The sequence below is a fragment of the Polypterus senegalus genome, chromosome 18 (genome assembly GCF_016835505.1).
Source record: "Polypterus senegalus isolate Bchr_013 chromosome 18, ASM1683550v1, whole genome shotgun sequence".
In the NCBI taxonomy this organism is placed as follows: Eukaryota; Metazoa; Chordata; class Cladistia; order Polypteriformes; family Polypteridae; genus Polypterus; species Polypterus senegalus.
In genome coordinates, this window is record NC_053171.1 from 74,401,358 (window position 1) to 74,689,715 (window position 288,358).

General features: G+C 39.8%; 4 protein-coding genes across 13 annotated transcripts; 2 read left to right on the forward strand and 2 right to left on the reverse strand.

Moving 5' to 3' along the window:
* Window positions 1-6,684: 6,684 nt before the first annotated feature.
* rpl18 (ribosomal protein L18) lies at window positions 6,685-13,814 on the reverse strand. Its single transcript, XM_039741533.1, has 7 exons — window positions 13,734-13,814; window positions 12,611-12,697; window positions 11,505-11,612; window positions 11,165-11,263; window positions 9,142-9,265; window positions 7,283-7,352; window positions 6,685-6,832 (listed from the first exon to the last, which is right to left on the reverse strand). The coding sequence occupies exons 1-7, from the start codon at window positions 13,734-13,736 to the stop codon at window positions 6,757-6,759; spliced, it is 567 nt and encodes a 188-aa protein (XP_039597467.1). The 5' UTR covers window positions 13,737-13,814; the 3' UTR covers window positions 6,685-6,756.
* A 19,225-nt stretch (window positions 13,815-33,039) lies between these two features.
* si:ch211-120k19.1 (uncharacterized protein LOC563199 homolog) lies at window positions 33,040-60,616 on the reverse strand. Its single transcript, XM_039741904.1, has 5 exons — window positions 60,073-60,616; window positions 58,754-59,216; window positions 58,506-58,576; window positions 50,353-50,382; window positions 33,040-34,680 (listed from the first exon to the last, which is right to left on the reverse strand). The coding sequence occupies exons 2-5, from the start codon at window positions 59,145-59,147 to the stop codon at window positions 34,492-34,494; spliced, it is 684 nt and encodes a 227-aa protein (XP_039597838.1). The 5' UTR covers window positions 59,148-59,216; window positions 60,073-60,616; the 3' UTR covers window positions 33,040-34,491.
* A 390-nt stretch (window positions 60,617-61,006) lies between these two features.
* On the forward strand, window positions 61,007-221,559 carry myh14 (myosin, heavy chain 14, non-muscle). 10 transcript variants are annotated; one of them, XM_039741031.1, is made up of 46 exons: window positions 61,008-61,145; window positions 86,140-86,299; window positions 86,390-86,596; window positions 121,352-121,508; window positions 126,451-126,478; window positions 129,278-129,392; window positions 129,873-129,905; window positions 130,212-130,229; window positions 134,113-134,205; window positions 134,581-134,644; window positions 136,065-136,163; window positions 136,283-136,426; window positions 138,476-138,571; window positions 138,682-138,800; window positions 138,889-139,041; window positions 139,949-140,122; window positions 157,455-157,628; window positions 157,790-157,904; window positions 158,135-158,203; window positions 162,778-162,977; window positions 163,502-163,623; window positions 163,745-163,814; window positions 163,916-164,076; window positions 164,251-164,359; window positions 174,652-174,783; window positions 174,892-175,098; window positions 175,189-175,326; window positions 175,416-175,539; window positions 175,616-175,787; window positions 175,876-176,088; window positions 176,166-176,310; window positions 176,496-176,702; window positions 176,894-176,998; window positions 177,754-177,906; window positions 181,410-181,658; window positions 181,813-182,025; window positions 183,689-183,901; window positions 185,669-185,830; window positions 185,920-186,048; window positions 194,649-194,737; window positions 201,317-201,440; window positions 209,713-209,921; window positions 210,072-210,180; window positions 210,417-210,589; window positions 219,580-219,603; window positions 219,783-221,559. In XM_039741031.1, the coding sequence occupies exons 2-46, from the start codon at window positions 86,144-86,146 to the stop codon at window positions 219,988-219,990; spliced, it is 6,174 nt and encodes a 2,057-aa protein (XP_039596965.1). In that variant the 5' UTR covers window positions 61,008-61,145; window positions 86,140-86,143; the 3' UTR covers window positions 219,991-221,559. The 10 variants fall into 10 exon arrangements, with proteins under 10 accessions (XP_039596969.1, XP_039596965.1, XP_039596966.1 ...); XM_039741032.1 differs by having other exon boundaries at window positions 129,876-129,905; XM_039741035.1 differs by lacking the exon at window positions 219,580-219,603 and having other exon boundaries at window positions 61,007-61,145.
* Window positions 221,560-245,073: 23,514 nt separating this feature from the next.
* LOC120518664 lies at window positions 245,074-264,759 on the forward strand. The gene is made up of 4 exons (XM_039741571.1): window positions 245,074-245,598; window positions 245,989-246,248; window positions 248,364-248,479; window positions 262,598-264,759. Exons 2-4 carry the CDS (start codon window positions 246,028-246,030, stop codon window positions 264,265-264,267), a joined length of 2,007 nt encoding a protein of 668 aa, XP_039597505.1. The 5' UTR covers window positions 245,074-245,598; window positions 245,989-246,027; the 3' UTR covers window positions 264,268-264,759.
* The last annotated feature ends 23,599 nt before the right edge of the window (window positions 264,760-288,358 follow it).

The following is a 288,358-nucleotide window of genomic DNA, read 5'->3' on the forward strand; positions in this document are numbered from 1 at the left end:
TAAGGGAAACAGCAAAATAATCATGCATTATAATTTGGCCTAGGGAAGTTAAAGTGGTATTTTTTGCAAATACAGTGTCTTGTTTAACACATTAAAAAATATTGTCGCATCCGGGACCGGCAATGAGGCAAATGGTCAGGGTGGCATTTTCATGTATTTTTTTAACATTACAACCATCTAGACGAGAACAGGCCATCCACCCAATTCTCCCAAAATAACATCACGTTGAATTTTGAAGGTCCTTAAAGTCTTACTGTCTTCCACACTACTTGGTCACTTATTCTAAGTGTCTGTGGTTCACTTTGTAAAGAAAAACTTCCTAACGTTTGCATGAAATTTACCCTTAACAAGTGTCAAACTGTGTCCCCGTGTTCTTGATGAAGTCATTTTAAAATAACAGTCTCGATCCACTGGACTAATTCCCTTCATTATTTTAAACACTTCAATCAGGTCACCTCTTAATCTTCTTTTACTTAAACTGTAAAAGCTCAGCTCTTGTAATCTTTCTTCATGATTCATCCCCTGTAGCCCTGAATCAGCCTAGTCGCTCTTCTTTGGACCTTCTCCAGTGCTGCTGTGTCCTTTTTGTAGCCTGGAGACCAAAACTGCACACATGACTCAAGATGAGGCCTCACCAGTGTGTTATAAAGGTTGAGCAGAACCTCCTTGGACTTGTACTCCACACGTCAGGGCGCTATATAACCTGACATTCTGTTAGTCTTCTTAATGGCTTCATGAACACTGTCTGGAAGTCGATAGCTTAGAGTCCACTATGACTCCTAAATCCTTCTTATAAGGTGTACTCTCGAGTTTCTCAATATCCATAGCAGTCCAAAGTGAGGGCATGTAAAATAACCAAACTGAGAGCCCACCATGACAGCTCCACTAGAGTCCTATCACATTCATTTACAGCCCAGCTTCATGCATGAATGTTCAATCAAAGTAGCTGGGATTTCGGGGAAATAGATAAAAACATTTTCTGACGGGACTGTTATAAAGGGGTGTACTTTTTAGTTGTATTCAGATGGTTTTATTTTCTTTTACTTAACTAGGGGGCTTTGCCCTCTGCTCACTTCAATCGCCAACCCCCGTTTTTGTCTTTCCGGATACACACTTTTAAGATTTTTTTTTCTTTGAATTGTTGCTATTTCATTAGCTTCACTTTTATTTCAGAACTTCTGTAAAAACAATATTTAGAATCTTTCAAGTCCCAACGTGCTGAATCTTTTAAATGAGGTCCGTGAGACTTGTGTTTAATGACTTTGTACCATAATTCAGGATAGCTTTTCCATGTTTGGAATTTCAGCACAGACAAAATGATTTTCATCATCAGCAGTTAATCATTTTTTTTTTGCAAAGTAACCAATAAATGAATGTGAGATAAACTCCGTTTTTGAAATTCTCTGACTTAAACTTCAAAGCCTTACAATATTTACAAACTTATGACATTTCACCTGTGTCCATATATTCAATCTCTATTCGCTTTTTAGTTATTTCTCCAAAAAATAATTTCTCTTTCTTTGCGCTAATGCAATGTTTACTTTCTTTTTTTTATACTTTCTAACTTTCCTACTTTCATATTCTTTAACTTTCTCCACGTGTATTGCGACGTTTTTTTTTTTGAGCCTTTCGAATTCCACTGCTTTCATAATCTCTAACCTGCTCTGCATGTGTTTAGCGCCAATGTTTGTGAACGTCTTTATGAAGTTCTACTTTGTAATTTAATTCTGAGCCCGACTGGACGTGCTTTGTTTCAATTCCACTTGTTAAGGGCTGATAATTACTTTCCTTATTTTCTGAATTTTCACCTAGATTATTTTTTCTTTTTTGCTCTTTTGTCTCACTAATGCTTTTGAGTCTGTTTTTGCTGCGCTGCTTTCTTCTTTGTATTCGTATTGTCCTTATACGCTATATATGTGCTGAGAGCCCTGGATCTGTGTCTGCTCAAATCCTTCACACGACTGAATGTTTTGCTGCCTGTGGTCTTATTTGATATTGGTTGTAAGTAGGGCGTGTCTTGCAAGAATCTCATGTTCCTCGTCATCGCTAGACAGTCCTGGGTCGATCTCTTGGCACAAAGTCTCATGTTTAAGGTCCCCGAGAGACGCTCTGTGGCCAATCTCTCTAGTCTTGCGGGTCTTTTAAGTGTCTTCCGTGATCTTAACGTGAAGATCACGTCTCGACGCCTTAGTGTTTCTCTCCAGGATTGTTTTTTTATAATAGAGAGAAATGTGAATGTGATAGGCCTACTTTTATATTTTATTAAATATTAAATTTTAAATTTATTAAATAGGGTCTGCATGTTGAAAGTTGAAAAATTGAAAAGATTACTGAAATGCTGTGGTAATTATACCTTATTTTTTATAGACGTTCAATGACTACATACAGAGGGGAAAATAAGTATTGAAAGAGTCAACGTCTTTCTCAGTAAATATATTTCTAAGGGGCTATTGACATTAAATTTTTACCAGATGTCAGTAACAACCCAAGTTATCCACACATACAAAGAAATCAAAAGAAATAAGTCCATAAATTAAGTTATGTGTAACAAAGTGGAATGACACAGGGAATATAACTATTGAACACGCTTACTGAAATATTGTTGGTAATGACAACTTCAAGACGCCTCCTGTATGGAGAAACTAGTCACATGCATTGCTCAGGTGGGATTCTGGCCCATTCTTCCACACAAACGGTCTTCAAATCTTGAAGGTTCTGGTGGCCTCTTCTATGAACTCTGACCTTCAGTTTTTTCAAATTGAGAGTTTCCTTGGCCGTGTGTTTGGGATCCTTGTCTTGCTGAAATGGCAACCCTCGTTTCACGTTCAGCATCCTAGTAGACGGCAACAGATTCTTATCAAGAATGTCCTGGTACATCTCTCCATTTACCCTTCCTTCAATTATATGAAGTCTACAAGTATTTTGGGGTGATGTGCAGTACCATTTCTCCTGCAAACATGGTTTGTGCAATGACATCCAAAGGGTTCAATTTTGGTCACATCTCATCAGACTCTATTCTCCCAATATTTCATTGGCTTGTCGAATGTTGTGCAGGAAACTTTAAATGAGCTTCAACATGCTTTCTTCAGCAGTGGATTCTTGTGTGGTGAGCATGCATAGAGGCCATGGTGGTTGACTGCATTATTTGTTTTCTTTGAAGCAACTGTACCTGCTAATTCCAGGTGTTTCTGAAGCTCTCTGTGAGGGGTCCTTGGCTCTTGGACAAGTCTTCTGATTATTCTTTTGACTCCTCAGTCAGAAATCTTGTGAGGAGCACCTGATCATGGCCGGTTTAAGGTGAAATTATGTTCTTTCCACTTGCCTGGATTATGGCCCCAATGGTGCTCACTGGAACATTCAGAAGTTTAGAAATATATCTGTAACCAACATCATCAGTATGTTTTGCAGCAAAAGGTTGTGAAGGTCTTGAGAGAGCTCTTTGCTTTCATCCATCACGAGATGCTTCTTGTGTGACACATTGGTAATGAGAAACCTTTTTTTAGGCCATCAATTAGGACTAAACCAGCTGATATTAATTTACACTATCAGGATTGCTTTCTAAATACTGACAGATTACAGCTGGTTTCTAGGCTTTCCATGCCTTTTTGAACCTCCTTTTCTTCATACGTTTAATACTTTTTCCCTGTGCCATTCCACTTTGTTACACATAATTTACGGATTTGTTTTTATTTCTTTGTATGTGTGAATTACTTGGGTTGTTACTGACATCTGGCTAAAATTTCATGTCATAGTCCCATCTTTATATATACACTACCGTGGCTGTCCGTTTGTCTGTCCAGGATTTTAAATCACATGTAGCTCGCAAACCATTTGACCTGAAATTTGGTACACATACACTATATGACGTCTATCATCTGCTTTCGGGGTGATGATTGACCTCCAAGATTATTTCTCGTTTTATTTTTGTTTTACTGTAGAATTACCTCTCAGTAGCGGCCAGCAGGGCGGCCGTGTGGCTCATGCATACGGGCACCGTTCTCAACCCTTTGCCATCACTTCCCCTACCTTCATACCTTAAATCATTCTTGAGAAGACTGAAGTGCCAGGTTAAGTGAAAACTTAAAGAAAAACTAATTGCAACACAAACATTGACTTCTCAGTTGTAATGTGAAAAGATGCCGACGAAAGAAGAGAAGTGGGCCGCTATGGTGGAGAAAAGAAGAGCTGCTCAGGAAGCAGCAAGCACATCAACCTCTGAGCAAATGAATGCTAAACGTACAAAAAAAGAGGATGACAACTAGGAATGCTTAAGTCAAGTGGATTCACTGCACGTTATTGTGCAATGCACAGTTACTGGTTAGAAATATATTTACTGAGAAAAACGTTGATGCATTCAATACTTATTTTCCCCCACTGTATATAGGGATCTGAATCATAGGAGAAAATTTTGTTGGTTGGACCTCTTTAAATTTTAAATATCCTGCTGTTGTACCCCTCGTTACTTAACTCGCCGGCCTGCCAGGTAGCTTACAGTGATGACTGGTCTAAAATAATGATAAAATTCTATGAAATAGAAGTGTGACGATTATCCATACTCATTATTTCAAGTTAGCAGCATATTCTATAATTTATGCAAAGAATGCAATGTAACCATCCAAGTAATGCACTCTAATGTCTAAACTGTTCAAAGGGGCAGCAAAAAAAAAAAGGCATCTTGGAGATTGCCATTCGCAGACACTGCACATGCTGAACATTTTCCAGCTGCTAAATTTTTTTTAAATCAATTTCCAACCTTAATGTATAAACAATATACATTTTACATTTTCTTCTAGGATTTGGCAAAGGTGGTCAAGGACAGGCTGCAACAGTGTATTTTCATTTAAGAGTTTGACTGATTAAGTACATGGATCGATCAGATCAGCCGATAATAGGGCTCAATAACAATTAGCATTGGCAGAAGTGACGCTGATCATGTGCCAACATTTTGAGTGACTGAACTTGTCAAAAAAAAAATAAAATAAAAGGCAGGATTCAGGGTGCACATACAAACGGTGTTATCCCCAAAACTAATATCATGCAGAAGGTAAATTATTTGTTCTTAAGGAATAAATAGACTGTGTACATTTAGTGCATAATAACTGTATCAGAAGCTTTTTTTTTTTAACCTTGATTAGAATATGAGTTTTTAACTATAGCTAGCACTCAGTGCTGCTTAGTCTTTTTACACAACACTAATCCTACTCTTCCATTTCAAAACCATTACACTACACATAATGAACATAAATACTTCAAGTGTATGTGAATTTGACCTTTGCATTCTTCTAAATCAGGGGTCCTCAAATCACAGTCCTGGAGGGCTGCAGGTTTTTGTTCCAACCCAATTGCTTAATAAAAAGCACTTATTGCTCAAGTAACACTTCTGCTTCACTTTAGTTGTCTCGCTCGTTAAGATTTTGAACACTTATTGCTTATTTTAGTCTTAAAACAGCTGTATCTTTGGTTTTTAATTGTTCCTAATTAGCAATAACATGCAAATGACAAAAGTGACCAGCATTTCTCCAATTAACTTGCACTATTTGGTTTAATTTAAATACTTGGAAGGAAAGTGAAGAGAAAAAAGTGAAGGACTGAGAATTAGTCATCCATTTTAGCCTTCAAATCATTTGGATGATATCCGTAGAAAGGGGAAGAAAATCTAAGATATCAGAATTACCTGACATAGCAGAGATAAAGCACTAACAAGCCATGAAAGTAAATTGTTGGCAAGAATTGCTTTCTAATTAAGCAACCGGGTTAGAACAAAAACCTGCAACCACTGCGGCCCTCCAGGACTGTGATTGAGGACCCCTGTTCTAAATAAGAAAACGTTGCATAAAGAATGCAGTTCTGCAGTTTGCTGCAGTCTGTGTTGGCGTATCCCAAGCAGGTTTTGTAAATCAGGTGAATGGGCTACATATGCCTATGTATTTACCCTCATTTTTTGTTAAAAGTTCGAAACATTTTTACAAGTACAGCACCTTATATTTAACTGTTATGACGTTTGCATTCTACAACAAATGTTTTACCTTGAAAATACATATTTGTCTGTGTTTACAGAGGGCTGACAAAACTAAAATCTCGCATTATTTCTCAAAAGATGACGTCGGCACTATCAAGAGTGTCAGGAGAACGTGGGTTGGAGAGTTCAAGTTAATCAAAAAATAGGTAAATAAAACTGACAATGAAAAGAAAATGGTAGATAACCTAATTTCAAAAACATTTTATACACGGAAAAAAATAGATCTTCAGTTTTATTAAACTAATATTTTAAAATAAAGATAAAATGTAACCACATTGAATGTTTTATCTGTATATTTATCTTGAGTTCTTAACTTTAAACAGACAAAATGATTAGCAATTGGCATTTTATAGGCTGAATGGCTTTTCATCAAAAGATTTTAATTTTCAGGTGGCTTAAAGTAAACGACACTCCTGCCCGAGAACCTCACACCTTACCTGCACACTTGCACTATGAAAACAAGGATCTAATATAAACTAATTTTATGTCTGTGTTCATATTAAATTTGCATTGTTAGTATGACTAAGGACTGCCAACAATGCTAGATGCTTCTGAAATGCAAAGTTATTGATTTACTAGCATATATTACATGCATTGCATTTGTAAACACCACAATCCAAAATACAATTTTCCCTCTGAAATGTAGAAAGAACAGGTAGTCAATATAACATGCAAGACCAGCAGTCTTTATTTTCTGTACATAAACTTGACAAAAAGTAAGAACAGTCCAACAGAAATTAATTCTTGTAACCTCTGCTTGCTCTGCGGCCTCTAGCACGTTCAAACTTTCGTCCCTTTGAGCGAACATAAGGCCTGAAAAGGGGGGGAAAAATAGATCAGAATAGAAAAGCAAAACAAAGCCAATATACTGTAAATGAGAGCTAAGAAGAGTTATAAACAAGGGCCATATTTAGTTTAAATGATAGTATGATAGTTCCATTTGATGAAGCTTTTTAGCTGTAACTAATGAAGTGTACCATATAAAAACTGAACAGATTTTCTAATTGTTGCTAAAATATATAGTGTTCCTTGCTATTAATACACACAAATAACTACAACCTGTACCTGCTCATAGATATCTTTTTGAATCTACACAAAAAAAATCATCCCGTTTAAAATGCAAATTTACAAAATAAAAGTGCATAAACTAACTTTCTGGATTAAGAATAAAACACATGGAATATTTTTTCTTGTGGATATTTTCATGGTATCTCCAAGTCTGCTTTGCACAATTAACTTAATACATAACAAAAATATACTTACTTGGTGTGGCTGTGAGGAGTGCCAGGAGCTTTGCCAAAATGCCTGTACACTTCTCTGCCCTTTCTAGGACCTAAAAGAAAGAGTAGAATTAATCAGCAATTACTGAACCTGCTTAACTTAATTCAGAAATATAGGGGTCTATCCCAGCAGCAGTCCAGTTAAGGTCTCAGTTACAACAATTTTCAATAAAAAAAAATTTCACCCCACTGTAGGACTGAGCAATTAATTTAACGTTAATCTCAATTACGATTTTGGCTTGCAGCTATTATGAAAACAAAATCGAGATTTTGGTTCATAATTATGCTCTTGTTTGTGTTATAAATTCAGCTTACCCCTTTCCATCAGCATGCTTTTGCCCTTATCCTAAAAGTTCAAACTCCCTTCCTGTCAGGCTGTGGCATGTTTAGGTTTGAGCCAATATGATGGAAAGAGCCTTTGGTCACCAAATAAGGTAAAACCAATTCAGGTGTTTGGAAACACTTTTGATTCAAGGAGTCCGACAAGGAACAACAACACACACTGTGCAAGATTTGTTACATGGAGGTATCTGCATCACATGGCACTACAACAGATTTTTTTAATCATCTGAAATTCAATCAAAAGTAGTCTACAACCAAACAAAGGAGGAACCCAAAAAAAGTATTAAAGACACTTTTTATAATGCAACCACAGGTCCCAACCCAAACAGTTCTTTAAAACAAAGAAATAAATGCCATCATGTTCTTCTGCTGAAGACATGAACCTAATTAACACTGTTATCAATAGGGACTCAAGAAACTTTATATTAAAAAAAAAACATAAAATTGGACAAATATGATGCCATCATGACACCATTTCACCAGAGTTGCACTGCCTGCCCTATATAATAAATACCGTGAGGAAGTTGTAAATGAAGCTGAATAATTTGCCACTATAAGTCATACCACAAAGCCTTACATCAGTATTACAATTCATTACATTGACAACTGTTGAATTATATTTAGAGTTCAAGGAAATTCACTGTTAAAAACACAACTTTTTGAAAGTTCAATAAATGCATATTTCTAAAAACAATAATTATAAATTCACTGTATTACAATCGTACAAGAAAATAGGGACACTGATTAAATTCTTAATAAAACCAGCATCTACATAAAAACTCTGAACATTAAGCATAATTAAGATACAACTTCAATATACCAGAAACCTAGAATTCCCTGTAATACAGTTGTATGTGAAAATACGGACATTGCTTATCAGAATTAAATTTCCAACAAAACCACACCAGACATCTTTACTACATAAAAAATCTTGCTGAAAAACTATATGCACAATGAGGATATTTTTTTCAATATAACAAACACCTAAAATCCATCCTTCATAAACACAATCAAAATGACCTGTGAAAATGATCAGGCACATGATTGATAGTATTATACCCATAAATCCTGCAAAAGAAACATTCATAATGTGTAATGTAGCTAATCAGGACTTTTAGAAATGTATCTCCTCACTCTTCTCTTCAGAAGAAACCTAATTGCTAAACCATCATATCATCTTTCATTCACTGCATGACTGAGTTATCCTCATAGTTCTAATATGTGAACTGCGACACCATTCTAAAATAATTATTTCCCAGAAACTTTTCACTGTTAACTTATCAATTTCTCTCACCTCTTGTCTTAATAAATATTCAATAATAGTCAATCTGAATCACTTTAATTTGATATCAAGTTAATAATGCATCCCTTTTTCCACCCAAAGACTTATTTAAATTTACAATGCATATAATTCAGCAAGGAACATTAGCACTACACTTTGGGCCAACAGCATTTTAACCTCTAGATACAATGGCATAACACCAATATTTCAAGACTTACCTGACAGGAGGACAGTTCCTCGGCCCTTAGGAGATGCTAGAGCAAGCTGATCAAAGGTCATAACCTTACCACCAGCTTTCAAGATTCTGTTGCGTGCTCCACTTGTAAACCTCAGGGCGCACACCTATATGGAGAAAATAGTCACTGAAATCAATGATTCCAAAAAATGTGAAGTTATGTCTGATATGTCACTACAACACTCTTAAAAATGCTGCAAGTAGAAAAAATATGTAACTGTTTTGTAATGAAACAAAATAAATATTGTGTTGCAAATGCTCTGGGCCATTCAAACCCAAATTAGAGAATTCTTTCATTCATTGCTTATACCAATATAGAGTTATGGCATTTCCTCAATAGCAATCCCAAATTAGTATTGAGTTTAATTTCCCGCCTGTGTGGAGTTTTAACTATGTCTGCATGGTTTTTATCCAACATTTTATGACTAGACTGGCCTAGTGGGAATGAGTGGACCCTGTACTGAATTGAAGAGATTGACCTCCTGCACCCTTGTAATGGAATAAATAAGTATGAAAGTAAATGGGTAATTCAATCAGTTTGGGTACCATTTTGAGTATTGGCCTACATACTAATTTTAATGGTAGCAGAAACACTATACTTATGACACTATAGCTGCAATGCTGCCCTCTTCAGGTTATGTAATTCATTTACTGAAGCCCCATTTAAAGGTGTGAACCAAAAGCTGATGACAGAAAAACATGCTGACAATTTTTTAATGTCAAATTAAATATTTACTTTGCCCATAGATGGTGTCTTTAGTAAACTTGAATCCCAAAACGAAGTCATTTAGTACTTTCACTAAAATCATGCTAATCCAATGATGCAAAATGTTCTCACAATCACCAACAAACTACCTACTTAAACACAACACCCTCAACAAACTGTACAATGTACTACTTAACAACACCTATTGTCCATCATGTATTAGAGATGCAAAGAAGGAAACAGTGTAAAAACTGAAACTGCAATACATTTTAAAATTACCCTTTACAAGTAAAAACATTTTCATATGAAATTTTACATTGTCTCGCCAACCTCAGTGCCAGTAAAAAATCTTTACAGAAAAGGTGTCATTTTATATACTTCCAGATTTCATTAATGCTGATGTATGAAAGATCATCTGAAGAGTTTTCAAAATAGTGCAGTACAACCAGCCATTCAAATCTTATTATCACTACTCCTGCTTTAATCTGCACTGATGAACCAAGCAAATTAAGCTGCTTTCTCTCCAACAGCTAATTACTACCTCCTCGTCAACTACATGTAGCCTTATTTCAGAATGACAGCCCTCACACTGCTGCATATAAGAGTCAAATGCCAAACTCGCAAATACACTCCCTCTTCACTTCTTGTTGTTTTCATGATTCCCATTTTTAAAAACTACCATAGCCAAATAGGCATTAGCAACAAGTTTTACTTCAATTGTTATTCCTTTAAGCCTCAGAAATCCAATCTTCACCACAGTGAAGGTCTGACAGGGATAACGCTCATCATAGGCTTAGGATGAAATCAAACTAGAATATACAAATACAGCCTTGACAATATTAAACTAGATGCTTGGCCAGAACGAAATTAACTGAGGAAGTCAAAACAGTGCCATGGGACACTAGATAAAGGCTTAAGAGCAAAAGCTGTTCCTAACGTATTATAAATTACATATTTAAATTTATGCAATGAGACATTTCTCATATTAAAAGCATCATAGGAAACAAGCCTGAAGAGATTAACCCTGAATGTGCAAGATATCTGTCATTTTTAAAAGCTTGGAATTGGTATGGCAAGTCCAACATGAACAGAAGGGATGTCCAACAAGAAATGTCTAATCAACGCTATCAGAATATTGTTAAGAATAGGTTCTTACTTTAAAAAGTAAGTGAAAACAATAAATATAGAACTACACAATTTGTTGCTTTAACCTTTCTTTCACTGTCCACAGCTCCTAAATTATAACATACTATGGCCCATCATATAACCTTCAAATTGGTGGCTTGGATTCTGGACTTGCCTTGAGCTTTGGGACAGCCTGAAGGCGCACATCATCCGTGACAGTTCCAACAACAACAGCTATCTTGCCTTCACGTCCATCAAGCTTCATTTTAGAAATCTGGAGAAGTTACAGAATAAGATGAAGATAGATAGATTAAATGCAAATTTACAGAAAAGACCTATCAGAAGATAATTCAAGAATCAAATTTTCAAAATAAAACTACCAGAAATTAAAGAGCCTCAGATACCAAATTACTTCAACAATTACTCTGACAGGGATAACAGTCATCATTGACTCAAAATTGTACTGACAGAATGTTTCTGAAGAGTAGGAAGCAAAAGCACTTCCATTAACTTACCAAGCGGGACAAGGACAAAGGAGGTCTATTGCTGCGGCTCATAAACAGGCGCTTCAGGACAACCTTGTTGAAGTTGGAATTGGAGCGACGAGCCAAGAACCGATAGAGCTGCAAGAAGAAAATGTAGCGTTTGAACTTCAAAAATAAACTTACACAACACTGCGCAACACACTGCTACTGATAACAATGATGACCAAAGACTGGGCAAACGAAATATTACTTTTAACTGCTCTAAATCCCATGCCTCAGTAATCCATAGTCTTCACCATTTTCAAGGTCAGACAGGGATAACAATCATCATAGGCTTATAGAAGGAAGTCAAACTGCAGAATACATATTTCCATATTTATAAGCAAACAGAATGCCTGGCTGATAAATGCTGACAGAAAATTTAATAGAATGAGAAACTAGAAGACTCAACAGCCAAAAGCTTTGCTAAACCAACTGTTTCTTTTCCTATTCAGTTGCCCTTTACTGCTCAAAGCTACAAATACATCTATCACATTTTCTGAGTGTTCTGTAACATTGGCATACTGAATTAACAGTTTTGGATTACTGGAGAAAGTGGAAAAATGGCTTTGTTTCTGTATGCAAGTAAAATATGCTTGACACATTTTTTGGTCTTCCACAAAACCAATTAAAAAATACATTTTGTAAATAAAAAGACAACTTTAAATTACTATTTATTAATACTGTTACATTTAACTGCATTAACACACACTTCAAGCACCCATAAACATGTTAAGGTTAGAAAATTGCAAATAAATTTTCATAAGGAGCAGCAATGTTTCAATAAACTATAAAATTTTCTGTATCATCTCTTGCCAGGCAGTCAATCCACATAACATTTTAAACATTTATTAAGATGGCATGTAATGACAAACATGACGACAAACATGACAACTACTACTTAGCACAATGTTTGTGACACAACTCACATGCACCCAATCTGTCTTGTAATGATTATCACACCCTTTTACAGAAAAATTTAAAAATCCAAATACTAAGCTGAAAAGGAACAATAGAAAAAAATAGGATCCATTGACATTAAAAAGAAATCACAACAAATCAAAATAAGAATACTCTTTAGAATAAATGCAACATACCTTGACCAGGAGCCGGAGGTAGATATCCTGGCTCTTCGGCTCCTTCCTGTGGACCTTCCTGTCCTTGTTGTGTCTGATATCCACTCCCTATGTCAATCAGAAACAGAAATAAAGCAAACCACATATTAGCAATGCATAAAAAATACCGAGGGCACTCAACAAATGTCTTACTCAAGTAAATAACGGATACATACGGAAAGAACGATTACAAATTAAGAGCCGCGTTTATAAAAGCCACCGGCCTTCGCACAGCATTACTCAAGATTCGTATATAGCGCCTTTCTTGGCGTCATTTCGAAAGGGTCCACAATCAGACTTTAAAAGGTTTTAAACAATGCACGCGGAATAAGAAAGGGGTATCTATAGAGATAATAAGCCGTTATCAGATCAGTTAGGATATTAGAGTTACGTATTACTAGTACGAAACTTAACGCTGCACATTGAGCACACGCTCAGAACACACTGTCGTGTAAACATTTTTAAAGCACTCATACATTTTACAAAGAACGTTTAAATCTTTAGATTACACAAAAGAGTGTGTCAGTGATGGCATACATAACAATGTAAGCTAGACGGAGTTTTCTTTTTCTAAAAAGAGGACGAAGGCCCAAAATAACACAACGTGTATGTAATATATTGTTAAGCAGCTTCTCCAAATAAACGATGTTTCATTAATGAGTGTTCACAAACCATTTAAAACTTTAGATGTTAATATACAGAAAGGATGAATACAAACGGTTTGTTTTAATTGAATACGAAAACGTCACACACATTCCTAACACCCAATGTTCATATTTATACATGGGTTATCACGTTTATTTATACGTGCTAGCAGTATAACCTTCCTCAGAAATAGTAGCATTTTTTTTACTATAGCACATGGCTGATATGCCGTTAATATTAATCAAAATGACTACAGCCTCCATTAAACGGGCCACGTCCATTCAGTCACAAACACCATCTTAAATAATCACAAATAAACAATCTGTGGGGATAATTCCAAAACACAACGATTATCTGTGACACTAACGCTACCGCAGCAGAATTCTGGACAAGGGTATAGCAACATAAAACAGATGCAAACGGATTTTAAAAAGTAAGCACATCTTCATAGCCTACCCACCATCTTGGACTCCGGGCGAAAAGGGGAGCCGGAAGAACTCTTTCTCGCGATATTTCCTCGTAAAGGCGGAGCAAAAAATTTTACTACACGTGACACAATGGCAGAATTTTAATTGGTTGACAACATTAAGCCATCTTTTATAAGAATGTTAAGTCGTGTCATATTAGTTTGGTTAAGATGCCGCCTGGTGCTAGTGAGGTTATTCGTACGTCAACAACGTGTGTATAAATTGTATATTACATTTTTAAAATGGTTAGATCTATAATGATATTGTCATGTAGTATATATTCGTTGCAACGTGAGTATAAAAACGTATCAATCCTGTTTTTTAAAATGTACAGTATATCTTCATTGTATGGCACTTATTTATATCAGTAGCCCATATTATCCAAATGAAAATAAAATTGTAAAACATTGTGAAAAGTAATATTACAACTTATTTGGATTAACGGACATCACCTTACAATTGCATTTGTAAACTTGCTGGTCTATTCAAATAGATAGATACTTTATTAATCCCAAGGTGAAATTCACATAATCCAGCAGCAGTATACTGATACAAAGAAACAATATTAAATTAAATAGTAATAAAAATGAAAAAAAAAAAACTTACAGATTACATGAGATCAAACGTACAGTATTAGCTCCTATTTATGATCAGTTGTGGTGATTTTATATGTTCAAAATAGCAGTTACTGTTTCTGGTTGCAAATGCATTTCAAAACAAAAATCCAATATGGGTAAAAAGGGTATTTTAAAAAGAGATGCAATTGTGAAAAGGCAGAAGTCAGGTGAGAAATATAAAACATTTTAAAGACTTAAAGCATCCCTTAGAGCACAGTCAAGGAGGCCGTTGTTAAGAAGTGGAAGGTATATAACACCATCCAGAATGTTGCCCAGCAAGGAGGAGACGGATTAGACTGGCAACCAAAAGGAGCCTTTACAGTTAAGACTGGTCAGTGTGTACACAAGACAGCAATATTAGAAATGATCTACAAATGCAGCACATATAGGAGGGTAGCAAGGGAAAATGTTTTATCAGTCTCATTATGTTTGGCTGAAAAGCACCTTAAATATTCTGTTTTTGGCCGGAATATAAAAAAATGGGCAAAATCCCAATGCATTATGCTATTAAAAATATACTGTTACCACATTAATGCATGGTGTTACCACATTAATGCATGGTGTGGGCAATATCCTGTTGTGAGGATATTTTTCTTTGAATGGGACTGGGGCACTTGTCATGATAGAAGGGAAGATTGAAAATGGGAAGATAGTTCACACCTTCCAACATTACAGTAACAATGACTCATGGCATGATGTCAGGGTACAACACCAAAGCAACCATAAAGTGGCCGAGGAACAGGAAGGTGAATGTCCTTGAGTGGTCTAGGATAGGCCCCAGTCTAAATCTTATCAAAAATCTTTGGAGGCAATGGTCACCATGCACTTTGACTGAGCCTGAACAATTCTATAAAGAGGAATGTGCATATATCCCTCCTTTTAAGTGTACAGACTTGGTACAGATGTTTCCAAAATATTCTTATTTTTAAGAAATATGAGTATTTCCTCATTTCCCTATTCCTATTCCCCGATATATTCCATATTCTTTATTTTCTATTCCTTTTCCTATTATACCTGTTGCCAGTGTACATTATTTTTCCTTTTTCCCAAACATTTCTATTTAATTCCTAGTAAAATATTCCTTAGTTTTGATATACAGACTTGGCAAAGATGTTTCCAAACAGATTCAAGACTGTAAATCAAGCAAAAGGCGCTTCCACCAATTACTATTTTAAAGGGCAGTGTTCTCTTATCCATCCAAGTTATTCTGCTCATTTTATTTCTCCAGAAATGTCCCTTTCTTTTTTCAATTGGATAGTGCAAGATACTATTTTTAAATTAAAGTGGAAAAACTTATAAATACAAGGGGGAGTCAAGCTAAAGTTAAAAAATGGAATTTATTAGAAAATGGAATGAACCTTAACAAAACTGATAACGTCATTTTTCAATATAGTCTTGACCCTTCTCATTGCACTTGCGCCACCTGCCTGGTAGTGCTTGGATTCCAGCAGAATAAAAGGTTTTGTGTTGTCCTCGCAACCACTTGTGCACCTGAGGTATTGTGGAACACTACATGCCTAGGGGTACTACAGTCACTACTGTAAGTTACTGTGACTTGCTGGAGACCAAAGTGAGGCCTGCTATTTGATCCAAGCAGCGGGGACTGCTGTCTCAAAAGAGTCCTTTTGCTGAAAGACAATGAACACACTGCTAAGAACACCAAGGCTTGTCTGGAGAAACTGAACTTTGGCACCATGTGATTTCCACCTCGATTCAAGACAGATGACGATGTAGAAGCGGTGCATGAGTATTTGCGAGGACAGGACAAAACAAGTGCACTCAAGATAAAACGAAATGCAAAACATCAAAGGTCCATGGAGCAGGTACTGTATATACCAGTCATTTTTAGAAAAGCTTTATCAAATCTTTAATGATATTGGTCATTAAATTAGGTTTTAGCAACCTGATGTACAATGGAATCCAAGTACAAATAATGTAATATAACAGATTGTTCATGTTTTTAGCATTTTAGATGAGAGTATGAACTCAACAGGAACTAAAACATCAGTTACATATAAAAATTTATAATGTATTATTTCTTTTTGGTCTTACATCTTTTATTATTCAATTTATGCATATGTGACCAAATTCAGTACTCATTCAGAGATAATAAAGCTTACCTTTACCTTGAAATAAAAAGGCTACTGGAAGAGCAGGCTGGAGATCAGAGGTGTCAACAAATGACAGATCCACGGACAAACATCCATCAGGCTAGTACAGCTCACAACGAATAAAATATGCAGAGAGATGTGTCAGGTAACACTTTATCTAAAAACTGATAGACTGGAGTAAACTCTGGCTTGCAGTGACTCTGTACTGGATGAAAAGATACAGAAAATGGATGGTTTGATGTACTGTATGACAAAGAACTACATTTAAAAGAACTGCAGTAGGATGAAAAAGAGAAGGATAATAAAAGGTGGCCAAATTAATATGGAGAACTGAGATTTTTGATGGCAAATTACAACAGACATAGCCAGCAAGATGAATGACTGTATACTTTGAATCCATACTATGGAGTCTGCCACTCAGTTGATTAAAGTATAAAGTTCAATGGTTTTCTTTCCAAAAAGTCTAGACAGAGACAGCAATAAAGGCAATGGAAGAATAGAAGTATGGCAGAGCAATTACAGTGGAGGTTCTTGTACTTACTGTATATACACTGCCCCTAAAAATTGTACCTGCTAATAAGTAACTTTTAATTTAAAAATAAATTAGAACAATTATTATTCAATTAAGCGTAATTAACTATGCACAAAAACTCATGTTAATTCATTTTCAAGATAAGAATGGTATATGTAAGTAAAATAGTTAAAATAGAATAAAAATATGAAACATTAATCTTTCCTACACACCTTTTTCATTACTGGAATTATGAACCATTCTAAAAGTAGTTGGGTTCAAGATAGGAACCAACGCTGGGTGGGATATCACTGAGAAGGCAGGGATGTGGAAGAACATAGAAGAAATACCACAGGAAGAATGTACAACTCCACACAGATAGAGCCCGGACTGGAAATCAAAAACAGTAACATACAAAACATGAAAACTGTCAGTATGTTTGTCAAGTAGAGAAATCAAATTTCAGAAATCAGACTTTCACTATAAAATGAATACTCAGTTCAGTGTTAACGTTACTATTTATGACAATAATTGTACTTAAATGTTTCATTTACTGAAGAAAAAAACATCAATTTTACCGAAATAGACATTCAGTTATATACAGCAATATCATTTTTTTTATCCACATATCTTTTGAATAGATTACATCTTTGTGGCAGTACCTTTAAATAATCACAACCTTGAGTATGCAGGTCTTATCTAGACTGTTCAGTATTTTAAAACATTTTGTAAGGACATAAATTGCAGATGTTTTAATACTATTACTTAATCTTACTAAGTCAGTCAGTCAGTCATTGTCCAACCCGCTATATCCTAACACAGGGTCATGGGGGTCCACTGGAGCCAATCTCAGCCAGCACAAGGCAGGAACAAACTCCAGGCAGGGCACCAGCCCACCACAGATCTTACTAAGTGTCTTTAAAAATATATTCTTCGCCTGTTTGGGCTAATTAGTGGAACTGTACCTTTATATATATAAAATACATTGAGGTGAACTGAATCACAGGTGCCTCCTGGATTGAGCATCATTAGTCTGAATCCTGTTTGTTGTTTGTGTGGAGTGCGCTGTTTCTCCTTGTGTTTGTATGATTTTTTTATGTGCATACTACGGTTTTCATCCCAAACATGAACTGCGTGATCTGAGAACTCTAAATTGGCCTTGTTAATGCGTGTGTAAGAGTGGATCCTACGATGAACTTCATTCAGGTCTTGCTGTAGCATTGTGCCTAAAGTTGCCAGAATAGGCTCTACTAATCCAGAAACCGATTAAGTGGGCTTGAGAAAAATTTGGAACATTTAATTTAGTTGAATTGAGCTTACTTTTGTATAGCGCTCCCCACTAAGTTTGCCCAAAGAGCATTGTGACAGGTTCTCAGGTAAAATGCAAATATTGAGTTTACAAATTACTAAATACAGAAGTAGTACACATAAAGATACAGATTTATTAAAACACACAGAAAACAAACTAGAAACTGATTAATATATATGAAAGCCAACAATATCTGTCTATTAATTAAGAGAGGAAATTTAAAAACTCCAGTCTGCTGCATCCCAGGAGAAAATAAACCTCTGAGGGATAAACAGTCAACAGTAAGAGAGAATGTCAACTCAGACAGTAGTGGAGGAAGTTCTCAAACAATTTACTTAAGTAAAGTACAAATAAACTGGCAAAATGTACTCTAGTAGAAGTATAAAGTATTTATTACTTAAATAACATTAAGAAAGTACTTGCTTGAAAATATACTTCAAGTATTAAAGTAAAAGTACTTATCAAATGGATTCCCGATTCTACAGTATAATATGGCATTAGGTATGTCTACTGAATGTACAGTATATTAGGTTTTAATACAAAAAGAGTACAGGTTGTGCCATTTTACTTAAGAATGATGCAGATTACACTAATAAATGTATTGGTTTAATATTAGGGCGGCATGGTGGCGCAGTGGTAGCATTGCTGCCTCGCAGTTAGGAGACCCGGGTTCGCTTCCCGGGTCCTCCCTGCGTGGAGTTTGCATGTTCTCCCGTGTCTGCGTGGGTTTCCTCCGGGCGCTCCGGTTTCCTCCCACAGTCCAAAGACATGCAGGTTAGGTGGATTGGCGATTCTGAATTGGGCTTGGTGTGTGGGTGTGTTTGTGTGTGTCCTGTGGTGGGCTGGCACCCTGCCCAGGATTGGTTCCCGCCCTGTGCCCTGTGTTGGCACCAGCAGACCCCCGTGACCCTGTATTCGGATTCAGTGGGTTAGGAAATGGATGGTTTAATATTACTTTTATATATTCTGTTTAAAATGATTTCAATAATGAATTGTACAAAATAATACATTCTAATGTAAATGTGTTGTTACTGCATTGTACAGTATTGTGATGATTTAGTTCTAAATAGAACACATCATGAATCAGACAGGCGCTACTTTCACTTGTGCTTTAAACATCTAAAAAAAGAGAATGACACCTTCATGCATGCGCCTTAAACCTCTAAAGCAGGGTATTAAACTTTTTAATCTGAGGACCCAATACTATACTGGGACCCAAGGAGAAGATTATTATCATTGTGACAATGAATACATAAAGAGAGAAAAAACAAAAATGTAAATGTAAAAGTATATTGTCTTACTTGAATACTACTAAAACAGAAAAGTGGGGGACTAACATATTGTTAAAAATCAATATCCTGTTTATCAATATTCCAAACATGTTTATTCAGAGCAGGGTCAAGGAGCAGCTGGAGCCTATCACAACAACCATAGGGTACAAGGCAAGAAAGATCATTAGACAGGATGCCATCACATCACAGGGTGAGCACACCCTCCACACACACACACACACACACACACACACACACACACACGGACTAATTCAGCACTGTCATTCCACCTAACCCGCATGTCTTTGGACTCTGGCTGGAAACTGGAAGAAACTAGGAGGAAACCTATATTGACATGGGGAGAACATGCAGACAGAGAGCAATAGAACTCTTGTTTTAAGCTTTATTAAAGCTGAGAGAAAGATTTTTCTGGGGTGTGGCGCGAGGATATAATGATTTTTGAAGCATAGTATGAAAGGTCACTTAACTTTGTCATTTGACTCCTGGCACCAGTTAAGGAATGAAGTATTTAAAAAAAATCAGTTAATCAATGTGGCTTATTTATCTTGTTCTAAGCAACATAAAGAAAAAAAATATTTTTCAAATGAGGTCCACCATTAGAAATACCTTTTCTAAATGGATTTAAAAGCAGTTTAAAATACCCCAGTTTCCATTTGATAGTTCAATTAACTAAAAAAAAGCCAAATTATTCCATATATATATATATATATATATATATATATATACGGCCGGGGTCCATGCCCGGCTGGGGCGCCCCTTCAGTATATGTTCAGGGGGAGCAGCCATGGACTTTGCAATACCTCCCCCTGGACTGGACGCTAGATGGCAAACCCCTGGGTTGGAGCAGTGCCTTGGTTTTCCGCAGGGCTCCATGGGAATTGGAGTTGGGTGCAGCCCTGTTGGGTCCCGCAGGCGCTGCCAGGGGGTGCTGCAGGTGGGACTCCTGAACCCTTATGGGCAGTGTATTTGCCACACCTGGAAGTGCAGCCGGAACTTGGCAGTCAACTACCTGGAGCACTTCCGGGTGGACTATAAAAGGGGCCAGCAGCCACCACTCAAAGAGTCTGAGTTGGGAGGAGGAGGACTACACTTGCCAGGAGGAGTGGTGGTGCAAAGAAAGGAAGAGTGTTTGTGCTTGTGTGCTTTACTGGTGGGTTTTGGGACTGTGTTGTAGCTGTGGGTCACGGTGAAGACGTGCCCCACAGGTGAAGAAAATAAAAGTATATATATAGTATATATATATATATAGTAGGAGAAGCATGGGCATCCCGAACAGGCGACCAGGAAGGAGAATGTGGTATTACCCGGATGGGAAGCCAAAACAGAAGGAAAAGGAAATAACTTTATGCTCAGCCAGACTAATATGTTGGATGGACCAGCAGAAGCTGAGAGAGTTGGGAGTGGTTCAATCCCCCATATGTCAGGTGGCAGGGTCCTCATATGGGAACCCAGTTGGGACACCCTCAGAGGTGCTTGGTGGATGGAGTCCAGAAGAGCAGCCCTGTCAGAGTCCGTGGGGATCGAGACAGGGTGCTGTCGGGGGAAGACCTCACTACTTTCCTTATGGCCAAGAAGTACTTACAGGAAAATATAGCATGGCACTGGAAGCACTCCTGGGTCTTACATAAAAGAGAGCCTGCTACCACAATGGATGAGTCAGAGTCGGGAGGCAATGGGCAACACTCAGTGGAGAAAAGAGAAGGAAGAATTGATGATTTATTGTATTCATTTATTATATATTTGTGGCATATTACTGCAATGACATCTGTGAAGGTGCATTGAGGAATAAATATTCTTAATTTTATTCATTCAACGTCTGGTATGTTACTATATCTGTGGTTTTTATATATATATATATGTATATGTATGTATATATTGTATATACCATGTGTACTTTATACTGGTGATAGGATAAATCTTACTGAATAATGTGAACAGTCCGGTTTGAAAAAGTCTGCTGACTGACATCACTTTGAATGTCTTCTACTTGTCTCACTCTTTTTATTTTCTGCTGTTTTTGCAGTTCTCACTGGATAAAAAAAACATCTTTCACATAAACTACTTTAAAATAGTATAAGAAGGAATTCTTCCTCACCAAGGCATGTTAAATGAATGAAATTATCTAATCAACCAATCACATGGCAGTTGCTTCAATGCATTTAGGAGTGTGGGAAAAACATCCAGTATGCGGCAGTCCTGTGGGCGAAAATGCCTTGTTGATGCTAGAGGTCAGAGGAGAATGGGCCGACTGATTCAAGCTGATAGAAGTGCAACTTTGACTGAAATAACCACTCGTTACAACCGAGGTATGCAGCAAAGCATTTGTGAAGCCACAACACGCACAACCTTGAGGCGGATGGGCTACAACAGCAGAAGACCCCACCGGGTACCACTCATCTCCACTACAAATAGGAAAAAGAGGCTACAATTTGCACGAGCTCACCAAAATTGGACAGTTGAAGACTGGAAAAATGATGCCTGGTCTGATGAGTCTCGATTTCTGTTGAGACATTCAAATGGTAGAGTCAGAATTTGGCGTAAACAGAATGAGAACATGGATCCATCATGCCTTGTTACCACTGTGCAGGCTGGTGGTGGTGGTGTAATGGTGTGGGGATGTTTTCTTGGCACACTTTAGGCCCCTTAGTGCCAATTGGGCATCGTTTAAATGCCACGGGCTACCTGAGCATTGTTTCTGACCATGTCCATCCCTTCATGACTACCATGTACCCATCCTCTGATGGCTACTTCCAGCAGGGTAATGCACCATGTCACAAAGCTCGAATCATTTCAAATTGGTTTCTTGAACATGACAATGAGTTTACTGTACTAAAATGGCCCCCACAGTCACCAGATCTCAACCCAATAGAGCATCTTTGGGATGTGGTGGAACGGGAGCTTCGTGCCCTGGATGTGCATCCCACAAATCTCCATCAACTGCAAGATGCTATCCTATCAATATGGGCCAACATTTCTAAAGAATGCTTTCAGCACCTTGTTGAATCAATGCCACGTAGAATTAAGGCAGTTCTGAAGGCGAAAGGGGGTCATACACCGAATTAGTATGGTGTTTCTAATAATCCTTTAGGTGAGTGTATATACACGCATATATATATATATACATATCCACATATATATATATATACACATATACACACATACACATACATATATATATACACATACATACATACACACATATATATACTGTATATATACACACACAGACACATATATATACATATATATATACAGATTTACATATATATACATATCTACATATATACACACATATATATATATATATACATATCCACATATATATATATACTGCATATAGCAAAATCCTCATAAAGTCTTCAGGGCTGGAGTGGGTGGAAGGAGGACGAAGTACTGCTTTTAAATTTTTATTAAGAAGAAAAGAAAACCTTTTTAAACTGTGGAAAAATATACCAATAACTGTCTGTTAAGGATCTCTTAGTACACCACGTTGTCAGTTCAGCACTCCGGTTGTAATATGACAAAGCTGTGCACTGAGCTTACTTTTGAGAATGCAACATATAGTTTTGTCCAGGAGAAAAGCAATGTTGCCTCAAATCAATGGCAACCTTTCGTAGGGTCTGTCCCTGAGACTTATTAATTGTCATCGCGAAGCAGAGCCTTACTGGAAATTTGAGGCATTTGAATTGAAATGGGAGATCAGAGGGTATAAAGGGGACGCGAGGAATACATTGAGTGTGGAGAAACTCTAGAGACAGCATGTGTATTAACTTGTGGATTTTTCTGTGAGTATTTGGTGGCAGCGTGACGAAGTTGTTTCCGCAAGACCGCGTTAGCTGTGGAGCTCAGCTCGGAGCATATTCTTTTCCTACCTTGTCAATTGTGTAATGCGTTTTTTGAACAGGTTTGATGCATGGAAGTGATCACTGCATCACTGCGTTCAGTCAGTTCACGTGAGCTGCTCTCTTGTGTGATGTTGCAATGTCCACGGCTTTATTTAATGTTAGCTAAGACCCGGCACTTAATAGTTTCTCGCTACAGCAATTTTAACTCCGTTACAAAGTGATCCGAAGTCTCGTTTATACCTCGTGTCTTCTCATTAAACTTGTATCTCGCAAATAATTCGTCGAAGGCATGACAAGCGGCAGCAGGAGCGTGTCTATAAACTTAATATAAACTTACGGTTTACACCATGCTTTGTTTCCGCAGTAGCTGCACTTATGAATATGCTTATATGCGTTTTTTCTTCAGCGCTTTTTGGAGCTCTTCCTTGTTTTCTATGTACTGCGTTCACAGTCAGTTCACGTGATTACGTGGGAGGCGTGATGAAACTGAAACTTCATGTAGTACAAAACACTGCCATGTACCCCCTCACAAAACCCAGAAAATTGTCACATCTTTGTGCCACCACTAATAGTTTAATTTCGACATTTCATACTTGCACCATGGCCCCTTCGCTTTACAACCTAGCCTGCTTGTCATTTCCTCCTCTCTGTTACATTTATGTACATATGAGATATTTTCTCGAACATATGAGATACTTTTACGTATGTACGAGATGTTTTCACATAAGTATGGGATACTTTCATGTATGTACGAGATGTTTTCATGCATGCACAGGATATCTACAGAAACTCTGAACTGCACAGTGAAAAATAGATAGATAGATAGATAGATAGATAGATAGATAGATAGATAGATAGATAGATAGATAGATAGATAGATAGATACTGGCATAACCCTTATCTCAGATTTTTTCACATATGTATAAGATGTTTTCACATATGTACGGGATACTTTTATGTATGTACAAGATGTTTTCAAGCATGTACAAGATAATTGCTATACCATCATTTTTTTCATTGTGAAGTTCAGACCTTCCGTAGCTGTCTGTATTGCCAGTTTGATTGGTTCACTGGTTGAGAGATGAAAAGTGGAAATACTTATTATATTTGAGGGCTGCAAAAATGAAAGCTCCCCATGATGTGTCAAAGGCATTGTTTTACTGTACATACTGCACTGCCACTAACAGTACAATAACATCGGTGGTTTATCACTCGATACAGCATTTGCACTTGGACAAAGTTAATTTTACCACACAATTATGCAGCAACCAATCACATACATGTCTACGACCCATAGTTTAAGAAACACTGCCCTAAACGAAAGAGGGTGACGGCATTCTGCATGTGTTTTAGCACTCCTGTGGAGCTTTGCTGAATCAATTCTTTCATGTTTGCAAATCAATCCCCATGATTCACTGAACAGTTATTCAAAATGAAAAATGACTGTAAAATGTAGTAGAAATGTATTGGAGTAGTAGGTCAAGGTATTTGCTGTAAAATGCAGTCAAACATATCCACAGCTAAATCTACTTAAATAAAGTACAGATACGTGAAAATTGTACTTAAGTACAGTAACAAAGCAACTGTAGTTCATTCTTTTCCAGCCCTTTATTCAGAATCTTTGCTGCCCTGGACATTTTACCGATGAGTCTGTGCTGGGCTGTCTAATCTGAAGATAGAATCTTTCTATTCAATGATTCTAATGCTCACAGTAGCTAAAAAATACATAGCATATAGTATATAACAAATATATAGTATATAATGCAAACTGAATTAATTCTAATAGCACAAAAGAATATGATAATAAAGTAGGTCAGTCATTATCCAACCTACTATATCCTAACAGAGGGTCACAGGGGTCTGCTGGAGCCAATCCCAGCCAGCACAGGGCACAAGGCAGGAACAAATCCTTGGTCAGGGTGCCAGCCCACCGCAGGGCTCACACTTACACACACACACACCAAGCACATACTAGGGACAATTTAGGATCGCCAATGCACCTAACCTGCATGTCTTTGGACTGTGGGAGGAAACCGGAGCACCCGGAGATACGGTCTGATCAGCTGCTGTCTTTCTGCTATGTGTTCTGCTTGTTGCGCTGCACGTCGATCATTTAAAAGCCTGTACAGCAGCTGTCCTTTTCTCTCACTGACTTGTCTTGCGTGACATTAAAGTGTCTCTCATGGGATGTCAGATTGTCTTCTGAGAAGATCACGTATCGTCTCCTTCCAAGCCTTCCAAGATTTATTTTTACAATAGAGAGTTGTACCAAGCATTTATGTATGCTACATTGGGATAATTCAGTTTTTGTTTTACATTTTTTTAAGGTTTATTATCATGATTTTCATTCTACTTTTCCAAGTACTCAGATTATTTTATTTTACTAATGAGCACATTAGTGGGTCTGACACTGAAGTAGTTGAAGTCTTTCAACTTTCAGTGTTGTTTACCTGAGTGTCTGCACTGCTCATTTTTAATTGCCATTATTACGATACAATTAAGGGAGCAAAATACATAAAAAGTACAAATTAATAGGAAAACAACAAAAGAGTGTTAAATTGTTAATGCTATAGCAAAACTGCAAGTATTGTCTTATGTCTCATAAATGTAAAAATAACACCGTGGTACTTTTCTAAATGCAGAATAACACAAGAGAAAATGCTGTTACAGAGACACCGACACACAATGACATAAACTAAGCAGTGACTGAAAATGTTCCACTGTGTGACTTTGGAGCATAGACTCGTATTTGCTTCTCCCAATAGTAAGAAATGTGCAAGGCTCAAGCAGTTCAGGATATTATCAATAAATGTGCCTAATAAAGCAAATCAACTTAATCAAGAAGCAATTGAATTTCCTTTGCTAAAATCACATATAACCTGTAGCAAGAATATCTGGCAAATATTGTGAAACTAAAGAAAAAGAAAAAATGGCCCTTTCCACAGAGAGCCTAATGCATGCTGTGACCTGTAGGGGGCACTTTTGGGTCATCCAGAAACTCTTAAGGGGTCAAAGTAAACATAAAGTATTTATTGTACAATATGCAGTACAGTATAAAATATGAAACGGTGAGTTAAAATTAGAAGGGTGTAAAATAAATGAAAAAAGGGAAAACAAACAACCTACAGCATGTCCAGTGGGGCTTTCCAAACAGGCCATTTCCTCTGAAAAATCCTTGGGCTGCCTAACACACTTACCCACCATGTATCCAAGTGTAGGAAACTCCTTGCAACAGCTTCCAGCCTTCCTCGCCACCTGTGGCCTCTCTTCCTCATGCTAGTCTAGCTCTTGCCAACAGTTAATTGCTTAACTTGAGATTCAAATGCACAAAAACCAGAAATAAGCATTCTCTGGGGATCACATCCAGGTTGAGACTCTGGGCCATTTCCAGGGTCAGCATTAACTCCGGTAATTCCTGAAGCTGCCCTTCTAGCAGCTCTAGCTTTGCTTTTATTCCTGCATCCAAGTTCATCCTTGAAGAGCAGGCCAACTGTACAGATGACAATCTGAAGTAATAAGTATATTCTTCCTACCATATGGTGGGCTGGGGGATATCTTACTGTATTACAAACTGCCCCCCACTGTCATTCTATTATATTTATGCCCCCATAATATTTCAAGGTACATACCGTTAGATAATGGCATTGTTAGATTAACTCACTTTGAACACAAGGACACTAAAACAGGTTTTGTCTGTCAGCTACAATGCAAAAATACATTGATGAGCCCTTGATTAATAATCCTATTTATTTACATTATTGAAGTATTTGCTTATTTTTAATTCAGAAGTTTATGGGATATGCAGTTGTTATATATATATCAAATAGATGTGCAATCATACAACAACTACATATTTAGGACTATTAGTTAAGTGAAATAACGCTATGAAATATTGAAGGCTTATATTACTGAATACCACAAAACAGTCCAACTAGACAGGCAAGTCCTATGTTTCTAAAATTATAAATGAAAATGCAGGAAATCCAAGAGTTTTATTTTCTATTGTCGATCATCTTCTAAACCCAGCTCAATCACTGCCTCCTGAAAACCTCAAGCGAAACATGCAAAGCTTTAGCACCATTCTTTAATCACAAAATAAACGATATTAGATGTCATATAATGCATCCTTCAAAGGCCAATACTGTTGACCTCTGTCGAGCTCACTATAGTGAACTAAATTCCTTCACTAAAAGAGGTTTACCTGAACTTCAAGGAATAATTACTCAGTTAAAACCTTCCACTTGTATGTACCCATGACCCAGGGTCAGCACACTTTTTTAAAGAAGTTTCTGATGTGCTCATTGATAGTGTGCGGTACTTGATATACAGTACAGTAGTTAACTCCTCATTAGATACTGGGGTCTTCCCAGATTCTAAAGACAGCAGTAGTTAAATCTCTGCTTAAGAAAAATAATCTTGATGCATCTGTCTTTAACAACTTTAGACCCTTTTCTAACCTTCCGTTTTTAAGTAAAATTCTAGAAGAAGCAGCTTCTAAATCAGTTAAATAATTAACGGAATAAACATACCATTCTTGATAAGTTTCAGTCAGGTCTTAGACCAAATCACAGTACAGAAACTGTGCCAGTTAAAGTAGTAAATGACCCGCAGGTTAATGCCGACCCTGGCAATACATCTGTTCTCATTATTTTAGACATGAGTGTAGTATTCCACACCATTGACCACAGCATTGTTATTAATTGTCTTAGCCAATGGGTGGGTCTCTCTGGTAATGTCCTAAATTGTAATTTTTTTGTTAGTTTAGATGATTGTAGCTCAAGGACCCATGATATTTTATATGGGATGCCACAATGATCTATTCTGGACTCACTATTATTTGCTCCAGATAAGCCAGATTATCTGAAAACACAAGGTGAGCTACCACAGTAATGCAGACAACACACAGATTTACCGATTTATAGCACCTGAATACCCGGACTCTCTGTCCCGTCTAATCCAATGTCTGTCTTGTATTATTGAATGGATGAAAAGTAATTTTCTCAAGCTAAATAAGGAAAAAATTGAAAGTTTAGTTGTTGGAAAAAATGGAAATCATGAAGAATTTAGAAATAAACTTGACCATTTTAACTAAATGTCAAGTCAGAAGGTAAAAACTAATCTAAACTTTAAATCACACATTAACTGTATTGCCTGGACTGCATTTTTTCCTTAAGAAATAATTGCAAAAGTTAGACCTCTTATAACATTGCAAAATGCTGTAAAATTAATTTATGCTTCTGTTTTTGGACGAGTAGACTACTGTAATGCTCTCATAACAGGACTACCTAAGGAAGACATCAACCAGTTGCAATTAGTCCAAATATATTAAACAGTAAAAGAAAATCTGAACACTTCTCACCGGTTTTAGATTTGTTACATTTGTTACCTGTGTCCCTTAGAATAGATTTTAAAATACTGCTAATAGTAAATAAAACTCTGTGTAATCTTGCTCCTTCATTTATTTTGGAATGCCCGTCCTCTTACATTCCCAGCTGTAACCTCAGATCGTCTAACACTGGTTTGCTTATTATACTGAGAGCTAAGCGTAAAAGAAGTAGTGAGGCACCCCTTTGCTGTTATGCACCAAAAACTTGGAATACTTTACCGACGGAGATACACCAGGCTAATACCACTGATCATTTTAAAAAAACAAGGGGACCTCATCCCCTGTTCGCTTCGCTCACCAACCCCCATGGTCTGCGCTACGCGCCAGCCACTTCGCCTCTCTACTGCTCATGTATGTGGATTTCACTTTCACCAAACAACAAATCTTTTAATTCTTGCGGATACGCCTCTTCATTGGGAAGAAACACTACTTTTCCCTGATGGCAACACGAATTAGACGATCTACAAGTCTCCGACATAAAGTTGAAATCCGAAACAATATATTCAATCTCTTTTCGCTGTTCTGTTATTTCACCGAGTAATAATTTGTTTGTTTGTGTTAATGCGATCTTTAATATAATTTTTATGAGACTTTTGAATTTTAGTACTTTCATGATCTCAGATCTGCTCTGCATGTGCATCACGCCAACGTTTTTGAATTCTTTATGACGTTTTACTTTGTCATCTACTCTTTGTCTTCTATTTCCGGCTCTGAGCATGGTTAAATCTCTTGGCACAAAGTCTCGTCTCACGGGACATGAAAGTGTCTCTCTGAAAAAGTCTCGTCTTGTCCCAGGATTTTTTTTATTATAATAGAGAGGCTATTTAAAACCTACTTTTTCAATTTGTCCTTTTCTTAGTTCATTTCTGTTCTACTTCTATTCTAATAGATTATATATGCATTATTATACCATGTACTTTATGGATGTGCTGTCATTATTAATCTGCACTGTGGAGCCACTTGTGATGATGGAATGAAAGTAGATACTCTAACTGCCTACGAGACTCACTGCATCGAATTGTCTAAAATGAAGATTACAAAACAATAAGACTGACTTTGGCACATTTATGTTAGGTAGAATGCTCAGTGGGGGGTGGGTGGTCTTTGGCCTGCAGATTTTATAAAAACATTTTTCTCCAGTTTCTCACCCATAGAATTTTTTTTTCTGTCCTTCCTGGTCATCTGACCATAGGATCAGACTTATCTTAATGGACTTTAAAAAACTTATCTTCAAACTAGGATTCTACTACTTATGTATCGGTGTTATGTAAGAAAATATTGCTTCTTTGTGTTATTTTTATACAGTACTTTTTTAGTTATATACACTATACATAACTATATATTTCTAACTTGCTGTTTTGTTTTTATTTTGTAACTCTTCTTTTATATTGTGTAAAGCACTTTGAGCGACTTTCCTTGTATGTAACGTTGTTGTTTTCATTGCACCCTCTTGGCTATCTCTGCAACCATCTGAGCATGGTAAGTATGCTATATAAATGAAATGCATTATTATTTGTTATACACCTAATTCAACAGAATGAGCAGATTGTTTAAGTGTGATGCCTAACTATGCCTATTGTTTATACGTCCCTTTCACAAAGGGATCATTAAAGGTTTTTATTCAATCAAAAAGGTGTAAAAAACACATTATTAATGCAAAGGGAATACATAATAATATCACTATAATGTTAATGAAACCAATCATTACAAACTTATAGTTGTGCATACAATGAGAATTTTGTATATACACATATTTCAACCTTTCCTTTATTGTACAAATCTATATTTGATCATAAACTGAGCATTTCATATATGCATATGCTTACCCTTCCGTTATTATACAAATCTGTACTTTTGCATTAACTGAGAAATATTTTAACTATTGAATTATTGTATAAATCTTTATCTGAGCATAAGTTTTGCATTTTATTCATACATAAATGCACATTTATATTATATACATACATATTTTAACCCTTTAATTATTGTATATATTTATATTTGAGCACAAATTAAACTTTTATATATACACTGTGGCGGACAGCCGGGACGCCCCTTTGACACTGGATCCAGGGAACCAGCCATGGGATGCACACTACATCCCCTGGAACACTTGGTGGCAGCCCCCCTGGGTTGCATCGGGGCTACAATTGTGTTACACTGGAGCTCATCCCTATTGGGCTCCGTGGCCACTGCCAGGGGGAGCTGCACGGCTTCCTGAGCCCATGTGAGATGTAACGTAGAAGTGCAGTCTAATTAGACCAATTGCCACGTGGAGCACTTCTGGGTGGGCTATAAAAGGAGCCTGCAGCCTCTACTCAGCGTGCCAGAGTCGGGAGGATGAAGAAGAAGAAGAAGAAGAAGAAGCTGCTGCTGCTGTCTGGGAGGAGTGAAGAAAGAAGAGTGTGGATTTTGGGTGTTTTCTTTTGTGTGTGTTTTGGGGACTGTGGGACACGGGGAAGACGTGCCCCACGGCTGAAGAACACAAAGAATAAATATTTTTGTTTATTTTTACCTGTGCTTCCGTTATCGGGCTGTGTCAGGTCGATGCCTATATAGCGCCTTAGCCACAACACATATTTCAACCCTTCCATTATTGTACAAATCTATACTTTTGCATAAAATGAGAATATTATAAACATACTGTACATGTTTTGACCCTTCTATTAATGTAAAAATCTATGCTTTTGCACCAACACAGCATATCATATATACAGTACGTATTTCTGTAAATAGACTAGGGAGCAATGCAGGATTCAAAGCCGACTCCATTGCTGCACTCTGGGGTCAATCAATTTCTTTTCAAATGGCAGCGCCAGCATCCTTCAGTGACTGAGAAGTTGTTTGTCTTATTTTTACAACATTTTCTTCAAAGCAGCAGTCTGGTCTGAGTGGGATTTGAACTTGTGTTCCCAGTTTGTGGTAGATTGTCTTACCTTTATTTGCAGGCATATCTCGACTCATGCAGACAATCCTTTTACACTGGAACTGTCATAAGAGTTGCTGTTGCCAGTGAATTTCCAACCAGGGCGTATAATGGCCTGTTTCCTGTCCTGGATGATCTGTATCGGCCAGGCCTGACTTTACAATGCGGAGCGCAAAAGAGCCTTTATTGTTAACAATGAGCTGCATTTTTGTAAAGCACAGGCTTACCCCGCCTTGAAAACACCTACACTTCTGCAATGAGACAACTGGTTTGTTGGGGCATCACTGGCTTTCAATACTCTCTTTCTGAGTTCATTGTGCTGTCTCTATCACTCCTACCCCTGCTGTGTGTTACATACATTATCTGGTATGTGTGTGTGTGTTTTTCTAATCAATAGTTAGTACAGGATAAAGAAAAGTGTGTGTAAATAAGCCACTCAGAGACAGTAGCTAGTAGACACAGTAGGGGTGCCGTGTGTACGTGTCTGAATGAAAGCCGGGGAAGTGCAGGGCGAGGCTCAGTCTGTGTCTTCTAAGTGAGCATGCAACAAGCAGCAGCAACAAACAAAGCAGAATATGCCTCCTTCCTGTTCTCAAAAGTGGCCGCGGCCTCGCTCTTCTCACTGAAAACACATTTTATTACCCAATAAATATGCAAAAGTGTAGTAAACGCCCATTTTATATAAAGTTACCGAGAGCGCCCTAGTGTTTGAGTGAAGGTGGGGGGGTGGAGTGACCCACATGTGATTTGGAAGCATAGCAAACCAATATTCTCACTATATCATGGGCAAGTCTTTGTTATCAATCACAACTTTATTTTTTTCATTTAAAATGTAATTACTTTAAAAATGATAAAACAGTACACACACAGAACATTATCTACATTAATTGGACACATTAAAATACCCTTCCCCACTGCAGTCACTATTTTCAAAGAAAAAAATACACACATGTAAAGCAGAGATGACAACTTGATTAATTTTACAGTGGTGCTTAACAATATTTTACAAACATTACACCAGCAGCTGTTAAGACATCCATCTATCCATCCATCCATCCATTATCCAACCCACTACATCCTAACTACAGGGTCATGGGGGTCTGCTGGAGCCAATCCCAGCCAAGACAGGGCACAAGGCAGGAAACAAACCCCGGACAGGCCCACCGCAGAGGACACACACACCAGGGACATTTAGGATCGCCAATGCACCTAACCTGCATGTCTTTGGACCGTGGGAGGAAACCAGAGCACCCGGAGGAAACCCACGCAGACACAGGGAGAACCCAGGTCTCCTTACTGCGATGTAGCAGCGCTACCACTGCGCCACCATGCCACCCAGCTGTTAAGACTGCTGCAAATATTTTTTTTTTAATATTGATTCTTAAAAACCTGACTAATGATCCTATACAGCTGTTATCTAATGGACTTAGTATGAGGAAGTGTGCCCCAGATGGACTGGCTTTTTCAAAACTTGCACCCAATACCATGGATATAGGCTCTGGTTCACTGCAAGTCTGTAATGGAAAAATATAAAACAAAAGTGGACATAGGATGGATGACTACCTCAAATAAGTTTGTGTTATGTACTTCATAAGCATCTGTCATTCAAAGAACCAAATACATGAATACATATGGTTGTACAAAACAGGGGCATACAACTGGCTCATAACACCATGAAGGGCCTAGTAGGGTCTTTACTTAAAAAAACAAACTAGTGACTGGAGAGCACCTCTAACTATTGCTGTGAGTAAATAGTAGCTTCTGGTGGTGTGTACACCCTATTTACTCTAGAAGTAATAACTCTAGGGCACTAAGCTGAAAGAGAGATAATAGGGGACTAGCAGAAGGAAACAAATGACAGTACCCATTTGGTACAGGTAAGGTCCTACTGTCTATCTTAGAGGCAGGTGGCATGTTAGTCTTAGCAGATATCATGGGCTTAACCCCTTCTCTGATTATAGCATGAGTTGTACACGAAAATCAGATCGAAGCCTGCGTTTGGAAGACCACCATGAGGTTTGGCACATCAACTAATGCAATAACACTACGGAGGCTATACCCAGGATATCTGCTAAAACTAACTTGTCACACATGGATGTCAAATAGTGTAGGGGGCCTCTTGAAGATCAGGAGCTAAATGCCAGAGATCAGGAGCTTAAGCCCCTTAAGCCCCCTGTAGAGAGCTACAGTACGAAGGGTGCCTGGCTCTTTTGTTACATACAAGGGGCTTACTTTGGGCTACTAGAGGGAAACCTTAGAAGTAATTCCTGGGATTTCCTTGCATGGTAGTTCTAGGTGAAGCTTAACAACTGCTGTCTGTCAGTGGATCATGGAGTTCAGAGTTGGGAGGCACAACTGGCAGAGAGGTACTGTGACAAGAGAGTACACATTTTAATGAGAGAGAGACATTAGGATTCCAGCCTTAGAGTGCTTTAATGCTTGTTAAAGAAAGAAAGAAACCAGAGCCAAAAATTCTCATTATTTAATTATATTATAAAAAGGTGAAAACTCTTAAAATAAGGTAAGACTTGACATTCTCAATATTTGGAACCTGTTTTAATGCCTAAGATAAAAAATAGAAAAGAAGAACTGCAGGCTCAGTTGAGTACTAATGCTATTTTTGTTTAATGCACTAATATTTAAAGTAAACTTATACACATTAAACCATTAGACTATAAAACGTAAATAAAACAAATGAAAATTGTATTGGGTATGAATTTTGCTGGAATGATCTGGTTAGACCGTTTCCCCCTTTCACTTTTCTAGTTTGGCATTCTCTGGTCTGGAAGAGCCAAGGTAAATTGGAATAGACTCTTTGAAAGCTTGTAGGACTTGCTCGGTGTCATGGCATCTGAAATAGCACAGAAATGAGGTCCATATAAAAGCACATGCCCCAATAAATGCTGTCCTCATGAAAGGGGGGACAATGGAGAAATTCACCACCTGAGAGAAAGAAAAAGAAGAACAACTGAACTGGACAGACATGAACAAGTGTAACATTCCATCCCTATACATTTTCCTGTCCTAACGTAGGAGGAACACTTTGAACGATTGGTTTCTGTTGGACCTTCTTGAGGTTTTATCAAAATTGCTTTTGGCCTGTTAAAGAATATATTATTGTGTGGGTGGAATAAAATATGTTACCAGATTAATGGAAAAATGGTGCGGTGCCAAGCTGACAGCAATAATCTGCAATAAAGGCTTTATATTTTTATTGTTGCCACTTTCCACTTTATACGTAATAAATCATGCAATTTTGAAAGTATCATAAGGAAATGTTTTGAAAAGAAAATAGGCCAGGTTACCCAGTTTTTAACTCACGCTTCCATCAAGGGTCATGGAATGCTGGAACCAAATTTGGCAGCACTGGGAATAAGGTGGAACCGAAACTGGATGTTCAGGACAGACGTCCATACAAATGCTGACTCACTCATACTCAGCCAGTTTCGAGTTTCTAAATGACCTAATCTGACTGCCTTTAGAATGTGCAAGGAAAACTGGAGTAGCAAGGAAAATTCCACATCAGTAGTAACCAGGCTGGGATTCAGACCAGAGACCTTGCTGCCCACCGATTCAACTACTATTTTAAAAATAAATGAGAGTTCAGATTAGAAGGCATACAATGTTATACTTTCAGCCACATTCCAATGTACTGATTTGTAAGCATTTGTAGAAAAAATGTTTTCTCATATGTATGTGAAATTTATTGTAATGTTTCCATGTGTAATCTGCTTCCTTGTTCAAATGAGATATTAAATTTACTTATCCATCTTCATATACTTCGATTATGCCTCTTCTAAATTTTAATTTCCCTTTGAAGAAAAAGTAATCTACATCTAGTGTGCTTGCATAGGCTGGAACGTTTGGTAACAGCTCATACCATGAAGTACTCTAATACGTTTAGTCTCTCTTCTCTGTGGTTTGTCTTAACTCTGTTATCTATATATATAAAATTCTTTTCGTGTTTGAAACGGAAGTTACGTATGACCAGAGAACATATTATAATACAGGAACTAATCACTTCGTTTGTGGACGACATTTTTATATCGTTTTTACGAATTGTTATTATTTGTGTGAGAGTTATTTTACTGATAATGAAAAGAAGTAAACACAAACACGCCGATCTATCCCATAGAAGTGCGCCCCGTGTCGCCCTCTCTCAGCCCTCCTCTCTGGACTCCAGCACCTGAGCTCCAGCACTGCTGACAGAGAAGTTTTATTTATTCGTCCACGTGACTGTCGTGGAAACTGCCACATTATAACTTTTTTTTAATTGGCAGTACTTGATAGCAGAAGAGATGAGGAAAACAGCTTTGCGTCTTTCTACTTTTTAACTGCGCCAAGCTGTAAACAATGTGAAGACGATACTGCCTTCAGCAGCGAGGGGTCATGAGAACAAAGTGGACGCTCAGAGGTGCGGAATGTTGGGCTTTTCCGCCAGGTCGAGATCTTCGCAGTTTCGGGCAGCGTCCTCTCTTCTCGCACTGTTTGTGACACTTTGATTGCCCCGTCAGCTCCTGGGAGAGTGGAAATCTTTGTGAATGAGTGTAATTGGCACCATCGAAGCAAGGCTCTCTTTGTAAATTGTGCTGCACGACTACTTACTGCCCTTAAGGTGAGTTCAGGTCAGTAAAACCCTGCAACATTCAAGGTTGCTTTTGTGATTAATTCTTTTAAGAAGACGGAGGGTTTGCGGGTTTGTTCCATGCTCCCACCAGTCTTCATGGGAGCCTTTGAACCCTACACCGTCGGTAATGTTACCGATGAGCTTAGCAGTGAGGCACAGCAAAGCAAGGGGATGGTGAAAAAGTGTCAAGTGCTTTTATTTAAAAACAACAACAAAAACAAGGTGTTCAAAATAAGTGCAGTGCATTCAAAAGTCATTAAATAAAGAATTAATTAAAACGAGTGTTATTGTGGAGGTTAAAATTAAATAGAACAAATCTTCTAAAAACAACAAGGTCAAAATAATGCAGGAAGCAATCCTTTAAAACAACAAAGCCCGGTGTCTTCTTTCCTGCGGCAAGTCCCCTACTCCTCCCATCTGGGCTTCTCAACAGGGGAGTCGCCCTATCTGCTGCTTGCCCTCTGTCCACTCTCCTCCTGCTGGTCAGTCACCTTACCGATCCCTGGCTCCGGTAGGCTCTACGAACAGCGACTTGAGATTCCCCAACGACCAAGGCTCTCATGCTGGGGACACCACGTCCCAAGTCCCGACTCCCGCTGCCTTCCGCAGAGAGTCATCCGCCTTCCGGTCACTCCTGTCCTTCATAAAAACAAATTCTGCGGGAGCGACCACAACTACTACGCCCCGGGTGTTGGCCAAACACCCAGGCTGCCTGCACAGCTGCATGCGAGCCTTCGCTCACTCTCCCGCAGAGGCTTTCTCTCTCTCCCCACTGCTTTCTGCTTTTTCCTCCTGCAACCTCCCGTCCATCCGTCCATTCTTTCTTTCCTTTCTTTCTTTTCCTTCCCCTCTATCCGATGCACTTCTATTTATCAAGAGAGCATGGCAGCTGTGGCAAATCAGCAGCTCCAGGAACAATCACGGATGTGGACAGTTTCTCACCTGTGCACTTAGGTGAGAAACGCCCACACTGCGAATCGCCCTGAGAACCGCTTCAGCGACACTACCATGCCCCCTCGCTAAGCCACGAGCACAGTGATTATTTATTTAAAAAATGGACCTTTTGTCGTGCGCTGTGGACCTGCTACACCACAGGTTTACATCTAAGAAGATGTACCGACCTCTTCATGTTAAGTTTTGGACTTGGGAATTGTTTGGACCTTCTGCCCGTTAAGCACAGAAGGGCAGCGTCCACATTTCTCAGAATAATTTTTCTCTTAAATCACAGGCACGTAGTGCAAGGTTGTCAGGCAGAAATTTGCAGGATCACATAGAAAATGTAATTTCTATACCACAGCGGTTGTGTAGCACCTTTCACAAGGGATCTGCCACCGAGAGATGATCCAAATACATTTAAGATGCTGTTAGTGCTCCTTACCTGTTATGTTATAGCGCCTTTAAAATGTACTTTACCCGAAAGCACTCCAGTACTGTTCAATGTATCTTTACTTCTTACATGTTAATGTTTTACTATTTAATAATTTATATACTACATTTTATTTTTATCCCTTGCACTCGGTGAGCGAAGCCACTGGATAATCAGCTAGTCTATATATATATAAAAGTCAATGTGTGTATGTATGTTCCAGCATCACGTCCGAACGGCTGGAGCGATTTTCATGAAACTTGGTACACATGTTTCTCAATGGTCGACTACAAATACTGTAGGGTGAAATTAACCCTAACCCACCCCCTTCTGGGTAGGGTGGGGGGTGATCTTATGGCCTTGTATGCATGTTATCATCCAGATGACACTCAGAACAAACACCAGAGGGCGAACTGGAGGTGACTGACAGCATTCTTTATGTTTGAGCGCCACCGCGTCCCTGTTGCTTTTGAAATTAAATAGAGCTGTCAATGTCAATGTCAATGTATTTATATAGCACATTTAAAACAACATAGGAATGCTGTGGCCAAAGTGCTTTACAATAATAGAATCAAAGAAAAACATACAATTAACATGAATTACATAAATAGAAATAAAATAAATGAACATAATTAAAATAAATAATAAATAGAAGTAATGTTACATCATCACAATGAGGAAACCATCAGTATTACTGAAGGTCACAGAATGCAAGTGAATAGAAGTGAGTTTTAATCTCGTTTTGAACAGTTCAATTATAGACGACTCCTTTATGTAACGAGGTAAAGAGTTCCACAGGCAATGGGCAGCAGCTGCAAAAGCCCTTTCTACCTTAGTTTTACACTTAGTACGAGGGACAATAAGAGACAACTCACCAGAACATCTAAGCACTCTAGATGGCTGGTGTAAAACACACAATTCGGATAAATAGGCAGGAACAAGCCCATGTAAACATTTAAAAACTAGCAACAAGATTTTAAAATCAATTTGAAAACTGACAGGCAGCCAGTGTAAAGAAGCTAATATTGGAGAAACAGAGTCATACTTTCTTGCCCCAACCAGGAAGCGAGCAGCAGCATTCTGGACCAACTGTAACCTGTGTATCAGGGATTTGCTAATCCCAGAATACAGCGAGTTGCACTAATCAAGGCGAGAAAAGATAAAAGCATGAGTAGCTTTCTCAAGATCCCTAGATGATAAAAAGGCTTGATCTTACCTAATAGACAAAGCTGGAAAAAGCAACTCTTGACTACAGAATTAACTTGTTTCTCAAAAGAGAGGTTACTGTCAAAGATAACACCTAGATTGTGGACTTGACGTCTGCAAAAGACAGAGAAAGAGTCAAGAACTCCAAGACCAATTTGGGCTTTAGCTGATGGACCTACTATAAGCACCTCTGTTTTATTTTGATTCAGATCAATTATTAGCCATCCAAGATCTTAGTTCAGAAAGACAGTTGTGCAGTTGATTTATTGCAGAGTTGCAGACGGGAATATAAACCTGAGTATCATCAGCATAGCTGTGAAAAGAAATGTTAAATTTTCTAAAAATAGCTCCAATAGGGTGAAGGTATATAGAGAATAAAATAGGACCCAAAATGAATCCCTGAGGAACACCATATTTAAGAGGAGCAGTAGATGAAAAAGAGGAATTTAAAGTCACTGAAAAGTGTCTACCAGTTAGATACGACCTGAACCAGTTAAGAGCGGCCCCTTTAAGCCCAACAAGAGGTTCAAGCCGTGGAAGTGTGTGTGTCTGTTCTGCCCGGAAGTGAGATGTAGAGTTGGGGTGAGGGCTCCAGCTCCGAGGATACGCAGGCGAGGCCAGTACACTGGCAAAGGAAACCTCCTAAGAAAGACAGTCGCTTAGCTGCTAATGCACAAACGATGCAAGCACTTCGGCAACATGAATCCTGCTAGCAGAGAGATGCCCAGAGTAGTTCTGTCGATTTAAATACTTTCTAGGATCCTGTGCTGTGTTAATATACACCAGGCAACTGCCAGCATTCTTTATTCTTGAGCAGCACTGCACCCCTGTTGCTTTTCAAATTAAATAGAGTCGGCCGGTTCCGAGCGTTAATTAGATGATAATATACATACAAGACCGCAAGACAAGGACAATAGTGAGTCTTTCTTTCTTAACTTATTTTTATTTTTAACGTTGTATTTTTTTAACTATGTTTTTCTCAAACAATTAAAAAAAAAACATGAGGGTGAACTGGAGGTGATTGCCAGCATTCTTTATGTATGAGCACCACCGTGCCCCTGTTGCTTTTCAAATTAAATACAGTTGGACGGTTCCGAGTGTCAACTGGATGATAACGTACATACAACACTGCAAGACAAGCACATTAATGAGTCTTTATCCATCCATCCATCCATCCGTCATCCAACCCACTATATCCTAACTACAGGGTCACAGGGGTCTGCTGGAGCCAATCCCAGCCAATACAGGGCGTAAGGCAGGAAACAAACCCCGGGCAGGGCGCCAGCACAATGCAGAAAACCCATGCAGACAGAGGGAGAACATGCAAACTCCACGCAAGGAGGACCCGGGAAGCGAACCCAGGTTTACTATTTGTTAATTTATTTTTATTTTTAAAGTTGTTTTTTTTAAATTATGTTTTTCTCAAACAATTCAAAAAAAACTTTATTTTCCTCCCAGGACAATGCTGGGTATTTCACCTAGTAGAAAATAAACCCTGACAAAGTATTCTTGGCGCACCTCACAACTGCATGGTAAGCAATATATTAAGCAGGCATTACCTCCCTCTACAGAGTGAGATATACAGTCCTTAACTCACATGTCAGTTGCTGGCAGCCTTGGAAGCATCAGGTGGAATGTAAATTCCAACCCTAGGCCATAAAAAAGGTCCACTTATACACACCGTAAAACAAGTCCAATTAACCTAATTATACTGTATGCATGTCTTTAGAATAAGAAAGGAAACCCAGAGCAGACAGAGAAGGAGCTAAGCAGACACTGAGACAATATACAAAAATAACACAGACAGGGAAAGGGCATAAGGTCCAATGGACATACAGTAGGACAACAGGAAATTTAGCAATTCTTCTTTTTTCTCTCAACTTTTGATATTAGTATGTAAGAGAATATATTGATTCATTATACCCTCAGGTGAAGTGCTGTTCATTTATTCATTCTGTTTTCGGGGAGAAGCTCCCTTATCTAGTGCCCTTTAAACATATAATTTGAAATTATATGTAAACTGACCAATATTAAAGGCAATTTCATAGATAACTCATAGTTCTGTTTTTTAACCAATGAATTATTTGCAAGTAAACATAATTTGCTCAGAAATGGGTTTATTTACAAGTGTACAGTAATTGTTGATTTTAAAGAATGAGTAGAACCTTCAGAAATTGGAAACATGTCTCAAAAATCATTCAGGAGTAACAATTCTTTCCAGATTGTGCCCCCTTTCTACTTATGTTTTGAAAAATAAGGTTACTCGTTAATGGTACTTAATCATAATGTACAGCCATCTCAGACAGAAGTTTGCTAGGATCAACCAAGAAGTTCTTGAAAGCTTTAATATCATCTTGACTTTTAAGAGATACTTGAAGGTTATCACTAAAAAGTTACATCAGCTCAGTTTTCTTTGCCAAAATGTGTGATTTACAGTGAAAAACTGAGGTTACATTTCAACTAAAGGAATGGCCTGCGGTGGGCTGGCGCCCTGCCCGGGGTTTGTTTCCTGCCTTGCACCCTGTGTTGGCTGGGATTGGCTCCAGCAGACCCCCGTGACCCTGTGTTAGGATAAAGCGGGTTGGATAATGGATGGAAAGGCGTCTGCATTTACAATACAAGTTTCATTAAAACAGATATATCATTTTGTGCTTAATGTCATTAACTAGAAATTTACTACTTCTGGGTTTGGAAAATGGAAGTGTTATTGGATGTTTAATAGACAACATTTTAAAAATGGTTAATGTGAAAGAGTTACCTTTATGTCTGCGGCTTTAACATGAATTCATTTATTTAAAAAGGCATCACTAGCAGAGAATTTTACTTGAATATGATATTAAATTATGGCTTCAATATGAAGGGTACAATTCTTATTTGTAAATCATCTTGAAACATAATCAAAAACAAATTAAGGCCCGTTTAACAATGATTATAAATATAAGTAAAAACACACACATACAGGATAATATAAATAATAATTTAGCAATTCTAACTCAAATTTGAATAATGAGGCCAACACAATAAAAGTTCTGTTGGATGTTTGACTTTCTAGAAGACGGATTAGAGGAACCAGTCTTCTATGAGGGCTACATCTGCAGGAGATGCCAGCAGATACAGAACCTCAAACTCAGGGTCACTGAACTGGAGGAGGAATTGACTGGCCTGCGCTGTAGTAGAGGATTGGCAGACCTGGACCAGGTGTCCTTTAGAGAGATAGTTTGAAGCCGTAAGGTGGCGTGGGAGGGGATTGCAAGCCAAACAAGTAGAGATAGGTTGGTCACCGTCAAGGAAAAGAGTGCACACTGTTCGGGGGCATCAACCCCAGAACTGGAAGTGTTAAACTGTTTTCATGTCCTTGCATAATTGGATGGTTTCTCTGAAGATTCTGAGGTGGTAGGCAGGCATGAGAAGCAATGAGCCACCTGAAAACCAGTTCCCAGAAAGAGAGAGACAGTGATATTTGGGGATTCAATCATCAGTGGGATTGAAGCTCAACTTTGCTCTAGAGACAGAGTTTTGCATGGAGTTGCCTTCTGGATGCATGGGTGGGAGACCTCTGTGGTCCCCGGCTGGGGCTGGAGCCCGGCCGGGACGCCCAGGAGGACGAGAGGAGGGCTTGTGCCTCCTCCAGACCGCGAGGGGGCGTCCGTCCTGGTTCTGTTGGGGACCACGGGTGGAGGGCTTGGAAGCCCAGCCCTGTAGGGGCCCGTGGCCACCGCTAGGCGGCGCCCTGATGCCGGTTTATCCCGTGTGGTCCTTGGCCGGGGCTGGAGCCCGGCCGGGACACCTTGGAGGACCAGAGGAGGGCATGGGCCTCCTCCAGACCGAAAGGGGGCGTCCGTCCTAGTTATGCAGGAGGCCTCGGGTAGGGGGCTTTGAAGCCCAGCCCTGTAGGGACCCGTGGCCACCGCCAGGCGGCGCCCCAGTGCCTAATTGTCCTGGCCCAGCACTTCCGCCACACCAGGAAGTGCTGGGGGGAAGACTTTATGTGGCGCCCGGAGAGCTGCCAGGAGGACAGCCGACACTTCCGCCATGCTGGGGCGTGGCTAAGGAGGGGATACTGGGAACACCTGGGGCTCATCCGGGAGCATTACATAAGGGGCCGCCTCCCTCCAGTCAGGAGCGGAAGTCGGGTGGAAGAGGACGGAGCGAGAGGAAGGACTGGAGGCGGCCAGGAGAAAAGAGGCACAGGACTGTGTGGCCTGGACTTGGGGGAATCTGTGCTGAAGGCACTGGGGTTCGTGAGTGCACAGAACATTGTATATAGTGTAAATAAACGGTGTGATGGGTGAAAACATGTTGTCCGTCTGTCTGTGCCGGGGCCAGCGTTCACACCTCCGTGGAAGGGCTGATAGGCTCTTGACCAATGTATTGGGGAGGTGTATGAATTGGCTAGTCGATTATTGTTTAAACTGGGGGAGAGTGTTTAGGACAGGCAAGGTTTAGAACTGTACATGTAGGAACGAACAATAGTGTAAAAATAAAAAATGGATAGTAATGTAAATTCTAATCCAAAGTTTAAATACAAAAGTAAAATGAGTACCACATTAAAATAGCTTATAACAGATTAACAGAAACCTAGATAAATAACAAAGATGGGGATGAGTGTAACATAGAGGGATACACATTTTTAGGAAGAATAGACAGAAAAGAAAAGGAGGTGGGGTTGCTGTTTATCCATCCATCCATTATCCAACCCGCTATAACCTAACTACAGGGTCATGGGGGTCTGCTTAAGCCAATCCCAGCCAAGACATGTTTTTCTATTTGTTTATATTTGTTACTAATAATGCTCTGGCTCTGAACGTAGTCAATTACATGCAACTGATCCAGTAAGAAAGGTCAGTCAGTCAGTCATTTTCTAACCCGTTATATCCTAACACAAGGTCACGGGGGTCCGCTGGAGCCAATCCCAGCCAGCACAGGTCACAAGGCAGGAACAAACCCCAGGCAAGGTGCCAGCGCACACACACGAAGCACACACTAGGGACAATTTACTACCCCTCCCCCCATCATATCCGCAACCTTGTGCAATCGCTAAATTGGTGTCTTCAATTCCTATCCCCCACTGCACACTCCAGACCAGGGGTCGCCAAGTCCGGTCCTGGAGGACCACCATGGCTGCAGGTTTTCATTGTAACCCTTTTCTTAATTAGTGACCTATTTTTGCTGCTAATGAACTTCTTTTGAATTCATTTTAAATGACTTGCTCTTGAAGACTCAGACCCATTAATTATTTCTTTTTTCTTAATTAGCAGCCAAACAATAATGAGATATAAAATGAGCCAAAACAACTGGTGTCCATCATTCAATATCTGATAATAAAGAAAGATGGAGGTCTCAGGAATGTCAAACTTCTCAGGTCCCCAAAACATTTGGCCAGTGCTCTCAGAAAGAGAAAATCAACAATTTAGGAAATGTCTGCTAATGCACCACGAGAGCAGCAACAAACCATGAAATTAAAGAACGGGTTTAATTAACGACAAGACTCGGCACCTCATTAAGCACGTGGTTGGAGTTTGAGGCCCTGACTTAGTTGGCCTTCTGTTGGCTCACTCACTTCACATTTCATTTCTGTTTGGGTGCCATTTAGGGAAAGAAATGAAACAATAAAGAGGAACAATGAAGAAATTCAGGGGACCAAATCTTAAAGCAATTCAATTAAAATGAATTCACAAGAAGTTAATTAGCAGCATAAACAGGGCACTCATTTAAAAAGGGGTAGAATGAAAACCTGCAGCCACGGTGGTCCTCCAGGACCTGACTTGGTGACCCCTGCTCCAGACGATTTCATCAACGCTCAATAAGTTTAAATCAGAGTATTAATAAAAGCAGCGTGCCATCAAAGGTAGGAACTGCTGCGTTTTTTTTCCTTAAACCCCTTGGAATAACAATTTCATTGTCTTGCTGGATTACAGCCTTTATCTTAAAGCAGTGTTTCTCAACCTTTATGGCTATGGGGATCAAATTTTACCTTTTTAAGTTCCTTGACAACCCACAATACAGCATTTGAAGAGCAGGGAGGTTTTCCCCTTTTGTGAATCAACCACACTAAATATGGGGACGGGGGGACAAGCGCAGTTAGATATGGGTAGAAATATTGTGTTGTGTTGTTGATTGCTTCAGTGGGCTGGAGTTGTGTCACGTGGGACAATAAATCTGGGATAAACTGATTACACTACATTTTATATCGGTGCCTAGCCCATCCTTTTTGAAGAAGCCATCACTGTTGGTCACCTACATATTGTCATTAAGTTTACAATACCAATCAATAATAATCAGTGTTAAGTGCTTTTTGCAGTTAAAAAAACACAAATAAGAAATAATAAAAGAACAAAAACAAAATCACTTGTCATGCATGTGCATCAGAGAATCACCTTCCAAGTTCTTCACAGGTAGATGATACAACCCAAGGCTGAGAGGGGGCACTGCCTCCACTAATTATCATGTCTTTTCTTTATTCTGCAGCACAAAAAGATCTCCCAGTTAGGTCAACTAACTCTACCCCTTCCGGACCCTGGGCTATAAATTTGAAACTGCCCTGTGGAAAGATGTCACATTAGAACATTAGAACACTCTAGACGAGAACAGGCCATTCAGCCCAACAAAGCTTGCCAGTCCTGTCCACTTATTTCTTCCAAGAAAACATCAAGTCCAGTTTTGAAAGTCCCTAAGGTCTTACTGTCTACCACACTACTTGGTAGCTTATTCCAAGTGTTTATCGTTCTTTGTGTAAAGAAAAACTTCCTAATGTTTGTGCGAAATTTACCCTTAACAAGTTTCCAACTGTGTCCCCGTGTTCTTGATGAACTTATTTTAAAATACAAGTCTTGATCCACTGTACTAATTCCCTTCATAATTTTAAACACTTCAATCATGTCACCTCTTAATCTTCTTTTGCTTAAACTGTAAAGGCTCAGCTCTTTTAATCTTTCCTCATAATTCATCCCCTGTAGCCCTGGAATCAGCCTAGTCGCTCTTCTCTGGACCTTTTCTAGTGCTGCTATGTCCTTTTTGTAGCATGGAGACCAAAACTGCACACAGTACTCAAGATGAGGCCTCACCAGTACATTATAAAGGTTGATCATAACCTCCTTGGACTTGTACTTCACACATCGTGTTATATAACCTGACATTCTGTTAGCCTTTTTAATGGCTTCTGAACACTGTCGGGAAGTTGATAGCTTAGAGTCCACTATGACTCCTAAATCCTTCTCATAAGGTGTACTCTTGATTTTCCGACTGCCCATTGTGTATTCAAACCTAACATTTTTACTTCCTATGTGTAATACTTTACATTTACTGACATTAAATTTCATCTGCCACAAATCTGCCCAATTCTGTATGCTATCCAAGTCCTTCTGTAATGATATAACGGATTCCAAATTATCTGCTAATCCACCTATCTTGGTATCATCTGCAAACTTAACCAGCTTGTTACTTATATTCCTATCTAAATCATTTATGTATAATAAAAATAGCAGCGGCCCTAGCACTGACCCCTGCTGGTCACCACTCTTAACATCGGCCAGTTCTGATGAGGTTCCTTGCACCATCACCCTCTGCTTCCTGTGTCTGAGCCAATTCTGTACCCATCTAAAAACATCACCCTGAACTCCCACTTCTTTTAATTTGATGCCCAACCTCTCATGTGGCACCTTATCAAATGCTTTCTGAAAGTCCAGATAAATAATATCATAAGCTCCACTTTGATCGTATCCTTTTGTTGCCTCCTCATTGAATTCTAGCATGTTAGTAAACCACGACCTCCCTCTTCTGAACCCATGCTGACTGTTCAGAATAACTCCTGTCCTTACCATGTGTTGCTCAATCTTATCCTTAATAATTCCTTCCATTAAATTTCCTGTGATGCATGTTAAGCTTACTGGCCTATAGTTGCTTGGATCTGCCCTGTCACCCTTTTTATATAATTGGATGATATTTGCCATTTTCCAGTCCTTCGGAATCTCTCCTGTGTGCAGTGACTTCCTAAAAATATTTGTCAAGGATTTATATATGTACTCACTAGCCTCCTTAAGAACTCAAGGGTAAATATTATCTGGTGCTGATGATTAGTTTGAATTTAGCTTATTTAATCTGAGCAGCACTTCTCCCTTCACAATTTCCAAATCCTTCAGTACCTCCTTAGTAGTCGCGTTTACCTCTGGCAGGTTATCCACTTGCTCACTTGTAAACACCTCAGAAAAATGTAAGTTTAGGGCATCCGCTATTTCACTATCTGTATCTTTTAATTCCCATTTACTATTCCTGATACACTTGACCTCCTCCTTGACTGTTCTGACATTGCATTTCTGATACGTTTGAATAACCAGTGACACTGACTTAAGGCTTAAGCGGCCGAGAACAGGCATTCCACCCGCTGACCAAAAGAGCCATACACAATGAAGCTCTGAATACCCGATTGTTGTGGGACTATCTTACTTTGTTTATATTATTGTTAAACACCATCACAAGTTATTTTATGTGTACATTTTAACAAGTAAATGGGGACAGTCAGCTTGGCACCCCAAAGTGCTGCAGTTGTACCATCCTGTTATTCCTTGGACGACCACACACTGTAAATTAACTGTTGGAGCTACGGTAAGTCATGACTGAATAGAATGATGTGCCTTTTTTGAGATTTTTTTTTTGCTGTTTTTCAGACAGCGATGAGGAGAGAATAGGATGGATGTTTTGAATGAGTAAAACTAATTATTATCTTTAATTTTTTCTTGGTAGATATTTATTCAAAACCACTGAATACTGAGCTTTGATGGAGAGTCGAGCTTTTTAGCATAATTTAGCTTTAAATGAATCAACTTTACATTACCTTTGTAACACTACCAAAGAGTATTGTTGGTGATGTCCTTTAATAGAGAGTTCTGCTGCAATCTCTTTCACACGAACACCATCATGGACTATATGTAGCATGTTCAGCAGTAAGCAACTCAAGTGAACTGATAATATTAGCCCCGGTAAGAAAAAAAACAAAACAAAAATATACAAATATTTTATGCAGAAAGGTATTTAGTTATCTGTGGTGGGCTGGCGTCCTGCCCGGGGTTTGTTTCCTGCCTTGTGCCCTTTGTTGGCTGGGATTGGCTCCAGCAGATCCCTGTGACCCTGTAGTTAGGATAGAGCGGGTTGGATAATGGATGGATGAATGAATGGATGGTATTTAGTTACATTGCACTTCTGATACGTTTGAATAACCAGTGACACTATAACTGAGGCCCACTGACTTAGAAAAACTCCCCGGATGGAGCTGTGTAACAAAGCTAGTACTGAATAAAGCTACAATACTGTTTCTTCAAGTTCCATAATAAAGGTATGTTTGCCCAGTGCTCTCCTGGCTGACTTTTTGTGCAACTCAGAAACCCAAATGTGACAATATACATTTGTATCTGAAGACTTTATAGGGGAACCCCTCGTCATTTAAAAAGCCTCCAAACCGTTATTTTCTTCCACTTCAAACACTAAGGAAAACCACACCAAAAGATATTTTTTTTTATTTATTCCATAGGCAGCCTGTAAATGTCATTGCTGTTTGTAATAAGTTAAAGTAAAATGCAATTCAATATTAGTATTTTGTCTGCATTCAATAGCAAAGAAATATACAAGCTTGAACATACAGCTGAAGAACATGAAAAGTAATACTTGAGTGAACGATGTAAACAAATTATCATCGTAAACATCTAATTATGATAATACTATATACTCAGATTTCATATTATTCCTAAGAATTACCTGTATCAATACAAACGAATACACTTTCCTGTGAAATTGTGTTTGGCAGGGACCATCAACAAAAGCAAAGTCAACTATGAAAAGCAGGAATTGACCTAACGAAGGAATGTTTTACTCATAAGTGTAATTGAATAAAGCATACTCAAGAGTAAGAAACTTCAGTCACCTAATAATAAAATATTACTTGTTTGTCTGATTTACTTATCTAATGTGACTTACAACATTTGAGATACAACTGGTTACATTTGTTTTGTGTTTTCAGTTGGAGTGCAGGCATTTGACGTGATATGCTTCTGGTCACACAGTGTCAGTGGTGAGATTTAAACAAACAGCCTCAGGATTTGAAGTCCTAGGTTCAAAGCCTTAAACACCACGCCACATTCGCTGTCAATAATTTTAGCCTTTGGTTAAAAAAAACTACTAAAAAATATTTTATACATAAAACTGCTTAATATACTGTATAGTACTTCTGACACATTGGATGGCACTATAACTGAGGTACATTTCCAGGGCAAAGCCAGGTAGCACAGCTAGTTAACATATAACAATGAAACATTTTGAGACACCAGCGTTACTAGTTACTTATTTCTATTTAAATACTGCATATCCTTATTTCTGCTTGGGTCTGGTGCTGTCAGGTTGCTCAGCACATCATTAGAAATAAGCTTGTGATCATCTGCATTTGGAAGAAGTGGGCAAGGAGGACAAGCAAAAGAAGTCTGTTCTGTCACACTTGATGTGATTCACCCTGTAATCTGCTTATGACACTGGCAGCATTTCACCAATTCCCTCTTGCACTGATGCTTTAAACATAAATGTTATCTTTGGTAGTTTGGCAATTGCCTGTTGTGCCAATAGCATGATCTGAGCAGCGCTTAATTATTTTCTTTTCCCTATCATGATGGATCGCTGCACTGTCTACTAGCTAACTTATGCAGATTTTCTGGTGTTATCCTTTGTGTTCTCTAATCGTCACACAATGTAACACACCAGCTTTTCACTGTTTCATTTAAACTAAATGTGCAAAAAATATTTTGTTCTGTTTAGCAAAAAATTAAATATACTTTTTGTGGAGGTCTTGTGAGTCTCAAACCCCCCAACTGCATAGAGGTGGTATGGGTATATCTGCTATACCAATGATTTTATTGTATAAATTAAGGGATATATATATATATATATATATAGATATATATATATAGATATATGGATATATATATACAGTATATATATATTTAAATAGATAGATAGATATTTATTTATTGCAAACAAACCCACATTACGCACACACATATATATATGGCATGAAAAGGTTGTTAAAGCTCCTAATAGTAGTACTATAAATAAGTGCGGCAACATATTGTGTAAGCTATTCTGAAAACAACATTAATGTTCAAGTTTAAAAACATGAAGGTCACTTAGGATCATATATAAATGCAAAACAGGTAAAACTTCTGTAAAACCCACACAAGGAATATAGCATGCTCAAAGAGTTAAACTTCACTTTACTCAGAATATGAATTCTGAAACACTAACTTCCTCCAATAATGGTACACTAGTCTGCCTTAATTATTTAACAGCTACAATGTAAAGAATGTACTAATTTACAAAAGACAAAGCAAGCAGAAAAAGAACAAGACAATTTCCTGTTATGAGCACTTAGTTTTCTTACCTGCATCGATGACCAATAGACAATCCCTGTCTGAAGAAAGATGAAAAATAAATTCAGAAACAGTGCAATCACTTCATTTAGAAGACAACAGAACTTGTTTTTAAATTAGCTTACTTAATGTTATGCAAGTTGTCTTTCTAAGAGAACAGATGCTGTAGTACACCTCAGCAATTTTAAGAGTCAAGGTCATTGCAGAAAATTATTTTCACTGGCTGCTTTGCTACAATTACCTTATTAATAAGGCATGTTTCCTTTTTTTAACTGAACCTATTAGTCAAATTGATCGTTTACTTCTAATCTCAACATTTAGAGTGTGTGTTTAATAAAAGACGATGTACTGGTTAGTGTTATTTCCAGCCCAATAAAATGACCAGGGTTTCAAAGCCAACTTGATCTCTTCATTGGGGTTTTCTCTTGGCATTCTCGTCATCTCCTGCATCTCAAAGATGAGTATCTTAGGTTAACTGTGATCAGTCTGTGTGCATGTGTGCAAATGGCCAAGTGCTGGAATGGTGCCCCATCCATTTCAGTCTTCAGGTCAATCCTGCTCCCTCCCAAAATCCAAGTACTGGAACCAGCAGATTGAGAAAATGTATAGAAATGTATAGAACTTTTTCTGTTGATGAAGGTGTGGAGCTGGAACGTGTTGACAAATTCAGTGATCTGTGTGACATGGTGAGTTTAGCATGAGGAGCCAGTCTAGTAGTCACGACTAGTGTAAAGTGTGGGTGAAAGAAATTTAGGGACCTACTTACACTGTTTAGGCCAAAGGCAACATTGTTGAGAATGAGATGAAAGCTCTATTAAGCTTGCATCTGGACATGTATACTCTCTACCAATGAAATGTAGGTACTAAAGGCTGAGAATCGGAGGAAATTACATTGCAGAAAGGATGTAAATGAGGATGATTAGATGGATGTGTCATGTAATGTTAGCTGATAGGATTAGAAGCGAAAGCATAAGGAATAGGGTAGACATTAAATCTATCAGGACTTACATGATATGGGCATGTATACATGTAAAGACAAAGACAACTGGGCCAAAAAAATGTACGTTTATGGTCATAGATGGGAGGAGCACAAGAGTCGCAGGCCTCGAAAAAGGTGGACTGATAAAATGACCTCAGATACGTAAACTATGGGTTTGACATCAACAGACAGACAGGATCACAGAATTTGGAGACTCAGCATTTGAGGTAAATTGGCCAACCCAGGTTCTCCTGGAAAAAATGCCGTAAAACTGATAAGGATGATGGTAGGACTGATGTTTAACAAAAGAGTGGCCTAGGTCTCCTGAATTTAATAAAAAAGATTACAAGCTCTTATTCTTTCAAAAATGTTAAAAATAGCCATTTGATGATGAACACACAAGGAGATGCTGCTCTGTAGTATGAAGTGATATTTTGTTCTAGCCTCTACTTTTTGGTAATCGATTGCTTCAGAATTTAAATAAGGAGTAAATATTAAGCAAATACAAATTATAAGTTTGGAATTGTTCAAGTCAAAGTTATTTCTTAACAATCATAGTATACATTAGTTTGTCACATGAAATTGTGTTCCAAAGTGCAGTATATTTTATATATTTTAAAAAGAAATAGTCCCCTATTGCATTTTTTAATGGACTTATGGGTGCTGGAGTCCCATTGTAATGAAAAGCTTAAAACTAATCAAATATATACACTTCTTGATAACCTATAAAAGTTGTATCATTACAGTAGGACTTGGACAGCACACAGGCTTGGGCACATATGTGGCATAGGACGTAAGTAAATGTAAGGTATTACATGTAGGAAGTAAAATGTTAAGTTTGAACACACAATGGGAGGTCTGAAAATCAAAAGTACAAAAGGATTTAGGAGTCTTAATAGACTTGACAATATCAACTACCAGACAGTGTTCAGAAGCCATAAAAAGAAGGCTAACAGAATGTTCGGTTATATGGCATGATGTGTGGAGTACAAGTCCAAAGTGGTTGTGCTCAGTCTTTATAACGGAGTGGTGAGGCCTCATCTGGAGTACTGTGTGCTGTTTTGGTCTCCATGCTACAAAAAGGACACAGCAGCGCTAGAAAAGGTCCAGAGAAGAGCGACTAGGCTGATTGCAGGGCTACAGAGAAAAGAATTATGAAGGAAGATTAAAAGAGCTTAGAGTTTTCAGTTTAAGCAAAAGAAGATTAAGAGGAGACAGTGTTGAAAAATTATGAAGGAAATAAGTCCAGTTGATTGAGGCTTTTACTTTAAAATGAGTTGGAAACTTGTTAAGGGTAAATTTCGCACAAACATTAGGAAGTTTTTGTTTACACTGAGAACCATAGACACCTGGAATAAGTGACCAAGTAGTGTGGTAGACAGTAGGACTTTATGGACTTTCAAAACTCAACTTGATCTTATTTTGGAAGAATTAAGTGGATAGGACTGGTGAGCTTTGTTGGGCTGAATAGCCTGCTCTCGTCTAGATTGTTGTAATGTTCTAATGTTTACTAATGCTGCTATATTTCTAAAATTTTTATTGTGCCGCCACCTAATGCTTATGTTATAATAAATTATATAGGTTACGGCTTGTGCTTTTAGTTTATATTATCAAGGACATGCCTGTGCATACAGTTTATTACTCCTAAAGGGTTTTTTGCCAACACCTCTTAATACATTTTAGCATATTCTTTCACTTTCCTGCCCCATCTTAAAAGGTAAGTTTGACATTTTTCAAGTGGAGGGTATTTCTTCACAATCATACTATATACTATTTTGCCATGATCTCCTTGCAAAAAAAGCTTTAAAATTTACCAACTACGTCCACTTTAAAGTGGCAAAGGTTTCGATCTAAGAAAACATGCCTTCCGCGTTTCTGAGGCATGCTTATGATAACAGAAGTAAACTGATAATAATACATTTTATCACAGATTCTTGGTCCTATTTTCTCAGGGTAAGGATACTTTCTTGCAGCAGCTGTTGTTGGGAGAGTTATGACAACCCCCCCGCACCATGCAGGAAGATGCATGCCAAGTGGCAACTTAGGAAAAAGAGTTTCATTGTAGTTTGTAGTGAAAGAATATGCTAAAATGTATTAAGAGGTGTGGGCAAAAAACCCTTTAAGAGTAATAAACTGTATGCACAGGCATGTCCTTGATAATATACACTAAAAGCACAAGCCCTAAACTATTGTCGCAACCAGCTGGGACGCCTTGAAGGACTGGGAGGTGGCATGTACGTCTCCTGGGCCATGAGGGGCAACCGCCCTGGATCGGAGGAGGACCACGGGAAAAGAGCAAGGAGGCTCAAGCCCATTGGGGCCCGTGGCCACCGCCACGGGGTGCCCCGAGTTCAGATGGCTCAGGAATTATCTACTTCCGCCACACCCGGAAAGATGGAGGATAATCCCTCCAGGGACGCCCGGAGTGCTTCCGAGTGCTCTCCTGACTCTTCCGCCACACCAGGAAATGTCGTCAGAGGGAGCACCTGGAGCACATCCGGGTGAGAATAAAAGGGCCCGCCTTCCTACAGTCTGGGAGCTAGAGTCGGGAGTGGAAGCAGGACGAAGCTCCCGTGGAGAGAGGAAAGGTGGCCCACGGACATTCGGAGAGTGGCCCGGATTAAGGGTGATTAGTGCTGTGAGCACTGTGTGCTGTGCAGGACTGTGTTGTTTTGGTGAAAATAAATGAGTGCTTTTGATAAAGAAGTCAACACTATATAATTTATTATAACATAAGCATTAGGTGTTGGCACGATAAAAATATTATAAATATAGCAGCATCAGTAAACATTAGAACATTACAACAATCTGGACAAGAACAAGCTATTCAGCCCAACAAAGCTCGACAGTCCTATCCACTTAATTCTTTGAAAATAACATCAAGTCAAGTTCTGAATGTCCCTAAAGTTCTACCGTTTATCACATTACCTGATGTGGTATATGGCCGGCTTGTCATCCCGGCCAATACACCCAGGCCGACAGATGGAGCCCTCCCTGCAGTATGGAGGTGCCCCTAAGACCAGCAGGGAATCATGGACTATGTAGTTTTTATACATGACCCTGCTGGATACCACAGGGGCCGCAAAAGGGAGCTGCTGGGAGGACCGAAGAGTCATATATGCCCTATAACCCGGAAGCGTCATAGGAGGAGCGACGACAGAAGTGACGTACTTCCGGGGTGAAGAAAAGGACTTGTACCTGACCTGGAAGTGATAAAGAATCACATGGACTGGGGATTGGGAACACTTCCGGGTCAGGGTGTATAAAAGGACTGTGGGAGCTCCCAGACGGAGAGCTGAGCTGGGTGGAAGGGTGGCAATGCATCTGGGAGTGGAGGATTGTATTTGTGATTATTTATGAGTATAGTGGAGAGGAGGGTGCTTTGTGCACTGTGGCATATAAATAAAGTCAACCTTTGGACTTTTTCCTGGTGTCTGGGGTCGTGGACAGGGGTTCAAGGGAGCAATACTGCCCCATATCTGTCACACTGGCAACTTATTCCATGTGTCTATGGTTCTCTGTGTGAAGAAAAACTTCCTAATGTTTGTGCAAAATTTACCTTCAACATGTTTCCAATTGTGTCCCTGTGTTCTTGATGAATTCATTTTAAAGTAATAGTCTTGATCCACTGGACTTATTCCCTTCATAATTTTAAACACTTCATTCATGTCAACTCTTAATCTCCTTTTACGGAAAATGAAAAAGGGTTAGTTGACTTAAAATTTCCTCATAACTCATCCCCTGTAGCCCTGGACTCAGCCTAGCTGCTCTTCTCTTCTCTGGAGACCCAAACTGTACACAGTACACCAGATGAAGTCCAGAAAGTGTCTTATAAAGCTTCAGCATAACCTCCTTTGACTTATACTCCACACATTTTGCTATATAACCTAACATTCTGTTAGCCTTATTAGTGACTTCTGAACACTGTTTGAAAGTAGATAGTGACAAATCCAGTATGACTCCTAAATCCAATTTTCAGACCTCATATTGTGTATTTACTTCTTACATGTAGTACTTTACATTTACTGAAAATAAAATTTTATCTGCCATTCAGTATCGTGCCCAAGCCTGTATGCTCTCCAAGTCCCTCTGTAATTATTCAACAGATTCTATATTATCTGTCAATCCACCTAATTTAGTATCATCTGCAAGCTTAACCAACATCTTGCTTATATTCCTAGCCAAATCATTTATTCATATTAAAAATAACAGCGGCCCTAGCACAGACCTCAATGGACACAACTCTTAACATCACACATTTGAGATAAGATTCCTCTGTTTTAGCCAATTTAGCACCCATCTACCCACTACACCCTTGCCACTTCTTTGAGTCTGATATCGAGCATCTCATGTGGGACCTAATCAGAAGCTTTCTGAAAGTCAAGAAAAATAATATTGTATCTACCACTTTGATTGTATCCGTTTGTTGCTTCCTCATAGAATTTTAGCATGTTAGTAAAACATGACCTCCCTCTTCTGAACCCAAGCCGATTGTTCAGTAGAACTCCTGTTCTTACCATGTGTTGCTCAACCTTCTCTTTAATAATTTCTTCAATTAATCTACCTATGATATCTGTTAAGCTTACTGGCCTATAGTTGCTTAGATCTGCTCTGTCACTCTTTTTATATAATGGGATAACATTTGCCATGTTCCAGTCCTTTAGAAATTTCCGCAGTGGGCAGTGACTTCTGAAAAATATGCACCATAGGTTTATATATGTACTTGCTAGCCTCCTTGAGAACTTGAGGATGAATAATATCTGGTCCTGGTGATTTGTTTGATTTCAGCCTATTTAATCTAAGCAGTACTTTTCTCTCTTCAGTTTCCAAATCACTCAGTACCTCCTTAGTAGTCTCTTTTACTGCTGGGAGGTTATCTGCTTCTTCACATGTGAAAACCTCAGAAAAATGTGAGTTTAGAGCATGTGCTATTTCACTGTCTATATTTTTAATTCATCTTCGATATTCCTGATGCACTTCATCTCCTCCTTGTCTCTTCTTAAAGTATTAAAAATACTGAATTAATCTCTTTGGGTGATCTTTTGCTTTATCTGCTATATTCCTCTCTAACTGTCTTTTCACTTTCCTAATTAACCCACTGTGTTCTCTGTGTGTGTATGTGCATATGTGTGATATGCTCCTCTGCATTTTCATACTGGATGTAGAATGATAAACTCAGTCTATTTAATCTAAGCAGTACTTCTCCTTAAAAAATTTCCAAATCATTCAGTACCCCCTTAGTTGTTCCTATTACCGTACTACTGGAAGGTTATCAATTTCCTTACATACTTTCAATAAATGCGAGTTTAGAGCATCACCTCGCCTCCTCCTTGACTGTTCTTTTACTGCTAAAATACAGACAAAATCTCTCTGGATCGTCTTTTACCTTATCTGTTATATTCCTGTCTAAGTTCATTTTAATCTCCCTAATGTCCCTTGTAGTATAGGAAAGGTCCATAAACAGAATAGTGTGTAAAAGTAGAAACTCTTGCTACACTTTTTCTTTCTATATTTACTCATTACACAACCTGCCAAAATGACAAATCTCTATATATAATCTTCATTTGGATCTTGATCTTTGTTTGTCCACGAATTAATTAGAAGAAGCACTAGATGGCAGTAGAGAGACAGCTAAAACATAGGCATTGCATTAAGAATCTCCTCCAGGCTTTTACTACTGAAGACTGTAGTACGCCAGTCACACCTCAAAACACAGACATTCAAACTAAACAAATTGTTGTGCTTTAAATTAACTAAAGAGATCTTCATTTAGATCTTGATCTTTGTTTTTCCGCGAATTCCACACATGCGTAGACCACCTACCAGTTTAGTACGTTGTTGTTACTCACGGATGTCAACAATGTGCCGGAATGGCGAAAGGGGTGGTGGACAGTGTTACGCTGGTTAGCTCCCGAGGCCTGGTTAGACAATGAGATTGCCGAAGATAAAAGGTACATGCCTACATAACATATGAATGAAAGAAAGACAATGGGTAAAATGAATGACAACGTAACAGCACGCTCCGAAAATTATTATTGTTACGCTAGAAGCGGCGAGTGCGCGTCTCACAGTTGTACCGTGGCTTGCTCACATGTCAGTGAAGTGATCCTTATTTATGTTTTAAAGAGCCTGGATACCTTAGTGTCCCCCTTTTATAACCATTGCTCCGTGTATATTGCCTTACTCTTTGGATTGCAACAAAGCAACCTGCGAAATTGGAGAAAATGGTTGAGAAGACATCGTGAGAAGAAACGATAGCGTCTTGAAAATGAGACGGACTGTGAACGGACAGAAGCAGAAATGCTCCTACACCACCACATAATTACTATTCGGACAGTGATTCCGAGTAGGCCGTTCCTACCGAATCAATATCCAAGGGTTTTCTTTTGTAATTTTGTTTCCCTTATAAAAAATCATAATGCTGTGCGACGAAGGGCCCAGTTCACAACTGGCAGCCGCGTTTAAACAGGGAGCCCTTCACAGACAACTTTAACACGCGCAACGCAGTTGGGCGCACATGGCTAGTACAAAATAATTAATATGAATACAAAATAAATAAAATAATCACTAGTCCATTTTGTAAACCCCCAGTGTCATGGAGGACATGAAACTTACAAATCAGGAAGCAGCACTGGATGGAATGTCATAATGCAGAGCACACTCATGTACACATCCACACTCTCTCATTTCAGGACAATCTAGAGCTATCAGATAATCTAACATTCCATCACTGGCATTTGACAGAAAAGTAGTGTATTGTGGGAAAACTCATGCTGCAAACACACCAGCTGCAACATGGCTATGAATGAAATTCCAGTGTACCGAGCTATGAGGCAGAAATGCTTAACACAGAAATGCTTTTTTGCCATAAATAAAATATTGTAATAAAAATATATATTTCAGCTTTTTTAACTTCTTCAATTATACTATAATATCAAATATGTAAATACCAGGCTTGATTGAAACCTGCTTTTGCCATATGGTTTGCAAAGTTTTATAAAGCCATTACAAAGAGACTAAGCTTTTATAAACACTGCAAGTGATAAGGCACAGAAGCTAAAGTACACTCCAGGTACTGATTTTGTATTTAATTATAAGGATCAGACTGAGATGGCTTTTTCTTCCAAATATAAATACTAGTTCATTGTTAAAGCTAACAGCTGTCTTGTGCCTTAGTCTACTTACCTGGTATGAAGGCCAGAATTTGTCATGTAAATCTTGGAACACATCATCTTTCCTATCAAGAATGCTCAGCCCTGAAAGACACAGTACACAGCATTCTAAAAGTCAGTTTACTAAATGAAGTAATAATCCATCTAGCCATACACTTCCTAAATCTGTTTAAATGAGTTACCTAAAATTGCCTGTCATGTGATCTTAACCTATAAAGATAAATAAGATTTCCACATTTATAGAAAACCTACCCAACTTACCTGTATAAAAAGCTGCTATTGTTATTGGAGCAGCCACCAGCTGGTCACTGATCACTTTCTTTCCAATGCTTAATGGTCTTACTCCGGGGAAAACCCGTTCCAAGAAATTCAGCCAAAAGAAATTGAAGTTGGAGTGGAAGCACAATCCAATTAGACTGACTTTTGCTGTCTGGTAGAGATCTACTTTTTTCCTTCCATCCAACAGCTCAGATGCTGGTCTCATTCTTTCAGTCACGACACCTGGCTCTTCTATCACTCTTTCTGAATTTTGCATCTTTTGGTCTTCTCCCAGCATGCTTTGCTGGAGTAAATCAGCACCAGCAAACAGTGCTGTATAAGCAGCAACATTAGTCCCCCAGGGATAGGCCTGGAAGAGGGAGCGAACTTTGTGCATAATTGGTAATTTATGAATTTTTAACACACTGTATAGGCAGAATCCAAGGAGAGGTGATGGAAAACGTTTCTGTGAGCAGAGAAAAAGACAAAAGGTTGAACTCAACAGGGTATGTATGTATTTATACATATTAGAATGGGTTCTGTATAGATAACACTAAGGACCGATTCCCATGTCCATCTGAGAGGCACAACCTGACAGCTCTTTACTCGCCAACTCCAACTCTCACACCAAATCCAGAATCTGCTTTAAAAGCCTTTTGTCTCACTTGATGAAAGTTAAATTAAATGATGAGGATTGCCTCTTTGACTGTGAAGTGGCCATGCCATCTAAGTCTGACAATGTGGGAGTTGCAGGAACAGAGCATGAGAACAAATGTGCTCTTAGCTGAGCCACAGTTACAAAAAACAAATTACAGCAATGAATGAATGAACTGAACTATACCACTATGAATTAACTGTCGGCTTGAAAAACAGCATTGTAATATTGATTTCTGACTGATCCTGGCCAACTTATTACTGTACACAGTAGCCTAACTGGCCAGGAAACCCTCTTTAAAATCATAGGTTTGACACAATAAAACCTGCTAGTTCCAGTGTATCTGGGCCCAAGCTAAAACATTGTGAACTACAATCTAGGCCTATTGAGTGGCCACTTGCAGACTCTATCTGGTTAACAACACAGTGTCTACCTGACCAGGGACTTCTTTGGCTAGTAACACTAATACTTGGCCAGCATTAACTCCGGATTAAACTTTGGTCATACCACATAGAAAAGTTGTATTAGGCACTCATGTACAAATAGACAGCAAAGTAATCACTAGTGGCATTTAATTTGATTGGTCAAACTAAATGTACAATCCACATAAACATGCATTAGTTTGCAAAGAGAAAATAAATAATGAATACCATTAAACACTGCTTACCTCATGTGTGCTGCAACGCAACCTTCTTGTTCGGCACAAACAAGGAAAAGACTCAGGGACGTACGGAGTCTTACAAGACAGCTGAACCGTGCTAATTATATCTCGGATCACATTACGGGCCTAGTCCATTAATAGACGGCTGCTTTCACTTTGTTGGGATGCTGCACGGCAACGTCTTTTAATTACTTTGGAGAGACCTCTGATCGAACGGTGCTTGTGCAATTCTGTGCATGAGGTCATAGTTATCGATTGTTTAAGACTATCGATAAATGGATATAAGATAACAGAGTTAATAGGAAATGAGCTTCCCTGCTCTTGTCCCGTATTTTACTTTGGTCGCCAGTTTCTATTTCGCGTGTCAGGGATCTTTACTTCGTGTGACACTCGAAATTTTAGTTGTACTACTCGTGGCAGCCAGTCGATGGCAGTAGGAATTCACATTTGATAAAAGCTTATACGCATTCGTAAACCAGTCTGGATGAGTCATTCCAAATTTCCAAAGATAGTTTTGAAAATATAATTACGATAACGATACTGCCGAAATAAATACATTTAACAATGATCGAAGTTATTCTCTGTATGGCACACCTGTACTCGTACGCGCTTGGCTGCTCCCAATGTCATTCAACCACCTCTCTTTCCCAGCTTTGCGGCCTCCTTTTTTCTATAGGGTAATCTTTACGCCTATCAACTGTTTTGACTTTTTTATTTGTTAATATTCTTGTCAGTCTTCCTAGTTTGCCACACGTCGTAGTCGTTTCACACGGTGACTCCAGGGGTGGGCTCAAGCAAGCAGGTGGAATCCCTATTCTGAATGCACTGCTCCCGACAATAGGGCGTGTTTTGAGGGCAAATAGAACATTTTCATTGGTTAACAGACTCCTTTTAGGGCGTTGCTTTAGAGTCCTAGAAACCAAGGCATTTTTTGTGTGTCTGAAGAGCCGCAACAGGGATTCCTAGACTAGCCGGGGTCGTGGGGCAGTGAAACAACTGAAATTAACTGAAGGAAAAAAAAACCAAATACGTTCATTTTCGGATTAACGTTGCTGCTGAAGTGTACCTTCCCTACACAGGTAAGACGTGCCTTAGATAATTTCTCGATCATTCGTCAGTCTTCTTTAATTCTTGACCACTCCATCCCCCTATACTCGAATTCTTGTTTGGCACTGTAGCGTGGTTCAAATATTCTTGTCATTCGCCGTGGGAAACGCTTTCTAAAAGACGCGACTGTCCTTCCAGATGAAACTGAACTCCGCGTCAGTGTTTCTGCGGTAGGCTGCTCAGAGGATTTATGCAAATGAGTGCATTTATTGTGTGGAAGAGAAGAATGATTGTCAATCTTTGTTAGCTTTCACATATAAAAGGGATGTATGTGTTATTTGACCGACATACAAACAAACATGTAGCAGCTACGCTTGTTTATTTTTTCAGTCTTCACGTTATTGCAGTTTTTCTGATTAAAAAAAAAAAAATGTTTGCTGTACAATTTTTCCTGTTCTTATAAACGTAAAACACTGTGACATTCATTAAGGAGCACAAATGATTTCTCCCATATCCCGGTAAAGAAAATACGGTGTGCCATGCGGGCTGGCGCTGTTTATAATAAAAGCTATTAATGCGCTCTTTTGGTGGATTACAGGGGCTTTGTTGTAGCAAATACAGATTTTCATAGGAATACTGACAAAATGGCACCGCGCCCACCGCAACCAAAAAAAATTCACATATTTCCATATAAAAGCTGTAGACTTCTTTTAGGGGAAAAAAATTATATATAATCTAGCATGAGCCGCAGTGACCGCTTGCAAGTGACATTTTTAAGTCAGTGGGTGGGTATGGAATAATGGTGGAAATGTAGGTGTGACGGGTTTCCTTATTTACCAGACCGATAATAATGGATCTGGACACCCCCACACCTTCGTGTTTGGGCCCTGGTTTGCGGTTTTGTGAGATCTGTCAGTGCTATTGTGAGGTGGAGGATGCTATCTGCATTGCTGGCCTATTCCGCTCATAGCGACGAGGAGATGAGCATAGACGGAAGGCACATCGAAGCTAAGTTTAACAAGACCGCATTCGAGGCGATCTGCCCATTGTACCCCGATTTTATTTGAACGCACGAATAAACCTTGAACGTTGTTAGTTTGGTAATGCCGGGATACTTTCCTGCTTGTATGCACTTGTCAATTATGTGTCTTTAAGCCGCGCCGATCCTAGTTACCATGCCATGTAAACGCATAAGTAACTTGTATAACCCGGATCCATTCTAAATGAATTAAACTGAAGTGAACAAATATATGTTCTTCATAGAAAACCAATTTGACAAAAATAGTTTCGAATTCCGCAATATGTCAACAATCCCTGATCAGTAAATTAAAACCTCAATATGATCGCATTAGGTGGGTGCCAGTGCTTTAAGTCAAAACTCATGAAATACTAAGGAATGAATTTCGTGTTTCTCTGCTTGGAGTTTTAAATGTTTGCGGAAAGGGCTTTTTTGTTGTGGTGTATGTCTGTGTTTTCCTGGAGAGAGATCCCGCCTCAGAATAAGTGGGACAAATAATGTTTGCAATGCAGTTTAACGGCAAGTTGACGTGACTTGAATGAAAAAGATTTCTCTCTCCAACCCCCATGAATAAAATTTCGCACATTCGGCAGTATTCCGTGTTCTAGTCTTTTATTGTATTTAGTAGTGGATAAATTGAAAAGTCGCCATTTACTAAAATTAACTAAAATTGAATGAAACGACTCACAAAGTTCATCATGCTGGTGTTATTAATTCTGAGAAAAATAAAGGTAATTGCCCCCCAGGCAATTGGAGAGTACTTTAATATTTAAGTTTAGGGCTACATGCTGCACATTTAAAAGTGCTGTTTGCACCTTAGAATGAGAATAATCTTTTTTTTTTTTTTTTCTCAGATCAGCATTTTTTTATTTTTGTTTTGTCAGATGTTGTCGCTGACACATTCATAAAGTACACTGAGTGGGAGGGGAGCTCTGATATTGTTATATGGCAGGTGTGTCTCCGGAGCAGCATTGTGCTGCATTCTAGTGCTTTAAAAATTTGATCTGCTGCCAATGAAAAGGTTTCGAACTGTGTATGCAGCAGCTGTAGGCGGGTGGGAGACGGTTTTTTTTTTAGGTGATCCAGCAAGGTGGTAAGCTAACTATGGTGTGACAAATAGTAGGACGATTACAATGACATCTGGTAAATCCACTTTAAGGCTGGATAGCAAGTCTGACAAGCACACATTACTTTTTGTTAGTTTCTTCCTTTGCAGACATCCCTGCACAAGAATGCCACAAATTTGATTGCTATCATACCACACCCCACAATTTCAATGGCATGTCAAAATGCTTGTAATTTCTCTTTTGCCCACTTCATTATTACAGTATTGGCACGTTGTTATTAGAAGATACATTGGTATAGTTGTAGGCACTGCTGGTGGACCAGTCACTGTTTGTGAGGCATTTGTACCTCCTCCGCGTGGGTTTTCTGTGGCTACTCTGCCTTCTTTTTGTATTCAAAGACAATCATGTTAGGATAATTGGAGTCTCTTAATTTTTCCCCATAACAGGTGACTAGGTGGGTACAGTAGCGAGTGGTGTTGTGGGCAGGCTGTTTTTGCCTGATGCTTCTATAAAGTTTTGGCACTGAAATATATAATGGCTAATATTGGTTCTGAGAGAATTAAAACACACAGTTTAACATCTGTGGCAGAGCAACGGGCGCTGAGCAGGCTCCTGTCAATAATGGAGAATCCACTGCATCCACTGAGCAGGATCATCTCCAGGCAGAGGAGCAGCTTCAGCAACAGACTGCTGTCACCATCCTGCTCCACTGACAGACTGAGGAGACCCCACACTATGCGACTCTTCAGTTTCACCCGGGGGGGTAAACGTTAACATAATACAAAGTTATTGTCTGTTTTTACATGCATTTTTATTACTCTTTAATTTTAATATAGTTTAATTTTTTTGTATCCGTATACTGCTGCTGGATTATGTGAATTTCCCCTTGGGATTAATAAAGTATCCTGTCTGTCTGTCTGTCTATCTGTCTATCTGTCTCTATCTATCTATCTATCTATCTGTCTGTCACATTCTAAAAACTGCTTACCCTTCAGCCTGTATCTATCCTAAATTGAACTGTCTGTACGGCTTTTTAAAATTGCCCATTACTCTTGTACATTTTTTGAGAATGGAGTTTGCACTTTCACTTCATGAAGACAACTGGGTCCAGGATTTGAAGTCGGTGTACTGTATTTGTGAGGCATCTGGACTAACTATACTGCCCAAAGATACAACAGTCAGTCAAAATTATTGGACCTTGTACTGCATTCCACTTGAACGTCTTTTTAAACCCTAAATGAGAAATTTAATTTACTCGGGTGCATTACTGTCGAATAATAAAGTAATTTGATAAGGGTATACAGTTAAAACGTATAAATCTTGCTTGAATACACCTATGTTACAATTCTTCAGCAGTTAGATGGTTTAAAGACTGCTACAGGTGAGCTCTCGTATTATTTTTTTATTCTGCATTGCAGGATTCTATCACTTTCTAAACATATCGAATGTAATCTTTATCATACTGGAGGAAGGCAATTGGAGTGATTGAGCAGGCTTTTTTTAAGCCAGGCAGACTCCGCATTAAAGTGCGCCATAGTCTGTTTGCCTGCCGCTTATATCGTACATTGCATTTTAACTTTACTGTGAGGACATTTCCTTAAAACGCAGATCAAACCAAAGGTCAGATAGATACATGAAGGATATGCTGTTGAACAGCGACCTCATTCATAAGCAACAGCTTTCGTTTAAATTTCTTAACCATAGTTTGGTACAATCAGAAAGTCTCATTCGATCATCTGCCTGATTTGTAGAATATGACAAATTTGACCAATTCTCCAGGTTTTTTATTTATTAATTTAAAAAAAAATTGTGGTGCTGCTGTATTTTGTGCTCTAATCTCATTTCATTTTGTACCGTTTGCTTCATGTTTAAGGAACTATTTTATAAAATGTAGTGTCTTACTCTTAAAACCTTCCTAGCTTTAGGTGTCAGAATTCAAAAACCCCATCAGCATCACATTTAAAAACATTCTGAGTCAGAAATAAAGGTTGCTGCTCATTTGTGTGCGTGATGTGCTGTGCTTAATTGTGGGGTGCCTGTGTTAACACATACAGTACAGGATGATTAAAGGATAACTTCAGTATTTTTCTAGTTGAAGCAATTTCTTCACAAACATTGTGTATAGATACATTGCTATGCAAAATTGTGTTCTAAAGTTAAATACTTTCTATACATTAAAACAAAAAATGTCTTGCCTGTTCTTGTGCTTTACAATGGAGGGTATGGGATACAAAGGACAAGCATAAAAACTTGCCAGATACGTCCATTTTTCAAGCCAAGACAGCTGTTGAGTATTGATCTGTGCCTTCTGTGTTTCCAACACAAGTTTGTGACAACCAATGGGATCTGGAAATCAATTATCACATAAATATGGAAGTAAATTGGTTTGTCAGGAAGAAACCACACCCCCGGGAAGATTTAGTGCTGAGCTACAGTATGGTGTACAGCTGGTCTTTTTTTAAAATGGCTGAGCCCTTATTATATTTTTATTTTTTTTCCCCAAAAATTACATGTATAAACTATTTTACGATGTGGTAGTATAATATCGTACTATAATACGATAATATTATTAACACACACAGTCATATGAAAAAGTTTGGGAACCTCTCAGTGGTATGCCTTTCAATTCCTAGGAACATCGGAGTAGGAGTACTGGGGTGTTTTCCGAACAAAGATTTTTAGTGAAGCAGTATTTAGTTGTATGAAATTAAATCAAATGTGAAAAACTGGCTGTGCAAAAATTTGGGTACGCTTGTAATTTTGCTAATTTGAATGCATGTAACTGCTCAATACTGATTACTTACAACACCAAATTGGTTGGATTAGCTCGTTAATCCTTGAACTTCATAGACAGGTGTGTCCAATCATGAGTGGTAAAAGGTATTTAAGGTGGTCAATTGCAAGTTGTGCTTCGTTTTGACTCTCCTCTGAAGAGTGACAGACAGCATGGGATCCTCAAAGCAACTCTCAAAAGATCTGAAAACAGATTGTTCAGTATCATGATTTAGGGGAAGGCTACAAAAAGCCATCTCAGAGGTTTAAACTGTCAGTTTCAACTGTAAGGAATGGAATCAGGAAATGGAAGGCCACAGGCACAGTTGCTGCAGGTCTGGCAGGCCAAGAAAAATACAGGAGTGATGATGGTTACAGACAACCTACAGATCACCTCCAAAGACCTACAAGAACATCTTACTGCAGATGGTGTATCTGTACATCATTCTACAATTCAGCACAATTTGCACAAAGAACATCTGTATGGCCGGGTGATGAGAAAGAAGCCCTTTCAGCACTCACGCCACAAACTGAGTCGCTTGTTGTATGCGAATGCTCATTTAGACAAACCAGATTCATTTTGGAACAAAGTGCTTTGGACTGATGAGACAAAAATTGAGTCATTTGTTCATAACAAAAAGCACTTTGCATGGCGGAAGAAGAACACCGCATTCCAAGAAAAACACCTGCTACCTACTGTCAAATTTGGTAGAGGTTCCATCATGATGTGTGGCTAATTCAGGGACTGGGGACCTTGTTAAAGTCAAGAGTCAGAGGAATTCAACCGAATATCAACAAATTCCTCAGGATAATGTTCAAGCATCAGTCACAAAGTTGAAGTTACGTAGGGGTCGGATATTCCAACAAGACAATGACCCAAAACACAGTTCGAAATCTACAAAGGCATTCATGCAGAGGGAGAAGTACAATGTTCTGGAATGGCCGTCACAGTCCCCTGACTTGAATATCATTGAAAATCTATGGGATGATTTGAAGCAGGCTGTCCACGCTCAGCAGCCATCAAATTGAACTGAACTGGAGAGATTTTGTATGGAAGAATGGTCAAAAATACCTCCAACCAGAATCCAGACACTCCTCAAAGGCTATAGGAGGCGTCTAGAGACTGTTAGATTTGCAAAAGGAGGCTCAACTAAGTATTGATGTCATATCTCTGTTGGGGTATGCACCTGTCTAATTTTGTTATGATGCATATTTTCTGTTAATCCAAACAACTTTAATGTCACTGCTGAAATACTACTGTTCCATAAGGCATGTCATATATTAAAAGAAGTTGCTACTTTGAAAGCTCAGCCAATGATGAATAAAAATCTAAAGAATTTAGAGAGGTCCCCTAACTTTTCATGACTGTCTGTGTATATATACACTCACCTAAAGGATTATTAGGAACACCTGTTCAATTTCTCATTAATGCGATTATCTAATCAACCAATCGCATGGCAGTTGCTTCAATGCATTTAGGGGTGTGGTCCTGGTCAAGACAATCTCCTGAACTCCAAACTGAATGTCAGAATGGGAAAGAAAGGTGATTTAAGCAATTTTCAGCATGGCATGGTTGTTGGTGCCAGACGGGCCGGTCTGAGTATTTCACAATCTGCTCAGTTACTGGGATTTTCACGCACAACCATTTCTAGGGTTTACAAAGAATGGTGTGAAAAGGGAAAAACATCCAGTATGCGGCAGTCCTGTGGGCGAAAATGCCTTGTTGATGCTAGAGGTCAGAGGAGAATGGGCCGACTGATTCAAGCTGATAGAAGAGCAACTTTGACTGAAATAACCACTCGTTACAACTGAGGTATGCAGCAAAGCATTTGTGAAGCCACAACACGCACAAGCTTGAGGCGGATGAGCTACAACAGCAGAAGACCCCACCGGGTACCACTCATCTCCACTACAAATAGGAAAAAGAGGCTACAATTTGCACGAGCTCACCAAAATTGGACAGTTGAAGACTGGAAAAATGTTGCCTGGTCTGATGAGTCTCGATTTCTGTTGAGACATTCAAACGGTAGAGTCAGAATTTGGCGTAAACAGAATGAGAACAGAACATGGATCCATCATGCCTTGTTACCACTGTGCAGGCTGGTGGTGGTGGTGTAATGGTGTGGGGGATGTTTTCTTGGCACACTTTAGGCCCCTTAGTGCCAATTGGGCATCGTTTGAATGCCACGGGCTACCTGAGCATTGTTTCTGACCATGTCCATCCCTTCATGACCACCATGTACCCATCCTCTGATGGCTACTTCCAGCAGGATAATGCACCATGTCACAAAGCTCGAGTCATTTCAAATTGGTTTCTTGAACATGACAATGAGTTCACTGTACTAAAATGGCCCCCACAGTCACCAGATCTCAACCCAATAGAGCATCTTTGGGATGTGGTGGAACAGGAGCTTCATGCCCTGGATGTGCATCCTACATATCTCCATCAACTGCAAGATGCTATCCTATCAATACAATATGGGCCAACATTTCTAAAGAATGCTTTCAGCACCTTGTTGAATCAATGCCACGTAGAATTAAGGCAGTTCTGAAGGCGAAAGGGGGTCAAACACTGTATAAGTATGGTGTTCCTAATAATCCTTTAGGTGAGTGTGTGTGTCTGTCTGTCTGTCTCTCTCTCATGTCTGTCCGTTTTTCACAGAGAACTGCTAAACGGATTTAGATCAGGTTTTTTTCTATAATTTGCTTGATCATTCTAGTTAATTTTGCGACCTCTCACATCATACCAAATATAGGTCATTTATGGTACCAATTTATTTGCGCAAATCCGAGAGAGACGGGGCAGGGCCCTCCTCACTTGCATGTCAGCCTTGAGGCGTATCATACATCTGCTTACCTAGCGAATGAGAGAACAACTTAACGGATTGAAATCGGGATTTTTCTAGAATTCGCTTGGATGTTCCTGTTGATTTTGCAACTTCTCTCATCGCTCTAAGAATCCTAGTTTGCTTGCAGAAATGATATATTCGTGCTAATCTGAGACGGAGCCTGTGGGCTGAGGGTAGGGGGAAGCGTGACGTCAGGAGTGGGAAGTTGGTCTAATTCTGTGTTTTGGATTGCATATTGATTTTGAGTTTCACTACTACGCAGGGGGAGCCATGGGGAACAGCTAGTCTTGTATATAAAGTTTACGTGTGGAAGTGTGTGTGGCTGTCTGTCCGGCTCAGAAGTGCAAGGTAGCCCGGAAGTACAAGGTTACAGCGTGAAGCTCAAAGAAAGCATCTCTGTTACCAAAGTGAAACCACCTCTGCTAATACACAAGCGAGGTGAGCACGTCGGCAAAACTAAATCTCGGAGAAAAGAGAAACTCGTTTAGCCATTGATAGACAATGGAGGCAAGCACGTCGGCAGAGTGAAACCGACGAGGAGCTGCTAATACACAACCGATGCAATTGACTGATTGAAGTGCCAGAGTCCATGGTTTCTAGGAGCCCGGGATTTTTACAGCACGTGCTTATACAGCTACACAGATTATGATGTAAAGTGCTAGTGCAGGCAAAGGTATTTATTTATTTTTTTTATGCTTACAGAAAGCATTTAACTTTAGAACACAATTTCACGCGGCAAAAGCGTATATAGTGTGTTTGAAGTAAGAACTTTGAAAATGCTGAACTGAAAGGGACATTTTAGGGTGCTGATTTTGTACGTGACCAAAGACTGTCTGTCTGTTGTGGAGTAGTATTTCGGAATTCCAAGTTTCAGAATTTGTGACCCCTGCTAGGATTGTGACTTTGTTGTGGAAGGGGTACATGTAAGCTATGCTGTCTGGAAACCTGTGTTCCTGCCACAGTTGGTGGAGGATGTTGGGAGCATATGTTGATGGGTTACTCACAGCAGAGTGATCCTGGGAGACGAAAGACAAACAGCAGTCCAAAGTTTGACTGGTGTAAATATTCTAATTCAGCTTAAGCGAATCTCACCTGGAACGTGGATGTTGGGACTGAGTCCTGGAACTAGTCCTAATAATGCTGTTTGTGCATTTTAGCAAGCCAGTCCACAAGGAGCCTCCATTTACGCTCATGGCCTGTAAAGACAAAAGGTGAAGGTCCAGTGCAGTACTAGACAAGTGATATGCAGCAGTGAACAGAGCCAGGCATACTAGACTTTCGAATTATAAAGTGGCTCGTGGGATGTGCAACTTTACTTTTCTGGTGGGGAAGGAGGTACAAACTTGTTTGGAAGGTTGAAGAATCCTGGCTGGGTAAGTCAGACCTGCATCTGTGTACAGAAATGGGTCTGGATCCAACGTTCTCAATCTCCTACTCTAGTGATCCCTTAGCGGAGAGGCCCCTGAAAGCTCACAAGCTCCCAAATGAATGAGATGCTTCCCATGCATCTCAGAAGTGGTCGGGTACATAGAATTTGAATGAAACCTATTGAAGGCCTCACTAGTGGAGTGGAGTTGTTGGTGTCTAATGGTAGCAACCCTAGGATAAATTTTTTGGACACAAGTGCTAGGGGAAACTGTCAAGTTGAGGAAATAGGCCTTTGTGCAGAGTTAGCAGGCACGTCTCCAAATCTAAGAAGTATGGGCATGCTAGAAAGGAGGCATCTGTGGTAATGGCTGAAGTGAACGTCTGTGTGTGGGGGAAGATTGATGAGGCCATTAAGAATACGTTGGAGAGTAAAAATGGGTGTGCCAAACTATGTGATGGCCTAAGAAGGGTAGGTGGGTTGTAATCCAGGCTGTTCTCATCAAAAGTATAGATACATTGACCTCGACTGGGAATATCATGTATAGGTGTAAGCAGCGGTTTGTGAAGCTTGTATTTCCGCTCACCCGGGAGAAGGCACTGGCAGAAGCATTGGTTGTATTTCTGTACACTTGTGTGGCTGATATTCACCTCGTCGATATGATGGTGATTTATTTATTTTTTAGGTGAGGATTCCAGGAATGTACCCAGCCTTGGCCCGATTCGCACACACTCCCTGACAGAGACAAAAAACAACTAGTAATAAAACAGAAATGAAAGAGTGTATTAAACAATAATACATGAAATATATGAAACTACATCGACCCCACCTCAGTACCCCTTACGGTGATATACAACAAACATGAACTCGACAATAACAAACCACTAACAAAAACTACACACTATGAAGTCCATGAAAATGACAAGTGATGAAATGAAATGATGGAGGTAGATAGTAAAGAGATCAGGATGCTGTATGTGAATGTAAAGATCAGTCCTACCGGTATTTCCTGATGAGATGATGACGACGTGTGAATGGGATTAGGAGCGCTCCTTTCTTCAGAGGACGACAGCAAATCCTCAGACAGTCCTTGTGTAGCAGGAAGACACCAGACGGTCCATACACCCAAAATAGGAGATGATCCAGGACAAAACAAGAATGCACAGGTAGCAAAACGGAAAGGCAAACAGACGGGCAACTTCAGACACGAAATACAAAAGACTTTTTTTTTTTTCTTTACAGCACTGGCTCTCTTTTAAATGTTGCGCCGGCCTCCTTGTTTCCAGCAGCTCCTGAACCCTCAGCATATGACCAATCAGAGCTACCGCAGGGACTGCTGGGAGTTGAGGTTTCATTCCCCAGTAGCACCGCTACAAGGTTGCTATGGTCATTAAAAAGTTCTACAAGTGCCAAAGACACAGGAGTAGATGGGATTGACCATAAATGCTGAAAGCACTGGGTATTTTGGGGATTATTTTGGCAAAAATGCATCTTCACTGTAGTTTGGGAGGCAGTGACAGAGGTGTGTGTGTGTTTTTAAAGAAAAAAAAAAGGTACAAGAATGGTGCTTCCATTTACCAAGGGGTCATACTCCCTGACCCCACTGAGAAAGCCTATGCTGGGGTACTGCAGACAAAAGCTCTGCCTAGTAGTTTCATAGATTCTGGAGAAGCAATGTTAATTAAGACCTGGATATGAAACAGTAGATCAATTCTTTATCCATTCACAAGAACTTAAGAAGTTCTGGGAATCTGCCAGTTTAATCACCATGTGCTTTGTAAATAAAGCTTATGACCATGTACCCTATGGTATCTTGGGAGTTAGTGCTTCAGAAGTGTTTTAGGACCACTGTTCTTTGCCATTTGGACACTGTATTTATGGAGTGTAGAAGGATTTGACAAACACCGGAGCCGCCTGTATACTTGAAACAGGCTGCCAACAATGAAAGTCTGGTTCAAATGAAACAGGTCTCAACAGACTTAAGTCCAACAATAGAACAAACGGACAGGCAAACATGGCGGTTTTAAAGTTGGCCAGGGGAAGTGACCTCATCAGGCCCAGAACCGGAAGTAACATCAAGTCCAGGTGAAATTTCCTGTGGTTGGTCTGCTGATGTAAAAAGAGGAAGGATCAGTGCACTCTGCCACCCCCTAGTCTGGCCTGGAATTGTCCCTTTTTGAGCCCTTCGGTTGCCTCCCATACTCACGTGTGTGATACGAACAAAATGTTGAGTTTGGCATTAAGTTAAGAGTGTTCAATACAGATGTTGGACTCTGGGAAGGATGCATTTACCCTCCTCTGATTTTCTTGGACCGAATGTCATGGTGCAACTGTGGTTTGTAGGGTATGCAGTTCAGGAAATGAAGGGCTGCACCTCTTTCCTTTATCAAGGTTTTCCACAATGTTAATTCCTGAAATAATATATCACAACTTGCAGTATTCCAAGGAGAATTGCAAACAAATGAATTTGTATTGAGAGTAACTTAAGGGGGGTGGATACAACTTGAGTACATCACTGTAACTCAGAATGTGAACCACAATTGAAAGTTCGAAACCTGTAGATTCCTGAACACCAAAGACTTTTATCTGTTAAAGACAGTACTGGCAAGATCACATGCCTGTTATTATTTTTTGTTTTTTAATAGTGTTTCAGGGGTCGGCCATACTATTGATGTCCTATATAGCCGGTCAATGTTACGTTATTAGCAGTTGCCAAGAAGGGAAAAGTATTGATCTTTTGGCTGTCATTATTTTCTTCACAACAGTTTCCCTCTTCTTACACTTCTTGCGTTACAAAGGCTGTTTGGTGAAACTGTGAATTTGAAAAGATACCACACCAAACTTGTTTTCCAGGTTTGAACCCATGTAACTGTCTGGTATTCTCCAATCTGAAGGACTACCTCTGAGGGACCTGCTGTGCCAATGATGAAAATGTCATGTTAGCGATAGAGTTATTTCACAAACAAGATCAAATGTTCTACCTCAGTAACATAGTAGATTTTTGTGAATGTTATGACAATTGTATTAGTGTTCATGGGGATTATGTTGAAAAATAAACCTTGTTTGATTTTATTGCTGTTTTCTCTTTCAGTGTCAAACTGAACTTTTTGATCATGCGCTAAGCAGCCACTTTATTAGATATACCTACCTATTGCTGGGTAAGACCACTTTTGTCTGTCCTTAGGGATTCTGGTCCTTGCTGAGTGCAAGGCTTCTTGCAGTTCTTTTGGATTTTTTTTGTCTACATAGTCATGCTGTAGACATCCTTTCCCATCTCTGTCCAAGGGCACTCAATTCAACTAACATCTGGAGATTGTTTAGGCCATTGGAGTAAATGGAGATTACTGTTATGGTCTTGGTACTAGCTGGGGCAATGTGTGCTTTGTGACATGGCACCTCATCCTTTCTCAAATGGAATAGACCGTGGCCCTTAAAAGATAAGATGGTGAACAACAATGCTGTATTATTCAGATGATGCTGAAGTGGCATTAAAAGTCTTCATGTGTACCAAGAACATATTTCCCACACTGTCACACTATTAGCAAACAGCCTACACCCATAGAAAAAATCGGGAGTGGTCTCCCCTAGACTTTTGCATATACTCAGATATGGGGATGGATATTTAAGGAGTAAACCACAAGACAATGAGTATATTTTTATATAATATGTACATTAAAAAACTATCAACAATGAACCAAATTAATAATATATTGAACAATTATTATAAAAGTAAAGTTGAATAAATTGGACTCTGCAGCTGCATGAATAGAAGGCAAAGTACCACTTCGGTTAACAGAAATAGCTGAAATGTTGATAGAAACGTACGTTTTGTATACTAATATTTGGTTGACCTAAGTGAAAGTGTACTGAAGAGATATATAATATAATATAATATATAATATAATATAATATATATATACAATACACACACACACACCGTCAAGATTCATTAAAATCTCGACATTGAATCTTTGGACGATTACCATACACTTCGTATACAAGAAAGTAAAAATTGGATCCACGGATCTGTACTGTTCACGCAACATTCTGACCATCACTATGCAGCAACAAAAAACAAGATTCATTAGACCAAACAATATTTTTCCAATTTTAAGTCTGTTTTATTGATCACATTCCTAATGTAGACACATCTTCTTGTTCTTTGTTGACTGAAGTTGGACCTGGTGTGGCCTTCTGATGCTGTAAGCTGTCTGCTTCAAGGTCTGACGTGTGTGTTCATAAATGCACTTCTTGAAAAGAGTTGCAGAGTATTTTCCGCCACTTCTTTTAGCTTGAATGAATCTGACCATGCACCCACAAAACCTCCGCTCACCTAGTTATTTATTTTAATTTTTAATTATATCATCCTCAAGACTGTAGAGCATGAAAGTCTAAGGGCGGCAACTACAACCTCCACAGTCAAAGTAGCTATGATAAGTTCATAGGGTCATTATTGTCATGAGTACAGTGAAATTCTTACTGGTGCATTCTAATATTTGGTCACCTAACAAACCTGTGGACTTTGTGTGCTTGACATAAACGGTGTATTCTGACTTGCAGCCACCTGATTTGCTGTCTCTAGGAGCAGGCTGTTTGTGTTACTGAGCAGGTGGACCTAATACATTGGTTACTGAGTGTGCATACACTGTGTGCACAATTATTAGGCAAGTTGTATTTTTGAGGATTAATTTTAATATGGAACAAACACAGTGCTATCAGTCAATCCAAAATGTTAATAAACCTGAAACCTGAATGTTTCACAACGGAAATGTGAGTGTGAACATCATCAAGGGAATACATATGTGCGCACAATTATTAGGCAACTATTAGTGTGCAGATTTATTATGCAACTAAAGGAAAAATGAAAATTTTCCCATCTCACTTGTTTGTTTTCATCTGTTATAGTGAGAATAATAAACAAACACCTCAAAATTTACAAATAAACATCTCTGACATTTCAAAAAAAATCAATCAATCAATCAATGACCAATATAGCCACCCTTCTTTCCAATAACAGTCATAAGCCTTTCCATTCATGGAGTCTGTCAGTTTCTTGATCTGTTGACGATCAGCTTTTTGTGGAGCAGTGACTACAGCCTCCCAGACACTCTTCAGAGAGGTGTATTGTTTTTCTCCCCCGTAAATCTAGCGTTTAAGAAGTGCCCACAAGTTCTCGATAGGGTTTAGGTCAGATGAGGAAGGGGGGGCCATGTCATTATTCGTTCATCTTTAAGGCCTTTACTGGCTGGCCACGCAGTGGAGAACTTCGATGCAAGTGATGGAGCATTGACCTGCATAAAAATCATGGTCTTTTTCCTGTATCACTGTTTGAAGAAAGTGTCTTCGAAAAACTGGCAGTAGGTTTGGGAGTTGATTTTGAGTTCATCTTCAATGCAAAAGGTCCAACTAGCTCATCTTTAAAAATACCAGCTCATACCAGTACCCCACCTCCACGTTGGAGTGGAGCTCTGTGCCATTACTGATCCACAGGTCCATCCATCTGGTCCATCAAGAGTCACTCTCATCTCATCGGTCCATAAAACCTTTGAAAAAAATCTGTCTTCAGATATTTCTTGGCCCAGTTTTGACGTTTCAACTTATGTTTCTTGTTCAGTGGTGGTTGGGTTTCAGCCCTCCTTACCTTGGCCATGTCTTTGAGCACTGAACACCTTGTACTTCTGGGCACTCCAGGTAGGTTGCAGCTCTGGAATATGAAAGTACTGGAGGATAATGGGTTCCTGGTAGCTTCACGTTTGATTCTTCTCAAATCTTTGGCAGCTAATTTGCATCTTTTGTTCTCAACACGTTTCTTGCGACCCTGTTGACTATTTGCAACAAAATGTTTGATGGTTCTGTGATCACACACCAATATCTTAGCAATTCCAAAAGTGCTGCATCCCTCTGAAAGACTTTTTACAATTTTTGACTTTTCAGAGACAGTTAAATCTCTTTTTTTGCCCATTTTGCCTGAGGAAAACTAGCTGCCTAATAATTCTGCACACCTTGATATAGGGTGTTGATCTCCTTAGGCCACACCCTCCCTCATTACACAAATACACATCACCTGACGTGCTTAAATCCAATAAGCATTCAAGTTAATACAGCTTGGAGTTGGAATATACGCATTAAAAATGATGATATGGTCAAAATACTCACTTGCCTAATAATTGTGCACACAGTGTATTTGCAGTGTGTGTATGTTTTATTATAAAGGAAGGTAACCCTTTATTGATGTCCTGACCAGGATGAGTGGTGGTTCTGTTCCTGCATGGGTCTATAAAATGCATGACTGAGAGGGGCAGGCTTCCAAAACTGTGTGCATAGTATATACTATGTTATTGACTGGCACCATGTCCAGAACTGGTTTCCTCCCTTGCTTCCAGTTTTGTGGGATTGGTGGTGGCTCCCTTTTACTCTGAGCTTGATAAACAAAAGTAAAAAAAAAAAAAATGGATGCATGGACTAGGGATGTGCAAGGGTAGTTGAATAAATGGTTAACTGTTGTCTGTGCTATTATTTGAGTGCCAAAATTACCATCTAGGTATTCTCTTAATGTGATGTGGTAGGATGTGTGACATTTCTAGTGTCTATAGAAAAGAAAAGTCCGGTTTGGCAGTATTGTGAAACAGAAAACAGCATTATTATGTGCAAGATCTATAATGCTATACTTTTACTTTGCTTCCGCAATTCAACCAGTTCAATTCTCAATCACATAAGACTAAAACTTCCTGCAATAATGCTTAAATCAACAGACGAGTGCAAGCAATTGTATATAACTACATTTAGTAGCGCACCTCGAAAATATGATTCAGTCCGAGCGGGGAAAAATATCAAAACTAATTGCAAACATGACACCAAATGACATGCTGTCCATCAGCTTTGTTGAAGGGAAGAGCTTTAGAGATCTACTAAATTGTGTTGAGCCGGAGTATTACGTACCATCCTGAAAAGATATAAATAAGACTGTAGAATGGCAGTTTAAAGATCTAGCAACAGCTCCAAACCACAACGTATGTTACAATTACAACAGACCTTTGGACTGCACTAACAACTGAGTCCTTCATGACAGTCACCTTTCATTACATAGATGACTGGGAATTGAAATATGTCATCTTGCAAATGCATGAACTAGAAGAATGTCACACTGGGCAAAACCTAGCTGATCATCTTGCAACAGCAATTTTATGCCTGTGACTTGAGAAACAAAGTCATTGCTTGTGTACTTGATAATAATGCCAGTACGTAGTTTGATTTTTAGTAAATATGTTGTTGGAGTAGGAGGCTGTGCCTTTTTGCTCATAGTTTATCCAGCAGCCATACCACATTCACTTTAGAATTAGTCATCTACCTGAAACTAAGCATGTTTGGACCCGGCCAGTACTTGGGTGGGAGACCATCTAGGAAAAACTTGAGTTGCTGCTGGAAGAGGTGTTGGTGAGGCCAGCAAGGGGCACTTGCCCTGTGCTCTGAATGTGGATCCCAATGTCCCAATGCAGTGATGGGGACACTGTAATGTAAAAATGGTGCAGTCCTTCGGATGAAACATAAAACCGAGGTCCTGACCCTCTGTGATCGTATAAGATCACTGAACATCTTTCATAAAGAGCAGGGTGTATCCCAATGTCCAGGCTAAATTGCCCTTCATGACCTAGTTATTCTTCTCTCCACAATCATCCCCTGTATTTAATTGGATAACTATCTCTCACCCACCTTACGGCTAAATGTGTTGTGAGCGTACTTGTGCAAAATGGCTGCTGTCATATCGTCCACGTGGTTGCTACACATTAGTGGTGGTTGAAGTGGCTCCCCTCTTACTATGTAAAGCGATTTGAGTAGTTAGAAAAGCACTATATAAATGTAAAGAATAATTATCACACTTCAACTGGCTATTAACGATGGATACAAGGATGCTAATGAATCATCTGATGGGAGCCTGCAGCAGGTTAGCAAGCCACATTTCAATCACAGCAATGTTGCTACAATGACAGCAGAGCCTGGCTGAGCACAAATGTCTACAATGTCTTCAGACCAACTGGAACTCTGTGTATGACATTTTTGAGAGTCTACTTTAGCTGCCATTGGGGATATGTGTTACGCTGCATAACCGAAATGTGACCAAATTAACAGAAGCCAGAACACTGGAGCTAAGTGATGATGACTGGCACGCTCTTGAAGATGTGCTACCCACTTCTTGCGGAGAGAGTCCAGTGTCTGCATGTCCATATTCTGTCCTGTGACCAGCACTCTCCTAAATTGGCTTCCCACACCACACGTAAGGATGTGGAGGATCTGCCAAGATGTGAGAGTTTAAAAAACAGAGTGAGAGAATCGCTTTGCAGGTGGATGACACCTGATTCTGAGAGAGCAGTAGGGGTTGTGTAGCTCGCCAGTGCTGTTGATCCCAGGCAAACATCTGAGCTTCCTTAATTCAGTGGCACAACAACAAATAAAGCAAAAAGCTTAAAGAAAAATTCTACATACTTTCAGGACACACAGAAGACACAGCTGAACGTGAGACATTCGGTTGTACTCTGGAACTAGAAAGAAAAAAAAAACTTGACTGAAGATGTAGTCGCTGCTCTGTTCAGCATGGTGCTGAAGGTGAAACGGCATGGGGTGAGCTGGAACTTTTCTTATCGGAGCCCTGCATTCCACCAAATAAAGACTCTCTCTTTTGTGGTGGAGGAACAGTGCAGCTAGTGCTGGGTAAAGCAACTAAGTTTCAGAAATCTCTCTCTGTGTCCCCACAACGTCATTGCACACTGAAAAGGTATTTTCCACCACTGACATAATTTTGAAAACGCTCAAAAGTTGACTTCCCCTGAACTAGTGGACGGTGCTAACCATGCAACCAGGTAGGCTACTAAATGTGGTGTTCCCACATGTGGGGTGTGGTCTATGGCCGACTTGTCATCATGGCCAATGCCCCCAGGCCGCCAGATGGAGCTCTCCCTGCAGCATGGAGGTGCTCCAGATGCCAGCTGGGAATCGTGGACTATGGAGTTTTCCCTAACATACCTGCTGGATACCCCAGGGGCCAACAGAGGACGCTGCATGGAGGCTTAGAGAATCATTTGTGCCCTATAACCCAGAAGTGCGTCATAGGCAGAGCGACAGCAGAAGTGACGTACTTCCGGGGTGAAGAAAAGGACTTGTACCTGACCCGGAAGTAATAAAGAATCAGGTGGACTGGGGATTGGGAACACTTCAGGGTCAGGGAATATAGAAGGACTGTGGCAGCTCCCAGACGGCGAGCTGAGCTGGGTGGAAGGGTGGCAACGCGTCTGGGAGTGGAGGATTGTTTATTGTATTTGTGATTAATTTGTATATAAGTATAGAGGAGGAGAGGGTGCTTTGTGCACTGTGGCATATAAATTATTGGACTTTTATCTGGTGTCTGGAGTCTTGGACAGGGGTTCAAGGGAGCGATAGCGCCCCCTATCTGTCACAGGAGACATTTTGTCTTTTGTGTAACTGAATATTTATTGTTCAGATGGTGGTTTTATTTGTACTAACGTAGTAAATAGAACTTACACATTTTATCCATCTGTTATACTTGTCTATTTCGTCTAAATGTTGCTTTAGCTCATACTGGCATTAAGTACATTTTTTTATGTACTTTAGTAAAGTACTGTACATGTTTTAGTTCTAATGTATATTTTTTTAAAATTCTCAAACACCTTTCGTTAACTTCATGTTAAGTATACCTTTGTATATCTTAAAGAACATGTGTTCTGACTAGTGGTGAAAAATTTTGTGTTTTTTTTGCGATTAACCAAATATCTGCATGTTCACTTTTATGAATATTCCAATATCAAAATTTGTGACATTGCACATCCCTAGTATGGACTATACCATAGTTTCTTAAACTATTTTGTGGGATGCCATCTTTTGGGTCACGCTGAGTCAGGACTCACTGTTGAATTAAATAGGAGAAGATCGCGTACGGTTTACAAAGCGTCTCTCAATGGGTTGTCACTGGTTGTTAAAGTATTCAACATTGCTGTGCTGTGATTGTTTGTAGTGGATCCAGATCTGGCAGTCACAAGAAAAGGTATGAGACCCTGGACTAAACATATATGCATATTTGAGGGAAGCGACAAAGTTGTGTACTGGTGATGAAAGTAGAAATGCAAACTCTACACAGGTGATAATATCCAAGTTGGTATTTGATTTCAGCTTTGAGGTGGTAACATTAGTTGGTGTACCACCATGGCATTCATGGAGAAATATAATTACAAGTATCTAATATAATAAAACCCAATCCTGTTAATCACGTTAATCACCTAACATGACACATTCTTCCTGCTAATCAATGAAAAATGTAGCTTGAGCATCTTGTTTTAAAGTCATAAATAAATTCTAAACTTCTAAACAAGTGGTGTGTTTGGTATGTGAAATGAATCATCAACTGGTGGGACAAGACCAGGGTGGGGTGCCTGTTGCTTTAGGTAATGGGTCCTTTGGCTTAAAGGAGCAGACGTTATGTCTTCTCCTCAAAAACATGAGAAGTTTTCAAAGATGTAATTAGTAGACTCTCTGCTTTTTTTTTTTTCTTTGTAAATGTTTGGGCTTGTACAGGATGTGATATGCTGAAGAATTTCTTGCTGTTTTCTGACATCTGATCTAATCCCGTGCCCAATAATTAACCAATCATAATAAACATTAGAACTTCTGAGTGAAAATGTGAGGTGCTCAAAATCTATTTCATCAAACCTATTTTTGTAGTCCATGCACGTTACGGTTGGTAGGTAGAATGGTGTAGTGACTATTAATAAAAGAGATGAACAGGGAAAAAGATTTGGATAGCTACTTGAAAATTTGGAAAAAAGAAAAAGCACAAATTATCAGTATGTCTTTACAGACTTGAGTCCAAAACAGAACTGATTCTTTGTTAACAAGATGGAGTTTTTATAGTCGGTGGGAGGAAGTGATGTCATTGGGCCCGGAACCAGAAGTGACATCAATGGGCCTGTAAACTGAGGTGATGTTGACAAGTCTAGGTGGGATTTCCCATGAGTGGTCTGCAGGAGAAAAAGAGAGAGGGTTAATGCACACTGCCACCCCTTGGTCCGGAATGGGATTACCGTCTTTCAAGCCCTTTAGCTGTTTCCCATGTGCACATGTGTGACATGACTTGGTTACTGGGATTTAGGCGACAAAGATACTGGTTCAGTTCCAACCTCTGCCTCACTTTGTATCCCTGAGCAAGTCGCATATTCTGCCCTTGCTCCACCTATAAAAACTTGTAAGGTATCCTGATCTTGGATTACAGCATCGGCCAAATCCTTTATATATAATTTGATACTATCCGTATGTATGGTGTTCGCGTCAATACCTCGACTCAATACAAATTAGAACCATGCAATGGGACTCTGCCTCTGTAGTTAGAACATAACATGGCAAACGCGGACGCAGTATTGCATGATTGGCTAAGAATGTTTGAATGCTTCAGTTACGCCGCTGGACGGTCGTTTATAGTAAGTCGGTGTTGGTTCGAGCAGATAACAGTAAGTTCGGTTGGTTTTTGGAACGTTGGTTTGGCGGGGTGTACTTTCCAGGACTAACATCATCGACTGACTTAAACCCTTCGACAGCTCCGGAACCGTAAGTAATTTAGAACGTATCGCCATTTGCTTGGTACGTCAAAATCTATCTTTAGGCAGTTTGGTTTTGGCATCCATCCTTCTGACATCTATTGGCAAACTGAGTAATGATGGCTGGGTTTTAACAACGGTCATTGTTTAAATTTTAGCCGATCTCAGATCTAAAATGACCACAGCAAACATAATTATTACTCCGACTCTGATTAGAGTCATAAAATATGGTTTGTTTTGAAAATTTGTTTGCCGGAAAAAATCAAATGAGGTGCGCCGAAGAGCGGAGTTCACGTCTCGCAGCCCCGTTTAAACAGGAAGCTCTTCCTTACATCGGCCGAAAAGGTCTATTTTAAGCACAAATCAGTGCCATGATAACAATCATTTCAAGGACTATTAAAATTATTTACAGAGGAAGTATGGATTTCACAAACATAGAATTTGTAGCCCGATTCGATCGGGCTCCCAGTTGCTAGTATGCTATAAAGATTGCATGGGATTTGTTCAGTATACAGTATTTATCTTTAATGTAACAACAGAATGTTGTGGTAATTGAAAGTAATTACATTGGTCAATAGCAATTCTGTCCCAAGGATTCTGATAGGGTGTTTATAAGCATTTGTTGTAATGGTTAATAATTTTTTTTTTTAAATTGGGCTTTGTTTTCTTGTGGCACCACCGTCATATTTTCAGGATAAAATGTAAATACATGTTGTTAAAATATTAATCCATATTAAAAAAAAAAAAAAAGTTATGGAGCCTCTTGGCCATGTACACAATGTGGATGAGTGGTGCTTGTTCATTGACTCCTCAAAGGTCAGCTTGAAACCTGCCATTCTCCATAATGGAAGTAAATTCCCATCTGTACCTATAGCACATGCTATTAACATAGAGTCATACGAGAACATGCAGCTGTCTACAAAACTTTCAGTTTCAGAAATTTAAGTGGATTATCCAGGGAGATCTAATTCTGTCTGCATTTTTGCTTAGTTTATAGCTTGTTTACGCTAAATGTTTTTGTGTGAGTGGGACAGTAAGGACAAGAACCACCACTATATTCAGAAAGACTGGTCAAAAGGAGCCTCACGTGATCCAGGATTGAAACATGTGGAAAAATAGTCCACTTGTTGACCCCTGCGAATGTTTACCTTCTTTCTCCTGTATATGAGACTTGGACTTATGAAAAACTTTGTTAAAATAATGGGAAAAACACACATGGGATTCATGTATTTGAGAAATAAATTACCCCAAATCGATGATGCCAAGACTAAGGGAGGCATTTTTGTAGGTCCTCGGCTCAGAAAAAGAGTTGATAGATGAGAGAGCAAAAAGAGTTTAATGAAGGAGAAAATGGTGCCTGCTGGAGATTCAACATTATCTGAACATTTTGGCGCAAGATTGAAAACTATCCTAAGATGGTTAGTGACATCCTCAAGTTGTATCAAAATACTAGGATGCAATGTGTCATTGAAGATTAATTTCTTGGACTCTTTCCCTGAAGACCTTGGTGTGGTCAGTAGTGAACAATGTGAGTGCTTTCACCAGAACATTTGCAACAAAAGCATTACCAAAGCAAATGGAGTTCCAGTATGCTGGCTGACTAGTGCTGGATTCATAAGAGAGATGTTCCTGAGTCAAAGTGAATGAAAAATGGTCCAGTTTTAGAATGTTTTTCATTTTAATAAGCATTTAAATATATAATATGTAAGATTCTGGTATTTTCACCTTGGAACTAAATTTCTATTTTGCTGACCTGGATAGACATGCAAATAACTTGTCAGAGCAGAACGCATTACAAAATGTCCATAGAGAAAAAAGGTGTAAATGCAACAGTAACTGATTGAAATGTATTCCGTTTCATAATCTTGGTGTTGCCAGTGTTCCCAGAAGGAGATTCACGTTGCAGTGCACTCTAGAAATAGAGGTATCACAGCACCCGGCTTGATGGCAGCTCTGTTCTGTACTGGGAACTGAGAATAATGGCTGCAAGGGCTCTGAAGGCAGATAAAGAGGCGTTTGTTAGAGGAATCTGTAAGCAAGTGGCACACCATTTATGGTCTAGTGATCCATGTCTTGCTTACAGAGGAATTGAAGCATTTTGCATATCTGAATCAGTTCCTTTTAGAGTCACAGTCAAGGAAGGTGATGGAATGGTCTTTACGGATGATGCTGCAATTGTGACCTGCTGGGCTGGCTACACAAAGCAACTGTTTAAAGCTGATCCTCCGGCTAGGACATTGGATATCTTTGGGTCCACAGTTCTTGAGGCTGATCCTCCAATTAGCTGTGAACCACCCAATCTCACTGAGATTACTCCGGTGGTGAACCAGCTAAGGATAGGGAACGCTGCAGGGATCTATGGTATCTGGGGTGAACTTCTCCAGGCTGGTGGTAAGGCTGTCCTTCTGGCATTGCAAGCAATCTTTACTTCCATTTTAGAGATGAGAATCATCCCAACGGTCTGGAAAGCAGGGCTTGTTGTCCCTATGTGGAAAGGGAAGGGTGATTGCCTGGACTGCGGCAACTACGGGGGGGATAACATTGCTCTCAGTGCCGGGTAAGGTCCTTGCTAGGGTCATCCTCAGTAAGATCCATGAATACTTGCCTACCTATCAGTGACTGGAGCAGTCTGGTTTTCCACCTAAGAAGTCTTCCATCGACCGCATCCTGGCACTGAGGGTTCTCACCGAGTGCCAACATGAATATTGACAGAGTTTCTTTGCAGCGTTTGTCAATTTTTGTAAAGCATTCGACTCGGTTGATTGAGCTGCCCTGTGGAACATCCTCCAAAGTTGCTGGATATCTTGGATAGCCTATACATTGGTAATGTGAGTGCTGTATAGAGTGGAGGCAGAACCTCTGTGTTTTTCCCCAGTTGATTCTGGGGTTCATTGAAGTGTGTTCTTGCTCCTGCCTTGTTCAGTGCTTGCATGAAATGGGTGTTGCGCAGGGTTGTGGGGTCCAGCAGCTGTGGGGCATCTATTGGTGAAAAAAGACCTTGACTTTGCCAATGCTGTGATCTTTGTGGAGTCCAAGGAGGCTCTGATCAGAGCTCTTGAGAGACTAAGTGAGTAGTCTGAGTGTCTGGGCTTCTGAGTATCATGGATAAAAACTAAGATCCAGCCCTTTAATGACCTCTCGGGCACAGCAATCACCAGTGTGTCTGTCTCTGGAGAGAGTGTTGACCTTGTTGAGAGGTTTTCTTACCTTGGCAGCGACATTCATGTCCCTGGTAACTCTTTTTGTGAAATCAGTAGACGACTTCGGAGAGCATTGGGGGTCATGAGGTTGCTGGAAATGGGTGTGTGGCACTTCCAATATCTCTACCAAAGGACGAAGGACCAAGTCCTTAGAGTCCTGGTGCTTTCTGTTTTGCCATATGGTTTCGAGACATGGAAGCTATCCAGGGACCTGAGGTGAAGACTAGACTCCTTCAGTACTTTGTTTCTTCAGAGAATCCTTGGGTATCACTGGTTCAACTTTGTGTCGAATGACTGGTTGCTTACGGAGTCCCAGATGAGGCATTTTGCGTACATTATGAAGGAGTGTCTGTTATGACACTATGGCCATGTGGCTTGGTTCCCTGTGAGTGATCTGGCTCCAGTGGCTGGCCAAGGTTAAGGTGACACCACGTAACAGCTGACTGTGGCAGATGGATTCCAGAGGATGGGACTGGGGGATTGCCAGCTGTGTTCCTGAGCCGTTTTCGTCGTGTGGTGGGTGCGGCAACATACTGTACCAATGAATGCTCCCCAACTTGACCTTACCTGACCATTTCTGTCTGAAGAAAGTGAAAATGCAACATATGCTTGTTATGGTACATCAATGCAAAACATTTAAAAGGGTCTGAGATTTGTTTTTTAATGTTCACATTTACATACCACATTTTACAGTCTGTTCTTGTGGTTTATTCTTTGTGTTTTTATTTTATTTATTTAATATGTCACATTATACTAATTTTGAGTTCCAGTGCTTTTGAAATAAATATCACAGAGAACCAAACTTCAGTGTAGTATATTTTTTTTATTCAGTAAAGTTTTTTAGAAGATACTGATTACTTCTGTAAATTTCTTTCATACAGTTAAGGCATGGGGGTCACACAAGACATTTGTACCCCTTGAGCAATATTCTAAAATTGTGTTATTGGATGGCTTTTGACATTTAACATCCCCTTAATACCATGGGTAAAACACATTAGGCTTGATAGTGATGCTGAAAAAATGGATAATTTTGGATGTTCTACAATAACACATTGTTCCTAATATTGCCAGAAGTACTGGTTACATACATATTTTATTATTTCAAAAATACTCTTGGTAGTTACTAAAACTTTTTTTTTTTTTTTCCTTTTACATAGTACCATGTCTCGGCCTGGTGGAGGTGGTGTGGGTGATGCTGAACGCTACCTCTATACCAATTCTGGCTTGGCATCAAATTCAAGCTCTTCCGCTTCCAGCCAGGCAGACTGGGCAGCACGAAGATTGGTCTGGGTGCCCTCGGAAAAGCATGGCTTTGAGGTGAGTGCAGAGAAGCCTGTGTCCTTTTTTTCATTTTTTTTAGTAACTTATTAAATCTGTAGATTGTGTGTGTTTTTTGGATCTATCCAGGCAGCCAGCATAAGAGCAGAGCGTGGAGATGAGGTCGAGGTGGAGCTGTCTGATAATGGGCGTAAAGTTGTCCTTTCACGAGAGGAGGTTCAGCGTATGAACCCTCCACGATTCAGCAAAGTGGAAGATATGGCTGAATTAACTTGCCTAAATGAAGCTTCTGTGTTGCATAATCTGAAGGAGAGATACTACTCTGGGCTGATCTATGTAAGTATCGACTACTGCTTATAAATGAATTTACTGGAGTCCTACTGATGCGCATGTCCTTAGATGAGCTATTTTAATATCGTGCAAAGAGAACCACCCTGAGATGTTTGTTTGGAAGACCGAGGCATGCTTGCGTTATTCTTGTAAACAAAAGAGAAGTGGCTGAGAGTTATGTTCTCTGGTGTGAGAGTTAAATACATTTTGCTCCTAAAAACATTGTGTTTTGCTTGCAGCTAAGGAGCTGTGTGTGTGAATCTTTTTTTCACTTTAGTAGGGTTTTTTGCTTTTTTTTTTTTTTTTCCCCACCCACACAAGGGCAAAAACAGCTGAGTGTTTTATACTTGCAGAACCAAACAGGCCCTAGGCTAGGGTTACTTGATTATGTTTACCTCTGTGGATAAAAGCATCTGCCAAGCAAATAACTGTAAATGTTTTGGGAAGCGTTTGGAAACGTTACTTCTACTTGTACTTATTCTTGTTATTTTATTCGGACTAGTGTCGGTGAGGCAGTGTAGTAAGCAGCAGTAGCTGAGACCGGCATCTCTATGATTACATAACCGGCATTGTAGCGGCGAATAGTTAAATAAAAACAGCAGTTCCTTAGTGGGGGAAAAAAGACAGTAGCTGACTTCAAAATGGTAAAGAGAAAGTCTCTGCAATACACAGGTGAACGATTGGCATTAAGGCGCCAATTAGGCACAAGTAGCTGTAGGAGCAGACATGACAGTAAGAAATGAACTACTAGCAGATACTCAGCAAGTGTGTTTTTTCTAGATTGAAGAGTTCTTAACGGTCAGGAAAGTAGAGCAGTTAAGAGGGCAACAGCATAAGGGTTCATTCATCTGAAGAAATACAAATGGTGCAAGTGGAGAGTTTTTAAGTAAGGAATAAGAGAGGTGCAAAGTTAGAACAGACAAAAGTAATGATAAACAGGCAGTTGAGGAGGAGAATATTACAGAACCTTAAGAGGTCAGAAGGAATAAAATAACTGTAGCAGATCTTGATTCAATTTTTGGCTTATTTCTTTTTACTTTTACCATTTAAGTTAAATCATTTAATTTTAATAATAAAAAAAAAGGTGAGCAATTTTAATAATCCAAAGTCAAATTTCAATAAGGCTAGTGCAATGCAAATCCTGTTGGATACTGGACTTTTTAGAGGATGGCTTGGAGGAACCAATCTTCTATAAGGGCTACATTGGCAGGAGATGCCAGCTGATCCAGCACCTTGATCTCGGGATCATTGAACTGGAGGAGGTGTTGGCTGGCCGGCGTTTTCGTAGAGAATTGCCAGGTGTCCTTTAGAGAATTTGTTCAAATACTTTTGAGCCCATGAAAACAGGGGGACCATGTATAAAAATGGCTGTCATTCATTAATGGCTCATATGATATTTTTGGTAAATCCTTTAAATTAAAGATGAAAATCTACACTTCAGTTACATAATGACTGCTTTATTTCAAACCCATTGTGGTTAAAATTATGGAAATTGTGTCACTGTTCAAATACTTATGGGTCTGACTGTATTGACAAGCTGGGGACACAATCAAGAGGACTGAAGCTCAGGTTTGCTCCAAAGACAGAATCTCACAAGGTTTGTTGCCTTGTGGGTGCTCAGGTGGGGCACCTCACTGAAAGGGTTGATAGGCTCTTGACCAAACTGGAGGTGGACCCTGCTGTTGTTGTTGTCAATGTTGGCACAACTGGCATACTTAAGGGTAGTCTGTCAATCCTGCAATTTAAATTTGAAGAGTTAGATGCCAGGCTGAGGAGCAGAACTCTGAAATTCTGCCTGTTTCACGTATCAGTCCAGGTACATGGAGGAGATTAGAAGGCTTAATGTGTGGCTCAAATCTTGATGTAGTGTAGAAGGGTATAGGTTTATTTGGCATTGGGATGCTTTTTGGAACAAATGGGCCCTGTTCCACCCTGATGGGTTACATCTGAACTGGAGGGGCACTAATGTGTTTGGGAGGCATATGAATAGGGAATGAGGGAGAGGGCAGGAAGTTTTGGACAGGCCAGGTTTAGAACTGTACATGAAGGAACAAGCAATAGTGTAAAAATAAAATTGGATAATAATGTAAATTGTAATCCAAAGTTTAAATGCAAAAGTACAATGAGTAACACATTAAAAACCGGTTGCTTTAATGCTAGAAGTATCAAAACTAAAGCTAGTGGCCTTATTTTAGGATTTTGTTATAAACTACTCAATACAAATGATAATTTCAATGCACATCTTTTTTAGTAATATTAAAAAGGCAAGTTTACAGGAAAATATTTTAGTCATGGGGGACTTTAATTATCCGAATATTAACTGGGATAACCTTACAAAAAGAGGAACACAAGCAGAAGTTTTCAGAAGTAATCAGTGACTGTTTTTTAGCACACTAGACTGGAAATGGCTAATATTATCCCGTTGTATAAAATGGTACCCAGGCAGATCCAAGCAACTTTAGGCCATTAAACTTAACGTGGATCACAGGTAAGTTAATGGAAGGAATTATTAAGGGAAGGATTGAGCAACACATGGTAAGAACAGGGGTTGTACTGAACAGTCAGCATGGGCTCAGAAGGGGGAGGTCATGTTTTACCAACATGCTGGAATTCTATGAGGAAGAAACAAAAGGGTGTTATCAAAGTGGAGCTTATGATATTATTTATCTTGACTTTTAGAAAGCATTTGATAAGGTGCCACGTGATAGGTTGTATATCAAACTAATAGAAGTGGGAGCTCAGGGTGTTGTGTGTAAATGGGTGCAACATTGGCTCAGTCACAGGAAGCAGAAGGTAATGGTATGAGGAACCTTATCAGAATTGGCTGATGTTAAGAGTGGTGTACCACAGGGGTCAGTGCTAGGGCTGCTACTATTTTTAATAAATATAAATGAGTTGGATAGGAATATAAGTAACAAGCTAGTTAAGTTTGCAGATGATACCAAGGTACGTGAATTGGCAGATAATCTAGAATCCATTCAACCATTACAGAGGGACTTGGACAGCATACAGGCTTCGAGAGATTTGTAGCAGATGAAATTTTACGTCAGTAAATGTAAAGTATTACATGTAGGAAGTGAAAATGTTAGAGTTGAATATACAGTGGGAGGTCTGAAAATTAATTGAAAGTATACCTTACGAGAAAGATTTACGAGTCGTAGTGGACTCTACGCTAATTATGAAGGCTAACAATGTCAGGTTATATAGCGCCCTGATGTGTGGAGTACAAGTCCAAGGACGTTGTGCTGAAGCTTTATAACGCACTGTTGAGGCTTTATCTGAAGTGCTGTGTACAGTTTTGGTCTCCAGGCTACAAAAATGACATCACAGTACTGGAAAAAGCCCAGAGAAGAGCGACTAGGCTGAGTCCAGGGCTACAGGGGATGAATTATGAGGAAAGATTAAAACAACTGAGCCTTTTCAGTTTAAGCAAAAGAAGATTAAGAGGAGATGTGACTGAAGTGCTTAAAATTATGAAAGGAATTAGTCCACTGGATTGAGACTATTTTTTTTAATGAGCTCATCAAGAACATGGTGACACAGTTGGAAACTTGTTAAGGGTAAAATTCACATAAGCATTAGAAAGTTTTTCTTTCCACAGAGAACCAGACACCTGGAATAAACTACCAAGTAGTGTGGTAGACAGTAGGACTTTCAATAGTAGACTTGGTGTTTTTTAGATGGATTGGACTGGCAAGCTTTGTTGACAGACAGACGTTGGATTTTATATACAGTATAAAGAGATTAGTAAGCTATCTGATAACCAGACCAGGCTATTTGGGATCTGATTCCTCTTCTGTGTATGAGGGTGATCTGCCCACCTACACCCAGTGTGTATAAAGCACCAAACTCAAAATCCACGATTGCATCCTACCATTTAATTGTTGCTCTGGCTCTTCGCCTGACTTGTAAAGCTTATTTGGCCACTGACAGCAGGTTTCAAGCCTTATCCGTATGTTACAACTTTGACAGTGCTCTCTATACCTTTTGGGATCAGGGAATGCTTGGGTCATCCAAGTGAGAACTCCTAGGTTATCCTGCACTTTTGATCTTCTACTGATGAAGTGTCAGATGCTTTTGGATGCTCCTAGATTGACTCTTTTTTTTTAAAAGAGAGAGAGAGCAGGGCTTCTCCTTTTCCTTTAGGAACCATTTTCTACCACCTGTCAGTTAATAATCCTCTGGTGCCCACTGAGTAAATTCTTAAAAAAAACAGTTCCACAGAGTGGCCTGTTCTTTACCCAAACTCTATACTTTAGTTGCCAATGAAAGTAAAGACGATGGGCACTATTGGCCTGTTCTGTACCACTTGAGCCTTTAGAAAATCCTTACAAGCTTTGTGACTTCTCACACAATATGCCTTAAAGTAATGTCTGCTTTCTTGAAATATCATGGGAGGGGTAACAGTAAAAATAAAGTGTAGTCCAGCATCTTAAAGACCTGGCTGGCCACAATGGCTCAAGTGACTCCACATTTTACAGCCCTCTCTGGTGTTGGTGTAGCTACATATTTTTCTATCACTCCCAAAACAATTAAAATGTGAAGAGGAACCAGACTTTTCACCCCATCTGAAGGGTATGACGTCTGGGAGAAAAATAAAGTACAGTAGATGAATAATTTAGCTTAAAGAACGTGACAGTAGGAGTTGACATAAAATATCCATCCATTCCTTCCCGGCAGCACTGTGTGTAAGTCAAAAACACAAGTCTGGACACCAGTGTCATTTCCTTGTGGAGCACGTTCACGCCCACACCAGTGCTTACTCACATGGGGGCAATTTTTAGAGTATGATTAACCTTGCCCATGTTTTTGGGAAGTGGATGGGGAAAAACGAGAATGGAAAATTCCCATTATGCTGATTGTCATGTGTTACTTTGAAACTGGTTATCTAAAAACAGTGAAGTACAGATCTTGAAAGCATTTCTTCACATGTTCCCTGTATTTATAATTCCACAGTCTGGCTAGAAAAGTGTGGCATTGTGGCCTTTCTTGAAACTTGACTTCACATTATTTTGGGAATTGATAAGCTGTTTTCTGCTCACATATCCTGTTTGGTCAAGTATTGGTTATGTTCTGGCAGGCAGATAATCGTTCTTTACTCTGCAGTAAATGTCTCTATTAAGAGATCCACCCATTTCTTTTCTAAGTCTGTGGAGTGTCGTTCAAGTCAAAATGTGTTGTATAATAGGCTGTGCATTTTACCACAGTCACCTTCTGCCTACTAACATTGAAGAGGGTAGCCAATAATGCAATTCAGTGGAGATGTAAGGAAGGTATGGTTGAACCCATGTATCTGTTTTTGATGCACAAATACTTAAAGTCTGAAATTTTTAGTAGGATGATTTAACTGTTTATATAAATATATCAGACATTGCCTTGGAAAGGAGTAGACAATCAGCAATTCTACACAAGTAGGTAGCTTTTCTACCAGTGCTGTTTGCGGCCATTAGTACTCTCACCACAATATTCATGAGATACTGTGGGATAGATGCATTTAAGAATTTCCTAGAACTGTAAACACATGTCAGTAAATCTGAAGTACTAATGCTCATAATCTTTAACAATAGATGAATATTTGGAGGAGAAGAGCGCAAAAGGTTAGAAAATCTTGTATTGACATATTTTGGGTGTTAAATGAAGTCCGTGGGAGGGGAAAAAAAAAAGATGACAGAGGAGATGATCAGAACAATATCTCTCTGCAGAGACACTCCTTGCGAGCCCTTGAGGACTGGGCTGGTTCAAAATAGCTTAGAGACAAAATCAAAAATCTGTGGTTCTGCCCAGCAGGCCCCTGTGGCATCCTTTCCTGTTGCTGTTGCACTAAAGATAAAGGTACTAGGATGGGCTTCATCTTTAGTCTTGAATACACGGCCCTGTGATTCTAACCCAGGCTGCCATCAGCACACACTGGAAATCCTACCAGTAACATTATGTGGGCTACATGATGGATATATATTGTTTCAGTATGCATCCATCCATTATCCAACCCACTATATCCCAACCACAGGGTCACAGGGGTCTGCTGGAGCCAATCCCAGCCAACACAGGGCGCGAGGCAGGAAACAAACCCCGGGCAGGGTGCCAGCCCACCGCAGGCACACGCACACCCACACACAAGGGACAATTTAGAACCACCAGTGCACCTAACCAGGATGTCTTTGGACTGTGGGAGTAAACCGGAATACCCGGAGGAAACCCACACAGACACGGGGAGAACATGCAAACCCCAGGGTTTCCTTACTGCGAGGCAGCAGCGCTACCCACTGCGCCACCGTACCGCCTTGTTTCAGTATGCCACGTATAATTTATTTTATGTTGCCATGTGTTAACTTTACAATTTTGAGAACCTGGAACACTGAAAACATACAGATATGTGTGCACATACATTTTTAGCATGTCTATAAGTCGTCATTTTAGCTTTATTAAATGTGTATAATGCCTTTGACTATGGAGTTTGACTAATGATTTCTACCTCATTTTTGTCTTTGTTTTAATAAGTCTCATGACATTTATTGTTTTTATTATTATTTTTAGTAAATATTATATTCATATTCATATTGCTTACCATTATAGAACTTGCATTTCTTTTTTTTTAGCCCAGAATTGTGGCACTGTCTCCATGAACTGAGGTCTGAACGCTAGTTCCTAGATGGGTCCTCTCTATGTGCAGTTAGCGTGTTCTCACCCACATTGAAAGGTCCCTTAATTGCTGTTAATTAAGATCACAACTCAAAGATGTGATTTTTCACAAAGCTGTTGACTACTAGGATTCTGGTCCTGGAGCTCCTAATGGGGTAAGGACAAAGTGATGATTTATCAAGCTCAAGGCCCTGCACTTTTAACAGCTGTGATGCATCATCTTACTACTGAGAGGTCATTTAAATGCTTTGTGCAATAAAAGATTCTCAGTCCAGCTGTGACTGTTTATGGTGGTTCAATGAATAATGAAGAAGAGTCCATGGCTGTCAAATTGAACGGTGTAGAAGTTGTTTAAGTGAGCTCTTTGACCTAGACCCAGTGTTTATTTTTCTGCAGACCACTAAAGACCATTCGTTTCTGAACTCCGGTACTTGTGTAGAGTGATGATCGTGTCAATGAAAACTTTAGCATATTTTTGCAAAGCTGCATTAATTATATAAAATATTCTAAACTAAACTTACTCTAATTCAGGATTGTGAGAGCCCATATCCTGCCCTGGCAGTTCACAGCATCAGACAAGGAACGCCATGGAAAAGAACCAGCTCATACCTGCTCATACTGGGCCAATTTATAGTTGTGAGCCTAATTTATGGTTGAGAATTTTAAAAAAGTCCAGAATACTCAAACCAAAAAGCAACAACAACAAAAAGACATGCAGGTATAGGGAGAACGTGCAAATCCAACAGGACAGCTGCCCCTATTTAAAATAATTAATAAAAATATATAATAGATTATTTAAGAGACTTACTTTTATAATTCGCCAAGAAGGTTGTTTTTAGTATTATAAATGTTTGGTGTAAAATTCCCCAGGAACACATTTTTGGTGAGAAGGAGGAGAATCTGGCTAAGATAATAAGATTTCCACAGTAGTTAAGCTCCGCTAACTGGCATTAGAGTGTTGCCAGGGAAGTCCGTTCGGTATGATCTTTCTAACACCACTAAAAGGTGTTCTCTCAGCAAATAGTCTGAACTTTGTGCTAGCAGGGGTGGTGATGGTGGTATATAGTTAGGTAGTGTAGTTAGTAGTTAGTAATGGAAACCATGGTGCAGAATACAATTAGTGCTGCTAGGGACTCTGGTATGTGTACAATGAAGGGTGAATGGTCTGTGACTAGTCCCTGTACCCTCACAACACTGTGAGGGGGTCACAAAAGAGAAAAGTATTGTATTTTACACGTGCAAACCAAAAATTCAGGAGCAGATTATGAGGCTGGAGGTTATCATGTCCAGAGCTTCCAGAAGGCTGTATCTGATTAGTGTAGTGATTTGTAGCTCTTTGTACACAGGATCTTTTTAAGGCGTCCTGAATAGTTTAGTAAATCTGTATATTGGTTGTAAATATTTTTATTTCTGTTTCAGTCTCAGTCTTTATAATTTTAGTGGTTACAGTTAATGACAATACTGTATTTTGTTTTAAATTTCATTTTTACATTAAATATAAAATTCAGATGCCATTTTGAATAATCAGACAGCGTTTTTGCAAATGCTGGCTTGAATAAAAACTGTCACAGACAAAAGGCCGCGTCTGTGATAATTGCATATTTATTTAATTTGTGCTGACTTTACAAGACACTGACAGGCAGGCATTCACAAAGGTAATGCAAATTGATTTCAAGTTCCTCCCAGATTCCTGAGTGTACAGCAAAAACCTGTCTTACATGGCTGAGTGAAACTACTGACGTGACTCTTAAGTAGTAAGACTCCTTCAGTCTCCTCCTTGCATTACTGTACTCTCATTCCTCATTTAGCTCTTGATTTGTGAATTACTGGGCTTTGAGGTTCTGATGAATAGTGGCCATTCCATAGCATCTGCACATTTTTCTCGATAATACAACAACAATCTTGTACATTTTCAGGGCTCATTTTGCTGTACTGACTATCAAAGAGAAAAATGACAGGGAGTAAAATTTGAAACACAAACGCCAAGAAACCTCTGCAGACACATAAACCAGAATCAACATATCTGTACCAGTGTAGGAATTTGTGAAAGTCACAAGTCACACCTCATCTGCCATGATTATTGCTCACAGCTAGGAGGGGCTGCTTAAGTGGTGTCAGAAGCAGGTGACTTTAGGTTGAGTCCGAGTGAATAGACAGCACATCTACCGCTAGTAATTTACACAAAAAGGCATCACATTGCTAGCTAGCATCTCTAGCACAAGTTGGATTCTTTTTAAAGATTGAGATCCCTGACAGTTTTACTAGCAGGTTATATTCTATATAAACTCTGCCAAAAATTGCAGTAATGCTTAATATTGGAGACTGATAAGACATTTTTCTTTTTGTACTAAAACTATGGAAAGGCTGTTGGTCCAGGTGACATACCTATGGAAGCATGGAGGTGTTTAGAAGAGATGGCAGTGAAGTTTTTAACCAGATTGTTTAATTTAATCTTGGAAAGTGAAAGGATGCCTGAGGAGTGGAGAAGAAGTGTACTGATGTCGATATTTAAGAATAAGAGGGATGTGCAGGACTGAAGTAACTACACGGGGATAAAATTGATGAGCCACAGCATGACGTTATGGGAAAGAGTAGTGGGAGCTAGGTTAAGAAGTGAGGTGATGATTAGTGAGCAGCAGTATGGTTTCATGCCAAGAAAGAGCACCACAGATGCAATGTTTGCTCTGAGGGTGTTGATGGAGAAGTTTAGAGAAGGCCAGAAGGATTAGGTTAGTTGCATTGCGTCTTTGTGGACCTGGAGAAAGCATATGACAGGGTGCCTTGAGGGGAGCTGTGGTATTGTATGAGGAAGTCGGGAGTGGCAGAGAAGTATGTAAGAGTTTTACAGGATATGTACGAGGGAAGTGTGACAGTGGTGAGGTCTGTGGTAGGAGTGGCGGATGCATTCAAGTTGGAGGTGGGATTACATCAGGGATCAGCTCTGAGCCCTTTCTTATTTGCAATGGTGATGGACATGTTGACAGACAACTGTGATGTTTGTTGATGACATTGATCTGTAGAGATAGTGAGGTAGCAGGTTGAGGAGACCCTGGAGAGGTGGAGATATGCTCTAGAGAGGAGAGGAATGAAGGTCAGTAGGAACAAAACAGAATACATGTGTGTAAATGAGAGGAAGGTCAGTGGAATGGTGAGGATGCAGGGAGTAGAGTTGGCGAAGGTGGATGAGTTTAAATACTTGGGATCAACAGTACAGAGTAATGGGGATTGTGGAAGAGAGGTGAAAAAGAGAGTGCAGGCAGGGTGGAATGGGTGGAGAAGAGTGTCAGGAGTGATTTGTGACAGACGGGTATCAGCAAGAGTGAAAGGGAAGGTCTACAGGATGGTAGTGAGACCAGCTATGTTATATGGACTGGAGACGGTGGCACTGACCAGAAAGCAGGAGACAGAGCTGGAGGTGGCAGAGTTAAAGATGCTAAGATTTGCACTGGGTGTGATGAGGATGGACAGGATTAGAAATGAGTACATTAGAGGGTCAGCTCAGGTTGGATGGTTGAGAGGCGAGATTGCGTTGGTTTGGACATGAGCAGAGGAGAGATGCTGGATATACTGGGAGAAGAATGCTAAGGATAGAGCTACCAGGGAAGAGGAAAAGAGGAAGGACTAAGTGAAGGTTTATGGATGTGGTGAGAGAGGACATGCAGGTGATGGGTGTGACAGAACAAGATGCAGAGGACAAGATGATCTGCTGTGGCAACCCCTAACGGGAGCAGCCGAAAGAAGAAGAAGATTAATAAAACTATGCTAACCAAACTAAAAACAGGACACCACTTATAATTTAGCATATATGTTAGAGCATTGGCCTGAAATTGAAATCAGCTTTAATCTCTCATTTTTATTTACAGAAATCCATCTTACTATTATGAGCTCTAGTTGTTTGGGTGTTTTAAGTTTTTGGATTTTTTTTAACATAATGGTGGTGTGTTGAGCATCATATTCTTTAAGGTATGCAGCTGCGTTTTCTTCTCATCTGAACTGCATTTTGTGAAGTAATTGAGTTTTGTTTAAGAATTGTATGTTTATGATCCCGTATTTTATTTTTATACTCAATTTGTAGATTTTTCCCAATGATTAAAAATCAGTTTGTCTTAGGCTAATGTTGTTGTGTTTTTTTTTTTTGGTTTGAGCCCCTTCCACTACCACCTATATACCCACTTAGAGGAAAGGCAGTCTTGTTGGTCACAACCTCAATGATATATGGGAAACCGTCTCTCCCTCTAGTTCCCAGTAATGTGCCAGTCACTTTTATAACCATTGTTCACTCCAGGAACAGGTCCATGGTACTGTAGCACTATCGGATGAAGAGCTGGGATCATAGCGGGAATCTGACAGTCTAGTCTGAGCATTTATTTTTATGTGCGTTGGATTCTAAGAACCAGAATCTGATTGAAATCCCTTTGTGCAGAGGAAAGAAATTTCATTGTGTGACATATCCAGGGGGAATAAACCCCATTTTTACAATATTAAATGTACACTTTAATTTTAATAAATATGGCCTACTTTTATTTTCATTGCAACAGGGTAGCCTTCAGTTTAATGCAAAGTGACCTGGGCTGTCTGTGTCCTTATTATCAGGAGTCACCATCTCATTCATGTAGGTTTTTTCTGACTTTTCTCGTCTACTCATTAGATTTTTAAAAATGTAGAGAGGCATGGCACACTTTAGTTTGTTTTGAAACCACTACAAGTGCAGTCTAAAAGGAATAAGAAAAATCAACAAGAGACTGCTGTCTGTTATCCTAATCACTTCGGGGGGAAAAACAGGTGCACTGAAATAATGAGGAAAAATTGAAGAATTGACCAGGAGATGAATATCAACATTTGAATAATGAACTTAAGTCCCTTGCATTAATAAAGGGTTATGAAACAGTACATATGAAATGTTAAAAACAAGTAGTTGTGTAAACTTGCATCTATAGCAAAGACCTTGTTGCCACTGTTGCTAACTTGATGGACTAGTCCGGACCAGCAAAGTTGTGCCTTTTGCTTTAAGAGGTTTCCGAGGCTACATCTCAGCAAGTAATGATTCAACAGTTATAATCCATCCATCCATCCATCCATTATCCAACCCGCTATGTTCTAACTACAGGGTCATTGGGGGAGCTGCTGGAGCCAATCCCAGCCAACACAGGGTGCAAGGCAGGAAACAAACCCCGGGCAGGGCGCCAGTCCACCGCAGAACAGTTATAATGCTTGGGGGAAATTGTGACACTGCCCAGTTAGAGATCTTAGTTAAAAATAAAAAAAGAAGTCGCATTGGAGGTGGATATTACTTTGGACGAAACAAAAATGATGAAGGTGCACCAGCCACATGTGCTTTTGACAATTCATTCTCTTCCCCAAAAGGGGCCTCTTGGTGTGATTGTTAAAAGAAGGAAAACGGCCAACTTTGATTGCACTGCTGTTAAGAGTTTGCATAAGTAACAAACCAGAGAAATATTTACTGGAGGAGAGAACTACAACAGAGGACCACTCTTTTGGTAAAAGGAAAACAACAATAGACTATCTGAGCTGTCGAAAATAAGTGTGTATGTGCCACCAGCACTGACTCAGAACGCTAGTTTAGTAGAGTTGTGAACATTGCATACCAGAGAGGTTTTCATTAAAACCTGGCCAAGTAAAGGTGCAGTTTTTCCTGGCATGCAACCCCATTCCTCTTTTTGTAATTAATACATTTTTAAAAAAATTGGTTGTAGTTATGACTCATGTTTATGTGCAAATCTATCTATCTATCTATCTATCTATCTATCTATCTATCTATCTATCTATCTATCTATCTATCTATCTATCTATCTATCTATCTATCTATCTATCTATCTATCTATCTATCTGCTACCATTAGTACTTTATAAATAAAAGAAATGTTAATGTTAAAAGACAAAGGTTGAGTGTGTTAATTGGTGGATTTTATTTTAATGCATCCCGCTAGCTTTTGCTGGTGTGCTGACTTAATAAAAATGACTGCTGCATGGTGTGTTACGCAGCAGGCACTAGCTGCAGTTCGTTTTATAGAAAAGCGAGGAGGTTACCATAGGGAATGAAAACTCTCTGTTGAGAGAGAGTGTTTAGAAGTAGGAAAAGTGATCGCTGGCTATGGAAAGGCAATGGAGGAGGATGAGCTGGGCAGCATTTGTCAGGCTGACTAGCTTGCAGAGAGCAGGACTGAGGGCTTGGTGAGGTCTGCTAGGTGGATGTGCTCTCTCGTCAGCTGAATAGCTGAAAAGTGGGGTGGGAGAGAGGAAGAGAGGACATAGGAGGTGGTTGAAGATGGAAGGTTCCAGCACAGTGGCATCCAGGAAAGGGTATGGGACCCTGGCAACTGCAGGTACCAACGGAAGTCCATCCATCCATCCATCCATCCTCTTCCGCTTATCCGAGGTCAGGTCGCGGGGGCAGCAGCTTAAGCAGAGAGGCCCAGACTTCCCTCTCCCCGGCCACTTCTTCCAGCTCTTCCGGGAGAATCCCAAAGCGTTCCCAGGCCAGCCGGGAGACATAGTCCCTCCAGCATGTCCTGGGTCTTCCCCGGGGCCTCCTCCCGGTTGGACATGCCCGGAACACCTCACCAGGGAGGCGTCCAGGAGGCATCCTGATCAGATGCCCGAGCCACCTCATCTGACTCCTCTCGATGCGGAGGAGCAGCAGCTCTACTCTGAGCCCCTCCCGGATGACTGAACTTCTCAGCCTATCTTTAAGGGAAAGCCCAGACACCCTGCGGAGGAAACTCATTTCAGCCGCTTGTATTCGCGATCTCGTTCTTTCGGTCACTACCCATAGCTCATGACCATAGGTGAGGGTAGGAGCGTAGATCGACTGGTAAATTGAGAGCTTTGCCTTACGGCTCAGCTCCTTTTTCATCACGACAGACCGATGCAGAGCCCGCATCACTGCGGATGCCGCAACGATCCGCCTGTCGATCTCACGCTCCATTCTTCACTCACTCGTGAACAAGACCCCGAGATACTTGAACTCCTCCACTTGGGGCAGGATCTCTCCCCCAACCCTGAGAGGGCACCAACGGAAGTGACAGTTTTAATTTACGGTCACCGGTTGAGGTGGCATATTGTGTGGATGCAGAAGGCTGTGCCAGGACAAACTGCCAAGGTCCAGCCAAGGATGGTGAAAGAACAAGGAGTAACGTCATGTATATTTACCTCTCCTCCCTTTTGAGTTTTTAACTTGTTTATGCAGAATATTTATTTATTGATCACCCCAAAGATGCTTTAATGGTTTTAGAGGCATGATTTTATGGATTTATTTCATGAACAGTTTTATTTTTTTTTTTATTTGAAACACACTGTTCTTGCACTTGTTTGGGAACATTGTTTTCACTGTTTTAAAATAAACTGTCAAATCTTCTGATTGTAAAGTCTTGCCTGTCTGCCTGACTCACTGTCAGCCTGCTTATAACTATGGATGTCCTGGGTTCAAGGAGATGGCAGCTGCAGCCACTTGGGCATAACATTGGTATAAACATACATCTACTGTCACTGCGTTAAGTTTTTAGGTATTGAAATACTCGGCCTACTGGCACAGCCCTAGCCAGCACTAATAATTGTCATTTGTTCTTTTATCTTTGACTCAATACTCGGAATAAGAAAAGCTGTGTGATGCCTTCTTTAATCTAATGTGACATAACTGGTAATGGACATCACAACTACAAAGAACATGGCTGCAACATTAAAAAAAATGCCTGAAATGATATTGACAGTGGAGGAAAAGTGTCCAGAATTCTGCTGTGATGGTGTCACTGTCGTAGCAATAAGATAAATAATACAAAATACACAGGCAAAAAAGAAGCCATCTGAATCTAAGGATGCATTACATATCTGCCTTTGAGGAGTGTAGTTCTTAGCTGTACCATACAGAGTATGAATGCCATGCCATTTATCCATGTGGAGTTTGTACATTTTCATTTAAATACTCCGATTTTCCTTCTATTTCCCCCCCAAAGACTGCAGATTAGGTTAACTGGGGTCTATAAATGTGCACTTTTTTGTGGGCTTGTGCATAAGTGAGCCCAGCAATGGATTGGCATAGGGCATCCAGGAATGGGCTTCAGCCCTCTGTGACCTTGACTTGGAGTAGGCAGATTATGTGGGTTTGGCTGTGTATGTTACTTTGTATATAGTGGTGTGCACAGTTGTGCTGAAAAGTGATAAAACATTGGTGTGTTTTATACAGTCTTTTGATGCACATTTAGAGACGGTTGAGAAGTTAACATAGCTAAGGACAGCAAGAGGCCAATTCTTCCCTTCCCTTACACTCTCAAAGCAGTAGTGCAGAACAAAAACATTTTCATCTCACACACAGTAACTCTCAAGTCTTTTATGTCAATGGTTTAAGCCAAAGACATTAATGCTTTGGCAAGAAAAGCGTTTACACGCATTCTCTCCAAACAGACTGCTGTGTCATCTGCTTTAATTTGTCCAGCAAGATTGAACTGTTCACCTGCAGCACTGGTTAGTAGAGTTCACTTTTAGCTGTTTATGTCCCAGGTCTCCACAGCTTTAAACTCTGCAGCTGTCCTTTGCTAGTTGGTAAGATATGTTTTTGTGTGCATGTGGGTTTTTACTTTTTATTTCTATAAATACATATAAATTTGAAAATGTACATGACAGACAGGAGGCCACATTTTGCTATTGGAGCACAAGAGCAATAATGCCCACTTGATTATTAAGTATTTTCATTTTCATATGAAGCAGACAGAGTAGAATCTGGGTATTATATTAACAAATTTGGTGTTTATTTCCTAATTCTAAATCACGTTATGTGTGTGCGCGCTTCAGTGCATTCATGGTTTGCACAAGTGTTTCTCTTCAGTGCCAAAATTCATCTCCCACAGCTAAATCAAATTGAACTGCCGTACCCCTTACTAATGAATCTGCACGTCCACCCACATTTTAGCATGTCGTAACTACCAAAACGTGTATGCTTTTCTCCTCTGTCTAAACCTCTCCACAGCCAAGTTTATACTTATTGAATCAGCATTTGACATTGTGTCACACGCATTGAACAAATGTCTCGTCTGCTACTTATAGAGCATTTATGAAGCTGCTCTCTAGACCAGGGGAGGGCAAAGTCAGTCCTGGAGGGCCGCAGTGGTTGCAGGTTTTTGTTCCAGCCCAGTTGCTTAATTATTAATTTACTTAAACCCAATAATGCATGATAAATACACACCAGTGTACCGCTTGTTTCTTTTGTCATTTGAATCTTATTGCTAATAAGGAGCAATTAAAAATCGAGAATACAGCTGTTTAAGCCTAAAATTAAACAATAAAGGTTCAAAATCCTAATGTGTGACACAATAAAAATTAAGCAGAAGTGTCACTTGAGCAGTATTATGAAGCAATTAATTTGGAACAAAAACCTGCAGTCACTGCGGCCCTCCAGGAATGACTTTGCCCACCGCTGCTCTAGACAGTAGTTTTACCACACACACTTCCACATACCATGTATGCAGCTTTCCAAAACAACATTTACAGTATTTCTATTGCATGTTTACATGCAAAACATGGAGCTCAAAAAATTGTATGTAAAAAGAAGAAAATTAAAAATAAGTACTGTATATGAAACAATAAATACCAAAAGTCATAAATAAAAATAAATCAGTTTGCAATAGTATAATACAGATAGGTATATAACCAATAATGTAGGGTCCTTGATTATGGATTTGCTTGCTAAATTTATTTTTTTAAGTCTCTAATGATTATAACAATAAGACTGATGGCCAGGGAGGATAGAAAAATAAAAACTTCAGCTGGTATGTTGCTGGAGAAAACAAATATTCACAGGTTCCAAGGTCAGATGACTGTCCAGCTCCCACCAGGCAGTCGTAAATGTGCTGAAGTAGTTTATTATTGTTTTTAAACTTCGTCCTAGAAGAGTCAGTGTGGTTGGTCTATCACTTCATGTCACTTTATATCTGACCAACACTTTCTGCTTTCATATTCAGGTCTTATGCTTACATTTCTGCTTTCTGTTTTGGAGTGTATGTATATAAAGAATAAATACAGACATGTACAGTATATGTGTGTGTTTAGATATAATATGTACTACCTATCTACTGTATATGTGTTTATGCAATATTTTTTTATATTTCTTAAACTCACTGGTATAACTTCCTGGTTTCCAATTCCAATTCCATCACTTTCATGAACAACAACAGAGTTAATGTTCATTGTTCCATCTGCAGTCGTTCTTGCATTTTCTTCTTACGTCCTCATTGTTGCAGACTTTTAATCACTTGCCTAATGTTTTCTTTCACTGCCGTTATTTCAGGAAGCCAGTCTGATTTTAAATACCTCTTATCTTGCATTTGTGATCACTTTTGTTGCTTGTTCATTTGATATTGTACAATCCAGTGGCACACCCTTTCTCTATCATGATCTACCCACACTTACGTGCCAGTCCGCAGAACGCTATATTTTCCTTTAAATTTTAGAGACTCTCAGGTACCTCCAGCCAGTCACTTTAGACTTGTTGGTTTACTTCTCTTCAGCTTCACAGTCTTCTCATCCTTTTGTTTTAAAAGCTTATAGCTGCAGTGGGTCCTTTTTATTTCTAAATTTTATGATCAATATAGCCATTGCACCAACTGTTCTTTTCATTTTGCAGCATTTCTGTGGACTTTGCCCAACTGCTGGTGACAGTCTCCTCAATCAGAATGTATACATGCTTAGAAAATCAATCAATTCATCTTGTTTGTCTCTTTCACCCATCTCATGCTTTTTGTGACTTTATTTTGCTTTTGTTATGGATTTTCTGGCTTTTTCCCCCCAACAGTGATGTTTGTCTCATTGCCTTCCACTTTTTTTAGAAGCACCTTTACTCCTCCACTTCCTTATCTGTTTCCTCGTCTCCATTGCTTTTTTTTTCCAACCTTGTAGCTGTGTCTTTTAACCAGGTATGCTTACTTTTCCACTTACCTTTCAAAACAAACTCTCCCGCTTTTGCCACTGATGTCTCCTCCATTGCTCTTCTGGTCCATGTCTTCATTGACTTTTCAGACCTTCAGCCTTTGGATATTATTATTCTTACTTTTCTCTATCCGTCCCACCAAAGCATGATGCCCTTCTCAAGGGAGTAGCAGCACATTTTTCACTTTAATTGTGTCTCCATGCTATAATAAATAACACCACCAAATTCATTTTTGTCTTTCTTTCTTTCTTTCTTTCTTTCGAAATTACCTATGAACGTTTTATTACCTTCTCGAAGCCTTAAACTTTTTAGTCCAAACCCTGAAGCTCCCGTGAACATACTAATTCAATGGCCTTCCTCTAGAGACACCATATGTCATGAACAACAACCTGTTACAAAAGTAATGTTTCTTTGTTGCTACTTCTTGCCTGTAGGGCATATACTGTGCCTATAATAATAAGCAAAGAAAGAAAACAAATGTATTATATGTATGATCCTGTTTATTGGCAACATCTAATGGGAGAAGAAAATCGGTTTCATGGCCTGCTATACTGTGTGTGTGTGTGTGTGTGTATACAGTATATATATATATATATATATATATATATATATATATATATATATATATATATATATATATATATATATACACACTTTCATTATTATGTAGGGCTACTCACACTGCGCCTCATCCATTTGTATTTGTTTCACAGTTAAAGCAAGAGGAAGTCAATTATTTAATCTCTCCCTCTCTCATTTTTGACTATGAGTTAATTATCTTAAAACCGTCATTTCTCTTAGGCTGAATGCTGTAAACTCTGCCCTGGAGTGCCATTCTGTCTATTGTGTCACCATTTTTGTATTAATCAAAAGCCAACTCCTGCCTGTAATTGAGCTCCTGCTTTAATTAAAAAAAAATGCTGTAGTTGCTTGATTTAATATACCAGTCCAGACGTTACTCTTCAGACCTTCAAGTGTAAGTAGTTGTTTAAAGGCTTTGTTTTATTTATACAACTGGCTGTCTTTTTTATGTCAATTGTTAAGATGTTTTATATCCTTCACCCTGTGTTATAAGTGGCATGTTTATTGCTGCTGGTTCAAATTCTGGCCTTCCCTACTACTGACTGTATTGAGTTTGCAAACAACACCACCATCTTACATGGGTTTTACTCCCCATCTCCAAGGGCTATACATGTTGTTGTTTGGTGACTCTGAAGTGGCTCTTTGTGAGTGAGTGTGGCATCTGTGTGAGAATCTAAGCCCTATGACTGCCACCTGGCACACAGCTGTTCCTGACTTACTATGATGCTGCTGGGATAGATTGGGGTACACTGAAGCCCTAAATTGGACAGTGTGTCATTTGATCCCCCTTAATGGTGACCAATTGTTGTGCATGGGAGCTTGCATGTTATCTCTTTGTTTGTGTGGTTTTCCCATAGCTACTCCAGTTGTCTCTCGAAGCCCTAATGATGTACTGGTTTAGAGTTGCCAATTAAGTTAACAAGCCCAGTGTGGTCTAGTGCCCCAACTGGGCTCTACAATGGACTGAGGGCCTTTACAGGGCTCTTTCTTACCTTATATCCAGGTGTTGCTGAGATAGGCTCCAGTCATCATGGCCCCAAGTATTACATTAAGTGTGAGAATTATATGGTATTCTAAATCATTTATGGGAGGAGATTGTTAACAAGAAACCAAGAAATTAAAATGGAAAAGGCACAAAGAACATAAGCGAAGTCTCAAAGCCTTGTAAGCATTAAGGCGAATCAATGACTTCAACCCACGAGCTCATTACTGAGAACAGTTAGTTTTCGTAGAAATTATAAATGCAAATAAAAAATTTTCACATTTTTCTCTCTCTCTATTGACCTTGTCCTATACAACCATTTTCTTCATTTTTACCTTTTGCATGTCAACTATTCACACTTTCATCAAAAGTCTGTCATTGTTCATATCTACAAAAAGTATATTCAATAATGAGGGAAAATGTCATTAACATCCCAGCACATTATCGTGATTTATTTATTTATTTGTTGTTTTTTTTTGTTACATGTTCTTATTTGTGTAAAATCTGTGATAGCTCTTAGTCATATTCTTCAGCCCCCAAAGTGAACGTTTTTCCTTTATCACTCCAAGCAGGGTCAGCCCAATGGTACACATCAGTTATTCAGTTCAGGTAGCGGCACTTTGACAGGAGCACAAGGATGATCTGCCAACTCATGGGCATTAGTGCCCTATCAAATTGATATGGTTTTGACAATTAGCAGTTTAACAGGAGAGCGCTAGAGCTTTCAACCTTTAAGTCATAAGGTAACCTGGCCTTGGCACCATGACAGAAGGGCTACTCCTACATACATTTGATGAGGACATGTGAGCGCTTAGGTGTCCATAGATATATATATGTGAGTGTTGCAAATGTGAATATACTGTATATTTTAACGCAATGTATCAGGAAGACAGGAGTTTCAAAAAAAAAAGGAATTTTACCCATTACTTATAGACCATCTGAATGTGGTAGAGCTATTTATTTTGACCTCGCCAAAAAAAAAGATCTATTCTCTCGAGTCCAGTCAGCTTTTTTGTGTGACGTTTGAGAGCTTAACTGAACATCAAGTTGATTATGGCAACAAGATGCATGTTGGTTGAACGTGCAAGAAGAGATTTCACTGTACCCTGCAGAGAACACAACTAGGTAGATAGATACTTTATTAATCCCAAGGGGAATTTCACATAATCCAGCAGCAGTATACTGATACAAAAAACAATATTAAATTAAAGAGTAATAAAAATTCATGTAAAAGCAGACACTTTGAATAATGTTAGTGTTTACTTCCCTGGGTGGAACTGAAGAGTTGCATAGTGTGGGGGAAGATCTCCTCAGTCTGTCAGTGCAGCAGGACGGTGACAGCAGTCTGTCACTGAAGCTACTCCTCTGCCTGGAGATGACACTGTTCAGTGGATGCAGTGAATTCTTCATGATTGACAGGAGTTTGCTTAGCACCCGTCACTCTGCCACAGATGTTAAACTGTCCAGCTTTATTCCTACAATAGAGCCTGCCTTCCTAACAAGTCTGTCCAGGCGTGAGACGTCCTTCTTTATGCTGCCTCCCCAGCACACCACTGCGTAGAAGAGGGCACTCGCCACAACCATCTGGTAGAACATCTGCAGCATCTTATTGCAGATGTTGAAGGATGCCAACCTTCTAAGGAAGCATAGTCGGCTCTGACCTTTCTTACACAGAGCATCAGTATTGGCAGTCCTGTCCAGTTTATCATCCAGCTGCACTCCCAGGTACTTATAGGTCTGCACCCTCTGCACACAGTCACCTCTGATGATCACGGGGTCCATGAGGGGCCTGGGCCTCCTAAAATCCACCACCAGTTCCTTGGTCTTGCTGGTGTTCAGGTGTAAGTGGTTTGAGTCGCACCATTTAACAAAGTCTTTGATTAGCTTCCAGTACTCCTCCTCCTGCCATCTCCTGATGCAGCACACAATAGCAATGTCGTCAGCGAACTTTTGCACGTGGCAAGACTCCGAATCGTATTGGAAGTCTGATGCATATAGACTGAACAGGACGGGAGAAAGTACAGTCCCCTGTGGCGCTCCTGTGTTGCCGACCACAATGTCAGACCTGCAGTTCCTGAGACGCACATACTGAGGTCTGTCTGTAAGATAGTCGACGATCCATGCCACCAGGTGTGAACTACTACTATTACTGCAAAAACGACATAGCGACACTAGAAGAGGTCCAGAGAAGACAGACTAGGCTGATTCAGGGCTGCAGGGGATGAATTATGAGGAAAGATTAAAAGAGCTGAGTCTTTACAGTTTAAGCAAAAGAAAAAGAGGTGACATGATTGAAGTGTTTAAAATGATGAAGTGAATTAGTACAGTGGATTGAGACTGTTATTTTAAAATGAGTTCATCAAGAACACAAGGACACAGGTGGAAACTTGTTAAGGGTAAGTTTCACACAAACATTAGGAGGTTTTTCTTTACACAAAGAAGGATAGACACTTGGAATGAGTGACCAAGTAGAGTGGTAGACAGTAGAACTTTCAAAACTTGACCTGATGTTTTTTTGGAAGAAATTAGTTGATCGGACTGGTGAGCTTTGTTGGGCCGAATGCCCTGTTCTTGTCTACATTGTTCTAATGTTCTACTACCATTTTTTTGCTTGAATATCTCCAGTCAATGCCCCCTATATCTCCCTTATATTTGAGTGTCTATAATGTTTTATAACTGGAATACTGAAATTGAGCATACAGTTGACCATAAACTCCCATAGTTCACTGGGCTCATCTTGCAACAAACATAGGAACACCAGTCTGACAAATTGGTAACTTCACTGTAATGACAAAGTTTAGCCGATCAGCTGTGACTCCCATTGTGTGTGAAAAAAGGGCAGAAAACTGGAAAATCATTTGGAACGGTGGCAGTAAATGTGTTCGCTTTTCACTTAGCCAATTTAATCGCACAATTAAAATGTTGGCAGCTGCAGGCTGGTTTCATGCTGCTTTTGACTCTGGGTTCCCTGATTTCATTTGCCTCATGAGGTGTGACGAGAACTTGGCAGTTGAATGACAGGCTAAATGTGAGAGGACACTGGAGCTGTGACTTGTGCTGCTGTATCATCTAATTAATCTCAGATAATATGCTGTAAATGGGTGATGCCTGTCCAGAAAAAATATTTTCTAAGAGCCAATGAAGTGATGTAGATGTGGAAGTGAACCTTACAGGGCTTGCCAAATGTTTGAATGTAATTTGGATACATGGCTACATGAAAGCCGGACCCATCAATGCATGTGAAGTGAGAAGCACTGCAGCTCATCATCCATTCATTCCTCGCTGTAAGTGATAATAAAAGCTAGTGATCTGAAAGTACTTGGCTGCTCACTGATGACAAATTTGGTTTTGTCCATAATTATACTTCTTATTTAAAGAAAGGAATTTTGTGCCACACCTTAGGTTTCTGTCCGTGCATAGCAGTTAACCCTGCTCTACATTCATTGTTAGATTTGTCATGAAGATAGATAATGACAAAACTTCAGGTTCAGGGTGTTATCGGTTAACCTAATCATGAAAATATGCAGTCTGTGTCAACTGCTGCTGAATTCCAAGTGGGCAAAGTTCATGTTAATTACTATGGCAATCATTACAACAAATAAATTCTGAATCTTTTGCAAGTAACACCTTGGACCCACCCAAACTGATAGAGTCTATAGATAATTTTGTTCACATCAAGTACTTGTGCACACTGCTGGTAATGTCTATTTATTACATACCCATTGTATTCCTTGGAAGTGTAATAATGTCTGCTAGGTGTGACCTGTTGAAAAAAAGCTGTCACACCTATCTAGATGTCACCTCAGTCTATGTAGTAAAAATCTCGTGTTCAATGTGAGGTTACAATAGGTAACTCAGATAAATCTATTAGTTTTTCCCTAGAAGGAAGCTGCGTTTTTGGGCTCAAGGTCCTGGACTGGATGCCAATCTACACTAGTAGAATTTCATTTTGGTATAGGAATTGGAATATGTTGGAAGGGCATCTAAATAACAAATGAATACTTTATTTTTTACTGATTTTCATCTTAGTGAGAAAGTGATCCTTTTGGATTGGCACTGCCAAAACTATCCCCATAACTATGCACCTAATTCACACTGATGCACATACCCAAACGTGTTCACATTTGGCCAATAAGCAACTCAACATTTAACCTAACATTGAAGCTTTTGAAATGCGAGAGGGAGCTGGGGTACCAGGACAAAACCCATAATGACATGGGGGAACATATATACTTGATAAATATATACAGTATTTGAGTTGTAAAATTACAGTAAATGATTAGAAAAAAATACACAACACAATCTGCTTGATACTATACTATTGGTCCCAAGGGCCAGAGCCTATTGAATTTGATTTGATACATGTCAATTTATTTTTGTATAATGTTCTTCACCGAGTGCAGGCACAGAATGCCATGACAAGCTCTCAGGTAAAAATGCAAGTACAGATTTTACAAATTAGTAAATACAGATTTATACACATAAAGACATAGATTTCTTAAAACATGCAGAAAACAAAATAGAAATTATGTCATTTTCTAACCCACTCAGTCCAGAACAGGGTTGCTGGGAGTACTGGAGCCTATTCCCAGCTAACATAGGCTGCAATACTGGAATGTAGTAAATTGAATTGACTGGACATAACTTAGAAATGCACACACCTCTGTATACAAGATCTGACAATTTACATTGCATGTCAGGACAAAAACACTCTTTATTAGACCTCCATGATCAAATTGTGGGGAGGCATACATGAGGGTGAAGCTTTGAATGTTCATAGGAGCACAGTGGCATCAATTATAGCGAAATGGAAGAGGTTTGGAACCAACAGGACTCTTCCTAGAGTTGACCGTCTGGCCAAACTGAGTGTCTGGGAAAGAAGGGCCTTTGTCAGGGAGGTGACCAAGAATGCAACTGTCACTCTAACAGAGTTTCAGAAATCCTCTACTGAGATGGAAGAACCTGTCGGAAGCATGGCTGGCTCAGTAGTACTCAATCAATCATTTATGGTACATAGAGTGGCAAGCCTGCTTAATTTCTACCAAATGTCATTTAAGGGCCTCTAAAAGCATGAGGATAAAGATTCTCTGGACTGATGAGACGAAAAATTAACTCTCTGGGTAAAACTCCAAGACTAGGCACTGCTCATCACCTGCCTAATACCATCCCTGTGCTGAAGCGTGGTGATAGCTGCCTTATGCTATGGGGTATTACTGAGTGGCTGGGACAGGAAGACTGATCAGAACTGACTGAAGGATGAATGCAGCCAAATAGAAAAAGAGCCTTGGGGACAAAAAATCTCCTCCAGAATGCATGTGTCCTAAGATGTGGGCAAAGATTCACCTTTCGCCACAACAATGACCCAGAGCATACAGCCAAGACAAGACCCTGGCTGTGCTTGAGTGGCCTATGTAAGCCCTGATTGGATAGATCTGAAGATGGCAGTTTATAGAGCTTGAGAGTATCTGCTAGGAAGAATGGGATCGGCTGCCTTAATCCAGGTTTGTAAAGCTTGTAGAGACTTGTGCAAGAAGTCTCAAAGCTGTAACTGAGGCCAAATGAGCTTCTACAAAGGCCTAAGGTTTAAAAGCTTGGTGATCTTCAGTTAAATAGCTCATTGTCAAAATAAGGGCAATTTAATAGGGCAACATATTATCAGTTTGGCCTGTTGAGTGTTGTAAAGTGTATCCTGAGATTGTTCAGATAAGGCCAACTGAAGTGTCGATGTAAGGTAGCTATACTCCCCAGGCATGGTGCTGGACAGTGGCGACATGTAAACATATTGATTTGCAAGTATGAATTTCACTCTACTCTGAACCTGTGGCAAAAAGGACCATATAAATCTCTCTATTAGATAAAAAAAATCCTGTGACGAGACAAGACTTTTTGTAAGATTTTTACAAGTCCCGCGAGATGAGACTTTGGCCATGAGAGTTTTTCCAAGTCCCGCCCTCCTCCCCACCATATTCAGCCACGCACATGGTAATCTCACGTCTCATTCGTGTGAATGTTTTTGACAGACACAGTTTCTGCTCTCTCAACTCTTATAAATGTTAACGTTTTCCTCACTTTCATTTCTCAATTAAAGAAGAAGTATTATGTCCAAATCTTTTTGAAGAATTTCATCACAAAGGGTTATCAACAGTAAAAACGAGTACACGGGCAATTCTAGCACAGAGAAGTCAAAAGAATTAACGCCACAAATGTCGATCAGTTACACTGCAGATTGGTTAAATGTGTATCAGTAGATTATGCTGAAACAGTTGGTGACGAACATGTAGAAGATGAAAACATCAACTTAAAATATTCCGAAGAATATCTACAACCGTTAACACCGTCCGGTCTTCCTCCACATGAATTACTGTAGAAAGAAGTACATCTTCAGGGGATAACATTAGGCAACAAAGGAGATCTTGATATGCCATTTGTATTAAAACATTAATAGTTTCCCGTTAGAATAGCTTTTGCAAAGAAAATTTACAAATTTCAGAGCCAAACATTTGAAAAAGTCGATTTATTTAATAGAAAGAAACGAAATTCAATCATAGGCAGTTATACGTTGCATTGCCACAATGAAAGTCAACAACAACAACATTTATTTATATAGCACATTTTCATACAAACAGTAGCTCAAAGTGCTTTACATAATAAAGAATAGAAAAATGAAAGACACAATAAAAACAAAATAAATCAACATTAATTAACATCGAATAAGAGTAAGGTTCAATGGCCAGGGGACAGAAAAACAAAAAACTCCAGACGGCTGGAGAAAAAATAAAATCTGTAGGGATTCCAGACCATGAGACCGCCCAGTCCTCTCTGGGCATTCTACCTAACATAAATGAAACAGTCCTCTTTGGATTTAGGGTTCTCACGGAAGGACTTGATGATGATGGTCACGTAGACTTGCCTTTAATCCGTCCATCATTGTTGGAGCATCATGAAGCTTTGAGTAGGTGGAGGTGGCGCGGCCACCACCACAAAGAAACCGGAAAAAGAAACAGAAAAGAGAGTAGGGGTCAGTACGATTTTAGAGCCACCATGAATAGTTATTATGATGAATTGAACATACAGAGTATCAGGATTAAGTTAAAATGAAGTTATAAAAAGGCCATGTTAAAGTAAAGTGTTTTCAGCAGTGTTTTAAAGTGCTCCACTGTATTAGCCTGGCGAATTCCTATTGGCAGGCTATTCCAGATTTTAGGTGCATAACAGCAGAAGGCCGCCTCACCACTTCTTTTAAGTTTTGTTCTTGGAATTCTAAGGAGACACTCATTTGAGGATCTGAGGTTACGATTTGGAATATAAGGTGTCAGACATTCCGATATATAAGATGGGCGAGATTATTTAAGGCTTTATAAACCATAAGCAGAATTTTAAAGTCAATCCTGAATGACACAGGTAACCAGTGTAGTGACATCAAAACTGGAGAAATGTGTTCGATTTTCTTTTCCTAGTTAGGATTCTAGCAGCTGCATTCTGCACTAGTTGCAAACGATTTATATCTTTTTGGGTAGTCCTGAGAGGAGTGCGTTACAGTAATCTAGTCGACTGAAAACAAACGTGAACTAATTTCTCAGCATCTTTCAGTGATATAAGAGGTCTAACTTTACTTATGTTTCTTAAGTGAAAAATGCTGTCCTAATGATCTGATTAATATGTGATTTAAAATTCAGATTACAGTCAACAATCACCCCTAAGCTTTTTACCTCCGTCTTGACTTTTAATCCTAATGTATCCAGTTTATTTCTAATAGCCTCATTGTATCCATTATTGCTGATCACTAAAATTTCAGTTTTCTCTTTATTTAACTTGAGAAAATTACTATTCATCCATTCTGAGATACAAGTCAGACATTGTGTTAGTGAATCAATAGAATCGGGTCATCAGGTGCTATTGATAAGTACAGCTGTGTGTCATCAGCATAGCTGTGGTAGCTCACGTTGTGCCCTGAGATAATCTGACCTAACGGAAGCATGTAGATTGAGAATAACAGCGGACCCAGGATAGAGCCTTGTGGAACACCATATTGGATATCATGTGTCTTGAGTTGTAATTCCCACAACTAACAAAATATTTTCTCCCTGTCAGGTAGGATTCAAACCAATTTAAGACACTGCCAGAGAGGCCCACCCATTGACTAAGGCGATTTCTAAGAATGTTGTGATCAATGGTGTCAAATGCAGCACTCAGATCTAAGAGGATGAGAACAGATAAATGGCCTCTGTCTGCATTTACCCGCAAGTCATTTACTACTTTAACGAGTGCAGTTTCTGTGCTGTGATTTGTTCTAAAACCTGACTGAAATTTATCAAGAATAGCATGTTTATTTAGGTGGTCATTTAACTGCATAATGACTGCCTTCTCAGAACTTTACTTAAGAAGGCAGGTTAGAGATGGGTCTAAAATTTTCAAGAGCTGAGGGGTCAAGATTATGTTTCTTAAGAAGGGGTTTAACTACAGCAGTCTTAAGACAGTCTGGGAAGACCCCAGTATCTAGTGACGAATTTACTATGTCAGAACATTATCAATTAGCACGCCTGATACTTCTTTGAAAAACCTTGTTGGTATCGGGTCAAGGGCAGGTGGAGGGTTTTAATTGAGATATTATTTTTGTAAATCAGGTAAATCTATCCTAGTGAAAGAGTTTAATTTGTTTATAACAGGATGCTGGGGTTTAGGAGGATCCTTAGTGTTGGGGAGATATACTATGTTATTTCTAATATCATTAATTTTTGATTGAAAATACAGCGACAGCCTCACAGGTTTCACTGGAAGCACTTAGGAGGCATTCCTTTGAGCTACCTGGGTTTAGTAGGCGATCAATTGTAGAAAATAAGACTCTGGGATTACTAGCATTGTTATTTATAATCTTAGAGAAATAGCAGCGCCTCTCAAGACGGACAGTGTTATTGTATTCTGTTATTTTGACTTTTAATATTTCATGGTGGATAGTAAGTTTAGTCTTCCTCCATTGACGCTCAGCTCTACGGCATGTTCTCTTTAAATCAGACACTCTTTGGGTCTTCCATGGTATAACAATGCTAGAAGATTTTTTCACTGTCTTTTCAGGTGCAACTATGTCAACAGCAGCTCTCACTTTAGAATTAAATCTTTCCACCTTACTATTTACATCATCCTCGCTATTATAGCTGGCACTATAAACGGACTGATTGCTTAAAATGTTTGTAAGTTTTAAAGCTGCTGCGAGTCAAAGAAGCGTTTTTAACAATATGCTTCTCATGAGTGTTTTTATCATTATTTCTATATTAAAAGTAGAAGAAAATGGTCTGATAGACCAATATCAATGATCTGTTTTATATCAACTTTCAGTCCTTTAGTAATCACTAAGTCTAATGTATGACCTGCTTTATGTGTAGGCTGATTTATGAGTTGTCTCAAATCAAAAGAATCCAGGAGGTTCATAAATTCTTTTACTTTTAGATCACACTGATTATCTATATGAAAATTAAAGTCGCCAACTATTAGGAGTGTGTCATAGTTAGTAATTAAAATTGACATTAAGTCAGAGAATTCCTCAAAAAAAGACGCGTTATATTTAGGAGGTCTATACACGGATAGTACTAGAACTTGAGAATCTCCATGAATAACAACGGCGAGATACTCAAAGGACTTGAACTTACCAAAACTGACATCTTTACATTTTAATCGCTCGAGTAAATGTTAGCCAATCCGCCCCTTTTCCCTGGCGGTCTGCACGAGTAAAACTGTAATCCGGAGGCAGATTCGATTAAAACAGCGCGCATCTGAATTAAGCCATGTTTCATTTAGTGCAATAAGATCTATTTTTATCACTAATAAGATCGTTGATAAAAACGTTTTGTTAGTTAAAGCTCTAACATTTAATAGTGCCATATTTAATGTTTGGAGGTGCAGAGATGAGTACTATGTGCGTTATTGATATTTGGAATAGGAACTAAATTATTATTATTAGCGCTCTGTGTGTATTTTTGTTTAATCTGTGATCTGTTTTATAGTTTTAATACATTGTTCCTCTAAAATAGTGATTTTAATTAGATTATTGGAGTTTATGCCGTATTTCCTAGGTTTTCTACGTGCATTGAGATTGCTTATTACAGTATTAATGTGTGCACTTTAACGGAAGACTCTATTAAACATTCATCATGTCCTAGCACAACAGTATTATTTCGGAAGGGGTTAAGAGCAGAGATAGATAGTCAAGAAAAACAAATTACCTTCGATATGTTTTCGGAGAGGACCCGGGCGCCGAAACTGTTCGGATGCAGGCCATCACGCTTGAAGAGACGCGCCTTTCCAAAAGAGATTCCAATTGTTGATGAAACCGACATCCTTCTTCTTGCAGAAACCCTATAGCCAGTTGTTCAACCCTAGCAGACGACTGTAGTACTCGTTGGATCGCCTGACGAGAGGTAGTGGACCCGAAACGAAGATCTTTGCCGATTGGGTCCTCTCCTTCGTGTCTTTAATCAAAGCTGCGAAGTCAGCCTTCAGGATTTCTGATTGTCGGTGCCTTATATCGTTTACGCCGGCATGCAAACGATTGCTCCAACTGCCCTCTCCTTGTGTTTCTCGTAGACTGCTGGGCACGCTCATTACATCTCGGACACGAGCACCGGAAAACAAGAAACAAACGATTTTGCATTAGGGCATGCGACATTAAGGTTTCTAACGGTAGAATCACCTACCACTATTACATCACCAGGGGCTGAAGGCGAAATGGGGACGCGGAGAGGGTCAAACCGGCTCTGAGATAGGATGCTCGCCTGTGCCGATGGAGGTGCTCTGGCCTTGAACCCCCGCCTGCATAGCTGAAATCCACCGAGGTCATCAGCGCGTCGCTCCTACGAGACGCGGGGTGAGGTCGGCACAACGCGGGGTTGATGTTTCGCCGGTTCCAGATGGCAAGGACGGTTTATCCAACAGCCGGGCCTTCAGATCTCTAAGGTATCTCCTGGGACAGGAGTTTCTGAATCTGTTCATCAAGTGCCTGGAGTTCTTCAACTACGATTTCAACGCGAGTTACCCCACCGTCGGCCATTTTCTGCTTCTGCTTCGTGCCCTAGGAGGAACGAGAGAGAGAGAGAGAGAGAGGTTAGCGTCAAGATAGATTCACAGTGTCCAAACACAGAATCACAATTCAATGCAATATTGACGAAAATATATTTCAAAAAATAGTTTTTACTGAAGTTGTACAGTAAAAGTGTAAGATAAAAAAAGTTTTTGTGTGTTAATTTCAAAGCCAAACAGAACAAAATCATATTACGCAACGAATATCACTAACGCAGCATAAAACAATTTATTTTCAAATTATTGCGTTTTACTATTTTTAATATGGTTAATTACTCGCTGTAATGTAAGTTAGTAAATTGTACATCTGCATCCCAATACGCAAGCAGGAGAACCGCAAAGAGGCTAGTGCTCAGTGCAAGCATAGGGGTTGGTGAGCGAAGCCAGCAGGGGGCAAAGCCCCCTAGTATATAATATATTTAACATCCAGTGTAGCATATAGCACAGAGAAAAATAAAACCTTTGAGTAGAATGTTTTATAACTGATTTGATAATTGTAGTCCAGGCCGTTGGAGATGTAGGAGTATTAGAATCAAAAACAACCAACTTTGTCCACCGATGACTGAGATGCACTTGCTAGGAATCCAAAGTTGTCAGATGAATGAAACACAACTCCCAGTGATCTACATAAGTTTACTTTTTTTTTCTTTTTGATAATTTTTTTTATTTAATTTTAAAAGTAAAAACTCATTTTTATATATAAATTTGAAGCCCCACCCTACCCTACCCTAGAGCTATAGAAAAGAGAACAGAGTAAAATAGAAAATTAATAAAACACGCAGGTCACTGAAACCCAGAGACCCACATGTTCAGCTGAGCAAGAGAAAATTAAAATTTATAAATCAAGTTAAATCATGGGCTTGCTGTCATCCCTGACTTAATCATGGAAATAATTACTTTCCATTTACTGATAGTCTGATCCGGTACACCACTGATCCATGCAGCCGGCCATTCAAAGAGAACAAGGTTATAAGACAAGGACCTCTAGACAGAGAAAATAACAAGGCCAGGGTTCTTCCATTGAGAAGCTATAAAAACCAGGGCTGCTGTTGTAGCTATTGAAATAATGTGCTGGTGATGAACAGAATGACCAGAGAAATCTAAAAGGAATAGAATAATAGGAGAGAAAGGAATAGTTGCAGATAAAATGGAGGAAAGCTTGAAAGCAACTGAGCTCCAAAGAACAGCAACAGTGGGACATTCTGAGAATGTATGGGGGGAAAAAGTGCCCGATAAATTAAGAGAGCGCTGGTGACAGAGTAAATCAGGAGCTAAACCCATCAGGAAGCACTTTCTAGGGTAATGATAAACTCTTTGGATACCTTTTTATATTTGGATATGTCTTTGATTAGAATTTCTAAAAGACTTTGTTTTTATGTTTTTAAAAATTATTTTCCAACACAGTGGAGTTGAGAGGGATAGATCAGTGATACATTTCTGACAGACTGGGACAGGTATAATTATGGAATCGTGAAGGTAGGCATACAAAGAGGAGGTGGAAAATAAACACTACAACAAAATAGTCCAATAATGGATTGGTGGAAACGGGGCAGACTGTCTACTGTTTCTTATTGGTAGTGATCAGGGATCTCCTCTCTTTAAGGTCCTTTCTTTGATAATGCAGTATAGGATGAAGCAGGACCTGGGAGGTTAATCAAATCATAAAAAATTCTTAGAATTAACTGGACACTTGGCAGCAGTGGCCAACAGCACCCAATGCCCACAGACAGACCTCTTTTTTTGGGGACTTGCAGTCTTGGAACAACATCGTCTTGGTGTGTCTATTTTACCTACAAGCAAATGCAAAGCTAGCTAAGTGCAGTTTATCTAAGGCTGGCAGAACTTCATTATTTACTGTTGTCATTCAGTGGTGAGGGGCAAGGAGCAACATGTTGCCCTTTAGTCTGACACTGCTTTTTATTTGGCTTTTAAGAAAATGTCCATATCTCTTTAAAGGTAATATGCAAATAAAAAATATTGTAACGGTTATTGTTGCAGTGCTGGTCCTGCTGCCTTACTGCTTCAGAGACCCGAGTTCAAATCCCGGCCTGCTTGCTCTGCCCCGTGTCCTCCCTGCGTTTGTACCTACACAGGTTTTTCTCTAGCAATTCTGAGCTCCTAGAATTTGTGACAGATATGCCAGTTGAGCTGAATGGAAGCTGTGAACTTAACCATGGTGTATGTGAGTGGTTCATATGATGGATTGGTTATCCCACGTTGGTGCACCTGGTTTATAGTTCTTAAAACTTCTACAACCAAGCAGGTTTGAAAAATGAATGTCAACTTCTAATGGTGTTTTTTCTAAAGGCTTTTGTTTAGTCCCTCTTTCATGAGACTGTGCTGACTCTTCATTGCCTTCATGACCGCTGATCACCTTTTGGTATTGCTCTGTTTTCCGCATTTGTTTATCATGGTACTTGCTTTGCTTTGGGATTTTTGTTTTAATTGTCTATGAGCTTTCACGCTGTTCTTATTCCCAACTGCAAATTTTCAATTACTTGACCTCAGGTTTTCCTTTCTTAATGGGGTAGTTTTAGGGCACTTCTCAGGGACAAGCGTTTTGAACACGAGGAGCACACAGACTTGTAACTGGTGATGACAGCTAGTTCTGTATGATTACACTCGGGTGTACTTTCAACCAAATCTCTGTTCAAGATCAGAATTTGTACTGGAAAGAATTAAATAATGTGGGAACCAACCTGAAATGGAGTACCACTCAATGACTGGGCACACTCTTGTACTCATTCGCATTGGGCTATTATCAAACAGTCTCTGTGGACTCTGGTAGAATGTACAAGCTAAACATGGGAACACGGTTTTAGCAAACAGCATGCTTACTTACAGAATTGGTTATTTTTGTTTTTCTTTTTTAAACATTTGAAGTTTTTTTGGAGGGGTAGTGTAACGATAAAGAGGTAGAATTTGTAAAGGGTTTGCGACTCTTGGGGTATCCTATTTGATGTAAAGAATAGTTGGGTAATGAAAAGAGTTCAAACAAAAAGTCATGGACGTCTCGCGTCCTCTGCTGCCTATGTGTCCCATTTCCTAGAAGAAGTTTCTCTCTGAGTCGGGCTAATCTTTGTCCATGGAGCTCCATGCTCTCCAGATGCAGGTTCCCTATTGAATGCCGACCTCTTGTGCCATTATTCTTTGAGTAGCACCCAGAGTGAAACATATGGTACCTTTGGGTGAGACCGTAATTGATTTCAGGTTCATCTTGGACACTTGCCCACTGGTCTGTGGGTGAAAGAGAAGCAGACATTAGCGACTGTGGTCTCTCAAACACTTAGTGCTGAAGACTTAACTTGTCTGAGCCTTGTAGATGTTCCCCATACATGTCCAAAAATAGCTATCCTAATAATAATCGACAGTGAACATGTCTTTAATATTTATCAGTCCATCCATTTTCAGACTGCTCAATTCATTTCATTGCTATCGAGGTTGGAACCCACTCTAGCAGCACTGGGCAAAGTTCAGAAGCCAACCTTGGATAGGACGCCAGTCCATTTCAGGTCACACATACTGACAGCCACCATGAAGAGATGGGAAGAACTTCAAAACTCTGCCCAGACAGTTTCTGGGTCAGGAATTGCACCTAGTCTCCTGCCGCTGCCCACTGCACCACTATACTAGTCATGTGCTATACTTCACTGGCTTTCCCTTAAATTGTATATACTGTAGATTATATAGAAGAATCTGTTCAATTTTATGTTCACATAGACATGATACACTTTTCTTTGTGTTGATCACGCTTAGTGTCCTTATTGTAATGTAATAAAATGGCAGGAATAAAATAAAAGTCCAAGGGTGTGAATACATTTTCAGAAATGCTCTTTTAACTGTGCTTGCTTTTACTTGAGAGTATGATTATCAATGGTTGTGTTGCCAGTAAATGAAAAGCACAGCTGAGAAGCAGTTAGTTAGTTACATACAAACAGGGGCATAGGAAACTTTTTGTCAAAAAGCTGTTTTAGCCAGATCATGCTATTCATGGTATTGTGACAAGGGACAATTGCCTTGCCTGTGTCAATTGACATTTACATATTTTAGCAGAGAAAGAACACCCAGTATTGTTGAACTTCACAGTTTCCTTCGGTTTTCTTAACAGTTTGATCTCCTTGTCCATTGCCAGGGGTCTAAATGACTTAGGCAGCCATATACTGTACATAAAATCAGATAGTCCATCTCTAACTTTACATTCCCAAAGCCAAAAGACATTTCTTCATATCTTCTACTGTACAGAACAGCACTTAGACCATACCAGAGGACCAATGAAGGAGCTCTTTTTAACACCTACTATGTGCCTTTGATGTACAGTAGCACTCTTTACTGGAGCAGACATGTATATTGATTAAGGGTCCTGTGTCTCACAGCTTTGCTTACAGACACAAACATCATGTTATCTGGCATGTACATTTCAAATCCTGTACATTGTTGCCTTTCCACACCTGCGGTATATTAGACTTGGTACATTAAACCTCACTGACTTTGAACTGTGCACTGTGTATTGTTGTATTCCTCATCACAAGACATTTGCCTATCTTGTTTTTCAGACATACAGTGGACTCTTTTGTGTGGTTATTAATCCTTATAAAAACTTGCCTATCTACACTGAGTCGATTGTGGAGATGTACCGGGGGAAAAAACGGCATGAGCTGCCACCACACATCTATGCCATCTCTGAGGCGGCATACCGAAGCATGTTGCAAGGTGAGTTGCTTATCTACTGCTAGTCGGGGACTTTATGCCTGTTGCCCTGTCATAATATCACACTGTCATATGCATTCTTTCTGAATCTCTAACTCTGTATACAGCACGTGAATATCTCTTTACCTGTTTAGACTTTGTTCTAGCATGCACCCTTGAATTTTATCATCCATGCTGGTATAGCAGGCTAAATCTGTAACTCTACCTACTTGTCACCAAATGAGCTCCTATCTCTGCCTGCTAGTCTGTCACCCAGTCTATCACATTCTCTGCCTGCTTGTCACTCACTGTTCTGACATCTCTGCTTGCCCTCTTGTCACCCTGTATGTTGCCGTCTCTGCCTGCCTGCTTTTCACCCAGTTTTTAACCTTTTGGGCCTTCCTGTTACACAGTATGCTGCCATCTCTGCCTACCTTGCTGTCACTTAGTATGAAGGCTGCAACTATTATATATACTCATGTGTAAGTTCTCCCGTGGATAAGTCGGGGCTTGATTTTACCGTATAATTTCTGGTATTGGTCCAAAAGATTATGATCTGCTAACGCCCACCTGAGAGAGTAACCACGGAGCACACTGCTTTTTTTCTGTGTATTGTGCCTACGTAACCACATGGTAATACCTGAGCTATTCCAAAGCGATGTTTGCACTGTTTTGTGTTTTTTTTTTTTTTTTGTATCTCACACACTCCTACACCTTCATCGTAAGAGCATCCCTTATCTACAATGGAGTGTTTGATCAGAAGAAAATATGAAGCTGGTTTTAAATTAAAAGTCATTGACGTGGCGAAAGAAATTGGTAACTGCACTACTGCAACGAAATTCGATGCATCTGAGAAACTGATGCGAGATTGGAGGAGGCAAGATGTAAAAAAAAATGTTGGGGTCTGATTTTATGATCGATTTTTCAGGTTTCAAGACCCAACTTATACACGAGTATATACGGTAACAATTATTTTGATCTAGTGATTATTTTGTCGATTACTCAATTCGGTGGATTGTAAAAAAAAAAAATGAATTTGAAATTAAACACAAAGTGCATGGAAAGGAACTTTTCAACAAATAAACATTTTTGTATAAAACTTTCAGAAATGTGTTTTTTTTTAATGAAATACTTGTAGATATTTTAAACAAAATCTATTTTTTTTTTATAGATAGATACTTTATTAATCCCAAGAGGGAAATTCACATAATCCAGCAGCAGTATACTGATAACAAAAAAAAACAATATTATATTAAATAGTAATAAAAATGAAAAACGAAAAAAAAAATAAATAAAAAAGCAGACAATAACTTTAAATAATGTTAGCATTTACTCCCCCGGGTGGAATTGAAGAGTCGCATAGTGTGGGGGAGGAACGATCTCCTCAGTCTGTCAGTGGAGCAGGACGGTGACAAAAGTCTGTCACTGAAGCTGCTCCTCTGTCTGGAAATGACACTGTTCAGTGGATGCAGTGGATTCTTCATGATTGACAGGAGTTTGCTTAGTGCCCGTCGCTCTGCCACAGATGTTAAACTGTCCAACTTTACTCCTACAATAGAGCCTGCCTTCTTAACAAGTTTGTCCAGGCGTGAGGCGTCTTTTATCTTTATGCTGCCTCCCCAGCACACCACCGCGTAGAAGAGGGCACTCGCCACAACCATCTGGTAGAACATCTGCAGCATCTTATTGCAGATGTTGAAGGACACCAACCTTCTCAGAAAGTATAGTTGGCTCTGACCTTTCTTACATAGAGCATCAGTATTGGCAGTCCAGTCCAATTTATCATCCAGCTGCACTCCCAGATATTTATAGGTCTGCACCCTCTGCACACAGTCACCTCTGATGATCACAGGGTCCATGAGGGGCCTGGGCCTCCTAAAACCCACCACCAGTTCCTTGGTCTTGCTGGTGTTCAGGTGTAAGTGGTTTGAGTCGCACCATTTAACAAAGTCTTTGATTAGCTTCCTGTACTCCTCCTCCTGCCTACTGCTGATGCAGCCCACAATAGCAGTGTCATCAGCGAACTTTTGCACATGACAGAATTCCGAGTCATATTGGAAGTCCAATATAAAAATAAAATTATAAATTATAAAACCTTTATGTAATAATAAATTTAAAATAGTAATTAATAGAAATAAAACAGTTACTTCTGTTTCTGGCTCTGGTTGTGCAATGAACATACACACAAAATTTCCTTAAAAACACAACAGGTTTCAATAATTTAACTAAACTTGCAATTTCTGCATGTACCCAGAATCAGACTACACCAACACTTCAAAAATGAAACATGTAATTTAAGTTCTAAGATTTTTTTTTTTCATTTTCTGTGAAAGAGATTGTTTAATGGCAAAGCATCATGTAAATATCTGACCACAGAAGAATCTGCTGCACCATCATGCCGTTATTCGTTTCCTTTTTTTCGTAAGTCTGCCGTAATGTTTGAAATTAGTTCAGCACAACGAACATTGTTGTCAGATGCTGGAGGAAATGTCCAGACTATTTTCCTTTTGTAGCAAAACAAGTGGTTTCATTTATATGAAATTCAGTTCTTCCTTTGCTTTATGATTTTTTTTTTTTTTAACTGAAAGTTCATATCTTTTTGGCTGATTATTCGTCTTTTTTGCGTCTGGAAAACTTTTGTCACCGCAGACCCTATGCCATATTTGCTTGCAGCCAACACTCTGTCTCATACTGCTGCCAGTCATTTGCTGTTGGGAGTATGCGGTTAGATTTTCACATTTGAAACTGCGTGATCCTGTCACAAAATCTGTTTTTTCTGGCTAAACCAGGCTTGCTGCAGCAGTACAAAAGTCTGGAACTTTTTGTTTTTCCACCTTGCTCCTTGCCATTTAATTTGGAATGAGTGATACCTTTCAGTTGCAGTTAATGGGCTGCAGGATTCACAGCTACATTCTCTTTGAGTTTTTGATTTGATTTGCACACAAGACTGAAATAAGGTTTCTGCAATGATAGGGACTTTTTCCCAAGCATTTTTTTTTAAATTCACGCCATCATTAATTGTGTTTGCAAGTGTGTAATGTAGCCCCATAATGTAGATGGTGACCGTGTCAAAAAACACCAAAATATTGCAAATGAAAATCTGAATGTTCACTAGCTAGTGGCTAATGTCATATAATTGATGACATATAAATGACACATAATGATCTATATAATTTTTTTAGTCACCTGTCATGAAATTCTGATACATATGTTAGTATTTTATTTGCATTGTAGAGGGGTGGACTGTGATTTATTCCTTTGTTCAAACCAATAGTCATGTCTTTATGCCTAGCAAACACTCTGTTCATATACCTGTATCACATAATGCAGAAGTGACATTCAACTTACTCGGAAGGTGGCGGGTCTTCCTCCTCCAGAGCCTGTAATAGTATGTTTCCTATTAAAATGTTTGAGCATATTTTGTAGCTCACAACTCTTTGGAAGTCTTAGTTCACACTGTTTTTTCTGGCACTTCTTCCTTTTTTTCAAATGCATGACGCAATCACGTGACACAACGTACTCAGCCTAATGACGTAATCAACTAATCGCTGAAAGTGATCATTGCTAATGTTTTTAGTAATTGGTTATTATCGATTTTGGTGATTAGTTGTTGCAACCCTACTTAGTCTACTGCCATGGCTGTCTGCCTCCCTGTCACCCTACATCCTGTTATCTCTTTCAGTCACGAGGCCTATTGCCACATCTTCCTATCTGTCATACTGCCTCACTGTCCCCCAGTATACTGTCACCTCTGCATGCCTACATGGAGGTATGATGACAGGTTAAATTAATATTTATCCTGAGCTAGATATCAAGAAACCAGGAACATATACCTCCCTAAGGTTAACAAAATGTTTCTGAGAATTTCCCACTATGAATAATACTCATAAGAAGAAGAAATATTAACCGGAAAGCTGCTAGTGACTTTCAATAGGGGCCATCTAAACAAATTATAGTAATACTAAATAAATGCTAGTGGTGAAAAAAATTAATGTGAAAACAAATAATTTTTAAAAATCAATGGCCTTCCTTAAGGAGCTTAAGGAGTGGAGACATGTATCCTGTAATATATTGCACCCCTTGAATTAAAATGATTCCAGATAAATGCAGCAGTGTACAGTATATCCGATAAATAACATTGGTGACAATGCTATACGCTGCTAACTTGACCTAATGCTACCCTTATATTGATACTGTAATTCCAAAAAAAGCATAATTGGACATTTTAGCTCCAAAGACAATCCTGTTGGAGATTCATAATCTGTAAAATGCAATGACACCTGTAATTTTTTATACATTTTAAACCACTTTTGGGGTACACGGAACCAGAGCTAGTAAAAAAATAACCCTTAGTGGGTTACTTGTGGGACACACTACCTCCCTTTCATACTGGGCCAAATTAGTATTACCAGTCAGTCTAAAACTCACATCTCTGGGATGTTGTAAAAAGTCTTGAGAATCCAAAGGAAATACCCCACGCAGACTGGAAGAGCATTGACTCATCACTGCTGGTGACTGGAACAGGGTTCAAACCCAGTCTGCTTGGGCTGCTGCAAGAATTGGCAATTTCAAAGACTGTGCTGCTGAGAAACCAAAAGAAGTGTAAGTATCCACAACCCAAAGCTCGAGAAGTCTCCATACACTCTTGCCCCAGTTTCAAACGACAGTGCATGGTTGAAAGTGCCAGGCATCTCAAAGTGAAAAACGTGGCTAAGGTCTGGTAGGACAGCATGTTGGGAGTATGAGAGGGAGAGATAAGAGCCTGTCTTGGTGAAGGCAACCATGTTTCACTATTTCAGAATATTTCTCCAACTACATAAGTTATTGTTTGTACCTTGTGTTTTTACTTCCCCTACATATAGTATTGTTTTGAACAAATATATGTTTTATGTGTTTTTCTCGGTCATACAGTTTGGCCATTTTTAGAGTGATGTACTTATTTTTTTCTTTCCCCATTATGTTTCAGATCGAGAAGATCAAGCTATTCTTTGCACGTATGTACACTGCTGAAATTGTTAAATTACTCATTATATATTAGATTAGCTTTTACTAAGTGATTGTATCTTTTTTTGTATATTTATCTGGCTGTAACATTAAAATGTATGAAATTTGGACTCCACTTGCGCTAATGTTTGCAAAGTGCTATTTTGCTAGAACGTTTCTTATGCTGTACTGTACTAGTAAAATGTGCTAATAAAATTTTATGTTGCTTTCCCAAACGTTAGCACTCATGAAGAGATTCCTATTGATAAATAATAGTTACTAAGCAGTGGGTAGCACTACTTTATGGGTCTGAAAATTTACAGTGGATCTTCATATCTTTATTCAGAGGTTGAAAAGTTTTATTTTCATCCCTCTAGTTCTTTTACAGAAAGTCTGCTGTTTAGTAATAAATATTAAATTTTATTTAAATTTAATTTACAGTTTTACTTTCTCGTATACATAGTACATTGTAATAATACATCGTATACATAGTATAGAGAAAGTATGGGAATGAAGAAAAAATTCGACCTCGAGATTTTAATGAATCTTGACGTTTTAGACCTTCCTGAATCAGAAAATGCCATTTTTGAAATTGTCTTCCTATGTATGTGTCTGTGTGTAAACACGATAACTCGAAAACGCTTTGACCTCAGTCACTGAGATTTTGTACACCTGCTTTATATCAAAAACTAGCAAAATACCCGTGCTTTGCAGCGGAGAAGTAGTGTGTTAAAGAAGTTATGAAAAAGAAAAGGAAACATTTTAAAAATAACGTAACATGATTGTCAATGTAATTGTTTAGTCACTGATATGAGTGTAGTTGTCATCAAGGATTTGATTATCATTATTTCTTTCAATCAGGTTCGTATTTGTAGGATGTGTTGTGTTCAAGTTACATTCCGTGTTTGTCAACCGTTGTAAAGATAACCGGTTTCATTCATCGAAGTGTTCACTACCCAAATCGGTACTCATGGATCTAAGATGTTTAACAGGCATTCCCAGTATTAAGTTGTGGATTTGCCTGCGAATATTTAGCGGCAGCGTGTCTATGAACTTAATTTAAACTTGAGCTTTACACCTTGCTTTCCTATTAATATGTCTACAAAGGCTTGTTCAGATTCAGAGGGTCAATAAACAGCTCATCTTCCTCTTTATCTGAGACATCACACACTGCATGCACGGGTTTACCTTTCCCAGTCCTGCAAAGTCAGTTTACGTGAGCTGCTCGGAGTACATGCATCGAAGGTTCTCAGCTGTGCCATCGGCTTTATTTAATGCTAGCTCAGACCCGGCACTTAAAAGTTTCTCTTGCACTTTTGCTGAGTTTGTGCCAAACACTAGTCTATCCCTGACCATCTCATCTTCGTTTGCATAAACACAGTCCTTCACCTGTGAATATTTAGTGGCAGCGTGTCTATTGGATTGCTGCTGACGGACGGCCTTATATGGGCAGGCACTCAATTACGTGGGAGGTGTGACGGTGAGGGAAGCAACTCCGCCTCACACGGCGACCGAGCTGCAGGCTATGGCCGTATATATGTATGTAAGTAGGTTCCAGTTATGACCGTTACACGTAGAATTTCGAAATGAAACCTGCCTAACTTTTGTAAGTAAGCTGTAAAAATGAGCCTGCCAAATTTCAGCCTTCTGCCTACACGGGAAGTTGGAGAATTAGTGATGAGTAAGTCAGTAAGTGAGGGCTTTGCCTTTTATTAGTATAGATATGATAGATACTTTATTAATCCCAAGGGGAAATTCACAATTAAGGAATCCTATCAACTTTTGGGCCACTTCTGGCAACCGGAAGTGCTACTTTAACTGAATACTTTCCCAAATTTTCAAGTAAATGATATGGTTATAATTACAGAGAGATGATTCCAATTTTGTGTAGATATTTATAATGATAAAAAGCAAGCAGATATGAAATTTGAGAAAAATGACTCAACCAGAAGTAGTATTTTATATAAAAAACAGATTTATTTTGTATCATGGAAATATAAATGTGTACACAATTTTAAAAACTGTATTCAATATAATGCATATTCTTTCAATAACTATTATTAATTTTATTTTAATTTATACATCATCAGTTTAATAATAACGTGTAAACATTGAACATGCCATGTAAATATAAAGATGTAATGGGAACAATAAGCTGCTACGTCCCTGTCGAGTTCCTGGTAATACATTTAATTTTATGATTTTTTTTTTATTTCTTCCATCATTATCATAATTAAATGTAACTAAACACAGTTTTACTTATAGCAATTTATTGCAACAAATATTATATAATACTAACCCTTTTTCTAACTCTTTTTACTTTGCACGTCATCTAGGTAATGCATGTGTAATCAAGAAAAAATTCCACCACCGTTTTCAACCTCCCTAAGTGCGAAAATATCATTTTAATATAAAGTTTGATTATAAATAGAGATAAATGATTGTGTATTGATATTATCAGTTAATTATGATGAGAAACAAAGAGATGTGACATTTGAGAAATATTGTGCAACTGGAAGTGGTTCTGATGACCTCTCCCTTTATCTCATTATATGAGAAAGTCGAGGGGTGCACACTCCTGATTTTTTTAAATGTAAGCCAAAATGTAATTTAATTGTTACTATGAACCTAATTCTCACCTGACCATTTTTTAAATGTAATCCAAAATGTAATTTAATTGTTACTATGAACCTAATTCTTACCTTCAACAGAAGCAATTGGTGGTGCTGGTATGTTTTTTCTCAAATATAGTGTACTTTTGTGTTTTACTTGTACTGCTGCTTACCCATTGTGTTTTTTTTCCCGTGCAGTGGTGAGTCTGGTGCTGGTAAAACTGAGAACACAAAGAAGGTGATCCAGTACTTGGCTCACGTGGCCTCTTCTCACAAGGTTGCTAACACGGGAGGGTCTCGGAAAGAGTTACAGGTACTACTTTCACATTTGCGTTCTTATGCATACTTGGCTAAGCATATCAAGAATGAGGACAATGTTGGAAACTGTTAGCCTCATTAATATCAATAAGTTTCATATGTAAGGTGCTGAAATATTATTTTAAAGTACTCGTGTAATGGGAATCCATTCTTTTATTTGTATTCTGCTGTTAATTATGTGTCTATAGCAGTTTAGAGAATTAGGAATAGAGAGTATAAATATACAGGTAGAATAGAGAACTGACATATTTTTTAAATGTAATTTTCAGGTGTTTCAAGTTCCTTACCTTTTTAAAATCCAGCATTATGCAGTTCCACTTCTGGACAGTTAGAAAACACTTGGCCACTTTGGTTAATCTCTGCCACCCTTGCTGCTGCTACTGCTGCTTTTCCTCTACTGCCTTGACTTATCTCTCACTCTGTATGTCTTTCTAACTTTCTCATCTTCTTTCTTTTTCTGTTTATCTGCTTTAAGCAGCTGGAATTACCAAGGCTGACCAGCACCCAGGCAAGTGTGTTGTAATTGATGTAGTCACAGGGGTTGTAGTACTTTTGCAATGAGATATAGTAGCTACCTTGGCATAGAATCAATGCAAATGTCTGATCCCTTAATCCTGAGAAATACTACAAGTAATTTGTGTTTTGTCTGTGTGAGGAAAATGTCTGCTTTTGTCAGTGTTCGGCAGGACATTTTGTGCTTCTCATTGTGTTTGTTGTGTTGTTGTTTTATCCCCACATGTCTAATCTCGTGCTTCTTCGGCACTGATGATGTCATCACATACCTGTTTGTTACATTCATCATTTCATAAAATAGAACGTCTCAACTTCCTATGTAAGTATCTTTATAGCTAATGCCATTGCTTTTACTGTCCTTACTGATGTCTCCATTGCTGTTGTAATTTAAATAAATCAAAATAATTACAAGTTACATTTCAGTAATTCAGAGCTCATTGCATCCATCTCTGTAATTGGAATGTTCATCTGTAGGATTACGTTGTGTTAAGCATGAAATTGACCTTCTGCAGCTAATTAAACACCATTCACTGTGTAATCAGCAAAAACTCTATATCCATCCATCAGTTTTTGTAACCCTTCTTAATCCAAGCAGAATTACTCACAGGGCAGAAATGGGGCACCAGGTCTTTATGGGCAACATTAGACTCTCCGACATTTATAATACAGCAATATGTAAGTCTCTAGTCAACCTGACCTACTTGTGGTGAAAAAGCCATACAGTCATTGTGAGAAGCTATAATCTGTAAATCAGTTCTAAACCCACCTATGTTCGAACCCACTTATACAGTTTAGGGTTAGAAGCCAATTGTCCATTGTAGTATACTCTCATGCACACTCACATACTGACGCATTTAAGATTAACCATTAAACCTGGAGCATCTGGTGAAAAAAACTCCTGCAGATATGGGAAAACATGGAAATTCCACACTTGTGGGGGTTGATTTGGATTTGGGTCTCTAGAGCTTTATGGAGGCTGCACTGACAAATGCTTCACTCCCCAAGCCTTCTTGTTTTACTTAGTGAAGAGTGCTGGCGTATTTTTTCAGATTTTTTAGTTCTACTGTGAAGTTGTAATGTGCACTACAGGAAAACTCTGGTGTCCCTTCGTAGTTCATTTAACGAGTTTCAAGCAGCTTCTGTCTAATGTAATGGTGAGAACTCTAAACCTGAGTTAATTGGAGATGCCTTGGTGTTACTGCTGGGGCCAGCAGAGGAATGAGGAATTGTTGCTGTTTTAGCCACTCAAGATGAATCCGACAAGTTGATCTTCACACTTTACAGCATTCTAATAAAGAAGTCAACGTATGTTTTAAGCATTAGACAAAACCAAATCCTCTAGATTCCAGTGTTAAGCGATCCTGGGCCCAGTCTGTTGTGGTCAACATTTAGTGTTAACTGCTGTTTCACGATGAAGATCACGTAGGTGTACTACAAAGATTATGGCAGCTAATGAACTGACTAGAACATGATGACTGCATAACACTGGGGAAAGGAGGGCAATTGACATTTCTTTTGTGTTAGTCAGTTGAAATCATAAGCCGAGCCCTATGAAGTAGAAAGTAATTCTATAAATGTAAATATAGTCAACCAACTGAAAAGTAACCAAGTGACTGTTACTGTAACTCTCCGTTACCTAGCAATGCCTGCAAAGCCAAGCTGTGAAAACAGCAATGGGAAAGTGATGTAGGATATGTTAGTTTAATTTCAACCATACATCACTGGTCCTGTATTCAGGACACTCCTGTGTTTAATACCATAATATTACTTCATTTGCCTTACTGCATGAAAAGTGGATCTGATTTTGTTTTAACCACTTTTGTCGACAAGTTCTGTACCTATTCAGTCATTTCATAAGCTGTTTTTGTCGCATTGACTTTTCTTTATAGTTTCTTTCAGTGGTTATGTACCAGCAGGTCAGAACTAAGCGGGATAATCTGGAGTGGGTAAGGGCTAAGGCAGGGGTCTCCAACTCTAGTCCTGGAAAGCTACTATGGCTGCAAGTTTTCATTCTAACTCTTTTTTTTCTTAATTAGTGACCAGTTTTTGCTGCTAATTAACTATTTACATTTATTTTCATTGACTTTTCTTAAGACTCTGACTGCTAAATTGATTCTTTTTTGCCTTAAACGGCACCTAAACATAACCTTAGATTCGCGGACGACATCGATCTCTTCGCTGAGACAGATGAACAGTTGCAGTTGCTCACTGACAAAATTGACACCACTAGTAGGAGATGTGGACTACTCATCCACAAGTCAAAAACAAAAATAATGACAATAAACACGTCAAATGCACAACAACTGAAAATACAGCTTGGAGGAGAAGATCTAGAACAGATGAAAGAATGTGTCTACCTGGGAGGCCTGATATCCCAAGTTGTACGTTGGGTATCAAGACAAGAATCAGACTGGCTTCTGCAGTATTTGGAAAACTAAACAAATTGTGGAAATCCAAGAATATAGCAACCAGTACAGAAGCAACAATGTATGAAACGATGCTTAATCCAGTTTTGTTGTACAGATCAGAATGCTGGTACCTAAGAAATGAAGCTGAAAGAAGAATAGAAAGTGCAGAAATGAGCTGGCTACGGAGGCTTCTTAAAGTAACTAGAAAGCACCGAATAAGAAACAAAGACATAAGAAACAGACTGCAGCAGGAACAAATGCTAAGTGAACGAATTCGCAAGCGACGACTCCTGTGGTTTAGACATATCAGCAGAATGGACGGAAGACGACTGCCACATAACAGGAAGAAGATCTAGAGGACGACAACGAAAATGCTGGATTGATAACATCATTGAAGACCTTGAATCACGGCACATTAGTCTACGGCAAGCAGTTGATTTAACAGCAGACAGGACTAGATGGCAACATTTGGTGACTTCAGCAACAAGCTGATGGAAGGGGAAAAAAAGCAAAACATAAATTTGATATGAAGTGAGCCAACAGATGATTTTGGGGCATCAAACTCCAACTTTCATTCAGTTTCTTAACTTGAAGCCAGTTCTCGTTGCTAATTAAACCCGTTATTTAATTCCATGGCGCTAATTCATCCATGGCAGACATTTCCAAAACTGTTGATTTTCTTTTTTAAGAACGCTGTCAAAATGTTCTGTGGTCCTGAGCAGATCAACATTACTGAGGCCTTCACCTTTCTTTATTTTCAGTTATTGTGTGATGGATGCAGGTTGTTGTTTATGTGTTGGTTCATTTTGTGTCTTAATATTGTTTGGTTGCTAATTAAGGAAAAAAGAAATAATTAAGGGGCCTGAGTCTTGTGCATCAATTAAAATTAAGGCAAAGAGTTAATTAGCAGCAAAATCTGGTCACTAATTAAGAAAAGGGTCAGAATGAAAACCTGCAGCCACAGTATCTCTCTAGGACTACAGTTGGAGACCCCTGGGCTAGGGGTTACGGGCTGGTCATACTTCCCAGAAAGTCATTTTAAAAAATGCTCCAGATCACAATGTGAAAAATGGCCCTAACATATTTTTAAAAAATCCTTTTTGCAAAGGGTTTTTTTTTTCTTTTCATGGAACTACTAATTAGTTAGATTGAGTGTCACTGGAGCTGAATAAGACCACACTAATTTAAAACTGGCCAAGGGACAATGTCCACTCCACCACTACTCTGACTCGCAAGCTGTCCCTCTCTTGACCCATACAGGTATGTCCAAAGGAGATCACAATGGGGAAAAAAGTTTTGAGAACTGTTCATTTATGAACAGATCTGTAGCATTCGTGGCATTGCATTTATCATGAATAATATGAAGCCTTTTTATCAGACTGTCTTTTGTAATGGTGGCTGGGTAATAAGAGTAATTTGACCCAACAGTTCTGCCAAGATGCAGACTAACACTCTTTAATTCCTTAGCTGTTTTTCCCCCTTTTTGGAGGACAGCTGTACAGATAAATCTAACAGAAAAAATTCCAAATCCATCAAGAAGTCTGACATAATAAATATATCGTAATGTGACATTCTTCAGCCATTCTAGGGACTGCAGCGCAAATCACCAGCATTGGGCACCCATTGATCTCTGGGCACCTCTAACCACTGTAACTCTGGTGATTGGGTTATTTTAAAGGCAGTTGCTCAGCTATACCCACATATAATTGAATGGATATTCCTCAGTGTTTTACTGTACACAGAAGTGACTGAAGGGCCATGCCATTTTGAAATTTCTTTTTTTTTCCATTCTAGGGAGAACTAGAGAGGCAACTCTTACAAGCCAATCCTATTCTAGAAGCCTTTGGAAATGCAAAAACTGTGAAGAATGACAACTCCTCTCGCTTTGTAAGAGATGAAGTCCTTTACATCCTTCTGCTACTAATTAGTAACTTGAAGCTATACATGCATTTAATTTTTGTTATTAATTTTATCTCCTGGGTACTGTGTTAATTAGCAATAATTTTTTTGTGTGTTATTTTTGAGTATTGCCAGAATTATCTCTTTAATATATATTAAATTGGCCATAACTGAAAAGTATTATTAATGAACAGACATTGTTAGAATCTATTTTTATTAATTAGTCTAGAACTTTGTTTGTTTTACTGTATCTGATGTGTACACATTATGTAATTAAGACATTCACTATTTGTAAAGTTTTGTTAATTGTGTTTATTTATATATATTTCATATGAGCCTTTTTGTCTCTTTGCCTTTCATTAGGGGAAGTTTATTCGGATTAACTTTGATGTGACGGGCTATATTGTTGGAGCAAACATTGAGACCTGTATCCTTACTAATCAGTAGACAAGAATGATAGTTTTACACAACTACACAAAGGTGACAAAGAGCAAGGCATAAAAAGATAGTGTTAGAGTATCAAAATACAGGTAAAATTCCGTTACAACGAACTGCCAGGGACCTAAAAATATTTTGTTGTAATGAAATTCTGTATTTGTCACTATACGAGGTGTGGCAGAAAAGTAATGAGACTGATTTTTTATTTACCAAAGTTTTTATTTTTTTCAAACATCAATGTTATCCCCTTCAAAGTAGTTCCCTTGGGCAGCTACACAACGATGGAGACGTTGTTCCCACTGTTGGTAGCAGCTGGAAGTCTTCAACCGTATGGTCTTCAGCATGTCCGCTACACTCTTTTGGATGTTTTCTAAAGTCCGAAATGACGTCCTTTGAGGACATTTTTCAGTTTAGGAAAAGGGAAAAAGTCTCATGGACTGAGGTCAGGTGAATAAGGGGGCTGGGGAACCACAGGAATGCCTTTTGAGGTCAAAAATTCTGTTATGGAGAGGGCAGTTTTTCGGCACCATTTTGGCACAGACTTTTCGCATGTGTAAATGTTCAGTCAAAATTTGATGAATGGTAAATCTGTTCAAATTTAATTGTTCACTCAACATTCTTAATGTTAAACGACGGTCTGATCTCACAAGAGTGTTCACACGCTCGATGTTTTCATTGGTTTTCGTTGAAGTCCTCCCTGAATGGTGTTCATCTTCAACGTGTTTTCTGCCTTCCAAAAATGATTTTTGCCAGCTGAAAAACTTGAGCTCGGGATAAAGAATGTTCCCCATAGGCCTGTTTTAACTTTTCAAACGTCACACTTGCCGTCTAATGGCACAACGTTGCTCCAAATTCCGCTGTTCCATTTTGCGTGACGCACAACCAAAAACACAACTTCGCTAATAGCAGTCACAGAAATCACGTAGTTAACGGAAGGAGTTGAAACTCGCACTGAGCTATGGGAGGGTACTGATACACGTGCTCTATCAAGGACAACAGCGCAGCGTTTCCAGATCGCTTGCAGTGTTGCCAGTCTCATTACTTTTCTGCCACACCTCATAGTGCTTTCTTTAACTTGCGTCCAGGTGTTTGCAGTCATTTCAATAGCTTCTTTCATGTTAATTTTAATCTTCTCCTGTCTACAAGTTATGCTGATGAGAATTTTTCTCGGCATTTCCTTGCGATAATACACATTCAGGGTGCGAATGATGCCGAAACCCAATGGCTGAAGCACGGCTGTGCAATTGGGTGAGAGGAATTCAGCGCGAACATTATCTAAATGCGGAAGCATGTTTTGTGCGGCACAGTTATCAACCAGAAGCCGAATCATCCTTTTCTTCTTCTTCATATTGTGAAGTTTCTAAACTCGGTTGTTCTGTGTCATACCCTTAATATTTTTCACAATTCAGATTTGCTTGAAAAGTCAAGAGCAATCAGACAAGCCAAAGACGAACGGACTTTCCACATGTTCTATCAGCTCTTGTCCGGAGCAGGAGAGGCCATGAAGGGTGAGTCTTGAGGTCTGAATTATTATCTCACCTGTGCCTGGGCTTGAGATAAATATTCTAATTTGAAGATTTTAAGGGTCCCACTAATTTGTTGTAAACTTTGTGTTTCTTCTAATTAGGTGATCTGCTGCTTGAGGGGTTTGACCAGTACCGTTTTTTATCAAATGGGTTCGTTCCAGTTCCAGGACAAACAGACAAGGAGAATTTCCAGGAGACACTGGAGTCAATGCGGATCATGGGATTTCATCAGGATGAGATTGTGTGTGAGTGGCTTATTAGCTCTTGCCTTTATTTATGATATACATCTGCATACACTGCCTCTCATATGCCATGGCCATTTTGTATTCTTACATGAGCTCCTGCACTAGTGTATGTATTAAAGAGCATTAGTAAATGTATTTAAAAAAGCAGAACTGTTAATAAGAAAGCGTCCTTTGTAAAGAAAAATTGAGTGAATGCAGCTGAAAGAAGGGAATGCTTGGTTTTAATTTGAAGATTAATGCTAAAGACTCTTCACAGACACTTATTAGGAAAAAGATGTAAATGCAAGGTTCAGTGGATTATTGGGATTAAATTAAGGCTGAAAAATATATCCACCTTCATAAAAGGACAAGTGTCTGTATGTTTGTCTGGTTGCTATGTCTCTGGCGTTCCAACTATGGGGTATCACATGCATTTTTTTAGTAATAAATTGCATTGCATTGGTTATTCCAACAGATGGCACATCGCAAGCATTAACACTGCTTTTTCGAATCCCATGCCATGTGGCACAGAACAGAGACATATGCATTGCATGGTACACTGCAAATGTTAATGTTGAGGTCTAAGTTAAATTTCAACATGTCTTACAACTGTAGCAAAGCTAATATATATGTGTATGTGTGCGTGTGTGTGTGTGTGTGTGTGTATGTATATGTGTGTACAAGTGCATCCGGAAAGTATTCACAACGCATCACTTTTTCCACATTTTGTTATGTTACAGCCTTATTCCAAAATGGATTCAATTCATTTTGTTCCTCAGAATTCTACACACAACATCCCATAATGACAACGTGAAAAAAGTTTACTTGAGATTTTTGCAAATTTATTAAAAATAAAAACTGAGAAATCCCATGTACATAAGTATTCACAGCCTTTGCCATGAAGCTCAAAATTGAGCTCAGGTGCATCCTGTTTCCCCTGATCATCCTTGAGATGTTTCTGCAGCTTAATTGGAGTCCACCTGTGGTAAATTCAGTTGATTGGACATTATTTGGAAAGGCACACACCTGTCTATATAAGGTCCCACAGTTGACAGTTCATGTCAGAGCACAAACCAAGTATGAAGTCAAAGGAATTGTCTGTAGACCTCCGAGGCAGGATTGTCTCAAGGCACAAATCTGGGGAAAGTTACAGAAAAATTTCTGCTGCTTTGAAGGTCCCAATGAGCACAGTGGCCTCCATCATCCGTAAGTGAAAGAACTTTGAAACCACCAGGACTCTTCCTAGAGCTGGCTGGTCATCTAAACTGAGCGATCGGGGGAGAAGGGCCTAGTCAGGGAGGTGACTAAGAACCCGATGGTCACTATGTCAGAGCTCCAGAGGTCCTCTGTGGAGAGAGGAGAACCTTCCAGAAGCACAACCATCTGCAGCAATCCACCAATCATGCCTGTATGGTAGAGTGGCCAGATGGAAGCCACTCCTTAGTAAAAGGCACATGGCAGCCCACCTGGAGTTTGCCAAAAGGCACCTGAAGGACTCTCAGACCATGAGAAAAAAAATTCTCTAGTCTGATGATACAAAGATTGAACTCTTTGTTGTAAATGCCAGGCGTCATGTCTTTTTTCATGTTGTCATTATGGGGTGTTGTGTGTAGAATTCTGAGGAAAAAAATGAATTGAATCCATTTTGGGAAAAGGCTGTAACATAACAACATGTGGAAAAAGTGATGCGCTGTGAATACTTTCCGGATGCACTATATATATATATATATATGTGTGTGTGTGTGTGTGTGTGTGTGTATATATATATATATATATATATATGTATATATATGTGTGTGTGTGTGTATATGTGTGTGTATATATATATATATATATATATATGTATGTGTGTGTGTGTGTGTGTGTGTGTGTGTGTGTATATATATATATATATATATATATATATATATGTGTGTGTGTGTGTGTGTGTGTGTGTGTATATATATATATATATATATATATATATATATATATATGTATATATAATGTGTATGTATGTATGTATGTATAATGTGTGTGTGTGTGTATATATATATAATGTATATAACATTTTACTTTTTAAATCTACAGCCATGTTAAGACTCATCTCAGCCGTTTTACAGTTTGGAAATATAAGTTTCCGAAAGGAGAGGAATACAGATCAAGCATCTATGCCTGATAATACAGGTAGTATGTCGAGATGAACTGTTTTTCATTGTTGTTTGGACAATTTACAACTAGAACATTGTGTTTTTTTTCTGAAAATTCTGATTCAAACTTTGCTTAATCTCTGACAGCTGCTCAAAAGTTGTGCCACTTAATGGGTATAAATGTTACTGAGTTCTGCCGTGCCATTCTTACCCCTCGCATCAAGGTTGGTCGAGACTATGTACAGAAGGCTCAGACCAAGGAGCAGGTTAGTTGTATGTGTTTTTTTTTTTTCCTGTCATTTTTCTTTCTGTGCCATATTCTTTTTGATATTCTGCTTTATTTTTATCTGACAGGCTGATTTTGCTATTGAAGCTTTGGCAAAGGCCACATACGAACGCCTGTTTCGGTGGCTTGTTCACCGTATTAATCGTGCACTTGACCGCACTAAGAGACAAGGAGCTTCCTTTATTGGGATCCTAGATATTGCTGGATTTGAAATCTTCCAGGTAAGAAATATATTGTCCCCTGAATGTTCTTCTTAAACATTATCAAGCTACATTTTTTAAGGGTCTTAAACACACCGAAAACAATGTGCCTTTGAATTTTGCTTTGTCTTCTTTTTGCCTGGAGAGACCCTTGTACCCAATTAAAATATATAATCCCAGATATGAAATCATGGAGTGCAAACAGATTCTGGGCTTGGCCAGATTTAATGCTTCCGTTTTATACAGCAGGCCTTACTACCTGAAATTAAACCTGCTAAGTTAAAGAGCAGTGCCATTGTTTCAAAGGTCAAGGTCTTTCCTGGTAAAGTCAAAGCTTAATGTGATTACAGTACAGTAAAATATGGATTTCCTAAGTGTGCATGGCGTTCTCTTCCACATAAACTGACACTTCTGTGTTTCCTTGCTCCCACACCTTTACCGGAGGTTGAGCGCTCTACTATTACACTATTACAGTCTCGGCAAATGGCAGAAACGTGTTTTTGTGCTGTTTGGCTAACCTGTAGTAGAAGAGTTTGCAGCTTTTATTATAGAAGATAACATTATTGTTTTTGTAAATCACGATAGGCTTCTTTTAAAGAAGGTGGTCAGTGTGTCTTTTCCATGGATAGGAAAAGCTTTCTTTTGTTTCAATCACATTCTCCGTATCACCTAAATGTCTGAAAACAGTGTAGATGTTATAAAAGATGTGTTAAAAGTCTAAACTTGTAGATGGTTCTCTCTAGAAAGTAAAAGCTCTGATGATGTGCTGGATGAAGGAAATGTCATTCTGACCTACCAGCCAATTTTACCACTTTGTTGCCTGTGTCATAATTTAAAACTCTTCTCTCCTTCCACTTTCTTGCTTTCTTGGTAATTTGCAAAAAAAAGAATAATAATAATAACTTTTTTTTCTCTTTTCTGTCTGAAGTTGAATTCATTTGAACAATTATGTATCAACTACACTAATGAGAAGCTGCAGCAGTTGTTCAATCACACCATGTTCATCTTGGAGCAGGAGGAGTATCAGCGTGAGGGTATTGAGTGGAACTTCATTGACTTTGGCTTGGACCTGCAGCCATGCATTGACCTCATTGAAAGGCCGGTCAGTCCATTTTTTTTGTACTTGTCCACATGTCTGGACCTTTTGATTCTAGAGCCTAATTATGAGTCTTGTTAGTAAATAAACAATTGGATATTCACAATCTACTTTGACTTATATCAGCCTGGCTGCATAAATGTTCATTTGTGTGTCTTTTAAAACTGATAAGAAGGAGCTTAATTTGTAGGCAAGTTGATATTGTAATTATGGGGACAAAAGAGCAGTTGTGTTTGGTGGACCTGTACTTAATAGTGTCTTTCACTTAGAGGTAGGGATTCTGCGCTGATAACACATTGCTGCACCCACCAACCATCGAACCACCTGGACTGGGACCTGAGTGCAGCAGGTGACACCTGCTTAGCACCACACAGGAACAGTGTGAGGTTTTTTTATGGTGGCTGGAGTGCCAATTCTGACACAAACCACCAAGTTTTCCCTATAACTTAGAGGACCTGCTTGCACTTAGATTATTTATAAATTTAGACTTGTCAGTAGGTGCAATAAGTATGACTGGAAAATTGGCTTCTCACTTACTCTTAAACAAAGATGATGTAAAGGGCAAACGATAGTTCGTCAAACTTATAGACTCTCCAGATCGTCTATTTCTTATATGCAGTATGTCCACTGGGTTTAAAATATTCTCACAATTTCACACGTTTTCTAGTTGAGGTCAGCATTTCTTCACTGCCAACTGAGAACAGACTGAATGACATCCTGAGAAACCTTTTGAGTCACTAGACGGTTAGCTAGAGCATTTTTGAGGCTGCCTGCTAGAAAATCCTCCATGCTCTTGCCAAACTCCTACTAAATGTGGGCTGTCATTTTGCCCACTGCTGTTTAATGCCCCCTTCTTCTGTTGGAACCTCTTAGTCGAATCCAGAGGGCTTCCTGCTAACACTGCACAGAAGGCCTTCTTTCTTAACTTGACAGCTTTCCTCATAAGTGGCGTTCATAAAGCAACATATGGCTTCGGCTGCTGCAGCTGCTTCCACTGCTAAGGTCTGGATCATGGTCTATTCAGACTCCATGTGTCTAATCTGTCCTGATAAATAGGAGCAGCTCTCTTGATAAAGATACTTGAAATGATCCCAAATGGAGATTTGCTATCTATTTTCAGTATACTGTTGCTACTCATTTGGGTTTCTTTGGGTCTGTCCTCATGAGCCAACTCCCCACTAAGTGGTGATGAACTCCCAGCTCTCCTGCTTTCTTTGTCAGTGTGTCCAGAACATAAGGCCGGAGTTATACTTCACGCGACGCATGCTGCACAGGACGCTCCTGCTACACAAGCGTTGTAGTGTTTATACTTGCGCGTGTAATTTACGTAAATTTGAAGGAATCCACCAGGTGGCAGTGCGAGATATTATCACGGTGAGAACATGTTCGGCTTCTCTGTGTTGTGAATTGCCTAAAACACCTATTAAATCCCGATATCACCTTACCACAATATCTCTGAAAAGGATGTTTATTGATTAAATCCATCAATCCAGGGATGTGTCCATTCCAGCAAGCATTGGGCACAACTGAGAAACAATCCCAGGACGAGGTCTCAGCTCATCGCAAGGTGAATACAAGCACACACATACACTAGCGTCATTTTAGCGGCACCAAATCCCCAAATCTGCATATCTTTGGAAGGAAACAGAGCACAGTGTGGAATCCAAGCAGGAAATACCAGCAACATAACTCCCTGCGAGACATCAGTGCTATCGCTCCGCCACCATGTCACCCCCATGTGTGTAATTATTAACAGTATTCATTATTTAAACTAAATTATATGTAAAATGTAACATAAACACTTTAACGCATTTCATCATGAAAGTGATATCAAGTATAAATTTAAAGATTCTAAATGTTCAGAGAGTTGGAATATCATACATTTAATTTGTTCTGTGTGGTGATCTATTGCTGCTTGCCGCAGCTGTCAGGTCCAAGAAGCTCGTAGCGATTAAAAACTGGGATGACGTTTACGACCGTCTGCTTTAATGATAAAGTAAACTGTGAGGTTAAAGTGGACAATTCGAGATTAAAGCCGAAATTTCCACTTTAATCACAAAATACATGTTTTCACTGTGTCCTTTATTTTTTTCTCAGTGGCTCAAATACAGCGCTATACATTATGTTGCTGTTGTGAAATTGCAAAAAAAAAAAAAAAAAGACGGCACAAAGATGCTATGTGAGACTTTTAAAATGTATCGTGTCATTACGATCGGGAATATGCGACGCTTGAATATAAAAGCACCACGAATGCATCTGCATGTCGGCATTTTGCTTCACCACATCGAACCATTCAACAGCGAAGCACACACATCGATCCCCGAAGGATCTCCATAGAGGCCTGCTGTCACATGTAGATAGTAGTGCAGAATGCAGCTGCTAGAATCCTAACTAGGAAAAGAAAATCCGAACACATTTCTCCAGTTTTAATGTCACTACACTGGTTACCTGTGTCATTCAGGATTGACTTTAAAATTCTGCTTATGGTTTATAAGGCCTTAAATAATCTCGCTCCATCTTATATATCGAAATGTCTGACACCTTATATTCCAAATCGTAACCTCAGATCCTCAAATGAATGTCTCCTTAGAATTCCAAGAACAAAACTTAAAAGAAGTGGTGAGGCGGCCTTCTGCTGCTATGCACCTAAAATCTGGAATAGCCTGCCAATAGGAATTCGCCAGGCTGATACAGTAGAGCACTTTAAAACACTGCTGAAAACACATTACTTTAACATGGCCTTTTTATAACTTCATTTTAATCTTAATTTAACTTAATCCTGATACTCTATATGTTCAATCTCCTCAAAATAACTATTCATGGTGGCTCTAAAATCGTACTGACCCCCTCTCTTTTCTGTTTCTTTTTCGGTTTCTTTGTGGTGGTGGCCTGCCACCTACCTACTCAAAGCTTCATGATGCTCCAACAATGATGGATGGATTAAAGGCAGAAGTCTACATGACCATCATCATCAAGCCCTTCCGTGAGAACCCTAAATCCAAAGAGGACTGTTTCATTTATGTTAGGTAGATTGCCCAGATGGGACTGGGCGGTCTCATGGTCTGGAATCCCTGCAGATTTTATTTTTTCTCCAGCCGTCTGGAGTTTTTTTGTTTTTTCTGTCCCCCCTGGCCATTGAACCTTACTCTTATTCAATGTTAATGTTGATTTATTTTGTTTTATAATTGTGTCTTTCATTTTTCTATTCTTTAATATGTAAAGCATTTTGAGCTACTGTTTGTATGAAAATGTGCTATATAAATAAATGTTGTTGTTGTTGTTGTAGTAAACAGAGACTCTGACGTCACATTCCGACTTTTAGCACACTGTGCCCCCCGACTTTTTGCTGGTACTGCAACTCGCGCACGCGTCATGTTAATTTCTGAGGACCTGCTCAGAGGACGCGTGAAATGAACGCTGGGAATGCGTGGCAGCCATGATGCGGGCGCGTACGCGTTCTGAGCGTGAAGTATAAATGAGCCCTAACAACAACATTTATTTATATAGCACATTTTCATACAAAAAAAGTAGCTCAAAGTGCTTTACAAAATGAAGAATAGAAAAATAAAAGACACAGTAAGAAAATAAAATAAGTCAACATTAATTAACATAGAATAAGAGTAAGTTCCGATGGCCAGGTGGACAGAAAAACAAAAAAAAAAACTCCAGATGGCTGGAGAAAAAAAAATAAAATCTGCAGGGATTCCAGACCATGAGACCACCCAGACCCCTCTGGGCAATCTACCTAATATAAATGAAACAGTCCTCTTTGTATTTAGGGTTCTCACGGAAGGACTTGATGAAGCACTTTTGATGATGATGGTGGTCAATGAAACCGAAAAGACTTCATAGGCTCAATAACAGATCCATCAATGTTGGAGCATCATGAAAGCTTGTAATGAGCAAATCATGAGTATTTAAGCAGGCCACCATCCACAATGAAACTGCTGGAGCCAAAGCCAAACAGGGCAAGAGGCAGGATCCTGGGCAGGGTCAGAACATAGAACACTCAATAACAGATGACACAACTACAACCCTGACCATTGACCTTTGGTACAATCAGGGTGTTTGAACATTGTGCTTGTAATGAGCAAATCATGAGTAGTTAAGAATTTTAATTTAAAAAATTAATATTTTATAACATATAATTTACTGCATGAATTAAGGCTGTTACTGTAGTGTGAGCAGAATTTGACACAGACTGAAATTTCTCATTAAGTCCGAGTTTTTAAAATAGTGCTGGTGTTAAAAGGTTACACCAAAACATTATATAAAGACGTGTTAATGCTAAAGTCATTCTGTGGTTTTTAAAAATGTTAATGTCTAAGTCTAATTTTGTTAATAAAAGTGTGGTGGTGGCAATTCAGTAAGAATGGATAAATCAATATCCAACATTTCCTGCGCAACTTTTCCAGGGAATTCTTCAACAAGCTTCCTGAAGGTGTGGGGGACAGTGGGTGGATTCTTGTTCTTTTATTTACTTAAATTTACTTCTGTTATTATAAATAAGCGGAGTGGTATGTTTCTCTACTACCCTGAGCAAAGCCCTTAGCCTGCAATTGCTCCATCCTGGGTATGACGCTAATCTGCATCCAGCCCTGCAAGCAGGTCCTCTAACTTGTAGGTAGGACTGGGAGTTAGTGGCAGGATTGGCACTCCAGCCACTTTAAAAAAAATCTCACACTGTTCCAGTGTGGTGCTGAGGTGTCACCCGTTGCATGGCTACAGTCAGATCTCAGTCTTCGTCGTTCACTGTGTGGTGGGTGTGGCAATGCGCTCTAATCAGCGCATGCTCCCAACCTATTATATAGTTTGAATTCTATACCTTTAGATAGAAATCAAGCAAAATGACACCTTTTATTGGCTAACTAAAAAGATTACAATATGCCAGCTTTCGAGGCAACTCGGTCCCCTTCTTCAGGCAAGATGTAATCTTGAGATATAATCATCTTGCCTGAAGAAGGGGCCTGAGTTGACCCGAAAGCTGGAATATTGTAATTTTTTTTAATTAGCCAAGAAAAGGTGTCATTTTGCTACATTCATAATGGCTAACATGGTACAACACCCTACTACTACATACCTCTAGGTAAATACAGATGGGAGCGTTGACAGAAAGCATTGCCAGTACAGTTATGCTGTAAATGTACTGCAGTAGAGACCTTGTATATACAGCGCCAGATGTGATTATGATATGAAACCATAGGATTCAGTGACAAGTGGTGGATTAGCCTGACCTGATTTCTGTCACAGTACATTAGCAATACAAAGCTACAGTATGTGAGAGAAATGAAACTGTGAAAGTACATGTACTCTGTAATTAATTTCTCAATACACGTACTACATGGCAAAAGACATAAGAGAGGTTCTGTGTTAGTTTGGCGCTGTATCTCCACCTCAGTCCCAGGGTATTGCTAAGGCTACTGGCTTTTATTCTAGTCAGTTTTACAAATCAGCGAGTCAGGTTTACTTCTAATTGATCTAACATTTAACTTGCTGAACTTTTTTCTTCTATTATTTTGCTTCTTGAAATGCGTTTGAGTATGAGATTTATATTTATAAACAATCCCAAAGTTTGCATATTTCGCCGTTCACTTTTACCATTTTCTTTTTCTGTGGAGTTTGCTTCCTTAATTGTATCCCAATGCTAACAATTAAAAACTAGCAAAACAATCATGAGTGACACTCAGTGCTGCTGTGAAGCAGAGTTGCTGCTTAAATAAAAAAGTCAAGCTAATTAAACACTCGCATCAATTAGATGTAAGATTGACTTACTGATTTGAGAAACTGGTTTGTATGAGAACCTGTAGCCATAGAGACACACCAGGACTGAACCTAAAAACACAATACACAAGGGTCAGTTTATATTGTGGCTTCTGAGGGTGTTTGTGAATCATCTCCAATAAATTCTGCTTATGGTTTATAAAGCCTTAAATAATCTCGCCCCATCTTATATATCGGAATGTCTGACACCTTAAATTCCAAATCGTAACCTCAGATCCTCAAATGAGTGTCTCCTTAGAATTCCAAGAACAAAACTTAAAAGAAGTGGTGAGGCGGCCTTCTGCTGCTATGCACCTAAATCTGGAATAGCCTGCCAATAGGAATTCGCCAGGCTGATACAGTAGAGCACTTTAAAACACTGCTGAAAACACATTACTTTAACATGGCCTTTTTATAACTTCATTTTAATCTTAATTTAACTTAATCCTGATACTCTATATGTTCAGTTTCAAAATAACTATTCATGGTGGCTCTAAAATCGCTATTGACCCTCTTTCTCTTTTCTTTTTCCGTTTCTTTGTGGTGGTGGCGAGGCCTACCTACTCAAAGCTTCATGATGCTCCAACAATGATGGATGGATTAAAGGCAGAAGTCATGACCATCATCATCAAGCCTTCCGCGAGAATCTAAATCCAAAGAGGACTGTTTCATTTATATTAGGTGGAATGCCCAGGGACTGGCGGTCTCATGGTCTGGAATTCCTACAGATTTTATTTTTCTCCAGCCGTCTGAGTTTTTGTTTTTCTGTCCCCCCTGGCCATTGAACCTTACTCTTATTCGATGTTAATGTTGATTTATTTTGTTTTATAATTGTGTCTTTCATTTTTCTATTCTTAATATGTAGCATTTTGAGTTATTTGTATGAAAATGTGCTATATAAATAAATGTTGTTGTTGTTGTTGTAGTAAACAGAGACTCTGACGTCACATTCCGACTTTTAGCACACTGTGCCCCCCGACTTTTTGCTGGTACTGCAACTCGCGCACGCCATGTTAATTTCTGAGGACCTGCTCAGAGGACGGTGAAATGAACGCTGGGAATGCGTGGCAGCCATGATGCGGCGCAGACGCGTTCTGAGCGTGAAGTGTAAATGAGCCCTAAATAACAACAACAACATTTATTTATATAGCACATTTTCATACAAAAAAAGTAGCTCAAAGTGCTTTACAAAATGAAGAATAGAAAAATAAAAGACACAGTAAGAAAATAAAATAAGTCAACATTAATTAACATAGAATAAGAGTAAGTTCCGATGGCCAGGGTGGACAGAAAAAACAAAACAAAAAACTCCAGATGGCTGGAGAAAAAAAAATAAAATCTGCAGGGATTCCAGACCATGAGACCACCCAGACCCCTCTGGGCAATCTACCTAACATAAATGAAACAGTCCTCTTTGTATTTAGGGTTCTCACGGAAGGACTTGATGATGATGGTCACGTAGACTTCTGGCTTTTGTCCATCAATGTTGGAGCATCATGATGCTTTGAGTAGTTAATGGTTCGCAGGGCCACCACAATGAAACCGGAAAAAGAAACAGAAGAGAGAGTAGAGGTCAGAACATAGAAGCTCAATAACAGATGACACAACTACAACCCTGACCATTGACCTTTGGTACAATCAGGGTGTTTGAACATTGTGCTTGTAATGAGCAAATCATGAGTAGTTAAGAATTCATCCATCCATCCATTTTCTAACCCGCTGAATCCAATACAGGGTCACGGGGTCTGCTGGAGCCAATCCCAACCAACACAGGGCAAAAGGCAGGAACCAATCCTGGGCAGGGTGCCAACAGACAGCAGGACACACACAAACACACCCACACACCAAGCACACACTAGGGCCAATACAGAATCGCCAATCCACCTAACCTGCATGTCTTTGGATCGTGGGAGGAAACCGAGCGCCGGAGGAAACCCACGCAGACACGGGAGAACATGCAACTCCATGCAGGGAGGACCCGGAAGCTTAACCCGGTCTCCTAACTCGTAGGCAGCAGCGCTACCACTGCGCCACCGTGCCGCCTATTTAAGAATTTTAATTTAAAAATTAATATTTTATAACATATAATTTACTGCATGAATTAAGGCTGTTACTGTAGTGTGAGTAGAATTTGACACAGACTGAAATTTCTCATTAAGTCCGAAGTTTTTAAAATAGTGTTGGTGTTAAAAGGTTACACCAAAACATTATAAAGACGTGTTAATGCTAAAGTCATTCTGTGGTTTTAAAAATGTTAATGTCTAAGTCTAATTTTGTTAATAAAAGTGTGGTGGTGGCAATTCAGTAAGAATGGATAAATCAATATCCAACATTTCCTGTGCAAATTTTCCAGGGAATTCTTCACCAAGCTTCCTGAAGGTGTGGGGACAGTGGGTGGATTCTTGTTCTTTTATTTACTTAAATTTACTTCTGTTATTATAAATAAGCTGAGTGGTATGTTTCTCTACTACCCTGAGCAAAGCCCTTAGCCTGCAATTGCTCCATCCTGGGTATCACGCTAATCTGCCTCCAGCCCTGCAAGCAGGTCCTCTAACTTGTAGGTAGGACTGGGAGTTGGTGGCAGGATTGGCACTCCAGCCACTTTAAAAATCTCACACTGTTCCAGTGTGGTGCTGAGGTGTCACCCGCTGCATGGCTACAGTCAGATCTCAGTCTTCGCCGCTCACTGTGTGGTGAGTGTGGCAATGCACTCTAATCAGCATGCTCCCAACCTATTATATAGTTTGAATTCTATACCTTTAGATAAAGTCAAGCAAATGACTTTTATTGGCTAACTAAAAGATTACATATGCCAGCTTTGAGGCACTGGTCCCTCTTCAGGCTAGATGTAATCTTGAGATATAATCATCTTGCCTGAAGAAGGGCCTGAGTTGACCCGAAAGCTGGAATATTGTAATTTTTTTTAATTAGCCAAGAAAAGGTGTCATTTTGCTACATTCATAATGGCTAACATGGTACAACACCCTACTACTACATACCTCTAGGTAAATACAGATGGGAGCGTTGACAGAAAGCATTGCCAGTACAGTTATGCTGTAAATGTACTGCAGTAGAGACCTTGTATATACAGCGCCAGATGTGATTATGATATGAAACCATAGGATTCAGTGACAAGTGGTGGATTAGCCTGACCTGATTTCTGTCACAGTACATTAGCAATACAAAGCTACAGTATGTGAGAGAAATGAAACTGTGAAAGTACATGTACTCTGTAATTAATTTCTCAATACACGTACTACATGGCAAAAGACATAAGAGAGGTTCTGTGTTAGTTTGGCGCTGTATCTCCACCTCAGTCCCAGGGTATTGCTAAGGCTACTGGCTTTTATTCTAGTCAGTTTTACAAATCAGCGAGTCAGGTTTACTTCTAATTGATCTAACATTTAACTTGCTGAACTTTTTTCTTCTATTATTTTGCTTCTTGAAATGCGTTTGAGTATGAGATTTATATTTATAAACAATCCCAAAGTTTGCATATTTCGCCGTTCACTTTTACCATTTTCTTTTTCTGTGGAGTTTGCTTCCTTAATTGTATCCCAATGCTAACAATTAAAAACTAGCAAAACAATCATGAGTGACACTCAGTGCTGCTGTGAAGCAGAGTTGCTGCTTAAATAAAAAAGTCAAGCTAATTAAACACTCGCATCAATTAGATGTAAGATTGACTTACTGATTTGAGAAACTGGTTTGTATGAGAACCTGTAGCCATAGAGACACACCAGGACTGAACCTAAAAACACAATACACAAGGGTCAGTTTATATTGTGGCTTCTGAGGGTGTTTGTGAATCATCTCCAATCCCACAGAAGGACCAAAGAAACCTAGAAGGCACATAAAGATGTGGTCTTATCATCTACAAGTCATCAACAAAAACACTATTGTTAGTTAAACTGAAATATGGCAGGATTGTATATCTTGGGCCGTATGTATCTACTAGGAAACGACATTCCGACCCCTCCACAATCATTTAAGTTGCCTCCAAAACCTAGCACTGGCAGTTAATTTCTTCCACTTCTGCCCACTGAAGGCCAGGTCTCTTCAGTGCAGTTTACCTCTTGCACTACAGTGGTAGAACAGCTTCCCCATCTCGACAGGGAACACCTTTTCAGACTTTTTGTAGCTCCTAACACCTTTTTTATGTACCTTAACATGCTATACTATGTATAACTGTAATTTTTGAACGAGTCAAATTTTGTAAAAATCATTCTATTAGGTGCCTTGTTGTTTTATTATATATAACTATAACTATATGTGAATTTCCCCTTGGGATTAATAAACTATCTATCTATCTATATCATATATCTATATATATATATAATTCACTAAGGGCACACAAGACAGTATATATAATTCACTAAGGGCACACAAGACAGAGCCCCGCCCGCCAACTCTAACCCTCCTACTGTGTCATGGGATACGCACGACAGAGCCACGCGCGCCAACTGTAACTGTCCTCCCGAGTCCAACGTCGCTCTCGAGGCACACAACAACTCGCCAAACACAGCCTCAATCACTTGCATCTGTGCAAGAGTCCACATGCACCTCTGAGCCACATTGACTTTACACCGCAAGACAGAGAGCCACGCCCGCCAACTCACAGAGCCCCGCCCCCCAACTATAAGACCATGGGATACGCCCGCATTTAGCGTATAAATGGATATAAATAATTGCATGTAAACGATTTGCCAAAATCTGTTGTATGTAAACGATACTGTTTAAAACATTATTGTTTTTTCATCAGAAAACCCGGTTTCCACGTCTACCAGTATTAGTTTAAATGGCACTTTTACCACTCGGCAATAGTGTGGACGCGCTGAGTTATCGTGTCGACTGGGCAACACAGTGAATGCAGCGTCTATCTATATATGTCTGTTTTCTGTAGCCAGCCAGGAAGGTACTCTCTCGACCATTGGCATTGGTTTCGCTCCTTGCTATTTTCGTTATACTGCGACGGTGGTTTCCTAAGCCTTTGTTATACTGAATTCCTTTCTCACCATTTTCCGTTCCTATTCTTACACCACCTTATGCTACGGCAGGCTTCGGCTAGTTCTATATATTTTATTATACTGTGATAAGCTTGATTAACTTGCATTTTGATACAGTTACTAAAATGGATTAGAACTTGCATGTTAGTTGCCTTCATGTACCTTTTATTTGTTAAGTTTTTAGGTATTAAAAAGTCTGCAAAATGAATAATTCTAAATTTAATATGTGTCTATATATTTGTGAGTTTTATATTCCAAGAAAGTCGCTGATTTTTTATTTTAAACATGTGAAGTGCTGTTATTTTGAGTGTTGTTCAGTCTTTAATGAAGCGTTGGCAATGTCCAAATTTTTTCAAAATACGTTTTTCAAGGTGTTGGATTGATACTGAAATTTTGAATTTGCTACTGATGCCAGCTTCTGCACCTAGGTAGCGATACCCAAACCATACCTAGGCAAATTATAGTCAACTCCACATTACCCACATATTAAGGCAGTAAAGAACATTGTTTTGTTTTTAGTTGCTTCACGACTTGTCTGACAGGTTGTATACAGTCTCTCTCCCGCTTCGATGTGACACGGCCCTGAAGCATAACTGTCTCTCTTCTGTTGCACACACATGCTGCCCCAACACACTGTGCTGTTCCCCTCCTGCTGTGCCTGAATTGCTGCCCAGCAAATTCTTGTTTTCTCTGTCAATAGAATTCTGACAAACCATTGACAGGTTCTCGCCCTTTCTACCAATGGACCATGGACTCTCAAGTAAAATAATAATAATAATAATATCAGTAGGCATGTTTTCGACTAGGACGTAGCTAGTAGGAAGCCTAATATATGATCGGGGAGCTGGCATGTGCAACTTAAAGTTCATGTTCACTCTGAAAAGCACAAAACTGGTTTCACAAAGAGAGCTCATCAGCAGAAGTGACAGAGTACTTGGTAAGACTATCCATATATTATCTAACCCACTATATCCAAACTACAGGGTCACGGGGGTCTGCTGGAGCCAATCCCAGCCAACACAGGGCGCAAGGCAGGAAACAAACCCCGGGCAGGGCGCCAGCCCACAGCAGGGCACGCACACACACACCCACACACCAAGCATACTCTAGGGACAATTTAGAATCGCCAGTGCACCTAACCTTCATGTCTTTGGACTGTGGGAGGAAACCGGAGCACCCGGAGGAAACCCATGCAGACATGGGGAGAACATGCAAACTCCATGCAGGGAAGACCCGGGAAGCGTACCCAGGTCTCCTTACTGTGAGGCAGCAGCGCTACCACTGCACCACCGTGCCGCCCTATCAAAAATGTTCCAAACAAAAAAAAAGAACATTTTTAAAACCAATCAAGAGGTCTCCTAGGTTATAATGCATGTAGCGATCTTCATTTCTTCTTCCTATGTTGTCAGTACACAACAAAAAGTTAATTTTAAAGTAGGATTCATTTTCCTGTGTTGTTTTTTTATTATCAAAGATAAAAAGCAACCCTGCAAGTCTTTAAAAGCCGTACTAGGTAGCTGCATATCAACTAAGATGTTTAAAATGATCAGATTGTTTGATTAGAAACATTTAATTAAGATTCATTGTAAAAGAAGCAGTGTGTTAAATTTCAATTATATCCTAACCCCTGGTCCCCTTATTTTTTTAAAACAATAAAATCCGGTGACCCTAATAGACAGATAGATATGCCTGCTTTGTTCTGTGTGCCGCAAGACAAGCATTTTAAAGATGTGCTGTTCACTCAAGCACCAGGCAAGATGTGATTCGATTTCAGTGCAGACGACACTGACCCTGAACATGTGAAGGTAAGTCAATGCAGTTATGAAGAAAAGAGGAAATAAAACAATATTTCAACTAGTAATCACATCATGCACAGGGCTTTCACGTGGCTATGCATATGCAGTACAATGCCTGGAGTAATTTCAGTTTAAAAAAAAAACAAATGTGACGTAACCACATCACAGACACACATACACACTTATCTTTTTTCTGACTATATGCTCTTTCTTTATAACTTCAATGATAATTTATAATAGTACGATAACATAATTTTAGGAATGTTCAGACATTCATCAGCACTCTTACTGCCTACTCAATGCAGCAGGAATAAAGTCTACTCACCTCCATCCACTTATTACAAATACATTTTGGTCCTCTGCCATTAAAAAGGCACGCCTAGTCACATTTTCATGTTGTAAGCTTACCAAATTTTGCATAATGTTTGTAAAGTACCATTTTAAAAATTGGTGAGTTTAGTACTTTTTTAATACTGTGTGACAGGCGCCTGGCATCCATGCCCAGCCGGGACACCCCTGCACGCTGCATTCAGGGGAAGCAGCCCTGGACAGTGCAATACCTCCCCCTGGATGCTAGATGGCCGCCCCCTCCCCAGGCTGGTGTAGTGCCTCGGTTTCCCACAGGGCTCCCTGGGAATTGGAGTTGGGAGCAGCCCTGTTGAGTCCTGCAGGTACCACCAGGGGGTGCTGTGTTTGGGACTCCTGAGCCCATGTGGGCAACAGCTTCATCACACCTGGAAGTGCCGCCAGATCTTGGTGATCAAACACCTGGAGCACTTCCAGGTGACCTATAAAAGGGAGGCAGCAACCACCACTCATCGGCCAGAGTCGGGTTGAGGAGGACAAGGTTGCGAGGGAGGAGTGGTGGTACCAGAGAAGAGTGTTTGTGCTGTACTGTACTGGTGTTTGGGACTGTGTTGTGGCTGGAGGGAGTACGGGGAAGACGTGCTCTCCAGCTGAAGAGGAATAAAAAAATCCTTTTATTTTACACGTGCCTCCCGTGTCCAATCTGTGTCGGGTCAGATGCTATATAGTGCCTTTCACAACTGGTATAACACACAGCACTGGTGTGGCATCTAATTATTTTTTTTTTCTTTCATACACTTTGAACAATAGTTCAATTTGCAAAGATTGGTGTTGTTACCTTTCACATATGTTGATTTTTAATTTTTTTTATTTTAATTGGTTCATATCTGAAGACTTTTGAGGATTGTAATATTACAACTAAGGGGATAATTTGAGTGACTAAAATCAGAAATGGCTTTTCTTTAAAGAAAAGTTAAATCAGTAAATTTGAGTTAACTTATGCCAGGGAAGAGGGAAAGAGGAAGGCCTAAGAGAAGGTTTATGGATGTGGTGAGAGAGGACATGCAGGTGATGGGTGTGACAGAACAAGATGACGAGGACAGGAAGATGTGGAAGAAGATGATCCGCTGTGGCGACCCCTAATGGGAGCAGACGAAAGAAGAAGATTTTCAGATGCTGTCTTTGACTATGACTTGAAAACGGGCTAACATTCACATTTGAATAGTTGTACATTACACCCCTTCATTATGGGATATCAGAGAGCCAATACTACCATCCCCTACATCAGTGGCTCTCAGGTTCATCCCTGGTGGCCCTGTGTGGCTGCAGGTTTTCATTCCAAACAGTTCCTTCTTCAAATCGGACTCTCACCTTAGCTTAAGCAAGCTGTTAGTTCCCAGTTTATGCTTTGTTTTGTTTCAGTCCAAGTTACAAACTACATATGCAAAATATTTAAAAAATGAAGCAATGCTTTGTGTGTTAGAAAAGAAAGAATTCATTCATTTTGGGTTTTAATAGTTTGTTCTTTTGCAGTGTTCTGGTTATTTGAGCTAATATTTATTAATAAGCACTTCAATGGGAGACAATGAAATAGTTGCCCTTTAGCACTCCAGGTTGTTTGCATGGGTTTCTACTATCTTTATCATTATTTCTTATTAGTTTAATATAATTAGGAGAGCAAACTCCACAGGAAAAGGGGATTTAAAAGGAAATGACAAAGCAGATCTAAGCATTGGAAGATATAGCAATAAATATAAATAACGGCAGCTAATTAAACATTGGGAGCAATTAAAGGTAAAATGTTTTAATGTTTGAAAAATGAATGGGATTAAATAATATAGAGATGTGTATATAAATAATTTCTTTGCATCCTATGAACGATTACACTCCAAATTTTGCTTCCCATCAGCACAATTTCTCCACTCTCTCCAAATCAGAAACTTTGCTAAATGAAATCTGTCCAGTTTTCCTCACCTCCCACCTATTTCTATTCCAGACGAAATACTGCTTCGTCTTGAAGACTCAGACAGAATTTCTATAAAATATAAAACCATTTTAAAATCCATTCCTTTCAAAGATCCCAGAGTACAGTAGGGAAAGGATCTCTTATTCAACATTTCATAAACAGAGTGGAAGGCAGCCATGCACAGAATTCACTCGATCTCCATATGTGCAAAGCATGCAGTTATTCAACTTAAAATCTTTTATTGATCTCATCTCTCTTGTTTAAAATTGTCCAAAATGTTTCCAGGGCAAGATCCAACCTGCGAAAATTGCAATCACATCTTTTGGGCCTGCACCAAATTAACATAATCCATCCATCCATTATCCAACCTGCTATATCCTAACTACAGGGTCACGGGGGATCTGCTGGAACCAATCCCAGCCAACACAGGGCGCAAGGCAGGAAATAAACCCCGGGCAGGGCACGCACACACACACACACACACCCACACACCAAGCACACCCTAGGGACAATTTAGAATCACCAATGCACCTAACCTGCATGTCTTTGGACTGTGGGAGGAAACTCACGAAGACACAGGGAGAACATGCAAACTCGGAAGCGAACCAGGGTCACCTAACTGCGAGGCAGCAGCGCTACCCACTGCGCCACTGTGCCGCCCAAATTAGCATAATTCTGGACCAAAATCTTTAAATGCCTTTCTGACAGCCTGGGTGTCACAATCCCTCCTACTCCACTAACAGTTGTGTTTGGTGGGCTCACAGATGGGCTTAAAGTGGAGAAGAACAAACAAACTGTGATTGTCTTCACTACACTATTGGCACGTAGACTTACCTTGCTCAACTGGAAGAATCCTAACTCTCCTATTCTAAGTCAGTGGGCGACTGATATTATATACTATTTGAAACTGGAAAAAATCTAATTCTTTTCTAGTGGGTCGGTTTTTAAAACCTGGCAGAATCTAATCAATAATATTTTAGAATAACCATTTATATTGGGGGGGGAAAAGACTCCTTTCTCTCTTTACTACTTTCGGTTGTTTTACTCTGGCTGTTGGCCTTCCTCTCTTTCTCTTAGGTGGGGGTTGATTTGAATTTTGTTTTTTTTGGTTTTTTTTTTTGCCTTGATTGTATGGAATGTTATATGTTTTTAATAACTTCAATCAATGATCAAAAAAAAAGGTAAAATGACACATTGATTGTGAAACTGGTTGGGACATAAACCTGCAGCCACAGGAGACCCTCCAGGACTGAACTTGAGAGCCATTGCTGTTTTAGTATTTGTCACAAGACAGCAGCCAGCCATAGAGGAGTATGCATATGCATAACTGAGGACACACCCCCTGACGCTTGAACCGACTTAACTGACAATTAAACTGGCATTTGTATCACTGAGATGTGGGAGGAGACCCTGGAGTACCTAAGAAAAGCCATACTCATAACCTGGGTTTGTTAAGGGAGCAACGTGAAGTTGGACTTATTTAATACACCAAAGGAAAATTTTGTCCTGTATGGTGAATTTTACTGAAGATAATGTAATTGTTTATAATCAATTGAACATGAACTTGTGTCCTGTGATGAACTGGCATCCCACGTAGGGCTGGCTCCAGGACAGCCTCTCGTTGTCTGTGGTTCCGGTAACAGACCACACGTTCAGTAAATGCATGAATGAATGAATGTGTGGCTCAGGTTCAACTATTTAGCCACATGAGCACTAGTTAGAGCTGGACATGTTTACACTAGTGCATTGGGTAATTTTACAACTTTAGTTCAGAATTCAGCACTCTAAAGTATTGTTTTTGGCTTTTTTTGTCATTCCTTAAAGGTGCACTTTCAAAGAGCCAGAAATAATTCATTTTAACCACTTATGTTGAATTATATGAACAGTAAATTAATAATTAGTTTTACAACTTAAATATGAAAAAACTGACTGCAGTGCAATGGCATCTTGTGCAGCTAGTGATCAAGTTTACCTTGTGTCTGTGGATACCTAGGTAGGCTCCAGGGTTATAAAATATGTGGCTTTATATTAATTAAATATTATAGCATGATATATTATTGTGCAGTGACAGAAGAGTGAGCGCCTATGGCAAAGCTTTTATGAAAGCCTGTGGATTTTTTCCTTTTACGCCTACACATTTAATTAGGCCTAGTTCATTAAAAATAGCTCAGTCATCTCTGTTTATAAGATAAAGCTCATTTAGTGAATCATCAAAACTGATGGATAGGTGGACATTTTTATTATCAATTAGTCTTTCCTTCAAGGATTTGAGTGATGTCAGATTATTAAACTGCTGCCATCCTTGTGCTTCCTAATAAGCCTAATCTAAAGTTTTGAGATGATGTTTTGAATTTTTAGTTATCTCATTGACAATCTGCTGTCAACATTTACGGTTCTGTCTGTACCGTATGTCTGTTTTCTAACAATAATCCAATCTTTTTTGCATTTGTCAGTGTACCTCAGGTATGAATTGTTGAACATTGCGTGTTGATTGATTATTTTAGGCAAATCCTCCTGGTGTTCTGGCTCTGTTGGATGAAGAGTGCTGGTTCCCTAAGGCTACAGACAAGACATTTGTAGAGAAGCTAACTGTTGAGCAAGGTTCCCACCCAAAATTCCAGAAACCACGGCAGCTGAAAGACCAAGCTGACTTCTGCATCATCCACTATGCAGGCAAGGTTAGTAAACTTGCGCAACATGAGGGAAAACAAGGGCTACATTAAGAAGCGCTTTCGCTTGCAAAGTCTGCCAGTTCTTTCAGCAGACACCCCTTTTTTAAATTTTTTGATTATTATATGCTTTAGTTTGAGTGTTTGCTTCTATCTCCCCTTATTCTCAGGTGGATTACAAATCTGATGAGTGGTTAATGAAGAACATGGATCCTTTAAATGACAATGTAGCATCACTTTTACATCAATCAACTGATCGGTTTGTTGCAGAACTTTGGAAGGATGGTGAGCTTACGGCATGATCCTCATACAGCTCTGGATATGATTTCACATTATTGGCTTTGCTTACTTTCTCGTTTTTTTTTTTTCTTCAAAGGATGCGTTTGTTTTCATGTTGTTGTGTTTTAAATGTTCTGTAGTCTTATTCCTATTTTTCCATCTTGTCTTTGGCCGCTTCCCTTAACCCCGGTTCTTCTACCCAATTATTCTCCCTTTTTCTCTCCCTTTTCTCTCAGATATTCAGAACCTTCCTCGGGCCTATTTCTTTGACTCCTACACTGTTCTACAACAGAATGGTTCTGACAGTAGGTTTCTGACTAAATCTTCTCTCAATGTCTGTGTTATTTGTGCAGCTAATCAAATTCATGCCTCTCTATTTTTAAGCACTTTTTCTGCTTTGACTCTGCCCAATAGATATCAAAGACAACTGAAAAGTTTCATTCTGTTAGTAAGAATTACTTTCACATTGTACATTTCTATCAGTTGTAACCACACCATTAGATGCAGATCTAGTGTCACTTTGGCTGGTTTTTCCACCTGACGTCTGCCTATTGTTTTGCATGTAGTAAGCCCACATGATTACCTGTAAGCTGCAATCATTTCTGATTGTTACTGTATACAGGTGCATCTCAATAAATTAGAATATCATCGAAAAGTTAACTTATTTCAGCAATTCAATTCAAAAAGTGAAACTCATCTTATATATAAATGTCTACGTGTGGAAGTGTGTGTGTCTGTCTGGCCCGGAAGTGAAAGGTGGAGTCGGAGTAAGCACCGAGAATACACAAGCGAGGTTAGCATGTCTGCAAAGCGAAACCTCCAAAGAGTCACTCGCTTAGCAGCTAATACACAAGCAAAGCGAGCACATCAGTAAAATGAAACCTCCAAGGAGAGAGATACCCAAAGCAGTTCCTTCCAATTACGTGACATCTCTACATTTTAGTTTTTTTCTGACTATTTTAATATTTTCTAGCACCCCGGGCTTTTTACAACACGGGCTTACAGAGCTAATATATTATATAGATTCATTACACACAGAGTGAGTGGTGTATGGCTGGCCGTTTATCCCGGCCAATACCCCCAAGCCGCCAGGTGGAGTCCTCCCTGCAGTATGGAGGTCCCCCGAAGACCAGCAGGGCATCATGGACATTGTAGTTTTTATACGCAACCCTGCTGGATGCCATGGGGACCTATAGGGAATGCTGCAGGGGGAAACAACGGTTATTTACCCTACGCCCCGGAAGTACGTCCAAGTCACATGGACAAGGGGAATGACGTGCTTCCGGGGTGAAGAAAAGGACTTTTTACCTGACCCGGAAGTGATACAAGATCACATGGACTGGGGATTGGGAACACTTCCGGGTCAGGGAATATAAAAGGACTATGGGAACTCCAAGACGGCGAGCTGAGCTGGGTGGTAGGAGGGCAACATGTCTGGGAGTGTGGAGGATAGTATATGTAATTGTCATTGTGATTTTATATGAGTATAATGGAAGAGAGGGTGCTTTGTGCACTGTGGCAATTTAATAGTCAACTATTGGACTGTTACCTGGTGTCTGGAGTCGTGGACAAGGGTTCAAGGGTGCGACAGCGCCCCTATATGTGATTATGGCTGAAAACCTCAGCAGTGCCACAGGCTGATCGACTCCATGCCATGCTGCATGGATTCAGTAATTCATGCAAAAGGAGCCTCAACCAAGTATTGAGTGTGTACATGGACATACTTTTCAGTAGGCCAACATTTCTGTATTAAAATCAATTTTTTTATTGGTCTTATGTAATATTCAAATTTTCTGAGATACTAAATTTTGAGTTTTCATTACCTGTGGGCCATAATCTGCAAAATGAAAAGAAGTAAACACTTGAAATATATCACTGTGTAGTGAATCTAATATAACATATGAGTTTCACTTTTTGAATTAAATTACTGAAATAAATTAACTTTTTGAAGATATTCTAATTTATTGAGATGCACCTGTATTTCTACATTTAGAGTGATTTCTGTGGTTAGTGGTTATAGGTTTCCATTACTTTTGCCACATTTTCCATATTTACATAGTTACCTATTAATTTACCATGGTTGTACAATACAAGTGTATGCTTATTATTTCTTGGTTCTCAATAAATTCATTTCAGTTTTGGGGTTATAACACTATCCTAAGCAACAGTCCAACTTTTTGTCTTTGATTGTACAAATTCATATTCCCTTTGCTGCTATGCCAAATGAAAAATGTTCTTCTCAAGTACCTTCAGTTTCTGAAATTCAGTACGGTTAAAAAAAAAAAAAAATTTAAAACAAATCACTAGACATATCTGGTCAGTTCCGCCATTTGGTAAAGTAATATGGAAGAGTGTGCTGCTGCAGTCACTCCGTCGTCTACAGGTGTGAGTGAGAGTTTCAATCATATAAGACACGCGTTCCAATATGCCAGAATTAGTTGATTAATTCTGCATGTGCATTTATTGGCACTGCAAAGGTGCATTTCAATGCAGTATATTTTGGAAAAAGCATCCTCAGAAAATTGAGGACAATGTATTATTGATGTACAGTGTAGCATTACAGCTACTAGTAATACCAATCAGCTACCATGAATGTTAGGGAAACAGAGCACTCTGTATTCACTTGAGAAAATATTTTGCTTAATGGTAAGATATCTCTAGAACAGTTTCCTCTTAACAGCTCTTGCAATGTAGTTGCAAAAAAAAAAAAGAATGCAAATACTTAGAAAGGACAAATATGTTAATTTTCTTGGATTCTTACAGTGACAGGACAACATAACAAAGAGAAAAAACTGTTGTATAGATTTATATGGTTATATATTCAGAGTACTGAGAAATTGAGCACTGACAAGAGAACCCATGGATTTGGATGATGGAGCGAGGTGGTATACAGAGAGAATTCAGTCTGAGAACCTGCCTAACGCTAATTAGCTCATAAGCAGCAAACGAGACAATAGAGGAAGCACAAGCTGAACCCAGGCTTAGCTTTTACAGAGAGAGAGAGAGAGAGATGGAGAAAGACAGAGCAGGGGACAATTGCAGACACAGGATTATGAAAGAAGTAGACATTTTGCTATTGGTTTTCTTGCTGTACATAAGTCCAGCCTTTTGGTTGATAACTGTTGTATATTCTTTTTTTTTGTCCAGGTTGGTAATGATGGATTATGGTTACACTCCTTGCTAAACAGTCAATGAAATAGTCCAAGATTAGGCATCTGAAGGTCTGAGATGTGCTTGCAAGAGTTGTTGGATTGTGACTGATACATGTGGTAGACCCACATGCAACATACTTAAAGACCCGCTCTATCTGTTACATAGTCATGCTTCAATATGCTAAGGAATTTCACTCTGGTTGTGGCAGGCGTTTGATGTATAGAGTCAGGGACTGCAACTCGGGTCTAAATCTGCAAGGAAGGTCTAATTTGCCATGCAGATCAAGAAGGGTCAACACTGGTCTGTGTTACACGTTATAAAATATATACTCACTCTTCTAGGAATCCTTCATTGGCTTTTTTCACATAGACTAAAACTCAAATTAATTCATTTCCTTTCCTTCATCTATGTAGAAGCTGCTGTACTCATTTGCCATAGATGACAAATCTTACTCTTCCTTTTGGTCATTCATAGAGACTACAGATAGACTTCTGAACATTTTGACATTTATGGAGAAAAGTTTGTGAGCCCATTAAAATTATCAGTATTTCTTCTTTAATTTTAAGTAAAATGTGATCATTATCAAAGTCCAAAAGATTGTACTTTTTTGTCTTCATTAAACAGCCTATCTTATTGAAAAGTATGTGTCACTTTTAAATTGGGCCTCCACACTGTGTGGGAATTTTAAGTCCTGGGAAAAGTGTCTACACAGAGTAGAAGATCAATCTGAACTGAGCTCAGTTGATGGGGACCACAAGACTGCAAAGCTGTAACATTTAATGTGGTCTTTTGTATTCTGAAGTAATTTTACATCTATTTATGGAATTAATTACTGCTGGCAAATGAAGCAGTGACAAGAATCAGCATTTTAAACTCTAATTTTTGTTTGTTTTTGAAGTGCCCCATCCTTCAGTGTTTTCTTATTAATCAACAACAATTTCAAATATCCATCATAAATTCTGAGTAAAATAAAAACAGGATAATGCCTTGGCTTAAAAATAGATTATTGCCTACTAGAATTAATCTAATGTAAAATTGCTTTAGGAAATTAGTGAGCTCTGTTGAGGTATGGCTTGAAGTGGATGTACAGCAGATACTCTGATTATTCAGATGGCTTATCAGGTGACAAGTGATTTCCAATAACACCATGAATGAATTAATCAGTTTTCATGAAGGTAATATTAAAAGACTGTGGTTCCAGGAATTCACAATTAGGGATTCATGGCATGCAGATGCATAACATTGAACACTGTCGCTGGAGTTTCCAGAAGTGGTCATCCATTCAAACTATACAACATATTATACGTTAGATCTGCTTTGAAGAGAACCGGCCATTCAGCTCCACAAAGCTCGCCTCTACTACTCACCTGATTTATCCAAAAAATATGATGTTGAATTTTGAAAGTCCTGCTCTCTACCACACTACTTGAGAGTTTGTTCAATTTGACTACGCTCTTGTTTTAGTATGTCCTTATATAATGTCAAGGGTTCACATACCCTTCCTGGGAGAAACAGTGAATTTTTCATGAAGGAATGCAAATATATAGTTGTTTGAGTGTAATCTGGTTAACAAGATTCTCTCTTAGTAGTTAGGACTTGGATGAAGATCACATCACTTTTTGTTCAGATTAAAGTAGTAATCTAAGTTATTGCAAAGTAATCAGAAACTTTTCTTCTGCAAACTTCAGACTGGAGTTTTTCTGACACTATGGTCTTTGGTTGGCAGTGGACAGAATTGTAGGACTGGAACAGGTGCAAGTGGGAGGTGTGAGTGATGTCAGCTTTGGCTCCGGCTACAAGACCAAGAAGGGCATGTTCCGAACTGTGGGCCAACTGTACAAGGAGTCATTGTCTAAGCTAATGGCGACGCTGCGCAACACCAACCCCAACTTTGTGAGGTGCATCATTCCAAATCATGAAAAAAGGGTATGTGACAATAAAGAAAAATAAAACAGAAATGTCGCACAGGGGTTGGTCAGAAAGAAGAGTAAAGAGGGAGCAGTGTGTCTGTCTGCAAATGTAGTTAGTAAATATGAGTATGAGTTGAAGTTAAAATAAAGAGAAGATGATGACTACTGGGATTAAAGTTTCCTCAGATTATAAAAAACACAAAGAACTGAGAACAGAAAGAACATACTCAGAGAAGAAAGAGAGAAAGAAAATAGAGAATTAGTTTAACCCTCACTATGAGTTACAGAGAAATTGTTGAGTAAAATGAAAAGAAAAGCCATGTGATCCTTAGATATCAAAGCAATTTGTTAACTCCACCAAAAAGGCTTCACTCAGGGCGACATACACAGCAGAAGAACATGAGCTCATTTGTTAATCAGATCTTTTGTATGTAATAAGGCTTAGATTTTCCATTTTTTGTAAGCTTTCCTTAGTGGATTATAAATGATTCTTAACTGTTACTAAAAATGGTTATGTTACTTTTTTCCTAATCTTTGCAGGCGGGCAAGTTGGAGCCCCATCTTGTTCTTGACCAGCTTCGTTGCAATGGAGTTTTAGAAGGAATTCGCATCTGCCGCCAGGGCTTTCCAAACCGGATTGTTTTCCAAGAATTCAGACAGAGGTGTGTCCTGCTGTGCCTTTTGCTTTTTCCGGCTTCCTGTGCCTTTATGTCTGGAGATAATTTAATTGGTGGAGACTGGCTTATTAGTGTATTTTCTTATCTTTTTCTCGGTTGTAAACAGGTATGAGATCTTGACTCCCAATGCTATTCCAAAAGGTTTTATGGATGGTAAACAGGCATGTGAGAGGATGGTGAGTCAATGGAATTTACTTGATGCCTGCCTACTTAATAAAAATATATGTATTGTGCATTTCATCTGATCTGTCCACTTCTTGAATCTCTCGCCCTAAAGATTAATGCTCTTGAACTTGACAAGAATCTCTACCGAGTTGGCCAGAGTAAGATTTTCTTCCGAGCTGGTGTGCTGGCCCATTTAGAAGAAGAACGTGACCTGAAAATCACAGATATCATTGTTTTGTTCCAGAGTGCAGCAAGGGGTTTTCTAGCTCGCAGGTAGGTACCCTAGTTTTTTTCCACAACCTGGTGATGCCTTAAACCAACAAGTGCTTGCTGTCCCACTTTTAAGGTTTTAAAGTGATGATTGCACGTATCCATCAAGAGTAAGATTGCACTCTGTAAACATGTTTTTTTACGCTTGTGATCTGTTAATTTGCTGTCTTTTTTCAGAGCATTTTCCAAAAAACAGCAGCAGCTCAGTGCTCTTAAAGTCGTGCAGAGGAATTGTGCTGCGTATCTCAAGTTGAGGCACTGGCAGTGGTGGAGACTGTTTACCAAGGCAAGTGCTCCTCATTTAGTTATCAATATGTACAGTTATTGAAATAGATGATTTGAAATAAAACCCTTTCTTCTCCAGCAGGACACTATTGAAGGCTTATTGTCAGTGATAATTGACCATTCTTTTATCAACATATTTATACTTTACACAATAATAAGTAAAAAAGTCCCTCTCTTGTAGACACTCATTTTCATCACTTGGAAATCCAAACACTAATCTGTGGTGGTGCCCTTGCTGACTACCTGTCTTGGTTTAGAAGAACCATAATTCAACTATTGCTTCTAATGCTAAGCCTCATATAGCCACTTCTCTGTTAAGCCTCTTCCATATGGCAGTTGTGGTCATCATTAATACAAATCTGGGGATTGTCTAAAGACTTGAATCCAGGTATTATTATCCTATTGTGTATCCCATTGCACAGCCCTTCATAATCCCACTATACATGTTGCTTTTGGCAACAGTGATGATGTACTATGGGAATGTGAAGTTCACTTTAAGGTTTGTTCCCATTCCATGCATGTATGCAGTGCTAAGTGGTATCATGTGGACAGTGGGCCCTGTTTGAGGAAGAAGCATTGTCACCAGAAGCATACAGACAGAAGTCAGTTAAATTTAAAATATTTGTACATTCCATACACTGTTCACATTTATGCACAAATATTACACATTAAATTGATTGATTTTTCTGATTGCTAGATAGATACTGTACTTTACTGATCATTGGAGAAACTGCATTCAGACAAAGGCCTACAGTTATTAACTGCAGTCAGAGATACTGTACATAAAAACTATACAGAATTTAATTCAACCCAAAAGAAATAAGAAAAAAAAACATAGAAAATATATCCAAAATCTGTTTAAAATGAAAATGTTTAAATAACAGAAAAACACAGTCTAGCCAGAGGATATGTTGTACTCTATAATAGCAGTAGACCTATTGGACCGTCCTGGAGTATCTTTCTGGGATCAGCCTTGTGCTGAAAGGCCTACTCAGGTTCATCAGGGTGTCCCGCAGTGGGTGTTGGACACATTACTTGTAACAGCCAGCAGCTTAGCTGACGTCTTTGTGTTTCCTTCAGCAAGGCCAAACTAGTCCCCACAACAGGACTGGCCTTTCTGATTAACTTGTTAAGTCTGCTGACATTTCTTCTTTTCCTGTTCTCATTCTACCACCCCAAAATATCACTGCGTAGAAGATCACACTTACAATTACAGGCTGATATAACAGATGCAGAAATGTTCCACCCACGCCACAGGACCCAAGCCTCCACAGGAAATAAAGTTGATGCTAACCTTTCTTGAAAACAGTGTCAGCATTTGGAGCTCAAACTCTAAAGTGGCCGGTTATGAACAGGCATGGGTGGGTACCTGCAATAAACCTGACTCAACCCAGGCTGTTCATACCTTTCATGTAAAGAGTCTGGTATAGGCTCAAGCTCATTATCACTGTAATGGATTATGAAAGTATCTAAAATAGTTGGATCGGTGGTTTATATTTTGCTTGACTATGTAAAACTATCACAGCAAATGTTTATAGGTATGGTTAATTTTTTCAGAGTATACATTAAGCCTTTAAAAATAAATGTATAGGCTGAAAAGTTTGTATGTATAATGCATAAACTGTATAAATCTCCAAATCCTTTAACTGGATAAAGCATGTTAGGAAATTGATGTATAGGGATTTTTTGAATTCTAAATTTATCCATAAATATATGAATTTGATCAAATGATGCCACATGAGCCTCATATGCTTAAAGGATAAACAAAAATAATTACAACACCTTGGTGCAGACTTGTCATAAACATTGATGGGACAAAAAAGTAGAGGTTATAACATGAATAATAGTGCCAGAATAATAAGAACAACAATAATCCATTCATCTGTTTTCCTAACCCACTCATTCAGGGCAGGAATAATCATCATCATCATCATCATCATCATCATCATCATCATCATTAAGCCAGTGTAGCATAGGAGACAAAAATAAAATTAAAAGATCAACACAGAAACAGGATTACAACTCTAGGCCTTGAACGCGTTGCTGGTGGCTGATTTAGTACAAGTACAAATATAAGCATCTCTCAGATAGACTTACATTAAGACAACTTGCATTAAAACTCTCATAATATCATCCTTCGCTGTTCACCACCACCTGTGACTTGAGTAATTAGTAGTTCCTCACTGGAAAAAAAACTGACATCCTGAAATTACTGGATGGTGGCATTGCAGTTTTTGTATACATAGATTAGGATATAGTAAACTGTAATAATGGATAAATGTTTAAGTATAAACATTATACTTCAATTTCATTGAATTTTGTTATTTATATTAGGCTTCTCATTTTATTTCAGGGACCTAAGTTTAATATATACAGTATGCTTGGTAAGACAAAATGTCAATCTTTTTAGAGAAATGTGAAACACAAAATGAAAGAAAGCCTACCAGTACTGTCCAAATGCTGTGTTTTCTGAGATGTGCATATATTTACAATAACATTTTAATGAGTGGCTTCTCTCCCAGGTGTACAGGTTTCTATAGTCCGAAACAGCAGTGATGATTCCATTCAAAAAGTGTTAATATTGCTGATAAAAACTATGACGAAAAATACTCATCAATGACATTTTTTCTGAAATGAAAACGGAACAAAAACTAAATAAAAATGTGCTTTTAAAATCATTGTTTTTTACTTTGAAAAATAAAAAACAAATTTATTCATTAGAATAACAAGCAATATTCATTAGAATTAGAATATTCAAAGTCCCAAAGGTAAGTTAGGTATCTACAGGGAAAATCAAACTTTAAAGTTTTATTATAAAACACAGAATAAATAATGAAAGCTTCTTATCCTACTAGATTGTCATTATGAGAGACTAATTGCTGAAATATATCTAAAATGCATTACACTGATGGTCCAAAGTTTAGCAAAGGAGGGTCTTTGCCGGACAGTACTTTGTGATTGTAAATTAAATTAATCCTCAAGTAGCAAATACTACATACTGCTCAATCATATGCCTAGAGAATCTATACAAATAGTCTCCTGCTTTTCTTTACTGCTCAACATTTACCAAAAATACTGGGACAACAGTTCTGTTATACATAGCAATACTTTCCTAGAACCATTAATACTTAAGTAACTTTATAAATATGCATTTAATTTCATACTGGACTATTAAACTCTGTATCGTTATTAGTGTTACAACCAAAATTAAGTTACATGGTTATAATGTGTAATGTAGAATTACGCTTCCCTACAGAATACTGCTATTGCTGCTGGTGCCTAAATAACAAAGTAAACCAGAATTCATGTCAAAAACTTTAGGTAACATTAAAAAGGCTGCACTTGAATTAACTGAATTTAATTTATGCAGTGTCTTTTGTTCTAGTTCTTAAATTTAAACAGTATTTCCATTAGGGTTAGGGTTATCTGTACATTACAGATGGATTTGCATTGGGCTATAGATTTTTTTTCTCTGTCATCTTTTATATAGTCTTCAAACTGCCTTAATTTGAAACTTTGCACAATTAGTACATTGTTCTACGTATGATAACAAAATCATTGTTGAAAAAAAGTAAAGAAAAGAAAATTTTACAAACAGGCAACTGACTGTGAACATTAAGCAAATAATGAGCATGAGTGCAGCAGTTCAAGTTTAAAAACTTGCATGCACATTTGTAATTGGATAGCACTAGTTTGAGTGCCATCAGAAAATCATTACGTCAGCCAGAATCCTGCTCCACTTCGTTCCACTATGACTGCCAACATGATTCTTGGGCAAAAAAAGCGTTCAGACATCTGGACCAACTTTAATTACAATGCTGATGATTTTGTTATTGTCAGTTGTGTCCCTTTACGAATTACTTAATAAACAAATTTGTGCAGCTTTGAGAGTGCAATCAGATGCGCTCAGCCTCTGATGCGAGTTGTAACTGTTTATCTTGTAGTCTCACCCATTTGTTACAGCAGATGAAATGACAGGGCGATTAATCGCTTTGAATACAGTGTCCTATACAGTCCCGATAAAGGAACGGAAGCTTTGCATTCATTCTTTGTTTGCAATGAGCACATCTACACATATTTGTCCTTTTTGTAACAGGTGGATACAGTTCAGGGTTGCAGATGAAACCACCTCACTCTCATTCACTTACACATGAGGGCACAGTTGCAGTGATGACCACAGACATAGCAATTAAAAATTGAGGCAAGTTTCAAACGAAGTGGCTATTTGGCTTGTCCACATCGTTGATGAAATGAGCTACCCCATTTGTTAATCTACTCTAATATATATATATATATATATATATATATATATATATATATATAAATCCTAAGCCTAAAAGTGCAATGATTTTATGCCACATTTTTTGACACGCTTTAAAATGGGCTTATTTTAAAACCTACATATATATGTTTGGGATCATTCTTTTCAGAATCTATCAAACTTTAAAGTGATGTTGTTAGATTTTCAGATTCATATTCCGTTTTTAAATTATAAACTAAGAAATAGCAAGAACTCTCATCCTGCGAGATGAGACTTTGTGCCAAAAAATGTAACCACACCCAGGGCCAGAAATAAAAGACAAAGAGTAGGACAGCAGCTGTACAGGCTTTTAAATGTTTGAAGAGCCTCACGAGATGTAGATCACGCGGCATGGTGGTGGTGGCAAGCCAGCAGCTGATAAAGCAAAGAGGAGGTAAAAAAACACACTGTATTTGTTTCCTATTGTATCACCTTTTAAGAGGGGATTTCGGAGGAGCAACAGCGTCTCCTTGGGGTGCATTCAAGAGTTCTGATATACTGGATTAATTTAAAAAAAATTGACTCATCCTTTAAATGTTACTCTTTAGTGATTTTTTTTTTTTTTTTAAGCTAATGATGTAAAATATAAATCTTACAATAGCAAATGTTGCAAACCTAACAGAGTGATTCTCTGACAAACCAGATTTTAAAGTATGTTGTTATAAAAACATCTTTTAAGGGCTAATTTAAATGTTAAGTATCCTAAATTATTTTGGAATTCTCTTATTCAGCACTACAAATATAATAATGTTTGAATTTTTGTTTTAAGTATTAAGTGGTGTTTTTCATTTACTGGACAAAAATGTCAGAGAATAAACTTAAAATGTCTACAAGGTCAGATAAATCGCATGGTTCATGATGGTCTCATTCTTTTTAAACCGTATGCTGAAAAGAAATGTGCGTTACTTGGTCCGGCCTTTATTGATAAAATCTTATAGCAGCATAACTAAGGCATTTTGAAGGCTAGAAAACTGTGATGACAGACCAGTGCTGTCATTATCTGACCAAGAGCTTTTGGAGTAAATCCCTCCTATACCTACTCTTCATTTTATGTTCGATAATTACTACATGCGGTTTGGCTCCTTAGTGTACATGTTTGTATAATTGTTTAGAGGTACAGTATATTCTGTGCATATTCATATGTTAAACAGGATACCCATCTGATTGACTTTTTGACTAATTTACTTTTACATTTGATCAACTAAATTATTTTTTATCAACTAAAACTAACAATAATTAAATTACTAAAATGTGACTAAAGTTAAAATGCAATTTAGTTAGAAGACTAAGACTAAATCTAAATCAAAATGTTTTGTCAAAATTAACACTGCACTCAAGGCATCTTTGAACACTTGCCATTGTGAGCTGACAAATTCGCCGACTTCCTGCACTGTAAATAATTTGCAGTCTCTGTGCATCAATATTCATGATTGTTTTTGTGATGAATTTGTTGCCAATTTTTCAGATTTAGGATCGATATTGGTGCACAAAGCTTGCAAAGTTAATTTGAACAGTCAAAAAAAGGGTTTGAGCCAAAACTGCAATTGAGTTACTTTTACCTGCCATCTGAATTTAGCTTTTGTAGCCTGTAGCAACATATGGGCTTAAATGGAACTGGAATGGACTTTTCAAATAATGTTGACCATTGCAACTTTCTCTAGCATTGCTCCAAGATGCCCCTATGTCTTCCCCAAGTTGGTATCTGAAGAGAACTCAAATGAAGGAACCACTACTATTTAAAAATGAGCTACAATAATGCATATAAGCATCCTTCACCTAGTTGCTCCTTGATTAATTTTAACTTTTTTGCCAACAATGTGAATTAAAGATGGCAAATTACTCAGAAGCTGTCAGAACTAGATATCTGTCCCTACCACAGTAGTAGCTTCTTTAAATTTGGTGATGCATTAATGTCTGTAAGTGGGGAAAAAAAGTTAAAATGCAAAGCAAACATTTGAGGTGGATATCAAAGTTTTGAGCCTGGCTTATTAACAGAAACACCAGTAAAAGCAATGTTTTTCACATATCTCTTGCAAACAGTAGTCACTTGTTTATCAATATACCCCTTCATCATCATAAGATGACTAATTTATTGGACTGTGAATTTCTTTTGTGTTTAGGTGAACTGCTATGCATCCACCCTTTTAATTGTTTCTTGAATCCTGGGTCATATTGAATATATGATATATTGAAGTTTCATCCCTGGTTATAAAGCACTTCTTCAATTTCTCCCAGTTCAAATTCATTAGCTTCAGATGCTACATGAACTACTGGATAAGGTGATCCTTCATTTCAGAAGTGAACATTCTGTGTATTTATCAAGCACAGACCTTGGTCATGTTTAATTGTTCAGGAAGAATTTAACTAATTCTTACAATGACTGACTTCTTACACACACTCTTTAGTTCACCATTGCAATTTCCACTGTGGTAGCAACATTTTCGTCCTTTGTCAATGTTGAAGGCCATCTTCATGAGGTATGTGACCATGACAAAATTCATACCATCTCTTGAATGCGACATATGGAAGAGACTGGTTAGATGAGAATGAATCTCTGAAGTTGTGTTGTTGTGTAGCAATACAAATTATGTGATAGCACAATACTTGATTTTTTTTGTTTTCTCAAGTACCTACGAGAGGATGGCCCTGGACACATCAACACATGCTCCCCAGTGGGCCAGCAAGTCTAACCCAATTATGCATTTGTCTTTAATGTCCATGAGCCAGAATTCGTGGCTGGTCTGGCTCGTCCCTACTACTACAGTCAATAGTTTCTTTCCGGCATTTTTGTCCGCTCACCCGAACCGCGCAGTTCGATGTTAGAAGGAGTCCAGTCTTTTGGAAGAGGACCAGCTGTTTCGGGCAACACTCCTCTCTGTAATAGACAAATAGTGGACCCCGTGTCCACTAAGGCACTGCATGGCCGTCCGTCTATAATGCAGTCTAGGTATAGTCCACCTGAAAACCCACAGCGCCCCACTTTAGGGCAGTCATTGGAGGGATGCTGAAAATTGGAGCGAGGGTCCCTCACGGCCTCACTCAAGTCGCTTCCCAAGGTGATGTCCATGTTCTGACATATTAAGTTTGCCAGTGAACATCTGGGCCTGTATATGTGCCTTCTTGAGCAGGGGAACCTTGCAGGTGCTGCAAGATTTCAAATCCATTATTGCGTAGTGTGTTACAAATGGTGTTCTTGGCGACTAGGGCCCCAAGACTATGGTCCCAACTACCTTCAGATCATTAACAAACTCCTCCCGTGTAGTTTTGGGCTGATCCTTCACATTTCTCATGATCATCCTTACCCCATGAAGCAAGATCTTGCATGGAGCTCCAGACCAAGGGCGACTGATGGTCATTTTATATTACTTCCATTTCCGAATAATTGCACCAATAGTTGTTACCTTTTCACCAAGCTTCTTGCTGATCGTTTTGTAGCCCATTCCAGCCTTGTGCAGGTCTACAGTCTTGACCAGGGCGTCCTTTGACAGCTCTTTGTTCTTGCCCATAGTGGTGGAGAGGCTGGAATGGAAGAAATTGATTCTGTGGACAGGTGTGCTTTATACACATAACAAGCTGAGGTCAGGAGTATCTGCAGTTGATTGGTTGATTAATTGTAATCTGTGTGATACATGGGCACACAGCCAATAAGCGGGAGCCATAATTCTGGCTGGGTTGTAGGGAATCAAATACTTATTTCTCTCAATGACATGCAAATCAATTTATTTAATGTGTGTTTTTTTCTGGATTTTTGGTTGATATTCTGTCTCTTTCCATTAAAATTAAACTACCAAAAAAAATTACATACTGTTCATTAATGAAACTACCAAAAAAATTACAGACTGATCATTTCTTTGTAAGTGAGCAAACTTACAAATTCAGCAGGGTGGTCAAATACTTATATCCCCCCCTGTAGACAGAATTGTACAACCACCCAGAGGGCAAATTTAGTGTTTCCACTCAACCTAGCCTACATGTATTTGGTGTGTAGGAGGACACTATGGTACCAAGACATCATAAGAAAGTAAAAAATGCATAGAGACAGCACAATTTAGAAAGACTAGAGCACTCAGAGTAAAGCACCACACAAATACAAGAATTTACAGAACCGAGACAGTTCAGAGAACTCTTTTAAAGCTGAATAAATCCCCTATATTAATTAATTGGTTCATAGGCACTTCATTTGTTCTTGACGAAACTGCAGTTATGGAGAGCCTACACATGCTAATAGCAGTCTGATATACTAAACATACTTAGTAGTGTAAGAACCACAAAATACAAAGGAAAGGTTTGGGGGATCCACCTCCTATACTGTGAGACAATAATGGGAAAAAAGAGTAGTCACACAGGACTGAGTCCACACACTTAAACATGCCATGAATTGGGGAGAAATGGCAGGTAGGTCAATTTTATAGTAGGAAGGCAGGAAGGGCGTATTTTAGGGCAGGAAGTTGAAGTGAGGTCATCATCAGAGACTGGAAGTGACGTTTTCATGTGGGTTTTCTTTCTGGATATCTGTAGAGAGAGAAGAACAGGCATTAGTGCTGATTGCCAACCCTAAGTCTGGCATGTCATAACCCTGAGTTAAGCCCTTTGACTGCCTCCCAAGCACAAGTGTGTGACAACTGATACTTCTGCCACTACAAAATATCCTTAAACCCTAAACATCCCCGAAATGGGGATGTTTTAAATGAGACTGAGTTTATAGGGCTCTCTGTACAGTATATCTTTGCTAGGTTTTACTTTACATTTCACCAGATTTCTTGTTTTTCTTTTGGGTTTTATAACATGCCTGTTTTTTAAGTCTCCTATGCATATTGAGAAACTGCTTTAGACGCTGCAATAATTTTGTATTTTCTAGGTATTCTGTTATAGAAAAATAAAAAACACAAATCTTTCTTTCCTTAGTCTTAAGGAATTTTCTGCGGTATTATCACAGACAGGTGAATTATGGTGTGGTGTTTGGAGAAGTTCATCTCATCAGTGTTAACAATTCATAAAACTCAGACATCTGTCTGAAATATAATATTGTCTGTTTTTCTGAATATTCTTGTAAGATTTATTTTCAAGGAACATGGGCATATATGTTGAGATAATATTAATATTATTAAATACCAGTAAAGGCGCACTGCACGATAATGTGCAGTGAATACACTTGACTTGAGCATTCATAATTTTCATCCTCTTTCTTTCTCTGTATGTTTAGCATTCATTTACTTAGAGGTTGCTGCACTTGCTGCTTCCTGAGCAGCTCTTCTTTTCTCCACCCTAGCAGTCTGCTTCTTCTTTTCTTTCATGGGCAACTTTTCTCGTTAAAACTGATTGTCAGTGTTTGTGTTGCAATTACTTAGTACGTTTTTTTTTTTTTTTTTCACTTAAGCTGGCACTTAAGTCTTCAATCTCCCTCAAGAATGATTTAAGTAATGAAGAGGTAGGGGAAGTGACAGTGAAGGTGGTAGGGATGAGAACTGTGCTTGTACACATGCGCCACATGGCTGCCCTGCTGGCCGCTGCTGAGAGTTGATTCTACAATAAAATAAAAATAAAAAGAGGAATAACCTTGGAGGTCAATCATCACTCTGAAAGCGGATAGTAGACGTCACATAGTATATGTTAACCAAATCTCAGGTCAAACGGTTTGCAAGGTACAGGTGATTTAAAATCCTGGACAGATAAACGAACAGCCTCCGTAGCGTATTATATATAAAGAATACGATACTGAAATATTTATATATTTTTTTTAAGTGCATGCCTTTTTAGGGTCTCTCCATTTTATTGATGAGTTCTCCTCCACAGGCACTGTGTATCACATCACAAGGATAGCGGATTTAAACTTTGAACTTCTCCTATGAATTTCACAAGTGATTCTTTCAGAGAAGTTCATACTTCATGTGCAGTTGTTACATTCCTGGCTCCCCAAATTCAGTATCAAGGTCACAGTACTGTATAAAAATAATAATGTCTTACGTTTTGTGTTTTTTTTTTCTCTTCTAAAGGTTAAACCCCTACTCCAGGTTACACGCCAAGATGAGGAGATTCATGCCAAAGAACTTGAGCTTCAGAAGGTCAGAGATAGACAGGTGAAAGTGGAATTGGATTTCAAAGATCTAGAGAGAAAACATCAGCAGGTAAAGTTCATTTTGTGACAAGAAGTGGATACGTACATTCAATTGTAAATTGTGGTTTGTGTTTCTTCATAAATAAAGGCCACTCTTTTATTATTTGGCTATTTTCAGCTAATTGAAGAAAAGTCTATCCTGGCTGAGCAGTTGCAAGCAGAAACTGAACTTTTTGCGGAGGCCGAGGAAATGAGAGCAAGGCTGTCTGCACGCAAGCTAGAGTTGGAGGAGATCTTGACTGATCTTGAGTCTCGTCTTGAAGAAGAAGAGGAGCGTAATAACCAGCTTACAAATGAAAAGAAGAAGATGCAGCAACACCTGCAGGTTTTTTCCGACTCTTTGCATCACTGGTTTGCCTACTTTACATCGAAACTTTAAATGTTTTTTTTATTAAGTGTATTCTTTACCCGGTAGGATTTGGAGGAGCAACTGGAGGAAGAAGAAGGTGCACGCCAGAAACTTCAACTAGAAAGAGTCACAGTTGAGGCTAAAATGAAGAAGATGGAGGAGGACATTCTTTTACTTGAAGACCACAATTCTAAGCTTAGTAAGGTAGGCGGTGGTATAATATGACAGCATGGCACACTGGGGTACTGATTGGGGTAACTGAAAATACTGCACTTTATTCTGTTGTCAATCAGGAAAAAAAACTACTAGAGGACCGCATCAATGAGATGACATCTCAGCTTGCGGAGAATGAAGAAAGAGTTAAAAATCTGAGCAAAGTGAAGAACAAACATGAGGCTGTTATTGCTGACATGGAAGGTGGGCTTTCACCCACAATTTATTCAGGCTCTGATTTACGCTCACTGTTTTTGATACTCATTCATTGTTTCATCAGAGCGCTTGAAGAAGGAAGAGCAGATTCGCCAAGAAATGGAGAAGTCTCGGCGCAGGTTAGATGGAGAAACTAATGAGCTACAGGACCAGCTGGCAGAGTTAATGGCCGTTGTAGAGGAACACCGGGCTCAGTTGTCACGCAAGGAGGAGGAAATGAGTGGAGTCTTAGCTAGGTGATTTGACTCTCTTTGAATTTGTAAAGATTGTTATGAAAGAGGTCATCCTTATTCTGATTGACCCTTTATTGTCCTCTGTATGCAGAGTGGAGGAGGAAAGTTCTCGACGTGCGGAGGCTCTGCGTACCTTGAGAGAAGCACAGTCCCATAATGCTGAATTGCAGGAGGACTTAGAAACTGAGCGGGCAGCACGTGCAAAAGCAGAAAAACAAAAACGTGACCTGGGAGAGGAACTGGAAGCTTTGAGGACAGAGTTAGAAGATACACTGGACACCACAGCTGCACAGCAGGAGCTCAGGTATGTACATCTGTCTGTCCTCCAGATTGTTGTTTATTTGATGGCAGTGGCTTTCAACTCCTTTTTTCTGTCGCTAGATCAAAAAGGGAACAAGAGCTGGGTGAGCTGAAGCGTTCCTTAGAGGATGAATCTCGCTCACATGAGTCTCAAATCACAGATCTGAGGCAACGACATGCAGTGGCTATGGAAGGGGTGCTTGAGCAACTGGAGCAAGCCAGGAGAGTGAGTGAGATGCTCGGATATTTTACTGGGCCAAAAAATAATTACCTTTGGTTGTACATTATTTAATATGAGGATGGTATAATCAGTCTTGAGTAGTTATATTAGATCTGTCCATCCTAAATTAGGCCAAAAATTACTTTTTCTGATATTATCCTTTAAAACTGCTTGGGTTGCCCTTCTCTCAGATGAAGGCATCACTGGAGAAGACTAAGCAAATAATGGAAGGCGAAAGAGCTGAGCTCGCAGCTGAAGTGCAGGCATTACAGAGTGGCCGAGCAGAGAGCGAACACAAACGGAAAAAACTGGAGACTCAGTTACAGGAGGCACAGACTCGGCTTCTGGAGAGTGAGAGACTGAAGGCCGAGTTCGCAGAGAAGAATCAGAAAATACAGGTACAAAACAACCACATTTTGCAATTTCTGGCCTTATTTTATTCCTCCTAAAAGTGATGTCTTTTTCAGTGTATACAGTTTTAATGGTTAATTCTCAAATTTGTTTGAGAAATTGGGAGACTAGACACACATGTTCAGCGAATTACAGTTCCAGATCTACCGTGTTCTTTCATTTTCTGTTTCTTTTATAGACAGAACTGGATTCACTTTCTGCATCGCTTGGCTTCACAGAGTCCAAGTCAATCAAGTTAGCCAAGGATGTGAGCAGTTTGGAAACGCAGCTCCATGACTCTCAGGTGAGTCTTTTATAATTGATGTCAGTTTTCTTGCTGGGATCCATAACCCAACTCGGCAGTGCAAGTGTGGTGGGCTTCCTTGAATCATTCCGTCTATTTCAAGCCATGTGATACACTACTTTATGTAAAATGCACCCTCTTACCCAACTAAATTAAGACAGAACCCTTTATGAATATTGTTTAATTGGCTGAAAACCTTTTAATCGAGGCGATCAGCAAGGTTAGGGGATGTTGCAACAGTGTACAGATATGTTTTACATGTGGATCAACAGCAGGTAGTGACTCAGTGTCACAGTGAGGGACAGGAAGAAACAAAACCAACAAGTCTTAGGTTTAAAGTCATGTGCCTTAGCCACTACACCATGTTGCCTGCGACTTGAGGTCTTTGAAGTCGCAGTCAATTCATAACAAATTTACTGTAAGCCTTACTTCAGGAGTCCGCTGTTGATTTGATTCTAATCCTGTACAAGTGCCACCACATCCACACTCATACTAAGTGAGAGGGAACCAGAGTCTCAAGACAGACTACAGGGATAATATTTGACATTTGTCACAGGACACACCGTTCAGTCAACAAGTGAACCTGGGCTTTGTCTTGAAGTCTCCATGGCATACTTTTACTGATTAAATAAATAAAAGGTGCATAAGAAAAGTAGTGAAAATCAGTCTAGGAGTTGAACTCACAATTTAGATAAAGCTACATTTTGAGGTTTTTCTAGTAATATTATTTTTTGTATCCTTTCCCTACATATTAGGAATTACTTCAAGAAGAGACCCGCTTGAAACTGTCTCTCGGTGCCCGGGTTCGAGCCCTGGAAGAGGAGAGAGCTAGTCTTATTGAACGAGTAGAAGAGGAGGAGGAAGGAAAGAGGAACCTCAATCGGCAGATCCTCTCTTTACAGCAGCAGGTGAGTGCTTAACCTGATTGGCATCCTAATGCTTTCGGCCCTTGAACTTTCTGAATAGTAATTTAGACTTAGAAGAAGCTGTGCTTTTATTTCACAGTTAATTTTTGCCCATTTATTCATCCATGTTCTGAACCTGAAATCTCCAGTACTGGGTCACAGGAAACTAAAGGCTTCATCTGTTAAATTAAAGTGGAAGGCTGGACAGGATAGAACGCCATTCCATAATATGGCACACTTGCCACACACATCTGGGTCAGTTTAGTTTCCAAATTTATCACATACATCTTTGAAGTGTTGGGCACAGGTTTTTCTGGAGTGAACACTGAGGAAGTGTGCTAATTCCACACCAGTGGCATCCCAGGTGGGTACTGAACTCGTGTCAGGGCCTGTTGAGTGACTGTGTTTCCTCAGGATTAGAGAGTAAGTCTTAACTGCAAGATAACAAGCTCATCACTTGCTTCTTTCATCATTTTACACATGTAAATATGAAGCAGATATGGTCTATGCCAGAGGTGTTAAACTCAGTCCAGGTTGGACTTGGTGACATGAAACAGATGTTGAATCTTATAAATAGAATAAGCATAAAAATAAATAAAGGAGCAGCTTCTTCATTATCACCTTTCTGAACCTGCTTACTGCAAATTGTTTGTTGTTTTAAAAGCTGTTTAAAATTCACAGTATATTGTTTATTGTGAGAATGAATGTGCTATTGTGAAACAGAAATCTTGACATTGCAGTAAAAGTTTGTAAGTGTAACACTCAAGGTTATTTTAGACTTTGCAAAAGATTGGGAAAAACAGGGTGAAAAATCAAGCAAATAGTAGGTAATAGGTTCTTTATCTTATAAAAATTCAAAAGTACGCACAGAATTTTGTTTAAGCGTGTTCTATACTATTTCTGTGAACATTTTGTTATTTATACACAATTGTACTGTGTGGTTAAGTTCTACATCAGGCTCAGGTTGCTGACAAGCGACAGACAGTCCTTTCAGATTTCCTCATTGTCTAGTAGCTTGGGCTTGTTAAAAGTCAAATGATATATTAAAATAATTACGTTAATTCTAATTATCCTATAAAATTTATATTGGCGTATGAACTATACTCACTTTACAGAGGTGCTAAAACAAATAATTAAAAACACTGACAGTTATCTTCTATCTGAAAACAGATTTAGTTTTCACATTATCTTTATGAAAGAAATCAGCTGTAATTCTTTCCAGTGCTTTCAAAGTTCTATTAAAATTATCAATTTATAACTCCTAAAAAAGCACCAAGAGACTGGCAGTATTCTATTAGTAAGAGAAATCTTACATGCGATAAAAAGGCAAAACCAGTGGCCACTTCAGCCAAGAATAAGATGGCAGATTGTCCACAAATTAAAATATATTGCTTTATTTAAAAACAAAACACAAGACAGAGTGACAAAGGAAAATAAACCCTAAGGTACTCAAATGGGCCTGGCGATTACAGGCTTTTGTGTGGTCTGGCTGGTGAGGTGGGTTTACTGCTTCTTCATACCCCAAAACAACAAACTCCTTCTTCTCTCTACATTTCACACTGTGTCTCAGATCTCTTGTACCTTTGGCATCTTTTCCTCCCTGCTAGTGACTCTGAGCCTGAACTTCCTTTCCTGACTGTAGATTAATATTGACCCTGGCAAGGAACACTATTTAACTCCGTGGAATTATTTTCAGTGTTCACCGTTAGTTCTGTAGAAACAAGTGTTCTGTGGTAGCTGCTATTGTCCATGTACTTGTGAGCTCTGAAGTCTTAGGCTTGCAGTGTATCTTTGAGTAAGTCTGTGTGTACAGTAGTCTGTCTGTGGCAGAAATGCATTTGCGGCTGTCTGCTGAGCATTCACAGTTTTATGATTAAGAGCTCTTTAGCATGTCCAGTCCTCTCTTAGTAAATCTCCAAGAAAACAACAACACCATTTATTTCTGTAGCATGTTTTCATACAAATGATGCAGCTCAAAGTGCTTTATAAGATGAAGAAAGAAAAAAGAAAAGTATAAAAATAAGTTTAGGCAACACAAAAAATAAAATAAGGTCCAATGGCTAGAAGGACAGAAAAAACAAAAATAAAAAAAAGCTCCAGAGGGATGGAGAAAAAAAAACGAAATCTGCAGGGGTTCTGAGGCCAGGAGACCACCCAGCCCCTACTGGGCATTCTGCCTAACATCAATGACCTCATTCAGTCCTCATGGTTTACAGACTTCACGTAGAAGAATTTAATGATGATGGTCATGTGGACCTCTGGCCTTCAATCCAACAATGTAGGGGGCATTACGGTGGAGAAAACCGGAAAATGAACAGAAGAGAAAGTAGGGGTTAGTGCAGATTTTGGAGGCAAGAAATAAAAAAGATAATTAAATGCATATACAAAATATCAGGATTACACTAAAATGAAGCTATGAGAATGCCATGTTAAAATAATGAGATTTTAGCAGTTTTTTTTAAAGTGCTCCACCGTATTACCCTAGTGAATTTCTATTGGTATGCTATTCCAGATTTTAGGTGCATAATGGCACCACTTCTTTTATGTTTAGCTCTTAGAATTATAAGCAGACACTCATTTGAATATCTAAGGTTATTTAGAGTGATTTGGAGTGTAAGGTGAGAGGCATTCTAAAATATAAGATGGAGCGAGATTATTTAAGGCTTTGTAAAGCATAAGCAGGATTTTAAAGTCAATTCTAAATGGCACAGGTAACCAGTGTAGTGACATCAGGGCTGGTGTAATGTGCTCGGATTTTCTTTTCCTAGTTAAGATACTAGCAGCTGCATTCTTGCACTCGTTGCAATCGATTGATGTCTTTTTTGGGTGGTCCTGAGAGAAGCGTGTTAAAGTAATCTAGTCTACTGAAAGCAACAGCGTGAACTAATTTTTCAGCATCTTGCAAAGTCATAAGGGATCTAACTTTTGCTATATTTCTTAAGTGAAATAAATGCTGTCCTAGTAATCTGATTAATATGTGATTTAAAATTTAGGTCAGAGTCAATAATCACTACTAAATTCTTTACCTCTGTCTTGACTTTTCAGCCTAATGGATCAAGTTTATTTCTAATACCCTCATTATATCATTTTTGCTAATCACTAAGATTTCTGATTTCTCCTTATTTAGTTTTTCTGATGATAATGGTGGGATTTACTTAAGTATTGCTATTTACAATGACAGGGCACACCATTCCACGGCAGCCCATATTTTGCCATTATGACTCATAGTTTGACTATTCATCCACCAGTATGGATTTCAGGTCTCTGATAGGCCTTACACTTGTCCTGTACCACTCAGGTGCCATCTCAGCCATAGGCATTTCTCATACAGCCCGCTTGTGCATTTGTCTTTGATTAGAGCGCTACTTGCATTTTAACTGTCAATCATTCAACTATAATAATTTATTTTCCAGTAGGCAGAAAATGTCCTCACAGTGCTTAGAGTCATTTGTCTTTTGAAGTGAGCTCTTCTGGAGATATTTACTTTCTACTTCATTCTATGTCAGATATCTGAAATTCGTAAGAAGATGGAGGAGGATTCTGCTGCTTTTGAAGGTGGAGAGGAGTCCCGTCGGAAACTGGCCCGGGACCTAGAATCTGTGTCACAGCGCTTCAATGAGAAATGCCAGGCTCTAGACAAGCTTGAGCGTTCCCGAGCACGGTTCCTGCAGGAGATTGAAGATCTGAACCTGGCACTGGACCAGCAAAGGCAGAATACAGCCGCACTTGAGAAGAAGCAAAAGAAATTTGACCAGGTGAGGAAGTTAAATGCTTTGATCACTGGAATGGTGCTGTATAAATAAAATATATTATTACTGAAGTGACATGGAAAGAAAACCATGTTATGAAAAGATATCTAGCTACAGATTTAGGCTTTAATTCCTAGTTTTTTGCATTTCTGTTGTTCAGCTTCTTGCTGAAGAGAAAACTGTGTCAGCACGTTATGCCGAAGAGCGGGACCGGGCTGAGGCCGAGTGTCGGGAAAAAGAGACACGGGCACTGTCTCTAGCCCGCGCTCTAGAGGAGGTGCAGGAAAGTCGGGATGAGATGGAGAGAATGAACAAGCAGCTACGCTCTGAGATGGATCAGCTTGTGAGCTCCAAGGATGACGTTGGCAAAAATGTGAGTTTCTGTCCTTTGTTCATCTGTGTACCTCGCAGGCAAATAACACAACTATTATGTATAACAGTTATAAGATTGATTACCCTTACTACTGGAGCAGCCACTAAGGAGTCTTGATTAGCCAAGTAGCACAAACATTCATTTTATTTGTGTTATTTTTATTAATATATCAAGAGGTACTTCATTTTTTGTGATGTTGATTAAATGCAGGGTTTGCAGTAAAGGGAGCACTGGCCACTGCAGGCATTTTACTTTTTCCTACATTAATCCATGAATTGATTTCAATTTGTGTAACTGATGTATGCCACAATCAAGAACAGTTTTTCTTTTCTCTTCATTGAAGAGAACTGAAGTAGAAGTGCACTTTCTAAATGAATGACTAATGCCCCCTTTAACTGTGGCCATCTGTTTAGTATCCAGCAGCTCGGTGCAGACAGAACAGAACAGGTTGCCTTTACACTTGTAAATGTGCTAATGGCTGCTTAGGCATAATATATGTTGGTAATGCTAACAGAGACAATTTGCCTCTCGTAAAAGTCAAAAATCTGTAGTTTCTTTATGTATGTGAAGATGTTGTAAAGTGATAAAAAAAGTGAATCACTTAGAAGTTCTGAAACAGCTCTAATCTGGAAGATAAGTGCATGAAATATCAGATGCCAAATAATTATTGTGTTTAAAAAACTGAATGACATCAGGCCTCATGCCCTGCAAGATAACAGGCAGTACATATGCGTATTGTGGTGCTCATCTGTACTTAAGCCTTATTTTCTGACAAATCTGGTTGAAGAGGATCAAAATTATATAAGCAAGCTATAAAGAGAAGTAAGCCACTTTACTTATAGTGTTGCCAAGTTAAAAAATGTATTTTTTATTTTGCAATTATCAATTTGTTTTCAAGTAGCTTTCAAATAAAACTGAGTGCAGACGTACTCAATTAATGTAGCTTATATACTGCGCTTGGTGAGCCTCTACAGTAGACAAGTCCACTTCCGACATCTGATAATGTTTCTGTTGCACAGCTGATGCTTCTTAGAATATTTTCATCTGATCATGCACAGTATTTTGATGTCTGGTATTTTTGCACAGTGTGCAGAGACAGACTTCCTGTTTTAGGCACATTCGTATCATGTCTTTCACCTTCTTTGTAGCATGGTGGGCACTAGTCTGCCTTAACTACACGCTTGTAACATCAGAGGTGACAATAGCAGTGCTGCCTGTTGGCCAGGTCTAAGGTGTTGTCCTCACTGGGTTAATAGCTGGTATGACACTGTTTTTTTTCACCAGTCTAAATTCTTTGAAGTCCCATGAACAGAAAGGAACTGGTTACCAGAGCATAAGTGGCTCATTTTGTAATTAAACCTGGGGTTTTTTATTTGTATGTAGACATTGAAGCATTTTGATGCTTAGTAGGTAAGTCTTTAAATCGATGTCCAAAACCTGTTTGTGTTTTTGCACATTAGAGAAAGCAGAATGCAGAAATAAAAAAATAAAAAAAAGCTGCAGTAATTTTTAGGCTCTGTGTGATTTTCTGCCTCCATAAGTTTTTAGCACATGTATGTCACCTTGAAAATATGTCCATCTATCCATTTTATGAAAGCAGAATGTCATGAAAGAAAAGAACCTTGTCCTTTGAACTTCTTATGCTGATTGGTTTCACATTCAGGTTCACGAGCTTGAAAAGGCACGACGCGCATTAGAGCAACAGGTGTCAGAAATGAAAACCCAGCTGGAGGAGCTTGAGGATGAGCTGCAGGCAGCCGAAGATGGAAAATTACGCCTTGAGGTCAATATGCAGGCCCTGCGGGCACAATGTGAGCGAGAGCTGGCTGGCAAGGAGGAGAGTGGAGAAGAAAAGCGCCGAGCACTCATGAAGCAGGTGAATGGTGGGCCCAGATAAAAGGGCCAGTAAGACAAATGCTTGTTGAGCTTAGGAATCTTTCTGTGCCCAGTTTGCAATTTACATTCTATTTGTAAAGTGAAATGCTTCTATGTCTTACAGGCAATTTCTGATGAATAATTAACACAAGTTTACACCTTTGTTGGGGTGTTAGATGGGGCCTTAGGGCAGAGGACATGAAAAAGATAAATTTTATTTTACTGTGGGGTGACTGATAAATAATGTTAGTACCTCAAATTTAGAAAGCTTAGGTGTTTCAACTCTTTAACGATGCATTTTGTATCATAAAATTTGAATACAGGAGGCACGGTGGTGCAGTGGTAGCACTGCTGCCTCACAGTTAGGAGACCTGGGTTCACTCCCCGGGTTCTTCCCGGCATGGAGTTTGCATGTTCTCCCCATGTCTGTGTAGGTTTCCACCAGGTGTTCTGGTTTCCTTCCACCGTCCAAAGACATGTGGGTTAAGTGCATTGGTGATCCTAAATTGTCCCTAGTGTGTGGGTGTGTGTTCCCTGCGGTGGGCTGACACCCTGCCCAGGGATTTGCTCCTGCCTTGCGCCCTGTGTTGGCTGGGATTGGCTTCAGCAGACCCCCGTGACCCTGTGTTAGGATATAGCGGGTTGGACGGATGGATGGAAAATTTGAATACATCTCTTCATTTTCTGAACTAATTTTATTTAGTTTTTGGCCAGTGAAGTGGTAAAAAAAATGTAAAGATAAAATTTCTAATTTTAATTTTCTAAAGACTCATTTTTTCAGTTTCGATTCAATTTTTTAATGCTCTCGAAAAACAACAACAATTGTACTTTTATAGCACACTTTCATACAGAGAATGTAGCTCAAAGTGCTTTACAAGATGTCAAAGAAAGTTACAAGAATAGTAAAAACAAATAATATTAGGTGGGAATCTTAATACATAAGAAGGAAAAGTAAATAAATAGATTCATACGATTTTATAAAACATAGATATGTAATTAGTAGAAGACTTGCATGCTTATATACAACGTAATAATGTAAGTCTCTAAAGATGAGTCCAGTTATAAGGCCAGATGGCTGGGAGGACAAATAAAAGAAAAAAGCTCCAGTTAAGCTGGAGAAAAAAGCAAAATCTGCAGGGGATCCAGCGCCAAACGACTGCACAGACCCCACTGGGCATTCTACCTATCATGCATGTTCTTAAATCATTCCTCATTGTTTCTAAGCTTTGTGCTGTCGGTCTCAAGGACAGCTGAGGCACCTGCCTTCATTCCAGCATCACAGGTGGTTGCATAGTGCCACTCTCAGGTGGTGGTGGGGTAAAGCGCCAGCACAGAAGACCAAGTAAAGAAAGAAGTGAAAAGTACAGATTAGTAAAGACTGCAAATCCCAGAACAGTATGATAATTCTGTACCTATACAGTCTATTGAGAGTGCAACTAAAATGTCGCTTCTCGAAAGCCAAATTAAAAAAAATGCTTTTATGGCATTTTTTTTTTTTCAATGTTCCATATTATGGCCTGGCATATCTCTATTGATGAAGTATTCCAGATTTTTGGTGCATAACAGCAAAATGCCACTTTACCCCTTCTTTTAATCTTGGCTCTTGAAATTATAAACTGACCACCATTAGAACTGTTTTGCTTGTTTTCATATGAACTTGGTAAATCTTCAAACTTTATTTACTTGATGCTGCCACTTGTGAAGTGTTTCATTAATCCTTATCCCTTCATGGCCTTCTGCACTTGTCATCCTTTCTGTTCATTGTCAGGTTCGAGAGATGGAACTGGAATTAGAAGAGGAAAGAAAACAGCGTGCACAAGCTGTGTCTGGGAAAAAGAAGCTAGAAACTGACTTGCAGGAAATTGAGGCTCAAATAGAGGCTGCCAACCGTGGCAGAGATGAGGCAATAAAACAGCTAAAGAAACTCCAGGTAGGTCCAGGTTTTGTAAGGTCAGCTTTGTGTCTGTTTGAGGGTCCTTAAGCAACAGACTTAACACAGCGTTGTTGATGTGTTTACAGGCCCAGATGAAAGATGTGCTACGAGAACTGGATGAGGCAAAGCTATCACGTGATGAGATTGCTGCCCAGTCAAAGGAAAGTGAAAAGAGGCTTAAAAGCCTGGAAGCAGAGGTGCTGCAGCTCACTGAGGTGAAGTCTAAAGCTCAATAGCTATAAAAACAAATGTCAAAGTTAGAAAAACTATACTGTATTTTTGTTTTTTATATTGTATTTTACTTTACTGTGTTTGTGTATCATGAATGCAGTTCTCTTAAGTGACTAATTTTAAAGGAAGTTTGTGAAAGACAGCATATTATTGCTAAAAAGGAATACCGTAGATCCCGGAATATAAGCCGACTCGGTATATTAGCCGACCCCCTTCTCTACCTACTAAATTACATGTATTTGCCGATGACCGGTATTTAAGCTGACCCCCTTCTCCAAGCAAAATTTTCTAAATTTCCTTAAAAGTGTCCCTTCAGGTATATTTATCATGTTTATCGGCGAGAATTTGAGACTGCCAGCATTTTTGATGGAAACCAGGAAGTGATTGCGGAGAAGTTTGGTAAAATGAAACCTTTGTGTTAAAACTATATACGCAAATACGGTACATCGGCGGGTGGATTTCCAGAGACTCGTTATAAATTTGATTAACTTAAATACGCAATACAGTGGACCCTTGATTTACGAACTTAATTAGTTCGCGAAGGCTAACCCATAATGCGTTCCGAACCTCCCACTGCATCACTTACTTAACCTTTTCATAATAAAAAAAGGTTGAATAATGTGCATAATTTACCAAAACACCAATAATTTTTCTAATGTGTTAACCAAAAAGTTATAAAAAGTGCCTAGCCTACCAGAAGTATGCTAGATTAAGATAGGAGCATGGCAGCGCGCTTGGTCGCAGCGGCTCAGGGCTCTCCTTTTCAGTGCACTTTTTTGTTGTTTTTGTGCTTTTTTTTTTTTTCCTTGTTTGTGCACGATCGGTTCGGCGAATATCCGCTACACCCGTCAGAACCTTATAGACATCGGTGTCCAGAGCCAGACATCTGTTTCGAGTGTTTTTCATCACACACACAACATCCCAGACAACATAGCAAGACCAGCGGGCTCTCCATGGATTGTTGTCGGATCTAGGAGACGACACAGACGGAGGAGGGAAAGAAAGCAGAAGCGGGGCCGCAGATCTGGCGTTATGCTAAGGCTAAAAAAACAACCATACAAGCCCTATACAGAACTTTTTTTCTGCACTGAAGGAGCTGCTTTTAATCTCATTGTAGATGTGTATAGTGACAATAAAAGGCATTCTATTCTAGAAACAACAATTTCATACTGTACTCACCATTTAATTTGACATCTTTGGGCTGCAGGAAGGGAGGAGGAGGAGAATGAAACGGAAGGTGGTTATTGTTTAGAAGGAGCCTCCTTATGCAAATTTTTTCTTTGTAAAATTGTCAAGATGGTGGATTTTGACATGCTGTACATATTAGCGAGATCGGTCACATGAACAGCACTCTCATATTTCCACACAATTTCCATCTTCGTTTCAATTGTAATCGCTTTCTTTACCTTCTCTTCCTTCCTTAGAAATTATGTGTCTTGCTTGCATGGTCTTAATGAATTATATATATAGGTAAATCACTGCAATGACCAAAATTACATCCACAAACACATGTATCTGGGCACCGTCTGATGCTACTAACGCTCTCGGTTGTTTGTTTACAATCGCGCAAGCGGATACACGTGACCGCATCCGGTAAAAGCAAGATGTTGGTCATAAATCAAAACAAAATTTTTATTTGAAACTTCCCGATAATTTATTATAAATTTTATTAATAAAATCAACAACTAAAACACTTTTTTGAATAAATTCTTCATTTAATTTAAAGTACCGGCATGCAAAGTTACTTCTTCATCTGAAAGATGGCTCTCTGGTTTCGTCATTATTTACTTCCGTATTCATCGGCAAAACCGGCATTGCGCTGGAATTCTTGAATCTGAAACAATACTCGTTGTATAAACCGACCCCCAAACTCCAAGCCAAAAATTTAGGATGAAATTCTTGGCTTATATAACGGGATCTACGGTAATAGCTTTCACAAATATGTCATTGTCCGAGTGGGGTGGTCTTAACACTAGAATTACCAGAGCCTACGAAAAAACTCGTAATTCCGTCCCACCTTAAACTGCTTCTTAAATCCCTTCACACCTCTCCGCCAGCGCCCTTTGTCTTCTAAATGTGCTGATAAAGAGAAGTCGGCTATTCCATCCCCCACCAATTTAGAACGTGCACGAACTTCTCTCAGCTCATGCCTTGATTGAGTATCTGGGAGTGAAGTGGAGTTTTAGAGTGGAAATAATAGATCGTTGTTTGGAACACACGCATTTCATGTCTGTTCCGTTTCTACAGTAATCTGTGTCAACACATTGTTAAAACAGAAACTTTTTTATATTCTAGTAGTAGATGACAAAATGTAGGCATAAACTATATAATGTATGAAGCCTGAAGTCCAAATAGCAAAGAAACATTTTCACAAGAATAACACAATTGCACTTTTATTCAAACATATAACTGCAGAAACAAAAAGCCGCCTTAACATGCGACATTGACACCAGTTTACTGTAACTGACTCCGTGGTTCAATAGACTCAGCCCCCGCTTGGGAATCAAGGGTCGCGGTTCGATCCTGCCCCTCCGCTTTGAGAAGTAAACTGCTCTTAGTCTTACTGTTTTAGAATAAAAGCATACATTTGATTTCAGTCTGTAACAGCCGGTGCAATTTATGATCCTTGTAAAGGTTAGCTTTTTTTTATTCACTTTTCACTCTCTCAGTCGCGTTCAGAATCAATCCATACAACCCCATCTGACACGGCTGTTTTCACTAAAAGCGCTATAGCTCTGCAGTGTACCACGATGCATACTAACGCAATCCCCCCACCCCCCCCGGTTCTGACACACAAACGCTGGCGAAGCTGCCTTCTTCGTATCTCACCGTCACTTGCTTTTCAGTTTTATTGAGTGTTCCTGCCAGTCCCCGCATGTTGCTGTATGCTTTTTCTTTGTACTCCAGGACATGCAGAGGAAAGAATGGTAAAGACCAGTAACTTCGGCGCTATATGCAATCATCAGACACTCCCCATCTGCCCGTGTCGCTCAAACACAGGAACATATATTGGTGTAAAAGTATAACAAAAGTGCACTTTTATTCAAGTGCACTTTTTCCATCACCTTTTCCTGTAAGAAGCAATGTACACACTTCTCTCTATGCTGTGGTTTCTATTACACACCTGAAAGAAAGAGACAATACATGTGAAAATATCCAGCATACAGCAACATGCGGGACTGGCAGGAACACTCAATAAAACTGAATAAAAAGAAAATCAAGTGACGGTGAGATACGAAGAAGGCAGCTTCGCCAGCGCCTGTGTGTCAGAACCGGTGGGGGCGTTAGTATGCATCGTGGTACAACGCAGAGCTATAGCGCCTGTATTCTGTTTCTTTTGTACCCAGGGCACGCAGAGGAGAGAATAGTAAAGAGCAGTAAGTTCGGCGCTATATGCAATCATCAGACACTCCCCATCTGCCCGTTGTTTTGTTATACTTTTCAATACTTTTATACTGCTCAAACGGGCATGCTCACAAAATACACACACTTCATTTCGCAAACAAAACAAGTGCACTTTTATTCAAAACTACCTGTATAACCAAGAAAAAGAAAGCAAGTTACAGTAGGCGATTGATACGACATCTTGCATGGTGCAATGCTAAGAAGTGCAGATTTTCATTCCGTGCTATATAAAATCATCACATTCAAATATTAACAGTTCCCACACACCCAAGGACCGTCCTTCCTACATTTACGACACGTGTACTTGTTGCCGTGTACACACCTCTCTGTGCTATGGTTTCTATTACACTGAATGAGCACCTGACACTGTACTTTCTTCCCGGGGGAAGGTCCGCATCAGAGAATTTCCAGTTCCTGCATAAATTCACACCCGATCTGACGCTGTTCGTTTTCAAATAATATTGCATTAGTGCGATTATATTTTCACATATATTGTCTCTTTCTTTCAGGTGTGTAATAGAAACCACAGCATAGAGAGAAGTGTGTACACTGCTTCTTACAGGAAAAGGCGATGGAAAAAGTGCACTTGAATAAAAGTGCACTTTTGTTATACTTTTACACCAATATATGTTCCTGTGTTTGAACGACACGGGCAGATGGGGAGTGTCTGATGATTGCATATAGCGCCGGTTACTGGTCTTTACCATTCTTTCCTCTGCATGTCCTGGAGTACAAAAGAAAAGCATACAGCAACATGCGGGACTGGCAGGAACACTCAATAAAACTGAAAAGCAAGTGACGGTGAGATACGAAGAAGGCAGCTTCGCCAGCGTTTGTGTGTCAGAACCGGGGTGATTGTGCGTTAGTATGCATCGTGGTACACTGCAGAGCTATAGCGTCTTTAGTGAAAACAGCCGTGTCAGATGGGGTTGTATGGATTGATTCTGAACGCGACTGAGAGAGTGAAAAGTGAATCAAAAAAAAAAGCTAACCTTTACAAGGATCATAAATTGCACCGGCTGTTACAGACTGAAATCAAATGTATGCTTTTATTCTAAAACAGTAAGACTAAGAGCAGTTTACTTCTCAAAACGGAGGGGCAGGATCGAACCGCGACCCTTGATTCCAAGCGGGGCTGAGTCTATTGAACCACGGAGTCAGTTACAGTAAACTGGTGTCAATGTCGCATGTTAAGGCGGCTTTTTGTTTCTGCAGTTATATGTTTGAATAAAAGTGCAATTGTGTTATTCTTGTGAAAATGTTTCTTTGCTATTTGGACTTCAGGCTTCATACATTATATAGTTTATGCCTACATTTTGTCATCTACTACTAGAATATAAAAAAGTTTCTGTTTTAACAATGTGTTGACACAGATTACTGTAGAAACGGAACAGACATGAAATGCGTGTGTTCCAAACAACGATCTATTATTTCCACTCTAAAACTCCACTTCACTCCCAGATACTCAATCAAGGCATGAGCTGAGAGAAGTTCGTGCACGTTCTAAATTGGTGGGGGGATGGAATAGCCGGCTTCTCTTTATCAGCACATTTAGAAGACAAAGGGCGCTGGCGGAGAGGTGTGAAGGGATTTAAGAAGCAGTTTAAGGTGGGACGGAATTACGAGTTTTTTCGTAGGCTCTGGTAATTCTAGTGTTAAGTAAAAGATGTTTTGAAAGGATGTAATTCAGCTGCACATTTCTCTTCTCAAAACTGGCCTTTGTGAATGAATGCAGAATCTGAAATTCCAGGTGTTCATTTCAGACAATATAGCTGAAGCTGCTTGTGAGCCAAAAGAGCATACAAAGAATAATGGGAGTGTTAAGTGAATCGGTGCTTACTGCTGTAAGGTGAAGGCAAGTTATTGTTTTTGGAGTCCATGCTTACTTCTTTCTAAAGTGACATTGCTTTATTTTTTATTTTGTTTTTCCACTTTATATTTTGATGTGTGGGTGTAAAAAATATTCCTGAAGGGAGAGCAGGAGGTAGGCTATTTGGAAGAAGTCAATAATATTATTTAAAGAAAGAAACTTATCCTCTACTAGGACAAGTTTGATAAAACATTTTGAGTCAGAAACAACACAGGAGGTTCATTCCGTCTTTAACACTTTCAAGGTGGGTGTCGACAATTGTTAACACATAAAGAACTGACAGCGAAATCACGTAGAATGTATCATATAGTTTTATCCACTAGATGTCAGCAAAGGCCACTTAATTCTTCTAAAAAAATATCAAGTCTAGTTTTGAAAGTCCCTAAAGTCCTACTATCTACCACACTACTTGGCTTATTCCATGTATCTGTGGTTCTCTGTATAAGGAAAAACTTCCTAATGTTTGTGTGAAATTTACCCTTAACATGTTTCCAACTGTGTCCCCGTATTCTTGATGAACTCATTTTAAAATGAAAGTCTCAATCCACTGGACTAATTTCCTTCATAATTTTAAACACTTCAATCATGTCACCTCTTAGTCTTCTTTTGTTTAAACTGTTAAGACTCAGCTCTTTTAATCTTTCTTCATAATTCTTTTCTCTGTAGCCTGGAATGAGCATAGTTGCTCTTCTCTGGACCTTCTCTTGTGCTGCTATGTCCTTTTTGTAGCCTGGAGACCAAAACTGCACACCGTACTCCAGATGAGGCCTCACTAGTGCATTATAAAGCTTGAGCATAAGCACGGACTCCTGTGGAACACCACTCTTAACCTCAAGCAATTCTGAAGAGGTTCCTCACACCATAACCCTCTGCTTCCTGTGTCTCAGCCAATTCTGCACCCATCTGCAAACTTCACCCTCAACTCCAACTTCTTTTAGTTTGATGCCCAACCTCTCACGTGGCACCTTATCAAATGCCTTTCAAAAGTCCAGATAAATAATATCATATACTCCACTTTGATCATATCCTTTTGTTGCTTCCTCATGGAATTCCAGCATGTTAGTAAAACACGACCTCCCTCTTATGAGCCCATGCTGTCTGTTCAGTAAAACTCCTATTGTTGCCATGTGTTGCTCAATCTTATCGTTAATAATTCCTTCCATTAATTTGCCCTACCAAAGTTAATCTTAACAGTTCGAGTCTTTGCATCCACACTGTTCTAAAATACTGACAACTGTATTTTATTATAACCACTTGATCCTAGTGGTTCAATCACCTCTACCCCCCCAATTCTGTCCTGATTATTACAAAATAATAAATCTAGACATGCTACCCCCAGCATTGGTGCTTTACATACCGAGTTAAAAAACAGTCACTGATTACTTATAAAAACCCCTTCTCTTGTACTCCACTATTTGCAAGGTTGTCCCAGTTGATATTTGTGTAGTTACATTTCCCCATGACTATAATATAACCCTTGTGGAAGTGACACAGACAGGCAGACCACATGAGTGCAAGCAAACACGTTTTTAATTTCCTTCCTTTTTACAGCACACAGTGCACAATCCCCAGCATCACTGCTCAGTCCTTTTCTTCTTTTCTCTCTCACTTTCTCTGTTTCTCTTTCTCTATTCTTCTGCCCCCTCCACTCCTCTATCCGCAAGCTCTATCCTCCACCTCCCGGCTCTGGCTCCCTGAATGGAGTGAGGCGGCCTCTTTTATACCCCATCCGGAAGTGCTCCAGGTGCTCTCGGAATTGCTTTCGGCAGCACTCCCGTTTGTGGCACAAGTGCTGAATGGGCACCCAGAACTACTCCAGGTGCCCCCGGACCTTATTCTTGTAGCTTTTCTGAGTGTGGCGGAACTACTGTTGTCCAGGGCCCACAAGCATCCAGGCACCACCTGGCGGTGACCACGGTCCCAACGTACTCCAGGGGGGTCACCATCTCGTGTTCCAGGGGAGGTATTGTCCCCAATAAGTCCTCTCCCCTGGTCCTTCCATCATAGGGGTGTCCTGGTCAGGGACCTTCCCCGGTTGTCTGCCACACCCTGTAAATTGCCTTTTTAATATTATTAGAAACATGTGCATTGAAATGACTGTCTGCATTGGGCGGTCTATAACACACTCCTCCTAAAATAAGGCCTCTCTCCTTAAAACATTTTCTGACGAAGCCACATGCCCTCACTAAGATGAGACTCGTTGTCCAACTGAAGAGGACTACATTTAAATTCTGGTTGACATAAACAGTAGCCCCATCTGCTTTTCTGTTGTATTGCTTTTCACAAACTGGGTAATAAAAAGGTATTTGACAAAACAGAAAAGTTAAGCCTTCAAAGAGTTAATTATCTCCTCTGCAAATACTGAAGAAGGAGCATTCACCACAGCAATCTGTCAGAGAATGATCAAAAAAGTAAGGGCAGAGGTCAGTTTTATGAACAAGTGAATTTACATAACAGTGCTGATTAATGCATGCGTTGACTCTGATTGGTTCGTTGGTTTACACTCAAATGGCTTATTGAAATAAAAGTCTATTCTACCTCACTCTTGTTCTTCTCATATCTGTAATGTTCAGCTATTACCTTGAAATGTCTGTGTATATGACAACTGCTCAGTCTTGTTGTTTTTAGGTCATCTGCTGATCTCTTAATTGTCTCCTTGTACATTCTGTGTATGACATCATCCTCCTCCTGGTACATCCTTGTCTTTGTCGCTCACTTGACATTTATCTAGCTTCCTGATATGCCTTAACAGATTTCTGACATTTATTAACCCTTTTACTCTTCTAAGATAGATGCCAAAGTATATTTTAATGTGGAAAGCATACTAAAATACTTAACTGTTGTTACCTCCAAAATATTATCTCACAACTACACTTTGGGAGCATTTTCTGAAAAACTGAAGTATGTTCAGTTTTATATTGGATGAAGAATCTCTCGTTAAAGTGGTAATTAAAAAATTAATTAGTTAAATATTTGTGATTAAAGGTGTTCCTAGAATGTCTCTCTGAGCACATACATAAAATTCTGTGTTCCTGACACACCAAGTAGATGAGACTTAACTGGTCAAAGAGCATAAATGTTAGGCATCCCATATTAGAAGGGGCTAACCTGTGTAGTAATTTGAGTCACCAGTAACCTCTGTTTTTGTAATTTTTTTTATTGCATTTTGACATACTTTATGTTCTTTTAATCATTACTGGCCCTCAAGATGTAGAGAAACCCCTGTTGGAGTATAACTGACTGCAGTTTGGGTGTATTTTTATTATCAGCGTGTTTAATTTTTAAAACTTTTTTTTTTTCACTACTAAGGATCTTGCAGCAGCTGAACGAGCCAAACGACAGGCTCAGCAAGACAGAGATGATATTGCAGAAGAGATTGCCAATAGCACAACTGGAAAGTAAGTGGTTGATTTTAACAATTGTTGGCATCTAATTTAGAAAATATTACACATTCAGAGGAAGTTTATCGTTTGATTTTCTGATTGGCAGTAATTTAATTCAGTTTATTTTTATATAGCATTCTTCACTGAGTACAGGCTTGGAGCCCTATAATATGTTTACAGAAAAAATACAAATTATAAATTTTACAAAATGCCAAATCTACACACGTAAAATACAGATCTGGTGAAACATACAGTAAAACACAATTTTGAACTGATTAATATAGAAGGATCCTAACACTATATATCCATTAATATTATCATTGAGGTATGAGCAGTCAGCAGCATCCTGGGAGAAAATATACATCTGGAGGGTCCATGGTCAGTCCAAGTCAGTCTTACACAGTAAGAGTTCTGAAGAAGTGTATGTGCATCAGTGGGCACTATAATGAAGTAGCACTTTATTAAGGGTTACTTCCTACCCTGTACCAGTTGCTACCAAAGCAGAAGTAAGCACCTAGTGACACTGAAATTGACTTAGCAGGTCTGAGAATGTTTGTATTTATATCTAACTAGCAGTGAAACAGGACAAACTTTAAAAACCGATAAATAACAAGGTATCGCTAGCTAAGTGGAGGCAAGTTACACTCCAAAACGCAGAGGTAGACCAACTCCCCACTCCTGACATCACGCTTTCCCTTCCCTTTGGCCCACTGCGTGTTTCTCGAATTCGCACAAATAAATTGGTACCGCAAGTGAACTATGATTCTTAGCGTGATGAGAGAAGTCGCAAAATCTACCGGAATGTTCAAGCAAATTATGCAAAAAAAACCCGATCTAAATCCGTTAAGTTGTTCTCAAGAAAGACAGACGTTGGATTTTATATAGAGAGAGATTTGGGAGATGGTATTGAATAATTGTGGGTTTAAAATACAGAAGAAAGGAATTACAAGGAAAATGAAATTGAAAGGAAGATATAGTATATGCATAAAGTGCAAATTCGACATGAAGTACTTCATGAAAACAGTCATGTGGAACATCTAAAAATTGCATTTCAATGACATTTATTTTAAAAACTATATTGTGCTTCTATTTAAATCTGCTCAATAGCATCCATCATTTACTCACATTATGTTTAAAGTTTTATAAAAATTTAATTAAATGTACTCACCCCATGCCACTTCATGGTCACCAGTTATCCTTATATATGCATCTTTGAGATGTAAGTGGAAACTTGGAAAAAGAAAATCTTGATGAAGACTGATACACTTGCTGTAAAGTTAACAAAGATTTTATGGGCTGCTGAGATAAAATGTACTGTGAAATCTGTCGTGTGTAGTTAACTTGAGGTCTTCATTCTTGGCACATTGTGGTCCACAGATGAACAGGTAAAGAGATGGTTGTTACATGAGGTCTTGAGAATAGGATGGGTTGGGTATCTCTTTGATTCTGTAATTTACGGAACTTCGTTTGTGAGCTGTGCAGTGTGAGACGATGTTATGAATCAAATCTTAAAGCCCAAAGCATAACAGCATAAAACTGCCCTGTTGTGTGGTCGTTTTGAAGCATGTCTTCAATGTGGTTTACATTACAATGTTATATACAGTATGTGTGTGTGTGTGTGTGTATATATATATATATATATATGGGTGATCCCAATTTAGTATCTAGGTTGAAAATGTAAAAAAAAAAATCTTTTCAAGATTATGATACACCATCTTTGACATGATATAGGCTTCATCACAGAGATCTGTTTTCTTGGTCCAGCAGTTTGAGGCTATGGTACAATATAGGGTGTTCAGCACCTTTGATGTTCTAACTTAACACAGCACCCAGGCTTGCCTCGGCAGCATCCATCTTGGGAATTAAAGGATGAGAGAATATTAGAACATTAGAAAAATCTAGACGAGAACAGGTCATTCAGCCCAACATTACTCACATGTCCAATCCATTTAATTCTTCCAAAGTAAAATTAAGTCTAGTTTTCAAATTCCTTCTGTCTACTACACTGCTTGGTTGATTGTTCCATATGTCTGTGGTTCCCTGGGTAAAGAAATACATACTAACGTTTGTGTGAAATTTACCCTTAACAAGTTTCCCTGTGTTTTTGATGAACTTGTTTTATAGTAACAGTCTTGATTCACTGTATTAATTCACTTCATTGTTTTAAGCACTTCAGTCATGTCTGTCAATCCTCTTCTGTTTAAACTGAAGAGGCTCAGCTCTTTTAATCTTTCCACATAATTCATCCCTTGTAGCCCTGGAATCAGCCTAGTTGCTCTTTCTGGACCTGTTCTATCATAGCTATGTCCTGTTTGTAGCCTGGTGACCAAAACTGCACACAGTACTCCAGATGGTGCCTCACCAGTGTGTTATAAAGCTTGAGCACAACCTCCTGTGACTTCTACTTCACACATTAGGGTGCTATATAACCTGACATTCTGTTAACCTTTTTAATGGATTCTGTCACTGTCTGGAAGTTAATAGTGACAGGTCCACTACAACTCCTAAATCCCACTCATAAGGTGTACTTTTCATTTTCAGAACTCCCATTGTGTATTCAAATCTAATATTTTTACTTCCTATGTGTAATACTTTGCCATTACTTACATTAAATTTCATCTGCCACAAATCTGTCCAAGTCTCTCTGTAATGGTTTAGCGGATTCCAGATTATTTGTTAATCCACCTATGTTGGTATCATCTGCAAACTTAATTTACTTGTTACTTAAATTCTGTCCAAATCGTTAATATATATTAAAATAGCAGTGACCCTAGCAATGACCCCTGCTGGACACCACTCTTAATGTCAGCCATTTCTGACAGGGTTCCCTTATGTGGCACCTTATCAAATGCTTTCTGAAAGTTTAAGATAAATAATATCATAAGCTCCACTTTGATTGTATTCTTTTGTTGCCTCCTCATAGAATTTCAGCATGTTGGTAAAACACGACCTCCCTCTTCTGAGCCCATGCTGACTGTTCAGTCAAACTTCTGTTCTTGCCATGTGTTGCTCAAGATTTCCCTTAATAATTCCTTCCATTAAGTTACCTGTAATGCACGTCAAGCTTACTGGCCTATAGTTGCTTGGATCTGTCCTATCACCCTTTTTTATATAATGGGATGATATTTGCCATTTTCCAGTCCTTCAGAATTTCCCCAGTGTGCTGTGACGTCCTAAAAATATGTGTCAAAAATGTATATTTCGACTCTTTAACCTTCTCAAGAATATGAGGATAAATATAATCAGGACCTGGTGATTTGTTTGATTTCAGCCTATTTAATCTAAGCAGCTCTTCTCTCTCTACAATTTTCCAATCACTCAGTACCTCCTTAGTAGTCATTTTCCTGTTGTGAGGTTATCTACTCCCATACATGTAAAGACCTCTGAAAAATGCAAGTTTAGAGCATCTGCTATTTCACTGTCTGTGCTTTTTATAAGTTCGATACAATCAAAATAGGTGAAGATGTCAGGCCTGCTTTAAGTCTCTGAATATAGACCCCAATGTGCACACACTATAAATATTCATAAATGCTTCATGAATGCAAAATAACAAAATGAATGGCATTATCCTCACAAAATCACATTTGCAAGGTTACACACCTTTCCATGGTTGGTAATCAGTAAGAGTGTACCTAATTTGTATTTCACCTTGTCAGAAACATAAAATCCATGATGTCCAGTCTGTGGAGAAGACCTTGACTACATTTACCACGGTAAAGATAGTGATGTGCTTGAATCTTGCACTTTCTTAGTGTGGTTCAAAATGACTAAAAGAATGAACAAAAAGTAATTAACAGTAACCCTATGCATTATGCATGAAGTGTGGCCAATTTACTTTTATGAAGATGGATTATAACCTGAACTCCAGGGAGACTAGAAGTGGAGGAGTGTGCATAATTTATTAATGAGAAATGCTGTCATTTTTTGTCGCAATAAAGCACCATGTGTGTTCAAAAGACGATGAATTCTTGGCTGTGAGGCCATCTGATTGTGCATTCAATCAGACTTTGCGTACATTGTTTTGTCTGCTGGCACTACACCTGTTGCTGCTGCTGTTATTCATAGAGGACCTTTGGATGCCTGCAAGATAACTACAGAAGACTTCAGGTTCTGTATTCTGGTTCACCATGTAACAATCACTGTTATCTGAGAGAGGATCATGACCTCAGATTTAGAGATTCTGGTTCTCACAATGACTTTTCACACTTGGCTGTGAAGTGTTCCATTGTATGTTGGAGGTTGCTGTCAGATGAGGCCTAAAGGACAACCTCATGTCCAAAAAACCAGGGATGTATGCGTTAGGTCCCCAAATTGCAAATCAAAGCTTCATCTTAATATCCTGACCATGGAAATATTAAACTGGAGTGGCAATGAGATGTTGTAAGACTTGGTAGAATTTCCTGCCCACAATGAGCCAAGTTTGCAAGCCCAGCTCTCATTGCACAAAGTAACGAGACAGAATGGTTCACAGAGGTGGTCATTTCTTCCCAGCTTCTTGCAGCTTATGACAGGTCTCTGTCATAAGTCATCTCCAAGTTCATAAAATATGGCAGAAAGGATTGGCAAAGTCTTATGATCTCATAAATATAATGCAAAGACAAAGCACAGGTCTGCACTTCCTTGACCAAGGTGGACTTCACATTATTCTTTCTGGAACTGAGGTCTTGCTTTTTGCCAAACTCTCTGCTATAATACCAGAATGAGATATACATCTTGATTTCAAAAATGTTCAAAGTCTGCTATTGCCTTTGGTCATAGTGCGTTGTTTTCAGTTGCATTTTTGTGAATTTAAAATATCAGTCCATCAGTGATCAACACCCGCTTAATCCATTTAATGGTCAAAAGAGTGAAAGGTACATTCTACATTCAAAATATTTTAAACGTTTTCTCCTCTTAAGTATTGTGACGAAGTCTGCTTCATAGCTGTGCTGCCTAATTATAATTTTAAGCATATAAATGTTCATATTTATTGAATTAAAGTGAGTAAATGTGGCATCTTTTTTCACTTCATACAGTAAAGACCTTTGCAGCTCATTTAAGGCTAGTTATTTTTAAGCAAAGTCCAATTTTATTATAAATTGTTACTTTTGAGTATTATATAACACATTAATATCTTGTAATTTTACTAAGTCATCATTGGAGAGATACGTTTATATAGGATGATGAATCATACCTTTCAAGTCAAGGTACATAATTCACTAAATACAATTGAGATCTAACTTCTGCATTATGTTCAGAGTAAAACAGAAACGTAACAGAATACTTTATTGTACATATTTGTATGTCTCCAGTCTATAAATGCAGTGAATTCAAAAAGTATTAAGACCCCTTTGGGTCTGCACGACCTGTTTCTGTCTGTGTTTCCTCCCATTTCCATATTCCGACAGGGGTTGACATCCTACGGCACTTGGCACACAGAACAATTGTCAATGACACTCTGATTGATTGAATTGAAATATAGTAAAAATTATATTTTAACTACAGAGCACACGTTTGCACCGTCACCTACGTTTTGCGCATGCGACTCACATATAAGGGAATTTAGCTATACAATTGCTTCGCATTAGTTGATTAATAGCTCTGATTAATAATAGAGAATGATTAATCATATTAGAATTCTTGATAATTTTTTCTTATTCAAACTTTGCATTTTTTATTGAAAAAACTTGCAATTTATAATTTGTAATACAATTTTTAATAAATGTGGTGCAAATTAAAATTTGACAAAACATTCTTTTCACATATGATCCTATTGTATTTTAAAATATTGAATGACCAATAATATAAGATCCAGTTATAATGGGCTGCAAAAGTATGCCCATTATAACCGGACCAATTTTGATACTATATATAACAATACTGGTAGAATTACTGTATGTCAGCACGCATTGTAACATAAGTTTGGCACGAAACCGCTGAAAGGTTGCCGACCCTGGTGTAGGAAACAGTACTCACTTACAGCTTAACCTTCTTTGCAGTTTCTCTAAAGCAAAGAGCTGCACTGGTAAGTATTTCAAAGATCTGTCTGTCTTCCTTTGTTAATTACCCTTTTTCTCATTATTATCATAGCAATATAAAGCGCCATATTCTCCAAATAATGCTTGTTTAGAAGTAATCAACAAATGTTGGGAATCCTGCAGGAATTGTTTTTCGTCAACTTTCAAGGCTTATTTAACTTCCATTGCTGCAGAAAAGCTGTAAGATGTTAGCCGGTTATTTGTTCTCTGATAAAGGCTGTTTTGTATAACTCTGAAAATTACATTATATTTCAATCTTTGGTAACATAATTTTTTTTTTTTTTTAACTTTTCGTAGTTTACCGTTTACTTTTGTACCATATCAGGTTTCATTTAACTTGATCTGCTTGAAGTGGAATAAAAATAGACAAATGTGGGTGTTGTAAAAGATTTGACTGGTAGTGTAGACACTGTGTAACTGTCACAGTAGAAAGTTAAATGTGGTTTGTTTATGTCATCAAAGTCTTGCATTCACATTCATTGTATTTACTTTCTTTTTGTAACACAGTTTTCTGAAATTTGTATTTTATTTTGTTTGTGGCTATCTGTTTATCTCACGTTTTCTTCATCCTATTCAGATCTGCCCTGTTAGATGAAAAACGGCGACTAGAAACTCGAATTGCTGAGCTGGAGGAAGAGCTTGAAGAAGAACAAGGGAATATGGAACTTCTGAATGACAGGTTCAGGAAAACTGCCTTGCAGGTAATTAGTGGGCTTGGGCAGTCTGCTGCCATTGTAGTGTAGTTCTGCTTATTTTTCACAAGGTGGTGTCAAATGGCAGGCGAACAGAAATCTTGCATCATCCAAACAGCACCCCTGTGGACAATGCTACCAGTATGTAAAGGGTACATAATGTGATTGATTTCAGTTTAATCTGATTAAGTGAATTTCTAGATATGAGCCCAGCACGCTATGCAATCATTACAAATACAGGATTTAAAAAGTAAGAGATACTAATCCTGATACATCATGTCGTACTGTATATACAGAATTATACCTTTAATGCAATATATATCTATAGGTTTTAAACCCATATTCCTAATTCTCCAAAGTCGGCAACAACAAACGACAGACGTTTTGGATAGAAAATGTCCATCATAAGAGGTAAACTTCCATTCCAAGGCCCAGATACCACTTTGGATACTCATATGTGAAGGTTAATGGAAAATACGTAATGATTTCAAATCAAAGTAAATAATAACTGAAAAGTAATACAAGAGTGTCTTATGAAATGACCTCAGCATCAGCCTTACAATTAGCGGTGTGCTCTCCTAAAATAATGGGCTGCCAGTCTGAGACGAGAAGTTTGTTTTTTTTTTCTTCTAATAGCAATTGTATAACAAACAACAGAAGTGAGCAGTGGATTTTAGCATGAAATGGGAAAAATGTACAGTGCAGCGAAAAAATCTATGGCAACCGAAAAGAATGTGTTTTAAGACGAGAAAACAAACACAAAAATAAATACAGATCAACACTGATATCATTAAAAGTAACTGAAATGCCTTGTGTTTGGTTCGCAAACCTCTCTTGAGGTCCCCAACCAGTCCACGTATTTGTTAAACTCCAACAAAAGCACAACTGATTCAAATTAGTAATATTAGTGATTAGCTAAGCCGGTGTGTTAGTGATACATCAGTACAGTGGGAACGATAAATACTGGAGTGATTTGATGAAGGTCTAGAAACAATTGCACTGGCAGACATAAAATCAGAGGTTTGTATCAATAGGGCTACAGTCAGCAAGCAATAGCACAGCAAACCAGAGTTACAAGATGGGGTCTTCAAATTGTCATTAAGAAATCTGAATAAAGTCTACCAGGCAAAGACCAAAAACAGTCGAAAACCTAACAAACATCAGCATCTGATGAACGGTACATACAGTAGAGGTCGCTTCCTTTAAGGACAGAAGGGCTTGCTGAGTGTCAGGGACCAAAATCCACACTTGGACCATCCAGAGAAGACTATTCTATTAGAAAGGCCAGAAGCAAAAGGGATTGCTGTACACAGAAGACCATAAGGCATGGAGTAGCCAGTACTAGCAGTAGAAAGTCTTATTGAGTTACAAGTCCACATTTGACATTTTAGGCTCACAAAGACGCCAGCATGTTAGATGAGGAGTTGGCAATAGGCATTCTGAGGCTTATCTGTGATATTCTATGAAGAATGGTGGTGGCTCTCTCATAGTCTGATCATAATCAATGTAATGATGATTGCAGAGAATTGTAAATAGACTTTGATCCATCATGCTTGTACTATTGGGAAAACAACGCATCTGCTTTATACCCGTGGCAATAAAATTACACTTTAATGTTGGGCACAGGTAAGTTTAAATGAATTCCCAAAAGTAAATAGAAAGCAGTCTGCTGATTTAAGAACCAAAATCTAAATCATTGCTGTACAACACGGATTACAGAGGATGTGCACAAGTGACGGAGTAACATAATGGCCATATGTAAATTTGTACTTCATTAAGTTCAAATCAGATTTAACAGGTTTATAGTTGAGTGGCACCAGAAAGGGCAACACTCCGAAGGCTATTGTCATTTGTTGTCAGCCTCAGTGTTGGAGGCCTGGTGTTTTGAAAGCTTAGCACCCATCTGCCTCTATTAGGATGGAAATGAAGGAGGTTCACTGAGTTACTATACCTCAAAGCAAACATGACCAGTAATATTGTACCCAACAAATTGGCAAGAGGCCTATAATTGTAGAAGATAACGCCCTATACTTCAACTCTAAATACATACAGAGATGCAAACGCTTTGAAAGTGAAGCTGCCATACAAGACCATCCTAGTTCCTCAACATACGGTCTTCTGAATTGTTTATACTTTTAACAGTTATGGATATTAATAGGGAACAAAGCTATTGCTTATTGTTAAAATACATGTCTTGTGACACTTGCTGCCTTGTATTCAGTCGGGTTCTCCTATACTCACAGCACAGAGTCTTCTCCTCAGATTGTCTGATGTCCATGAGCTTATTCAAGTTCTGAGCTTGTTTCCTGCTAGCCATCCCAGATTGACAGCAGTCTGAGTTTTCTCCCCTTGCCAAGTTCCATACTTTCTACCTTGCTGTCCCTTTGTGAGTTATATCGATCCAAACGTCCCTCCAAATCTCCATTACCGTACTTTTTCCAGTTATCCTTTCTCACATTCACTGATTTTAGTTCATGGTCATGTTGCACCAGTGCCCATTAGTGCAGAGAGAAGCAGTGGCAATGCGAGAGATACCACATCATTTTGTCGCCATTACACTCTTGTCAGTAGCTGGCTGTGCCTGTTCATCGTTGGCATCCTTTATGCCAAACACGTATTAAATTGAGTAACTTCTGATAGGCCAAAAGTGGATGAGGAACATCGTATTGTGCAAACAAAAATGAACATCTGCCTAGAAATGGTAGCTGAGATCATCCCTATTGAAGAATCGTTTGTTTAACATTTGATTTACATGTTAAGACATTTCAGTTGCTAAATGCTTTGTGAGGAGAAAACAGTTGGCTGCAAAGAAACAACAAACTACTTTTATTGCAACCCTTACTTGTGTCTTTACAACTGCTTTGTTTAGCAAAACTCAAAAGAGATGCCATGTAAGTAGAGACCATCCAATATATGTGAAGAAAGAAAGCACATGTCCTGTATAATAATTTTCTTTATGTAGAGTATAGCTGCTCTTTTGGGGGGTCCGTCACATGTCAAAAGAGTGTCTCATTAGGAGAAATGTTACAAATTTCAGGTCTTTTGATTTGCAGCCTGGGTGTTGGCTATGTGTATTTTGCATTTTCTCCCAGCATCTGGATTGGATTTTAATGCTTTTTTTTTTTCATTTTACGACTTGTAATTATATGCTCTGAAATGCATTGATGTGATTGTGCAGCAATATTAACATCTGGAACATAAAGTCTTTGCACAAGGAATGAGCAAAAATACTTAACTTTTTTTTGGTTTGGTGGCATTCCATATCTTCCTTTCTTTTGCCACAGCTTTTACAATATAATCTTTGAAATGTTCATTTATACTATTAAGACACAAATCCTGCAATGATGTTTTCAATTCAATTTTGTTTAGCACACTTCATAATGAATGAGCTCGGAGCAATGCATAAACTCACATACAGTATATGGAATACACAAGGCACATTGCAGTACTCAATATTTACAAACATTTAGGCATACAAACATTAATGCATTTTTAACTGCTTATTTTAGGTCTGTAATAGTAGCGAGTGTAACGTAAAGACAGCTGACTGTTGCAGATAAGAGCATGAAGCTCCGTTTGATATGACTTACAGAGAAAATAAATGATCCGCGTCTGGATCTATCAGATTTTGGAATGGCCATTGTCAAACTGTGGTGGACCTTTTGTCAGCTGACCACCTAGCCCCACCTCAGGCCTTCTAGAAGATACTTTGGAGGGTGTTCATGTGGAATTTCAAATTTGTATTGTTCGATAGATAATGTGAACAGTAGGAGGTGCCATCGAGCCCCCAAACCCCAGACATACACACATCCCAACACAACTCCAGGTGCAAATGTAAGCATTTTTAATCCAGACAGCTTAATGCAATTTAAATGACAGCCAGTATACAGCCTTTTAAATTCTCTCTCCTTCTCTACTTCAAGAGCATAGCCCACTGCCTCCCAGTTCTGAGTAGTGGCCAAAGTAGTGGCCTTTCTTTTAAGCCCAACCTGGGAATTGTTTCCGGTCTCTTGTCCCAGTCATCCAGAGCACTTTCAGGTCATGCGGAAACCAGGGCAGTCCTCAACTGACAGCGTCTGTTGGCAAACCCCAAAGACTCAGACATGGTGGTGTTTCCAGACTCCCATTTCTCATGCAACCCTGCTGGTGTCTTAATTAGGTTTAGCCCCGAGGAACGGTGCTACCTGCCGTGTGAGGGGGAGTGCCCTGCTCCTGGATAATCCCCTTTCCCAGTCCTTCCAATATGACCTCCTAGATGGGTAAGGGACCTTCCTTTATGCCAGCTAGGATGAATGCCCTTCCTCTGGGGAACCCACAATGTATAAATTTTTATTTGTTCCCATGTGGAAATTTTGGCTTTTTACAGAAGCCCTCTAAGTAGATAATAATAATAATACATTTCATTTATATAGTGCCTTTCCCATGCTTATGGCATAGATAGATAGATATACAGACGCAAACTATAGTCTCTGTGGTGGGTTGGCACCTGCCTTGTGCCCCGTGTTGGCTGGGATTGGCTCCTGCAGACACCCGTGACCCTGTGTTCAGATTCAGCAGAATGACTAAAGAGGAAGGAAATCAAAAAGAATAAAAAACTAAAAACTTCTGGCTTAGCAGCAGCAGTCACAGTGAGGCATTATGCAGGTGCGTTGCGGTAGTTATAAAGGAGCCCTAGTAGCGTTTCTTGACACACTTCTGCTGAATAATTCGTTGGCTGAAAGTCCTCAGTGTTTGTCAGAGAAAGGGTGTGCAGCATTGTTCATAATGGCATTCAGTTTTGTTTTAATTTTGCCTTTCGCTACTACCTCAAGGGTTCCAGAGTGTGTCCAATAACTGACCCTTGACCTTTTAATTAGCTTGTTGATTCAGTGATGTTTCAGGCCCAGCATACCACAACATAGAAAATCACACTGGTCATCACAGAGTTATAGAAGATGTGAAGAATGTCATTTCTCACATTTAAAGAATACATTCTCCAAAGAAAAAAGAGCCTGCTGTACCCTTTCGTCTCTAGTTGCTAGTCCAAACTGTCATTAATGTGAGATATAAGTACCACTGGTCTGTAATCATTATGTGAAAAGGAGCTTGGAACAGGAAAAACAGTGACACTTTCTTAGGGACAGACTGAACAGGTGACAGAGGATACCACAAAATTGGTCAGCACAGACCTTAAGAACTCGAGGACTCTCGTCCTGTGGCTTTTCCTCTGTGTAGCTTCCTCAGTTGTCTCCTTACTTGGCCTTCATTTATAGACAGCCCATACTGTTGGTCAGAGATGGACTTGTCACTGGCCATTCCAGGTCACGTGGTAGGAGTTGTTGATGTAGTAGGAATAGTGTGAGGAGACAGAGTAAGGGAAAATGTATTAAAACATTGGTTCTGGGTGTTAGCTTTGTTCACCTCCCCTTCTGACACTGATATTCTGGATTGCTTGAGTCTAATTATTATGCCCAGTCTTTTCAGGCATCCTTCATGTAATTCTGTGTATGTTTTTTTTAAACTATTTTAGCTTTGTAAGCTCTTTACTTTCTCTCAGCTGTTTTCTTTCACACTTGCTGTGCATTTTTCACAGCCTCTTTGTCACGGGATTTGAATGCATTTCTCATTCACCTTTTAGCACCTTTTAATCCAGGACTTGTTCTTTGGAAAGCAACACGCTGTCTTTGAGGGTACCACAGTGTTGAAACAAAAGTTAGCATAGTCTGTCATACGTCATTCCACAGTCTGTCATTTGGAAGCAGCTATTCAGAGCCATTTCTGCCTCCAGGCTCCACTTCGTCACTGTCCTAATGGTAACAGGTTGACATCTAATAACAGACTTGTAGCTGGGAATAAGATGAATCAGGCTGTGGTCAGATTTGCCCAAAGGTGCCAGTCGTTTACACATAAAGGCATCATTAACATTTGAATAAAGCAAGTCCAGCTTTTTATTTCCTTTAGTGGAACAAGACACAAACTGTTGGAAATTTGTCAGAATGAGTCATCATTGCAGTGTTGGTGACAAAGTGAATCATTTCTGTTGCTGAGTTGCCATCTGCAAAGGGAGGAATATAAACATTAATAAGGACAAAGTGATTTATCTCCTTGGGCAAATAACATGTATGAATTTGTATAGCCCGAATTCCAATGTGTGAATTACAAACTTACACTGTACCTCATTTACATAGATGACCATTCCACCTCTTGCCTTTTTTCCACACAGCACTGGGAGTGCTTTTATACAATGAAATTTGTCCAGCATTAAAACATTCCAGCCCTCCGGCCAATTGGGTTTGTTCATAAAGGACTTTATATTTTCTTATGTGACTACAAGGGAATGCCATTGAACCCCAAACCCCAAACACAGTTACACCCAACACAGTCATGGGTTCAAGTAAAGGTTGTTTATTTATGCACTACTTTCATTAAACTGACAACCACAGACTGAAGTATAATGACCACAATTGGTTAAAGTTTCTTTTCTCACCTTCCACTCCTCTGGCGAGTTTTGTCCACTCTCCTCCCGACTCCCACTTTATGGCTCCATTTATGTTAGACCCAGGAGTACTTTCGATGTCACAACATAGCATGGCAGAAGCACTTCTGGACCATGCAAAAGTTCCCCAAAGTATTCTTCCGGCTACAGCCTCTGGCAGCAACCAAGGATACCGACAAGGTTGCTCTTCCAAACTATATGTCCCATGAAACCCTGCAGGAGTCCAAACTGGAACTATAGCAGAGCAGCACTGCCACCTTTTTCCCTGGGAAGTAAACTGGCCCCAATAATCAGTCTACCACCATCCATCCATGATATGGTTGTCCTGATTGGGATAGGAACCTAGAGCCATCCCAGTGGGGTTGTACCTCCACTTATGTAGTTCAGTATGACCTCCCAGTTGGATAAAGCATCACTCTCTGTCCCAGTCGAGATGCCAGTCCAGCATTTACAGTTGTCAAACAGTTACGAATATTCCAAAAACAGACAAATATATGGTAAATCTGTTATTTGCAGGAAGAATTGATTTGTTTAAAATTACGATTTTTCTTAAGTTCTGTCTTTCTCATGTTTGCCTACTGCCTACATTTAGCATGCTAAATCCTTTTGTAAAACAACATGGAATGATATCATCCTTCATTTAAAAGAAGATCATTTTTGGTAAAGAAAAGTACTTCAAAAATCCAAGAATGCAAAACGTTTAGAAATCCATTTTTTGTTAATGAGATGTTCAGGTCAGGGATACAGAAGTTTCATTGTATGGTTATGCTACTTACCGATCACAGTGCCAGGGAGTGGCAACACATTGCATGTTGATTAGCCTATGCAAGTAAGAAGTTGATTGCACTCTGTATACATGACAAGATGGACTCTAGCAAAGTCTATAATAAAGACTAAAAAAAGAATTTGTTCTGAAGAGTACAAACTGGCAGGTACTGATTCCCAAAAGCATTTTGGAATCTCCCTTAATCTAGTATTATATTGGGAGTTTTTGTGGATTTTTTTATTCCAGACTACCGACATTGTCTATCTAGGCAGCTTTGAGTGCAAGGCTGGAACCTGGAATGACGTACTACTGCATATACTCGCATTTAAGTTTTCCCGTGGATAAGTCGGTTCTTGATTTTACTGTATAATTTCCGGTATTTTATAATGTCGGTCGTATAAGTCGAATGCAGAAAACTCACATTATTGGTCCAAAAGATTATGATATGCTAACACCCACCTGAGAGAGTAACCACGGAGCACACTGTTTTTTTTTTTTTCTATGTATTGTGCCTACGTGACCACACGGTAATACCTGAACTATTCCGAAGCGACATTTGCACTGTTTTGTGTTTTTTGTATCTTACACTCTCACACACCTTTATCGTAAGAGCATCCCTTATCCACGATTTAGCGTTCGATCAGAAGAAAACCTGAAGATGGTTTTAAATTAAAAGTCGTTGAAGTGGCGAAAGAAATTGGTAACTGCGCTGCTGCAACCAAATTCAATATGTCTGAGAAACTGGTGCGAGATTGGAGGAATGTGTCATATTTTTGAATGGACGTATAAGTCAGGTCTGATTTTATGATTGATTTTTCGGGTTTCAAGACCCGACTTATTTGCGAATATAATACACTGTAATCTATTTCAGGGCACACTCTGACTCATTTAGGGTCACTTCATGAAATTAATCAAACCTTGTGTTAACCAAGCACTTCAATAAATACTTCAGGACAGATACAAAAACTTCTGTGTCTAGGCATTTATTTATTAGGCATTTATTTGTTATTTAATGCAAACATTTCAAACATTTTTTTAAGGTGGAGACACTTACAGTCCAGCTGTCTGGCGAGCGAACACTGTCCCAAAAGAATGACGCAGCCCGGCAACACCTTGAACGGCAGAATAAGGACTTGAAGACCAAGTTGAACGAGCTGGAAGGAGCAGTGCGCAGCAAGTACAAGCTCAACATCGCTGCCATGGAGGCAAAAATCCAGCAACTGGAGGAGCAACTGGAGCAAGAGAGACAGTGAGTGCTTAGAAAGCAAAACTAAGATTAAAGAGCTGAAAATGGAGAGAGTTGGGGCAGAGATAGAAAGAAAATTTATCATAATAAGGACGAAGGGAGGGGAAGGTGGTTAAAACGCTGATGTCCATACCTTGCTTTTTGCCCTTAAAGGGAGCGCATCGTTGCCAATAAATTGGTACGACGTTCTGAGAAGAAGTTCAAAGAGATAATGCTGCAGGTAGAAGATGAGAGACGCCATGCAGACCAATTTAAAGAACAGGTCAGTGAAAGAAGGAGCAGAATGTGATTGTTGTGAAAGGCTACTGTCCCCTCTTATACCATCTACCCTCCATTTTTTATATGCAAAGTTTTTTGTAGCCATTCATATGTCCTTCCTCACCACCCAATTCCCCATCTTCTACTCCTGTCTTTCTTCATCTTGCAAGCGCTCTTCCTCTTTATTTTCTGCGGATTGTTTCTTTTAGCAGCTCCTTGTCATTTTTGTTTTTGAATCAGCTTGACAAGTCCTCAGCTAGAATGCGGCAACTGAAACGACAGCTTGAAGAGGCAGAGGAGGAGGCGTCCCGCGCAAATGCTTACCGCCGCAAATTGCAGAGAGAGCTGGATGATGTCAGTGAAACGGCTGAAACAATGAATCGGGAGGTCAGCGTGCTGAAGACAAAGCTCAGGTACCTTGAAGTAGAAAAGCCTTGGCTGACATTAAGGATGAGTGACTTGGGGTGTTGTGGTACATCACATATCAGTCTTTCTAAATTTAAAATTGTTTTCAAATTATTCTTATAGACCTTCTCAGAGTGTGGTACAGATTCTACAGATACAAAAGATCTGTGAAGTGTATTAATTATTTCTAAAGTGTGTGCTTATTGTTTTTTAAGCTTTATTGAACTTAAATTGATTGATCTGAATCACATCACAGTAAGTAAAACACCATTCAGTCAAGAATACACTCAGTACATTATTACATACTTTAGGATATTCTGCCAAAAGAAACACATTTAATGGAAAAAGGGATCAGGAGATGAAATGGAGTTAGGAAAAGAGCCCAATATTCGTTATTAGGATTTCTATAAACCTGGCTGTCAAAGTCAAATGCACCAAACTAAACCATAGTCAGATATTGAAAGCAAAATATTTAAATGCCAGGAACACTCATCACAAGGAAAGCACTGAAAACGTGCAGAGTCTGAAGTCTAGACTAACCAGGAAGTGTACAGCGCTTACCTTTATACTGTCCCATCCGTACCTAGCAAACAGTCCATCTCCAAAATATCAGTGGCATACCAAAATGGCATTGCTGAAAAACATGAAATCATTCTAACCAGAGCTGGTACAGTAAATAATGCGGCCTGAGGCGTGACACCCTTTGTGTCCTCTCTGGTTCGCATATATTCTTACCAAGCGTGAATCAAACCACTTAATCCACATACCATACATTTTGCAATTCAGGCTTCATAATACAATGGAACCTTGGATTGCTAGCATAATTTGTTCCGGAAACGTGCTTGTAATCCAATGCACTCGTAAATCAAAGCGAATTTCCCCATAAGAAATAATGGAAATTCAGATGATTCCACAACCAAAAACTATTCATATAAAAATGATCAATACAAAATATAAAATAAAAATACATAAAGCAAGTTAACCTGCACTTTACCTTTGAAAAGAATTATGGCTGGTGTGAGTCAGTTTCTAAACTCTTTTTGGATTGCACCCAATGGGACGACACCGGAAGAGCGTCCTGAAGCAACCGCAGGCTCCCAGCGCTGTAGCAGTTCACCATAAAAGCGAATCCAAAAAGATTGCAGTCATGCTATAAGCGCCTGCCATTGATGGATGATACAAGGAAAATTATAAGTGCAGGGCACAGTATTACTTGGCCACTAACCTGGACCTGACCCTGCCTGACTGAGGTGTCTGTGTATAGGAGAGTGTCATATCCCGCTACAATAAATAACCGTGCTGTTCCTGTTTTAGGCTGAATAAAGCTGGATAATATCAATGTCCCTATTATTAGAGACTTTATATCTTGCCCTGAGAGTTTTGGATTCCAGCAGCATACTGATGTTCCCACTCATTCTAAAGGACATATCTTGGACTTGATTTGCTGTTCTGGAGTTAGCCCGCTTGATTGTACTGCGGATGAACTCCCCATAACTGATCACTTTCTTATTTCATTCAACGTTAAACTTGCACTTTCCAACACTAAGCTTTCCCGTCTGTCTTTCCGTAATATTAAGAATATTACCTTAGATTCTCTTTCCTCTAGTATTGATTCCCTTATGGACATTGATAATTTATCCACTCCTGAAGAACTGGTCTCATACTATAACACTGGACTTAATGGTATTCTTAACTCTGTCGCTACATTAAAAACTAGATCTGTTTCTTTCTCCTTTTCTGCTTCCTGGTTCACGCCTGAACTTCGGCTTTTAAAAGCCAAAGGCCGGCAACTTGAAATGTTATATAAAAAAACTGAACTCTTTGTTCACAAAGAGATGTACAAAAACCATATACTTTATTACAAGGACTGTATTGCCCAAACTAAATCTTAAGTATTATAGTCTCATTATTTCTTCCAGTGAAGGAAACACCAAGTCATTGTTTTCACTACTTAACAATATCACACAACCCCCGGATTCCTTACCTTCTCACCTTTACTCAACTGAATTTTGCAATTCCCCCATGTCCTTTTTTAATGAAAAAATCCATAAGATTCATCAGTCTCTCGGTACGGATTCCTCCAGTACTTCATTTGAATTCCACCTACCAACTCACTCATTTTCCCCTTTTCAGCTTCCTACATTCTCAGAAATCTCAGATCTTGTCTGTAAGTCTAAGCCATCCACCTGTCAACTGGACCCCCTCCCTACATTTCTAGTCAAAGCCTGCCTCCCCTCTCTGGTCCCCCTTATCTCTGCTATAATCCACTCTTCTCTCACTACTGGTACTGTTCCTTCATCTTTTAAAACTGCTGCAATAACCCCAATACTGAAAAAACCTGGTGCCAATCTGACTAATTTCAGTAGTTTCCGTCCTATTTCTAATCTACCCTTCATTTCCAAAATTCTTGAAAAAAATAGTGGCTATTCAACTTCATTCTTATTTATTTCAAAATAATTTGTACGAACAGTACCAGTTTGGTTTTCGTCCCCTCCACAGTACAGAAACGGCACTTATAAAAATTACTAATGACCTCTTTATTGCTGCTGATTCTGGTTTTATTACTATTCTCATCCTCCTTGATCTGAGTGCCACCTTTGACACTATTTGTCACACCACTCTTCTCCATAGATTATCTTTGATTGGCATTACCCACACTCCACTAGATTGGTTCAGATCCTACCTCTCAGGCCGCACTCAGTTTGTTCAGCTTAAAACTTTCACATCCCAACCCACCGCTGTTGCTTCAGGTGGGCTCTGTCCTGGTGCCCCTTCTTTTCATTATTTACCTCCTTCCCTTTGGCAATATCTTTTGTAAATATAACATTAACTTCCACTGTTATGCTGATGACACCCAGCTCTCTTTCACTAGCAAACATACTACTTCCTTTCCATCCTCCTCACTTACTGATTGCATAGCAGAAATCAAATCCTGTTTTTTTTCAAATTTTCTTAAATTAAATGGTGGCAAAACTGAGGTTCTCCTCATTGGTGCAAAACCAGCATTATCCAAAACTGATCACTTTACATTTGTTATTGATATTTTCTCTGTCTCCCCTTCCCCACAGGTGTCACCCTTGACAGTACTTTATCCTTTTAGTCCCACATCAATAACATCTCCTGGTCTGCATATTTCCACTTGTGTAACATTAATCGTAATTAGTCGCAAGAGACTTCAAATGATCGACAAGGAAATGCGCGTCTGTCTTTCGGAAATTGATCCTCACATCAATCTCATATGTGCTGAAAAACAATCTCAACGTTCACATTAATTAAATTTAAGATTTATCCTTTGATTCCTTTATTAATAAAATGTCTTCCAAACTTGTAAAATTAACTGTTTTTATTGGCGATTGTCCATAGATTGTGTTGTCACGACTTTATTTATGGGTAGCCCCTCAGGTGCGGCGCAAAAGAAAATTTTTGGACTTAGTGCACCGCAACTCGAAAAAGGTTGCCTTTCACTGCTTTAGATCCTCTTCCTCCATGCACTTGACTGTCCCCTTCGTCCACTATGGGGAGCAGAGCATTCAGTTGCTCTGCTTTCCAGCTTTGGAACTCACTACCACCTGAGCTTAGAAATATTGAATCATTTTCACTTTTCAAATCTAAACTTAAAACTCATTTGTTTAAGACTGCTTTTTCTCTTTGATTACAATTGCTCTGTCTGATTTTAACCTTTAGAATCTGTGTTTATCTGTGTTTTGTCTATTGTTCGGTGTCCTTGAGTGTTTAGGAAGGCGCCTACAAATAAATAAAATGTAGTATTCTTCTTCTTCTTATTATTATTATTATTATCAGAGCTCATGTGAGGTGGGGGGAAACGTACAGCATCCATAAAAGCTGTGGAGAACTTGTGGGCAGTGGTGGGTATTATTGTGTAAGAGCAGGGATTCTGATTATAAATGTTGACCATTTGGCAGGGCAAAGATGCCTCAGTTATTACAGGCATGTGATCAGAAATCGTATGGCCAACTCCTTCTAGGCAGTAAGGAGGACAAATTCAATCATCATTTCAAAGTCTACATCACACTTAACGGCTATAAATTTAATGTGCTAGCATCTTTTATTTCTCATTCACACAAGTCTCCGGACCCTCTCCTATTTTTTCTGCTTTTTCTGATCATAGCAGATGAATGCTCCCCAGCTTTAAATAGCACCTTTAATAGGAGGTTTAAGTTGGTTTGCCATAGTAGCAAAAATGCCACAAGGCTGCCTTCTCTCTCTGGTAGTGGTGATGTCTCTCTATGTGCTTTTTAATTCTTTCAGGGTGGATGTCGACTTTTGGCCAAACTGTAAATGGTGACAAAACCCACCAATATGTTTTAGTTAGACTCTCTTTGCTAGAAGGAATGTTAGCTTCATTGGTTTGCCTGAGATTCCCTGCGCTCGCATGAGTAGTGAGGAGCAAACAACGGCAAAAATGGCATTGACATAAAACAAAATACTCCTTGGACAACGTTTTGCATATTATCACTGAATTGGACTCTGACTTGTCAGACTTCGATTTTCATACAAGTGATCAAAGAACAAATATGAGCTTCCAGCATCAGCTGATTGGTCTCCAGCTGATCGATCCCCAGTTGATCATGATGCTGAACAGGTTCATGTATCTGACACACCTACTGCAATGTTCGCCTGGGAGGACCGCCACTTACAGTGACAAGAGGTACAAACCAGATTGTGATGTACTGAACCACAACCGCCTGGCAGCGAGCCTGCTTCACATTCCTAGAGAACTGGTGGCCCCAGCACTCAGCAACAGACATTTTTATGTTGATTCCAGTGTTAAAACATTGCTTTGTGTACTTTTCAGAAAACTGAAATCTTCAGTCCTTTAAAGAGTTGAAAGTCCTGCCCTTTATAGGGTGTCTTTGATGGGTACTTTATGTAAGATGTTATATCAGCCAAAGCTGGACAACTGATTATGTTTCCATGGTCTGCTTACTTTCTTAATGAGGTTACTTTTAAGCTACTTATGAGAGACAAGTTAACAACAAGGTCCCAAGCCCCAATTTCTTCTTACAAGCATATACACACTGATTAGTTTGTCGAAGCTTCAACATATATAGAAAAAAGTGTAACACTTTTCTTATTTACTTTTATATTTGACTTCCCAAAATTCTTATCTAGTTTGCATGCACACCCAAATTAACAACTCTTTGAAAACAGATTGTCAGCCTCATTTACAAATGTGGTCAAATTTGCTGGTAGTCTCACATTTCATTCAAAAAATGCTGTATGCTTCCTGAAAAGTAAATACATGAAACACAATTGTCCCATGTATACCTGCATGCCTTTAATATGTCGTCGAGTAAAGCAAAGCAAGTGTGAAAAGAGATAAAAAAGTATTACTTATTTGACAGTGATATTCTGCAATAACCTTGACACATTTGTTGGTACCCCTAAAAAAGATCATAAATAACTGGATTAGAGTGATTTTTTTTTTTAAGCTAGCTGTTTTCTTTATTTAGTATCACACATGTATCCAATTGTGCAACCATTCATTCAGTTGATTTAAATGGAGAAAGGTCATCACTCTGCTGTTTCAGATTCCAGCTTCCTTACAGCTTACTTACAAAAGTTGGGCAGGTTTCATTTCGAAATTCTACACGTAATGGTCATAAATGGAACCTATTTTTATCCATATACTGTAATGGACTTTAGCTCGATGGCCATGGGGGGCAGAGTTGCGTGTCACATCATCACGCCTCCCACGTAATCATGTGAACTGACTGTGAATGCAGTACGTAGAAAAGAAGGAAGAGCTCCCTAAGAGCGCTGAAGAAAAAAGCATACAAGCTTATTCATAAGTGCAGCTACTGCGGAAACAAAGCACGGTGTAAACCGTAAGTTTAAATTATGTTTATAGACACGGTCCCGCTGCCATTTGTCATGCCTTTGTCGAATACTTCATTCGCGAGATACAAGTTTAATGAGAAGACACAAGGTATAAACGAGACTTTGGATCACTTTCTAATGGAGTTAAAATTGCTGTAGCGAGAAACTTTTAAGTTCCGGGTCTTAGCCAACATTAAATAAAGCCGTGGATATCGCAACATCACACAAGAGAGCAGCTCATGTGAACTGACTGAACGCAGTACGAGTGATCACTTCCATGCATCAAACCTGTTCAAAAAACGCATTACACAATTGACAAGGTAGGAAAAGAATATGCTCCGAGCTGAGCTCCACAGCTAACGCCGTCTTGCAGAAGCAACTTCGTCACGCTGCCACCAAATACTCACAGAAAAATCCACAAGTTAATACACACGCTGTCTCTAGAGTTTCTCCACACTCAATGTATTCCTCGCATCCCCTTTATACCCTCTGATCTCCCATTTCAATTCAGATGCCTCCAATTTCCAGTAAGGCTCTGCTGCGCGATGACAATTAAAAAGTCTCAGGGACAGACCCTACAAAAGGATGCCATTGATTTCAGGCAAGATTGCTTTTCTCCTGGACAACTATACGTTGCATTCTCAAGAGTGACCTCGCACAGCTTCGTCATATTACAACCAGAGTGCTGAACTGACAACGTGATATATAAAGAGAACTATAACAATCGTAATAAACGAACAATAAAACAGCGGAGAACCCGTGGATTAAATAGAAAGGCAGCTTCCTTGGCAAAGCAAGGAAAAGGGATGGCTTTATATGTCGTTCGTTTATAAAACATCGGAGAAGCTGTGTAAAGGCTGCTTCACAAAAAACCAACGGAGCGCCTTATATGAGCAGGCAGTCAGCTAAAGAAGGGAATCAATAAATATCTATAATCGTAATAAACGAACAAAAAATAGCGTACAAGCCGCGGATTAAATAAAGGAAATGGGTACCTGAACAGTAAAGTAAGTCTTAAATAGCTACATAATAACTGTAACAATCGTAATAAACGAACAATAAAACAGTACAGAACCGTGAAGCAAGGAGAGAGGACGGCCTAATATGGCGTTCATTTATAAAGCAGCGGAGAAGCTGTGTGAAGGCAGCTACACAAAAGAACAGCAGAGCGCCACACTCTGTATGTATTCCTCGCATCACTGTTATACCCTCTGATCTCCCATTTCAATTCAAATGCCTCAAATTTCCAGTAAGGCTCTGCTTCGCGATGACAATTAATAAGTCTCAGGGACAGACCCTACAAAAGGTTGCCATTGATTTTAGGCAACATTGCTTTTCTCCTGGACAACTATACGTTGCATTCTCAAAAGTAAGCTCAGTGCACAGCTTGGTCATATTACAACCGGACTGCTGAACTGACAACATGGTATACAAAGAGATCCTTAACAGATAGTTGTTGGTATATTTTTCCTCAGTTTAAAAAGGTTTTCTTTTCTTCTTAATAAAAATTTAAAAGCAGTTCTTCGTTAACTGCAAAGCACAGGGATTTTGCTATATACAGTATATATATATGTAGATATGTGTATATATGTATGTATGTATGTGTGTATATATATATATATATATATATATATATATATATATATATATATATATATATATATATATATATATATATATATATATGTATGTATGTATGTATATGTGTGTGTATGTATGTATGTATGTATGTATGTATGTATGTATGGTATGTATGTGTATGTATATTTATATATATGTAGATGTGTATATGTATATATATATATATCGATACGTGTATATGTAGAAATGTTTATATGTGTGTGTTTGTGTGTGTGTGTATGTATGTATGTATGTATGTATGTATATATATATATATGACAGCAACACTCATAACAGGGACAAAACAATTACATTGACAATCATGTTACGTTATTTTTAAAATGTTTCCTTTTCTTTTTCATAACTTCTTTAACACACTACTTCTCTGCTGCGAAGTGCGGGTATTTTGCTAGTTCTAAAATAAAAGCACAACTTCAATATTATGAGTTGTATTTAGCAAACTGTCAACTTTGTATCCTGTTTGCAGCATTTCCATTGAGTTGTGAAGAGTGACTTAATATTCTTCCAGGTGTCAATGTGTCGTTTGGGATATCACAATTTTTAATTGCATCATCTAATCCCATCCATTGTTACTCTAAATATTGTTGAAACTGTCTTGAAAGTGATTATAAATCTAACTCTGTCCAACAGAGAAGCACATTTTTTCCCCAAAATGGCCTTAGTGGGCGAACAATTCTAGAATATATGACCTAGCGAGGCCAGGGCTTGAATACTTTGCTCGCAGTTAGGATCCTGTCTGTGAATGATTTTCAAAACATTTAGTCATGATAGGTGTGTGTGTGGTGTATAATTTTTAGCTGAATTACAAATACTGAGAAGAGTGTCATGAATGGTTGAGTTTCATTACTTACTCGAGCTTCTAATCGGTAGGTCCCTTTAACATTGTTTCCTAAGGACATCTAGGGTTGTGTTCCTTGAAGTAAGTAGTGAAGGGAAGTACTAACATTTTTTATCACTCCTAGGTTGTATATGTTCAACCATAGATAATGATGAAAGATTAGGGAAGTTGGACAATGTCTACTTAACAAAGTACATGCAAAAATAATATTGTAGTACAAGATTTGCATTTAAAGTTCTGGATACCTAATGTGTTTCACAAAGTAAATCCGTTGCAGGTTAAAGAAGAGCTAAATGCATTATTAATATACACTGTAGCATCTGGCTTAAAGTGTTTCCTCAATTGTTCAATATTTTATGCACCTATTGCTCCACTGGATTGCTAGTAAATTGGTGAGAGTTAATGCCTATTCATTGAGGTAGAACGTTGAAACTTTAAGTAATTAACTCGGGGTCAGGCCTTCAAAGCATTTTTGAACAATTGTGTTTATTGAAGTCTAACATTCCCCCAAAGCACACCAGTAGGTCACACCGCCTCAGCATGATACGAATGAGTGTAAGTTTGTCTCTGCCCTATGTATATCTTGCATGGCTTCGGGTGTGCTTCTTTGGTACTTATGTCTTCTTTTCTTCGAATAGTAACTCATTTTTTGTTTTTCTCTCTTATGCAAACATTTAGCCAGTCAGAGCGAAGACGAGACAAGTAGGTTCCACTTCTGCCCATCTTATTGTTGTTGTTAGTTTTTATTTTAAGTATCTGCACTCTTTTTGGTACTATTATTTCTGTTTTTCCTTGCTTTCGCTTGCTGTTTCCATATGATGATATTCCGCCAAATGCTATTCAGCTGTATGCTAAGGGACCTCTCTTTCTTGCCTCCTCAGAAGAGGACCCCTGCCCTTCATGATCAGGACCACAAGGCGGGGATTCCTGGGAGATACATCACTGGAGAACTCCGACTCGGAGGAGCCCACCACCCCAGGAACGACTGATCCTGGCACCCCTGGAACCCCTGAATCTGGTAACGGGACTGTGAACCAGAATCCCAGGGCTTCTCCACTCCCGCCATACCTACCACCGCAAGGAGAATGAAGACAAGAACGAAGAAATAGGTCTGGGTGGGAGGGAACTGGGGTCTGACGCGTAACCATGGGTTTAAGGTGAAAGAGTCAAGTTTGGAGATGCAAAGTTTTCAAACCTATCAGCCCTTTTGTGTACAATGGGGTCATCAAGGCCTTTTTGTAAAGTGTGGAATTAACCAACGCCTTTCTTTTTTTAATTTTCTTTTAGCTCTTATCAGGTCAAAATGCAGTTTTGAAGGTGTGCAGTTGTTTTAACTGTAATTCATTTTTTCTTGTTATTCTTTTTTTAAATTGCACTTATTTTCTTTTATATGTTTTTTTTGTTTCAATTTAGATATGCATTTATTTTAATATGTTTTTAAGGCATTGAACTTTTAAGGAAATACAGGAAGAGACCTTCGACTTGTAAAGTCACCAAGAGTGTGACACACAGGGATGAGGGGCCTTGTGAGGTGAAATGTGATCCATGCAGATTGCCATCCTCAGCCTTTTGCATTGCTTCTGCTGTGCCCAGGGATGCCGGCAGGGTGCAGTTTTGTAAATGGGTGCTGGCATGTACCCCAGATTCAAGCTTTGCTTAAGTAATTGCTCTATTATCACAGGATGCTGAGTGGGAAGGAGCCTATCAAAGCACGGAGAAGTATGAGAGAGCAGAGGATGGCCAGAATCAAAAAGGACAGGGCCCAGTTTATACGTCAACTATTTGTGTGATAGTCTGGGAATTCTGTATAACGTGCACGTCCAAAAATAGAGTGCCAGCGGGGCATTACTACAAGCTAGCGTTTGCACCCCTCAACAATGGAAATGATCCAAATTCAGCTAAGCATTTTGATGCTCTTAAGTGCACTTGTTTACTAGGGATTAGCTCATTTTTAATTTAATATGATAATACTCTCTTTACCGTTTTTCTTCTGTCCCAGCATCTATAAGGGAGCTTGACCATATGATATTCGGAGCAAGTGGCCACTTTGGTTAATCACAGGATTCAGTAGCGTAAGAGAAACAAATGCATCTTGAAAAAAGACATACCACCTTGTAGTATAGTCACTATAAATTCTCGTTTTTATCAATTATTTGAATAATGTAAAGCAAGTACAACTTTAACAGTTTGTTTCAGCTCACAAAATGACATGTCTCTTGATCGCACCTTACGAAGAGAAGTGTGACATTTAGTTTAACATTGCAATTGAAAAAATAATGCAAAATAATCCTTTTAAAAAGACAAATATATTGTCATTTTAGACAAATGCGGAATAGCAAATTTGCAAAACTTGGTATTGCTTTATTGAGTTGTAAGGGCTTATGAAATTTCTTTTGCTGGTTGAAGAATGTAAAATAATTGTTTTAAGGCAGACTTAATTCTCATGCGCAGCTGTCTGATTTTGCAGTTTTAGAGTCTTTGGTTAATTTGTTTTTCTATTTATGACAGGTTTTTTTTTCCCTTTTTTTTTTTTTTTATAATCGGTGAAAGATCTTTGGCTGTGTGCGCAAGTAAGTGCGTCTTTGCGTGTGTCTTGCTCACTTGCTACTTGAGAAGTTCTTTAAAAAAAAATAAAGAATCTTTTAATTTGCCCTCCAAGTTATGATTTGTGTCTTTTGTTGTGTTATAAAGTAAATTGGTATCTTGGAGTAGCCCAGAGGTTCATGTTGCTGTGCCAAAGCTCCGCGATGCTCTGTGTCTGAGCCGTAGTCACACAGTTTTCTCTGGTCTTGTGGTGCGGGTGGTCTGCTTGGTTCTCGGTGGGTGGAGCAGACTGAACCAGTACTCCAAGTAAAAATCCATAAAGTTAAAAGTTCTCACCCGCTAGATTTACAGGGAGTGACCCCATTTTACGAACTGATCGGTAGTTTGTAAGGCAGGAAATTATTAACTGAAGTATTGTTACCTATAGAAAATAGTGCATTAGGTTGAGTTACATTCATAGAAAGAAACAGTATACAGTTTATGGAATCACTGAATTATTAAAAGGGCAGTAAAACAATATTTAAACTGTTTGTTTATTTTTGGCTCTAGTGTGTGCTTGGTGTGTGGGTGTGCTTGTGTGTGTCCTGCGGTGGGTTGGCACCCTTGCCCAGAGGGGACTGGGTGGTCTCTTGGTCTGGAATCCCTGCAGATTTTATTTTTTTTTCTCCAGCTATCTGGAGTTTTTTTTTTGTTTTTTCTGTCCACCCTGGCCATCGGACCTTACTTATTCTTTGTTAATTAATGTTGACTTATTTTTATTTTTTATTGTGTCTTCTATTTTTCCTTTTGTAAAGCACTTTGAGCTACATTTTTTCTTGCATGAAAATGTGCTATATAAATAAATGTTGTTGTTGTTGTTGTTGGTGCCCTGTGTTGGCTGGGATTGGCTCCAGCAGACCCCCGTGACCCTGTGTTCGGATTCAGCAGGTTGGAAAATGGATGGATGGATGGTTTATTTTTCTAAAAGGCAAAATAAACACATTTTCCGCATTAAAGCAGCTTAGTACGAGTGCAGTGTCTTGATGTGCAGCTTGATAACCGCTCATGCGCCATCTCTCATTCCAAATCCACTGGTGTTGCTGTTCTTCTGAAAAATGAACCCAGTGTTAACTGTCTTGACGCATTCATTTTCTTGTGGTCATTTAGTCCATTTTTTGTTGTTTCCATCCATCCATCCATCCATTATCCAACTTGCTATATCCTAACTACAGGGTCACGAGGGACTGCTGGAGCCAATCCCAGCCAACACAGGGTGCAAGGCAGGAATCAAATCCCGGGCAGGGCACACACACACACACACCAAGCACACGCCAGGGACAATTCAGGATCACTAATGCACTTAACCTGCATGTCTTTGGACTGTGGGAGGAAACCCATGCAGACACAGGGAGAACATGCAAACTCCACACAGGGAGGACCCGGGAAGCAAACCCAGGTCTCCTTACCCACTGCGCCACCATGCTGCCCTTTTATGTTATTTCATATTTTTCCCAATGTGATGGCTTTTCTTCTTATCGTTACCTTGAATCTTAGTAATTTTTGTTGGAAGACATGATGGAGTGAAATGATAGAAGTCCATCACAACTGGCACAACAGCACAGAACAGCGCCACCAACAGGTGCAATGTATCACATAGGAGCTGTAGGTAGTGACGTGAGTGAGTGACGCGCTTCAGTACACACACATCTCACTCTCCACGGATTTTCTCACTCACATATACGCAAGCAAACTCTTTTGTGCAGCAGGCTTTGAACGTTTCAGAGCAATAAATGTTTCATAAATTTTACAGATTTTAATTTGCCAGAAAAATATTTGTGAATCCGCTAAGGGTGCAGTGAAATTATTACTTGAATGTGCAAATCAACGCTCTCCAGCACCATCATTAGTGATTATTTAAAATCTAAGTGACACAATATAAGTGTTTTGACTTCTAATTTAACATTCAGTAAAACTTTTGAATACAACAGACTTATTGTCCATCCATCCATTATCCAACCCACTATATCCTAATTACAGGGTCACGGAGGGTCTGCTAGAGCCAATCCCAGCTAAGACAGGGCACAAGGCAGGAAACAAACCCCAGGCAGAGCGCCAGCCCACCGCAGCAGACTTATTATATCTAATGAAATTTGAAAAAACCAAAAAGAGTGATAAAGGCGAAGATGAAACAATTCTACATACAGTTTTACTTATTTTACCCAAACCAGCATTTTCAAACCATTTTCATAAATCTTCCCAGAAAGCTCAGCTGTGCACAACTAAAAATGCATCCTTCTGACTTTCAGACCACACGCCCTTTGAAGTGCCGCCTTTAACATAAAGCACGCTCCATAACCGCCACACCGCGAGATTAAAAAAATCAGTCTGCAGTACTTGATTTGACAGCTACATAGCAGTGCAAGTATTGCTACTCATTTTACTCAAATAATCATCAAATTCAAGATTTTATGCATTTACATTTGTTACTGTGTTTTTGTTTTTGTTTTTTTTTTTCGTGTATGGCAGTGTTGATTATTGTAGCCCCTTGAGTTAGAGATGTTCACTTGCTGATGCTGACATCGAAGTGAGAATAAATTGGCAGGATGGTTACACACCAAGGTTAAACTAACCACTTATGGGCATGAGAGAGAGGGGGGGAGGTTGGGAGCTGATAGTGCTTTGCTGCACCCACCACACGACGAACCATCTGGACTGGGCCCCGAGTGCCCCTCAGTGACACCTCAGCACCACACTGAACAGTCTGAGGTTTTTTTTTTTGTTTTATGGTGGCTGGAGTGCCAATCCTGCCACCAACTTCCAGTCCTCTCTTAAATTGGAGGACCTGACTGCAGGACTGGGTGCAGATTAACGTCCTATCCAGGACAAAGGCTTTGCTCAGGGGCCCATTGGAGCAGAGTCACTTCTGGCATGTATGGAGTTCAAACCAGCAACCTTCCAATTGGTTGGTTAAACTTTTGTTTTTATTATTTATTGATTTATTGTTTGTTTTCAGCTTAAACGCTGACTGAATTTGAAGCCAAGGATGTTCTCTCAAACTCCCAGGCAGCTCTGTCTTGAGTCTGATTTTCCAGATACTTACCTAGGGTGACCCCCATTTTGGTTTTCAAATTGCAGATATGGGTGGATGGGGATAATCAACACTCAACACATACCTTCAAAGTAACAAATACCTGTTATGTTTTAATCAAAAGATGTGATCATTTAAATGTCTGCTTTGTAAAACTTTGTAAGCAGCTGCAGGGTGGCTATTTCTCTTAGTGTAATAAAGACAAGAAAAGGAGATAAAGATTTGGGGCACCGTATAATGGCAGCTTGGAAAAACAAAACAATGAAATAGCAATTGATGTCTTTTCAGTTGTGAGTCTCCAAGATGGCAGCCGAGCCGTTTTACACTCCAGAGGACAGGAAGAGGCGGGTTCAGGTGGCTGGGGACTGGAAGTGACATCATTTGGGATGCAGCTGTCAATCACTGCTTCTGCAGAGGGAGGAAGATAAGAGACACTAGGGCAACAGCGCCAACCCCTGGTTAGGAGTGTAATTACATTTATATGAGCCTTCATGTTGATTCCCAAGCGCACGTGTGTCACGGTAGATTCTACATTTTTTTTTTTTGTCCAAAGGGGTAATGACAAAAACAAAATCAGTAATATAGCCCTATTTAAAACTTTGTTTTCTTCTTTTTGATCACAACCAACGTCTCAACATTTGAGTAAAAAATTATGGCAGTTACACTTTCCATAGTTGTATAATAATCACTTTTAATGAAACAAAATGATACAAGTAAAAGATTATTGTTTTCACATGGTCATGTCAAACTAACAAATGCACAACATTTCAGGCATATAATCCATGGACTGGTAGCTTTTATGGTGCTCAGCTGTTTGAGATACCAAGATGTCCTCCATTGCAGTTACAGCGTCCTCTGTGTCACCCGGTCTGTCATTTTCTGTCATTGTCCAGGTGACTTCTGAATCAAGACAAGTAGCCTGAAAATGCTCACTTGCAAGGCTCTGTCTGTCTTATGGGCACTAATCATGAACTTTGCTATGAAATGTTCATGTGTTTATTTTGACTTTGAGACGAGGATATGTTGTTATTAGGGCTTTATATCCAGACCTTGCTGTTATTCATCAGTTTGTGCTGCCTCTGATTTTATTTTTTTGTTTTTTGCTAATAAACACTGTTTTGCACTTTCTCTGCACATCTTGGGTGACCAGGAAAATAAAGTAAATACGAGGCACCTAAAGTAAGTACAGTGATACCTTGGTATACGTCCGCATACGAATAAGTCCAACTTGGTATACGTCCTGTTTGGACATGAAAAATTTGCTTGGTATACAAATTTTGTTTGGAATACAACTCGCGTGCTACCCTTGTTTACCTCTCTTGAGACAAAGTCACGACTGCCCACGAGCGTCAGTACGCCAGTTGCTAGCATTCAGTGAACAACCCGAGCCATAACTCTATGTGAATTCTCTGCGTAAATTTGAATTGATTGTTGAAAAGTATGAAGGTGGCATGCGTATCTGGGACATGGCTGCTGCATACCGTAAGCCGAGAATGACGGTATCTATCCATCCGTTATCCAGCCCGCTATATCCTAACTACAGGGTCTCGGGGGGGTCTGCTGGAGGCAATCCCAGCCAACACAGGACACAAGGCAGGAAACAAACCCCGGGCAGGGCGCCAGCCCACCACAGGGCACACGAACACACACACACACACACAAGCACCCACACACCAAGCACACACTAGGGACAATTGCCAATGCACTAGTCTTTGGACTGTGGGAGGAAACTGACGTTATCTACGATTGTGAAAAATAAAGACGCCATTAAAAAGTAAAGTGAGGCTAAATTTTCATTTATTTCATCAAATTGCTTTTGTATTTATGTATTTTAGTATTAAGCAGTGTTTAAATTATTTTATACAACCCCATCAATGTATAATATGCCAATAATAGGATTTTTTCCATGGGAGCGGATTATTCATTTTCCCTTTATTTCTTATGGGAAAATTTTGTTTGGTATACAACAACAACAACATTTATTTCTATAGCACATTTTCATACAAACAGTAGCTCAAAGTGCTTTACATAATAAAGAATACAAAAATAAAAGACACAATAAGAAAATAAAATAAGTCAACATTAATTAACAGACGGCTGAAGAAAAAATAAAATCTGTAGGGATTCCAGACCATGAGACCACCCAGTCCCCTCTGGGCATTCTACCTAACATAAATGAAACAGTCCTCTTTGTATTTAGGGTTCTTACGGAAGGACTTGATGATGATGGTCACGTAGACTTCTGCCTTTTAATCCATCCATCATTGTTGGAGCATCATGAAGCTTTGAGTAGGTGGTGGTGGCGCAGGCCACCAAAACAAAGAAACCGGAAAAAGAAACAGAAGAGAGAGTAGGGGTCAGTAGCGATTTTAGAGCCACCGTGAATAGTTATTTTGAGGAGATTGAACATATAGAGTATCAGGATTAAGTTAAAATAAAGTTATAAAAAGGCCGTGTTAAAGTAATGTGTTTTCAGCAGTGTTTTAAACTGCTCTACTGTATCAGCCTGGCGAATTCCTATTGGCAGGCTATTCCAGATTTTAGGTGCATAGCAGCAGAAGGCCGCCTCACCACTTCTTTTAAGTTTTGTTCTTGGAATTCTAAGGAGACACTCATTTGAGGATCTAAAGTTACGATTTGGAATATAAGGTGTCAGACATTCCGATATATAAGATGGGGCGAGATTATTTAAGGCTTTATAAACCATAAGCAGAATTTTAAAGTCAATCCTGAATGACACAGGTAACCAGTGTAGTGACATTAAAACTGGAGAGATGTGTTCGGATTTTCTTTTTCTAGTTAGGATTCTAGCAGCTGCATTCTGCACTCGTTGCAAACAATTTATGTCTTTTTTGGGTAGTCCTGAGAGGAGTGCGTTACAGTAATCTAGTCGACTGAAAACAAATATGTGAACTAATTTCTCAGCATCCTTCAGTGATATAAGAGGTCTAACTTTACTTATGTTTCTTAAGTGAAAAAATGCTGTCCTAGTGATCTGATTAATATGCGATTTAAAATTCAGATTACAGTCAACAATTACCCCTAAGCTTTTCACCTCCGTCTTGACTTTTAATCCTAATGTATCCAGTTTATTTCTAATAGCCTCATTGTATCCATTATTGCCAATCACTAAGATTTCAGTTTTCTCTTTATTTAACTTGAGAAAGTTACTATTCATCCATTCTGAGATACAAGTCAGACATTGTGTTAGTGAATCAAGAGAATCAGGGTCATCAGGTGCTATTGATAAGTACAGCTGTGTGTCATCAGCATAGCTGTGGTAACTCACGTTGTGCCCTGAGATAATCTGACCTAACGGAAGCATGTAGATTGAGAAGAGCAGCGGACCAGGATAGAGCCTTGTGGAACACCATATCGGATATCATGTGTCTTCGAGTTGTAATTACTCGAAAAACAAAATATTTTCTCCCTGTCAGGTAGGATTCAAACCAATTTAAGATACAATACGTCCTGTTTGGTATAAGTCAAAGGATCTGGAACAGATTAAGGACGTATACCGAGGTCCCACTGTATATTGTCACTTCTCTAGCACAAAGTTAGACTGCTAAAGAGGGACGCCTCCAATAGTAAGCAGCACTGGAAAAAATAACATGTCATCTGTAAGCGACTTTAGGTGCACCAGCTCCCATTGTCCCCTGGACACCCAGTGGGTCTGCTCTGGACTGTGCTGGTGTGTCCCAATCTAAAGGAGTGGCAGGCAGCACTCACAGGCGGAACTTTAGTGTTTGTATCCAACTTAGGGCCTGCGTGAATTTAGTAAGCCCAGTCACACCACAATTATATACAAGCAGTGCAAAATATTTTAGATCTCTGAGTGTCGGTGGGAAAAACAGAACATCTGGTCACTCTGTTCCAAGAAAAAGGGAGGCAAGTCGTTTCTTTAAAATTTGGACAATTATGCAACTTGTCCAATGTCCGTGACTGACGGCCAATGAATTACTCGGAATAAAATATTAAAAGTGAGGCGGCTTTTCTATTGACTATTAGTACTATAAGAGAAAACTGACTTTCAGCTGGAAATGGCTAATGGAACTGATAGAATACGCTCACTGATGGAGAGAACTTGTGAAAGTTAAAGCATTAAATGTCAAAGCAATTCAGATGTTATGGTACTGAAGTTAACAGAAATGTAATGGAGTAATGTGACAGTTTTTTGTTTACAAATACAAGAAGTACTATTGGTTAAAAAAAAAAAAAATTCTGAAATCCTATGAAGTCCGAAGTTACTGCATAAATGTATTGGGTCACCTGTCACCTCTGTTGGCAGCTACTTGTATAAATTATGTATGAGTGAGAGGTGCCTATGATGTGGTGGCATCCTCTGTGTAGTTAGTTTTTGCCCTTAGCCTGGCACTGCCAGGATAGGCTTTGGATCTCCTCAATCATGCCCTGAAAACAAAAAAGGGTTTAGAAGATAGGTAGATCCGTATTACTATTAAAAAATCACAAACTAAAGGATTCTAAACTGATTAAAGTTACCATTTAGGTCCATTTCTAATTGTGCTAGCAAGCATCCGTTAGTCCACTATTTTACACTTAAGATGAACTATTCCACATCTGAGTCCTTTTGTGGAATGAAATTCGTACTGCATGTTTAAAATCCAAGAAATAGCGTGAAATAAAAGTTCCCATTCCAAACGCTAATATTTGCCTTCATTTCTTCACATTATCCATCCATTTTCTAACCCGCTGAATTCAAACACAGGGTCATGGGGGTCTGCTGGAGCCAATCCCAGCCAACACAGGGCACAAGGCAGGAACCAATCCTGGGCAGGGTGACAACCCACCACAGGACACACACAAACACAATTTAGAATCGTCTAACCTGCATGTCCTTGGACTGTGGGAGGAAACCCATGCAGACACGGGGAGAACATGCAAACTCCACGCAGGGAAGACCCAGGAAGTGAACCCGGGTCTCCTAACTGCGAGGCAGCAGCGCTACCACTGCGCCACCGTGCCGCCCTTCTTCACATTATATTTTCCTAAATGGCTATTATCTGCAAGTATTATTAACCGTTTTCTGTACTGAAATTTCTTAGAATGAAACAAACCTCACTCATGAACAAGAACATGAACTCCACTCCCACTCGGAGACGACTGTCCACATTTTTCCTACTGAAGACCATGGCCTCAGATTTGGAGGTGCTGATGAAATTAGAATTGAATATTAAAGGAATAATCTACAAAAATAATATTTTTTTTTATCAGTTACCCTGTGTAGTTTCTTTTTCTGTTCTGCATAATAGCATTCAGTCATTCATTTTCCACCACTTATCCAGGGTTTGAGTCACGGGGGCAACAGACTTAGCAGTAAGGCCCATACATCATTTTCCTCAGTCACACTTGGCAACTCATATTAAAGGTGTTCACACGCCACCTGGGAGAAACAGACCTCCCAGCAAACCCTGAGTCTTCCCTGGGGTCTCCTCTCAGCTGTTTGTGCCCATTAAACTTCCACAGGGAGGCATCCATATCAGATTGGCTCCACTTGATGCAGAGGGTCAGCTTCTCTACTCTGAGCCTCTCCACGATGTCTGCACTTCTCACCTTGTCATTTCGGCTGCTTGTACCCGTGATCTCACCCTTTCAGTCATGACTATAGGTGAAAGTAGGGAAGTAGATCAACTAGTAAATCAAGAGCTCTGCAATCTGGCTCAAACGCTTCACCGCTATGGATTGGTGTAGCGACCAAAAGACTAATGTTGTTGCCCCAACGTGCCTGTCGATCTCACCGTGAACAAGACCCCAAAACGCTTACATTTCTCCACTTGAAACATTAATTCCCCTCCATTCTATTTTTCCTACTGAAACCCATGGCCTCAGATGTGGAGGTGCTGATGCCCATCTCTTCTGCTTCAAATTAGGTTGAAAACTGTTCCAGTGCATGCTGGAGTTCCCAACCCGATGAAGCCAACACGACTACATCATCTGCAAAGTGTAGTGATGCAATTCTAAGGCTATCGAACTGGACCTCCTCCCCTCCCCGGCTGTGCCTTGATGTCCTGTCCATGACAATCACAAACAGGATAGAAGACAAAGCACAGCCCTAGTGAAGTCCCACACCCACTGAGAACAGTGCTGATGGTCTTCCAAGTTCTCATTGTGATTATGCAAGGGCTGAGTAGCTCCTATTAGGGACCTTGGAACCCAGCACTCTCCCAGCACCCCCCTTGAGGAACATGGACACGCAGCTCTCCTAATCCACAAAACACATGTAGAACGACTGGGTGTACTCCCATGGCCTCACCACGATCCTTCTGAAGGTAAAGAGCTGGTTCACTGTTCCATGGCCTGGACGGAATCCACATTGCTCATCCTGGATCGGAGGTTCCACGACCAGGCGGATTCTCCTTTTCAGTACCCAGTACTTTTATTTCTAATGATTATTTGAATGGTTTGCCATCATTCTGTGTTACAGTCGGTGGCATTTTATGATTCCTTATGTGTCGTGTTGCCCAGATATGACACACTCCACATTGAGGTGTTGTTATGTGGTGATGGCAGTTGTGATTTACTGGTTTCTTAATTCTTATTAATCTGTACTTATAAATTCAGTTTCAGTTGCTTTTCCCTTCTAGAACTTTTAGTATGTGGAATTTGCTTTTACTATTGATTTTGGATTTGTCTAGTCGTTATTTATTTATCGCAATGCCATTTTGTTCCCCACGGTTTTCTTTGTAGTTCTGACTTTACCTCGAGTGCAATAATGAATGATTTCAGTCCACCTTCCAGTATAAATGTAATTGAGGACTGGCCATGGTAGGGTAAGCTGGTGCAGGAAATGAGGTAAGGCAAGTGCCACAATGAGATGCCAGGCCATGGCAGCAGTCACTCTTCTCTCCTCAGCTACACGATGGTGACAGAAGTAAAATCGGCCTTGCCTGTGGTGCAATGGCAACAAATTCAATCCAATGAAGGGCTGAACTCTGAATGAACATGAATCCGTTTTTCTGTAGTCCATAAACAAAGCAAGGACATACATTTAGTCACTGCTTTTACAAACATTAAATATGCACAACACAGGGCATTTAAGTTTGACAAAAAGTTTTAAACCTCTTTAAGCAATATTATTTTAAACAAACTTACTTTTCAGCAGTGACGGATGATATAGGAGACGCAAAATATTCTTACAACGTCCATTAAGTGAACAAGGAAGCAGGAGAAGATGAAGAAACAAACCATAAGCTAGGAGCAAGTAAAAAAAAATGCAAAGGTTGTTACATTGGTCTGCCATTGGATGTCGCCATTTAGCCAAGAAAAGGACTTCCTCACGATAGTTATGGTGATGACCAACTGGTTTAGTATTCCTCGATGGACGAATGTCTGTCTAAACAAGTCATCTGTCATAGATAGATTCTTTTTAGGTCTCATTTAAATTTTGAACATCGCTTAGTGCTCAACTTCCCTCACCATTTTTTCCCTTTCCAATTTCAGATGCTTCGGTGGTTGTGATATTTCCCATTTAAGAAGACTGTGCTCTCCTCCGATGATCCTCTAGTTTTAACCTTTTGGTTTAAGCTCGCAATAATGTCTGTACTCTTCTTATGTGCCGATAAGAATGTCACTTCTGTAAAAGGCGCTATATAGCGCCCGACCCGGCACAGACTTACGCAGAGGCACGTGTAAAACAAATAGGCTTTTTTATTTTTCTTCGCCCATGGGCGCACGTCTTCCCCGTGTCCCAAAGCACTTTATACAGAGCTCAAACGATCCTTCCTGGCACCACCACTCCTCCCATGCAACCTCGTCCTCTTCCTCCCGATTCTGGCCTCGAATAAAGGGAGGCTGGCCCGTTTTATAGCCCACCCGGAAGTGTTCCAGGTGCTTGTCCCGCTTGTCCTGATTGCATCTCCGGGTGGGACTGATAACTCGTCCATCCGGGTTGTTGGCTCTCGGCAGCTCCCCCTAGCGGCCACCCCATCTCCCAACCAGGCTGTGGAGGACTCCATGTCCCATGGAGCCACGTGGGAGACTGGGAAACGAACAACGGCCAGGAGGCTGCCACCAAGCGTCCCGGGGGAGGTGTTGAGCTGTCCATGGTGGCTCCCCCGGAAAAACATTTGCAGCAGGGGCGTCCCGGCCGGGCATGGGACCCGGCTGTCCGTCACACTACATAACGCTCTATATAATGTGGCGATACCCGTTAACCTGCATCTAATTTTTAAGATAGAAGATCATCCAAACTCTGATTAAATCATTATGCCTAGTCCTTAAAAGACTGACAACATTTTTTTGTTTGTTAAGACTCCTTTTTGTTTTGTTAAAGAATAAATCTTTTTGTTATATTTTTTTAATGTTAGTAAACTCCCCTTTGACCGTTTGTTCCTGACCGACAGATTTTTTATTCCGTCTTTGGTGCACCCAGTTGATCGCAGTGCCAGTGTCGGCACAGTGTGTGTTTGCCTTGGATGACCAGATTAAATCGTTAGGACGTGGTTCAGCGAGCCGTACTTGTAGCTTTGTACTCACGGTGTCAATGAATACATCTTCAGCAGACCAGTCCCTATCACTAACTCCTTCTGGACTGGAGTGTGGCCAGCTTTCGTGACGCTGCATTCTGTTTTTTCCTTTGGACTCTTTGAGATGGTGTAGACAGTGCAGTGATCTGAATAACATTCCCAATGAGAACAAAGGGTATCATGGTGTAGGGCAGGAGCATGCAGCGCCAGTGCTGGGGGGCCGCAGTGGCTGCAGGTTTTCGTTCCAACCCAATCGCTTAATTAGGAACAAAGGATTTCCAATCTCAGACCGTATTGAATTTTAAGGCTGCAATGTTAGGTTCTTACATCGTAAATTTTGCTCTTTCCCAAAGAAATCACTCAAATGATTTCAAGCCGATTTTCAGTCTGTCACATTTTTCTCTTAAGTGATTTATTAAATCAAATAATGCCGGATGAATCCACACAGGTGTAAATGGAGACAAGTTAAATGGAGAACTGCTGGCACCTTTGCGTTATTGCTAATAAGGAGCCATTAAGAACACTGAATGCAGCTGTTTAAGACTGAAATAAGCAATTAAGAGGAGAGAACTTTAACAAGCGACACCACTAAAATGAAGCATCAAAATGTCACTTGGGCACTAAGTGCTTCATCAGCAATAATTGACTTCTCATTAAGAAACTGGGATGGAACGAAAACCTGCAGTGTGCCAGTGTGGCCCTCCAGGACCAAAGTTTCCTACCTCTGGTATAGGGTCTAATTCCCAGCAGATCCGGTCATTGATTGTTCCATATTGTATTAGTCAGTCTGCTTGGTACAAGTCTTCAACCAGACACGTTACAGATGTCCACCAATACTGGCCAGTGTTTTCTCTGGACTTCTGTCCAAGAGCATTTGTTTTACATTGTAAAGCAAACCTTGCCAGGATTAATGCCACTGGGTCTGCAATGTTGGCATTGGCAGGCCACCCACCTAACACAATATGAGGTGACCCTGGAGTAGCCACATAGAGGTGGGGGACTGCCAGACATGGGGTGGGTGGTAAATTTATCTTGACTGATAATATTTAATGAGCCATCATCCGGCCTTTGCATTTGGAGTACATGTATTGGTGATCAGCAAAAGGGGCCCAAACATACACCCGGGCAATGAAGGGACTGACCCTTGTTGGGCACAAGCTTGTCTTCACTCAGAGGGCTTTGTTAGGCTGGCAAGTCCACTGCCAACTCTGGACATGGGCTTGAAAATGGAAACATAACAAAGAAGACTCTACACAAATGACTAAATAAAGAGGCAGAGGAGTCCCTCAAGCCGCCATTACAGTCATAAAGCACAAATCTCCACCCATGGCCTGGATCAATATGTCAATGTCAATTTATTTATATAGCACATTTAAAACAACATAGTAATGCTGCGGCCAAAGTGCTTTACAATTATAGAATAAAAGAAAAAACAAACAATAAAACATAAGTAGTAATAAAATATATGAACATAAAATAAGATTGATAATAAATAGAAGTAACGTTATATAATCACAAAGAGGAAACCATCACTATTACTGAAGGTCACTGAATGCAAGTGAATAGAAGTGAGTCTTTAATCTCGTTTTGAACAGTTCAATTGTAGACGACTCCTTTATGTGACGAGGTAAAGAGTTCCACAGGCGAGGGGCAGCAGCAGCACAAGCCCTGTCCCCCTTAGTTTTACACTTAGTACGAGGGACAACAAGAGACAACTGACCAGAAGATCTAAGCACTCTGGATGGCTGGTGTAAAACACACACTTCAGATAAATAGGCAGGAGTGAGCCCATGAAAAGATTTAAAAACTAGCAGCAAGATTTTAAAATCAATTCGAAAACTGACAGGCAGTCAGTGTAAAGAAGCTAAAATAGGAGAAACAGAGTCGTACATCCTTGCCTCAACCAGAAAGCGAGCAGCAGCATTTTGGACCAACTGTAACCTGCGTATCAGAGATTTGTTAATCCCAGAATACAGCGAGTTGCAGTAATCGAGGCGAGAAAAAATAAAAGCATGAGTAGCTTTCTCAAGATCTTTTATTTGACAGTCAGCAAACCTGACAGATTTGTCACATGGTACGAGTGTTCTAGATAGTGAAAAACTGGACACATTAGGTCCAAAAAGGCAGAATTACAAGCACTTACAAAGATCTCTTAAACGGTGGATGCTATGCAGGCTTATATGTCTGCCTTCTTTGATTAAAATGTGTGTTGTTATATTTGTTATTTCTCCTCTTCCTCCTTGTTGCCTGGCACTTGCCACCCTTCTTAAATTTATAGCCTGTGCTCGATCACTGTGATCATTCTTAGGAGTGACCCATCAATACATCTGCGTAAACCCCGAAGATGAATTACATTTCAGGGTTAATTTGCAGAAACATAAACCAATTTGCTGTATTGATTTGGATGAATGTTAATAGAGAAACACAAGTACAGTGGATGTGAAATAGACTTTTTAACATTTCTTGAATGCTTCACTGCATATTAACACATTGTTTATCAGAATTATCGTAAGTCTGGCCCAAAATGCAATCACATTCAATCCCAAAAAAAGCGAGGTTTGGTGCCCACTTGCAGACAAGATGTTCACATCCATGCCTGGGCCCATTTGTTTTAGGATGAGCCTCTCTGTGGTGATGAGCAAGACTTTGATAGGGCTGTAATGCCCCTGTAATGTCACATTCAATATTTTCCTTATCCATCGATTCTCAAATCCAGTCTGGGGTTGGCGAGCAGCGGACACTCTGAGCAGCATTAGGCACGAGGCAGGGACCAGCCTTGGAAGGGATGACCAAAATGACAATTTTAAAGATGATTATCCTAAACCTGCCCTGTGTGAGTGGGCTCTAAGGTGGTCTGACTGACTGTCTGTTTAGAGAAGGTTCCTGCCTTGTGCCCAGCACTCCCTGGATAGGTGCTGATCGGCAACAATGTTGAAATGGATAAAGGGGGCTTTGGAATGTCATAATCGTTATTCTAAACTGGTTCTGCAATGAACTGTCACCCTCTCCAGGCCTCCTTCTTGCCTTATACCCACTGTTGTTGCATCAGACTCTGGGCCTGCGTGACCCCAAATAGGGTTGAGAATTGTGAAATAAATAACTTGATTCGAGGTGGAGGTTGAGGTGCCAAAAGATGTAAAAAAGGAAGGAGTGTTCACATCGATGGAAGAGCTGCCGGCCTGAGCTGACCACTGACCTCTGTGCTAGTCATGCATTCATCCAGGGCTCAACTTACTGACACCACACCGGAGCACCTTTGTGGCAAAAAACAGTGATCAATCAAATCCAAGGCTGTGCACTCTGGGGACTCCTGTAAAGCGTGGTCAGCTGATTCCTTCAAACCTTGGAGACCCCGGTGTGTACATGTAGCCGAACAGTTTCCTTTAGCCCTCACCTCATGACTGTATTGAGGCCATACAGAAGGAGACTGAATGACCGCTGGCCGAGACTTCAGAAGTGACCCAAAACCGTGTAACATGGTGGACATCAAGCTCTAGGAAGTCCATCCATCCATCCATCCTCTTCCGCTTATCCGAGTTCGGGTCGCGGGGGCAGCAGCTTAAGCAGAGAGGCCCAGACTTCCCTCTCCCCGGCCACTTCTTCCAGCTCTTCCGGGAGAATCCCAAGGCGTTCCCAGGCCAGCCGGGAGACATAAAAGTTATGAACAGAATCGGTGACAAAGGGCAGCCCTGGCGGAGTCCAACTCTCACTGGAAACGGGCTCGACTTACTGCCGGCAATGCAGACCAAGCTCTGACACCGGTTGTACAGAGAACGAACAGCTCTTATCAGGGGGTCCGGTACCCCATACTCCCGGAGCACCCCCCACAGGATTCCCGAGGGACACGGTCGAATGCCTTTTCCAAGTCCACAAAACACATGTAGACCGGTCGGGCAAACTCCCATGCACCCTCCAGGACTCTGCTAAGGGTGAAGAGCTGGTCCACTGTTCCGCGACCAGGACGAAAACCACACTGTTCCTCCTGAATCCGAGGTTCGACTATCCGACGGACCCTCCTCTCCAGAACCCCCGAATAGACTTTTCCAGGGAGGCTGAGGAGTGTGATCCCTCTATAGTTGGAACACACCCTCCGGTCCCCCTTTTTAAAGAGGGGGACCACCACCCCGGTCTGCCAATCCAGAGGAACTGTCCCGATGGCCATGCGATGTTGCAGAGGCGTGTCAACCAAAACAGTCCTACAACATCCAGAGCCTTAAGGAACTCGGTATCTCATCCACCCCGGGGCCCTGCCACCAAGGAGTTTTTTGACCACCTCGGTGACTTCAGTCCCAGAGATGGGAGAGCCCACCTCAGAGTCCCCAGGCTCTGCTTCCTCATTGGAAGGCATGTTAGTGGGATTGAGGAGGTCTTCGAAGTACTCCTCCCACCGACCCTAGCGTCGAAGTGAGGTCAGCAGCGCACCATCCCCACCATATACGGTGTTGACACTGCACTGCTTCCCCTCCTGAGACGCGGACGGTGGACCAGAATCTCCTCGAAGCCGTCCAAAGTCGTTCTCCATGGCCTCTCCAAACTCCTCCCATGCCCGAGTTTTGCCTCAGCAACAACCGAAGCAGCGTTCGCTTGGCCTGCGGTACCTATCAGCTGCCTCCAGAGACCCACAGGACAAAAAGTCCTATAGGACTCCTTCTTCAGCTTGACGGCATCCCTCACGCGGTGTCCACCAACGGGTTGGGGATTGCCGCCACGACAGGCACCGACCACCTTGCGGCCACAGCTCCGGTCAGCCGCCTCAACAATAGAGGCACGGAACATGGCCCATTGGACTCAATGTCCCCACCTCCCTCGGGGCGTGGTTGAAGTTCTGCCGGAGGTGGGAGTTGAAGCTACTTCTGACAGGGGACTCTGCCAGCCGTTCCCAGCAGACCCTCACAACACGTTTGGGCCTACCAGGTCTGACCGCATCTTCCCCACCATCGAAGCCAACTCACCACCAGGTGGTGATCAGTTGACAGCTCCGCCCCTCTCTTCACCCGAGTGTCCAAGACATATGGCGCAAGTCGGCGACACGACCACAAAGTCGATCATCGACCTGAGGCCTAGGGTGTCCTGGTGCCAAGTGCACATATGAACACCCTTATGCTTGAACATGGTGTTCGTTATGGACAATCCATGACGAGCACAGAAGTCCAATAACAAAACACCGCCGGGTTCAGATCGGGGCCATTCCTCCCAATCACGCCCTTCCAGGTCTCACTGTCATTGCCCACGTGAGCATTGAAGTCTCCCAGCAAAACGAGGGAATCCCCAGAAGGTATGCCCTCTAGCAACCCTCCAGAGACTCCAAAAGGGTGGATACTCCAAACTGCTGTTCGCGCATACGCACAAACAACAGTCAGGACCCTTCCCCACCCGGCGGAGGGAGGCCACCCTCTCGTCCACGGGGTAAACCCCAATGCACAGGCTCCAGTGGGGGCAATAAGTATGCCCACACCTGCTCGGCGCCTCTCACCGGGGGCAACTCCAGAGTGGTAGAGAGTCCAGCCCCTCTCAAGGAGATTGGTTCCAGAGTCCAAGCTGTGCGCCGAGGTGAGTCCGACTATATCTAGCCGAACCTCTCGACCTCGCGCACTAGCTCAGGCTCCTTCCCTTCAGAGAGGTGACATTCCACGTCCCAAGAGCCAGTTTCTGTAGCCGAGGATCAGACCGCCAAGGTCCCCGCCTTCGGCCACCACCCAACTCACACTGCACCCAACCTCCTTGGCCCCTCCCATAGGTGGTGAGCCCATGGGGAGGAGGACCCACGTTACCTCTTCGGGCTGTGCCCAGCCGAGCCCCATGAGTGTAGGCCCGGACACCAGGCGCCGCCATCGAGCCCCACCTCCAGGCCTGGCTCCAGAGGGGGCCCGGTGACCAGCGTCCGGCAAGGGAAAGCGTCGTCCAAGTTTTATTTTCATTGGAGGTTTATTGAACCGCTCTTTGTCTCATCCCTCACCTAGGACCAGTTTGCCTTGGGTGGCCCTACCAGGGGCATAAAGCCCCGGACAACATAGCTCCTAGGATCATTGGGACACGCAAACCCCTCCACCACGATAAGGTGACGGTTCAAGGAGGAGGAAGTGATGATGTTAAAAAAGACCGTGAGTCCACTGCTAAAACAAGTGCAGTTGTGCTTGAAAGTTTGTGAACCTTTACAATTTTCAATATTTCTGCATGAATATGACCTAAAACATCATCAGATTTTCACTCAAGTCCTAAAAGTAGATAAAGAGAAACCAGTTAAACAAATGAGACAAAAATATTATACTTGGTCATTTATTTATTAAGGAAAATGATCGAATATTACATATTTGTGAGTGGCAAAAGTATGTGAACCTCTAGGATTAGCAGTTAGTTTGAAGGTGAAATTCGAGTCCGGTGTTTTCAACCAATGTGATGATAATCAGGTGTGAGTGGACACCCTGTGTTATTTAAAGAACAGGATCTATCAAAGTCTGCTCTGCTCTTCACAACACGTTTGTGGAAGTGTATCATGGCACGAACAAAGGAGATTTCTGAGGACCTCAGATAAAGAGTTGTTGATGCTCATCAGGCTGGAAAAGGTTACAAAACCATCTCTAAAGAGTTTGGACTCCACTAATCCACAGTCAGACAGATTGTGTGCAAATGGAGGAAATTCAAGACCATTGTTACCCTCCCCAGGAGTGGTCGACCAACAAAGATCACTCCAAGAACTAGGCGTGTAATAGTCGGCGAGGTCACAAAGGACCCCAGGGTAACTTCTAAGCAACTGAAGGCCTCTCTCACATTGGCTAATGTTCATGTTCATGAGTCCACCATCAGGAGAACACTGAACAACAATGGTGTGCATGGTAGGGTTGCCAGGAGAAAGCCACTGCTCTCCAAAAAAAACATTGCTGCTCGTCTGCAGTTTGCTAAAGATCACGTGGACAAACCAGAAGGCTATTAGAAGAATGTTTTGTGGACGGATGAGACCAAAATAGAACTTTTTGGTTTAAATGAAAAGCGTTATATCTGGAGAAAGGAAAATGCTACATTCCAGCATAAGAACCTTATCCCATCTGTGAAACATGGTGGTGGTAGTATCATGGTCTTGGACTGTTTTGCTGCATCTGGGCCAGGACGGCTTGCCTTCATTGATGGAACAATGAATTCTGAATTATATCAGATAATTTTAAAGGAAAATGTCAGGACATCTGTCCATGAACTGAATCTCAAGAGAAGGTGGGTCATGCAGCAAGACAACGAACCTAAGCACACAAGTCGTTAACAGGAATGGTGGAGGCCAAGTTGAGGTCTGGAAGACTATAAAAGATTATAATATGTAAGCATTCGAGGCAACTCGCCTGAAGAAGGGGCCTGAGTTGCCTCGAAAGCTTGCATATTGTAATTGTTTTTAGTTAGCCAATAAAAGGTGTCATTTTTCTTGACTTCTCACTACATTCATAATGGTTAACACGGTACAGCACCCTAGTATTTAAGGAATTCAAAAAGACTTAACAAAAGAAAGACGAGACAAAAAGGAGCAAAAATAGGTTTTGCCTAAAACTAAAAGTAAGCAAATCCAATAAGCATTATTAAAGAGCAGCTCTATAAGACGAGAGCAGGGGGCAAAATCCAGGAAATCCAAATCTCACAAAGAATCAACAAAATGGAGGAATCAAAAATGGCAATGCAGGGCCCACTGCTGCTTCCCCTTTAATAGAGTGGGGGGAATCGACCAGTCGCATCATCATGTGGCCGTGCCCCCTTAGGCTTTCTGTATAAGGGACACAAAATACAATTACCCAATAAAATACACAATTTAAAAATAATTAACAAACAATACCATAATAATAACAATCATAATAACCAAAAACAGAACTTATAACATATTTTGAAAAAATATATTTTAAACTATAACAAAAACATTAAATAAATCTATACTAATAAAAGGCAAACCCTCACTGACTGACTGACTGACTCACTCACTGACTCACTCACTCACTCATCACTAATTCTCCAACTTCCTGGGTCATTCCTTACAGCTTATTTACAAAAGGTAAGCAGGTTTCATTTCAAAATTTTACACGTAACGGTCATAACGGTCGACAATGTCCACTATGTTGAACTTTCTTATTTATGGCCCCATCTTCACGAAATTTGGTAGGCGGCTTCCCTGTGCTAACCAAAACCGATGTACGTACTTATTTTGGTGGTATGATGCCACTGTCGGCCGCCATATTGATTTTCCAAACATCACTAATTCTCCAACTTCCCGTGTAGGTAGAAGGCTGAAATTACACAGGCTCATTCCTTACAGCTTACTTACAAAAGTTAAGCAGGTTTCATTTCGAAATTCTACGTGTAACGGTCATAACGGTCAACAACGTCCGCCATGTTGAACTTTCTTATTCATGGCTCCATCTTCACGAAATTTGGTAGGCGGCTTCCCTGCGTTAACCGAAACCAATGTACATACTTATGTCGGTGGTATGACGCCACTGTCAGCCACCATATTGAACTTTCCAATGTCACTAACTCTCCAGCTTCCCGTGTAGGTAGAAGGCTGAAATTTGGTACTTATTTCGGTGGTATGATGCCACTGTTGGCCGCCATATTGAACTTTTCAACGGTGTTTGTTACTTATGGGCCCATCTTTAAGAAATTTGGTACGCGGGTTCCCAACGCTAACTGAATTGTACTTACGTACATATATACGTCCATAGCCTGCAGCTCGGTCACCGTGTGAAGCGGCATTGGGTCCTCCATCCCAACGCCTCCCACGTTGTTGGCTGCCTTCCTATATAAGGCCGTCTGTCTCTCCAGTATCTACATTCCCTTCCTTGCTTCGCCACGGGATTCACGTCTCCCTGCTGATAACTACAGCCTTCTTATTTAATCCACGGCTTCTCCGCTGTTTTATTGTTCATTTATTACAATTATAGTTATTGTGTAGGTATTTTAGACTTACTTTACATTGTTCAGGTACCCATTTCCTTTATCATTCCAACCGTACCCGCATTAACATGTCTATCGAGGTGATCTACCATCGACCATCTACCATCGATCAAAGAACTGTCACTTACCGAGTGGTTTCCATGCCCGGAGATGGCACCTACCTTTTCCATTCTCTGTGTTACATATTGCACGGCCATATCAGGCTCACTCTTGATATCCGGAGGAACATTGTGTCTTATGTATTGAATGACTGGGACAGGTTCAAGGTGTGGACTGATGACGGTATAGGAGATAATTATACTACACAGGAGCACTAGAAGAGTGAAATGCTTAAGCCCTTCACCTATGCATCTGCACGTGAGTTGATGGCTGCCGCTGAATTGTTCGGTTGTCGCTTTCAAGTGTACCGAAATGGCCAAATATTTTACACCTTTGGACAACCGCCAATGCCTCTTAAACATCTTAGATTCACAGGTGACGATTTCAGTAGTGGACACTTGTATGTTTATGAATGTTTAAACTCTCAAAAGCTGGATGTGATTTTATCGATGAAACTGGTTGTGTACTTACAACGCTTGACAGATGCCGAATGTCACTTCAACACAAGCCCTGCAAATACTGTCGTAATTGAAACAAACCATGAAACTCAAACTGATTATGACAGCAACAATCCAAGCTGTGAGATTTGAAACAAGATTACTGTTCACATAGCCAACTATACGTTACATGATCAAGAGTAAGCTCAGTGCACAGCTTGGTCATATTACAACCGGAGGGCCGAACTCACAATGTGGTACACAAAGAGATCCTTAACAAATAATTATTGGTATATTTTCCCTCAGTTTAAAAGGTTTAATTTTCTTCTTAATAAAACTTTTAAGGTAGTACTTAGCATGGCTTGGTATTTTGCTATATATATATATATATATATATATATATATATATATATATATATATATATATATATATATATATATATATATAGATATAATGTGTGTGTAGATATAGATAGATAGATATATAATATGTGTGTGTGTGTGTATGTATGTACAGTATGTATGTGTATATATATATATAGAGAGAGAGAGATATAGATATATAGATATATATATATAGATATTAGATATATATTAATATAGATATAGATATATATACTGTATATATAATGTGTGTGTATGTATGTGTGTATATATATATATATGACAGCAACACTCATAACAATGACAAAACAATTACATTGACAATCAAGTTACGTTATTTTCAAAATGTTTCCTTTAATTTTTCATTACTTCTTTAACACACTACTTCTCCGCTGCGAAGCACAGGTATTTTGCTAGTATAACATAAACGTGAGCATGGGCAACAACTCTAGCCATACCACAGCAGTGTCGGAGATGGATGCAGTGGCACAGATCGCTGGCATGAACACTCTTCAGTTCGTTCTCAGAATCTGCTTTTTCTAACATAAGGTCCCAGTGGAGTTGGCACCTTGACCAGGATTTCATGGTGGCATCAGTCCTTGAAGCAGTTCCAGCCCATGTTGGGACCTACTTGTGTACATCACATTCTCACAAAGAGGGTAGCTGAGGTCCCCGTTTATATGTGTATCCCATATTTGGATTGTATGGGAGACATCTTGCAGGCTTGAATAAATGTAAATAACCCTCCGGGCCAGAGGTTGGCGCTGTGCTCTAATCCTTTTTCTGTTTCTCCCCTCTGCACACCAGCTGAGCGACGACTCCTCCACTGCTTCCACTAACTTCATGTCCAAGTTCTGCTCTCCTGAAGCTGCCCCTTCTGGTCTACCCACCATATAAACTCATTCCATCCTCAGTTTTATTGTATTGTGAACTCGTGTCTGCAAAGACTGTTTGGTTTCCTTTTGCCAAACCTCAAGTATACGGGCTTACCAAGCACAGGGCAATCTTACCAGGATCACAGGCCACCAGTCAAAGTAGAGCGCTGGGGTCCTTGTTTTGATAGCAATACAGAAACATACACAGGCGTCAGAAACATCATGCTCCTTGGAGACCCCAGCCAGTGCCCATTGTGCCCATATGTTTAGATGGCCCTGGGTATCCCCAGCTCTCTTTTTGGTGTTTTGTCTCCCTTTTTCACACCATGTATATCTCAGCTGGATTACATTTACCTCCTGGAATTAAAATGCATCTCCAGTGCCCACACTGTGTCCAGACAAACAATATCACCTTCCAGGTACAAAATTCAAATCGGCCTCCTCTAATGTGGTTGTTGAAAGCGGACAGGTCACACGTGTGTATTTACACCTCTGCTAGATGTTGTGGCTCTCCAAATGTGGATACAATCTGGTAACAAAGGGCATTTTCACTGGTTTTAAATGGTGCCCTCTGATTATAAGTAGATTACTAAAACACATGTTAATGCCAGGTAGGGCCTAACTTAACATACAGTTATTTGGGATATGAGAGAATATGGCAATAGCTGAAGAATGCCAACAGACCCCGGGCAGGTCATGCAAACCACACAGGTATTTGAGGCCACATCTGCTAAACTGAGTCTTCCGACAAAGGCAGTTAGTCATTTTCTAACCCGCTTAGTACTTAACAGGGTCGTGGAGGTCTGCTGGAGCCTATCCCAGCTAGCATAGGGCGCATGGCAGGAATATTCCCTAGAGAGGGTGAACACACACATCCACACACATACTGTACATCCACACACACACAATTTAGGATCACCAATTCACCTAACCTGCATTTCTTTGGACTGTTTTGGGGGGGACGGGGACCCATCCAGGCATAGGGAGAACATCCAAGCTCCACACAGAAAGGACCTGAATGCTACCACTGTGCCACCGTGCCACCCCAGCCCACAAAACGAACTGCCTAAACAGCCAAGACAAGCCCAACATGCCCTCCAAACACCTTGATTGAGGTCACATAGACAGTCCCACCACCAAAATAATGTGCTTGCAGTCATTAAACAGGCTGAAGAGAGGCCAGAGATGGTTAATGGTAGAAAGCGCCCATTCAGCCCTAAGTGAAGAATTGAAGGTGCGAATGAAACAAGAAATAAAGGCTAAGTGGCAATTAAGAGGTGATTAGTTTAACAAGCGGCAAGTGCTCTGCCAGCACTCAAATGCGTGGCAGCCGCCAATTAAAGCATTCCTGGGCACTGGATCACACTTGTTGCTGTGCGGCCAAAAGCTGGAGCGTGGCTCGCTGAGTGGGGCCATGCGTCGTGCAGCCTCTGCCTGTTTCTCTTCAACAATCCTGTGGTCTCATCCGCTCGGGGACAAGATAAAGGACGCCTCAAACAAATAACCAACATGCTATCAATTGAACCGAGGTAAAGGGTGATTCCAAAGCCAGCAGCTCACAATAGACGACGAGCAGTAAATGAGGTTAAAAAAGCTGCTGAAAATAGAAAATGAACAAAGCGCCCGTCCTGCAAATCAAGGGCTGCAGAAAGAGTGACGAGCTGAAGCCAAGACTCGCCAATTAAGAACAATTGCCTTAATGAGCCTCAATTGGTTGAACACGCCGGGGGGGGGCACCAATTTTAACGCAGATTGGATCCCCCCCACCCCACCCCCTTCTCCTTCAGTCTTAACCTCCTGCGTTCTTCATTGCTACTTCACAGAGCAAAAGTCTCCAGCTTCAACAGCAGCTTGGTGGCCCCGAGTGAAGCCGCTGCTTATCGCAGGTCAGTCTGCTTTGTTGTCACTTTGTCTTGTGTTACTTGTGGTGAAACTTTTTGTCAAGTGGGTTGTATAAAGTATTAGATGTGGGGCTGAAGCCCCGACAGCCGAGAGGCTTGGATTTGATTTCCAGGCCAATCCGTACCTGTGTGCATTTTGAATGTTCTTCCTGTGTCTTGGTGGATCTCCTTGTACTTCCCAAAGGTGTGCAGGATGAACTGCTTGTGTGTGTGTGTGTGTGAGAGCAGTCCTGTTTCTTCCTTTTCATTTAGCCAACAATGGCTCCTAATGATAAATGGCCAATAAATGATGAGTAAGGAGGTTGTGGGTGTAATGTTTGGTTATCAAGGGATAACTGGGATGAGGTTCACCCGCTGGCGCTCCTCTTTTGTTAGGTGTCAACTGGAAGACTCACGAATGGGGCTGTTCTAAGGATGAGGCATTGTGGCCACTCTGCTGCTTACTCCTTCCCGGTGAACGTTTCTTCTGCTGCCTCAGTGCACATGTCGGATCAAGGAGGCCATGGCCGGGACCTGTTTACATTTGTTACCGCAGCCTCGTCCCACATCATGAGGACCCTGCAGCGCCCCAAGAAAACAAGACCTTCAAAGAGACGCATTAATCACCGGAGGTTTCTGCACAACCAGATCTGCAGGTGCTCAGATTTCATGATTTTGTTTTTTTACTGTGGTGACAAGTTAAGCAAAATGACCCTTTTTATTGGCTAACTAGAAAGATTACAATATGCAAGCTGTCGAGGCAACTCGGGGCCCCATCCTCAAGCAAGATGTAATTTTTACTGTAATGTTAAATTATGCATCACGGTTTGAATCCTATCGATCTGAGATTTGGCACAATGTGATTAAGAATGAACTGATTGGTGCCATGCATAAAGCATTAGCTTGGCACAGCGGGGGGCTGTATGGAGGTGCCTAGTGTTGCTAGTTCACAGTTGGAACCTCAAGTGCATTTATCCATGTGGAGTTTGCACCTTCTCTCCGGGTCTATGCAGGTTTCTCTTCCTCTTGTAACCTAACGATAAGCATTTTAGTTTAACTGGCAAGTCTAATATGACCCAGTGTATGTGTGGGTATGTTTGCCCTGTTGTGTCTCCCTCTCAGAGCAGCTATCCACCCTGAGTTGGCAGTCACGAGATGCAAACTCGCAATGCTGGATTTAATAGCTACCGTCTTTACCTCTGCATTCAATGTAGCCCACCTTTAGAATAACTGAGCAAACAGCCACTTATGGACTCTGTGGCCCTGGGTTCACAGCCAGCTCATCCGAAATTCACAGGCTCATCTGGGAGTGCTCCGCGAGACTGAGAGAGAGGGGCCTGCTGCCTTGCAGTGTGATACCCTCCAAGATCCAGTTAGAAGGTCAGAGGCACACCTTGCTCATGGTTTTAGCTTGCTAAGCATTCTTTCATATTCGTTGCAGGCAGAATAGGGAGGTTTCTGGAAATTTCAAAGATTAATTTCAAATATCCGTTCATGGGGCAGTGTTCCTGTAGTGTCTCTTGGACTTAACATCCTTGTGTTTAAATCCCATGCCTGCTTGGTGTATACCATGAATGCCTTTTACTTGTCTTCCCTCTGAAGGACTTCTGCCCATTTTTGCCAGGATAGGCGCCTGCCCCTTGAGATCCAGTACTGGATCAGAAGTATTTGAGGATGCTATCTATCACCCATCTATTTTTATGGCATCTTAGTGTGTGCTGTAAAATATCAAAATATCAGCACCTTTGCACTATAGGACACAAGTCGACATCTAACCACCATGTGCACACATCAACATCAACCTACAAATGAAAATTATTAGCTTATCTTGTGTATTCATGTCGCCTTGAGGATCGACAGTATACTATGGTTTGCTTTAATGTAGTAAAGCTTCCAAAAATGTTTCAAAAGTTAAAGACCAGACTGTAAAAAAAGAGAATTAAAAAAAAACTCAGCCTGGACACAAACAGATCACGAGATAAACCTCCCAAAATGCAGACATTTGTTGCGGTCTCCTGCACACAGCACCGCACAATGTATCAACCTTTCTTTCTTCTCTCCTTCAGTCGCCTTCACTCCTTTCCCACAAGCTCTGTCTTCTACCTCCCAACTCCAGCTCCCCAAATATTTTATAATGCACCCTGATATGCTCCAGGTGCTCCCTGACGATGTTCCTGAAGTACTTCCTGGTGTGGTGGAAGTGTTGCAGTCCAAGGCTCTGGGATTGTCTAAGCATTCCCGGGCAGTGGCCATGGTCCCCATCAGGATTGAGCTTCCAAGCTCCAGTCCTGTTGCCCCCAATGTAAACCAGGGGGCCTGCACTGTCATGTCCCAGGGAAGGTATTGCCTCTCTCCCGGTCCTTCCACTCTCCAGAGGTCCCGGTGGAGCAAGGTCTCTGGTTGTCTGCCACAAGGCCTTCACGCAAGAAATGAGCCAACCATAAATGAGGACGAGGCTTTTCCTTCTACATGTCTGAACCACAAGGAAATGTAAAATAACATTCAATTAGTAAAACTTATGACAGAATATCTCTGGTGTGTCACCGATCTTACTGTTAAAGCATTCAGCAGGCCATTTTCTGCCTACCTAGAGCCAAGAATGGACCATTTGCAAGTAAAAGGTGGTACTGATTTGGACAATGGCCTTGGCTGCAACTGTAGACATGTCAGCACCTGGGTGATTATTGCTAGAGAGAATCGTTCACATACCATCCATGGATGTTATTGGGGAAACTAATTTTTATGATGATCATTTCTTTTTCCCTTTATAGGAAGTACGCCGAAATAGAAGCAGCCAATCAGCAGCTGGCCTCTTCGATTTTGTCTCAAGTTGGGTCTGAGCCTCATTCTAGAACTCTTTCTGAAGAGGAGAGCTCACAACAGTATGGTACACCAACCTTTCTTTGTTACAGTTTTACTTCAGAATGTATTCAGACTGACTGAAGGGGAATAATCGTCTAAAAGCATGTAGACCATTGGCTCCCCTTTGCATATTACTGTATTTAATCAATTATTATATGCTATTTAAAATTTTGATAATTAAGGTGCTTTTAAAACTGATAACATGACTGCACTCCTTTTACATCTAAACATTTATCATGATGACTTACATACTGTAACCTGTGGCCCATTCTTCATATGCCATGGTGAACAATCAGGTCAGATCAGGTTGGGGAGCATGCTCTGGTACAGTGCATTGCCGTACCTACCACCTGACAAAATGCCTTTGGATCCCGGTTGGTAAACTCCGAGGTAGATCGTCTCACCTTCTGGAAATGACCATCTACCTGCCTCAGCCGTGTGCATGGCCGTCCCATGGCTTGGTCCAGCCACTCAGGTCCTCAACAATGAGAATCCTGCAAGCCATCGGGGAATCGAGCCACATGGCCATAGTGCCGTAAGTGACGCTCCCTCACAATGCATGTGATGTGCCTCATTTGGGGCACCATGAGCAACCACTCATTTGACACAAAGTCAAACTAGCAGTACCCAAGGATTCTCTGAGGAGACACAGTACCGAAGGAGTCCTGTCTTCATCTCAGGTCACTGGATAGTGTCCATGTCTCGCAACCATATGGCAAAACAGGAAGCACCAGGACTCTAAAGACTTGGACCTTTGGCATTTTTCAGAGATATCAGGAGTGCCACACACCCCGTTTCCAGTGACCTCATGACCCCCCATGCACTCCCAATCTGTCTATTGACTTCATAGGAAGAGTCATCAGAGAAGTGAATGTCTTTGCTGAGATAGGTAAACCTCTCGATGCGGTTGACACTCTCTCTGCAAACAGACACACTGCTGAACAATAATAGATCATTTACCTTCTAAGAGACAAAATAAAAATGGATTCCAAAAAAGGTAAAAGGGTGTAAGAAGAACAGAAAATATGGTGATAAAAACCACCATAATTTACTAATTGTACATACTGTACGTAAAAATACAAATGGATAAACCAGTAGATAATAAGAAGCACAGTATCTCTGTTGAAAGCCGAGTCCTAATCATTGTGGTTTGATCACAAATGTAAATAATAATAACACATTTTATTTATACAAGGCGCCTTTTCTAAAAACTCAAGGACACCGAACAAACAATAAATAAATAAAAGACACAATTATAAACAACTAAAAACATCAGAAAATATAAAAATTAAAACCAAACATAACCACTGTAATCATAAAACGCATCTGTTTAAAATGGCTTTTTCTTTAAGTTTACATTTGAAGGATGAATATGATTTGAGATTTCTAAGTTCGGCAGGTAATGGATTCCAGAGCTTGGGAGCAGAACAGCTGAATGCTCCGCTCCCCATGGTGGTTAGGTGGGCGAGAGGGACGGTCAGATGGATTGAGGAAGAGGATCTAAGGTTACAGGAGAGAATGGCAACATGAAGGAGGTCAGATAGATCTGGAGGGGAGAGGTTATGAATGGCCTTAAATGTTAATAGCAGAATCTTAAAATCAGTTTGAAACTTAATCGGGAGCCAACAGAGCTGCTGAAAGACCGGAGTAATATGGTGAATAGATGAGATCTGAGTAATGATGCATGCTGCAGAATTCCGGACTAACTGAAGCTTGTGAAGAGATTTATTAGGGAGACCAAAGAGGAGTGAATTGCAGTAGTCCAGCCGAGAAGTAACAAGACTGTGAACAAGAATGGCAGTGGTATGAGGAGTAGGGAAGGGCGAATGTGATTAATATTATGTAGGTGGAAGTAAGCAGACCAGGTGATGTTATTAATGTGAGATTAGAAAGATAGAGTACTGTCGAGGATGACACCTAGACTCCTGACCTGAGGTGATGGGGAAACAACAGAGTTATCAATAATAAGAGAAAGATTATTGGTTTTGGATAATGATGATTTTGAACCAATGAGAAGAACCTCAGTTTCGTCACTGTTTAATTTAAGAGAATTTGAAGAAAACCAGGATTTAATTTCAGCAATGCAGTCAATAAGCGAAGGTGGTGGAAAAGAAGAGGTGGGTTTACTGGCAAAGTAGAGCTGGGTGTCATCAACATAGCAGTGAAAATTAATGTTATATTTACGGAAAATATTGCCATGGGGAAGAAGGTAAATAATAAAAAGAGGACCCAGGACAGAGCCATGGGGCACACCTGAAGTAACAGCGGTGGATTGAGAAGTGAAGGTTTTAAGCTGTATGAACTGAGTGCGGCCTGAGAGGTAGGATCTAAAGCAATCAAGTGGAATATGGGTAATGCCAATCAAAGATAATCTATTAAGGAGAGGGGTATGACAAATAATATCAAAGGCCACACTCGGATCAAGGAGGATGAGAATAGTGATTAGGTCGGAGTCAGCAGCCATAAGAAGGTCAATGGTAATTTTAACAAGTGCCGTTTCCGTACTATGAAGAGGGTGAAAACCAGACTAGAACTTTTAATATTGATTATTATGAGAAGTGGGTGTGAAGTTGGATAGCTACTATTTTTTCAAGAATTTTGGAGATAAAGGGCAAGTTAGAGATAGGGCGAAAATTATTGAAGTTAGTAGGATCAGCACCAGGTTTTTTCAATATTGGGGTTATAGCAGCAGTTTTGAAAAATAAGGGAATAATACCAGTAGTAAGAGAAGAGTGAATGATGGCAGAGATGAGAGGGCCTAAAGAGGGGAGGCAGGTTTTAACCAGAACTGTAGGCAGGGGGTCCAACTGACAAGTGGATAACTTAGATTTGCAGATGAGATCTGAAATTTCAGAGGAAGTGGGAAGCTGGAAAGAAGAAAAAGAGTGAATAGGTGAGTGTAGTTCAGAAAAAATACAGAGAGGATCTGGACTGAGGTGCTGATGTATCCTCTGGATTTTCTCATTAAAAAAGGACATAAGAGAATTGCAGAAAGCAGTTGATTAGAGGTGAGATGGTAAAGAGTCTGGAGGTTCTGTAACATTATTACAGAATTATTACCTGTATTATTGAGTGTAATAGATTTGGTTTGGGCTATACAATCCTTGTAATAGAGTACATGATTTTTGTACATCTCTTTGTGGACAAAGAGTCCAGATTTTGTATATAGCCTTTCAAGTTGCCTGCCCTTAGCTTTCAGAAGCCGAAGTTCAGGCGTAAATCAGGAGGCAGAAAAAGAAAAAGAAACTGATCTGGTTTTTAGCGGAGCAAGAGAATAAAGAATACTATTAAAAGAAGTGTTATAATATGAGACCAGCTCTATGGGAGTGGATAAATGATAAAAGTCCATTTGGGAATCAATTCTAGAAGACAGCAAATTCAAGTTAATATTCTTAATTTTATAGCTCTGAGCTATGCCACACAAGTTTCTATTTGTTTACAGCCTTCTTGGAGTTTCTGAATTTCGTAGAATAAAAAATATATAGTTAACTTTGGTAACTAAGCCTTATTTTGGATATATTGTTGTTTTTACCGTTATTGTTGTTTATTGTATAGATCTGGTCGGCTCTTTTTTTGTTTCCTGGTTGTTGAGGCCACCCTTGCATTTTAGGGTCATAAACCTCGTCCAAGTACTCATTGGGTTTAAAAGTTACTTGGGAAAAGTCAATTCCCAGTCCAAGCTGACGGATTCCAAATAAAATCTTTGTCTTGAGCTTTTCTCAAGCACTTTTGATCCTTGTCTGTCTTTTTAACGTGAGATTCTTGACTTTCTGTTTTGGCTTTGGTAGCAGTGTACTTCATTTTTATTTTTTGTTCATGATCCTTTTTGCTAGTTTTGACTTTTCTCCTGGTTGTTATTTCAAACCTTTTTGGTAATTTTGCTAGCATAACAACACTCATTTTAATTGGGAAATCTGCCGGGAGATCACAGCCAAATATTAAAGATCTGAGGAGCTACGACTCTACCAGTGTGGAATAAGTTTCCATTACATTCTACTTTCCTACTTAACCCCACCAACATCTTTGTTACTGGATAAATGTAATAAGACAGAAAACATTTCCTACCTAGCAAAATGCACACACAGATAGAAATTTCTTATTTTTGAAGAATCTAATTAAGATATTATTTAACAAAGGCAGCAGGACATTTTAATCCACCTGAGTTTGTGCTAACATAGACTAGCTCCTAAGGAGCACAGCAATGCAGCAGTGCAGGAAACACACACAAACAGGGGAGTGCTTAAAGTTCTGAGACCCAATGTGTGAAATAAATTACTGATTTTCTGGAAATTTAGTTAGGGATTTTTAAATTCACTTTGCATAATTTCATTCAAAAAGTTTGTGTTTCAATTTGTTTTGGTGACATCCTCACAATATTGTATACCAGTTTTTTATGAGCGTTTCATGGCATGGGTGCCTCTAAATTTGTGCGTTTATAACGACAACCCCATTGCTAGCCATGTGATTCACAAGCTGTGATGGGATTCCATGTTATAAGAGATTATGAGATGACATGGATGAAATATTTAAAATTATGAAGGGAATTAGTGCCATGGAACGAGACTGTTACTTTAAATGAGTTCACCAAGAACACGGGGATAGAGTTGGGTAAATTTTGCACAAACATTATGAAATTTTTCTTCACACAAAGAACCATAGATGATCCTTATACAAGATGCCAGCGTACCTAATCTAATATATTTATGGGAAAGACTTTGAAGAGTCAAACTGTTAGGATTACTAGGAGTTTTTTTTTTTTTTTGTTTTTGTCTGATTGGTTTTGGTTTGTTGTTCCTCCATGTTCTGTCCCTTGCTCCATCTGACACATATTTTTGGCATCTCCTTTTGATTTGTTTACATCACTACCACTCACAAACTACAGCAAAATTAAGAAGTGAATTAGAATGCTGAAATGGTCTTCAGCATCCCAAATGTCACAAAGTCATATGTAGGACATCCAAAGCCATAGACACCCCGTCCCCTCACAAAGGGATAATGAGAAACCAAAGCAGTGAAAGAGGAACATCACGAATGAGCATACTGGACTTTTAGTTTGAAGATTTGAGTTTAATACACCAGAAAACTATTCAAGTTAATTTGCAAAAATCAATTGAAACTTAATGAGGCTGATGCTAAACGGGCACCTCAGAGTGTTTTTAATTCTGAATACTTTGAACCTTAGCTGTCAATTTGATCAGGCATCTTGACTTCCTTGGCGTCTATTTAATTTATTAATAAATTCTGAGAAAAAACTCACAGGAAAAAAAAACAACTGTAACAAAATATAAAGCCAATGAACCTGATACAACACAAATGACATACAAGCTACGAAGAGGGCTTCATGGAAATAACGCTAATGAACAAATAAACTAAGAAAGCAGAAATAAAAAAAAAAACTTCTATAACACTAAAACTGTGTTAAGTCTCTAAAAAAGGAACTAAAAAAGAATAGAAATTTAAAAAATGAATAATAACAAAACTAAAATAAAAAAACAGAATCAAAGAAAATATAACATCAAATTGGCAAAAAGGAAAACACAGGCTGCAGTACAAGTGGTAGTGAAATGTCTGAGCAACTCCCGTTGTTCCCAATGTTATTATCCAAGCCCCGCCCATCTCCACCTAATTAATGTGTATAACACACCCCTGGAAAGGTAAGGAGGCGGGATCTATTATAAACTGTGAAGATGTGAATTTCACCTTAGAATTAATATTCTATCTATCTATCTATCTATCTATCTATCTATCTATCTATCTATCTATCTATCTATCTATCTATCTATCTATCTATCTATCTATCTATCTATCTATCTATCTATCTATCTATCTAAACTGTAACATAATGGTTGGGGCCAAAACAGGTCTTAATGCACCTTAAAAGAACTAGGAGGGTGAAGCTCAGGACAAACATCATGGCCAGGCCTGCAATGCTCAATCAGAACGTAAGCTGCTGTTGGTGTCCAGAACAGCAGGCGCTCCATTCCCATCCCTAATGCATCTCATCCTTCAGTGGCAGTAACGCCACTTCTAGCTAAAACAAACAGTAAAACAGTAATGAGAAACAGCCTTCCACAAAAGTTCTCTCTCCTAAAATAAACAAGACACTTGCAGTCACTCTAAGTCACTGTTGGTGGGTCTTGCGTATGAAAAAGAAACACAAGTTTTTAAAACATTAAAAACCAAACACGATTGAGGAACAAAACTGAAAGTCTGAGACACAAAGTTGTTTAAGTTTTGTGGTACTAAAAGATGATCTGCGTGTGACTTCAAAACTAAAGAAAGAATGATGGACATTAAAAAAACGGCAAAGCAGCACACACATTATGAGAAGCTGAACACGCCAATCGTAGCACTGAAGTTTGAGTTATTGTAAAAGTAACAACACATTTTATTTATATAGTGTCTTTCCCGTGCTTAAAGTGCTTCACAGATATTTCAAGGAATACAATAAGAGTAAGATGACAAAGATCACATTAATAATGCAGAATACAAACTAATGTAAAATATTAAACGCCAAATGCTAGTGTGCCCACACGGGGCACCAGAGAGCCCCAAACGACAGACACAGTAACTCACCAGACGTTGAATGAATAAAATGAAGGATTTTTATTCCACCAAAGCACGTTCCACAATCGCCTCTCCAGTAATAAGCCATAAAGAAACAGTAAATCAGAATTATTCTTCCTCCTTCCCTCCTTTGCTGAGTGTTGCCCACTGCCTGCTGACTCTGACTTGTCCATGTGTGGCAGGGGGCTTTGTTTTATTCCAGACCATGGGATGCTTCTGGTGCCATTCTGTCTCCTCTAGGAAGCACTTCTGGGCCGCAGACAAAGTAGGGTGGTCTTTACATTCACATACAGCGTGCTGATCTCTGGACTATCGACCTCCATCTTTTTCATTCCATCAGTTGCCGTTTTCATGGACTTCAGCGTGTGTGGTTTTTGTTAGTGGCTTGTTAGTGTTGAATTTGTGTTTATTGCATATTTCCATAAAGGGAACTGGGGTGGGACTGTTGTAGTCATATTTTGTTTATTATTGTTTAGTACAGTCTTCTATTTCTGTTTTATTACTGGCTGCTTGTTTGTCTCTGTGAGGGAGTGTGTGTGAGTCGGGCCAAGGCTAGGTGCATGCCTGGGATCCCCACCATAAAAATAAATAAATCACCGTCATTCTGACGGTGTGAGTCTTAGCTTAGCTTGGGATTTTTAGTCCACTACAATTAAAACACAGTCACAGTTTTGGTACATTGACACTCCTGTGATTATAAACCGTGAACGAGATGGCACACTCCAGAATTATCAGAACTGAGGGGCTGCCAAGCACTGCCTGGTGACATCACAATCTCCTCTGAATGTACATCAAATGCCGCAGCATGCCAACGTTTTTAAAGTTCCAGTCCAACCACTTGCTATCAAAAGGGCATATAATGGAAATTCAATTCATACTAGATGAGAATGATGAGATGAATGTGTGGAGATATGCAGAAGAACAGAATAAGAGGTACAACACAATGGGAGAGATGTCTAAGAAAGTGCAAGAAAGTAGGTTGAAGGGGTATGGACATGTGATGAGGAGAGACAATGAATACGTGAGCAAAAGACTGATGGGAATGGGAGAGCAGGGGAAGAGAAAACAAGGGAGGCCAAAGCTGGTGTAGAAAAGCAAAGTAAAAAAAGATCTGAAAGACAGGGGATGAGGTGCAGTATTGAAAAGTTCGATCAGGCACCTTGACCCCACATAGAAGCTGGAAAGAACAATAATACTTATTTCTGTAGCACATTTTCATGCTAAGAATGTAGCTCACTGTGCTTTACAACAGCAGTCTCTAACCTTTTTTGCACCACAGACCGGTTTCATGTAAGACAATTTTCCACAAACTGGACATCGCAGGCTCATAATAAAGTGCATAATAAATGCAACTCTCTATAACACATAATCAGTGAGAGCTCTGAGCTTTTTCTTCTGCAACAAGACTGTCCCATCTCAGATAATCATGGGAGACAATGACACCCGAAGTGTGTTCCTTATGTCCAGTCTACTCCGTAATTTTATTTTGGTTGCTGTCAATACAAACTCCGCTACACAAAGACATAATGTTGGAAACAGGAGCAGGATTTTCAGTGACTTTGTGGTGATGTCCAGAGTTTATTTTTTACTCATTTTAGGTAGAGTTAGCATGTGGGCTTAATTTATTGGGGATCAAAACTGGGACAGAGACAACTGTGGGTCGAAATAAAACACCCTGCAGACTCTGATAGTCAATAAAATGGAAATAAAATGTTTTGTATTTTTTCTGTGCGGTCCAATACCAAATTATCCATGGCCTGGTAATGGTCTTCGGCCTGGTGGTTGGGGACCACTGCTTTACAAAATGTCAAACCAAAGTTGTCAAAAAAGAAAAACAAACTAGAAACCGATAAGACTAGGAATGAATAAATAACATTAAAAACACAGAATGTGAAGTAAAGAATTCACATTAAAAATCCAGAAAGTGAATTAAACACTGAGAAGTGACTGATCGGGAAGCGAATCCCTAGTGCTCCTGAGTGGCAGGCGGCTACGATTGCTGTGCACTAGGCAACAGCTGTTGGGGATTTTGATGATGGCATAAATTTAAGAATAAAATTTGAATGCGTGAACTAGACATTAGAGCGTACACTTGAAATTGTCCTCTGCAGTATGCAATGGAGATTAAACAAACTCTCAGTATGAAGTGAAGTTTAAAAAATGACAGCTTGAAATCATTCGGCCCTTAAACTGGCTGTTCTTGGTCTAGGTCTGTGTTTTGGGAACATGGCTTATCTCTTTTTGCAGTGTATCCTGTCAATTCTGTTTAAATTACATATTTAAATTGTATATTTCCCTATTATATGTAGCACTAGCAAAATACCCGCGCTTCGCAGTGGAGAAGAAGTGTGTTAAAGAAGTTATGAAAAAGAAAAGGAAACATTTCACAAATAACATAACATTTGCTTTCTATTCGTTTGCATAAGCACAGTCCTTCACCAGCCATTATTTAATGTTAGCTCAGACCCGGCACTTAAAACTTTCTGTCGCACTTTTGCTGAGTTTGTGCCAAACACTATTCTATCCCTGACCATCACATTTTCGTTTGCAGAAGCACAGTCCTTCACCAGCAATTTTAACTTAGTTACAAAGTGATCAAAAGTCTCGTTTATACCCAGCGTCCTCTCATTAAACTTGTATCTCGCGAATATCGAATTTGTCTTAGGCATGACAAACGGCAGTGGCAGCGTGTCTATGAACTTAATTTAAAGTTAAGCTTTACACCTTGATACCCTGATAAGAGCTGTTCGGTCTCTGTACAACCGGTGTCAGAGCCTGGTCCGCATTGCGGCAGTAAGTCGAGCCCGTTTCCAGTGAGAGTTGGACTCCACCAGGGCTGCCCTTTGTCACCGATTCTGTTCATAACTTTTATGGATAGAATTTCTAGGCGCAGCCAGGGTGTTGAAGGGGTCCGGTTTGGTGGACTCAGGATTGGGTCACTGCTTTTTGCAGATGATGTTGTCCTGTTTGCTTCATCAGGCCATGATCTTCAGCTCTCTCTGGAACGGTTCGCAGCTGAGTGTGAAGCGGCTGGGATGAGAATCAGCACCTCCAAATCCGAGAGCATGGTCCTCAGCCGGAAAAGGGTGGAGTGCCCTCTCAGGGTTGGGGGAGAGATCCTGCCCCAAGTGGAGGAGTTCAAGTATCTCGGGTCTTGTTCACGAGTGAGGGAAGAATGGAGCGTGAGATCGACAGGCGGATCGGTGCGGCATCCGCAGTGCTGCGGGCTCTGCATCGGTCTGTCGTGGTGAAAAAGGAGCTGAGCCGTAAGGCAAAACTCTCAATTTACCAGTCGATCTACGTTCCTACTCTCACCTATGGTCATGAGCTATGGGTAGTGACTGAAAGAACGAGATTGCGAATACAAGCGGCTGAAATAAGTTTCCTCCGCAGGGTGTCTGGGCTTTCTCTTAAAGATACGGTGAGAAGCTCAGTCATCCGGGAGGGGCTCAGAGTAGAGCCGCTGCTCCTCCGCATCGAGAGGAGTCAGATGAGGTGGCTCGGGCATCTGATCAGGATGCCTCCTGGACGCCTCCCTGGTGAGATGTTCCGGGCACGTCCAACCGGGAGGAGGCCCCGGGGAAGACCCAGGACACGCTGGAGGGACTATGTCTCCCGGCTGGCCTGGGAATGCCTTGGGATTCTCCCGGAAGAGCTGGAAGAAGTGGCCGGGGAGAGGGAAGTCTGGGCCTCTCTGCTTAAGCTGCTACTCCCGTGACCTGACCACGGATAAGCGGACGAGGATGGATGGATGGATTTACACCTTGCTTTCCTATTTGTTTGCATAAGCACAGTCCTTCACCCGCAAGTTTAACTCTGTTACAGCAGTTTTAACTCCGTTACAAAGTGATCCAAAGTTTGTTTATACCTTGTGTCTTCTCATTAAACTTGTATCTCGCGAATATCGTATTCGTCGTAGGCATGACAAACGCCAGCGGCAGCGTGTCTATAAACTTAATTTAAACTTATGGTTTACACCGTGCTTTGTTTTACGCAGTAGCTGCACTTATGATTATGCTTGTATGTGTCACTTGCTTCATACTCTCTTGCTGCCTTCTCAATTGTGTAATGTGTTTTTTTGTTCAGTGCTCTTTGGCGCTCTTCCTTGTTCTCTACATACTGCATTCACAGGCAGTTCACGTGAGCCGCTCTCTTGTGGGATCTTGCGAAGTCCATGGCTTTATTTAATGTTAGCTAAGACCCAGCACTTAAAAGTTCCTCTCGCACTTTCGCTGAGTTTGTGCCAAACACTAGACCATCTCATCTTCGTTTGCATAAGCACAGTCCTTCACCCGCAAATATTTATCTTATATGGGCAGGCACTCAATTACGTGGGAGGCGTGATGATGCGGGATGCAACTCCGCCTCACACAGTGACCGAGCTGCAGGCTATGGCCGTATATATGGTCGAAAGTAGGTTCCAGTTATGACCGTTACGTGTAGAATTTCAAAATGAAACCTGCTTAACTTTTGTAAGTAAGCTGTAAGGAATGAGCCTGCCAAATTTCAGCCTTCCACCTACACAGGAAGTTGGAGAATTAGTGAGTAAGTGAGTGAGTCAGTGAGTCAATCAGTCAGTCAGTGAGGGCTTTGCCTTTTATTAGTATAGATAAGCTGTGAAAACTTCTGAGTATTCATGACTGACTTTTGATTTTCACAACTTCATGTGTGACAAACCGTCAAGTATGTCCCCTCCCACTTGACATTGCTCCGCCTATTTGACATTCGGCTCCTAGATGCAGAAATACGTAGTTGGGGTTTTCTGGACATTTTGGGGGACTATGGGAAGGTGTGGCATGTAAGGATGAGGTATGAGCACTGGGGAAGAAGGATTCTGTGTAGGGAACCAGAGTGTTCTCTCAGGGCCATAACAACGAGAGGGTTTGTAGATAACTGTAAATAGTTCCAATTCAGTTTTCTTAGTTTTTGTTTTGCCGTGTCTCCCTTCTTGAACCTGTTATGGGGAGGTTGCTATGTTAATTTCAAACTTTTTTTGGGGTCATTGGGGTCATCGGTTGCTCCGGGAGTATGGGGTACTGAACCCCCTGATAAGGGTTGTTCGGTCCCCGTACAACTAGTGTCAGAGCTTGGTCCACTTTGCCGGGAGTAAGTCGAGCCCGTTTCCAGTGAGAGTTGGACTCCTCCAGGGCTGCCCTTTGACACCGATTCTGTTCATAACTTTTATGGACAGAATTTCTAGGAACAGCCAGGGTGTTGAGGGGGTCTGGTTTGGTGGACTCAGGATTTGGTCACTGCTTTTTGCAGATGATGTTGTCCTGTTTGCTTCATCAGGCTGTGATCTTAAGCTCTCTCTGAATCGGTTTGCAGCTGAGTGTGAAGCGGCTGGGATGGGAATCTGCACCTCGAAATCCGAGACCATGGTCCTCAGCTGGAAAAGGGTGGAATACCCTCTCAGGGTTGGGAGGGTCCTGCCCTGCTTTTCTGGTTTATTATATATGTGACTGTGATCTTTCGGATTCATATAGAAATCCAAGAAAACTTCTTTGACTGTGTTTTGCAGATAAATTTCGTGTAAAGTGCAATACTTTTGGACGTATGGATTTGTATTCATTATTGGCTGTAGAATTTCTAATATGTCTGATTGTTTAACTCTTTCAATTCTATGTTGCATCGCTTCTCCGTAATCATAAATATAAACCTAACCGAATTGTGGTTTCTTTAAAATTAAACTTGTAGCTTTAATTGTTGCAGCCCCACAGATTCTCATAGCCTATGGTCCTGAATCATGTACTGTAAATCTACAGTATATTTTGGGCATTGAATGTTGCAAACGGAAAAAGATTATTGTAGATTCAAATATTTTGCCTGTAGTGTTTGTGGATTTCACTTTCACCAAACAACAAATCTTTTAATTCTCGCGGATACGCCTCTTCATTGGGAAGAAACACTATTTTTTTAAGTCTCCGACTTAAACTTTAAAGCCGAACAATATCTACATACTTCTGTCATATCACTTATGTCTATATATTTGATCTCTTTTCATTGTTCCGTTGTTTCACCAAGTAGTCATTTCCATTTGTTAGCACTAATGCAATCTTTACTATCAGTTTTTTGAAACTTTCGAATTTTAGTACTTTCATAATCTCTAACCTGCTCTGCATGTGTATCGCACCAATGTTTTTGAACCTCTTTACGACATTCTACTTTGTCTTCTAATCTTTGTCTTTTATTTCCGTCCTCGTTTGGGCCTGCTAGGTTTTCAATTGCACTTGGTCCGGGCTGATTATTACAAAGTACTTTCCTTATTTTCCAAATTTAGCACTTAGATTATTATTGTTCTTTTTTGAATTCTTTTCTCTCCAACTGTTTTGGGCCACTTTTCGACATGCTGCCCTTTCCTCTTCGTTTAGTTGTTGACGTGTCATCAAGAACTTATATAAAAAAAAAAATATTGTCCAGAAAAGGACTACATTGAAGGAAACAAATAGATTGTATGTCTAAGAATACTGTCCAGAAAAGCTTCTTTAAAGGATAAAACTGAGGACTCTTCCTAAATGACTTTAAATGAGGAAAACGTAAGAATGTGTAAGAGCTGAGAGCGCAGGAACTGTGTCTGACAAAACCATTTACACGAATGAGAGTTGAATGGACCTTGGCATGTTTGAATATGGTTGAGGGGAAGGCATGACTTGAAAAAAATCTCATGGCAAAATTCTCGTCTTGTGGGACTTAAAAAAATCTCTTGAAAAAAGTCCTGTCTCATCACAGGATTTTTTTATGATAGAGAGATTTAAAGACAGCAAGTGAAGGAGCCTGCCTAACGTGTAATGGAAAATCATTCCAGAGTTTTGGAACCACAACTGAAAAAGCCCTATCACCTCTAAGTTTGCATCGTGTCTTAGGAACAAGTAAAAGCATCTTGTCTGCTGACCTGAAAGGGCGAGACAGTATATATGGGTGCAGCAGTTATATATTCCAGTAACGGCGTACTGCACGATAACGTGCAGTGAATCCACTTGACTTGAACATTCCTAGTTTTCATCCTCTTTCTCTGTATGTTTAGCATTCGTTTGCTCAGAGGTTGATGTGCTTGCTGCTTCCTGAGTAGCTCTTCTTTTTTCCACCCTAGCGGCCCGCTGCTTCTTTTCTTTTGTTGGCATCTTTTCGCTTTTAAAACTGATTAAGTTTTTGTGTTGCAATTACTTAGTACGTTTTCTTTAATTTTTCACTTAAGCTGGCTCTTAAGTCTTCAATCTGCCTGAAGAATGATTAGTGAAGATGGTAGGGAGTGAGAACGGCGCCCATACACATGCGCCGCACGGCCGCCCTGCTGTGCGCTGCTGAGAGTTGATTCTACAATAAAATAAAATAAAAATAAAAAGAGTAATAAAAATCATCACCCCGGAAGCGGATAGTAGACGTCACATAGTATATGGGTACGAAATTTCAAGTCAATAGGTGAAACAGTTTGTGAGCTACAGGTGATTTACAATCCTAGACAGACAGACGAACAGCCACGGTAGCCAAGGTTATATATACAGTAGGTATATAATAATATAATATATATTAATATACCTTAATGTATATTCTGACTCACTGTAAATCTCTTTTTCAGAGAAGACGATGTTGCCTGATGTGCCAGCCAGTAGTGTGATCTCAATAGCCCGGGAGGATGTAGAGAGTAATAAAACTCAAACACGCAAGGGAGAGACAGAGGAGAAAGGCCTTCAAATTGACCCCAGGAATTCTGGCAGCCTTAAGAAGTGTGCTGACACAAGCAGGCGCCCTTCACACCTTAGAAATAGCAGTTCCCAGCTTGCTTCCTCTTTGAAACCTAAACTCATCGAAGTGACGGACATTCTGGAAAAGCCTTCTGGTGTCCAGTGTAGAAAAACAATTCCAAAGGTAATGGGCCCTATGCAAGACTATGTTAAAATTTCCAACTGTGTCCCACAGAAGAATGTAAAATTTGCATCTGGTTCTTCAGAATTCTATGGAGTGGAATCCATAAGGGATACGATGTGCAAGTATACGGATCCTGTATGGAGGAGAAGCATTTCCAGAAAGATCTGGGATCAGCCCTGTGCCTCCAAATTTCCTTTTGGAATCCTGGACGGTTTGAACAATAGAACCACAGGGAAATCCAGACTCATGTCTGTAGTTGCTGCAAAGGCTACCATGAGTATGAAAGGCCAAGAAAAAGACACTAACCTAGATGATGAAGAAGAAGATAGTGGACAGGATTCCAATTGTTGCATGCATTCCCCCAGCAACCAGCTGCACAAGGTTAGTCACACGTCTCATGCCATTTTAGAAGAGTACTCTGGCAAAGGGTCCACAGATAGAGTTGCTTCTGCTCTGGTGACCCCTCGGTCCCTTTCAGATGAGAGAAGTGCCTTTCTGTGGGTGACAATGCAAGGACATGACTTGAACGAGGCTGAGTTGGGTGTCTTTGGGCCAACTACCATGAACCAACCGTATAATGTAGATGAGGAGTGCCACGTGGAGGGGCTGAATGCTGACATTGGCTCATATCGACTAGAAGATTGCGAGAAGCAGGCCTCCACTAGCAGCACCGTCTTATGCATCCCAGGCCTTACAGAAGATTGCAGGGTGACGCATGCCCCCTTTCTGGGAGTAGCCGAGGCATTTCCTGCCGAGCCACCTCAGTCTCCTCTTTCACTTAGTCTCATTCCCCCCACAGAGGATGAATGTCTCTTTGATGACATCACCACATCGGCCACCGCCAGCTGGCCTGCAGATATAAATGCACCAGAAAAGAACAGCTGTACCATAACCCAGAGTTCTATTACTCTTCAGTCTCCTATTTGTGTGCAAGATGCCTATGATGACTGGCAGCATGATGAAACATCCACTTTATCCCATGGACCATGGCTTCTAGGGCCGGGTACCACATCGCATTGGTTACCGGATAGGCATAGCGCCAACATGACCTTACCTAAGTCAGTCCTGCTAGTATCCAGGGTTTCAGACAACATACCAAAAAGGAACTCCAAGGAACCGCATAGCCACGGTTTCTCCGCCTCACCCGGGTACTTTGGAAAATCGACCCTCCACCCACCTCCAAAACAACGATTAGGCAATTGGGTGGGGAACGGCAGTGAGCTCCTGGTGCCCTGGGTCGAACTTGTTTCTCATGTATCAAATAGCAGCACTGTGAATATTGAGGACAGCACAAGTAACTTGATTCCAAAAGTTTTAGGCAATGAAGAAGGGCTGTTTGATCTCCATGAACTCTGGGATCTGTCGCCTACTGGCTTGTGAAATTGTAAGATAAACTGGACGTCAGTGATGGAAAGGAATGGTTCAGAAATGAAGATCAACTGAACGGGCGCTACTGAATATGCAGTATGACACCGAAAAGACACACAGCTGTTCCTGGTGGGATTCTGCAGCAGGCAAACACTCGGTGTAAATAAGATTCCCTATGGATACATGCCTATACACATGCCGCTCACTTTTTTTTTTTTGTGGGATTTCCTTCTAATTTAGATGAATGGGAATCATGGATTGACCCTTAAAAAAGAACAGGCCCACGATGTGCAGTACTGCCTGCCAAATGTAAAGTCAAGTGGCCACTGTCTGAGGGCGATCAAGGAGTTAAGGCAGAGTTTATTTTTCATAACAAGCTGACAAATTTTCCAGAACTCTCTCCCAGCTCCGGTGTGTTTATTCAGACCAAAAAATGCATGTCTGTTCCCTGCTCATCTGTAACTCTGTCTCCATTACTGACAGTTTGTGAAGTGAAAAAATAAAAAGGGCAGTTATATATTTTTTTTTTCTGTCTGCTATTGAATGTTTACTTGGATTTATTTTTCAAAAAAAACAAAGCTGGTACCTGACTTTGAACAATTAAGCGATAGACATTTGCAAGCTTCGGTTTAATATCTGTGTGTGCAGTCTGTCGACAGACTGGGCGGATATAAAAAGACTGTTATGGGGTGCAGTAAACGAGGTGTGTCCCACAAGAATTGAGACGGCTACCTCATTTACCTGACTCCAGCACCCGATACATTCAAAGTAGCCATTGCCTCCCCCTTTTGTAGGGCCCTGTGGCACCCCCTATGGTACTTGGTCCTAAAGTCTTGATTGCAGTGCAGAGAGCAGAAAGTCAAAATGTTGGAGTGGACCTCACAAATCCTGCCTCTTTCATGGCTTGTCACTTCACACAGCAGTGTGATCTTTTTTAATATTTAAAGATGGTTAATAGGGGTCCAGCAGAGACCAAGAAGAGAACATAAAGGATAAAATCCTGGTGTGTACAGACGGCGACGAGAGGAAACTTGACAGCCCGGTGTGCGGTGTTAGTTTGTGTAACCTTCAACCTCTCTGGTTTGTAGAGCAGGGAGCTTAACCTGTGTGGAGCGTCTAGCATGCAGGTGTGAGGAACAGGGAAGGGATGAGGGGAGGGGCAGGCTGTGGGCATCGCCACGGCAACACTACTTGCCAACTTAGTCGTTTCCTTTGGAGGGAGCAGCTTCAGCTCAGAGGTTTGTATTGCTGTGTCTGAGTGGCTGGAGTTACTATAAAAGGTGTGTGCTCTGCTTGGACGTGTGAGTACGTGAGGTTACGACAGGGGGGGTTACAATTTATATGGGAGGCAAATACATTCCTGGTGAACTTACTTAGATAGAAAATAACTTTTTAGGTTGTATTTCTTCTACTTTTCCAGCATACTATTGAACAAGTACCTTTCTCCAACATCCTCATAATACCCGAAAAAAAAAAAAAAATCGGTTGGCAAAATGGAAAACCTTATCCTAAAAGACATTATTAAATGATTCAAAATTTACAGCTGTTTAATTCTGTTAAAAAGCCTGCCTTGTAATTGGTTGAAATATCATTTACTTAAAGAATCCATAAAGAAATAAACAATGAAGAGTATGGAGCGGTGAGTGGCCTGATTTCAAGGGCCTGGAAAATACTGAAATAAGGACACAGCCTCATAAAGAAGACAACTGACAAGACGCAGAACAAATTATGGAAGTCTGCAAAAGGTAGGAGAGAGCACAACAATTCAACCCTAATCCAAACCCTCCAGAGACACGATCTCCAAATGCTGGTGAGATTGGATGTTCTAATGGACCCGGTAGAAGGGAGAGGCAGTGTGGGGATGTGTGTCCTGAATGGACTGTCATCTCGTCATCTACTAGGTGACTAAGATGGACGAGCTGCTTGGGCTGAATGGCCTATTCTTGTCACAATTTTTCTAATGCTGCAGTCGGGTTAGGCTTGGACTCTCTAAGATTCTGACCTGGAATTCAGAAAATATGTGGAAGAAATTGACAATAATCTATTGGTAAAGGGTGGCACGATGGTACCAAACAAGGACACTGCGGTTCATGTCCCGGGTCCTCCTTGTGTGGAGCTTCCATGTTCGCCCCATATCTGCGTGGGTTTAATCCAGGTGTCCTGGTTTCCTCCCACAGTTCAAACACATGCAAGGCACGTGGCCTGGTGACACTAAATTCACTCGTGTGGGTTCACCCTGCCATGGACTGGTGCCCTAGCCAGGGACTGTTCCTGCACTCTTCAAAATAAATGGTGCCAGAGTAGGCTCTTCAGAGCGATGCCATAGACAAACCATTTTTGACTCATCCACAAGAAGCTTCCATTAAGAACTTTGAATTATTTGCTCTGTAACAGTCTTCATACAGTAAACAACCATGAATAGATGGTAACACATTTGTGAAATACCAATGGGTCTTGATTTTTAAAGGACTATTGCTGCATGCAATCACAAAGGTTACATCCAGGTTTTCTTAACCTAGCCTACTGTACATTAAAGATTTTAGTTATCTTTTACATATATAAAGTAGTTTTCCAAAGCACAGAGAACCAACTTCACTTGCAAAGTACCCTTTCCAGGATAAAAGGATGCTTTGTCAAACAAAGGTTCTACAAGGAACCACACAACTCAGAAAAGAACCAAAAGTGGCATTAAAGTGACATCACATTGTGTCAACATAGCTATAACAAAAAGCTGGGTTAAAACTAAACTGACAGTTTATTAATAAAGTTTCTCTTACCGGATTTTATGCAGCATACTCTGTTCTGTTTGCTTGTGCGACTGAGAAGTGCAAATGACTGGCCTACCGATGTGTGTGCTTTGTGCCTTACAGCCAGTGCTGCATACGATAATAATCACACGGGTATTTTTTACTTCATTAAAATAAGTATGGTGTTGAGTATTCATTGCTTTTTCTGTATTGCACTGGCCTCCAGTCCAGGATGCTTGTAATCTTCCAACATAACTCACCTCTTAGGATCTTTCTTAATAGGAGACATAAATACAATGGTGCTTAAAAGTTTGTGAACCCTTTAGAATTTTCTATATTTCTACATAAATATAACCTCAAACACAATCAGATTTTCACTCAAGTCCTAAAAGTAGATAAAGAGAAACCAGTTATACAAATGAGACAAAAGTATTATACTTGGTCATTTATTTCTGAAGGAAAATGATCGAATAGTACATATTTGTAAATGGCAAAAGTATGTGAACCTTTGCTTTCAGTATCTGGTGTGACCCCCCTTTGCAGCAATAACTGCAACTAAACGTCTCCGGTAACTTTTGATCATTCCTGCACACCGGCCTGGAGGAATTTTAGCCCATTCCTCCATACAGAACAGCCTCAACTCTGGGATGTTGGTGGGTTTCCTCACATTAACTTCTCGCTTTAGGTCCTTCCACAACATTTCGATTGGATCAAGGTCAGGACTTTGACTTGGCCATTCCAAAACATTAACTTTATTCTTCTTTAACCATTCTTTGGTAGAACGACTTGTGTGCTTAGGGTCGTTGTCTTGCTGCATGACCCACCTTCTCTTGAGATTCAGTTCATGAACAGATGTCCTGACATTTTCCTTTAAAATTATCTGATATAATTCAGAATTCATTGTTCCATCAATGAAGGCAAGCCGTCCTGGCCCAGATGCAGCAAAACAGGACCAAACCATGAAACTACCACCACCATGTTTCACAGATGAGATAAGGTTCTGATGCTGGAATGCAGTGTGTTCCTTTCTCCAAACATAACGCTTTTCATATAAACCAAAAAGTTCTATTTTGGTCTCATCCATCCACAAAACATTCTTCCAATAGCCTTCTCGTTTGTCCACATGATGTTTAGCAAACTGCAGACGAGCAGCAATGTTTTTTGGAGAGCAGTGGCTTTCTCCTTGCAACCCTGCCATGCACACCATTGTTGTTCAGTGTTCTCCTGATGGTGGACTCATGAACATGAACATTAGCCAATGTGAGAGAGGCCTTCAGTTGATTAGAAGTTACCCTGGGGTCCTTTGTGACCTCACCGACTATTACACGCCTTGCTCTTGGAGTGATCTTTGTTGGTCGACCACTCCTGGGGAGGGTAACAATGGTCTTGAATTTCCTCCACTTGTACACAATCTGTCTGACTGTGGATTGGTGGAGTCCAAACTCTTTAGAGATGGTTTTGTAACCTTTACCAGCCTGATGAGCATCAACAACTCTTTTTGTGAGGTCCTCAGAAATCTCCTTTGTTTGTGCCATGATACACTTCCACAAACATGTTGTGAAGAGCAGACTTTGATAGATCCTGTTCTTTAAATAACACAGGGTGTCCACTCACACCTGATTGTCATCCCATTGATTGAAAACACCTGACTCGAATTTCACCTTCAAACTAACTGATCATCCTAGAGGTTCACATACTTTTGCCACTCACAAATATGTAATATTCGATCATTTTCCTCAATAAATAAATGACCAAGTATAATATTTTTGTCTCATTTGTTTAACTGGTTTCTCTTTATCTACTTTTAGGACTTGAGTGAAAATCTGATGATGTTTTAGGTCATATTTATGCAGAAATATAGAAAATTCTAAAGGGTTCACAAACTTTCAAGCACCACTGTAAATGTCAAAACCACCTTTAAAAAGTATTTGGGCTATGTAAGGCATGAGTTATCACCAACACTGCTCCCAAGATTGTGCTGCGGAGCTCAGCACTGCACGTTTAGCTCATCAGCATCAATACAACGATTTCTAAAACGCTGAGACAGATTCTTTCAGTCAGGAATAATGCGATCACCTGAGTGTTTCTCTCAGGCGATTTATCCTTGTGGACGCTTCCACTGTTTTCTGCTCCTGGCTGCTGGATCCTTGTCCAACAGGTTAAGGGTTAACATGACCAAATAACTTTCTCTTTGAGAAATCTATATGCGCTAACCAGGTTTCTGTTACTGAAATAAGGGGTATACATCACATTTTTGGATCCATTTTTCTGTGAATAGTCAGGTCAGGGCTGAATTTTAGGGTCTGTATTAGACGCCATTTTGTGTAATCATCGTTAGGGCTGCTTCCTACATTTCTAGGGATGTGGTTTCCGGGGTTGTGACCTTAAATTCATCAGCAAGATGGGATGAAAGGTCAGCGATTGCACAAAGCTTTATCAGATCAGAGGATAAATCCTTTAAACACAAAAAACACTCCCTTTGCTAAGTGATCTTTGTGTCTTGCCTCTCGTTTAGGTTTCAGTCACTTGTTTGCATTGTATTTACTGTATATACTTGCGGATCGGTTTTTCTTGTTCTTTATTTTGCCTTATACAATTTCTTGTATTAGGAATTTGTTAGTTTTCGCATACCCCTTGGGGTCAGAGTGCAGGGTCAGCCATCGTGCAGCGCCCCTGGATCAATTGAAGGTTTTGGGCCTTGCTCAAGGGCATGGCAGAGTAGGATGTCTTTTGGCCGTGACGGGGATTCAAACCAGCATCCTTGGGGATACCAGCGCAGATCCTAAGTTCTCCCGCAGATAAGTCGGGGCTTGACTTTACCATATCATTTCAAAGCTAAAGCAAATAAAACCAACAAATGGTAAACCCGACACCAGCACCTTATAATCAAAGCTGTGGTCAAAACCAGGAAATCCAAACAGGAATCATACAGTAAATCAGACTGAGGGGTCACAAACTAGGAGTGTGAAAACTTCTGTGAGACCAGCAGCTTCCCCATTTATAGTGCTGGGTCAGTCGCAAAGCTGCATAATCAGGTGGCCCCGTCTCCCTGGGCATTACATACAGGAGGCAAGGCATTAACAAAGCAAATTAATATATAACAATGTTAAAATAACCCATTTCAATATACCAAATAAATAAAATACAGAGAGAACAAAAACAAGAATACAATTAATAACACAAAATGCTAAAAGAGTACCGTATATACACACGGATAAGTTCTCCTGCCGATAAGGCAGGAGTTGATTTTGCCGTATAATTTCTGGTGTTTTATAATGTCGGTCATATAAGTCGAATGCGGAAAACTCACACTATTGGTCCAAAAGATTATGATATGCTAACACCCACCTGAAAGAGTAGCCACAGAGCACACAGCCTTTTTTCTTTCTATGTATTGTGCCTACGTGACCACATGGTAATACCTGAACTATTCCGAAGCGATGTTTGCACTGTTTTGTGTTTTTTTGAATCTCACACCCTCATACACCTTTATTGTAAATGTATCCCTTATATACAGTACCATGGATCTTTTGATCAGAAGAAAATATGTAGCTGGTTTGAAATTAAACATCGTTGAAGTAGCGAAAGAAATTGATAACTGCACCGCTGCAACATAATTCGATGCATCTGAGAAACTGGAGAGACTGGAGGAGGCAAGAAGATGTAAAATAAAAATTTAAGTGTTGTATTTTTGAATGGGCATATAAGACCCAACTTATACGCAAATATATACACTATTTTGTTTTTCTTTTTGCACTCATCTCCTGGTTTGCCTAAAAAAATGGTAAATGGTAAATGGCCTGTATTTGATATAGCGCCTAACTAGAGTTCAAGAACCCCCCTAGGCGCTTTACAACACAACAGTCATTCACCCATTCACACACACATTCATATGCTGGTGATGATAAGCTTCTATGTAGCCACAGCTGCCCTGGGGCACACTGACAGAAGTGAGGCTGCCGAACACTGGCGCCACCAATCCTTCCGACCACCACCAAAAAAAAAAAGAGTTATCTGTTTCCTGCCGATTCAGGACACTGGGCTTTTAAAACGTATGGATGGCACTGCTCCTCTGTTGATTTATCACATTGTACTATTTCATGCCACTTGTTCTAATCTCAGGCCAAAATTATATGTCAAAAGCCTTACTTTTGGCAAGAAGTCGTGTGCCGTATTTCAAGCCTGTGACCTGAATCACAAAGCTGTGCAAAAAAAGAACAAATAGACCAGCGTTTCTCAACCTTTAAGTATTTGCAACCCGAGTTTTCATAACACTTTAAATCGCGCCCCCCTTAATGTTTTTTTGAAAGGAGCCCACTAATACCAATTTGTTCTTTTTTAATTAATGATATATCATAGATGCATATTTTATTATACCTACTTATTTTTTATCGACATTTATCTAACTCTATATTTATTTTTCTACTATCAGAATGTAGTTTAAGTTAATTTGTTTAGGTTTCAATAGATGTATTTTTCATATTTTCAATTCTTGTTTTCTTTTTTTCACATCTTCATGCCCCCATTTTGGTTACTTCACGCCCCAACAATGATGTTCTTTTATGTGACATATTTTCGTTACAAATTAAAAGATACATAAATAAATAAATAAATAAATAAATAAATAAATAAATAAATAAAAATAGACAATACAAAGAGGCAAACACTTAAAATATAAAACAAAATTGATGACTCTCTAGTGGAGTTAAGCATTACTTATACCTAATTTTTTCATCTCTAATGATTCTAGTGGTCATCGCACACTCGGGTGCTTTGATCAACAGGCCAGCGATTTGAGGAAAGCAAAAATTTCAGCTGTCCGAGTGCCGGAGAGTGTAAACCTCTGGAGATTCAATTTATCATGTTATCAAATCACAAAAGGTACCACTAGGGGGCGCCAGAGAGCCCCAAAGCACAGACCCAGTTAAAGCACCACATGTTAAATGAATAAAGAGTTTTTATTCTACAAAGCACCTTCCAATGATCACCTCTCCAGATATAAGCCACAAAATACAATAAATAATACAATTCTGTTTTCTTTCTTCTGCTGAGTGTTGCCCAGGGAGTCAGAGTTGGGAGGCAATGGACTCCTTTTATGTCAGGTCCGGGGATGCTTCCAGTGCCACGCCATGTCTTCCGGGAAGCACTTCCGGGCCATAAAGAAAGTAGGGAGGTCCTCCCCTGACAGCACCCTCTAAAAATACCTAGGGATCCAGACAGGGCTGCACTTCCAGACTCCAATACCAATGAACCCCTGTGGGTGCCATATGATGACCACTGCCACCTGGCGTATGGGGAATGGAAACGCTCCCAAATCTCATCTATTATTTCCTGTCGGCCATACACGAACTCATTTCTCTGCTCTGCTGGCCGCTTTGCTGTCATCATTGTGCTGGTCTCCCGTCCAGATTGTTTATTCTCCTCCTACATAACTAACCTCTTAGGTTCCTTTCTTAATACGGGACATAAAGAAATGTCAAAACAAGGTATGTAGCCATTATCTGTAACTTCTTACCTGTGTTAATATCCATGCTGTACCTACCCTTCATAATCAACCATAGGGACTATTAATGGCAGTCTGTTTTACCTCCAAACCTTTACTTACCTCCAATAGAGGGTCTCTCAAAAGTGTCCCCTTGAGCCCTTGAGCCTTGAGCTGGACAAGAAATTGGACAATTTGAACTTCTCAGCTTGCTAGTAGCAATCACACAAGATATTGCTTTCAGCTTTCACTTCAAAATTGTATTTATTCTCATCAAAACCAACAGCAGTAAATACAATCAATACAAAGAATGATGCCGCTTGGTGGGTTCATGCAGTCTTCATACAGTCACAGATGGTCTAATTCCTTACTTACAGAATTATATAATCTTAATCAAAAAAAAAAAAATGAAAGGAAAGGGACATCTTACCAAAGGTAGAGCTCCTTAGAAAGCATCCATAGTAGCAACAAACAGAAAGTGCCATGAAAGAGTCAATTTCAGGTGAGACGGATCATGCAAGTGCTACTTTTTGCAATTAAGGAGAGAAATCTTTTTGAAAAATCCCTAATAAAATGTCAGCCCTCTCTCACTACCTTCTTGCATATACAAAACCACCTGCATTAGCTGAGGTCCACAGTTTTCTCAAAATACACAATGTGACTAAATCATTATTACAAGCTCAAGGTTACTTTAGTAGTAGTAGTAATTTATTTATATAGCGCCCTTCACAGATAAAAGGTCACAGAGCGCTGAACAGCAAATACAGTTCAAATACAACAATAAAAAAAAAAAAACATAAACAAAACCAATGAAAACAATAAATAAACAAACTGGAACTATTCGGCACTGATTAAAATCTTGTTTAAAAAGAAATGTTTTTAGCTGTTTTTTAAATGAATCAGGGAGCCAGAGTCGGGAGGTGGAGGACAAAGCTTGCTGGGAGAGGAGTGGAGGTGGCAGAGAAAGAGAGAAGGATGAGAGAGAGAATGTAAAAGCAGGATTGCTGGGCTTGGTAATTGCATATTGTGTTCTGAAATGGGGAGCGAGAAATAGAGCTGCCCCATGAAGAAATAAACAGTGTGTTGTTTTTGCACTTGTGACTCTGCACCTGTCTGTGTTCAGGTTTGGGGAGCTGTACGTCCCCGCAGCTATCACAATCTACAGGGACACAGAGAGGACGTGCAAAGTGCAAACAGATGACAATCTGAGTATCTGATGTAAACCCAGGACACTGGATCTGTGAGGCAGTAGCACTTGCCGCCATGTTACCCCATTTCATCATAACAGTAGTAGTAGTAGTAGTATTGCCAAACTACACATCACCACTCTAGGGCATTATTATCAACAAGAAGATATTATTTGTGTTGCACTTGAAGTCTTTACCAATCCCTCCTTTAAAGCGTCTCGAGAAACAAATTGGATTCTTTTAACGCAAACTTAATAACAAAGGCAGCCCAACCCGTGTGATTTGGGTTGATATCTTGACACTTCATTTAGATCACGTGTACGCTGCACACTACGGTAATCACCGTCCCTCGACTCGGGCCTTCCACCATATTGCTGCCGTCTTATGGATGTTATTCAAATGAGCTAAAGGAACATCATTGGACATTCAAATATTTCAAACACAAGACTGCTACACCTTATTAATACATTCACTATCAAGTCGAATCACACAGTAATAATGAAGAGGAGCAAGAGCCGAACAAGTACTCCGCAATAACATTGAATCTAATGCCACTAGGACTGGGCTCAGCTCCCAGTGACACTGTACTGGAAAAAAGTGGCTTCAAATGAATGATTGAACGGGCGAATGAATGAAAGAAAACCGTGTGTTCGTCATCTGTCATGCCTGGGACCTAAAAAGAGAAAATCTGAAGCTTAAAATTACATTTTGCATTGGAATCCAATATAAGTAAGGAATTAATTAAAATTGAAAAATCTGATTGTTTAATAACATTTTTCTAAATGTCCATTACTGTATTTTCTCAAAAATACTTTCTATGCATTAATAATAAAACAAGTCTTCCAATGAAAGAATACAACTGCACAATGATGGACAGGCATGGAGAAAAATGGAACTGCTGGAGATTTCTGGTCCGCATCTGCACAACAGGTACTAATTTCCAAAGCTCTAATGTTTCACTCTGTAACAAAAAAGGCTGCTTGTGCCTCCATGTGCCGCTCTTACTTGTTGACTCAGGCCGTAGGCGGACATCAGCATCCCGCCGAGTTTGAAAGGACAGGCACAGGACTTGGAACAGCTTGTGTAGTGGAGCGGCACACTCTGTGCTCCCTAGGAGACGGACTTGTTTCTTTTTGTATTCTTGGGTTCGCTAAGTTGAAAATCATCTGCTTTATCTTCCCGCTACTGCTGGGTTTTATTATTTCTTGGATTTGCAATTCAAGCTTAAAGTATTTTGTTCTGTAATGTTAGCATAACATTCACCAGTACACTTAACACAGTTTAAGGGCACTGAGGACAGGGGCCTATCCTGGTAGTATTGGACGTAAGGCCGAAACAAGCTGTGAACAGAGTGCCAGTCCATCACAGGTTCCACTCACACATGCTCATGTAGTGCCAATCTCGAATCACCAGTTCACCTATCCTGCATGGCGTTTAGGGCACTGCAGCATAAAGCAGGAACTGGCCCTGTGTGAGTCAATCATGGGGCCAACTCACACACACACACACACACACACGGGCCAAGTGGGGAACCCCAACCTATTTGTCCTGAATGTCTTTGGAGGTGTGGGAGGGAAAATTGGGGTGCCAGGACAAAAGACATTAAGGGGGCCAAGTCAAGTCAAGTCAGGTACCTTTTTATTGGCATTTCAACCCCATACAGTTAGCACAGTACACAGTGAAACGAAACAACGTTCCTCCAGGGGCACGGTGCTACCTAGAACATGGTAGTACAGAAAAAGCTACACATTACAATGTAAATGCCATGTGCAAACATTACTGGACAGTGCAAAGACAGTGTAGTGCCAACCAGCACACATTTATGATATCTAAAGGTACCAAAAAAAGTAGCAGGTTGTGCCGAAACGTGACAATATCTTAATAGAAGCAAGAGATGCAAACATGACACTGGAAGTAGGAAGAAAGTAACAGTGTAATAATAAATATAATAATAAATATAAAGACATGATCCAGTGGAGTTGGAAGGTGTGTGTGTGCTATCAGTCCAGTCCCTGAGTGACTTATTACATGAGAGAAGAAACTATTAAACATAGCAGTGTTGAAGGCCCGAATGCTTTGGTACCTTAGTCCAGATGGCAGTTGAATGAATAGTGTGGTGTACCCTGGCTGGGATGACTCCATCCTGGAAGGACTAGGAAAAGGGATGTATCTAGAGCATTACCTCCCCAGAACACTAGGTGGCAGTCCCCCTGGGTTACAGTGGTGCCATGGGGCTCCATGGGAGCTGGAGTTTGATGCAGCTCTGTTGGGATCCATGGGCGCCGCCAGGGGGTGCTGCAGCTGCTGCTGAGTCCTAATTTGTAGCTCTTCTGCCACACCTGGAAGTGCTGCCAGAACTAGGTCAACGAGCACCAAGAGCACTTCTGGGTGCGTTATAAAAGAAGCCAGTAGCCACTACTGCAGAGTCGGGTGTAAGAGGAGGAGTGGAGGTGGATGGAGAAGAGAAGAAAAGTGTGTTTTGTGCTGTGTTTGTGACTGTGTTGTACATGTTGGAAATGGGGGAAGGCGTTTCCCACAGGGAGAAGAAGAAAAAAAAGCATGTGCCCTGAACTTGTGTCCCACGTCTGTCTGTGTTAGGTTTGGGTGGTGATGCACCACCCCCTGGTGGTCCACAATAGTTTATGTGAGGGGTAAGTCAGTTCCTCCAAAATGCTGACGGCTTTGCAGATGTAGCTGGGGCTTACATGTCCGTGATGGAGTGAAGACAGATTCTAATGATCTTTTCAGCTGTCCTCACTATCCACTGCAGGGTCTTGCAATCCATGATAGTGCAATTCCCAAACCAGGCAGTGTGATGCAGCTGCTCAACAGTCCCTCTGTAGACGTTGGTGATCATGGAAAATGGGCTTTTCTCAGCTTTCGCAGGAAGTGAAGACACTGCTGGACTTTCTTGGCTGATGGCTGGTGTTGAGGGACCAGGTGAGGTTCTCCTCCAGGTGACCACCAAGGAATTTGATGCCATTGACAATCTCCATGATTGCGCTCTTGATGTACAGCAGACCTGCACATCTTTGGGAATGTTGGAGGAAAACAAGGGTACTTGGAGGAAAACCCACAGAGACACTGGGAGAACTCGACAATGCTAAGGTACAGGATCAAATACGGGATTTGTAGAAGCAGTTTTATTCACCGCATCACCATTCCATAATGTTTAGTTCTTCAATTAATAAAAAAAGATGAAATATATGTATTACCTTTGGAAATAATAAAATTTAATGTAGGATTTGCCAATCCACTTAACCCAGTTCAGAGATGTTAGGAGCCAAAGCCTGTTTTCACAAAAACCCTGGGATAAGGGTTCCAGTATGTTGCAGGACCCACTCATGCACACTCATACAGAGCCGCCACCAGGGGGAGGCAACCATGACACCTGCAGTGCTCAAATCAGGTCGGCGTCGCAAAAGACCAAGACGTCTTATTGAGTCCGACGGATCTGACGCAGAAGCAAATGATCAGGAATCCCAAGATCCTGAAGGAAAATTCAGAAGTGGCACGTTTCATGTTACGATGGATTCCTTCATTTCAGAATTGTCTCCGTGTTTTGTAAGTCTAAACAACACCTGACACCATTTCTGTCCAATTTTAAACTTTAGGAGCTTGAGTACAGCGAAGATCTCAGCATCTTGTGCAAATTTAGATGCAAAATATTCAAAGGATCTGTCACATCATTTGAAAGATGAGGCAATTCACATCAAGAACGTGCATGACGCAAATGTTAAGGTTCGAAGGTACACATACAGGTATAAAAACGTTGCAAAAAGATATGTTGACTCTGTTAGTAATTTTAATTCAGAACTACCAGACTCTCCACGCATCATGAGACACGACATCCATCCATCCATCCATTTTCCAACCCGTTGAATCCGAACACAGGGTTATGGGGGTCTGCTGGAGCCAATCCCAGCCAACGCAGGGCGCAAGGCAGGAACCAATCTCAGGCAGGATGCCAACCCACCGCAGGACAGACACACAGACACACACACACGCACACACGGGACAATTTAGAATCGCCAGTCCATCTAACCTGCATGTCTTTGGACTGTGGGAGGAAACCCATGCAGACACGGGGAGAACATGCAAACTCCATGCGGGAAGAGAACCCGGGTCTCCTAACTGCGAGGCAGACACGACATGCGATATGATATTATATAAATGTAATTACGGTTGCGCAAAATTTCAGTGTGATTGATGTTAAGCTTGAGTGTGGCATAGGCACGTCACTCGAGCAGCTTGGGGAGGCAAAATTATCGTAGAATGGCGCCAGGGGACACATGTGCTCAGCCATAATTGTCAGGGGCCCAAGATGGAGTCAATATATAATTACCATTTAACCTAACACACATTTCTTTAGTATCAATATAAAATAAAAGAATAAATACAAACTTCAATACATAAGGTGCAAGTATTTCCTCTTTTCTGTAAGACCACCATGTACATTCATAGAGTTAAACTAAGTCTCACTGCTAAATTACTAATTCCACATATTTTCTGTGTACTCGGCTGAGTATTTTCTAACATTCATGTGAAATTTATCTCTGCTTTGGTGTCCCCTGTTCTTGTTGTGGAGATGAAGTGGCCAGTTTAACTCTTTCCTCTTATAAAATGAAAGCCTTCCATTCTCATAAATCAAATGCCCTGTCCTAAGAAACGTATTTGATCCCTTCTCTCTAGAGCAGTTACATTCCTCTTATAACACTGTGACTGAAACTGTGCAAAGGACCTCAGGTGTGGCCTCACAAGTGCCTGCCTTGTCCACCGTTGTACTCCACACTACCAGTATCAATGACGTGGCATCCCAGTAGCATTCTGAATCACTTATAGACAGCAATGAGAGCTCTGCTAGGTCTCTCAAGTCTTTCCCATGGTGTGTCATGTCTGCATGGGTGAGACTTTCTGAAGCCATTGTCGATGTCAATAGATTTGTTTGGGATTTCCATGTTATAGTACAAGATATCTAAGTGCTCAGAAATTCTGAATATTAATCCACAGTGAAAAACTAGAATTAGTGCTTTGGATAAGTGAGTACGCACCATTGTGAACAAGTTCATGTCTGGCTGACTCCTATGTTAGATGTTGCCTATGGCCAATGTGGCCAGGCGTTGGAAGAACAGACCGTGACAGCTGAACAACAATTGGGATATCCCTTTTAATTTCCTTCAAAATAAAGTTCAACGCTGTTTGGCGGCACAGAAAGTAGCCTCAAGGGCCACAAAACAGAATTAACAATAGGGCTTTGTAGAACTGGTTCTCTTTTATCAACAAAGGTCTGCCTGGGAGCTATTGTTCAATCAGGTTTCGGTCTGAAGAAACACCTCATTCCAGGAACTCGGGCTTCTTATCTCGTGAGGACTGGAAGGGGCGGGGCTATGTGCCCTCCGTGGGCGGTTTCTTTGTGCTGCAGGGAGAAAAGGAGAAGACACCGCTAGTGACAGTGTCCCCTCTCGCTCTGGTGGGTTACCACATACTTTGAGTGAGCCAGTGAGGAGATCCTCAGATGCATATGAGTGGCACCAGCAACGCCACTTCCAATGAGTATCGAGATAAAGTCGTGGAAAGAGGGGAGGAAACTCATTTCAAATGCTCAAGACCCCAGATAAGAGAAGAATGCTGTAAGCAAAAACTAGTCTTGATCAGGTGGAAGACTAAGAAAGGAGGAGTAAGTAAATACCCAGTGACTGCTGTTAAAAATCCGTAGGCATTAATGTAGGTGACTAATTGATGCCTAACCCTCACACCTGTTCTGACATGCTGGTGTTGAAGAAATATTGTAAGACTAGCATAGCAAAATTTAAAAACAATGGTACAATGGTAAGTCTGTCTGTTTCAATCACATTGTGCATTTCGAAACGTCTGCTTTCTGGATATGCTAGCCCTTGTGTTCCTCTTCTTGTTACGTTAGTCAGACATTCCCATCCACTTGAAGATGCCAGATGACATCATGCCTGGGCATGGACACCAATGATTTCTCTCTTTATATATGTGTAGATAAGATGATTACCAGGATATGGTAATGTTAAGCAAAAATCTTAATTACAAGTAAAAATTGAGTCAGAGCCAAAATGAACAAATGATGAATAAACCAAAACATGAGGGCAAAATGCCAATCAAAAATCAAAGTCAAAAAGGAGATCCAAGAACCAAAAATGAAACCTGACACTAGGACTTACTTATTTCAGATTCTAACTACACTCACCTAAAGGATTATTAGGAACACCATACTAATACGGTGTTTGACCCCCTTTCGCCTTCAGAACTGCCTTAATTCTACGTGGCATTGATTCAACAAGGTGCTGAAAGCATTCTTTAGAAATGTTGGCCCATATTGGTAGGATAGCATCTTGCAGTTGATGGATATTTGTGGGATGAACATCCAGGGCACGAAGCACCCGTTCCACCACATCCCAAAGATGCTCTGTTGGGTTGAGATCAGGTGACTGTGGGGGCCATTTTAGTACAGTGAACTCATTGTCATGTTCAAGAAACCAATTTGAAATGATTCAAGCTTTGTGACATGGTGCATTATCCTGCTGGAAGTAGCCATCAGAGGATGGGTACATGGTGGTCATGAAGGGATGAACATGGTCAGAAACAATGCTCAGGTAGCCTGTGGCATTTAAACGATGCCCAATTGGCACTAAGGGGCCTAAAGTGTGCCAAGAAAACATCCCCCACACCATTACACCACCACCACCAGCCTGCACAGTGGTAACAAGGCATGATGGATCCATGTTCTCATTCTGTTTACGCCAAATTCTGACTCTACCATTTGAATGTCTCAACAGAAATCGAGACTCATCAGACCAGGCAACATTTTTCCAGTCTTCAACTGTCCAATTTTGTTGAGCTCGTGCAAATTGTAGCCTCTTTTTCCTATTTGTAGTGGAGATGAGTGGTACCCGGTGGGGTCTTCTGCTGTTGTAGCCCATCCGCCTCAAGGTTGTGTGTGTTGTGGCTTCACAAATGCTTTGCTGCATACCTCGGTTGTAACGAGTGGTTATTTCAGTCAAAGTTGCTCTTCTATCAGCTTGAATCAGTCGGCCCATTCTCCTCTGACCTCTAGCATCAACAAGGCATTTTAAGCCCACAGGACTGCCGCATACTGGATGTTTTCCCTTTTCACACCATTCTTTGTAAACCCTAGAAATGGTTGTGCGTGAAAATCCCAGTAACTGAGCAGATTGTGAAATACTCAGACCTGCCCGTCCGTCACCAACAACCATGCCATGCTCAAAATTGCTTAAATCACCTTTCTTTGCCATTCTGACATTCAGTTTGGAGTTCAGGAGATTGTCTTGACCAGGACCACACCCCTAAATGCATTGAAGCAACTGCCATGTGATTGGTTGATTAGATAATCGCATTAATGAGAAATTGAACAGGTGTTCCTAATAATCCTTTAGGTGAGTGTATACTAGACTTGCAATTCAAGACGTTTTATCCAGTGAAGGATAAAGCGAAGCATTTATAGTGTCACATCCCATGATGCAATCTACACGACGACCGATTACAGTCACACGACACATCCCATTGCATCATGTAGACAAAGAAAGTGAATGAGAACAAAATAAACATTTTTCAGTTAAGTAAAATAAACCACTTCTGAAATGATCAAACAACCTTAAAAACAGATTCTGTGAATTTAAAAACATTAAACAAAACCAAAACACACATGTAAAACATGTTTATTATTACACAGTACACCTCCCAAGGCTTGTCCCCTAAATTAGACCAGCAAGCTTTGCAGGAAAATGACAACGTAACTTGGCAACCAGACAGGGTTGGAGGGTTTGAGGGTGGGATGTCATGTGCATGCACCTCTCTCTCACAAACCCAACAACAATTCTTCAGACCACTCTTGGGCCAAGCGGTCAGGAATCTCATATGCATGGTGGCCATCAACAACAACAACATTTATTTATATAGCACGTTTTCATACAAAAAATGTAGCTCTAAGTGCTTTACATACTGAAGAAAAGAAAAATAAAAGACAAAATAAGAACTTAAAATAAGACAACATTAGTTAACATAGAAAAGGAGTAAGGTTCGATGGCCAGGGTGGACAGAAAAAACAGAAAAAAAACTCCAGACGGCTGGAGAAAAAAAATAAAATCCGCAGGGGTTCCAGGTCACAGGACCACCCAGTCCCCTCTGGGCATTCTACCTAACATAAATGAAACAGTCCTCTTTGTAGTTAGGGTTCTCACGGAAGGACTTGATGATGATGGTCATACAGACTTCTGGCTTTTAATCCATCCACCATTGTTGGAATATCACGGTGCTTTGAGTAGGTGGTGGTGGCGCACCAAAAGGATACCGGAAAAGGAAACAGAAGAGAGAGTAGGGGTTAGTACAGATTTTAGAGCCACCATGAGTAGTTATTATAATGAGTTGGATAGACAGAGTATCAGGATTTTGATTACAGTGAAGTTATGAGAAAGCCATGTTAAAGTAATGTGTTTTCAGCAGTGTTTTAAAATGCTCCACCGTATCAGCCTGGCGAATTCCTATTGGCAGGCTATTCCAGATTTTAGGTACATAGCAGCAGAAGGCCGCCTCACCACTTCTTTTAAGTTTTGTTCTTGGAATTCTAAGGAGACACTCATTTGAGGATCTGAGGTTACGATTTGGAATATAAGGTGTCAGACATTCCGATATATAAGATGGAGCGAGATTATTTAAGGCTTTATAAACCATAAGCAGAATTTTAAAGTCAATCCTGAATGACACAGGTAACCAGTGTAGTGACATCAAAACTGGAGAAATGTGCTCGGATTTTCTTTTTCTAGTTAGGATTCTAGCAGCTGCATTCTGCACTCGTTGCAAATGATTTATGTCTTTTTTGGGTAGTCCTGAGAGGAGTGCATTACAGTAATCTAGTCGACTGAAAACAAACGCGTGAACTAATTTCTCAGCATCTTTCAGTGATATAAGAGGTCTAACTTTACTTATGTTTCTTAAGTGAAAAAATGCTGTCCTAGTGATCTGATTAATATGATTTAAAATTCAGATTACAGTCAACAATTACCCTAAGCTTTTTACCTCCGTCTTGACTTTTAATCCTAATGTATCCAGTTTATTTCTAATAGCCTCATTGTATCCATTATTGCCAATCACTAAGATTTCAGTTTTCTCTTTATTTAACTTGAGAAAGTTACTATTCATCCATTCTGAGATACAAGTCAGACATTCTGTTAGTGAATCAATAGAATCAGGGTCATCAGGTGCTATTGATAAGTACAGCTGTGTGTCATCAGCATAGCTGTGGTAGCTCACGTTGTGCCCTGAGATAATCTGACCTAACGGAAGCATGTAGATTGAGAAGAGCAGTGGACCCAGGATAGAGCCTTGTGGAACACCATATCGGATATCATGTGTCTTTGAGTTATAATTATCACAACTAACAAAGAATTTTTTCCCTGTCAGGTAGGATTCAAACCAATTTAAGACACTGCCATAGAGGCCCATCCATTGACTAAGGCGATTTCTAAGAATGTTGTGATCAATGGTGTCAAATGCAGCACTCAGATCTAAGAGGATGAGAACAGATAAATGGCCTCTGTCTGCATTTACCCAAGTCATTTACTACTTTAACGAGTGCAGTTTCTGTGCTGTGATTTGTTCTAAAACCCGACTGAAATTTATCAAGAATAGCATGTTTATTGAGGTGGTCATTTAACTGCATAATGGCTGCCTTCTCCAGAACTTTACTTAAGAAAGGCAGGTTAGAGATGGGTCTAAAATTTTCAAGAGCTGAGGGGTCGAGATTATGTTTCTTAAGTAGGGGTTTAACTACAGCAGTCTTAAGACAGTCTGGGAAGACCCAGTATCTAGTGACAATTTACTATGTCCAGAACATTATCAATTAGCACGCCTGATACTTCTTTGAAAAACCTTGTTGGTATCGGGTCAAGGACGCAGGTGGAGGATTTTAATTGAGATATTATTTTTTGTAAATCGGGTAAATCTATCCTAGTGAAAGAGTTTAATTTGTTTATAATGGAATGCTGGGGTTTAAGAGGATCCTTAGTGTTGGGGAGATATATTATGTTATTTCTAATATCATTAATTTTTTGGTTGAAAAAATCAGCCACAATAGGGGAGGAGGAGGAGGAGGAGGAGGAGGAGAGGAAACAGGAAATCAGCACACATGGACTAGTTTCAAATGAGAATCATGAAATAAAGAATGCATTTTGAAATTAGCTTCTGATGCCAATTCAAATGTGACAAATATTACTCACTTAAGAATGGTGCAGGGACCAAGCTGATGGGATGTCAGTCTCAAAAACAGATGTCCCGACTTTTGATCCACAACCTTCTGTCCAGCCTTGATTGTGATGATTATGCCACTTTCTGTCCACAATGGACTTCGCAGAGGCTCCTGCTGTCAAAGGCCAATCAGTTATCTTAGTCCAGCTGCCCCATATTGACGTCAAACAAAATCAGAAAAGGTAGGCATCAATGAAAAACGTCTCAATACATCGTAGTACCGAAGGTAGAACACCATTTTGGCATTCAAACATAAACATCTTGACAGAAAAACTGTACAAAAATGGTAAACCAACTGGACTGAAAAAGTTAACGGTGTATCTCAGGAACTTCTCCACATCCTGGTTTAGGCTTTCAGATGACTCTTTACACTACAGGTAATAACGTGGTGTAAACTTAATCTGAATACCCTCCTTTTCACAAAACCCCCCAAAACCTAAAAACAAAGTGAAGCTCCTGATCAGACAAAATAGATTTAGGAGCCCCATAAAGCTTGAAATAAGGAATAAAAGCTTCAGCTAGAGTTTTTACAGTAGGAAGAGATTTTAAAGGTACAAAAAGAGAACTCGTGGACAACTGGTTTACACTGACCAGAATTACAGTGTGCTTCTTAGAAGAAGAAGAAGAAGAAGAAGAGTTCATTAACAGTAAGGATGTGGCAGTCAGCTGAAGCAATGTCAACCTGCATTTGTTTATTTGGCTGACGCCTTTATGCAAGGCAACTTACAACATTTATGATACAGTTGGTTCCATTTCTTTTGGTTTTCCAATTGGTGCACAGGCCGGTGTAGTGACTTGCTCAGGGTAACACAGGGTCAATAGCAGGATTTGATCCCACAACCCCAGGGTTTGAAGTCCAAAGCCTTAACTACTACACCACACTGCCTGCCTGATCATGATTTAGACCTGTTACAAACTGCACATGCCTTCAAAAAAAATCTGTAACATTTTAGCTATACCAGGCCACCAAAAACAATGGTGTAAAAATTCAAGGGATTTAGAAATCTCAGGATGTCCAAAGAAAGGCAGAGAGTGTCGCCATTTCAAAACTCATCCCACGACCTGACCCAGAGCAAACAGATCATGATTCAGCACCTCAAGTGGAGGAGGAGTGGTAACCCAAACTGAAAGTATCTCAAGAAATCAGGTACCCGACTAAGGGGCCATAATTGAAGGACTGGGAGAATGGACTCGCCAGGAACAGGTCACTCCCCCACACAACAGGTGGCAGGACTAAACCTGATTAGGACGCTCAAAGAGTTGCATGGAGTTCAGAAATGCAACCATGTTGGGGTCTTTGGAGACCACCAGAGAGCGCTTTCCAGTTCAGGACTGCCCTGGTTCCCACAGTTCCTTGGTTGACTTTAAAAGAAAGCCCGCTGTCTCAGTTTAAGTGGGGAGTCAGTGGGCTAATAAATTCATGACAGTAATTGACAATCAGGTGAAATTAGAACTTGACCAACGAAGGAGGAGTTTCCCACATCTCAGATGACCAACCAAACAGTTTGTTTAGTTACCTGACATGCTGTCTATTGTTGTGAATGGGTAGGAAGGAGGATTGTGAATTGAACTTGGTGCTTTATGGTGATTTTTGTTACTGTACAGGGTACCATTTGAGAGGAATTCTGACAGAGTGAAAGAGCTGCGGTACCAGTATGTGCATGTAAGTCAGTTATTGGTTGTCTATTATAGTAACATTACAGTAAGCAGTGGTTCCCAATTTGTTTGGTTTTCAGTATCCTCTTTACCTTTAGAATCCAGCTTTATCTGACTACAGCATTTTGCCTAAAAACTGCAACAGTGTTTCTCCCTCTTTGTGTCAAATACTCCCTGCAGTGCCTCTGCATAGGCCTGTACCCCAGGTTTGGAACCACTGGAGTAGTGGCCAGTAGCAGGCTATATTGAACTTGTGGAGGAGAACATAGAACAATCCCATGTAATTTTCTATTTCTGTTGTGTATGACTCCTCTATATGACTGATTTGATTTTTTACTCTATTGTAGAGAATAATGGCATTGGAAGGGAATGAAACATCTCACATCCTTGTATTTGTCGATGAGGCTGGTTTCAACCTGGCCAAGGGCGCAGACGTGGCGTAACATCATTGGTCAGCGGGCCACGGTGGATGTCCCAGGCCAGCGAGGGGCAATTTAACAATGTGTGCTGCCATATCTGAGAATGGTGTGGCCACACACATCCCCAGTTTAGGCCCATATAACACTCAAAAGCTCCTCATTTTCTTGGACCGTCTTTATACACATCTGGTCCCAGAAAATGAGAGAGGTCTCGAAGGGCCTCACCTACCACACTATGTGATCGTGTGGGACAATGTAAATTTCCACCGTGGGCGCTCATCAGGGCCTGGTTCACCACCCATCCAAGGATGCTCATGGAGCTACTACCACCATACTCTCCTTTCCTTAATCCCATTGAGGAATTTTTTTCCGCTTGGAGGTGGAAAGTCTATGAACATCAGGCTCAAGACCAGAGATCCCTGCTCCATGCAATGGATGCTGCATGTGAGGACATTACAGGGGATCAGTGTAGGGGATGGTTGAGACATTGCGCCGTTTCTTCCTCGCTGCATCGCAAGGGAAAATATCCGCGATGTGGATGAGAATCTATGGCCAAACAGAGAGCAGCGTGGATGGCCAGGAGGATGAGGATGGTGGCCAGGAGAGGGACGGTGGCGACAACAACCAGTGAAAGTTACCTTAGTTGTGAAACTTTATTTACTGTAAGCCCTACTGTAGGCTAGATATAATTTTTCTTGTTTTTGTTTGTGTTTATATTTCGTACATGTACAGAATACTGTATACATTTTATGTACTCTAATGTATGGAAGTTACTTTATGTGTGTCAATAAAAATGATTACAATTTCCTTGGAAGTAGGAGTGCAGTGTGTCTGATGTCAAACTTTGGAGGCTGCTCTTACTGTAAAATCCTTTTTTCAGTTTTATACATAATTGTATTCTGTTGGCTAGACCTCTGCCATAGTGACAAAACATCTAGGCATTTTGACTTGCAGTGCTTACACGATGCCAAAGGGACGATGCATTTTGGGGCACTAACTATTTAAATGGGAAAGGAATTTAGTTTTGACACATGGGTAAACTATTTTGGGAGAGATACGAGCTTTTGCAGGTGATCCATGGTGTTGTGCTAAACCATCCAGGTTATTTTGGAAAACGCACTAAGTGAATGCAAATGAGCCAACGCAATTGAGAAAGATCTTTGACATTTTGATGGTACTGACTCTTTATATGGGAAAGGAATCTATTTTGAAGCATGTATGAACAGTTTTGGGAAAGATATGACCTTTTGCTAGTGAGCTGTAATGTTGCAGAACTGTAAGACTGTTTGGCCAAATGATCTTATAGTTTTAAGAATGTAATTTCTGTTTCAAGAAATGAGCCAAACCAATCGGACTTAATAAAACCCTTTATTTGTGCTGGATGTGTGTCTGAGGTTTAGGGCTCTCTGGTGTCCCCTTGTGGATACAACAGTCACAGTCAGTCATTTTACAGCACTTTTTTTAGTTATCACTATCATATATTTTGCACAGGCAAAGAAAGGAAATTATCCAGTCTTTGCATAACTCATGTTAGAGAAGGCTAATCAAAAGCATTGCAGCTAGAATTGTGACTAATAATGTAGTTAAAATATTTAATTTATATTGTGAGCACTATTCAGGGTTTTATCTTTATATATAATATGCTACCGTGGCTGTCCGTTTGTCTGTCCAGGATTTTAAATCACCTGTTGCTTGCAAACCGTTTGACCTAAAATTTGGTACACATACACTACGTGACGTCTGCATAACGCTTTCGGGGTGATGATTGACCTCCAAGGTTATTCCTCTTTTTATTTTTATTTTATTTTATTGTAGAATCAACTCTCAACAGCGCCCAGCAGGGCGGCTGTGTGGCGCATGTGTACGGGTGCCATTCTCATACCTACCACCTTCGCCGTCACTTCCCCTACCTCTTCATATCTTAAATCATTCTTGACGCAGATTGAAGACTTAAGTGCCAGCTTAAGTGAAAAATTAAAGTAAATGTACTAAGTAATTGCAACACAAACACTGACTTAATCAGTTTTAATGTGAAAAGATGTCGACGAAAGAAGAGAAGAAGTGGGCCGCTAGGGTGGAGAAAAGAAGAGCTGCTCAGTAAGTAGCAAGCGCATCAACCTCTGAGCAAATGAATGCTAAAAGTTCAGAGAAAAGTAGGAATGATCAAGTCAAGCGTATTCACTGCACGTTATCGTGCAGAGCGCCGTTACTGGTTATTAATATTTTCAAAAGGAAACTTATTCAATTTGAAATAAGGCCTACAGTATAACATTTAAAACACAAAATAAAACTCTAATAAACTCAACTGTTTGCACATTTACACAG

Bases quoted from the DNA above. Each gene is read 5' to 3' on its own strand.
- rpl18 (XM_039741533.1), bottom strand. The intron at 11,264-11,504 runs GTAAGTTAATGG...TAACTTCTCCAG, and splicing joins CTTTGTCCTTGTCCCGCTTG to ATTTCTAAAATGAAGCTTGA. The intron at 9,266-11,164 runs GCAAGTCCAGAA...TTCTCCATATAG, and splicing joins AGGCTGTCCCAAAGCTCAAG to GTGTGCGCCCTGAGGTTTAC.
- si:ch211-120k19.1 (XM_039741904.1), bottom strand. From the start codon at position 59,147: ATGCACAAAGTTCGCTCCCTCTTCCAGGCCTATCCCTGGGGGACTAAT. The intron at 50,383-58,505 runs GTAAGTAGACTA...ATCTTTCTTCAG, and splicing joins AATTCTGGCCTTCATACCAG to ACAGGGATTGTCTATTGGTC. The intron at 34,681-50,352 runs GTAAGAAAACTA...TCTTTCTCTCAG, and splicing joins TCTATTGGTCATCGATGCAG to GTGGTGAATTTCTCCATTGT.
- myh14 (XM_039741031.1), top strand. From the start codon at position 86,144: ATGTCTCGGCCTGGTGGAGGTGGTGTGGGTGATGCTGAACGCTACCTC. The intron at 86,597-121,351 runs GTAAGTATCGAC...CTTGTTTTTCAG, and splicing joins ACTACTCTGGGCTGATCTAT to ACATACAGTGGACTCTTTTG. The intron at 210,590-219,579 runs GTACCTTGAAGT...GCAAACATTTAG, and splicing joins GTGCTGAAGACAAAGCTCAG to CCAGTCAGAGCGAAGACGAG.
- LOC120518664 (XM_039741571.1), top strand. From the start codon at position 246,028: ATGAGGCATTGTGGCCACTCTGCTGCTTACTCCTTCCCGGTGAACGTT. The intron at 246,249-248,363 runs GTGCTCAGATTT...TTCCCTTTATAG, and splicing joins CTGCACAACCAGATCTGCAG to GAAGTACGCCGAAATAGAAG. The intron at 248,480-262,597 runs GTACACCAACCT...TCTCTTTTTCAG, and splicing joins GGAGAGCTCACAACAGTATG to AGAAGACGATGTTGCCTGAT.